We start from the raw sequence: 243,793 nt of genomic DNA, 5'->3' as shown, positions 1-243,793 counted from the left end.
GTGAGGCTCATTGCCCTGTTTAACAGAGAACGTGCTAGCTTCCTAAAGCATTTCACTTATTCCAGAATAAAAGGCTTATATTAACTTGCACAACAGAAACACATTTAACATACAAGAGAGCCTGCAATGTTTAGCATATTGCACTTCAAATTTTTACTCAGATATACAGGCCACAAAGCATGTGAGAATGACTTAGAATAATAGTTATTTATCCTGTTATAAGCTGTAAACTTACTGGGGGCTGGGAATGTGGCTTAGTGGTAGAGTGCTTGCCTCGCATGCATGAAGCCCTGAGTTTGATTCCTCAGCACCACATGAACAGAAAAGGCAGAGGTGGCACTGTGGCTCAAGAGGTAGAGTGCTAGCCAAGAGCAAAAAGAAGTCAGGGACAGTGCTCAGGCCCTGAGTCCGAACCGCAGGACTGCAAAAAATAAAAAAAATATGAACAATTATTGTGCTTAGGAAAAAATCTCTTCCTTAAAGTTGAGTTGCTTAAGAAAATGTTTACTAAGAACAGAACAAGGGGCTGGAATACGGCCTAGTGGTATAGTGCTTGTCTCATATACATGAGGCCCTGGGTTCGATTCCTCAACTGCACATATATAGGAAAAGCCAGAAATGGCGCTGCGGCTCAAGTGGTAGAGTGCTAGCCTTGAGCAAAACAAAGCCAGGGACAGTGCTCAGGTCCTCAGTGCAAGCCCCAGGACTGGCAAAACAAAACAAACTAAGAACAGAATAATGTTTATAACATAGCGTTGTTACTATAGAAAAAGAGAATGAGGTGCTAGTTACAAAAACATTTAGAAAACTTTTGAATTATAGCTTGCCCACAATTATGTCATAAACTCCATATATGTTAAAACTTACTTACATTGAAATTTGTGTTTCGTGTGTGTGTGTGTGTAAGTGCACGTGTGTATGTGTGCAATTATGGGTCTTGATCTCAGGGCCTGGACAGTGTCCTTGAGCTTTTTTGCTCACCACTAGCACTGTATCACAGGATCCCCACTTCTGGATTTCTTGGTATTTAATTTGACATTAGAGAAATAAGACCATCCTGGCCAGGCTGGCTTTAAACTGAAACTTTCAGATTTCAGCCTGCTGAATAGCTAGAATGACAGGTATGAGCCATCAGCACTCAGTCATCTTTATTTTGTTTAGAAAAAATCCTCTGGAACAGTACTTACCTTCCAAAATCATTTTATGACAAAGTATTCCCTTTTATTAACTTTAAGAATTTGTATGAAGGGTTTCCATTCCACAGGTCAGTTTGTGAGTACAGTACACCTTGATCAATGTCACCCCTCTGATCATTCTCCCCATCTCTTCCAATCACATCAATGCCAATTCACCAGGTCAATTTTCACATCCATATAATGAATATTAGGACTTCATTGACCCACCATTTTCTGTCTGCCGCTCTCCCCTTCACTTCAGTCCCTTCCCCTCAGAAGACATGTTCCAGCTTCCTAGCTTTCATTATGTTAAACTGTTTGTTGTTCAGAGGATTTGCAGAATGGGAATCCTCTCCTGCACACACCATACTGTGTGTATCTGTGTCAATGTGCGTGTATGTTGTTGTCTTTCTGAGCCTTACTGATGTCACTTAACATAATATTTTTTTTTGCCAGTCCTGGGGCTTGAACTCAGGGCCTGGGAACTGTCCCTGAGCCTCTTTTATTCAAGGCCAGCACTCTACCACTTGAGCAACTGCACCACTTCTGGCATTTTCTGTTTATGTGGTACCGAGGAATGGAACAAAGGGTTTCATGCATTCTAGGCAAGCACTCTACCACTAAGCCACATTCCCAGGCCCTCAGCCTATTTTTTTCTAGGTTCATTCATTTCCTTACAAATGACATATGTATTTCCTAAAGAATTCCATTTCGCTGATCCATTTTTCCACTGTAGGGCATTTGGGCCATTTCCATAACATGTCTATGGTGAATAATTGAACAATGGAATAGGAATGCATATGAATTCACTGTATCCTGATTTATGATATTTTGGGTAAATGCATAACAGTGCTATAGCTGTGTCATAGAGTAGTTCTAGGTTTCCTTTTTAAAGAATCTCCAACCTTCCTTCCAGAGTGGCTTCACCTGTTTAACTTCTCACCAACAGCATAACAGGGTTTCTCTTCCACTGTATCCCCACCAGTAACTTGTTTTATTTTTCATAATTGCCACTGGGGTGAGATGGACTCTCAGTGTTGCTTGAATTTTCATTTCCTTTAAGGACAGAGATATTGAGCATTCCTTCACATGTTTGTTAATCATTATTACCTTTGAGAAGTATTTAGCTTCTTTTCCCATTTATTCACTGGATCAGATCATTCCTTCTTGGAGGTTTAATTTCTTCACCTTTCTGTATATTCTGCAACTTAAGTCCTTTCTTGTGCAGAAACATTTTACCTTGATATAATTTTGTTAATTCCCTCTTTGATTTGCTGAGTCCATGACCTCTATTCACAAAGTTCCTCCCTATTTCCCTAAGTTATAACATTCCCGGTACACCTTCTGTAGTAATTTCAAGGATTCAGGTCTTACATTTGATATCTTTTGAACTGTCAGTAGTACAGAGTGACAGACATGGGTATTCAGTTTTACTCTTCTGCATATGGATATTCCGTTTCCCTGGTATGATTCCATGAAGAGACAGTCTTTGTCAACTAACACTTTTGGATCCCTTGTCAAATATTAGATGGATGTGAATAAGTTACTTCTGGGACTTCCACTCTGTTCCATTGTTTATTGTACCTATTTTTGTGGCATTTCCAAGCTATTTCTTTCACTATAGAGCTGTAGCAAAATTGGAAGTCTGGAATTGTGATGCTTTCAACATTGCCCCCACATCTGGTTGGGTTTTTGGATTCCTGGAGTCTTATGCAAAATTTCCTATGAATTTCAAGTTAATTATATTAAAGATGATCAATACAGAGCATTGGCGCATTGTCACCTTGTAACAACATACTGTGTCCATGTTTGGACAGAAGGGAACACATCAGACCTATGTTGGAGAGGTCTGGAAATGAGCTATCTGGTCCTCTATGGTATGTTCTGCTCAGGTTAATGAAAGCTCCAGGATGACCATCTCCCTATCTGCTGCTCAGAACTAATTATGACAATAAAAATTTTCAAAAGTATATTTCTGTGTGTTTTAAATATTTGTCCAAAGAAGGGATTATTGAAATCAGTTTATTAGTTCAGTGTATCCTGAGCAATGTTACCCATTTCAACATCCTCCACCATCCTTCCCAACCCAACCTAACTTCTCCCTTCATGACAACAAACATATTAGTGAAATGAAAGTTGCCATTAAAAGTTTTGTTAACAAATATTTAATTTATAATGAGCACCATAAAGAAATTGCTTGGTTAGGCTGAGAGCTCATATACATGTGAGGAAAAAGATGGTTGCACATGGGTGTCAAAGTGCTGAGACCTCTGCAATATGGATTTCATACAAGGATCTCTGAGATCCAGAAACCTGAAAGAAAAATATTTAAATGAACTGCAAAATTCATGAAAGGGACAGAAAAGAAAATTTAGGCTAAGATGTGTTACAAAAAAGCAGGAAAATGTACACTTAAATGTTGTAATTATGGGGAGGAAAAATGACTTAGAGGTGGTCAAACACAAATTAGAGTGCTCAAAGGAATGCAAGGAGGCCCTGGGTTGTCCTTGAGGGTCAAGGTAAACCCCCATAATGACAGTTTTGTTCAGTACCCACTGAACTCAGCATCCCAGCTTCTATGCCTCCCAGAGATTCTGAGGTACATCATTCAAGGTTAATATCAGGAAGAAACCAGGGTTCACATGTCATTCTCTCTAGGACTTTTGTACGTTACATTGGGGTGATGATTCCAGGGGTCTGGGGCTTCTTAGTTGAATGCTTAGATCTCAGGTGACCAGACTCTTTAGGGTCAGGACTTTGGGCGGTATTAACTGCTCCTGGTGATGATGGCCCTCCAAAGACATCAGAATTTCTGTACCTTAGATCATAGTTTATTTACATATTTTATACAATAAAATTCCTTGAATGGTAATTGGAAATCTGAAAATAATCTAACTTAGAATTAAAATTGTCATTACAAAGGCAGAAATCTTCTAAAGCCTAATTGGAAATTACTACAGGATGAACTTTAGGGTAGGACGTTTGACTTTCTAAAAAGTATATTACTCACCCGAGTGTTAGTGACTGGGTCTAGGGTGCATATGTATCCAAGTCCTGCTTCATTCCTGCTCTTCTCAGGACCCAGGAACTTTACAATGAGCTGTAACTACCTATCCTGTCATCCACCCCTGGGAGTGGCCTTTATAGGGAGTGTAATCAGTAAGGAGAGAATAACAATAACACATCTAGAAATATTAGAGTGAAAAGAGTTTCTCCTACATCAATGGCCCATAACAGAAGAACATTGTCTCCATATTCAAATATATTGGTCTTCTGGGGCCTTAAATGGTCTCCATTTGACTCAGTTGTCATGCTTCTGTCTAAAGTATACTAAACTATTTAGCCACATTTTATGTGTTGAGATATTTGAAGGCATCATTCTAGAACTTATAATTATGGGCCACATTGTCCTACATACTAACTTGTACCTATGCAAGGACCTAAGAACTGGTCAGAAACATAAAGGCATATTTACGTGCATTCCCATGAATAAAGATACCAAACTCTTTGCGAAAATCTATCATTACGATGGCTTACAAGACATTTAAAAATCCACTTAAATTGAGGAATAGTGACTCTATCCTATGCAGCACTTTAGGCTTATACAAAAATGGTAACTTCTCTGCATGAGGGACAAATTTGTACCAGTCCGTGGGGTTCTATTCAGGGACTGGGGACTGTGCTTGAGCTTTTGTGATAAACTACAAAAGTGATTGCAGGCAATCATCTGGAAGCACAGCACCATTGGTGGGAAATTTGGAGGTGGTTAACTGGATATAACAGTTTCAGTCTTTCCTACCTAGATGGCCTTTCAACTGTGATGTTTAGATCTCATACTGTTCAGTAACAAAGGATACAGATGTGAGGCACCCAGTGCTCTGTTGGATCATGAGTTCTTAATTACTTGGTGCAAGCAGGACTCATTGTTTGCAAAGAACCAGACAGCAAGCATAAGGTTTGTAACATCATATTGCCATTTGGAAAGGTCCTTTTGCCATCAGTTGGTAAAAGTCTTGTTTTCCTATCATTCTATAAACCATGCTCAAATGCCTACATTAACTATTTTGAAGAATTTATAGATATTTTGCCAGTCCTGGGGCTTGAAATCAAGGCGTGAGTACTGTCTATCGCTTCCTTTTGCTCAAGGCTAGTACTCTACCACTTGAGCCACAGTGTCACTTCCAGCCTTTTCTATTTGTGTTGTGCTGCAGAATCAAAGATAGGGCTTCATGCATGCTAGGCAAGCACTCTACCACAAAGCCACATTCCCAGCCCCTTGAAGAATTTATTGTCTGTATTATGTTAGTAGTACTCATGTTTGAACTCAGTGGCAAATACTTCTGAGGCTTACTTTCCATTTTAAAGCACACCAGAAGCCCTTTTGTATCACTCATTTTTCCAGTTATGGTCTTGGTTCTTTGCCTAGACATTTCTAGACACTAATTTTTATAGTTACATGTCACAAGTTGCAAACAAGATAGGCACATACCACCAGAGCCATCCTTTTATTGGCTAAGATAACATTTCATGATGCCTTTGCATGAGATGGCCTAGAAACAAGATGTTTCTCATCTCACCTTCCAGAGTCCCTAAATTCCACACATCAGGTAGTGTGATTGGCTCATTTTTAACTGCCAGTCTTTAAATTTAAAGAAGGAAAGGGTACCTTACTAATTCAGTGAACAATAACTCCTTTAGGAATCTCTCCAAGTCATCACTAATTAACCACCAAATACAGAAGTGGACCTGTGTCTCATATTGTAGAGCACCACCACTGAGTAAAAAATCTCGACAGCCCTCAAGTTGTGAGCTCAAGCAATAGTGTTATCAACATAATAGTAATAATAGCCACAATAAAATGTTCTCATCAGACCTACCTTGAACAAATGGGATATTGTGGTTACTGCCTATTCCAGCTAAATGAAAGGCCTAGGTAGGAGAACTGTAGTCTGTTAATGATCCCTTCTCAGAAATCATCCAGTTTATAAAAACAAGAGAATGAGCAACTTCAAAATAGTGTGTCTATCTGGCTCTGTGTCTGGCTCTGTGTCTGTGTGTCTATGTGATGTAAAAGTAGAAATGCCAAGGCTACAGATACCTCCCAACCCCCCTAAGCCTCTTGCTCTGTGGACAGGCAGAGGGGTGAAAAATGTGAGAGGAGGGGATAAGCTAGCAATCTCTCCAACTCTGGAATCTAAGTCCACTGTCTTCATCTTGTAATTCAGTCATGGCCAGGACTTAGAGGCCCTGTCTTAATACTTAAAATAAATATAGAATTGTGGAAGGCCTAGGAAGTCTGTGATAGGTCTCTGGATTAATTCTCTTTTCCCAGAGAGAAAAGATGTCTTCAGCGGGCCCTGAGGGCTCATGCTTTTATTCCTAACTTCTCTGGAGTCCAAGATAAGAAAATGTTCTTTGAAGCCAGCTCTAGCTGGAAAGTTGGTAGGAATATCTCCAATTAACCACCCCCAAAAATCATGAAGTATAGCTGTGGGTCAAGTAGTAGAGTGATAGCACTGGTGAAAAAACAAAACAAAACATAAAAGGTCAAGGATGGCAGTGAGGTCCTGAATTCCAGATCCCAAATAGACAAAAAAACTTTTTTCATGCGAGTATAAAAGTAGAGCTTTTAATTTAAGCAAACAGTTGAGGCCTTATTAGGAATGGCTGGGTTGTATAGCATTTGGAGTCCTAGTCTTGGTTTGCCACCTAAGCACATTGTGAGGTAACATAGAAATGTTTCTGGAAGCCTCCAGCATGTATTTAATTACTTAACTAGATAATGGCATTCACCTTGGCTCTAGGAATTCTAAACTTAGGTCAACCTTTCTGTGTCTGAGTAAATGAAGATAGTTTCTTAGCAGTTTCATTCAAACACTATAAAGTATCAGAGCCTCTGCATCATTTTCTAAACAGTTAAAAAGAATTTGCTTTTTGTAAAAGCATTTCCTCGAGCTCTACCTCTAAAAGAATAATTCTCAGATTCACCAAAAATTAAACATTCTTCTTTTGAATACTGTTTATTCTTGTATTCCTTCACTCCTTTGTTCCTTTCTTCTTTCCATCCTTCATTCATTGCTTCTTTCCTTCCTTCCTCTCAGGGCCTGGGAGCTGCTCTCCAGCATCTTTGCTAAGGTTGGCACTCTACTGCTTCGAGTACAGCTCAGAACTAAATATTTCACAATTGAAAAAACATGTCCAATCCTGAGGGTTGTAGCCATTTAAATTATCCTTCAAAGTAAAGGAGCAACAAAGACTTTCTAAAATGTGGGAAAATACTGAGCAGCCTGAGATCTGAGGATCACAGTTAAAAATCAGTCATTGTAGTAAAATCGAGCAGTACTTCAGAAGACTTTAATTGCTAAACAGGCAAATCTGGAGCTGGGCCTGCAGAGGCAGAGTGTCATCATTGATTGAAAAACCTCAAGAAAAACTCTGAGGCTCTGAGCTTACTAGCTCATAGAAAAAAGCAAAAATGAAATATTTTGCCATCACATGTACCTTGAGTAAGTCACTTATTATAATTCTTGCTTATAATTCCAGCTACATAGGCCTAAGTAAGAGCATTGGGACCTCTGAAACATCCTTTGAGATTTACTAATGGTACCTAATTTGCAACAATGTATGAAGTAAGTACAAAGATTTAGGTACTCTGGGTATGGCTCAAATTTAGGGTATCTCTGTATCAAGGGAAAAGCTATAGATTCATCACCAGTGGTATCCCCTGTGTTGTTCAAGAAAACAAATTGAAAAGTAGTTCAGAGAGACCTCAAATTACAAGAATGAGAAACTTGAGTCTCCTGCAACATGGAACCATTACAATCACAATAAATAAATGAAAAGGGAAGGTTTTCTTCACTTACTCTTACTTACCCTAACAAATCCAATTGTGTTCAAAATAATAAAGGCAGAAATGTGTCTGTTGATGCTAGATTGTGGTCAGGTGAAATGTACAACAGGAAATTTATAAGGGATAGCAGAGGAATTGCACCTCTCTCCGTGGGGCCCTTGCAGTAACTGGAAAGGACAGTACTATTGAAAATGAACTCAAGTCACAAGTCAGTTTATATTTTAACTGCAGAGGAAACACTGACTAATTTAAATAGATTTTTTTATGTTAAAAGAAGAAAGAATAGGCTGATATGTGTTACCTGCCATCCATGTACAAATCCCAGGGACCAATCTCAAAAAGTGTAAAGGACGATGTTAGAAAGTGGAATGAGATGAAGTATTCATTCACAACTAGACAAGGAAAAAAGTTAATAAGTGAAAGAAAAATGGAAGATCAAAGACAAAGAGTGTTTTTTTATGTTTTTTGTTTTGTGACTGTAGGGTTTGAACTTGGGGAGCGCCTTGGCACTCTCTCTAAGCTGTTTCACTGAAGGATGGCACTCTACCACTTTAAGCCACAGTGCCACTTCAGTTTTCTGGCCTTAAATTGGCAATTCCTCTGCCTAGGCTGGCTTCAAACTGCTATCCTTACATCTAAGCCTTCTGAGCAACTAGGATTATAGGTGTGAACCACTGGCACCATGCTAAAAATTAATTTTGTATATGATTTCTACTAAACCAACTCTGTCAGTAATCAGTTCATTTTTAATAAAGTAGCATCATCAAATATGACATCAAAATGCATCTTTGAAAATTTCATATTGTTCATATTGTTAAGTATGTATCAATATTACATTTGTATGTCCATAAGGCCACTTTCCTTTCTTACGATGTTTGTGGTAGTAAGGTTCAAGCCCTGGGCTTCACACATGAGGAGAACAAGCTTTACCCCTGAGCCAACATTCTCCATTTCTTCAGGAGTAGACAGAATCTTTTTGTGTGTGGCTGGCCTGAAGATTGAATTCTGGGCTTGAGGGCTGTCCCTGAAGCTCTTTTACTCAGGCTAGTGCTCTACCCTTGAGCCAAAGCTCAACTCCCAGGTTTTTGGTTGTTTTGTTTGGTGATGAATTGGAGATAAGAGTCTCAAAGACTTTCCTTTCACTTGGAACTGTGATGCTCAGATTGGAGCCTCCAGAATAGTTATGATTACACACATTAGCCACCAGCACCTGGATTTTTTTTTTTTTTTTGCCAGTCCTGGGGCTTACTCAGGGCCTGAGCACTGTCCCTGGCTTCTTTCTGCTCAAAGCTAGCACTCTGCCACTTGAGCCACAGCGCCACTTCTGGCCATTTTCTATATATGTGGTGCTGGGGAATTGAACCCAGGGCTTCCTGTATACAAGGCAAGCGCTCTTGCCACTAGGCCATATCCCCAGCCCCAGCACCTGGATTTTTATAGTCTACAATTCTTTGGCTATGTTTTTTTTTCCTTATATTTAATTAGCTCACCAAAAGAGGTTCATTGTGATATTTCTACATATGCATATGAATTCATCTTTATTCTCTTCCCTTCCTCATCCCCTTTCTTAAAATAAAATCAGCTGGGCTAGGAATGTGGCTTAATAGTATAGTGATTGCCGAGCATTCATGAAGCTATGATTTGGATTCCTCAGTCCCCATAAACAGAAAAAAAAAAAGCCAGGTGAGGCACTGATGCTCAAGTGTTGCCGTGATAGCATTGAGTACAGTGAAGCTCAGAGACAGTGCTCACAACCTGGGTTCAAGCTCACAGGACTGGCAAAACACAACAACAAAGAAAAAACTATTTCATCAATTTCTCTCTATATATGGATATATTCATATACACCTTCCTTTACCTTATCCATTCACCTTCCCTGCTCCCTCTGGTACCTATATCCTCAACAGAAACTTTTTTACATTCCTGATATTTGTTTGTGTCTTAAAAATTATTGTAAAGGAAATGTACAGAGGGGTCAGAGTTACATAAGTCAGATATTGAATGTATTTCTTTTTGAACAGTACTGTCATGTTTTTTATTTGTTAGTTGTGCAAATTGGTTTCACTTTGGTATTTCACAATGCATATATTTGCTTTCATTAGATGAATCGATTACTCTCATTGCTTGTCCACCCCCACTCCCACTTCTATTACTCAATAGTTTTCAGTGAGTTTCTATGTGCAGTCTTCATACACACATATCATGTATATCAGTGTTATTCATTGTCTGTCATACTTATTCCCTCCACCACCTCCTTTTTGGCATCCTCAAATAGACCCACTATTTAAAAGCTTTTTTTAACCAATTCTAGGGCTTGAACTTGGCATGGGCACTGTCCCTGAGCTTAACAATTGAACCACAGTGCCACACTTCTGAGTTTTTTGTGCTTATGTGCCACTGGAGAATCAAACCCAGGGTTTCATGCATAGTAAGCAAGCACTGTACAACTAAGCCACATTCCCAGCCCAACACTTTTGCTTTAAGGATATAATTATACATATTACATATACATATGTGCATATGTATCTTTTAAGATTACATTCCACACGAGAGCCACCAAATAACTTTGCCCCGATAAGTTTAATTTAGTTCAATTAACAAGTTGATATGCAGTCCCATTTACCAATGAATGGTGTACTATCTTTGCTGTTTATAACTGAATAAGGGTACTCTGCATATGTATGCCACATTTTACTTTCTTTTATTATCCTTAAATAGTTATATTGAAGAGTTGCTATTTAACAAATCATGAGTACAATATATTGATCAATGTCACACATTTCAATATTCTCACACATCCTTCGCCTACCCACTCCTCCTCTCCCTCTTCTTCAATTTGTAAGATATACATTGCATTCCTGGCCACATTCTCCCCCTCTTCTCTTCTTATGTTTAGCAAGTTCCCCTTGATCCAACTTCACCCCTTTCAAGTACCCACTTTCTGGCGTTTTGAAAAGAGAAATTTCAACTCCTTGTAAGATCACTCTGCTTATTTTTTTCCTCTTATTTCTTCTGCCAAACAGGATTAATAGTACCATCACACACTAATACCAAACTGGAAGTTGAGTTGTTCTTTTTTCATTAATGTGATTGACACAAGCAGTGAGAGCCTAACCAGTAAATGTGCAACTCCTCAAGTTGGGAAAGAGTTCAGGCCTCTACCACATATTCCTGACTTTCAGTAATAAGAACTACTCATTCATAGGGAATAGCTAGTAAATTATTAGGCTAGTCATGATAGAAGATCAAAATACCCCAATAGCTAAACCCATATGATCACATAAGATGATGCCAAGTGAAATTAATTCCATGTTACATAAACAAGACTTATACCACTGTTGTAATTATTATCAACATGCCATGTGAAACCATGCCTTTTGTATTTTTTGTTTTTTTCCTTGTCTGTTTGTTTGTTTGTTTTTGTTTCTCTTGTATTCCCTTCCTGTACCCCCACTACCATTGTATCTCACCCGAATACCCTGAACACTGATTATACGGGTATTAGAACTGGGGAAGGGAAAGTAAATATCAAAATTGAGAGACAGAGGACAAAAAGACAAACATTACAAAAGCAATACTTACAAAAGCATTTGGTGTAAATCAACTGCAGAACTCTTGGTGGGAGAGGGAAAGGGGGAGGGGAGGAAAATGAGGGAGGAGGTAACAAGTAGAACAAGAAATGTACTCACTGTCTTTCATATGAATCTGTAACACCTCGGTACCACACTTTGACAATAAAGAAAAAAGATTTAAAAAAACCCTCATTCAGTCATGGAACAAACATACACTGAATGCTTGGAATTTTGTGGCAGATTCTATAATTCTCAATTGTTTCCACTTTCTTTAAAATCGTCACATTCTCCCATGTCATTAGCTCACTGTGTAGATGACATTTCTCTGAGGCAACTGGATTGGTTTGGTAACTGACTAACACTGAGGCTCATACATATTTCAAAAACACTTTGGGCCTTGATTTCCCTTCTAGATGATGGGAAAAACAATTGCCTCCATTATTTGGATATTGACAGTTCTGCCATCATATTGTGAGCAGAAGGGAAGAACATACCAGATATGAACTGCCTAGAAGATGACATGTCTAAGCCACATTCTATCTACTCATCAACTGTAGTGCTTCTAGACTGCTTCCACAGCTTAGCTACTAATAGTGCCACAATGCAGATTGGTGTGAAAATGCCTCGATTCTATCCTGACATGAATTCCCTCAGATCTATGTCTATGGGTAGTATGGCTGGGTCCTATGGTACTTCTATTTTTAGCTTTTTAGAGTATTTCCGTAACACTTTCCCACCTACTGTTTGCGTTAACTTATACTCACACAAACAAGTTTAATTTTCCTTTGGCTGACATCCTTGTTAGCGGTTGTTCTGGCTTGCATACTTGGTGATTGTCGCTCTGACTGGAGGGAAATGAATTGCAATGCATTTTGATATGCATTTTCTTTATTACATTGCTTCATCTACAGATGTTCTCATGTGTACTTCCATTGGACCTTGCTTCACTCTTTTGTCTCCTCAGTTCATTCCTCTATTTATTAAAAGAATTATTGATTCTTGTACTAGGATTGTAACTCCAGCCTGCTTATGGGGGCCATTTGCTTGGTAGATTTGTTTCCAGCCTTTCACTTTTAGAAGATGTTTACTTTTGCTGGATAGATGTGTCTCTTGGAGACAGCAGAAAGATGGATCTTGATTTTTGATCCAACTTATGAGCCTATGTCATTTGATTGGAGAATTAAGTCCATTAATGTTGACAGTTAGGATTGAGAGATGATCATTTGTTCCTTTCATTATCACTATCTTGTTTAAAGCTGTGTCTTCCCATTTCTTGATCTAGTGTTTACTAATTAGGGTTCATTTCTCAGTCTGTGTTGGGATCTTGATTATTTTCCCTGTATAGTACATCTTTAAGGATTTTGTGTAAAGCTGGTTTGGTGGAGATATATTGTTTCAGTTTTTCCTTACCATGGAAGACTTTTATTTGACCTTCGGCTATGAATGAGAGTTTGGCTGGGTACAGAATTCTTGGTTGGTAGTTATTTTTATTTAGAGTTTGGTATACTTCATTCCAGGCTCTCCTTGCTTTCATGGTCTCTGCTGAGATGTCTGGGGTAACTCTGATTGCTTTTCCTTTATATGTGATTGTTTTCTTTGCCCTAACAGCTTTGAGTATTTTTTCCTTGCACTCTGCTGAAGTTGTTTGGATCACAATGTGTCAGTGGGATGTCCTATTCTGGTCTGGTCGATTTGGGGTTCTAAATGCTTCTTGTATCTGTATAGGCCTTTCCTTCTGGATGTTTGGGAAGTTCTCAGCTAATATTCTGCTAAATAGGTTGCCTATCCCATTAACCTCTTTCTACAAGTTTTCCTCAATACCTATTATCCTTAAATTGGGCTTCCTGATCGTGTCTTGAATCTCCTGTAGCGATCTGTTTTGTTGCTTGGACTGGATTTGTATTGATTTTTGATCTTTCTCCACAGAATCTAAGGAATCGTCAGCTCCTGAGATTCGATCCTCTGCTTCAGTTAGTTGGGACTGTATGCTAGCTACTTGATTTCGAATCTCTTTTCCTTCTGACTGGTCTTTCCTGATGATTTCCATGTCATTTCTTAGGTCCTGTATGGACTTCTTTACTTCATTAACTTCATTACTTTTGTTTTGAGTGTTGTCTCTCAAATCTTTAAGCTGGGTAGCTATCTTTTCATTTGACTCTTGAAGTTCATTTATCTTTATATTTGTGGATGCCATGAAATTCTCCATTAATTTTTGCTTTGCCTCCTCACGCTCTAACATAATTGACTGAAGAGATTCAAACTTTTCATTTATCATGTTTATCAGTAGACTTTGTAGAGCATTTTGGGGGTTTTCTTCTATGTTTTTGATTGACTGCTCTGCTTCCTGCTTGTTTTGAGTGGGGGATAAGACTTCATTGTTTGCCATCTTTCATGTGTTTCTTCTGCCCATTTGAATTGGGAATGCCAGTCTACCAGCACCTGTGAGCACCGTTTAAGACCCAAAGCAGCCCTTACCAAGCACTGTTGTGTAAATTTTACAGTTTCACAATTATATACACATAACTTGTATACCTGTCTATAAAGTTAGATTTGGTGTTCCTAAAGAATACAATTTCAGTATAACAACGGATCCCGGGACCTGTATTCAGTAGTTACTTATTTACTGTTACAACCCTATACGCAATTCTTGTTTTTATATTAAGTTCTTTTAGGACTAGCTTTCGCTATGAACCCCTTTGATTCACTCGTATTAAGCTGGGATACCCTCTATCCAATAACCAGGAGTCAATGGAACCTGGAGGTCCAGGCAGTAAGTCAGGAGGGTAAGTTGGAGGTAGTAAAGAGAATAGAGTAAAATGTATTGGGGGTGGTGGTGGTGATTTTGGTTTAGTTTCAGTGATGTGGAAATGTGGAGAAGAGTAGAATCAGTAGAAAGAACAAGGTTAAAATGACAGACACTGGAGAGTTAGCAGAAAAGAGTGGAGGTGTTATTCATAGGAAAGTAATTTTTAAAGGAAGAGGACGCAACGAGAGAAATAAAGTAAAAATACTGGAAGACAGATACACAAAACAGAGAAAAATTATTTAAAAAGGAAGAAAAAGTAAATAAAAAGGAAAATAACAGAAAAGGAACAACCCAAACAAATAAACAAACACACAAAAAAACTTGATAAAACAAACCGGTAAAAATGGAAAACAAACAAACAAATAAAAAACAAACAAACCAAAAAAAACAACCAATAATGTTTCAGATGTGAAAAAATTGAAAAGAAAATTTTTTAAAAAGTTTAAAAAAAATGTTTGAAAAGAAAAAGAAAAAAAAGGAGTCCTCCTTGTTTGGGTGGTTTCTCCCCGTCTCTGGTTTCCCTGCAATGGACTGCAGTCTATTTTCCTGATTGGCTGGTTTGACTTGATTTCAGTTAGCAAGGGGTGGATCTGTTCTGACCCTTCTCCCCTGTTGGTGCAATCATGGGTCTCTGAGGTTCGCACAGCTTGCAGGCAGGCCTTGGGCGTCCTCTGTAGGTGGGGATGTGAGCAGTCTCAGGAACTGTGGCTCCTCTGTCTGCTGTGGGGCTGCTGCCTTTGATGCCTAGACTTGACTAGGCTGTGAACTCAGCAGGGCGGGGCACCTCTGGCCTGTTTTGCTCGGCTGAGAGTTGCTTGCCTGAGGGAGGTGGCCTCCTTGGCATAGGTGGGTATGGAATGCAGCTCCGTTTTGGGCTGGGAATTAGCTTCCTCTGTGACGGGCCCGTTTAGCTGTCCCAGGAACTGTTTGTTCCTCCCTCAGCTGTTTCCGTGCCCCTGGTAGCTGCTCGCAGCTGTTGCTTTAAGTTTAGAAATTCCGGCGGGCAGGGCGGGGCACCTCTGGCTAAGCCGCGGCCCAGGACTGGCCTCCTGCCAGGGCAGGGGGCGTTCTTCTGGGCGGAGCTGGTTCTCACTGATTCCGCCCCTCCTGCCCTTTTCAAAGATGGCTTTTTTGACCTCGCTTTCCCCAGGCCCACTTCAGTTCCAGTCTGGTCTGACCCTATGCCAGTGGCAAAGATGGCGCTTTGCTCTGGCGGTGGGGACAGGGATGCCTTCCAGAAGCCAGTCTGTGGGCACAAGTGAGAATAACTTTTGTGGGGTACTCACGCTGTCTCTGCGATGTCAGGTCATCCGTGCTCAGCTGCCGTCTGGAGTATTTCTCGCTTTAGCTGCGCGGAGTGCAGGGGTGCTGTGCCGGGCGCTGCGCCGGTGCCGGCACTGGCGCAGCGGCATCTGTGTTTTCAGACCAGCAAAGTTGATTTTTCCTTCCTGTTCAAAATCCCTGTACTGTTAGAACTGACTTTGGCTGTCTTTCTAGGAGTAACAGTTTCTATGGGGTGAGAAAACTACGATATCGGAGGGAGCTCCGCAAGGGCTCTGCTTCTCCTCCGCCGTCTTCCACTGGCCATAAAGGAAATGCAAATCAAAACAACATTGAGATTCCATCTCACCCCAGTAAGAATTTCATATATCAAGAAAACTAATAATAACAATTGTTGGAGGGGATGTGGCCAAAAGGGAACCCTACTTCATTGTTGGTGGGAATGTAAACTGGTTCAGCCACTCTGGCAAGCAGTATGGAGATTCCTCAGAAGGCTAAATATAGAACTCCCCTATGACCCAGCAGCCCCACTTTTGGGTATTTATCCAAAAGACCACAAACAAAATCACAGTAATGCCACCAGCACAATGTTCATCGCAGCACAATTTGTCATAGCGAGAATCTGGAACCAATTCAGATGCCCCTCAGTAGACGAATGGATCAGGAAAATGTGGTACATATACACAATGGAATTTTATGCCTCTATCAGAAAGAATGACATTGTTCCATTTGTAAGGAAATGGAAGGACTTGGAAAAAATACTAAGTGAAGTGAGCCAGACCCAAAGAAACATGGACGCTATGGCCTCCCTTATTGGGAATAATTAGTACAGGTTTAGGCAAGTCATAGCAGAGCATCACAAGGCCCAAAAGCTATACCCTTATGAACACATAAGATGATGCTAAGTGAAATGAACTCCATGTTATGGAAACAATTGTTATATCATAGTTGTAACTACTTTCAACGTCCTATGTGTATCTGTAGCTTCTATTATTGATGATGTTCTTGTATCACCTTCCTGTGGTTGTACCTACACTATCTCTGAAATCTTATCTGAGTATATTGGAAACCGTGTTTACTGGTATTGGAAGTAGGAAATTCAAAGGGAATACCAAATTTGAGAGACACAGGATAAAAAAAGACAACTACAAAAGCAATACTTGCAAAACTGTTTGGTGTAAGTGAACTGAACACCTCCGGGGGGCGGGGGGAAGGGAAAGCGGGGGAGGGAGGGGGGTATGAGGGACAAGGTAACAAACAGTACAAGAAATGTATCCAATGCCTAATGTATGAAACTGTAACCTCTCTGTACATCAGTTTGATAATAAAAATTTGAATAAAAATAAAAGAAAAAAAAGAATTATTGATTCTTTGGGAGTTTAGATAGTTGATCTTTTTTATCTTGGTTATTAGCCCATTTTCAGATGTATACCTAACAAACATGTTGCCCCATGCTTTGGTTTATTAGGCCATGTTTTCATTTAGTTAGTGAAATCTGTAATAACATCATTCAAATAATAACCTTACACTGACTTACTACATAAATGCTGGAGAATTTCCACGATACTAAAACCTATGCACTCTTTGTTGTCCAGATATGATATATATGGGTATATATGATATATATACACATATATACATACATACATATATATGTGTGTGTATATATATATATACATATATATATATATAATTTATCTTGCAAGCTATGTCCTTTGCCATGCAGAAGCTCTGAGGTTGATGCAGTCCTATTTCTCCAACCGTTCTTTTATTTGTTGTGTTTGTGGACCTTTATTGAGGACATTTCGTCCTGTGCCAAGGAGCACAACTGTTCTCCTATTCCTTCTGGTAGTGTTTTCAGTGTATCTGACTTTACTTCAAGGTCTTTGATCCATTTGGAATTGATTTTGGTGCAGGGTGATATATAAGTATCTAGTTTCATTTTCACAGGGCATTAAAAAAATTTTTTTTTCTTTTCTTGCCAGTCCTGGGCCTTGGACTCAGGGCCTGATCACTGTCCCTGGCTTCTTTTTGCTCAAGTCTAGCACTCTGCCACTTGAGCTACAGTACCAATTCTGGCTGTTTTCTATATATGTGGTGCTGGGGAATCGAATCCAGGGCTTCCTGTATATGAGGTAAGTGCTCTTGCCACTAGGCCATATTCCCAGCCCTGATTTTTATATTTGACTCTATGCTACTTTCTTTTCTTTCTCTCTTTTTCTTTTTTGCCAGTACCTGAGTTTGAACTCAGGTTTTGTGCTTGGTCACTTTCCTTGTTCACAACTGACACTCAAGTCATGCCTCCAACTCAGCTTTTTGCTTGTTAATTGCTAAAGTATTTGCTTGTTGTTGCTAAAGTATTGCAAGATTTTCTGCCTGGGCTGGCTTTATTCCTTGATCCTCAGGTCTCAGCTTCCTGTGTATCTAGGATTAGAGGCAAATGCCACGATATACAGATAATATATATATAATATATAATATATATTAACTTGATATATATAAATATTAATATATAATATATTATATAACATATATTATATATACAGATATATATTATACATATATTATATACAGATAATATATATTAATATATTATATTATATATATTATCTGTATATCTATATATCTCAGAGAGAGACATTGACAGAGAGACAGAGAGATAGAAGAGGAACTTAAAGGTAAATATCTCCTTTTCTTCATTTTATTTAAAAAAAAGAAAAAAAGGTAAATATACTAATAGAATTTCATGAAACCAAAATCACTTACGAATTTCTACATGTATAGGTCCAAATAAATAATATTTGACTTGGAATTCCAGAATCTTTAGGGGGTTGATTAGAGTATAGTTACTGAGAAAACTCCGATATCGTAGTCTGTTATTAGGGGGCTATCAGGGAACTGATCACAAGGAGTATTATCATGAGGACAGTGAACACTGTGTAGTGTAGGGAAAACTTGGGTCGTCTTCATTGAGTGGTTTGTATGAGTTAGGGACTGTGGCACTGGTTGGTTATCTACAGGGAGATAATTCTCCTCTGTGTTCCTGAAGTACCTAGTGAGAGACTAACTGAGTTCCTGACTGTTGAGGAGAAACTGAGAAGGTAGCTATCTATACTCAGCTCACCTTGTCCCTTGCTTGTTCTTTGACTCGGATCAGCAATCGGCAGGACACTGCCACAATCTGCCAAGCATCAGTTCAGTAGGACACAATGTCTACATTAGTAAGTTTTACCTACTCATGAGCAGCTTAAGAAAAGTTAAAATCTGGCATAAACATCAAGTGGCAAGTAGTTTGGGATGTTCTGAGCTCTGCATCTTGGGAGCCAAATAGAATCCTGGTCACAGGTGGGTCACCTACTGATCAGGAAGGCTCCCTAGAGGCCTTGGACAGCAAGAAGTTGCTGAGAGAGGATTGTCATATATGCTCTTGCTCATGTCCTTCAGGGAAGTTGATTTAGAAGAAGCTCTGTTATTTTTGGTCTGGAATGGAAAGGTAGACTCAGTAGGCACAGGTTCATTATGTGACCCTTCCCTGGCTCTTCACATCATCCAGACTGGTGTTTGATTTGAACTCACTCAGCAGAACAACAACGTGCTAAGATGGAATGAAACACAAGTGGCTCATCACTAGTCATTAATATTAAAAAAAGCAAGCACAAAAGACATTTTGGGGCTACTAATCCAAACCCAAATATGGAGACTCTTACTTACCAACTGAAGTAACTAGAAATGGAGCTGTGACAAATGTGTAGAGCTTTAGTCTTGAGCAAAAATGCTTAAGGACAGTGCCTAAGGTGAAAGTTCAAGCTACAGGACTTGTACCCATACACAAAGAAAATGTGTCCCCAAATGTGTGTCCATTCCTCTCAATGTTTCATGAGAACTAACTTGACAAGAAAATGTGAAGAGACAGATTTTACTACAGTGCACATTTTGGAATAAACAAGGAGTGGTGTCTTCCATCAGACCTTCCCTTCAAAAAGGGAACTGGAAATAGTAAGTCATTTGTGTTATAATGCATGGGCTACAAATACAGTGGGAGCAGAAATGTTCTTGGCTACAATCATGATAGTCTTTTCCCATCTATTGCTTCCCAAACCAGCATGGAGATGATCTGTCTCCAGTCTGAAAGGGCCACAGCTCTTATTTCTGAGACGAGCTTATAAAATTCACTTGAGAAATCATTCCCTCTTATAAAAGACACAAGTCAACAACTTTATTCTTTTAATTAGTTGTCAAGCCTGGAAGTAATTGATGCCCACCACTTACGTCCAAATACTTTGGATAATATTCAGAGACATCATCCTCACTCAACGCAATGAGAGGATGAGAAATGTTGTGTCAGTGAGATCCCGAGTTAAGAATGGTCTCCCGTTTCACCTAGTTTACTTCTGCCATGGATTTCTCAGTATAATTTACACAGCTTTTTGACAAAGACTTTTCTTACACTGGATTCCTCTCCTGTATGAGTGCTCTACTGCTTGCTGAAGGTTGACTTCTGGTTGAAAGACTTCTAAAGTTTACAATTACAATTTCGGTCATATGTTCAGGTATCTCATACCTGTAGAGATGTGACTTCTGGGTAAATGTTTTTCTACATTTATTATATTCAGTTTCTTTCCTGTGTGTGTTCTCAGATGCACTGAGGCCGACTTCTAACTAAAAGTCTCTGTGTAACTGTTGTATTCATTAGTTTTCTTTTGTCCTATGGGAGTCAGTTCTCTGAAAGACACTGAGGTATGCCTTCCAGATCAAAGACTTTCCACATTTATAACATTCATGGGGTTTCTCTCCCACGTGTTTCATAAACATGGATTCATGACTCCTTGGTAAAGGACTTTCCACATTTGTTACAATCGCAAGATTTCTCTCCCATGTGTGTTCAATGATGAACCCTGAGTTGTGCCTTCTGGTTGAAGAACTCCACATTTGCTACATTCATAAAGCTTCTCAAATGTGTGAATTCTCTATGATCAAAAACGTGTGAACTGGGGGTGAAATACTTCTCCAACTTGTTAAATTCCTAAAGATTCTCACCTGTGTGAATTCGGTTATGTGAGCAGAATTGTGACATCCACTTGATGATCTTTCCACATTTGTTACATTTATAAGGTTTCTGTCTTATGTGTGTTCTCTGGTGTACAGTAAGGTGTGACTTGCACTTGAAAAACATTCCACATTTGTTACATCCATAAGGTTTCTGTCCTGTGTGTGTTCGTTGGTGGACAGTAAGGTATTGCTTCTGGGTGAAAGACTTTCCACAGTTGTTACATTCATAAGATTTCTCTCCTGTGTGAGTTCTCTGATGAAGAGTGAGGGATGACTTCTGTCTGAAAGACACTCCACATTTGTTACATTCATGAGGTTTCTCCAGTGTGTGTTCTCTGATGAGCAGTGAGGTTTGGCTTCTGTCTGAAAGATCTTCCACATTTCTTACATTCATAAGGCTTCTCTCCTGTGTGAATTCTTTGGTGTATAGTAAGGGTTAACTTGAAGGTGAAACATTTCCCACACATGTTACATTCATAAGGTTTCTCTCCTGTGTGTGTTCTCTGGTGGACAGTAAGGTGTGTCTTCTGGGTGAAGGATTTTCCACATTTGTTACATCTGTAAGGTTTCTCTCCTGTGTGTGTTCTCTGATGATTTTTAAGGCTCTGTTTGAACTTGAAAGACTTTCCACATTTGCTATATCCATAAGGTTTCTCTCCTGTGTGTGTTCTCTGGTTGACAATAAGGTGTTCCTTCTGGGTGAAAGACTTTCCACATCTGTTACATTCATAAGGTTTCTCTCCTGTGTGTGTTCTCTGATGAGCAGTGAGGCTTGACTTCCCTCTGAAAGACCTTCCACATTTGTTACATTCATAAGGTTTCTCCCCTGTGTGTGTTTTCTGATGATGACTAAGGTATGACTTGGACCTGAAAGACTTCCCACATTGGTTGAACCCATAAGGTTTCTCTCCTGTGTGTGTTCTCTGGTGGACAGTAAGGTGATCCTTCTGGGTAAAAGACTTTCCACATCTGTTACATTCATAAGGTTTCTCACCTGTATGTGTTCTCTGATGAGCTTTGACTTCTGTCTGAAAGACATTCTACATTGATTACATTCATGAGGTTTCTGTCCTGTGTGTATTCTCTGATGAGCAGTGAGGGTTGACTTCTGTGTGAAAGACCTTCCACATATCTTACAGTCATAAGGCTTCTCTCCTGTGTGAATTCTTTGATGATTAGTAGGGGTTATCTTGTAGGTGAAACATTTCCCACATTTGCTACATTCATAAGGTTTTTCCCTGGTGTGCGTTCTCTGATGAGTATTGAGTTTTGCCCTCTGAGTGAAGGACTTTCCATGTTTGTTACACTCATAACCTTCCTCTCTTCTGTGTGTTCTCTGATGATCAGTAAGTTTTAATTTGCACTTGAAAGATTCTGCACATCTGTTATATCCATAACATTTTCTGTGTGTGTTCCCTGATGCATAGTGAGGTATGACTTCTGTCTAAAAGATTTTCTACATTGGCTAGATTCTTCAACTACAGGAGACATATCAGGTTTATACGCAGCCTGCATCTTCTTGGGCTCACTATAGAGAAGCATGTTGTGACACTCAATGAACTCCTCAGTCCTCATTCCTAAGGAGTTTCCATTATTCCTATTCATCTCTGGCTTATGTTTTGGGCTCAGATTAAAATTTGTTGTAAAAAAGAGACTGTAACCATGCTGTACATTACTTTGACAATAAGTAATTATTAAAAATAAAAGATATTAAAAAATAAAATAAAATTTGTTGCTTCTTTCTCCTTCTCCGTCTTAGTATTCATGTCTGCTACTTCACACAGACATTCATCTGTACTTTCCGGGCAAGTTTTAAACATGTTCTCCATTTCGTCGGCATCTAATATGAGTTATTGAAAAAAGACAAAAACGTAAATGGTATCCCAAGATTCCTTAATGTAAAGGTAAAGGCATTTTCTCTCATCCTAACTGTGAAAATATTTTAAAATATCAAAGGAACTGATTTATGAAGAACATATGATTTTTTCCCTAATGTGTTAATTATGATTTTTCAATGGAAAATAATGTTTTGCCTCAGTTTTTTTTTCCCAGAGCAAACATTTACTCAAATTATTCAACTATGCACAGTTAGAGATTTAACCAGAGTACTTACCATTTCCCTTTAGTATGCTTGGGGTTGATGAAATAATGTGTTATTTGGTCATAAGGGAACAAAGTTTTGTTTCATTTTCTTGAAATAGTTTAGATTATGCTGCTTTGCTTCTCAATCATTAGGTGAGGGACAGAAATATTTTCTAGATTAGCAGACCATAAGAAAGTTTTGTACATCCCTTTGCCTTTCACTTACGGAGGAATTGTTCCTGACAGTAAGGATTTATACCTACATTATTTCAGTTCTAACTTCTCACTAACAATTATTTTCGGTGTTTGTGGAATTTTAAAATTCCTTTCCTTCCCCCTAAGACAAAGTATCATCAATATTCCTTTTCTGACACTCCTGTTCCTGCAGAACCATGAAAGAATGAAGACACGCCTGCTCACCACCCAGGTGAAAATCACCTCTAGAATCACCTCTAGAATGAAAGTTTTGGTTCTGAATCCCAGTCACTGCTCAGAACCACCAATAAGCTGTTTTCATTATTGGAGAGTAGAAGCACTGGCATACTCCTTATTTCCAAATACCTACATAGTCCTAGTTTCAAAGAAAATAAGATTCCATTCTATACATCTGTAATCTTCTTTTTCTGTTTCACAATGTTTTCCACTAAGAGAAAGAAAATTGCTAACTTTAACTATACTGCCACAGCAAATTCAGTTGGTCTCCATATGAATTCTTGATTCACAAGTCCTTGAGAAAAAGAATCACCTAGTTCTCTGCCACACATGATTCTGGGTAACTAGGAACATCATTGCTCCATACAGCTCAAGATGAACTTGGGCTCTGGCTCTAGTACCACTATGGAAGATGTTTTATCTCACCTGTGAAATTCTTGTTTGAGGCTTCTCCTCTATATGGCTCTGCACCTTGTTCAAGCCTGACAATCAATTTAGGTTTAGGAACACGGAGCACTGTTAAAAAGAAAGAGTAAAGAACTATTGCTTATGTTAGATCATCATTGCTGTACGGTCATAGACATCCTGTTCACAAGGTTGTTCCGAAATGTTGTTTCTCCTTTCTCACCATCTCCATAATTGACATCCCCCCAGTTTGAGATTTACTTTGCCAATTCTGTGGCCTAAACTCACCTCTTTGACTCAGGTTAGCATTATATTAGTATGAGTCTCAGTTCCACTTTCAGTTTTTGAGTGGTTAATTGAAAATAAAGATCTCATGGGGAATTTTCTGCCATTGCTGACTTCAAACCAAAATCCTCTGATTTCAGGCTCCTGAGTAGCTAGGATTACAGGTGTGCAGGGTTTAGATTATAAATACCCACTTTAAACTATTGATTTCCAGAGTATACTTCCAATAACAAAATATAATCATTCTAGATTGTATATCAACCTGCAAGAATCTCACCAAGTTTGAGAAGCGTTTCTCCAGTTCGTGGAACATAGTTTAGAACTTTTGACAAACTGTTGATTTGGCTTCTGGAGGAATGAGAATAAATTGCCTCAAGAGTTCCATATCAAGTGAAGTTTTTCTTAGAAAAAAAGAGACACTTTCTATGAGTTGAAATCTAATACCCAAGTAACAAAAATATCCATATATCTACTAAAATCAAAACTTTTGACCGTGCAAGTTAATGTGACTTTGGCTCACCCAAGGACACTAGGTTGCTGTAGGTTTCTAGCATTACATCTCTGTGCAGATTCCTCTGAGCAATTTCCAGGACATGCCATTCCTCCCAGCTGAAGTCCACAGCCACACCATCAAATGATACCAGCTTCTGTAAAGGCACATTGGTTTCCAAGTAATTAGCACTGAGTCATGAGAACACCAATTCTGTAATTTCATTGTTCTATAGGTATACTTTTAGGATTATGTCAAATATTTGGAGCTGGCAGTGTCATCTATACAATGGGAGAATTCAATGTCAAAGCAGAAATATTTGCCAATATATAAACTTGGTATTTAAAATACAAAGTTTGGTCAGAACTTGAACAAATAATGTTGAGCGAGACAAGCCTAGAACACAGAGAACAAAGGGGCATGGCCTCCTTGATTTACGACTGTTAAGGTGTGTGTGGGGGGGGGACAGTAGAGACCAGGTCTGCGAAACAAAAAACTTCTTGTCAAATGGCATTTCCACAGGTTTGGGTCAGCGACCTTACATTATGTATCTAAAACCAAACAATACTACACATATAAAGGTCTAAAATAGACCTCTCAGTGGATCACAATAGCTCAACAGCTATGCATATATGATCATATAAGACAAGGATAACTGAACTCTATTGTTGACATTATATTTAAAGTTCTAGGTGAATTTCCTTTGGCGTATGACACGTGGTTACTGTATATGCTTTGGGTACACTAGGTATTGTATATATGCCTACCTGATCTAGGGAAAGGAAAGAAAAATGAGGGTGTAAAATATCACAAGAGAAATGTACTCACTGCCCTATTTTTTTTCAAATTTTTATTATCAAACTGATGTACAGAGAGGTTACAGTTTCATACGTTAGACATTGGATACATTTCTTGTACTGTTTGTTACCTTGTCCCTCATACCCCCTCCCCCTTCCCCTAACCCTTCCCCCCCATGTGTTCAGTTCACTTACACCAAACAGTTTTGCAAGTATTGCTTTTGTAGTTGTTTGTCTTTTTTTTACCCTGTGTCTCTCAATTTTGGTACTCCCTTTCAATTTCCTAGTTCCAATACCAGTATACACGGTTTCCAATATACTTAGATAAGATTACAGAGATAGTGTAGGTACAACCACAGGAAGGTGATACAAGAACATCATCAATAATAGAAGCTACAGATACACATGGGACGTTGAAAGTAGTTACAACTGTGATATAACAATTGTCTCGGGGCTGGGAGTATGGCCTAGTGGCAAGAGTGCTTGCCTCGTATACATGAGGCCCTGGGTTCGATTCCTCAGCACCTCATACACAGAAAATGGCCAGAAGTGGCGCTGTGGCTCAAGTGGCAGAGTGCTAGCCTTGAGCAAAAAAGAAACCAGGCACAGTGCTCAGGCCCTGAGTTCACGGCCTAGGACTGGCAAAAAAACAAAAAGAAAAAAACAATTGTCTCCATAACATGGAGTTCATTTAACTTAGCATCATCTTAGGTGTTCACAAGGGTATAGCTACTGGGCCTTGTGATGCTCTGCTATGACTTGCCTAAACCTGTACTAATTATTCCCAATAAGGGAGACCATAGAGTCCATGTTTCTTTGGGTCTGGCTCACTTCACTTAGTATTTTTTCCAAGTCCTTCCATTTCCTTACAAATGGAACAATGTCATTCTTTCTGATAGAGGCATAAAATTCCATTGTGTATATGTACCACATTTTCCTGATCCATTCGTCCTCGGAGGGGCATCTGGGTTGGTTCCAGATACTCGCTATGACAAATTGTGCTGCGATGAACATTGTGCTGGTGGCAGTACTGTGATTTTGTTTGTGGTCTTTTGGATAGATACCCAAAAGTGGGGCTGCTGGGTCATAGGAGAGTTCTATATTTAGCCTTCTGAGGAATCTCCATACTGCTTGCCAGAGTGGCTGAACCAGTTTACATTCCCACCAACAATGAAGTAGGGTTCCCTTTTGGCCATATCCCCTCCAACAATTGTTATTGTTAGTTTTCTTGATATATGAAATTCTTACTGGGGTGAGATGAAATCTCAATGTTGTTTTGATTTGCATTTCTTTTATGGCCAGTGATGTACAGCATTTTTTCATGTCTCTTGGCCATTCTCATTTCCTCATCAGAGAAGTCTCTTTGTAAGTCTTTAGCCCACTTGATGAGGGGGCTATTGGTTCTTTGCGGTTTTGTTTTGGAAGAAGGTAATTTTTTTAGTTCTGCATATATTTTAGATATGAGACCTTTGTCCATTGAATGGCTGGTAAAGATCTTTTCCCAGTCTGTGGGCTTTCTGTTTATCTTGCAAGCTATGTCCTTTGCCGTGCAGAAGCTCTGCAGTTTGATGCAGTCCCATTTGTCCAACCTTTCTTTGATTTGTAGCCTTTCTGGGTCTTTGTTAAGGAAGTTCCGTCCTGTACCAAGGAGCCCAAGTGTTTCTCCTACTCCTTCCTTTAGTGTTTTCAGGGTGTCTGTTTTGATTTCGAGGTCTTTAATCCATTTGGAATTGATTTTGGTGCAGGGTGATATATAAGGATCTAGTTTTAGTTTGTTGCATGTGTTGAGCCAGTTTTGCCGGCACCATTTGTTAAAGAGGCTATCTTTCTTCTATACTATTGCTTTACCTCCTTTATCAAAGATTAAGTAGTTGTAGTTCTGTGGGTTCATTTCTGGGTCTTCAATTCTGTTCCATTGGTCTTCAGGTGTGTTCCGGTGCCAATACCAAGCTGTTTTTATTACTATACCTTTATAATACAGCTTGAAGTTGGGTATTGTAATTCCTCCAGCACTGTTCTTTTTGCTTAGGATTGTTTTTGCTATTCCTGGTCTTTTATTGTTCCATATGAATTTCTGGATTGCTTCCTCTATTTCATTAAAAAATGGTGTTGGGATATTAATGGGTATTGCATTGAATTTGTAGATAGCTTTAGGCAATACTGCCATTTTGATTAATCATCCCAATCCAGAAGCATGGGAGGTTTTTCCATTTCCTTAGTTCTGACTTAATTTCGTTTTTCAAGCTTTTAAAGTTCTCATCAAAGAGGTCTTTCACTTCTTTGGTTAAGGTTATTCCTAGGTATTTTATGTTTTTGGGGGCTATTGCAAAAGGAGTTGCTTTCTTTATTTCAGCTTCGGTCTTCGGGTCATTAGCATAGAGAAAGGCTGTTGATTTTTGAAGGTTTATTTTATATCCTGAAACTTTGCCAAATTTTTGGATCAGCTCTAGTAGCTTGGGGGTAGAGTCTATGGGATTCTTTAGGTATAGGATCATGTCATCTGCAAAGAGAGAAAGTTTAACTTCATCTTTTCCTATTTGGATCCCCTTTATATTCTCTTCTTGCCTAATTGCTCTGGCTAGGAATTCTAGTAATATGTTGAAGAGGAGGGGAGAGAGTGGACATCCCTGCCTTGTTCCTGATTTTAAAGGGAATGGCTTTAGTTTTTCCCCATTTAGAGTTATGCTTGCTGTTGGTTTCTCATAAACTGCCTTGATTATATAGGGGAATGTTCCCTGGAATCCCAGTTTTTCCAGGGCTTTAAGCATAAATGGGTGCTGGATTTTATCGAACGCTTTTTGTGCATCCAGAGATAAAACCATGTGGTTCTTTACCTTGCTCCAGTTGATGTGGTGGATTACATTAATTGACTTGCATATATTAAACCAACTTTGCACCCCTGGAATGAATCCAGTTTGATCGTGGTATATGATTTTTTTTTTTTATAACCTGTTGAAGTCAATTGGCCAGAATTTTGTTGAGAATTTTTGCATCTATGTTCATTAGGGAAATCAGTCTGTAGTCCTCTTTCCGTGATGAGTCCGTGCCTGGTTTTGGGATGAGGGTTATACTGGCTTCATAGAATGAGTCTGGTAGTGAACGTTCTCTTTCAATTTCATTGAAGAGTTTGAGAAATATTGGAGTGAGTTCTGTTTTGAAGGCCTTGTAGAATTCTGCGGTGAATCCGTCTGGACCTGGGCTTTTCTTGGATGGGAGATCATTTATTGCCGTTTCTATTTCAAAACTGGATACGAGTTTGTTGAGAAGGTTTAAATCTTCATGTTTGAGTTTGGGGATATGAATTTTTTCTAGGAAATCATCCATTTCTTCCAAGTTCTCGAATTTGTTGGCATAAAGGTTTGCAAAATAGTCCCTTATTATTTTCTGAATTTCGGTTATTTCTGTGGTGATGTTACCTGTTTCATCTCTTGTTTATTTGAGTGTGCTGCCTTCGTTTCTTGGTCAGGTTTGCTAGGGGTCTGTCTATCTTGTTGATTTTTTCAAAGAACCAACTCTTTGTTTTGTTCTTTCGATGGTTTTTTTTTGTCTCTAATTGATTTAATTCTGATTTGATTTTAATTATTTGCTTCCATCTATTGACGTGGGGTTTGGCTTGTTGTTCTCTCTCAAGGAAATTAAGGTGCTTCTTTAAATTATTGAGTTGCTGTTTCTCCAGTTGGTTGAAGTATGCACTCAGAGATATAAATTTTCCTCTGAGTACTGCCTTTGCTGTGTCCCAAAGGAGCTGATACTTTGTGTCCTCAACTTGGTTGAATTCCATAAACATTTGAATTTCTGTTTTAATTTCTTCAATGACCCTCTGATGGTTCAGCAGTGTGTTGTTTAGTCTCCATGAATTGTAGTATTTTCTGTGGTGGCTGATTGAGTTGATCTCTAATTTTATTCCACTGTGGTCTGAGAGAATGCAGGGAATGGTTTTGATACTTCTGAATTTGTACAAATTTTCTTTGTGCCCTAAGATGTGATCTATTTTGGAGAATGTTCCATGTGCTGCCGAAAAGAATGTGTATTATGTTGTTGCTAGGTGGAATATTCTGTAGATCTCGGTTAAGTCTAGTTGTTCTATGCAATTATTTAGTTCTGTGGTTTCTTTGTTCAGTTTTTTGCGTGTTGATCTGTCCAGAGGTGATAGTGGGGTGTTAAAGTCCCCAACTATCAATGTGTTTGGGTCTATGAGTGTTTGTAGAGTCAGTAGTGTTTGTTTGATGAAGTTGGGTGCTTCTGCATTTGGTGTGTAGACATTTAGAATGGTTATATCTTCCTGTAGGAGAGATCCCTTTACTAGTATGTATTAACCTTCTTTGTCTCTTCTTACCTTTTTTAATTTGAAGTCAATTTTATCTGATACTAGCATTGTAACACCAGCCTGCTTATGGGGGCCATTTGCTTGATTGATTTGATTCCAGCCTTTCACTTTTAGAAGATGTTTACTTTTTTTTTTTTTTTTGGCCAGTCCTGGGCCTTGGACTCAGGGCCTGAGCACTGTCCCTGGCTTCTTCCCGCTCAAGGCTAGCACTCTGCCACTTGAGCCACAGCGCCACTTCTGGCCGTTTTCTGTATATGTGGTGCTGGGGAATCGAACCTAGGGCCTTGTATATCCGAGGCAGGCACTCTTGCCACTAGGCTATATCCCCAGCCCAAGATGTTTACTTTTGCTGGATAGATGTGTCTCTTGGAGGCAGCAGAAAGATGGATCTTGATTTTTGATCCAACTTATAAGCCTATGTCGTTTGATTAGAGAATTAAGTCCAATAATGTTGAGAGTTAGGATTGAGAGATGATCGTTTGTTCCTTTCATTATCACTATCTTGCTTAAAGCTGTGTCTTTCCATTTCTTGATCTGATGTTTACTATTTAGGGTTCATTTCTCTGTCTGTATTGGGATCTTGATTATTTTCCCTGTATAGTACATCTTTGAAGATTTTCTGTACAGCTGGTTTGATGGAGATATATTGTTTCAGGTTTTCCTTACTGTGGAAGACTTTTATTTGACCTTCGGCTATGAATGAGAGTTTGGCTGGGTACAGAATTCTTGTTTGGTAGTTATTTTTATTGAGTGTTGGTATACTCCATTCCAGGCTCTCCTTGCTTTCATGGTCTCTGCTGAGAAGTCCGGGGTAATTCTGATTGCTTTTCCTTTATATGTGATTGTTTTCTTCTCCTTAACAGCTTTGAGTATTTTTTCCTTGCACTCTACTGAACCTGTTTTGATCACTATATGTCGGTGGGATGTCCTATTCTGGTCTGGTCGGTTTGGGGTTCTAAATGCTTCTTGTATATGTACAGGCCTTTCCTTCTGGATATTTGGGAAGTTCTCAGCTAATATAATATTTTGTTAAATAAGTTGCCTATCCCATTAACCTCTTTCTCCAAGTTTTCCTCAATACCTATTATCCTTAAATTGGGCTTCCTGATTGTGTCTTGAATCTCCTGTAGCGATCTGTTTTGTTGATTGGACTGGATTTGTATTGATTTTTTATCTTTCTCCATAGAATCTAAGGAATCTTCAGCTCCTGAAATTCGCTCCTCTGCTTCAGTTAGTCGGGACTGTAAGCTAGCTACCTGATTTCGAATCTCTTTTCCTTCTGACTGGTCTTTCCTGATGATTTCCATGTCATTTCTTAGGTCTTGTATGAACTTCTTTACTTCATTAACTTCATTACTTTGGTTTTGAGTCTTGTCTCTTAAATCTTTAAGCTGGGTAGCTATCTTTTCATTTGACTCTTGAAGTTCATTTATCTTTCTATTTGTGGATGCCATGAAATTCTCCATTAATTTTTGCTTTGCCTCCTCACGCTCTAACATAATTGACTGAAGAGATTCAAACTTTTCATTTATCATGTTTATCAGTAGACTTTGTAGAGCATTTTGGGGGTTTTCTTCTATGTTTTTGATTGACTGCTCTGCTTCCTGCTTGTTTTGAGTGGGGGATAAGACTTCATTGTTTGCCATCTTTCTTGTGTTTCTTCTGCCCATTTGAATTGGGAATGCCAGTCTACCAGCACCTGTGAGCACCGTTTAAGAGCCAAAGCAGCCCTTACCAAGCACTGTTGTGTGAATTTTACAATTTCACAATTATATACAGATAACTTGTATACCTGTCTATAAAGTTAGATTTGGTGTTCCTAAAGAATACAATTTCAATATAACAACGGATCCCGGGACCTGTATTCAGTAGTTACTTATTTACTGTTACAACCCTATACGCAATTCTTGTTTTTATATTAAGTTCTTTTAGGACTAGCTTTCGCTATGAACCCCTTTGATTCACTCGTATTAAGCTGGGATACCCTCTATCCAATAACCAGGAGTCATTGGAGACTGGAGGTCCAGGCAGTAAGTCAGGAGGGTAAGTTGGAGGTAGTAAAGAGAATAGAGTAAAATGTATTGGGGGTGGTGGTGGTGATTTTGGTTTAGTTTCAGTGATGTGGAAATGTGGAGAAGAGTAGAATCAGTAGAAAGAACAGGTTAAAATGATTGACAATGGAGAGTTAGTAGAGAAGAGTGGAGGTGTTATTCATAGGAAAGTAATTTTTAGAGAAAGAGAATGCAAAGAGAGAAATAAAGTAAAGATAGTGGAAGACAGATGCACATAACAGAGAAAAATTATTTTAAAAAGAAAAAAAAGAAAAAGAAAAAAAAAAAAAGAAAAGGAACAACCCAAACAAACAGCAAAGAAAAAAAACTTGATAAAACAAACAGGTAAAAATGGAAAACAAAACAAACCAACAAAAAAAACCCGACGTTTCAGAAGTGAAAAAAAAAATGGAGTCCTCTTTGTTTGGGTGGTCTTTCCCCAGTCTCTGGTTTTCTCGCGATGGTCTGCAGTCTATTTTGATGCTTGGCTGTGTTTGACTTGATTTCAGTTTGCAGGGGGTGGATCTGTTCTGATCCTTCACCTCTGTTGTTACAATCCTGGGTCTCTGTGGGTTGCACAGCTTGCTGGCAGTCCTTTGTGTCCTCTGTAGATGGGGACTTGAGGAGTCTCAGGAACCGTAGCTCCTCTGTCTGCTGTGGGGCCGCTGCCTTTAACGCCTGGCTATGATTAGGCTGTGGACTCAGCAGGGCGGGGCGTCTCTGGCCTGTTTTATCTGAGAGTTGCTTGCCTGGGGGAGACTACTGGCTCCTGGGCGGGGCGTCCTCCTTGGTGGAGGTGGCTATGGAGTGCAGCTCCGTTTCAGGCTGGGAATTGGGCTTCCTCTGTGACGGGACTGTTTAACTTTCTCAGGAACTGTTTGTTCCCCTGTCTGGTGTTTCTGTGCCACCGGGAGCTGCTCGCTGCATTCGCTTTAAATTTAGAAATTCCGGCGAGCAGGACGGGGCACCTCTGGCTGAGCCTTGGCCCAGGACATGCCTCCCGCCTGGGCAGGGGGCGTTCTCCTGGGCAGAGCTGGCTCTCACTGGTCGGTCCCTCTTGCCCTTTTCAAAGATGGCTAATTTGACCTCACTTTCCCCAGGCCCGCTTCAGTTCCAGTCTGGTCTGACCCTATGCCAGTGGCAAAGAGGGCGCTTTGCTCTGGTGGTGGGGGAAGGGCTGCCTTCCAGAAGCTGCTCTGTGGACGCGAGTGGGAATATCTTTCGTGGGGTACTCACGCTTTCTCTGCGATTTCAGGTCGTCTGTGCTCAGCCGCCATCTGGAGTATTTCTCCCTGGTCTACACTGTGTGCTTTAGCTGCGCGGCTTGCAGGTTGCTGTGCCAGGTGCTGTGCCGGCACTGGCGCTGCGGTGGGATGCTGCCCGGAGCTCAAATCTGTGTTTTCAGATGAGCAAAGTCAATTTTTCCTTCCTGGCCAGAATCCCTGTACTGTTAGAACTTACTCTGGCTGTCTTTCTAGGCGTAAAAGTTTCTATGGAGTGATAAAACTATGGTGTCGGAGGGAGCACAGCTAGTGCTCTGTAGCTCCTCCACTGTCTCCCACAAAGCAGCCTCACTGCCCTATCATGTAACTGTACCCCTTTTGCATAACACCTTGTCAACAAAAAAATAAATAAATAAATTAAAAATACAAACTTTGGGGCTGAGAATATGGCCTAGTGGTAAAGTGCTCGCCTCATATACATGAAGCCCTGGGTTCAATTCCTCAGCACTACACATATAGAAAAAAGCAGGAAGTGGAGCTGTGGCTCCAGAGGTTGAGTGCTAGCCTTGAGCAAAAAGAAGCCAGGGACAGTGCTCAGGCTCTGAGTCCAATCCCCAGGACTGGCAACAAAAACAAAACAAATAAACAAATAAAACACAGTTTTCTTAATACATCAGAACATATTTCTGCTTCTATCTATAGAGACAAGACTAGACTTCTAAAAAAATCTGGCATGACAACATTACGTAGGTGTTTGAAAGAATGTGTATCTTATTTTGATGAAACTTACAAGGGTACCAATGAGGTAAACAAATAATTTCCCCTACATTTTCATATTCTGGCTCACTGAAAAGCCTATTTAGATCCTGTGTTGAAAAGTACTCTCATAAGGACTTAGAATATATTCAGGACATTACACAAAATATATACCACAGTGGTAGATCCACCAAAAGCAGTGTCCAAGTGAATTTTAAAGAGAGTAATAGTACTAAAAAAATGTAGATAATGATTGACTTAGCCCTTAGAAGATTTCCACATAAAAATATCCTATAATAATTTTTTATATTAATATACTAGAGATTGAAGTGTGGTCACAGATACAATGATATTTCCTTAGTAAAAAAGAACTGCTAGCATGAACTTTTGTAAATATCACATTCCTTCTACAATACAGAATATAGGAAGGAGGGGAATAAAATGGTTTTGACCAGATTTTCATTTTAATAGTCCTTCATGAGAGGATGGAGGCAAATGGACCAAGGTTAAGGTACAATCAAGATAACACCCTCAGTTCAAACCACAGGATTGAGGATAAAAAGGAAGAAAATAACTCTTTATTCACAATTCATGGTGCAGAATAAATCTAAAAATTATAGATTGAAGTTTTTTTCAGGGAAAGATAATTCAATAATACCACACCTGCATTTTATGGTTGTTACAATAAATTATCCTGGTTAAAGAGAGTAACAACATATGACAACATAGATTATAAACATAAAACAAGGTCATGAAAATACTCAAAGTACTGGTAAGTATAAAGGTATATATTGAACTCACTTTTTATGTTATATCCCTCATATTCATGATTCATAATGCATGAGGAATCAATACATAAACACAAGTATATTAAAAACAAAGAATGTGGAAGAGGCATATGGATCAAATAATATTGCACTTGTCTGGCAAATACGAGGGCCTGAGTTCAAAGACTTACCTTTGTCAAAAAAAAACATTCAAAGGGCACTAGCTTTAGGATTAGAATGTAGCTTAGCGGTAGAATGCTTGCCTAGCGTGCATGAAGCCCTTGGTAAGATTCCTCAGTACCACACAAACAGAAAATGTGAGAAAGTTGCACTGTGGCTCAACTGGTAGAGTGTTAGACTTGAGCAAAGAAGCACAGGGACAGTGCCCAGGCCTTGAGTTGGAGGCCTAGGATGATTAAAAAAGAAGGACACAGAATTATAATTTTTTAAATCCACCATTACTATTGGAGAAGTAAAACTTCTCTTACTAATCCATAGAACAACAAGGCCCCGTACCCCCCCCCCCACAAGAAAGCATGAACACATGAATGGCATTATCTTGACCCAAATGCTATTTATAAAGGACTATGGTGTTAAATGTACCAACACTGACACACTGAGAGTAAATCTTAAGACAAACTTTCGCGAAATCAATATGAAAAATCCAAGTATATGTTCTAAATATATTAAAGTCAAATAACATATTTCTAATCATCTGCAAACAAAATAAACACAGGAAATTTAGAATAGATCTGGAAGAAATGTACTCTGTTGTTGTGAAAGAATATGAAAGGTAGCCACTTTCTTACTTCAACTGTGAAATCAAAGAAAATGATTTTAATTATGTATGGTTTACTCCTAATGTATATCTTCTGGAGGGTGAGGGAAAGCCATAAACTCAGGGAAATAGGGTGAAAAAGTACAGCAGTAGAGGTCATTAGACCCTGATGAAAGTCAACTACCAACTCCTGAGTAGAGATGGAGCAGAGGGATTGGGAGAGAGAGAGGATATGGACGACACTATGTGATAGGAAATGCAGGGGGCTGGGAATGTGGCTTAGTGGTAGAGTGCTTGCCTAGCAAACATGAAGCCATGGGTTTGATTCCTCAGCACCATATAAAAAGAAAAAGCCGGGAGTGGTGCTGTGGCTCCAGAGATAAGAGTGCTAGCCTTGAGCAAAAAGAAGCCAAGGACAGTGCTCAGACCCTTAGTCCACACCCCAGGACTGGCAAAAAAAAAAAAAAAAAGAAACAAAGAAAGAACTGCACTCATTACCTGACTCATGTAATTGTCATGTAATCTGTCAGTGCATCACCTCTACAATAACAATTCAATTAGTTATAAAACACTTCTTCCATGGATTTGTGCTAGCCTAAACTATTTGCTTAGCAAACAAAATCTACCATAGTTAGAGGAGTTACAATTATTAGAAATAAAGAAGAACACTTAATTTGAAAGATGAAATACTTCGCCTCAGGTTGAACATTAATATTACATAAAGTCATAAGAACAATCTTCTTTCATTGTAGTATCCAATTAACTGTTAATGTTAAAGGTTCAGGCAAGAATAAACAAAACAAAAGAAATGCTTTTGACTCACGACTGTTATACTAGCCTAGCTATAAGGGGGCTGAGGTCAGGAAGCCGGCCTGGGTAGAAAACTCAAACTTAGCAGCTAATACAGACGGTGGAGACATTGTCAAGTGATATTACGCACAGTAAATGAGGAAGCTGACTGATTGGGAGGCCTGTGAGTTCAAGCGCCAGTACTACAGAAGAACAGCATGGTTGAGGTTGGTGTCTAACTTACAAACTTACGTCCTACACCTACCTCCACCTCAACCATGCTGATGATGAACAAGCTGTTTTAGCTTCTGTAACTCTGCTCTGCTCCCTCCTGATTAACATAGGCATGGACTCTCAAGCCTCCTGCCTATTCTAAGACAATCCCTAGGCAGAAAACATGTACCAAAAAGCTTACACATAAAAATGACTTCTAAAGCAACTATTGGGGGCTGGGACTATTGCCTAGTGGTAAAATGCACGCCTCCTATACATGAAGTCCTGGGTTCAATTCCTCAGCATCACATATATAAAAAAAAAGCTGGAAGTGGTCTTGTGGCTCAAGAGGTAGAGTGCTAGCCTTGAACAAAAAGAAGCCAGGGACTGTGCCCAGGCCCTGAGTCCATGCCCCAGGACTGGCACAGAAATAAAACAAGTAAACAAAATAAAGCAACCACTGGCTAAAACAAAGAGTCTTATGGTGCCTGCATGTATCCCTGCCCCCACTCCCCATCCTCTACTCCCCCACCCCACCCCACCCCACCCCTGGCCCCAGCTTAAGTCAATGCTGACCTGCACCTGGGGCACCCTGAGATCTAGACCTTGGGGGCAGACCTGTTGTCAGTGCCTTCTCGCTCAATAATATCTTTAAAAATGTTTTCTAATATGATTGGTCTCATTGATCGTTGGTTTCCCGACTCCAAAAAATACAACCTTAACAAACATACAATCCATCAAGGTTTCTTCTGTAATTTGTCTTATCCAGCCAAAGATCCCTGAACAACACTTCCTAAACTGCCAGGAAGAACCAAAGTGTTAGAACTAACATCAGCAAATCCAGCAAATTTGGGATGAGTTTGAGAGAATAAATAAGAGAAGCGATATTGGGAAGAGGTTGAATAAATTGGTGAGAACAGGATTAGGGATTAGAACACAGATACTTTCAGTTCTGACATCCCTCCACCCTCAAAACACAGTTTCATGTCCCCTCTGATAACAAGGCTCTGGATGATTCCCCAGGCCAGCTCCCCTCCCCTCCTAAAAGTTAGTATAAACTTTCCAACAGACCAAGTGATAGAGAGTGGTAGGGAAAAGAGTACCACATGAATCTTTTGCTCTGGGAAGCAGAACCAATTATTGCTGAAGGCAAGGAAAGCTAAAAACATCTTCCCATTCTACCGCTTTTCTGCCCCTGCTCTGTAGTCTTGTCAAGAATTGACAAGGTCTGTCCTTTCAGGAGGGGGATTGCTATTCATAGGGTGACCTCCTTCAAACACTGCCAGGCCTCATTCCTAAAAACACAGGACCAGCACACTCGACTCCAATATCACATGGAGAACAGTCTCCATAACAAGGCCGTGTGCAAACACGGGTGAATTCAAGCCAGGGAGCTAAGTAGGCTAACATGGTAGGAGCAGGGCAGAGACACCTGGAAGAGGAACACAGAACCCCAGAACACAACTGCAGTGCACGAGGACTCGGGCGGGCACACCTCCCATTTCACTAGGACAGTAGCCGCGCTCAGCTCACAACTGGGCAGAGGGAATAAAGTCACGTGGGTCTCAGCGGGACCTCTGGGTCACGGGGAGCCATCGCGCAGCCCCCGCTCTCCTGGTCTGCAGAACCCCCAACTGGCTTTCGGGGCTGCGAGATGCGCAGGGGCTATGGCAGCACGAACTCATGAACCCCCAAATCCTCAGCCCGGCCTGCAGGAGCGCGTGGAGAGAGGACCCGGCCCCGAGCCCAGCTTGTGGTTCCCACCTGAAGTCGGGTCCACAGCCTGCATTCCTTCAGGTGACAGCGCCCAAGGTCCCCGAAGAGAGGCTGGCGTCGGCCTCGGGCTCTGACCTGCGAAACGCAAACCCACACTCCAGTGATTCCCGCAGCGAGGAACAGGAAGTGGTACCGGAAATCCCACATGGAAACCACTACAGTGGGCGGGGAGGCGCACGCGCAGAAAGCCCTTCCACTCCATCCAAAACATAAAAGGCTCTGTGCCCCCCCCTACGGCGACTACAATTCCCACAATGCGCTGCACCACCTGGGCGGAAGTGGGCGGGTACATGGGTGTCAACAGAGCCAGACCCAGGAGGAGTGTGGCCCCTAACCTATGGGTTTAAGTCTTTCCTTTCTGCAAGCCCTACTTTGAAAAGCCCTTGCTTTGAATCACTCCCTCTTCTTCGATCCCAAAAGTTCCTCCAGGCTTCATATCTGGGGAACTGAGACTTGTCTTCCCAGACCTTATCCATTTCAAATGACACAATGTAGCAACTGTGGACAGGACTTGTTTATTTCTCTGGATACTTCAACACTATTGTGGAGAATTCTGCTTTTCTACTAAACTGTTCTAAGGCCAAACCTGAGCACACACACAGACTCTGCGGGGTTTGCCTAGCAAGCTGCTGCTTCTATTGCCCTCACGACACTGAGAGGTGCCACTAATACTATCTGAGCGTTGTCTTGTTTGTGACAGGAAAATGGGAGCTTAGGAAGACAAGAGCTACCAGACAGGCTGACATCCCTACAATTACAACTATGGGGAAGAGCGGCCTCTGTGCCTGTCTCCCACCGCTCTGTGGAATTTCTGTTCCTTGCAGTAGGAGGATATCAGTGGTTGGTTAGGTAGCAGAAATGATGTTTTTGAACTGTTCTTTAAACACTAAAAAAATCTCTTGAAAAGCTCAGAAGTTCTTACAAAGTTTTAGTGTTTGCTTCCTCTGCTGAGTGCCCTTAGGCTGCTTCCAAACTGTAAATAATATTTGTAGTATTTTATAAATATCGTGGTATGCCCCATGTATTACATAAGCCCCAGAATCACGACTACTAGCCCACTATTGCCCATTTTGATTCTTCCTACCCCAACTTGGAAGTGCAGGTTCGAATCATTCCTGAGGCAACGAGTTACCATCCCTCATCTTGGAACATCATAAGCCTGAGCAGGTATAATGGTTGTCTTCCTTTTGCTACTCTCAGATGAGCTCCCCCTGGTCTATTTCTTAACTGTGTCGTTTTGTCTTCTAGACATATATATATACACACACACACACATATATATATATGAGATGAGTACATGTTTGAAATGATATTGCTTCAGTGGAAACTTAGGTGATCAGATGGAAATGGAGGGATAGGACTAGAAGAACTGTTTTCTGAAGTCCCAATGAGATAGTCTGTTTTATGTTCAATATTTTTTCAATTACACTTAAAATAACAGTTCTTTCCAGATTGTTCAGATCAATTAATGAAATAAGATCAAGAAACCTAAACTACATCCCAGTACATAAGTACTTTGACGGAAAAAAAGCAGGGCCAGCAATGGGTGATGTTTGCACATCAATTTCTCAACCTCAGTCTAACTCTCCTCCTAATTCTTTAAGTGACTGTTAATTCCCAACCAAATCCTACAAATCAAAGATGCTTTATTTCAGATCTATATTGCGTATACTCCCAAGTTTACCAGCCATGTTGATCATTCACTCTCTAGTTGTGGTCCTTGTTATCCTACATATACTCATCTTCATTTTATTTCCACTTAATTTATTTGAAATAAAATTTGAGAATGATAAGTGGACACCTCTCCATAATCTTGCTATCTGTTCTCTGGTTCCATTAAGATTAGTCTAATACCAGAAAGTGAATCTTGCAGGCAGAGACTGTCAGGGAGCCAGCAAAATTAAAGGTAAAGTTGGAGTCATATACTGTGTATTTTACTGACTGGCGTGAGGCTCTTCAGGTGTGTCTATTTGAAGAACATGCCTATTTGGTGGCACAATGTGCTCTGAACTAATGAATTCAAGGGGATATGTGAGATCTTAGAAGGTATGAGACTAACAAGGGGCAGCATGTGCATGACTGTGCATGGAGGCACACACACACACACACACACACACACACACACACACAGCTCCTTGGTGAGGGATTATAAAATAACATCATCTTCAAAAGGAAAGGATAGAGGGAGAAGACAGTAAGGGATTGAAAAGCTCTTGTGAATCTGACTGCTTATACCTTGCGACAAAGCTGTCTTCTCTTTCTTGTGGGACATTTAAAAGTGAAGAATGTGGCAAAAAAAAAGCCACCTGATCCAGCCCCGTACTATGGGGAGATGCTTTCATAAAGAATGTGCTTGATGCTGGGAATGTGGCTTAATGGCGTAATGCTTGCCTAGCATGCATGAAGCCCTGAGATTGATTCCTCAGCACCACATAAACAGAAAAGGCCAGGAGTGGCATTGTGGCTCAAGTGGTAGAGTGCCAGCCTTGAGTAACAAGAAGCCAGGGACAATGCTCAGTCCCTGAGTTCAAGCCCCAGGACTGGCAAAAAAAAAATGTGTTCAAGCTAAGCAGCATGGCTTTCACTTGTTAGTCTAGCTACTCATGGGGCTGACATTTGAGTATTGTGGTTCACAAGCCTGGTCATCAAAGTTGGGAGACTCTCTTCTCCAGTAAACTACTCAGAAAATGCTGGAAATGGTACTATGTCTCATATGGTAGGGTAGTAGCCTTGAGCAATTGAAGCTTAGCTTATGCACCCCAGGCCCTGAATTCAAGCCCTGGGACTAGCAAGAAAAACCAAACAATGTACTCAGGAGGAGGTGCTTCTCCTCATAAAGTACTTGCTTTTGTCTATCAATTATTTCATTCCTCACTCCTTCAAGAGGAAATCTGCTTAACAAAATCAAACAACAAAAGTAAGAGTAGGAATAGAGCCTACTCCATTAGTCTGTGTTCAGGATGTAAGGTCAGAGAATCAGGGACAATTGTGATTCATGGGCAAGTTGCACAGATTGTCTTAAGAAATCTTGGGCTTTCTGTGACCTTCTAGGTTACAGAGGCATAGCATAGGGTCAGGCACTGGTGGATCATGCCTGTAATCTTAGCTACTCAGGAGGCTAAGATCTGAGAATCATGGAAAATCCATGAAACTCTTATCTCCAGGTACTCACGAAAAATCTGGAAGTGGAGCAGTAGCCTAAATTGGTACAGCACTAGCCTGGACCAAAAAGCTTAACTGCATCCAGACCCTGAGTTAAAGCCCCAGGGCTATCACAAAATGAGAACAAAATGAAACAAAAAGGCATGGGTTATCTTTTTAATAATAATAGAGAAAGCAACATGATGTTGAGTACCTGTAGCCCTAGCTATTTGGGAGGCTGAGGTAGGAAGATCACCTAAGCTCAGGAGAAGGAAATCAGCCTGGATAATACAATGACATTCCTACCTCAAAGTAATAGTCATGGTAGTAGTACTAGTAGTAGTAGTAGAGTATGTCATGACACAAGTTTGTAAATGCAATGCCCACAGAAGGAAAACATGTCATATAAATGTGTAAATTAGGTTGTGTACAAGGAACACCAGCAAGAAAATCATAAAGATGAATGAAACGTAGCCTCAGCCTGGGAGGTAGTGGGAATAGTGTGGACTGTGGAATGGAATCTTATCTCCAGTTAACTACCAAAAAGCTGGACATGAAGCAAAAATCTCAGGGGCATCACCCAGACCTTGAGTGTAAGCCCTAGACACAGATACACACACACACACACACACACACACACACACACACTTACACAGAGTAGATGCAGCAGTGATTCTCACTTGCCTGCCATGTCCCTAAGATGCACCTCCATTGTGAGACTGAAGGAATGCTGGAGAAGGGGGATTTACTCAGGGAAGACAGTATGTGGACAGAGAGGAAGATTAGACAGCAACGGGGAAGTGATGCTGCCTCCAGGTTCCCAGGGAGCCCCTGAAAAGGTTATATGTAAGCTGTATGATGTTCCAGAGGAATCAGAAACAGAAAAACAGGAGGGCACTAAAAGGGGTAATTTGGGGTCTCGTGGAAGCCTCATCTTGTAGGAGAGCCTGGAGTTGCAATGGACAAGCTCCTCTTTCTGCTCTAATTGGATTGGTCACCCCTCGAGCTCTTTCTCCTCTGAAGAAAGCTACAAGTGTTGAGTGGTGAGGAGAAGAGCTGGCTGCTGGCACAGGAACAATGAAAAAGATTAAGGGGTCAGAAGGATTTGATTAGGGGGCATCATTGGCATCCACAGAGGCAGTGGTGTTTCTGAATCTACACAGACATGTTTCCTGGCCTGCAGGCAGAACACAAGAGAAGAAAGAGCCTGTACGAAGGAGTTATGCGTGTGCCAGTTCTGGGACTTGAACTCAAGGCATAAGCCCTCTTTTTTAGCTTATCTGCTCAAGGCTAGTGTTCTACCATTTGAGCCCTACCTCTGCTTCTGGGTTTTGGGGGGCTGGTTAATAGAGAAAAGGGCCTCACAGAATTTCCTGGCCAGGCTGGCTTTGAACCGTGATTCTCAGATCTCAGCCTTCTGAGTAGCTAGGGTTATAGGCATGAGCCACTTGGTGCCCAGCTAAAGCAAGAATTCTTGACACAGAGTAAGTGAGGAAAAATGACTGCTGTTCCCTGAGGTAGAGCCTGTCACAGTGGCTCTCTCATTAGCTAGGATTACAGACATGAGCCATGGGCACCTGACATGAAAGGTGCATGCTTGTTCTGGAGGTAGGTATATTTGTTTTGGTAAAAGGTACATTTCTCAGCTGGGAATATGGCCTAGTGGTAAAGTGCTCACCTCATATACATGAATCCTTCGATTCGATTCCTCAGCACCACATATGTAGAAAAAAGCCGGAAGTGGCACTGTGGCTCAAGAGGTAGAGTGCTAGCCTTGAGCAAAAAGAAGCTAGGGACTCAAGCCCTGAGTCCACACCTCAGGACTGGCAACAAAACAAATAAACAAATAAAATGTACATTTCTCATCGGGCATTGTTGGCTTAGGTCTGTTTCCTAGCTGCTAAGTAATCAAAAGGCCAGCAATGGAACTGTGGCTGAAGTGGCACAGCATTAGCCTTGAGCAACACTTTTTTAAAGCTTAGGGACAGTATTCAGGCCTTAAGTTCCAGACCTGGGATCACCACACACACACACACACACACACACACACACACACACACACACACACACAATAGCAATATTGCAAAACATTTTCAGAACATCAACATTCTACATACAGAACAACTTGGGCTCAAACAAATTAAAAAGGCAGGTGTTGGTGCCTCACACCTCTGATCCAAGCTACTCAGGAAGGTGAGGTCTGAAGATCACAGTTCAAAGCCATCCTGGGCAGGAAAGTCTGTGAGACTCTGATCTTCAGTTAACCACCAGTAAACCAGAAGAAGTGCAGCTGTGGCTCTAAGTAGTACAGTGCTGGTGCTGGCCTGAGCAAAAGTGCTCAGGTCCTGAGTTCAAGCCTTGTCAGTGGTGAGAAGAGCCACACGAACACATATCTCCTTCAGTGAAAGGCTCTCTGGCAGCCCATGAATCTGGCTGGGCCCTGCTCATCCTGTTTACTGGATTAGTTGACTGAGTATCTACATACATCATCCCCCAGTGACTTGCAGGGCTTCTCTGGAAGGCCTGAGGCCTGACTGGCTTGGGCCCCAGGAGAGAGGCAGACAAATGTTGTCTGAGCCACTCAGCATATGGAGATGACCAGCTCTACGTTCTCCACTGGGCAGAGCCACTCTGCACCCAGCTTTGACCCCATTCTGCATCTTGCAAGGTCCATTAAAAGCCAAAAATTCTGCCAATTTTAGGAACATCCATTATCTCAGAGTCTAAAAGCTGGGTGCCAGTGGCTTATATACACTTATAATCCTAGCTATTCAGGACCCTGAGATTTAAGGATCAGAATTCAAAGTCAGCTCAGGCAGGAAATTTTGTGAGACTATATTTTTTGTCAGTTGTAGTGTTTAACTCAGGGCTTGGGTAATGTTCCTGAGCTCCTTTTCCTCAAGGCTGGTGCCCTACCACTTTGAGTTACAGTTGGTGGTTACCTGAAGAGAAGAACAAGCCCTTTTCTGGCTGATTTTGAACCTAGATCCTCTTATCTCAGCTTCCTGAGTAGCTAGGATTACAGTTGTGAGCCACCACAGCCTGGCCTGGGAGAGTTATCATCTGTGAGCTTCCAAAAAGCTGGAAGGCTCAAGGGGTTGGGCATTGGAATTATCTTGAACACAAAAACTAAGGGAGAGCTCCCAGAGCCCATTTTCAAGCCACAGTATCAGCACATGTGCATACCTGTACACACACACACAAAATAGTCTAAGTGAAAAAATGATAGGTGTGTTGTGAGAGAACAAGGAAGGTAAATCTGGAGGCAAATGGAGTTGACATATGGGATGGTTAATCTTGAGGATGAACTTAATTAGGACTGATTTGCTAGGGTTTAGATGTACCCATTTGACTATTAATCACTCCTCTGGGTCGGCGGAGGGGTGGGGTGGGGGACTCCATAGCAGATTAACTGAAGCAGAAATCCTCCTGCATGTGGGTGGCTCCATACCCTAGGCTGGCTTTCCATATGGAATTAAAGGGAAGAAAAAGACAATCCCGCAATCCAGGCATTCTCTTTCCCTCTCATGCCCCTCCCCCTGCTCCCTAGCCACCATGAGTTGTTCTGTCTTCCATGATTGGCAGAAATCTGTGACACCCAGCAAAATAAATCCTTTCTCCCTTAAGTTATTTCTGTCAAGTATTTTGTCATAGCAACAGCAAATATATATATGACTAACACAGAACCCAATCATCCTTGTCTCCTTCCTTCTCTTGTTTTGTTTATTGTTTTGCAGGTTCTGGGCATGAACTCGGGGCCTGAGCACTGTCCCTGAGACCCTTTTTGCTCACTCAAAACTAGTGCTTTACTACTTGAGGCACAGTGCCACTTCCCACTTTTTCCTGAGTAGCTTATTGGAGATAAGAGTCTCACAGACTTCCTGCCCTGGCTGGTTTGAATCCTCAACCTCAGATCTCAGCCTCCTGAGTAGCTAGGATTATAGGCTTAAGCCACGGCTGTCTGCCCACCTTTCACCACTTCCTCCTCCTTCCACTTCTCTTGGTTCTTCCTCCTCTCCCATCCCTTCTTTCATCCTCCTCACCATACTAAATAACTATAGGCTTTACCAGTGCACTAGACACTCAGGCCAAGTTTGTCATCTTTACTCAATGAAACAAACAGCTGACTTTGATGGATTGCTGACAATATGCCAGACCATACATCTTCTGCTATGAAAAACTGCTAATAAACCCATGAGATAGATAATGATTATCCTTGTCTTACAGACCAGGCCACTGGAACACACAGTGAATGACTGGCTAGGGCCAAGATCACAACACTTATAGTTTGGCTCCACAAACATCTCAATCCAACTTCAGTAGTGAAGATGAGACCCAAACCCAGGAAGTCAGTCTCCTCACCAGACAGAGCCATGAACTTAATCTCACTGTGAGTGTTGTTGATTCCTTGGCACAGGAATATGAGGGAAAGGGATGACAAAGGCCACAAATGGAGTATTATTTGAGGGTGAGCTTTGCAACTGGAAACACCAGGATAAAAAACCCAGCTCTGGCATTTATTAACTGGTGACTTGTTAAGACAAGTCATTTCACTTGTTCACCTCCATTTCTGTAACATAGAGTTAATCAGAGCCCCCACCCTCATAGAAGAGCAGGTTCCCTAACTACTCAGTAGGCTGAGATAAGAGGATCGAGGTTCAAGGCCAGCCCAAGGAGGAAAGTCTGTGAGACTCCAAAGCAAAGCTTTTTTCTCCTTGCTAGTGAAGGGGGGAATGAAGAGTTAAAGTAAACCCCATTTTCAGGCAGCCCCCATTTTGTTGTCTATTTAAACTATGAGCAAACCCAGGGCAAGCTTATTAAAGCCCAGCCGGTCAAGAAATCTAACCGCCTGGGAATGCTTAACCCTAACTGCCCCCAGAATGCCTCGAGCCCTGAGCCAATCAGATTTGTACCCATGTCCTAATCTTGCTTGCTTGAATACCTGATGGCTATAACTTTGTTTTTTGCCTTTATAAGCCCTGTGCAATCGCAGCTCGGGGCTTCCTCCTAACCTCTGCTGTGTCGGTGGGTAGGACGAGGCCTGGGTCACGGCCCACTTGAATAAAGTCTTGCCTTGCTTTTGCATTTCGGAACGTCTGAGTCTCAGTGGCCTTCTTGGTGGTCTTCTTGGGACTTGGCAAAACAGCTAGAACCACAATGTCTCAACCCCAATAAACTCAAAAGATATGAAACTGAGAAGTGAGCACTGGCTCAGGCCTGGAATTTTAGCCATTCAGGAAGTTGAGATCTAAGAATATCTGTTTTTCCACTTATTTCCCATTTTGATTAGAACTTAGCAAATAATGGAATAAAAATTTTAATCTAGACTTCCTTTTTTTTACTGGGGGTTTCCTTCACTCTTTTCTCGTAGTCCATCTCAACCCATGAAAATCCACATGCCCCTGTCCCGGGTTAGATTCAGACAGAATCCAGCACTGCCTTTAGTCACACAGTGGCTGTGGTGTGCAGGGCAGAATACATCCACCTGTGTGCTCCCCAATACCTCTCATCCACATGCCATTCCATCTCCACACTACCGGCCACACGAGCAGCATTATGTCAACATGGCTTACACTGGTCTAGGCATGGACTTCCGTGGTCATCAAAACAAGGTGTCCCTACAGCTATTTAACCTGCATATGCTGACATTTCACAGTCCAGGTGTGTTGGCTGATCTGTGTAATCAGTGGCATTGGTGTCAGCCAGGGCTGCTGTCTCACTGGAGAGGGAACTGGGGCCCATCCTTCCCAGACAAGATGGAGATCCTGGACAAGTACTACAGCTCTCCCCTGTCAGAAATGAATAGGAAAGTGTACAAAAATGTTCCAGGCCACTGGGTTCAATTCCTCAGCACCACATATATAGAAAAAGGCAGAAGTGGTGCTAAAGCTCAAGTGGTAGAATGTTAGCCTTGGGACAGTACTCATGCTCTGTCAAGCCCCAGGACAGGCAAAAAGAACAAAAGTAAAAGCGTATCATGGACTTTCTTGTCTGGAGTGGCTTCAAACCACAATCCTCAGGTTTCAGCCTCCTGATTAGTTCTAGTCTTTTCCATGAGACAATTCTCTCAAATTAACCACCAAGAAAGGAAAAAAATAAAAGAAAAAAGTCCAGAAATTGAGCTGAAACTTAGGGGGAAGAGCTCTGCAGATGTAATGACCTGAGAGCGAGAAAATCCACAGAGGCACAGCTAAAGGAGGCAAAGGAGTTTTATTAACAACCCAGAACCCAAAACCAGAACAGCCTCAACCTCCAAAAGTACAGCCTGCAACTACCTTCTCCTGGATTGTAACTACCCAGAACCCAGAACCAAGAAACACTTTGACCTCCAAATCTCCAAGGGAGTGAGCTTCTTTCTATTACACTTTCCCACAGACCTCTCCTCAGGACTCAAGCTGTTATGCCATGTCGCGAGAAGACCACCAAGAAGGCCACCGAGACTCAGACATTCCGAAATGCAAAAGCAAGGCTTTATTCAGGCAAGCTGCAACTCAGGCCTCGTCCTACCCACCGACACAGCAAAGGTTAGGAGGAAGCCCCAAGCTGCGATTGCACAGGGCTTATAAAGGTAAAAAAACAAAGTTACAGCCATCAGGTGTTCAAGCAAGACAAAAAACAAAGTCACAGCAATCAGGTGTTCAAGCAAGCAAGATTAGGACATGGGTACAAATCTGATTGGCTCAGGGCTTGAGGCATTCTGGGGGCGGTTACAGTTAAGTATTCCCAGGCAGTTAGAGGTCTTGACCGGCTGGACCCTAATAAACTTGTCCTAGGTTTGCTCACAGGGCCTGCTTATCTCAGGTTCGCGTGGTAAAGTAGGGCCTGATTTCAAAATGGCTTTAGTCTGGCTCTTCATTTTCCCCTTTTCTCTTTGGTACCTTGGGAGCCAATCATGGCTCCCTTCTGTCCATTTCAATGGCTTGCATGTCTAGGGGATGATATAGAGATAAGGCATGGGCCAATAGGGTGCAAAGTAGTAACCAAAAACAACTCTGGTCCCTTGGTTTTAAAGGGGGGCTGATGGGTGATGATCATCCATCTTCTGTAGCTTTTTCAGGCTGACTGAGGGGCGTTGACCTTACCTAGCCAGGAACCTATCACCTTAGTCTACTTTACCAACGGACTGCAAGATTACTTCAAACTGGAAATTAACTTTCAGCTATACAGACTTACCATTAGCTGTATAGTGCTTAAGATCCAAATGTCAGCAACAAAATAATACATAAACTTTTCAGCTGTGCTCTAAGGGTCGAGTGGCTATACCCATATTCCTGAGCAAGCCCAAAACCACCAATGCCTTCTTGCATGGGACTTTACAGGACTCCTGCTCATTCAGGTTTGGGTTTGAGTGATCTGGCACATCCCAGTTGCCTGTGGCCAGATCACATAAGTCTACTACTAAGTCTGGCCACCAGGTTCCTAAGGGGGCTTCCTTAGTTGCTAAAATTTAGCACCCCCTCTAGAGCGTATGAAGTGGCCACAGTCAGGTTCTGTCCCAGAGTCAACTAATCTGCATCTTTGACAAAGAGGGCTACCGCAGCTATTATTCTTAAGCACGGAGGCCACCCAGCGGCGACAGGATCCAATTTCTTTGACAAGTAGGCCACTGGCCGTTTCCAAGTTCCAATTGGTTGGGTGAGCACCCCTTTGGCTATTCCTTTATTTTCAGCCACAAATAATGTGAATGGTTTATTCACATCAGGTAGGCCTAAGGCAGGGCCTTCTAGAAGGTCTTGATTGCCTCAAAGGCTTTTTTCATCTGCTCAACCCAATGAAACTCTGGGAGGTTTTTGGTGGCTTCATATAGAGGCATAGCCATCTCAGCGAACCCAGGTATCCACAGCTGGCAAAAGCCTGCTGTTCCCAGGAACTCTCTGACTTGTCTGGCTGACTTAGGCACAGGGATTTTTAGCACAGTCTCTTTACGTGCATCCGACAGCCAACATTTGCCCTCTTTTAATATGAAGCCCAGATGGGTGACTTCAGGTTTACAAATTTGTGCCTTTTAACATTCTAGTTTGTGAAAGCTTTTTCCTGACTGGCTGGGGAACTGATTTCTGATGACCTAAATAAAGGCCTACATTACCTTTGCAGGCCTTTAATAGATCTCAATAAGGACACAATCTCAGGTCTATAAGCTTTCTTTCCTGAACAGGTCTACCAGCTTAAAATTCTCACTGCAAGTCAGGGCTTTGAGTAGATGCAGGGGGTTGGGATTTTAAACTATCCTCCCATTTGACAAACTTACCCTCTACTTACTACCCTCTACCACAGATGACTGGCAAGTTCCTGCCCAGTAGACAGACATGGGCATTAGAAAGGCATGCTTATGAACTATTCTTCCAGGACCACCCGGCTTTGATTAACTTTTTAAGGGCCAAACAGGAGTGACTCTAGGATCTAACAACATCTCTTCCATCCAAGCAGCGGCTTACTGCCTCTGGTTGCTCCATCACTTTTGTCCCAGGAGTGACTTTTCATTGGACTTGGACTCAGGGTCTGAGTGCTGTCCATCAGCCCTCCAGCTCAAGACTAGCACCCTACCACTTTGAGCCTCAAAGCGACTCACGAGTCTTAAAAGAGGCCAAAGCGACTCACGAGTCTTAAAAGAGGCCACTTTACTCCAGTTAAAAGCAACAAGGTGGTCCACTCAGAAGTAGTTTTTAAGGATGTTCTTACCTGGAACTTATTAAGGGCCAATGTTACTTCTTGACAAACTTGTAGGAATCGCCTGTCCTTCTCTGTAAGCCTGCTGGAAACTGTTACAAAAAACCTACAAAGAAACTGGAATGGCAATTAAACATTTTGGTAGCCATAATTCTCCTTTTCTTACTTTGCAATAATCATTTAGGACAATTTTACTCCCAAATTTTTTATCTAGAAATGTATTCTGGATTTCCAAAGCCTTTTTACTAATCTCTGCTTTAACACTAACACTTTGGCTTTTATCTCTGTTGGAAAAACTCTGAAGCTTACAAACATTCTGAAACCAGGTGCTGCCCTTTGCCTCCGGGCTGCTTGTTTTAAAAGAGCCTTTTTTTTTTTCTTCAGTCCCAGTTACCGCATGGCATGAAGACCTTTGAACTCAAATTGCAATTTTTCCTTAATGCAAGAATTACAATTACAGGATTAGAAATACTTATCCATTCAGCTTTCCAATAAATTAGTGAGAAATGTTAGCCCATTTTGCCATTTCCTCTTACATACATAGAGTTAATGAGAGTTTACTTCTATACCCATTAGTTTAATATATATCCTTTAAAATCCAAATTACAAAAATACCATAGGAATCGAATCACATCAGATAAATAAACTTTTTAACCATTTAAAAATCTTTTCCAATTCTTAGTACCTCTCAAAGGGCAGTTTTAGAAATTCCAGTCAAATCATTTTTACCACCAGGTTTCCAAAGTTCACCTGAAAACAAAGACGAAAGAAAGCCCTCTATTGGCTCCATCCTGACTCCATAGGGCTTGATGAATTCACACCAGCTTGCCCTTTGTTAAATCAAGTCTTAATTAAGATACCCACTTTCTTTTTGACTGCTAATTAAAGAACCTGAGACATCCTTTTTTATCTCTAGTTCCTGTTTTTTTTAAACAATGCACTAATCTTTTAAAACATTTGGTAATTCCCGAACTTGATGACCATTTCAATATAAACTTAAACTCACTCAATTTTACATCATACTAACAGTTTTGAACATGTTCACACTCACACATACACACACACATTCAAAAGATCTTAAAGTGTGCAAAATAAACATCGGCTGTACATTTTCCAGTGGCAAGAGGTATTTTAGTCAATCGTGCTCCTTCAACACCCAAATTTTAAGACAAAACCTTTAACAAATGATTTTAGCATTCGCCAGCCTCATTTTCGAGGGCTTGATAGTCTTAGTAAAACATTTTTAGTCTTAGTAAAACATTTTAGCACACCAAATAATTTTCTGCTTAAGAAGGCTGGGTGGGGGTCCCCCAGAGTTCTTTTAGGGTTTGACACAAAAGAGACTGTCAGACTTACAAACAGCACAGAGAGTGCTGTGCGGTGGGGTCACTCCCCGGCCGGCCGCCTGTGGGTGGGTTGGGCTGGCCCTGCGTCCACCCCTGTCGGCGGCTGTGGGTCAGGACTTGGGGCCGACGCCTCCATGTCCTGGGCGGCTGGCGCCAGCGAGTTGACTGGGCGGGACCCTCCAGAGTGGAGGGCACAGATGAAACATTCTCCTCAGAGTCCTCTTGTAGAGTTAACTGGGGTGGGGAGTATGGCGGGGGAAACATTTCGTCCTCCATGCCTCCTCCCTGGAGGACAGGTGGGTACAATTTCTTCTCTTCCCTCTTGGTTTCTCTCTTGTCACCCTGTGTCTTTTGAGTGAATATTGGGGTAGGGGAAGGAGCTGGAGCTGGAGCATCCCTGTCAATGACTTCCCTCCAGGTGTCTATATAAGGAACCTGGTCTGGATAGCCTGAACGAGGGGCATCGATTAGGCATTGTAAAGTCCTGATCTTAACTATGTCAAAGCTCCCCTCAGGTGGCCATTTCGCTCCCTCAAGGGTGGGCCATTCTGACTTGCACAGAGTGATCCATTTTTCCTCCTTAAGGGCCACACCTTGGTACTGAGCTATCTCCTTGACCTCCCTCCAGTGATCTAGGGTCAAATCTAGGGGGCTAGATGGAGGTCCCCAAGATAGAACGTTACCCATAGCTCTGATCAGATGTTTAGTCCAAAAGGCTACAAAAAAAACAAACAATTATAACAATACAAAAGGAAGAAAACACACAGGCCTGAGAACAAGAAAAGCTACAAGTTGGAAATCTCCCAAGTTGGCCCACAACCTCCTGCAAGGTGCAGAAGGAGTGGACCTGAGTTGGCCCACAACCTCCTGCAAGGGTGCAGAAGGAATGGACCCGAGTAGGCCCACAACCTCCTGCAAGGGTGCAGAAGGAGTGGACCCAAGTTCAAGGAGGGGTTCTAGAGATCCCCCTTCCAGGGTGGAGAGTCTGGGGCTCCCCCAGTCGCCCCAGGATTGCCAAGTAAGCGCGTCCACTTCGACAACCCCTTCAAGAAATACGAGTCAGAACGGCCATCCTCAAAAAGGAAAGCAGACAGACAAATTACAGGACAAGACAAGTCCACAGCGCTGTTTTCTTACCTTCGGAGTCTGGGGTCTTGGGGGTCTCTGGGGCTATCCCGGACAAAACCCCAACTGTTATGCCAATCACGAGAAGACCACCAAGAAGGCCACTGAGACTCAGATGTTCTGAAATGCAAAAGCAAGGCTTTATTCAGGCAAGCTGCAACTCAGGCCTCGTCCTACCCACCGACACAGCAAAGGTTAAGAGGAAGCCCCGAGCTGCGATTGCACAGGGCTTATAAAGGCAAAAAAACAAAGTTACAGCCATCAGGTGTTCAAACAAGACAAAAAACAAAGTCACAGCAGTCAGGTGTTCAAGCAAGCAAGATTAGGACACGGGTACAAATCTGATTGGCTCAGGGCTCGAGGCATTCTGGGGGCAGTTAGAGTTAAGCATTCCCAGGCCGTTATAGTTCTTGACCAGCTGGGCCCTAATAAGCTTGTCCTGGGTTTGCTCACAGGGCCTGCTTATCTCAGGTTTGTGTGGTAAAGTGGGGCCTGACTTCAAAAGGGCTTTAGTCTGGCTTTTTTTTTTTTTTGGCCAGTCCTGGGCCTTGGACTCAGGGCCTGAGCACTGTCCCTGGCTTCTTCCCGCTCAAGGCTAGCACTCTGCCACTTGAGCCACAGCGCGGCTTCTGGCCGTTTTCTGTATATGTGGTGCTGGGGAATCGAACCTAGGGCCTCGTGTATCCGAGGCAGGCACTCTTGCCACTAGGCTATATCCCCAGCCCCTAGTCTGGCTTTTCAAAGCATCTCCACAGGCATCAAGCCTTCTGCAGGACTCAGTCCTCTAGGCCCCTCCACAAGCCCCAGCTCTCTCCTCCCAAAAGGTCTCTCAGCAGGCAGGCTCAGGCAGTCTCAGATATAGGTTAAGCTGTTCAGCTTAGTCTGATTCTCAGGCCTCAAGGCCTCCCTGCAGGCGTTAGGACTCAAGGCCTCTCCCCGGGCCATGGACCTCCAAACCTCATCATAGGCCTCTGCACAACCTCAGCAAGCTTCGGATTGGCTGGGCTCAGCTCTGCTCCTCTGGCAGGTACTTCACGCTCCTTCCCTCTCCACTCTCTTCCTGTTCAATCCTCCACACAGCCAGCCCCAACTCCTGCCACAGGGGCCCTCTGATGCCCCACCCCCTCCAGCTGCCTGGCCCACTTGGAAGTGCCACTATGGCAGTGATGTCAACACAGGGCAGGAATTCCTGCCCAGCTGGTTATCACACAGACAAACCTCTTGGACAGTGCCCAGGCCCTGATTTCAAGCCTTATAACCAGCACAAAATAATAATGATAGGGCTAGGATTATGAGCTAGTGGTAAAGTGCTAGCCTCATATACATGAAGCCCTGGGTTTGATTCCTCAGCACCACATATATTGAAAGAGCCTGAAGTGGTGCTGTGGCTTAAGTAGTAGAGTACTAGCCTTGAGCAGAAAGAAGTCAGGGACAGTGCTTAGGCCCTAACTTGACGCCCCAGGACTGGCAAAAAGCAAAAGAAAACAATGATAATGATAATAACAATGATATGAATAAAAAGGAGAGTGGAAGAGCCAATTGAGAATAGTAAATTGAGCCAGGCATTGGTGGCTGATGTGTAATCCTTGCTAGGCATGAGAATGAAATCTGAAGATGGTGGTTCAGAGCCCGCCTGGGCAAGAAAAAACCATGAGGCTCATATCTCCAACCAGGAAAAAGCTGGAAGTAGAGCTGTGGCACTACTGTAAAGCAACAGCCTTGAGTGAAAAAGCTAAATAATAGTGACCAGTTCCAGAGATCTACGGCCAGGACAAACTATATAACTACATAACAAATATATATATATGTATATATGTATTTATGTATATATAAAAATACATAAATAATAATCAGGATGGAAGAAGAGCATGAAGAGCCAATTACAGAGGTTAAAATGAGCAGAGCTGGTGGATCACACCTATAGTTCAAGAGCACAGAAGACATTACTTGAAGAACTTAAATTCCACAAGGAATTTATGAGTGCATGTCAGTCCTGGGTCTTGAACTCAGGCCTGAAATAGAAATACTTTTTTTTCTTTTTCTTTTTGTTTCCAGTCTGAGTGCTTGAACTCAGGGCCTAGGAGCTGTCCCTGAGCATCTTTTGTTCAAGGCTAGCACCCTACCTCTTGAACCACAGAGCCATTTCCAGCTTTTCCTGTACGTGGTACTGAGGAATCAAACACAGGGCTTCATTCATGCCTGGCAAACATCCTACCACTAAGCCACATTCCCAGCCAGAAACATTTTTCTTTTGGTTTTGTTCTGTTTTGTTTTTGGCCAGTTCTGAGGGCTTGGAACTCGGGGCTTGACTGCTATCCCTGGCTTCTTTTTGCTCAAGGCTAGCACTCTGCCTCTTGAGGCACACGACCATCTCTGGCTTTTTCAGCTTATATGGTGCTGGGGAATTGAATCTTGGCCTTCATGCATGCTAGGCAAGCACTCTACCACTAAGCCACATCATCATCCCAGAAATATTTTTCTCAAAGGTAGCACTCTAACACTTGCTCTCTTTTGGAGGTCAAATGGAGATGAGTCTCATGGATTTACTTTCCAAACCTCAACCTTCAGATTTCAGGTTCCTATACAGTACCCTCAGATACTTGTCTTCTATGAGATTCTTATCTTCAATGAACCACCAAAAAGTAAACGAAGCCTTAAGTCGAGCCGTGGCTCAAGGTATAGAGCCAGGTAATCTTAAGAAAACAAAACAAACAAAAAACTCAGACACAGAAACCCTTCTGTGAGTTCAACCTAAAAAAAAATAGCCAGGTTCTGAGTTCAAGCCCTATTCAGGCATAAAAAACAAACAAAACAAAATAAAATAAATAATAAAATAACTCTGGGACAGTGGCTAGGCCCTGAGTTGAAGCTATAGGACCAGTATCAAAAACAAGACAAAAAAGGTATTAAAATATGACTCAAAGTGTGGAGCCTACACAAAAACACTTAAGAGACACTGGATAGTCCCTGATAAGCCCTAGGACAAACACCCCCCCACCCCACACACACACCACACTAAAAAATAAGAAAAAGGGGAAAAAAGCCAGAAGTTTAGCTGTCGCTCAAGGTGTAGAGGCTGGTAGCCTTGGACAAAAAGCAAAACAAAACAAAAACTCAGGCACAATTCCTCTCCCTTGATTTCAAAGCTAGGAAGAATGCCATGTCTGCGGTTCAAGTCATTACTACCGGGACCAGATAGAAAAGACAAGACAGAAGTTAATATGTGGCTCAAACCATAGAGACTGCTACCCTTGAGGGAAAACAAGAACATCAACAAGCCTCATGCAAGAATCAGTGCTGTTTCTCAAGTGGTAGAGCATTAGCTTTGAGCACAAAGAGGTTCAGGGACAGCCCAGGGCCTGAGTTCAAGCTCCAGGGCCAGCAAAAAAATAAAAAAAAATCCCTCAAAAGCCTCATGCATAGTGGCCCTGGCCTGATTTCAAGCCTAAGAAGAATGACTGAGTCCTATGTTCAAGCCCTAGGATTAGCAACAACAGCAACCACAAAAATAACTAAGGGACAGGGATGAGGCATGAATTCAAGGCCTAGGAACAGCATCAAAAATAAACAAAAGAACAACAAACGAACTCAGGGAGTCTCTCTTTAGCTCCTTTGCCCACTTAATTGGTTTACTGGGTTTGGAGGGGGTTAGCTTTATGAGGTCTCTGTAGATGATGAATATTAGGCCTTTGTCTGTTGCTGTGCTGGTAAAGATTCTTTCCCATATGATTGGCTGTCTTTCTAGTTTGGTGGCTATGTCTTTAGCTGTACAGAAACTTTTTAGTTTGTAGTAGTCCCATTTGTCGAGTCACTCCCCTATCTCTTGTGCCCCTGGGACTATATTCAGGAAGTTCCTTCCTGTACCTATGAGTCCTAGAGTCTCTCCTACTCTGTCCTTCAGGAGTTTCAAGGATTCAGGTTTGATGTTGAGGTCCTTAATCCATTTTTAGTTGATCATGGTGCATGGTGATAGGCTAGGGTCTACTTTGAGTTTTATACATATGGTTGCCAAGTTTTCCCAGCAAAGTAGTTGAAGAAGATGTGTTTTTTCCATTGTATGACTTTAGATCCTTTGTCGAATATCAGCTGATTGTAAGAATGCAGCTTTATTTCTGGGTCTTCTATTCTATTCCATTGGTCTTCAGGTCTGTTTTTATACCAATACCAGGCTGCTTTTGTTATGATGGCTCTATAATAGGGCTTCAAGTCTGGTATTGGGATTCCTCCTGTGCTGCTTCTTTTGCCTAGAATTGCTTTGGCTATTCTAGGTCTTTTGCTGTTCTACATGAATTTATGGGTTGTTTTCTCTATTTCAGTGAATAATGTAGCTGGGATGTTGATGGAGATAGCATTGAATTTGTATAACATTTTGGGCAATACGGCTATTTTCACTGTATTGATTCTGCCTGGGAGGTCTTTCCATCTCCTGGTGTCCTCTTTGATTTCCCTTATTAGATTTTTATAGTTCTCATTAAATAGGTCATTCACATCTCTAGTTAGGTTAATCCCTAGGTAACTTGTTCTCTTTTTAGCTATTATAAATGGTATTATTTCCATAATTTCCTTTTCTGCTTGTACATTGCTAGTGTACAGACAAGCTGCTAATTTTTGCGGGTTGATTTTTGTATCCTGCTGCTTTCCAAAGCGGTTTATTAGGTCTAGGAGTTTGGGGACTAAGTTTTTTGGATGCTTCAGATATAAGATCATGTATCTGAGAATAGGGATAGTTTGATTTCTTCTTTGCCAATGTGGATCTCTTTGATGTCCTCCTCTTGCCTTATTGCTAGGGCCAGAGATTCCAGCACTATGTTGAATAGAAGTGGGGAGAGTGGGCAACTTTGTCTTGTTCCTGAGTTTAGGGGAAATGGTTTTAGTTTCTCTCCATTTAATATGATATTAGCAGTTGGTCTGTTGTATATGGCTTTTATTGTTTTAAAGAATGTTCCCTCTTTTCCTGTTGTCTCCAGGGCTTTCAACATGTATGTATGTTGTATTTTGTCAAAGGATTTTTGGGGATTGACTGAGATGATGACGTGGTTCTTGGTCTTAGCTCTGTTGATGTGAATTACATTTATTGATTTGCGGATGTTGAACCATCCTTGCATCTGTGGGATGAAGCGTACTTGATCATGATGTGTAATTTTCTTGATCAGTTTCTGGATCCTGTTAGCTAATATTTTATTGAGGAGTTTTGCATCTGTGCTCATTAGTGATATTGGTCTGTAATTCTCTTTTTCTGTTGGGACTTTGCCTGGGTTGGGGATGAGTATAATATTAGCTTCATAGAATGAGTTTGGGATTTCTCCCTCTGTTTCTATTTCATGGAAGAGTTTGAGGAATATTGGTATTAGATTCCTTACTGAAGGTTTTATAGAATTCATTGGTGAATCCATCCAGGCCTGGGCTTTTCTTTGTTGGGAGGCTCTTGAATACCTCCTGTATCTCAATATAGATTATTGGTTTATTTAGTTGATTATTTCTTGATTCCGTTTGAGCAGTTTATACTTCTCTAAGAATTGATCAATCTCTGTAAATTTTTCGTTCTTTAGTGAGTAAAGGTTCTGGAAATAGTTCCTTATGATTGTTTGAATATCCTGTGTATTTGTTGTAATTTTTTCCGGTGGAGTCCCTGATCTTACGGATGAGTCTCTTCTCTTCATTTTTTGTAAGTCTTCCAAGGGGTCTGTCAATTTCATTTATTTTCTCAAAGAACCAGCTTGTAGTTTTATTTATTTGTTGAATGGTCTTTTTATTCTCAATCATATTTTTATCTTCTTTAATCTTTGTGATCTCTCTCCTAGTCATTTTAGATTCAATTTTTTTCTTGTTTCTCCAGTCATTTTAGCTGCATGAGGTTATTTACCTGTTCTGATTCCATTCTTTTAATGTGTGCATTGAGGGCAATGATCTTGCCCCTCAGCACCTTTGCTGTATCCCATAGGTTTCTTTGTGATGTATTTTTATTGTTGTTGTGGCTTATGAATTTGTTAATTTTGTCCTTAATTTGCTCTGTGAACCAAGTGTTAGATAACAGTGAGGGGTTTACCCTCCAAGTATTTGTGTAGTCTCTGTGGTATACTTTGTTATTGAGGAGTACCTTGATCCCACTGTGATCAGATAAATACATGGGTTAATGCCAATACTCTTGTATTTGCCGAGGTTCTCTGTGTGGACTATGACATGATGTATTTTGGAGTATATTCCATGGGCTGCTGAGAAGAATGTGTATTGGGTCTCTGTAGAGTGGAATACTTTGTACAGATCTGTGAGATCCATATGGGATATGGTGTTACTTAGGTCTTCGGCTCCCTTGCTAATCCTCTGTGTGTTGGATCTGTGTCTTGGAGACAGTGGAGTATTAAAATCTCCCACTATGATTGTATTTGGGTCTATCATGTTCTTTAGTTCTGAAAGAATTTGTTTGACATATTTAGGGCCTCTTTTGTTCGGTGAGTATAAATTTATCACCGTGATATCTTGATTCTGGATTTTTCTTTGTATTAAAATGTAGTGTCCTTCTTTATCTTTTTGAACTGATTTTAATGAGAAGTCTAGCTTGTCTATAATCAGGATGGCCACCTCTGCCATTTTGGTAGGTGCATTTGCTTAGAAGATACTGCTCCATCCTTTCATTTGGAGCCTGTTTTTGTCCCTTGCTATAAGATGGGTCTCTTGAAGACAAGAGATAGCAATTTTTTGTTTACGGATCCACTCTATCAGTCTGCTCCTCTTTATCGGAGAATTTATACCATTTATATTCAAAGAGATCATGGATAGGTGTGGTTTTTCCCCTCCTATTTTCCTGTTAGGCTGTCTTCTTTCTTGTCTTTATTGAGCTGCTCTTCATTTTGGGCTCTGGCTATTGTAGCTTCTTTCTGTTTCTGTCTGAGGGTCCTGTACATTTTCTGTTGGTGGGCTTCCCCTCTTAGAATTCGCTGTAAGGCTGGATTTTTATTCACATATTCCTTTAGTTCCTCTTTGCTATGGAAAGATCTGGATTGTGTTCTTCCAGGCTCTTCGTGCGTGGTAAGTTTGTTTGGAGAGGTCTGCCGTGATTCTGATCTTTTTTCCATTGTAATATAGTTCTTTCTTTGTTTTGGCTGCGTTCATAATTTGCTCCTTATTGTTGAGATCTGAGGCCTTGATTATAATGTGTCTGGGGAGGATATTCAAGGGTCCGGTCTGCCATGTGACCTATATACTTCTGTTATTTTGGTGAGGTTTTCCCTTTTGAGATAGGGGAAATTCTCTGTAATAATTCTATTGAATGTGTTGTATACCTCTTCTCTGGTACTCTTTTCTTTCATCTATTCTGATTATATGCAGATTATATCTCCTCCCTGTCCACCATATCCTGGATTAGTCTGTCCTACCTTCTCAGGTTGCTGAAATTTGGGATAGCAGTTCAAAGCCAGCCTGGGCAGGAAAGCCCAGGAGACATGTTTTACTAAGTGGTGGGCTTGAACTTAAGGATTTTTCTCATGGCTGGAGCTATGCTCCTTTCTGCCACTGGGTTGTTAGTTGGAGATAAGGATCTCATGGACTTTCCTGCTCAGGCTGGCTTTTAAATGAATCCTCAAATCTCAGGCCTCTCTGGATTGCCCCTAGCTTCCCATGAGATATTTATTTCCTATTAACCAGCACTAAAAAAAAAATGACATAAATTGATTTGTGTCTCAAGTAGTAGAACCTACTAGCCTTGAGGGGAAAAAAAAACAAACCCAAACCACACAAAAAACTAAGAAAAACTAGCTAGGTCCTCATGTTTGAACTCAGTGGCAAATACTTCCAAGGCTTACTTTACATTTTAAAGCACACCAGAAGCCCTTTTGTATCACTCATTTTTTCCAGTTATGGTCTTGGTTCCTTGCCCACACATTTATAGGCACTAATTTTTATAGTTACATGTCACAAGTAGCAAACAAGATAGGCGCATACCACCAGAGCCATCCTTTTATTGGCTAAAATAATATTTGATGATGCCTTTGCATGGGATGGCCTAGAAACAAGATGTTTCTCATTTCACCCTCCCAACTAGCTAAGATGCCACATGTGAGGTAGTATGATTGGCTAATTTTTAACTGCCAGTCTTAAATTTAAAGAAGGAAAAGGTACCTTACTAATTCAGTGAACAATAACTCTTCTAAGAATCTCTCCAAGTCATCACCAATTAACCACCAAATACAGAAGTGGACCTGTGTCTCATATTGTAGAGCACCACCATTGAGTGAAAAATCTCGACAGCCCTCAGATTGTGAGCTCAGCAACAATGTTATCAACATAATAATATCAATAATAATACCCATAATAAAAAGTTCTCATCAGACCTTCCTTGAACGAATGGGATATTGTGGTTACTGCCTATTCTAGCTAAATGCGAGGCCTAGGCAGAACTGTAGTCTGTTAATGATCCCTTCTCAGAAATTATCCAGTTTATAAAATGTAAGAAAACGAGCAACTTCTAGTGTGTCTGCCTCTGTGTCTGTGTGTCTATGTGATGTAAAAGTAGAAAAGCCATGGCTACAGATGCTACTCAACCCCCCTATTTCTTGCTAAGTCTCTGTAGACAGACAGAGGGGTGAAAAAATGTGAGAGGAGGGGATAAGCTAGCAATCTCTCCAACTCTGGAATGTAAGTCCACTGTCTTCATCTTGAAATGCAGTCATGGCCAGGACATAAAGGCTGTCTGAATACTTAAAATAAATATGGAATTGGGGAAGGCCTAAGAAGCCTGCAATAGGCCTCTGGATGAAATCTCTTTTCCCAGAGAGAAAAGATGTCTTCAGCAGGCTCCCAAAGGCTCCTGCTTTCATTTCTAACTTCTCTGGAGGCCAGCATACGAGAACGTCCTCTGAAGCCAGCTATAGCAGGAAAAGTCAGTACAACTGTCTCCAATTAACCACCAAAAAATCGTGAAGTACAGCTGTGGATCAAGTAGTGGAGTGATAGTACTGGTTAAAAAAAAAAAAAAAAAGCATAGAAGGTCAAGGATGGCAGTCAGGTCCTGAGATCAAGACCTCAAATAGGCAAAAAACTTTATTCATGAGAGTATAAAGGTAGAGCTTTTAATTTAAGCAAACAGTTCAGACCTTATTAGGAATGACTGGGTTGTATAGCACTTGGAGTCCTGGTCTTGGTTTGCCAGCTAAGCAATCGTGAGGTAACAGACATGTTTCTAAGAGCCTCCAGAATGTATTTAATTACTTAACTAGATAATGGCATCCACCTTGGCTCTAGGAATTCTAAACTTAGGTCAACCTTTCTGTATCTGAGTAAAGGAAGATGGTATCTTAACAGTTTCATTCAAACACTATAAAATAGAGCCTGTGAGTCATTTTCTAAGCAGTTAAAATGAATTTGCTTTTTGTAAAAGCCATTTTTCTTGAGCCCTACCTCTAAAAGAATAATTCTCAGATTCACCAAAAATTAAACATTCTTCTTTTGAATAGTTTATTCTTGCATTCCTTCATTCCTTTCTTCTTTATATCCTTCATTCCTTGCTTCTTTCTTTCCTTCCTCTCAGGGTCTGGGAGCTGCACTCCAGCATCTTTGCTAAGGTTGGCACTCTACTGCTTCAGGTACACTCAGAACTAAATAAACATGTCCAATCCAAAGGGATGTAGCCATTTAAATTATCCTTCAAAGTAAAGGAGCAAAAACGATTTTCTAAAATGTGGGAAAATACGGAGCAGCCTGAGATCTGAGGATCATAGTTCCAAATCAGCCATTGTAGTAAAGTTGAGCAGTACTACAGAAGACTTTAATTGCTAAACAGGCAAAACTGGAGCTAGGCCTGCAGAGGTAGACTATCATCATAAACTGAACCTCAAGGAAAACCCTGAGGCTCTGAGCTTACTAGCTTGTAGAAAAAAAGCAAAAACGAAATATGTTGCCATCTCGTGTACCTTAAGTGAGATATTATAGATCTTGTTCATAAATCCAGCTACATAGGCCTAAGAGCACTGGGATCTCTGAAACATGCTTTGAGACTTACTAATGGTACCTAATTTGCAAGAATGTATGAAGTAATTACAAAGATTTAGGTACTCTGGGTATGGCTCAAATTTAGGGTATCTCTATATTAAGGGAAAAGCTATAGATTCATCACCAGTAGTATCCCCTGTGTTGTTCAAGAAAACAAATTGAAAAGTAGTTCAGAGACCTCAAATTACAAGAATGAGAACCTTAAGTCTCCTGCTACGTGTAACCATTACAATCACAATAAATAAATGAAAAGGGAAGGTTTTCTTCACTTACTCTTACTTACCCTAACAAATCCGATTGTGTTCAAAATAATAAAGGCAGAAATGTGTCTGTTGATGCTAGATTGTGGTCAGATGAAATTTATAAGGGATAGCAGAGGAATTGCACCTCTCTCTGTGGGGCCCCTGCAGTAACTGGAAAGGACAGTACTATTGAAAATGAACTCAAGGGTTACCTGCCATCCATGTACAAGTCCCAGGGACCAATCTCAAAAAGTGTAAAGGAAGAAGGTAGAATGAGATGAAGTATTCATTCACAACTAGACAAGGAAAAACAGTTGAGTGAAAGAAAAATGGAAGATCAAAGAAACGTGTGTTTTTTTTAATTTTTGTTTTTCAGTTGTAGGGTTTGAACTTGGGTAGCACCTCGGCACTCTCTCTGAGCTGTTTCAAAGAAGGATGGTACTCTACTACTTTGAGCCACAGCGCCACTTCAGTTTTCTGGCCTTAAATTGGCAATTCATCTAACTAGGATGGCTTCAAACTGCCATCCTTACATCTAAGCTTTCTGAGCAACTAGGATTATAGGTGTGAGCCACTTGCACCCCGCTAAAAATCAATTTTGTATATGATCTCTACTAAACCAACTATGTCAGTAATCGGTTCATTTTTAATAAAGTAGCATCATCAAGTATGACATCAAAATGCATCTTTGAAAATTTCAAGTTCATATTGTTAAGCATGTATCAACATTATGTTTGTACATTCATAAGGCCACTTTCTTTTCTTATGATGTTTGTAGTAGTAAGGTTCAGGCCCTGGGCTTCACACGAGAACATGCTTCACCCCTGAGCCCCCATTCCTCATCTCTTAAGTATCTGACAGATGTAGCAGGCCTGAAGATGGAATTCTGGGCTTGAGGGCTGTCCCTGAAGCTCTTTTACTCCAGGCTAGTGCTCTACCCTTGAGCCACAGCTCAACTCCCAGGTTTTTGGTTGTTTTGTTTGGTGATGAATTGGAGATAAGAGCCTCAAAGACTTTCTTTTCACTTGGATCTGTGATGCGCAGATTTGAGCCTCCACAATACTTTAATATTACAGACATTATCCACAAGCACCTGGAGGGCTGAATGATTTCTATGGTCTACAGTTCTTTGGCTGTGATTTTTTTCCCCTTATATTTAATTAGTTTACCAATAGAAGTTCATTGTGATATTTCTACATATGCATATGAATTCATCTTTATTCTATTCCCTTCCTCGTCCCTTTTCTTAAAATAAAATCAGCTGGGCTAGGAATGTGGATTAGTAGTAGACTACTTGCCAAGCATGCATGAAGCCCTGGGTTCATTCCTCAGTACACCATTTGAAAAAAAAAAAAAAAAAAAGCCAGGAGTGGCACTGTTGCTCAAGTGGTTGAGTGATACCCTTGAGCACAATGAAGCTCAGAGACAGTGCCCACAACCTGCGTTCAAGCTCACAGGACTGGCAACACACAACAAAGAAAAAAACCAATGTCATCAATTTCTCTCTCTACATATATGGATATATTCATATACACCTTCCGTTACCTTCTCTATTCACCCACCCTGCTGCCCCTGGTACCTATATGCTCAACAGATACTATTTTACATTCCTGTTGTTTGTCTTAAAAAAATATTGTTAAGGACATGCACAAAGGGGTCAGTTACATAAGTCAGGTATTGAATGTTATTTTTTTGTTTGCTTTTTGATTTGGCTGCCAGTCCTGGAGCATGGACTCAGGGCCTGAGCACTGTCCTTGGCTTCTTTTTGCTCAAGGCTAGCACTCTGCTTCTTGAGCCATAGAGGCACTTTTGGCTTTTCCTATATATGTGGTGCTGAGGAATTGAACCCAGGGCTTCATGTATGTGAGGTGAGCACTCTACCACTACGCCATATTCCCAGCCCTAATGTACTTCTTTTTGAGCAGTGCTGTCATTTGTTTTTTGTTAGTTCTGCAAATTGGCTTCACTTTGGTATTTCACAATGCATATATTTACTTTCAACAGATGAATCACTCATTTTTTGTCCATCCCCGACCCCACTTCTATTACTCAAAGTTTTCAGTGAGTTTCTATGTGCAGTCTTTATACACACATATCATGTATATCAGTGTTATTTTCTGTCATATTCATTCCCTCTACCACCTCCTTCTTGGCATCCTCAAATAGATCCATTTAAAATACAAGTTTTTTTTTTAACCAATTCTGGGGCTTGAACTCGGCATGGGCACTATCCCTGAGGTTACCAATTGAGCCACAGTGCCCCACTTCTGATTTTTCTCTGCTTATGTGCCACTGAAGAATCAAACACAGGGCTTCATGCATATTAGGCAAGCACCGTACCACTAAGCCGCATTCACAGCCAGTACTACTGGTTTAAGGATATAATTATACATATGACATACACATATTTGCATATGTATCTTTTAAGATCACATTCCACTTATGAGAGAAACAAATAACTTTGCCCCGATAAGTTTAACTTAGTTAATTAACAAGTTGATATGCAGTTCCATTTACCAATGAACGACGTAATCTTTGTTGTTTATAACTGAAGAAGGGTACACTACATATGTATGCCACATTTTACTTCCTTTTATTATCCTCAAATAGTTGTACTAAAGAGCTGCTATTTAACAAATCATGAGTACAATATATTGATTAATGTCACTCCATTCAATAATCTCACACATCCTTCGCCTACCCACTCCTCTCCCTCTTCTTCAATTTGTAAGATATACATTGCATTCCTGGCCACATTCTCCCCCTCTTCGCTTCTTTTGTTTAGCAAATTCCCCTTGACCCAACTTTACTACTTCAAGTACCCACTTCCTGGCATTTTGAAAATAGAAATTTCAACCCCTTGTAAGGGCACTCTGCTTATTTTTTTCTCTTATTCCTTCTGCCAACCATCATATGCTAATACCAAAATGGAAGTTGAGTTGTGGTTCTTTTATTAAAGTGACTGACACAAGCAGTGAGAGCCTAACCAGTAAATGTGTAACTCTTCAAGTTGGGCAAGAGTTCAGGCCTCTAGCACATATTCCTGACTTTCAGTAATAAGAACCTGCTCATTCATAGGGAATAGCTGGTAAATGACTAGGCTAGTCATAATAGAAGATCAAAATACCCCAATAGCTACACCCATGTGATCACATAAGATGATGCCAAGCGAAATGAACTCCATGTTACATAAACAAGAGTTATACCACTGTTGTAAGTATCATGAAAATGCCATGTGAAACCATACCTTTTGTATTTTGTGGGTTTTTTTCTTGTGTTTGACTGATTTGTTTCTCTTGTATTCCCTTCCTATGGTTGTACCCCTGGTACCACTGTATCTCATCTGAATACCCTGAACACTGTTTATATGGGTATTAGAACTGGGGAAGGAAAAGGGAATATCAAAATTGAAGGACAAGGGACAAAAAGACAAACCATTACAAAAGCAATAGTTACAAAACCATTTGGTGTAAATTAACTGCACAACTATTGGTGGGAGAGGGGAAAGGGGAGGGGGAGGAATGAGGGAGGAGGTAACAAGTTGAACAAGAAATGAAGAATCCAGAAATGGACCTGTGACTCAAGTGTAGAGTTTTACTCTTGAGCAAAAATGCTTAACAACAGTAGGCTGAAAGTTCAAGCTACAGGACTTGTACCCACAAAGAAAAAGTGTCCCCACATGTGTGTCCTTTCCAATTCTCTCAATGTTTCATGAACTAACTTCAGAAGAAAAGGTGAAGAGACAGATTTAACTACAGTGCACATTCTGGAATAAACAAGGAATGGTGTCTTCCATCAGACCTTCCCTTCAAAAAGGGAACTGGACATAATAAGTCATTTGTCTTATAATAAATACATGGACCACAAATACAGTGGGAGCACGGGAGAAATGGATGCTCTCATGTTCTTGGCTACAATCATGATAGCCTTTTCCAATCTTTTGCTTCCCACACCAGCATGGAGATGATCTATCTCCAGTCTGAAAGGGACACAGCTCTTATTTCTGAGAAGAATGTATAAAATTACCCTGAGAAATCTTTCTTCTTATAAAAGACACAAGTCAACAACTTCAATCTTTTAATTACATGTCAAGTATGGAAGTAATTAATGCTCACCACTTCTGTCCAAATCCTTTGGATAATATTCAGGGACATCATCCCCACTCAACACAATGAGAGGATGAGAAATGCTGGGATAGCGAGATCCAAAGAGTTAAGAATGGTCTCCCATTTCACCTAGGTTACTTTTGCCATGGATTTCTCAGTATGATTTACAGTCTTTTTTTTTTTTTTTTTTTTTTTTTTTGGCCAGTCCTGGGGCTTGGACTCAGGGCCTGAGCACTGTCCCTGGCTTCTTTTTGCTCAAGGCTAGCACTCTACCACTTAAGCCACAGCGCCACTTCTAGCCGCTTTCTGTATATATGTGGTGCTGAGGAATTGAACCCAGGGCCTCATGTATACGAGGCAAGCACTCTTGCCACTAGGCCATATCCCCAGCCCTTACAGAGCTTCTTGACAAATTTTCCTACACTGGATTCCTTTCCTCTAATGTTTGCTGAAGGTTGAATTCTGGTTGAAAGACTTCTTCTAAAGTTTACATTTACAGGGTTTCGGTCATGTGTTCTGGTATCTCAAACCTGTAGAGATGTGACTTCTGGGTAAATGTTTTTCTACATTTATTATACTCAGTTTCTTTCCTGTATGTGTTCTCAGATGCACTCAGGCCAAGTTCTAATTAAATCTCACTGTGTAATTGTATTCATTAGTTTTCTTTTGTACTATGTGAGTCAGCACTCTGAAGAACACTGAGGTATGCCTTCCAGATCAAAGACTTTCTACATTTATAACATTCATGGGGTTTCTCCCTCATGTGAGTTCCATAAACATGGATTCATGACTCCTTGGTAAAGTACTTTCCACATTTGTTACATTACTAAAGTTTCTGTGTATGTTCAAGGATGAACCCTGAGTTGTGCCAATGGTTGAGAAACTGCACATTTGCTACATTCATAAAGTGACTCAACTGTATGAATTCTCTTATGCTTGAAAATATGAGAACCGAGGGTGAAATACTTCTCCAATGTTAAATTCCTAAAGATTCTCACCTGTGTGAATTCTGTTATGTGTACAAAGTTGTGACATCCACTTGAAGATCTTTCCAGATTTATTACATTTATAAGGTTTGTGTCCTGTATGCTCTCTGGTGCACAGTAGGGTGTGACTTGCACTTGAAAAACTTTCCACATTTGTTACATACATAAGGTTTCTGTGTGTGTTCTCTGGTGAACAGTAAGGTATTGTTTCTGGGTGAAAGACACTCCACAGTTGTTAAATTCATAAGGTTTTTCTCTTGTGTGTGTTCTCTGATGAACAGTGAGGAATGATTTCTGTCTGAAAGACATTCCACATTTGTTACATTCATGAGGTTTATCCCCTGAGTATGTTCTCTGATGAGCAGTGAGGTTTGGCTCTTCTCTGAAAGTTTCCACATTTCTTACATTCATAAGGCTTTTCTCCTGTGTGAATACTTTGATGTATAGTAAGGGTTAACTTGAAGGTGAAACATTTCCCACACTTGTTTTATTCATAACGTTTCTCTCCTGTGTGTGTTCTCTGGTGGAGAGTAAGGTATTGCTTCTGGCGAAAGACTTTCCACACTTGTTACATGCATACGGTTTCTCTTCTGTTTGTGTTCTCTGGACAGTAAGGTATTGCTTCTGTCTGAAAGACCTTCCTCATTTGTTACATTCATACGGTTTCTCTTCTGTGTGTATTCTCTGATGAGCTCTAAAGGTAGGCTTGAACTTGAAAGACTTTCCACATTTGCTACATCCATAAGGTTTCTCTCCTGTGTGTGTGTTCTCCGTTGAACAGTAAGGTGTACCTTCTTGGTGAAAGATTTTCTACATCTGTTACATTCATATGGTTTCTCTTCTGTGTGTATTCTCTGATGAACATTGCGGCTTGACATCCCTCTGAAAGACCTTCCACATTTGTTACATTACCAAGGCCTCTCCCCTGTGTGTTTTCTGATGATAACTAAGGCATGACTTGGACCTGAAACACTTCCCACATTGGTTGCATTCATAAGGTCTCACTCCTGTGTGTGTTCTCTGGTGGACAGTAAGGTGTTCCTTCTTGGTGTAAGACTTTCCACATCTGTTACATTCATAAGGTTTCTCTCCTGTGTGTGTTCTCTGGTGGACAATAAGCTGTGTCTTCTGGGTGAAAGACTTTCCACACTTGTTACATCCATAAGGTTTCTCTCCTGTGTGTATTCTCTGATGAACTCTAAGGTTTGACTTGTAACTGAAAAATTTTCCACATTGGTTGCATCCATAAGGTTTCTCTCCTGTGTGTGTTTTCTGATGATCAGTGAGGCTTGACTTCTCTCTGAAAGACCTTCCACATTTGTTACATTCGTAAGGTTTCTCCTCTGTGTGTGTTTTCTGATGACCAATAAGGGATGCCTTGCACCTGAAAGATTTCCCACATTGGTTGCATCCATAAGGTTTCTCTCCTGTGTGTATTCTCTGGTGGACAGTAAGCTGTATCTTCTGGGTGAAAGACTTTCCACACTTGTTACATTTATAAGGTTTCTCTCCTGTGTGTGTTATCTGATGAGTTTTGAGGACTGACTTACGTCTGAAAGGCATTCCACATTGGATACATTCATAAGGTTTCTCTCCTGTGTGTGTTCTCTCATGAGAAGAGAGGTTTGACTTGTATCTGAAAGACTTTCCACATATCTTACATTCATAAGGCTTCTCTCCTGTGTGAATTCTTTGATGATGGGTAAGGGTTATCTTGCAGTTAAAACATTTCCCACACTTGTTACATTCATAAGGTTTCTCTTCTGTGTGTGTTCTCTGATGATCCGTAAGTTCTGACTTGCACTTGAAAGATGCTGCACACTTGTTACATCCATAAGGTTTCTCTCCTGTGTGTATTCTCTGATGAACTCTAAGGTATGACTTGGACCTGAAAGACTTCCCACAATGGTTGCATCCATAAGGTTTCTCTCCTGTGTGTGTTCTCTGATGATCAGTAAGTTGTGGCTTGCACTTGAAAGACTCCGCACATTCATTACTTTTTTCTGTGTTTGTTTTCTGATGCAGAGTGAGGTATAACTTCTGTCTATAAGACTTTCTACATTGCTCAGATTCTTCAACTATAGGAGACACACTAGGTCTATATGCAGCCTGCATCTCCTCGGGTTCACTATAGAGAAGCATGTTCTGACACTCAAGGAACTCCTCAGTCCTCATTCCTAAGGTGTTTCCATTATACCTATTCAGCTCTGGCTTATGTTTTGACCTCAGATAAAAATCTGTTGCTACTTTTTCCTTCTCTGTCTTAGTATTCATGACTGCTACTTCACAGAGACATTCATCTGTACTTTCCCGGCAAGTTCTAAATATGTCCTCCATTTCTTCAACATCTTAAATGAGTTAGAGAAAAAAGACAAAAACATAAACAATATCCCAAGATTACTTAATGTAAAGGCAAAGGCATTTTCCCTCATCCTAATTGTGAAAATATTTCAAAATAGCAAAGAAGGAACTGATTTATGAGGAACATATGATTTTTTTCCCTAATGTGTTAATTAAGAAAGAAGTAGTAACATTTTTCAATGGAAAACAACAGATTCAGGTTGTTTTCTCTTTTCCCCAGAGCAAATACTTACTCAAATTATTCAACTAAGCACAGTTAGAGGTTTAACAAGAGTACTTACTATCTGCCTTTAATACTCTTGGGGTTGTTTCTATCAAATATTGTGTTGTTTGGTCATAAGCGAACAGAGTTGGTTTTATTTTCTTGAAATAGTTGATATGTTGTGCTTTGCTTCTCAATCATAAGTTGAGGGACAGAAATATTTTCTAGATTCGCAGACCATAAGAGAATATCAAACTAGAGATAAAGGATAAAAAGGCAAGTTGACTCCAAAAGCAATACTTACAAAACCGCTTGGTGTGAACCAACTGAACAACTCATGGGAGAAGCAGGAGGGAGAAGGGGGGAAATGAGGGAGGAGGTAACAAATCGTACAAGATATGAACCCAGCGCCTTCCATATGACACTGTAACCCCTCTATACATCACTTTGGCAATAAATAATTATTTTTTTTAAAAAAGAGAAAGTTTTACATATCCCTTTGGCTTTCAACTAAGCAGTAATGGTTCATGATAGTAAATACTTATACCTATATCATTTCAGTTCTGACTTCTCACTCAGAATTATTTCTGGTGTTTGTGGAATTTAAAAATTCCTTTCTCTCCACCATAGAGAAAGTATCATCAACATTCCTTTACTGACACTCCTGTTCCTACAGGACCATGAAAAACTAAAGATACTCCAGCTTGCCACCCAGGTCATGATATCCACTAGAAGGAACGTTTTGGTTCTGAATCACAGTTACTGCTCAGCACCACCAATAAGCTGTTTTCAATATTGGAGAGTAGCAGCACTGGCATACTCCTTATTTCCTCATACCTACATAGTCCTAGTTTCAAAGAAAAAGAGATTCCATTTTCTACATTTGTCATCTTCTTTTTCTGTTTCAGGATGTTTTAAACAAAGCAAAGGAGAATTGCTAACTTTAAATATACTGCCACACCAAATTCAGTTGTTCTCCACATGAATTCTTGATTGACAAATCCTTGAAAAAGAATCACCTAGTTCTCTGCCACACATGATTCAGGGGAACTAGGAAAAATATTGCTCTATACAGCTCAAGATGAACTTTTCAGTTGAGCTCTGGCTCTAGTACCACTATGGAAGATGTTTTATCTAACCTGTGAAATTCTTGTCTGAGGCTTCTCCTGTCCATGCCTCTGCACCTTGGTGGAGCTTGACAATCAACTGAGGTGTAGGAACACAGGGCCCTGTTAAGAAGAAAGAATAGAGAACTAAAGCTGATATTGGATCATCATTGCTGTAAGGTCTCAGACATCCTATTCACAAGATTGCTCCTAAATCTTGTTTCTCATTTCTCACCACCTTCATAATTGACCTTCCCCCAGTTTGGGATTTACCTTGCCCATTGTGTGGCCTAAACTCACCTCTTTGATTCAGTTAGCACTATGCCAGTTTGAGCCTCAACTCCACTTCCAGTTTTTAAGCGGTCACTTGAAAATAAGAATCTCATGGGGTCTTTTCATTAATTCTGACTTAAAGCCAAAATCCTCGATTTCAGGCTCCTGAGTAGCTAGGATTACAGGTGTGTCAGGGTTGGACTATATAGTGACTTAAAACTACCGATTTCCAGAATATGCATGTGAAATACAATCATTCTAGATTGTATAACCACCTGCAATAATCTCATTAAGTTTGAGAAGACACACTTCAGTTAGTGGAACATAGTTTGGAATTTTTGACAAACTGCTGGTTTGGCTTCTAGAAGAATGAGAATAAATTGCCTCAAGAATTCCATAATCAAGTGAAGTTTTCCTTAAAGAAAAGTGACACTTTCTACAAATTGAAATCTTACACCCAAGTAAGATAAATATCCATATATCTATTAAAATCACAGCATTTGACCTTGCAAGATAATGTGACTTTGGCTCACCCAAGGACACCAGGTTGCTGAAGGTTTCCAGCATGACATCTCTGTACAGATTCCTCTGAGCAATGTCCAGGACCTGCCACTCCTCCCAGCTGAAGTCCACAGCCACATCATCAAATGTCACCAGCTTCTGTAAGGGCACATTGATCTCCAATAATGAGCCCTGAGTCAAGAGAACACCAAGTCTGGAATTTCATTCTTCTATATGTATGCATTTGAATCATGTAAAATATTTGGCGTTGGCAGTGTTATCTATACAATGGGAGAATTTGATATCAAGGCAGAAATACTTGCCAATATATGAACTTGGTAATTAAATTACAAAGTTTCCGTAATACAACAGAACACATTTCTGGTGCTATCAATAGAGACAAGACAAGAATTCTAAGGAAACAATAATCTGGCATGACAACATTAAGACTAGGTAGGTGTTTGAAAGGGTGGTTAGCGTATTTCAATAAAATTTACAACATATAAGGGTATCAATGAAGGAAACAAATAATTATCCCTGCACTTTCACATTCTGGCTCACTGAAAAGCCTATTTAGATCCTGTATTGAAAAGTGCTCTCATAAAGACTCAGAATATATTCAGGACTTTACACAAAATACATACATACCACAGTAGTCCATCTACCAAAAGCAGTGTTAAAGAGAGTAATAGTACTCAAAAAAGTAGTTGATGATTGATTTGCCCTTAGATGTTTTCCACATAAAAATATCGTATAATAATTTTTGATATTAAGATACTACAGGTTTAAGTGTGGTCATAGATACAACGATATTTCCTAGCATGAACTATTTTAAATATTGCATTCCTCCTACAATACAGAATACAGGAGGGAGGGGAATAAAATATTTTTGACCAGATTTTCATTTCAATCGGCCTTCATGGAGGGATGGAGGCAAATGGACAGAGGCTTAAGGTACATTCAAGATAACACCCTCAGTTCAAGCCATAGGATTGACAAAAACAGAAAAAGAAAAAAAGTGGAAGAAAATAACCCTCTATTCACAATTCATTGTACAGAAGAAATCTTCTAAAAATTATAGAATGAATATATTTTCAGGAAATGATAATTCAATAATACCACACCTGCATTGTATGACTGTTACAATAAATTATCCTGATTCAAGAGAATAACAACAGATGACATCATAGATCTACACATAAAAGGTCATTAAAACACTCAATGTGTAGGTGAGTATGAAGGAATATAATAGAACTCACATTTTATGTTATATCCCTCATATCCATGATTCACAATAATTTAAGATTCCATGTATAAACACACAAATGTATTAAAAACAAAGTGTGTGGAAAAGGCATATGGATCAATTACTATTGCACTTCCTTGGGAAATATGAGGACCTGAGTTCTAACACCTACATCTGTTAAAAAAAAATTAAATGGCATTAGCTTTAGGATTAGGAATGTAGTTTAGAGGTAGAGTGCTTGTCTGGTAAGATTCCGCAGTACCATATAAACAGAAAAAGCCAGAAAGTTGCACTGTGGGTCAAGTGTTAGAGAGCGAGGAAGCACAGGGACAGTGCCCAGGCTCTCAGGATGATTCAAAAAGAAGGACATATACTTATAATTTTTTAAATCTACCATTACTATTGCAAAAGTAAAACCTCTCTTACTAATTCATAGAAAAACAAGATCCCTGCCCTCCAAAAGAAAGCATGAACAAAAACGTGGATGGCACTACCTTAACCCAAATGCTGTTTATAAAGCACTATGGTGTTAAATTTCCCAACGCTGACACACTGAGAGTAAATCTTAAGACAAATTTTCTAGTAATCAATATGAGAAATACAGGTATATGTTCTAAATATAATAGTCTAGTGACATATTTCTAATCATCCGTAAGCAAAATAAACACAGAAAATTTAGGACAGATCTGGAGAAATGTACTCTATCATGATGATGAAAAGTAGCCAATTTCTTTGTTCACATGTGTAATCAAAGAAAATGATTTTAATTATGTATGGTATACTCCTATGTATATCTTCTGGAGAGTATGGGAAAGCCATAAACTCAGAAAAATCTACCATAGTTAGAACAGGTACAATTATTAGAAATAAAGTAGAACACTTAATTTGACACATGAAATATTTCACCTTAGGTTGAACATTAATATTACATAAAGCCATAACAATAATCTTGTTTCACTGTAGGATCTAATTAACTGTAGATGTTAAAGGTTAAGGTAAGAATAAACAAAACAAGTGCTTCTAACTGAAGACTGTTATCCTAGCCCAGCTACTAAGGAGGCTGAGTTCTGGAAGCCAGCCTGGGTAGACAAGTCAAAACTTAGCAGCTAACAAACAGGTTGGCGACATGGCTCAAGCAATAGTGCCCACAGTGAATGAGGAAGCTGACTGACTGCGAGGCCTGTGAGTTTAAGCTCGAGCACTACAGAAGAGCAGCATGGTTGAGGTGGAGGTAGGTGTAGGACATAAGTTTGTAAGTTAGACACCAACTATGGCAACACAGCAGTTCCTCATGTCAGACACAGAGAGAAAAGAAAAGGAGTGGAGAGGGAAAAGCAGGGAGAAAAGGGGACAGGGAAAAAAAGAAAGATGATGGGACAGAAGCGGAGTGGAAAGAAGAGAAAGGAGGCTGGGATTATGGCCTAGTAGTAGAGTACTCGCCTCATATACATGAAGCCCTGGGTTCGATTGCTCAGCACCACATACATAGAAAAAGCTGGAAGTAGGGCTGTGATTCAAGTGGTAGTGATAGCCTTTAGCAAAAAGAAGCCAGGGACAGTGCTCAGGCCCTGAGTTCAAGCCCCAGGATTGGCAAAAAAAAAAAAGAAAAAAAGAAGAGAAAGAAAGGAAAGAAGAAAGGTAGGGAGGAAAGCTTCATGACCTTAGATTTGACAGTAACTCCTTGGATAGGATACCAAAAGTGCCCGGTCAAAAAGCAAATAATATTTAAGTGAACACAATGAAAACCTCGTTCATCAAAAGGCACTGTCAACAAAGAAGCAAAAGCATAGTATGAGAGAAAATGCTCTCATATATCTCTTAATAAGTTAGTAACTGGCATGAATTACAAAATATAGAACAAAATCCAACAACTATATCTCCCACAGAAAATTTGATTTCAAAATGGAAAAAAAGATTGAAGAGACTTTTCTAAAGAGAATAGATACAAATAGTTGATTAAAATATAAAAAGCACTTCAAAATCAATAGTTGCAAAAATGCAAATAAAAATTACAAGGAAATAACTACTTCGTACATATTAGTAGGGACATAGTTTTAAGCAAAACAGCCTTTCTCCTAGTAGATGCTGAAGGATGCCAAACATGCTAGCTAATTATGTAGAGTTTCTCAGAGATTAAAGTCTATTACTGAGCAAAATATCTGTCAGATTTTGCCGCAAGAGGTATTACAAATAAAAATACCCTAGTCAATGTATTGTTCCTTATCAAATACACCTTTCATCATTAATTAGTTTTAATCTTTTTTGTCAGTCATGGGGCTAGAACTCTGGTTCTGGGCACTGTCCCCACCTTTTATCTTATACTGATAGTGAAGGAAAATATTTAAATGGACTAAGAAAAAATAAAATGGCAGAACCATATCAAATGAGGTTAGACCAGGCAAAGACAACAGAGTCAGGAGAAATCAATTTTTTGCTGTATATAGATAAACTTGAAAGTTGACTTATATAGTAAGAAAGGTTTGAGCAGTTGGAAATCCATTCCAACAGCACTCTAAATACTGACAGCAGACCCAGAAGGGTGGGTTAATGGAGGGCCATGCCTTTCCTTAGTCTGGGAACTGAACCTTGGGTTCTGCTGACCTTGAAGGCTAGGTAAGGTAGGACTTCATGTCTGAACTCTCTCTGGGCTGCAGTCTCCTGTCTCATAAGAGTAAGGAAACAAGTGTCTCTCACAAATTGTGTTGGCAGTCATTGTAATATTGACATACATTTTTTTTTGCATGTACCCATGGTAACCTTCTCTGTGTGAACTCAAGCAAATATACTTGCGTGGGGGAACTTAGGGCTCAAGTGCCAGGGAGCCTTGGGACCCCTACCCCCTCCCCATCTCTCTTTTTATGTCTTTGGGTTTTCTAATTTTCTCTGGCTCTGGAATCCCATAGAACTCTCTAGGAAAAACATTCCTGGAGAGTGGATAAGAAAAATGTCAGAGTCACATCAGCAAAGTAAAATTGATCAGTAAGAAAAACTAGCTACAATGATAGATCATTTGAGAAGAGAAACCTGAGAGCTATATAAAAGGTAGAGGAACTGAGAAAAAGAGAAATAGAGACAGAGTGAAAAACAGATACAAAGACAGAGAAAAAAAACAAATAGTGAAAGGTACTGAGTGGGAAATTGAGAAGAGAGAAAATAGAGAAAAAACTTACCTTAGAAAAACAGAAGGATTTCTAGAAAGACCATCTTCAAGTACAGCCTAAGACAACAAAGCAAAGCAATCCAAGAAGTATGTACGGAGAATAACTTAAGCACATGTAGCTTACTCAGTGCTCTAGAACATTCAAACATGTATGTGGCCACACTATTTCAGAAACTCCAGTCTAACTTTATGAAGGTAGTTTAAAGTTACTCATGAGGATGTGATCTCTCAACAAATGCTAAGGAACCTTCACCTATGCTAAGTCATCTCCTGGGTGTCATTGAATCACCTAACAAGTGTGACTACTTTTTCTCACATTAGAATTAACTTGAAACAAGCTGAAGAAAATCAGTAAGCAACTTACACAGATTATAACATTTTACAATATACCATATCTATGAGAGCCACTTTTACCTACTAAATCTACAAGCAATCTTTATCTGATTAAGGTACATATTCTAGAAGTTGAATCTATTGTTCTGTTTTTAAATTTTTAGACATCCTTAGGCTCATAAAATGGGAGGTAAAACACAGCGAGAAACAGAAAGCAACTCACCAAAGATCCTTTCCTTCTTTCTTGCTGTTGACAAGGTACAGAAGATTCTGGAAGCATGACTAGGAGAGAAAGGAAATTAGGTAGTTAGAAAAGAGCCTGTGTGATTTTGCTGCCAATTTTCTAGCTCAAAGCATAAACCTTCTTGTGGGTGAAGAATCTTTTATGTGTCATGTAGAGCATTAAATCCTCGGCTAAAGACAAATCCACATTAGTTGGTAGATAGTATGAAATCAATTCATTTCTAGGGTAATATACATGCAGAATTTGTAAAAACCAACATTACCACAAAAATAGTTAAAAAATTAAACCCCAAAATGAAAATCTACTCTGTAGATTTCAGTGAGGTTTGTTATACTAGGAATGACAATAACAATCATTTAATAGCAATGAATGAACATTAGTAGTAGATTTTTCTACAAGATTGTTTTTGTATTTTAAAAAAAAATAAAAAGATTTAATTATAGCATAAGGAAAAGACTTGGTTGATAACTAAGAAGCTGTTTTAGCTTCTGTAACTCTGCTTCTGCTCCCTCCTGATTAACAGAGGCATGCACCCTTAGGCTTCCTGCCTACTCTAAGGCAAACGCTAAGCAGAAAAACTTTGGCAAGAAGCATACACATCAAAGTGACTTCTAAAACAACCACTGGCTTAAACAAAGAGCCTTAGGGCACATGCTTGCTTCCCCTCCTGACTCCCAAAGGAATGCTTAAAGTCCAAGTTGATGTGCACCCAAGGCCTCCTCTAACATTCCCACATGGTGGGAGGACCTGGCCTCAGTGCACTTTTGCTCAATAAAATCTTTTTTTTTTTTTTTTGGCCAGTCCTGGGCCTTGGACTCAGGGCCTGAGCACTGTCCCTGGCTTCTTCCCGCTCAAGGCTAGCACACTGCCCCTTGAGCCACAGCGCCGCTTCTGGCCATTTTCTGTATATGTGGTGCTGGGGAATCGAACCTAGGGCCTCGTGTATCCGAGGCAGGCACTCTTGCCACTAGGCTATATCCCCAGCCCTCAATAAAATCTTTTTTAAATTTTCTAACGTGACTGGCCTCATTAACGATTTCTGGACCCCATAAGAGGCTCGGGCTCACCTGGGATCCATGGTGTGATGACCCCCGGGTGAGGGAGCCTGGCTGCCCATGGGCCCCACTGAAGCTGGGCTGCCCATCTTCACGTTTTAAGGCACTGGCCTCTTTGTCCATGGGTCTGGGGAGGGAGAAATCTGGAAAGCTCCAGAGGTAAGGTGCTGGTCTGTTCTGGTCTGGTTAGTCATGTTATGCCTAGATTTCCAGTCCCCAAGGACCACCAAGGAGCCGATACCGATGCAAACGCATGAGTCTTTATTGCAAGCTCGAGCCTGGACTCCCAACGAATCTGGATTGAGAGTCCTGACCCTCAGATAGGCAGGGATTTTATTGTGATTACAACAGGGGCAGGGTATTTCCAACTTGGCACATACTTTATTGGATGGCATTTAGCATGTCCTGTCCTATTTCTATTGGCTATCTACCCTTTCAGTTATCCATTCTGGCTTTGATATCAGGAACTGGCCTCAATATCAGGAACTGACAACAGGTGGTAACGTAGCACTGATGCAGGGGGTTAATGCAGGGGGTGGAGCAAGTCACAAATGGGTTAAGCAAGCCATTTACAGAAGCAGAACATTGCGGTCAGGCTGACCTAGTACCAACTTTAACAAATGCGACCATGTTTCCCCATTACCACTCAGGAAGCTTGAGCGGGCTAAAACAATCCAGTACTCAATCATAAGTAAACCAACCCAACAGGTACCACGGCATTTCTACTACTTATGGTTATTTCTATAGTCTATGACTATGATCATTTTTTTACTGTCAGTTACTATGGTTGTTACCCAGGTAAGAGAGGTGAAAAGCTCCCTACATTTTTAAATGTCAAACTATAAGAAACTAGTCTCATGGGTGGGGGTGCACCCCTCTATCATGGAGTCACCACCAGAGTTTAGAAGCTGTTACACTTTTAACACTAAAACTTATACTTAGTTACTCCAGTTTTCAGGTCACCCCTAACATTGTATTCATGCCTGGAGAGACTGGTGAGATAGCTGGACACAGGGTACCTCTCTGAGTCTCAGCCCTAGGGCTTCTTTGGTCCGGCTTGGCTCCCCTCTGCGTTGTTTATGATAGCTGAATGGGCATCAGGTTCTGGTTCTGAATTCAGATATTGATTAAGCCCAGTTTACCTTATAACTCCTCGTGGCAGCTTTTGTATGCCTTTGTTTTACCTGTTGTGCTGTCGGTGTGTCTGACACCCTGGTTCCATCTGGCTATTTGATATGGGGCAGCAACCCTCCAAAAATAGCAGTCCACTTAGGCTTACAGGACCTACAGCCCAAAAGGCACCCAAAAATAGGTGAGCTACAAACATTGCCTTTGTTCCCCAACTGGCACCAGACATAAGGGAAAAGTTACAGAAGATAGAAGGGTCTGAAGGAAATTTGTCAGAGTTAGTAGAGATAGCAGCCAAGGTTTTCAATGGGAGGGACAGCCCAGAAGACAGAAGACAGATAGACTAGGAAGACAGCTAGGAGTATGATGGCCACCTTACAGCAGGGAATGGCTCTACAAGGCTGCCAGCCACCCCCAGACCATCAAAGGAGGATATCAAGACCCCCCAAAATGAAAGGGAACACCAAGACCAAGGGACTCAGGACATATCAGTGTGCTTACTGTAAGGAAGTTGGACACTGCAAGAACAAATATCCAAAGAAACAAAAAGGTGCCTGGGTGCTGCATCTCACAGGGCTAAAGGGGCCCAGGCTTAACCTCCCTCCCTGAACCTAGGGTTACACTTCAAGTGGAGGGAAGGCCAGTTGAATTCCTGGTGGATGCTGGCAACCATTTTGCAGTCCTCCAATAAGCAAGTGGCCCTCTTACTAAAATACAACACTACAGTCCAAGGGGCAACAGGCTCAAAACAATATCACTGGACTATGAGCCGTCAGGTTAACTTAGGAAGAGGAACTGTGACTCATTCCTTCCTAGTCATTCCAGAATATCCATATCCACTATTAGGGAGAGATCTCTTATACAAGCTAAAAGCCCAGATTGAATTCCAGGAAGATCAGGTTTGAGTCCAGCTAACCAAACCAAGAGAAGACTCAACACTTCTAGTCACAGTTCCCTTGGGGGAAGAGTAAATTCTCTCAGCCCAGCTAACTTCAGTTGAGCCATCTGACTTGCTCAAATATTACCAGGAAAAATTTCCATCTGCATGGGCCGAAACTAAATCCCAGGATTGCCTGCGCACCGGAACACTATCATGGTAATAAGCCTTAAAACTACTGCCACCCAGTCCAAGTGAAACAATCCCCAATGTACAGGGAAGCCAGAGAAGGGATTAAAATCCATATTAACCATCTTCTAAAGGCTGGAATTCTGGTCCTATGCTGATCTCCATTGGAACACACCATTACTACCTGGTATAAAGCCTGGCACAATGATTTCAGGCCAGTACAAGACTTGAGGGAGGTAAACAAACAGACGGAAGACATCCATCCTACTGGCCCCAACCCATATACTCTCTTGAGTCTTCTCCAAAACAAGTCTATACAGAATTGGATTTAAAGGATGCTTTCTTTAACATCCTGCTGGCTCTACTGAATCAGCCTATCTTTGTCTTCGAATGGGTAGGCTGGGACACTGGCCACAGTGGCCAGTTGACATGGACCCAACCGTCTCAGGGGCTCAAGAACTGGCCCACCATCTTGGACGAAGCATTCCACCAAGCCTTACAGGAGTACCAAGCAAATAAACCAGAGGTAACTTTACTCCAGTATGTAGATGATCTCTAAATTGCAGCAGAAACTGAGCCACAGTGACAACAGGTAAGTGAAAACTTGCTAGACATTATGCAATGCCTGGGGTATTGAGTCTCAGCCAAGAAGGCTCAGCTCTGCACCAGACAGGCTACTTACCTTGGCTATGAGCTACAAAAAGATAAGAGGACCCTGTCCACCTCACTGCAAGCAATCACTCAGATACCAACCCCCAAAACTAAACTCCAGGTACAAGAGTTCCTAGGAGCTGTGGGCTACTGTCCCTTGTGGGATCTCTGGCAATACAGAATTGGCTAAACACCTGTATGAAGCCACCAAAGGGCCTGAAAATTACTTTCACTGGAAAATAGACCAAATGAGGCTTTCAGCAGAGTTAAACAAGCATTAATCTCAGCCTCAGGCCTTGCGTTGCCAGATGTAGTCAAACATTTCAATCTCTTTGTGAATGAAAACTGGTGAGTTGCAAAAGGGGTCCCTCACACAAAAACTGGGCCCCTGATACTGCCTGGTGGCTTATCTACCTACAAAACTGAAACAGTGGCGGCCCAATGGCCTACCTGCCTTAGAGCCGTCGCCACCACTGCCATGCTCACCCGGGACTCTGACAAACTAATCTTGGGACAAGATTTGTTCATTACTACCCCCTTCATGCAGTCAAACCTTTGTTATGTAGCCCTCCTGAGAGATGGCTCTCCAATGCTAGTCACATAACCCAGTATCAGGCACTGCTGTTTGACCAGCACGCACCAAGTTTTACCAGATGACACCCTTTAACCCAATCTCCCTGCTGCCAGTCTGAGAATTCGAACACTCTTCTGCATGACTGCCTTGACACTATCACCAATTTCCAAGGACTTTGACCAGATCTGACAGATGTTACCTGGGAAAAGCCAGATCTTATCCTCTTTTCAGATGGCAGCAGTTTTGTGCAAGGAGGAACGAGGTACGCAGGGGTGGTGGTAGTAACCCCAACTGAGGTGGTGTGCTCCAGTGCTCTGCCCCCACCCTGGAATCCCAGCTGAAAAAGCCAAATTTTTTTTTTCTAAGACTCACTCAAGCCTTGATACTGGGAAAAGGAAAGAATATCAATATTTATACTGACAGCAAGTATGTCTTCTCAATCGCCCACATACATGGAGCCATATACAGAGAAAGGGGCCTCCTCATAGCAGAGGGAAAAGCCATCGGAGTTAGACAAGAAATATTAGAACTATCATCCACTGTCCCAGACATGAAAAGGGAGAACTCTGCAGGCCATCAGAAACAGGTTAGCTGACCAAGAAGCAGAGACTGGCAATCAAGGGGACTGACTGCCTAGTCCTACTGCCTGAGCCTACCCTGCGGGAGGAGTCCACCTATTCACAAGAGGACTTAAATGTAAGGATGGTATGCACTTTTTTTTTTTTTTTTTTTTTTTGGCCAGGCCTGAGGCTTAGACTCAGGGCCTGAGCACTGTACCTGGCTTCTTTTGGCCCAAGGCTAGCACTCTACTGCTTGAGCCACAGCTCCACTTTTGTCTTTTTCTCTGTATGTGGTGCTGAGGAATCGAACCCAGGGCATCATGTATGTGAGGCAAGCACTCTACCACTAGGCCATATTACCAGCCTTGTATGTGCTTTCTGATGGGAGACTTATAATTCCCCCAGCGCTGGGAAGACAGCTGGTCTGCCAAGTTCATGAAGGAACCCACCTAGGAAAGACTTGAATGAAGGAATTGCTTCATAAACAATTTTTCATTCCACAATTGGACCAACTAGCCCAGGACATAGTGAGATGATGCGTGGCTTGCCAACAGACTAATCCATCCCCTGGTAAGGGGCCACCCATGGGACTTAGAGACACAGGAACAGAACCGAGGAGGTATTGGGAAGTGGGCTTTACTGAAGTTAAGCCAGGTCAGTCTGGGTATAAGTATCTGTTGGTTTTTGTGGACAAGTTTTCAGGATGGGTGGAGGCATTCCCAACAAAGACAGAGATTGCAAGAGCAATAACTAGAAAATTGTTAGAGCTAATTCTGAGGTTTGGCTTGCCTCTGGTCATAGGATCAGATAATGGGCCTGCTTTTGTTGCTAAGACAACACAGTCTGGCCCAGGCCCTAGAGATAACTGGAAGTTACCTTGTGTACACCACCCCCACAGCTCAGGACAAGTAGAGAGGATGGATCGGACCTTCAAGGAGGCCTTAACTAAATTAACCTTGGCGACCTGTGAAGGTATGGTGGGACTCCTTACTTTTGCCCTATTGAAGGACAGATGTATTCCATATGTAAAAAGCATGACCCCCTTGGAGATTCTGTTTGGGTGTCTGTCCCCACTACTCTCCTGCCTGAGCATGGAACTAGTAGCTGAACCTTCAGATAATAATACCCTTCAGGCCCTACAGGTCCTCCAGCTGCTTCAGGCGGCCCTGAAGCTTTCACTAAGGGCTGCCTTTGAAACTCTGCCTGGTCAGCCCCATCCTTTCCAGCTAGGTAAGCTTCACAAGTTCAAGACTCCAGGCCCCTGCTGGCAAGAACCTCATGTGGTGATTCTGACTACCACCACTGCTCTGAAGGTAGATGGACTCAGACCCTGAATCTATCACTCTCCAAGTCAAAAAAGCTCCTGAGCCCGAGTCCAACACCACCACAGATTCACAGCTTCTCACTCCAAGCCCTCCAAAGAGATGGCAACTTGTACCACCTTGGGGGATACCCTAAAGCTAAGACTGTCTTACGCATAACTACAATTAATTCCATAATCTGCTTTGGACAATACCAACCACGGCATTTGGCATTTAATTGATTCAGCCTCAGGAAAGATATTAGATAAGTCCTTTCCATACTCATATGCCCAAGCCCTGTCCTTTGTAGTAGACTTATGCCACCTTTGGCCAACTTTAGCCACCTATCCAGGAGCAAAAGATGCTTCCCTAGTGGAAACACTGGCATTAGGAAGGGTAAACTAGTATGGATGTGAGTTTCACAGAAGGAAACCTATGTGACTATATGTAGGTACCTGTAACCTACTTGAAATTACCCTTAAGGTCTTGGATACAGTCTCAACACCCATGGTATGGAAGACAGGAAAAACGTGGGGATTAAGACAATATACACATGGCCATGACCCTGGCACACAATTTACCATCCAAGGAGTAAATCATAAACCACCTCTAAACCCTGTCAGGCCAAATCAAGGCCTATTCAGAAGAGGCCCTGTTTGGAAACCAACTCCTAAACCAAAGGTTCATGCTTGGAAGCAAACTCCTAAATCTGATCAAGCATCAGAAACTAGCCCCAGCGCTATATATGAGTCCCAAACCATTCCAGTTACTCACGAAATAAAACAAATAGGGCCTACCTCAGTAGGGACAAGCCTGCCCAACACTCTTGCCAACCCTTTGCTGTCACTTGTTAGAAGCTACCTTCTCCCTTGTAAAAAGCACCAACCCTAACCTAGCTAGAGATTGCTGGTTCTGTTTAAACCCAGAGGCACCATACTTCACAGGAGTGGCTGTTAGAAATGTAACAGATGGTAGATCTACATGAGTCTACAGATCCCCCAGTATGCACTTGAAACAAATACTCACCTTAGAAGACTTACAAGGTAGAGGAACATTATGTCTGACAGGTATCCACTAAGAACCTCTCCTTATGTAGGACATTGTAGCAATACAATAAATATAACAAAGGATAATAATCAACACCAAGTTCTTAGAAGCCCAGAGACTACTTGGTTTGCTTGCACTAAAAGCTTGACCCAATATGTATACAGAAGCAAGTTTAGCCCAAAACAAGAATTTTGTATTATTGTACATGTACTATCACAGGTATATTTGAATAATGGGGTTGCAGGCCGCAGACATTTAAGCCAAATGGGACAATTAACCAAACTAAAGAGAGCTGCACCTATATAATTTCCCTTATTAGCAAGTCTTGGAATAATTGGGTCAGCTGCTACCAATACCGCAGCCCTCATAGGAGGGGGAAAATCTTTCACCAATTGAATGCTACAGTGGCTGAGATTCTAGGAGATTTAGAAAGTTCTGTATCTAGGATGGAAAATCAAGCGGAGCTAGTACTCCAAAACAGACATGGCTTAGACATATTATTCCTAAAAGAAGGAGGCTTGTGCATGGCCTTAGAAGCCTGCTGCTTTAATGCAAACCAGTCTGATATATTTAGCAACACTCTAGTCAGAGTAAGATAAAACATGCATACTCTTGAGGAAAATGGGAAATAGTCCTCAAATTGGTATCAAAGCCTATTTATTGAAAGCCATGGCTAACGATTGTTATATCGGCACTAGCAGGGCCTTTATTAATAATTCTAATAGCCCCAACAGTGGGACCATGCCTGGTAGTCACAATAATTAAAGATGTACAGGACCTAGTAAATTCAGTAAAACTAATGGTCTTCCTATCCAAACATGTGCCTCTAACTGAAACCCCACACCCCCAGAATCAAAGGTTTGATAAGGCAAAACAAAAAAGGTGAGTATGTTGTGATGAAGAAAAATACAATATGAATCGAATTAATTTGAAATGGTATTACAATAGTACTATTATAATTATATGGTTGAAATTGTAAACCTTAGCAAGAATGTCCTGCTTTGCCTCTGGAAAAGACTTGGTTGATAACTATCAAGCTGGTTTAGTTTCTGTAACTCTGCTTCTGCTCCCTCTGGATTAACAGAGGCATGCACCCTCAGGCTTCCTGCCTATTCAAAGGCAATCCCTAGGCACAAAACCTGTGGCAAGAAGCTTACACATAAAAGTGACTTCTAAAACAACCACTGGCTTAAACAAAGGCTCTTAGGGCATGTGCTTGTTCCTCCCCCTCCAGCCCCCTTGTTCCTGGCCCCAACAGGAATGCCTAAAAGTCAATGCTGGGGAGAGGTAAGGGAACAATGAGGGAGAGGGTAACCAGTTGGATAAGAAATGTACTCACTGGGAATTACGATACCCAACTTCAAGCTGTATTATAAAGCTATAATAATAATAACAGCTAGGTATTGGCACCGGAACAGGCCTGAAGACCAATGGAACAGAATTGAAGACCCAGAAATGAACCCACAGAACTACGCCTTTACTTAATCTTTGATAAAGGAGCTAAAACAATGGTTTGGAAGAAAGATAGCCTCTTTAACAAATGGTGCTGGCAAAACTGGCTCACACATGCAACAAACTAAAACTAGATCCTTATATATCACCCTGCACCAAAATCAATTCCAAATGGATTAAAGACCTCGAAATCAAAACAGACACCCTGAAAACACTAAAGGAAGGAGTAGGAGAAACACTTGGGCTCCTTGGCGCAGGATGGAACTTCCTTAACAAAGACCCAGAAAGGCTACAAATCAAAGAAAGGTTGGACAATTGCGACTGCATCAAACTTCAGAGCTTCTGCACGGCAAAGGACATAGCTCGCAAGATAAACAGAAAGCCCACAGACTGGGAGAAGATCTTTACCGGCCATTCAATGAACAAAGGCCTCATATCTAAAATATATGCAGAACTAAAAAAATTACCTTCTTCCAAAACAAAACTGCAAAGAACCAATAGCCCCCTCATCAAGTGGGCTAAAGACTTACAAAGAGACTTCTCTGATGAGGAAATGAGAATGGCCAAGACACATATGAAAATGTGCCCTACATCACTGGCCACAAAAGAAATGCAAATCAAAACAACATTGAGATTCCATCTCACCCCAGTAAGAATGTCATATATCAAGAAAACTAACAACAATTGTTGGAGGGGATGTGGCCAAAAGGGAACCCTACTTCATTGTTGGTGGGAATGTAAACTGGTTCAGCCACTCTGGCAAGCAGTATGGAGATTCCTCAGAAGGCTAAATATAGAACTCCCCTATGACCCAGCAGCCCCACTTTGGGTATCTATCCAAAAGACCACAAACAAAATCACAGTAATGCCACCAGCACAACAATTTCATTGCAGCACAATTTGTCATAGCGAGAATCTGGAACCAACCCAGATGCCCCTCAGTAGACAAATGGATCAGGAAAATGTGGTACATATACACAATGGAATTTTATGCCTCTATCAGAAAAAATGACATTGTTCCATTTGTAAGGAAATGGAAGGACTTGGAAAAAATTATACTAAGTGATGTGAGCCAGACCCAAAGAAACATGGACTCTAAGGTCTCCCTTATTGGGAACAATAAGTACAGGTTTAGGCAAGTCATAGCAAAGGGTCACAAGAGCCCAATAGCTATACCCTTATGAACACATAAGATGATGCTAAGTGAAATGAACTCCATGTTATGGAAACGATTGTTATATCACAGTTGTAACTACTTTCAACGTCCTATCTGTATCTGTAGCATCTATTATTGATGATCTTCTTGTATCACCTTCCTGTGATTGTATATACACTATCTCTGTAATCTTATCTGAGTATATTGGAAACCGTGTAGACTGGTATTAGAACTAGGAAATTGAAAGGGAATAACAAAATTGAGAGACACAGGGTAAAAAAAGACAAACAACTACAAAAGCAATAATTGCAAATCTGTTTGGTGTAAGTGAACTGAACACCTCAGGCGGGGGAAAGGGAAAGGGGGAGGAGGGAGGGGGGTATGAGGGACAAGGTAACAAACAGTACAAGAAATGTATCCAATGCCTAATGTATGAAACTGGAACCTCTCTGTACATCAGTTTGATAATAAATATTCGAGAAAAAAAAAAAAAGAACAGTCCATAGAGGGGCATCCCCATAGCAGCAATAGGACATAGCGACATAGCTTTCTGGGGGGTTCCTTCCCACCCCATGAGACAAAAGGATAACCGAGCTCCAGAGAATCTACCAATTCAAGCTCCCAAGACTCATAGAAATCTCAAAATGTGGTACATCGTGGGAATTGTCTGCTAAGGTATTCCTGCCTGGCCTTCTTTCATGGGCTATTGATTGGTGTTTCTTTGGGCTACATGATGGAATTTAGCCCACTTGTGGAATCTTTTGACCAGCAAAGAGAAGAGCATAGACTGAATCATGATTCATGATCATTAAATGCTGCCCTATAAAAAAAAAAAAAGAAACGTACTCACTGCCTTACATAGGAAACTATATCCCCTCTCTAGTTCACTTTGTCAATAAAAAAGGAAAAAAAAATGCTGACTGGCACCCACATTGGGGATAGACCTGGTCTGGTGTTGTAAGGGCTAACCTGAGAACCTGAGTGACTAAATATAAGTTTTAGTGTTAAAATTGTAACAATTTCTAAACCCCGGAGATGACTCCATACTAGAGGGCTGCAACCCCACCCATAAGACTAGTTTTTGAAGTTTGACATTTAAAAATATAGGGAGCCCTTGTTCATCTCTATACCTAGGTAGCAACCATGGTAACGGACAGTAAAAAAAAATGATCATAGTCAAAGACTGTAGAAATAACCATAATAGTAGTAGAAATGCCATGGTAACTGTTGGGTTGGTTTACTTATGATTGAGTACTGGATTGTTTTAGCCTGCTCATGCTTGCTTAGTGGTAATGGGAAAACATGGTAGCAGCTGTTAAGATAAAGTTGGTACTAGGTCAGCCTGACGGCAATATTCTGCTTCTGTAAACAGCTTGCTTAACCCACTTGTGACTTGCTCTACCCCCTGCATTAACACCCTGCATCAGTGCTACATGACCAACTGCTGTCAGTTCCTGATACCAAGGCCAGTTCCCCTTATCAAAGCCAAAATAGGTAAGTGGAAGGGTAGATAGCCAATAGAAATAGGACAAGACTTGCTTGCTAAATGCCATACAATAAAGTATGTGCCAAGTTGGAAATACCTGCCCCTGTTGTAATCACAATAAAACCCTGCCTAACTGAGGGTTGGGGCTCTCAATCCAGATCCATTGCGTTGGTGACAGTTGAGAGTTCAGGCTCCAGCTTCCAATGAAGAGTCTCATGCATTTGCATCAGAATCGGCTCCTTGGTAACAAGAAATCTTAACATAGCAGTGTCAGTGCCTTCTCACTCAATAAAATCTTTTTAAATTATTCTAATCTGGCTGGTCTCATTGATAGTCCATTTCTGGAGTCCACAAGAATACAACATTGGGGCTGGGAATATGGCCTAGTGGTAGAGTGCCGCCTCATATACACAAAGCCCTGGGTTCAATTCCTCAGCACCACATATATGGAAAAAGACATAAGTGTCGCTGTGGCTCAAGTGGTAGAATGCTAGCCTTGGGCAAAAAGAAGCCAGAGACAGTGCTCAGGCCCTGAGTTCAAGCCCCAGGACTGGCACAAAAAAAGTAATAATACAACCTTTAGAAAGATACATTCCATCAAGGTGTCTTCTGTAATTTGTCTTATAAGGCCAAAGATCCCTGAACAACACTTCCTGAACTGCCAGGAAGAACCAAAGTCTTAGAAGGAACATCAGCAAATCTGGAATATTTAGGATGAGTTTGAGTAATCAAATAAGAGAAGTGATAGTGGGAAGAGGCTGAATATATAGATGAGAATAGGATTAGGGACTAGAACATAGACGGACACTTTCAGTTCTGACAATTATTCCTCCACCCCCAAATCACAGCTTCCCATCCCCTCTGGTAACTAGGCTCTGGCTGATTCCCCAGGACTGCTCCCCTCCCTTCCTAAAAGTTAGTATAAACCTTCCAACAGCACCAAGTGATGGAGAATGTTGGGGAAAGGAGTACCACATGAATCTTTTGCTCTGGGAAGCAGAATCAATTATTGCTGGAGGCAAGGAAAGCTGAAAGCATCTTCTCGTTCTCCTTTGTTCTCCTGCTTTTCTGCCCCTGCTCTGTAGTCTTGTCAGAGTTGACAAGGTCTGTCCTTTCAGGAGGGGGATTGCTATTCATAGGGTGCCCTCCTTCAAACACTGCCAGGCCTCATTCCTAAAAACACAGGACCAGCACACTCGACTCCAATATCACAGGGAGAACGGTCACTATAACAAGGCCGTGTGCAAACACAGGTGAACTCAAGCCAGGGAGCTAAGTAGGCTAACAAGGTAGGAGCAAGGCAGAAAACCACGAAGAGGACACAGAACCCCAGAACACAACTGCAGTGCACGAGGTCTCGGGCGGGCACACCTCCCATTTCATTAGGACGGTGGCAGCGCTCAGCTCACACCTGGGCAGAGGGAATGAAGTCATGTGGGACACAGCGGGACCTCTAGTTCGTGGGGAGCAAACGCGAAGCACCCGCTCTCCTGGTCTGCAGAACCCCCAACTGACTCTTGGGGCTCTGGGAGGAAGAGGCGCAGGGGCTATGGCAGCACGAACTCATGAACCCCCAAATTCTCAGCCCGGGCTGCAAGAGAGCGTGGAGGGAGGACCCGGCCCGAAGCCCAGCTCGCGGTTCCTACCTGACCTCGGGTCCGCAGCGTGGGATCCTTCAAGTGACAGTGCCCAAGGTCCCCGAAGAGAGGCTGGCGCTGGCCTTGGACTCTGCCCTCTGTTAGGCAAACACGCACCCCATAGGCTTCCAGCAGCGAGGAACGGGAAAGGAAGAGGAAACTGCAGACGGAAACCAGCCGTAAGGCGCATGCGCAGAAGGTCTTCCGCCCCATCATCCCAAGAAAAAAACCCTGCACAAAGGCCAGGTGCTCCAATGAAGACTACAAACCCCACAATCCCATTCGTCACCCGGGAGGAAGTGGGCGGGTCCGAGGGATCCAAAGGAGCCAGTCCCTGGTTCCCAGGAGTGCTGGCAGGCCCTGGGACCTTTCTTACCTGAGGAAGGTGAGTGTCTTCTTGAACATCACTGCCTCCTGAGGCTTTGTGAGGACAACCAGAAAGTGGAAATGTATTGTGAGCATTAGATACGAGGGCTTTTAATTCTTAGTTCAAGTCACGTAATTGAGCTTATGAGACTACCTTATTGTTTAATAGATATGTTCTGCTGAATGTATGTTATGCCACTAATAATAGCTGAGTGTTGTCTTGTTTGTGAGAGGAAAATGGGAATCTAGGAGGATGAGCGCTACCAGGCAGGCAGACAGCCCTACATTTACAGCTATGGAGAAGAGAAGCATCTGTGCCTGTCTCCCACTGCTCTGTGGAATTTCTGTTTCTTGCAGAGGGAGGATATAAGTGGTTAGGTAGAAGAAATGATTTTTTTCATTATGTTCTTTAAACAATAAAAGAGCTCTTGAAAAGGTCAGAAATTTTTACAAAACTTTAGTGTTTGTTTTATCTGTTGTGTGATCATAGGGACTTCCAAAGTGTAAATAGTACTTGTAGTATTTTAAAAATATTGTGGTATGCCCCATGTATTTCATAAGCCCCACAGTCACAACTACTACTACTACTACTATTTTCCATTTTTATTCTTCCTACACCAAGTGGGAAGTGGTGGTTTATATCATTCTTGGGGCAACGAGTGTGAGAACATCCCTCTTCTTGGAACGTCATAAGCCTGAGCAGGTATAATATTTTATTTATTTATTCATTCATTCATTTATTTATTTGCCAGTCTTGGGACTTGGACTCAGGGCCTGAGCACTGTCCCTGGCTTCTTTTTGCTCAATGGTAGCACTCTGCCACTTGAGCCACAGCGCCACTTCTGGCCATTTTCTATATATGTGGTGCTGGGGAATCAAACCCAGGGCTTTCTATATATGGGGTAAGCACTCTTGCCGCTAGGCCATATTCCCAGCCCTTGAGCAGGTATGATAGTTGTCTTCTTCTTGATTCTGAGATAAGCTTCCCCTGTGACCTATTTCTTAACTGTGTCGTTCTGTCCTCTGGACCTAGAATAGTACTGAATGGAATATATATACGTATATACATATATATGTATGTATATGTATATAAATGATGAGTACATGCTCGAATATATATTGCTTAAGTGGCAACTTAGGTGATCTGATGGAAATGGAGGGATAGGACTGGAAGAAAAGTTTTCTGAGGTCCCAATGATGTAGTTTCTTTTATGTTCAATATTTTTTCAATTACACTTTAAAATAACAGTTCTGTCCAGATTGTTCAGATCAATTAATGGAATAAGATCAAGAAACCTAAACTACATCCCAGCACATAAGTACTTTGATGGAAAAATAAGGAGGCCCAGCAATGAATGATGTTTGCACACCAATCTCACCTGAACCTGTCTGATTCTCATCCTAATTCATTGACTATAAATTCCCAACCAAATCCTACAACATCAGAGATGTTTTATTTTAGATCTGTATTGTGTATGCTCCCCAAGTTTACCAGCCATGTTGGACTTTCACTCTCTATTTGTAGTCCTTTATATCCCACATATACTCATCTTTGTTTTGTTTCCACTTAATTTAAAATCAAATTTCAGAATGATACGTGTACTTCTCTCCATAATCTTGGTATCTGTTCTCTGGTTTGATTAAGATTAGTCTAATTCCAGAAAGCAAATCTGGGGGAAGAGACTGTCAGGCAGCCAGCAAAATTAAAGGTAAAGTTGGAGTACATATACTGTGTATCTCACTGACTGCAGTGAGGCTCTCCAGGTGTGTCTATTTGATGAACATGCCTAATTGGTGGCACCATGTTCTCTGAGCTAATGAATTCAAAGGGATGTGTGAGAGCTTAGAAGAGATTTAATTAACGAGGGGCAGCATGTGCATGACTGTGGATGCAGGAACACCACACACACACACACACACACACACACACACACACACACACACACACACATACACAGCTCCTTGGTGAGGGATTTAAAAAAGACATCATCTTCAAAAGAAAAGGCTAGAGGGAGAAGACCAGGATTGAAAAGCTCTTGGGACTCTGACTGTTTATAAGCTGCCACAAACCTGTCTTCTCTTTCTGGTGGGACATTTAAAAGTGAAGAATGTGGCCAAAATGTCACCTGATGAAGCCCTGGGTTTGATTCCTCAAGACCCCATAAACAGAAAAAGCCAGGAGTGGCATTGTGGCTCAAGTGGTAGAGTGCCATCCTTGAGTAAAAAGAAGCCAGGGACAGTGCTCAGTCCCTAAGTTCAAGCCCCAGGACTTACAAAAAATGTGTTCAAGCTAAGCAGCAGTTGCTCTCACTTGTAATCCTAGCTACTCAGGAGGCTGAGATTTGAGGAGTGTAGCTCACAGGCCTGGTCATGAAAGTCTGTGAGACTCTCCTCTCCAGTGAACTACTCAGAAAATGCTGGAAATGATGCTGTGGCTCACATGGTAGAGTAGTAGCCTTGAACAAATGAAGCTTAAGGTGTACACCCAGGCCCTGAGTTCAAGCCCTGGGAATAGCAAGAAAAACAAAACAATGTGCTCAGGAGGAAGGGCTACTCCTCATAACCCACTTGCTTTAATCTATCAGTTATTTTATCACTCACTTATTCCTCAAGAGGAAATCTGCTTAACAAAATCAAACAAAAAAGGAAGAGTAGGAATGGGGCCTACTGCATTCATCTGTGCTCAGGATGTAAGGGCAGAGAATCAGGGGCAGTTGTGATTCATGGCTGAGTTGTACAGATTGTCTTTAGAATTCTCGCACTTTCTGTGACCTGCTAGGTTAGGGTCAGGCACTGGTGGCTCCTGCCTGTAATACTATCTACTCATGAGACTAAGATCTGAGGATCATGGAAAATCCATGAAACTCTTAACTCCAGTTACTCATCAAAAATCTGGAAGTGAAGCAGTAGCCTAAATTGGTACAGCACTAGCCTGGACGAAAAAGCTTAAAAATGGCATCCAAATTCTGAGTTCAAGCCCCAGGTCCATTACAAATTGAGAACAAAATTAAAAGAAGGCATGGGTTATCTTTTTAATAATGAAAGGGAAACCAAACATGATGTTGGGTACCTGTAGTCCTAGCTACTTGGGAGGCTGAGGTAGGAAGATCACCAGAGCTCAGGAGATGGAAATCAGCCTTGATAATACAATTATATTCCTACCTCATAATAGTAGTAGTAGTAGTGGAAGTAGTAGTAAAGTATGTCATGACATAAGTTTGCAAATGCAATGCCCACAGGAGGAAAACATGTCATATAAATGTGTAAATTAGGTTATGTACAAGAAAACCCAACAAGAAAATCATAAAGACAAATGAAACATAGCCTCAGTCTGGGAGGTAGTGGGAATAGTGTGGACTGTGGAATGGAATCTTATCTCCAGTTAACTACGAAAAAGCTGGACATGGAGCTGTAGCTCAAGTTGAGCAAAAAGCTCAGGGGTATCACCCAGACCTCCAGTGTAAGCCCTAGGCTCAGATACACACACACACACACACACACACACACACACACACACACACACACACATAGTAGATGCAGCAGTGATTCTCACTTGCCACCCATGTCCCTAAGATGTACTTCCATGGGGAGACTCAAGGTATTCTGGGGAAGGGGGGTATACTCGGTAAGACAGTATGTGGACAGAGAGGGAGACTAGACAGCAATGAAGTGATGCTGCCTCCAGGTTCCCAGGGAGCCACTGAAATACTTATATGCAAGCTGTATGATGTACCAGAAGGATCAGAAATAGAAGAGGGGTGATTGGGCATTCCAGAAAGCCTGGTCTTGTAGGAGAGCGTGGAGTTGCAAGAACAAGCTCCACCTCCTGCTCTAACCGGATTGCTCACCCCTCTAGCTCTCTTTCTCCTCTGAAGAAAGCCACAGGTGTTGACTGGTGAGGACCAGTGCCTACAGACGGCCCAGGAATCATGGACATGCTAAAGGGTTCAGAGGGACTTGCTCAGGAGGCACATTGGTGCCCACAGAGGCAGCAGTGTTTCTAAATCTACACAGCCATGCTTCCTGGCCTACATGCAAAGCCCAAGCTAAGAAAGAGCCTGTAGGAAGGAGTTATGTTTGTGCCACTTCTGGGACTTGACCTCAAGGCCTAAGACCTCTCTTTGAGCTTATATACTCAAGGCTAGTGTTTTACCACTTGAGCCATACCTCTGCTCCGGCTTTTTTGGGGGGAGGTGGTTAATTGGAGATAAGGGCCTCACAGAATTTCCTGCCCCAGGCTGCTTTTGAACCTTAATTCTCAGATCTCAGCCTTCTGAGTAGCCAGGATTATGGGTATGAGCCACTGGCACCTGGTTTATGAAGGAATCGTAATCAAGGCAGGAAATTGGCTTTTTTTTTAGAATAACAAAAAAATATTTTACTAAAACATAAGATTTACAGAAGTTTCCAGACAAGCCATACAAAATGGTCATAAGTTTTTTTTGAAGGGACAAAATGTACACTTGACAGCAAAGACACAATGGTAGTAGTGAGGGCTGTGATGTTTAATATTCCCATGTTGGTTCAAACAATCGAGCTTGTCCACCTGTGATGTTTAAAGTTAGACTTGGCTAGAGTGTACTCTAAAGAACTGGTTAGCTACTTTTAACCAATACAATTAGGTACCCATCAACGGGAAGGGGGTGTAGGATCCCCTGAAATGAAACTGCTTTACCCTAAAAAACAAACAAAAAAACCCACCCAAACCCCTACAGCTAACCCCAACAACTTCCTTCATTCACAGTGCTTTATACTTAAACCATGATGGGGAAAATGGATAAAAGCAGAGAGCCACTGCTTTTATAGGTTTCACAACAATCCAGGTGGTACTTCTAGTCTCTGCTCATGTTTAACAGTGAATCCAGACAAGACATAAATTTGCTGATGTGCATGTGCATTTAACCACCAAAGTACTGAAGACATCTGACTTTTATTCTGTAATGTTTCTAAAACTGTGTCCACTAAGTGTAAACAAAAAAGGAAGAAGTCTTGGCAGAACAGGAGAACTGATGTACATTGGATGATTGGATTGACTTAAATATTATTATTCATGGCATAAAGCCTAGTCCATGCTCTAGCTGTTTCTATGGCTTGGGCTCATTGGCCTTCCACTGCTCTGCTACATCATTTGCTAATGGATCGTCTGGATTAGAAACATTTAAGAAAGCCTGGATGGATAGCAGAACTGTGAGGATCTGCAGTGCTGGGGACCACTTATCTTTCAAAATATCTAAACATATTCTTCCCAACTTGTCTACATTGTGATGATAAATTTTGATAATGAAACCTATTTTAGGTGCTGCCATTGGGTATTCTTCTAGAAGGAATAGTTCAAGTTTAAAAGTCCCTCCTTCAAAGTGGGAATCCTGAGGCCCAGCAATAACCACATGGGAAAAAAAAGGGTGCTTTGCTCTCATCTGGTTCTGATTTAATGCCAGGAACTGGTTCTTCCAGCAAGCGCTGGATTTCCTTAATGATCCTGAGGGGCAGCCCGGCTGTCTTGTCAAATCCTGAGTTTAGCCTCAACTCTCGGCTCTGCTCCCCTCACCAGGAAATAGAGTTTTAACCTGCTATTTGTTATCAGTCTTGGCTTGGACCACAGAAAACCTGTCAGCTGTCTCTGATTGTGTGTGTTTTCAAATCTACCTGGATGTCTAGGAAGATAGGTGTATTGTATTAATCACACAGGAATTGTTTCTTTGTGTTTTCTGAGACAGGGTCTCACTATGTATTCTATGTTGGCTTCAAACTCAACCACATAGCCCAGGCTGGCCTCAAATACTTGTTCCTCCTGCCTCAGCCTCCTGACTGTTGGACTACTGGTTTGTACTGTCATACTTCTGCACTATGGGACAATTTTATGTGGGTACTGGGGCCTGAACTCTTGACCTCGGTGCCATCCATGAGTTCTTGTGCACAATACTATCCCTCTGCCACTTGAGCCAAAGCCCTACTTCCAGGTTTTGAGTGGCTCATTGGAGGTAAGAATATTACAGTGATTTTCCTGCCCAGGCTACATTTGATCTGTGATCCTCAGATCCCAGCCTCCTGAGTAGCTAGGATTATAGACATGAGCCACTTGGTGCCCAGCTAAAGAAAGAGTTCTTGAAACAGAGTGAGGAAAAATGACTGCTGTTCCCTGTGGTAGAACCTGTCAGAGTGCCTCACATAGAAGCTAGGATTACAGACTTGAGTCATGGTGGGGGGAAAGGGGGGAAGGTACCCAAAATGAAAGGGACATGCTTGTTTTGGAAGTAGGGATATTTGTTTTGGTAAAATGTACATTTCTCTTCAGGCCTTGAACAAAACTTTTGTAAAAAGCTTAGGGACAGTACCCAGGCCATAAGTTCAAGCTGTGGAACCAGCACACAGACACCCACACACAAACACACTCTCGGGCTGGGGATATGGCCTAGTGGCAAGAGTGCCTGCCTCGGATACACGAGGCCCTAGGTTCGATTCCCCAGCACCACATATACAGAAAACGGCCAGAAGCGGCGCTGTGGCTCAAGTGGCAGAGTGCTAGCTAGCCTTGAGCGGGAAGAAGCCAGGGACAGTGCTCAGGCCCTGAGTCCAAGGCCCAGGACTGGCAAAAAAAAAAAAAAAAAGAAGTAGTATCTCAGCTTGGGGCTGGGGATATGGCCTAGTGGCAAGATTGCTTGCCTCGTATACATGAGGCCCTGGGTTCAATTCCCCAGCACCACATATACAGAAAATGGCCAGAAGTGGCGCTGTGGCTCAAATGGCAAAGTGCTAGCCTTGAGCAAAAAGAAGCCAGGGACAATGCTCAGGCCCTGAGTCCAAGCCGCAGGACTGGCCAAAAAAAAAAAAAAAACACTCTCATGCAAACACTAACATAATAGCAATACTGCAAAACATGTTCAGAACATCAACATTCTACACAGAACAATTTGTGCTCAAACGAAATAAAAAGGCAGGTGTTGGTGCTTCACGACTGGGATCCAAGCTACTCAGGAAGGTGAGGTCTGAAGATCACAGTTCAAAGCTAGACTGGGGGAAAATCTGTGAGACTCTTACCTTCAATTAACCACCAGTAAACCAGAAGTGGATCTATGGCTCTAAATGGTAGAGTCCTGGACTGAGTAAAAGAGCTCAGTACAGTGCCCAGGTCCTCAGTTCAAGCCTGGTCAGTGGTGAGCAGAAGAACCTCATGCAGGCACATCTCCTTCAGTGAAAGGCCCTCTGGCAGCCCATGAATCTGGCTGGGCTCTACTGATCCTGTTTACTGGATTAGTTGACTGAGTGTCTACATACACATCATTCCCCAGTGACTTGCAAGGCTGCTCTGGAAGGCCTGAGGCCCTACTGACTTGGGACCCAGGGGAGAGGCAGACAAATGTTGACTGAGCTACTCAGCCTATGGAGATGACCAGCTCTACCCTCTCCACTGGGCAGAGTCACTCTGCACCCACCTTTGACCGTGTTCTGCATGTGGCAAGTCCATTAAAAGCAACTATGGCAATTTTAGGAACATCCATTATCTCCAAGTCTAAAAGCTGGGTGCCAATGGCTTACATACGCCTGTAATCCTAGATACTCAGGAGTCTGAGATCTAAGAATCAGAGTTCAAAGTCAGCTCAAGCAGGTAAGTTTGTGAGACTTCATATTTTTTTGTTTGCCATGGGGTTTGAACTCAGGGCCTGGGTAATGTTCCTGAGATCCTTTTCCTCAGCGCTGCTGTTCTACTATTTTGAATTACAGCTGGTGGTTTCCTGGAGAGAAGAGCCCTTCTCTGCCTGGTTTTGAACCTAGATCCTCAGATCGCAGCCTTCTGGGTAGCTATGATTACATTTTTGTTGTTGTTGTTGTTCTGAATGTTTATTCACAGTCCAGCCACTCACTTCCTCACTTTCAGCCCTCACATCATGTTCTTGAGCTTCAAAGAAATAAGTTTTCCTATGGTCTCTTCTGAGCCCCCACCTCCCCATGTAAGGCCCAGTGCCAGGTGCTAGGAAGAGCAACAGGGAGCAAGGTGTGGGTACTGCTCCTTGGGAGCTGCAGGCTTGCTGTATTGACTGCTGCTATGGGAGAGAATACTGGCGTAGTACGGAGACTTTCTGTCACTGTGTTCTCATAGCTGTTGGAAATTCATTACTCCTCCCCTTCCTGGTATATGAGCTCAGGTATAAATCACTCAGTCCCTATCTCCATCTCCAGACTGTCTGATGTGGGCTGCCTCTCCACATCCTGTCTCTTGCTCTTCAGGATGTCTAGCCTGTGATGGAAAATGTCTACTCACTGACCAGAGTAACACATACAAGGGCTTTTCTTGGTTTGTTGAAGATCTGCTTATTAGTAGTTGTCAATTTAGGCCGATTGGGATGGAGGGTCAATTCAATCTCATCCTTCTGGTGGTCCTGCTGGCTTCTGGCTTGGTCTAACTCCTGCTCTTCTACTGAAGCATGCAGGTGCTGGCCATCTCAGTCCCAGCCTTGTGCATGCCTGGGCCTCTCCTCAGAGTTCCTTCTCTGGCGGGATAGGGCACCTGAGTTGACCCCAGTCACTACCCTGCTCTCCAGGGTTGTAGCTCTGAGGAGTCCCCTCATCTTCTGGGCTGATTCTTACCTTCCTGCTTCACTTGGACTATCCAGTGATGTGAAGTAAGACTTCTCTCACTCTGGAGAGACTGGCTTCTTCTCCCAGAGAATTTGATTTTCTGACTGTGGAGCTGCTCATTCTTCATGCTGGGCTTTCACCATGACTGGGTGTCAGGGATGGGCTTTGGCACCTGGCTAGATGGGGCAAGAGTGGCTATCTGTCCAGGTTACAGAGCTAAGGGCCTCCTGATCACCGCCACACACTTTACAGTGATCACCATAGGATTCTTGGATACCTCTGGTTCCAGGGCCTCCATCTGCTGTCCTGTTAATGCTCCCTCCCTTCTTGAGAACTTGAAAGTGGTTTTGGAATTCCAATTTGCTGTGTATGACTACTTGGATTATTTGTCTCTCTTAGTTGCCTGTTATGGTCTCTGGAATTATGGTAGGATTCAGCACAGCTTTTTATTCCTCTTTAGATTAAGAAATGACCCAGGCTCTGGCAAGGATAAACAGGAAGGTCTACTGAGACCCAAAAGTGTGAAATACAATTCCATGGCACCATACCGTAGCCTCCAGTCACCTTGTTGCTTTTATTTGGAGTAAAGTGGCCTCTTGTAAGACTCACTGATCTGAAATCTGCAGTTCGAAGCCAGCCCAGCCAGGGAAAGATCCCTGTAAGAGTCTTCATCTCTAGTTGGCCAGCAGAAGTGCTGGGAACAGAGTCGTGAGTCGCTTTGAGCCTCAAAGTGGTAGGGTGCTAGTCTTGAGCTGGAGAGCTGACGGACAGCACTCAGGCCCTGAGTCCAAGTCCAGTGAAAAGTCACTCCTGGGACAAAAGTGATGGAGCATCCAGAGGCAGTAAGCCACTGCTTGGATGGCAGAGATGGTGTCAGATCCTAGAGTCACTCCTGTTTGGCCTTTCAAAAGTTAGTCAAAGCCGGGAAATCCTAGAAGAATAGTTCATAAGCATGCCTTTCTAATGCCCATGTCTGTCTACTGGGCAGGAACTTGCCAGTCATCTGTGATAGTGGGTAGTAAGGGTAAGTTTGTCAAATGGGAGGATAGTTTAAAATCCCAACCCTCTGCATGTGCTCAAAGCCCTAACTGGAAGTGAGAATTTTAAGCTGATACATCTATTCAGGAAAGAAAGCTTGTAGAACTGAGATTGTGTCCTTATTGAGATCTGTTAAAGGACTGCAAAGGTAATGTAGGCATTTTTTTAGGTCATCAGAGATCAGTTCCCCAGCCAGTCAGGAAAAAGCTTTTATAAACTAGAATGTTAAAAGGCTACACTGTGGTAGCCCAAAAAGAAGTCTGTATAGTTGAAAGTTAAAATGTTTACTGTAATTTCCAGTTTGGAGTAAGGCTCCTAATGGACATCTGATCCTGCACCCCTTGGTAAAGTAGACTAAGGTTATAGGTTCCTGGCTAGGTAAGGTCAACGTCCCTGAGTCAGCCTGAAGAAGTTACAGAAGATGGATGATTCTTCACCCATCAGCACCCCCCCTTTAGGACCAAGGGACCAGAAGTGTTTTTGGGAAGGTGAGGCAGGATAAACTAGAGGCATGGAAAACAGAGGTAACAGTATACAGAGACTGCACTTGTGAGAAATGGTTACAGGCCAAGCCTCTATGTTGGCTTAAAAAAAATCCTAGCCTTAGTGGAAATATCTGATTTAAACTTACTGACCTGGCAAAATGACCCAAGGACCATTGATTGCCTAAAGCTGTCTTGACATTCAGTGATGTGCCAGCCTACAAAAGCTAGTGTGCTTAAGAAGGAATCAGGAAACTTAGGTTAAGCTTCTCTAACCAGTCTATGGAGAAAGTTGCAGGTAACCCAGCAGAAGGTGTGACATCCTACTGGAACCACTGGGAGCCACTGCTGCCTGACACCACCATGGCCCCTGACCATTCCATTTGAGTGAAGATCAAGGACAGTCTAACAGTCATCTGGAAGAATCTACATCTTCAGATGGGACTCTATCAAACACAGCTGATTTCTGCTGGAAAGTGCTTCAGATCTGCTAAAACTTAAATTCTTGGGGGGACATTCTTGAATTCACTGGAGTTAACTAGCTTTATTAATAAAATTGGATATTGTATGAAATTTTCAAGCATACTGGCCTGCTGCTAAATTCAAAGCATGTATGACAGGCTGGAGAGTCACTCCCAGGCAATGCCTGGGGTGGGAGGTGTGTCCAAGAGTATTAAAATGTGTCCAGATGGATTAGAGTGTGACATCAGAGAAGAGAGGGAGGTAACTGCCACCAGGTGTGCCAGGTACCAAGGTAACTGGACAGAGATTTAAACTGCTGGGGACATCTTCATGGAGCCCTCCTGGGGGTGGATCTTACAGATGCCACTGGCCAACCTTAGGCACTTAGAGGCACTGGAAACTGGAGAAATCCACTCTAAAATAGTAACTCATGATAGTTGGCTCTGGTCTGGCTTCTTAGGAGCAGCAGTTCCATTGGACTGACCCTTGCCCCACCTTTGTTTTCCCCAACAGCCTGTGGGTGGAGCCATAGTAAATTGCCTTAATGTAGTTGAGATAAACCGGATTCTACAAACCAGAGGAAAAGAAAATGTAGACAGTTTAAAACCCTAGCAGCAACGAATCCCCAGGAATTGTAAAGAGGAAAGTTAGTATAGAAAGCCTTAGAAAAGGGATAGAGAAAACAAAAAGGGTTCCTCTGGATAAGAAAGGGATTTAAAAAGTCAATTGTCAGAATGTTCCAGTAAGTCGCTGATGGCATGAGGAAGTAGAAGATTGTGTGAGTGGGGATATGTTAAATTTTATAAGCCACAGATTATAAAACTGTATAAGGAAAGACTTTAGAAAGAGAATTGGGGAAACAAATGTTTCCTTTAGATTAAAAGGTTTTGGGATGCTAAAAGTGAGAAAGACAATCCCTAGAAAGTTTGAGTATGTAACAAATGGTATCAGTATATCTTAAAATTAGAGCATATGGGTAAAGTTGGTATGTAATCAAATTGGCTATAATATAAATAGGGTCTGAATTGGGGCTTCGGTGTAAACCTGTTTATCTGTACCTGCTGCATCTGCAGGGCTAAGGGACTTGTGTGATGTCACACAAGTACTAACTTGCATTCGCATTTGTTATGAGCTTTTATCCACCCTCAGAGCCCTATAGCAAGTCCATCAAGAGATCTGGCTCAAGCTAAAGGTCCTTTATGAGACTGGACCTCCTCCTGAGCCACACCCACTACCAACTGAGTAAAGCGCCACCTATAATTTATGGTATTGCGGGCACAATACCAACCTGTCCCTACCGATTCTCAGTCAGAATCAAACTAATAAGCAAGGAGAACCACAATTGGTTCTTGAGTTACCTATCAGTAGGCGAGGATGAAGAGGTAAAGTAAACCCCATATTCAGGCAGTCCCCGTTTTGTTGTCTATTTAAACTATGAGTAACCCAGGCCACCAATTATCCCGGCTAGCAGGACAAGCTTATTAGGGCCCAGCTGGTCAGAAAACTCCCTGCTTAACTAACCACCTGGGAATGCTTAACTCTAACCGCCCTGGAATACCTCGAGCCCTGAGCCAATCAGATTTGTACCTGTATCCTAATCTTGCTTGAACACTTGATTGCTCTAACTTTGGGTTTTTGCCTTTATAAGCTCTGTGAAATCTCAGCTCAGGGCCTTCCTCCTAACCTCTGCTGTGTCGGTGGGTAGGATGAGGCCCAAGTTGCAGCTCGCCTGAATAAAGCCTTGCTTTTGCTTTTGGAACGTCTGGCTCTCGGTGGTCTTCTTGGTGGTCTTCTCGCGACTTGGGCATAACAAACCCACAATCTCCAGATCAGCCTCCTGAGTAGTGCCAGGCTTTCCCAAGAAATAATTCTCTCAAATTAACCAACAAGAAAGGCAAAAAAGCAAAAGTCCAGAATTTGAGCTGAGGCTTTTAGGGAAGGGCTCTGCAGATGTTATTACTTGAGAGCAAGAAAATCCATGAAGGTACAGCTAAAGGGGGCAAAGGAGTTTTATTTACAGCACAGAACACAGAACCCGAGCAGCCTCAACCTCCAAATACAGCCTGCAACTACCTTGTCATGCCTGCAACTACCTTGTCATGGATTAACTACCCAAAACCCAGAACCAAGAATCACCTCAACGTCCAAATCTCCAATGGAGCTAGCTTCTTTCTATTCCTCTTTCCCACAGGCCTGTCCTCAGGCCTCTCATCTTTCCACAGGCCTCAAGCATCTCCACAGGCATCGGGCCTTCTGCAGGCCTCAGGCCTCTAGGACCCTACACAGGCCCCAGGTCTCTATTCCATCAAAGGTCTCTCAACAGGCAGGCTCAGGCTTTCTCAGATACCCGTTCAGCTGCTCAGCTCAGCTCTGCTCCTCTGGCAGGTACCTCTGGATCTTTCCCTCTCCACTCTCTTCCTGTTCAATCCTCCACACCCAGCTCCAACTCCTGCCACCGGGGCCTTCTGATCCCCCCCCCCCCACACACACACACAGCTGCCCAGCCCACTTGGAATTGTCACTATGGCAATGATGTCAACACACAGAAGGAATTCCTGCCCAGCTGGTTATTGCACAGACAAACCTCTTGGACAGTGCCCAGGCCCTGATTTCAAGCCTTATAACAAGCACAAAATAATAATAATGATAATAATATGAATAAAAACCAGAGTGGAAGAACCAATTAATAATAAATTGAGACAGGCATTGGTGGCTGACGTGTAATCCTAGCTAGGCATGAAAATGGAATCTGAAGATGGTGGTTCAGAGCCCACCTGGGCAGGAAAAACCATGAGGCTTTTATCTCCAACCAGGAAAAAGCTGGAAGCAGAGCTGTGGCACAAGTGTAAAGCAACAGCCTTGAGTGAAAAAGCTAAATAATAGTGATTAGTCCCAGAGATCTAGGGCCAGGACAAACTACTTAACTATAATACACACACACACACACACACACACACACACACACACACACACTAATCAGGGTAGAAGAGCACAAAGAGCCAATTACAGATGTTAAAATGAACAGAGCATTGTAATAGAAACGGCAATGAGAGATCTCCCATTCAAGAAAAGCCCAGGTCCAGACGGATTCACAGCAGAATCCTACAAGGCCATCAAAACAGAACTCACACCAATACTTCTTAAACTCTTCAATGAAATTGAAAGACAAATTTTGCTACCAAACATATTCTATGATGCCAGTATAACCCTCATCCCAAAACCAGGCAGGGACTCATCATGGAAAGAGAACTATAGACCAATTTCCCTGATGAACATTGATGCTAAAATTCTCAGCAAAATTCTGGCCAATCGACTTCAACAGGTCATCAAAAAAAATAATATACCATGATCAAACTGGAGTCATCCCAGGGATGCAAAGTTGGTTCAGTATACGCAAGTCAAGTAAGTAATCCACCACATCAACTGCAGCAAGGGAAAGAATCACCTGGATATTGAAGGGGGGAATGAAGAGTTAAAGTAAACCCCATTTTCAGGAAGCCCCCATTTTGTTGTCTGTTTAAACTATGAGCAAACCCAGGGCAAGCTTATTAGGGCCCAGCCGGTCAATAACTCTAACCGCCTGGGAATGCTTAACTCTAATCGTCCCCAGAATGTCTTGAAGGTACCCGTGTCCTAATCTTGCTTGAACACCTGATTGCTGTAACTTTGTTTTTTGCCTTTATAAGCCCTGTGCAATCACAGCTTGGGGCTTCCTGCTAACCTCCGCTGTGTCGGTGGGTAGGACAAGGCCCGGGCCGCGGCCCGCTTGAATAAAGCCTTGCCTTGCTTTTGCATTTTGGAACGTCTGAGTCTTGGTGGTCTTCTTGGTGGTCATTTCGCAACTTGGCGTAACAGTTATATACCTAGATGCGGGAAAGGCATTTGATAAAATCCAGCACCCATTCATGATAAAAAGCCCTGGAAAAACTGGGATTCCAGGGAACATTCCTGAATATAATAAGGGCAGTTTATGACAAACCAACAGCAAGCATAATTCTAAATGGTGAAAAGCTGAAGCCTTTCCCTTTAAAATTAGGAGCAAGACAGTGATGTCCACTCTCTCCTCTCTTCAACATAGTACTAGAATTCCTAGCCAGAGCAATTAGGTAAGAAGAAAACATAAAGGGGATCCAAATAGGAAAAGATGAAGTTAAACATTCTGTCTTCGAAGATGACATGATCCTATACCTAAAGAACCCTATAGACTCTACTCCCAAGCTACTAGGGCTGATCCAAAACTTTGGCAAAGTAGCAGGATATAAAATAAACCCTCAAAAATCAATGGCCTTTCTATATGCCAATGACCCAAAGACCGAGGCCAAAATCAGGAAAGCAACTCCTTTTGCAATAGCTTCAAAAAACATAAAATACCCAGGAAAAACCTTAACCAAAGAAGTGAAAGACCTCTATGATGAGTACTTTAAAAACATGAAAAACAAAATTAAGGCAGCACTAAGGAAATGGAAAAACCTCCTATGCTCCTGGATTGGGAGATTAATATTGTCAAAATGGCAATATTGCCAAAGGCTATCTACACATTCAATGCAATACCCATTAATATCATAACACCATTTTTTAATGAAATAGATGAAGCAATCCAGAAATTCATTGGGAAAAAAAGCAAGAAAAGAAAAAAAGAAAGATAAAAGAAAAGCAAAGACGATTGGCACCAGTGTCTCACACCTGTCATCCTAACTATTCAGGAAGCTGAGTTGTGAGGATCACAGTTCAAAGCCAGTCTGGGCAGAAAAGTCCATGAGACTCTTCTCTCCAATTAACCAACAGAAAGCCAGAAGTGATGCTGTGGTTCAAGTGGTAGCATTAACTTTGAGCTGAAGAGCTCAGGGATAGTGCCCAGGCCCAGAGGTTAAGGCCCATGACCGAAAAGAAAAAGGAATTAAGAAAAAAAAAAGGCATAGATTGGGTTTTGGCTCAAATGGAAGAGACTGCTGGCTTTAAACAAAACACACACACACACACACACACACACACACACACACACAAACAGGGACATTGAGTAGGCCTTGGGTTCAAGGCCTAGGATCAGCACCAAAACAAAAATAGATGAGTAAAGTAATTGAGCTGTGGTTCAAGGTATGAAGCCTTGCTAGACTTAAGAAGAAAAGATAAGTAAAACCATAAATGGAAAGGGAGGTGAAGAAGAGCTAATTACAGATTTTAAAGTCTAGACTCACACCTGTAATCCAAGCTGCTCCTGGTCACTGAAATCTGAGGATCATGGTTTGTAGCCAGCCTGGGCAGAAAAGTCTAGGAGACTTATTTCAGTGGTGGTCTTGAATTTTAGGTGTTTTGCTCAAGGCTAGAGCACTACTACTTCCTGCCTCTTGGTGGTTAATTGGAGATAAGAATCTTATGGCCTTTCTTGACCTGGCTGGCTTTGTAGTTCTCTTGGTTTCACACGGGACTCTATTCACCTATTAACCACCACAAAAAGAAAACAAAAAAATATGAAAAACAACAGACAGAAGTTGAGCTTAGGCTTAAGTAGTAGAACTTGCTAGATTTGAATTAAATTCATTAGAACAACAACCACAAAAAAGACACAAAGCACCTCAGGGGGAGTCGCAGGCCCTTGAGTTCAAGTCCTAAGGACCAGCAGCCACATTAAAAATAAAAAAAGAACTCATGGACTGTAACCAGGCCCTCAGTTCAAGCCCTAGCACAAAAACAAAACAAAAAAAGGCAGAATGTAGTAGGATAGCCTAAGTTTTAGAGCCTGCTATGTTCAAGCTAAAACAAAATCAAAACCATAAGCAAGTGAGGGTGAGTGGTTAGGCCCTACCACCAGGCCAGTGGACCTGAACTAAAGAAGAAAAAATGAACAATGAAGTGAATGAAAAGGAAACCAAAAGAAGACAGGAGCCAATTAAAGATGTTTAAAGCATGGCTCAAACCTGTAATCCTACCTGCTTAGTGTTGTGCCAAGCCGCGAAACCACCACCAAGAAGACCACCAAGACTCAGGCATTCCGAAATGCAAAAGCAAGACAAGGCTTTATTTGAGCGAGCTGCAACTCGGGCCTCGTCCTACCCACCGACACAACGGAGGTTAGGAGGGAGCCTCGAGCTGTGATTACACAGGGCTTATAAAGGCAAAGAACAAGGTTACAACAATCAGGTGTTCAAGCAAGCAAGATTAGGACACAGGTACAAATCTGATTGGCTCAGGGTTCGATTCTAAAGTGGGGTTCACGTGGTAAAATGGGGTTCACGTGGTAAAATGGGGCCTAACTTCAAAGTCTGGCACTTCACTTAGTTCACTGAAATCTAAGGATTGTGGCTCAAAGCCAGCCTGGGCAGGAAAGTCCATGAGACTTGTTTTAGTGAGCAGCAGTGGTGGGCTTGAACTTGCTGTGTTTTGCTAATGCCTAGAGGTCTACTACTTCCTGCCTCTTGGTGGTTAATTGGAGATGAGTCTCATGGACTTTCTGCCTGCAGTGGCTTTAAAACATGATCCTCAGATTTCAGAGCCTGTATAATGTGCACACAAGACTCTTTTTCCCCCCAGTCCTGAGGCTTGAACTCAGGACCTGAACACTGTCCCTAGCTTCTTTTTTGCTCAAGGGTAGCCACAGCACCACCTTTTCCTTTTTCTCTACATGTGGTGCTGAGGAATCCAAGCCAGGAAATCATGTATGTGAGGCAAGCACTTTACCCTCGGTCACTGAGGTGCCAGACTTTGAAGTCAGGCCCCACCACGTGAACCCCATTTTAGAATCGAACCCTGAGCCAATCAGATTTGTACCTGTGTTCTAATCTTGCTTGCACAGCTGATTGTTGTAACCTTGTTCTTTGCCTTTATAAGCCCTGTGTAATCACAGCTCGGGGCTTCCTCCTAACCTCCGCTGTGTCGGTGGGTAGGACGAGGCCCGAGTTGGCAGCTCGTTAAATAAAACCTTGCCTTGCTTTTACATTTCAGAGTGTCTGAATCTCGGTGGTCTTCTTGGGGGTGGTCTTGCGACTTGGCACAACATTTGGGGGCTCGTCCGGGATAGCCCCAGAGACCCCCGAGACCCCAGACTCCGAAGGTAAGAAAACAGCCCTGTTCATTTGTCTTGTCCTGTAATGTGCCTGTTTGTTTGTCTTGCTTTTGCTTATTTCTTGAAGGGGTTGTCGAAGCAGATGCACTTACTTGACAATCCTGGGGAGACTGGGGGATGTCCCAGACTCCTCACCCTTAAAGGGGGATCTCTGGAGCCCCGCTTTCAACTTGAATTCACTCTTTCTGCATCCTTGCAGGAGGATGTGTGGGCCAACTTGGGAAATCTCCAGTTTTTCTTGTTCTTGATCTTGCCTATGTTTTTTTCCTTCTGTATTAATTGTTTTGGTTTCTTTTCTTTTGTAGCCTTTTGGACTAAACATCTGATCAGAGCTATGGGTAACGTTCTATCTTGGGGACCTCCATCTAGCCCCCTAGATTTGACTCTAGCTCACTGGAAGGAGATCAAGGAGATAGCTCAGAACCAAGGTGTGGTCCTTAAGGAGGAAAAGTGGATTACCCTGTGCAAATCAGAATGGCCCACCCTTGAGAGAGCTAATTGGCCACCTGAGGGAAGCTTTGACATCATTAAGATCAGTACCTTACAAAGCCTAATCGAAGCCCCTCATTCAGGCTATATAGACCAGATTCCTTATATAGACACCTGGAGGGAACTAGTTGACAGGGACACTCCAGCTTGGGTTCGGCCTTTCTTACCAACTCCCTCCTCCACTCCTTCCCCTACCCCAATATTCACTCAAAAAACACGGGGTGGTGGGCTGGGGATATAGCCTAGTGGCAAGAGTGCCTGCCTCGGATACATGAGGCCCTAGGTTCGATTCCCCAGCACCACATATACAGAAAACGGCCAGAAGCGGCGCTGTGGCTCAAGTGGCAGAGTGCTAGCCTTGAGCAAAAAAGAAGCCAGGGACAGTGCTCAGGCCCTGAGTCCAAGGCCCAGGACTGGCCAAAAAAAAAACACAAAAAAACACGGGGTGACAAGAGAGAACCTAAGAGGGGAGAGAAGAAATTATATCCACCTGTCCTCCAGGGAGGAAGCACAGAGGAGGAAATGCTTCCCCCTCCATACGCCCCACCCCAGTTAACTCTCCAAGAGGAGGACTCTGAGGAAGATGTTTCAGCTGTGCCCTCCACCCCGGAGGGCCCCACTCAATCAACTCGCCAGCGCCAAAGAATTGCCCTTCCCCTACGCCCTATAAGTCCTGTGGATGCGGACAGTCGACAACAATTCCAATACTGGCCATTTGCTACTAGTGATCTTTACAATTGGCGTGCCCCAAATGCCCCCTTTTCTGAGAAACCTCGGGACTTAATTCACTTGTTTGAAACTATACTTTTCACTCACCAGCCCACTTGGGATGATTGTAGCCAGCTTTTTTTTTTTTTTTTTTTTGCCAGTCCTGGGCCTTGGACTCAGGGCCTGAGCACTGTCCCTGGCTTCTTCCCGCTCAAGGCTAGCACTCTGCCACTTGAGCCACAGCGCCGCTTCTGGCCGTTTTCTGTATATGTGGTGCTGGGGAATCGAACCTAGGGCCTCGTGTATCCGAGGCAGGCACTCTTGCCGCTAGGCTATATCCCCAGCCCCTGTAGCCAGCTTTTACAGGTACTTTTCACCAATGAGGAGAGAGGTCGTATCCAAGAAGCGGCCCGGAGACTTATCCCTGGCCCCAACGGAGCACCCATCATGGATCCTGCTTTGATTGATACCTATTTTCCCCAGACCCGACCAGCATGGGACTACAATACGGCTGAAGGTAGGGAGCGACTCCTTGTCTATCACCAGGCTCTGCTGGCAGGTCTCAAGGCGGCGGCTCGCCAACCTACCAATATGGCCAAAGTTTATGATATCAGACAGGGAGAAAGTGAAAGTCCGGCAGCATACCTTGAGCGTCTTATGGACGCCTTTAGTCAATACACCCCATATGATCTTTAGACCCAGGAATCTGCTCAGATGATTATGTTTGCCTACGTAAATCAAGCCGCACCGGACATAAAGCGGAAATTGCAGGCTCTAGACAGGCTTGGGGAAAAATCTATTAGGGATCTAGTAGCAGTGGCGGAAAAGGTTTATAATAAGAGAGAAACAGGAGAACGAAGACAGGAAAGGAGTCTGGCTAGGATTTTGGAACAACAACAGAAGGAACTCAGGGAAATCCTGACCTCTATGCAGGCAGGAAACTTTAGACAGTCCTCCTCTCCAAGTAAGGAGCAAAAGCCCAAACCCCAACCAAGGATGGGGAAGAATCAATGTGCTTATTGCAAGAAGGAGGGGCATTGGATCAAAAACTGCCCAGAGCTAGCCCAGAAAAAGGAAGAAAAACATAAAGTAGGATCAAGAGTGTTGTCAACCTTAGAGATGGCTGAGGACAGTGACTGAGGAAGTCGGGGTTCAGATCCCCTCCCTGAGCCCAGGATAACATTAAAAGTGGAGGGGAATCCAGTCATGTTCATGGTAGATACGGGAGCAGAAAATTCAGTATTACTAGCCCCGAGAGGGCCGATGTCCACTAAAACAACATGGGTCCAAGGTGCAACGGGCACTAAACCCTATAAATGGACTACTCGAAGAACAGTGGACTTGGGAGCGGGCCAGGTAACCCACTCATTTTTAGTCATCCGTGACTGCCCCTATCCATTGCTTGGACGTGATCTCTTAACGAAAATGAAAGCTCAGATACAGTTCACAGGCAGTGGGACTTCTGTGACGAACTCAAGAGAAAAGCCTGTTAGTATACTAATAACTAGCAAGTTAGAAGAAGAGTATAGGCTATACCAGCATCTCAAGCCCGAGTCTCCGGAAAATGAGTGGCTACAGGCGTTTCCCCAAGCATGGGCAGAAACTGGGGGAATGGGACTGGCAAAACATCGTCTTCCAATCTTAAAGCCGGAGCTGACCCAGTAAGAGTTTGCCAGTACCCTATGTCACTAGAAGCAAAGAAGGGGATCACTCCTCACGTCAGAAAATTGTTAGATTTAGGAGTTCTGAAGCCCACCCAGTCAGCCTGGAATACTCCATTGTTGCCTATAAAAAAGTCTAATTCCAATGATTATAGACCAGTGCAAGACTTGAGAGAAGTTAACAAGAGAGTAATGGACATTCATCCAACAGTCCCAAACCCATATACCCTGCTGAGCTCCCTGTCACCGAGCCATGTGTGGTATACTGTGTTGGATCTAAAGGATGCTTTCTTTAGCCTGCCCTTAGCCTCACAGAGCCAAAGCTACTTTGCATTTACTTGGCACGATCCTGAAATCGGGATAAGCGGTCAATTGACCTGGACCAGGCTGCCTCAAGGATTCAAGAATTCGCCTACAATCTTTGATGAGGCGTTACATGAAGACCTAAGTGAGTACCGCTCCCAAAATACTGAAATAAGTCTATTGCAATATGTAGATGATTTGTTAATAGCTGCTCCAGACAAGGATAGTTGTCAAAAGGGAACAGCTAGGCTCTTAAAGACTCTTGGCAATTTGGGCTATAGGGCCTCCACTAAAAAGGCACAAATTTGTAAACCTGAAGTCACCTATCTGGGCTTCATATTAAAAGAGGGCAAGCATTGGCTGTCAGATGCACGTAAAGAGACTGTGCTAAAAATTCCTGTGCCTAAGTCAGCGAGACAAGTCAGAGAGTTCCTGGGAACAGCGGGTTTTTGCCAGCTGTGGATACCTGGGTTTGCTGAGATGGCCAAGCCTTTATATGAAGCCACCAAAAACCTCCCAGAATTTCATTAGACTGAGCAGATGCAAAAAGCCTTTGAGGCAATCAAGAAAAGCCTTCTAGAAGCCCCAGCCTTAGGCCTACCTGACGTGAATAAACCATTCACATTGTTTGTGGCCGAAAAGAAAGAATAGCAAAAGGGGTGCTCACCCAGCCAATTGGGCCCTGGAGACAACCGGTCGCCTATTTGTCAAAGAAATTGGATCCTGTCACCGCTGGGTGGCCTCCGTGCTTAAGAATAATAGCTGCAGTAGCCCTCTTGGTAAAAGATGTAGATAAGTTGACTCTGGGACAGAACCTGACTGTGGCCACTCCACATGCTCTAGAGGGGGTGCTAAAACAACCACCTGACCGATGGATGAGCAATGCCCGCATGGTCCATTACCAAACGTTGTTACTTAACCCGGCACATATCAGCTTCTGTGTACCAACAGCATTAAACCCAGAAACTCTGCTGCCGGATCCGGATCTGGAAGCGCCCCTGCATGATTGTGAGCAGATCCTGGCCCAAACACATAGCCTCCGGCCAGACTTGCTGGATTTACCGCTATCACATGCCGAGCACACCTGGTTCACCAATGGCAGCAGCTTCATTCGAGATGGAAAAAGGTATGCGGGTGCGGCGGTTACTACGGACACTGAGATATTGTGGGCAGAGGCACTCCCTCAGGGGATTTCTGCACAAAGAGCAGAACTAGTGGCACTAACAAAAGCTTTACAGATGGGAAAAGGAATGAGACTAAATATCTATACAGACAGCCGGTACACTTTTGCCACTGTACACATCCATGGAGCCATTTACCAAGAAAGGGGGCTACTGACAGCTGAAGGAAAGGCCATTAGAAACAGACAGGAGATTTTAAGCCTCATCCGGGCCCTATGGGAACCAGCAAAGATTGCCATTATGCATTGCCCGAGTCATCAAAAGGGAGTTGATTCGGTGACTAGAGGGAATAATCTGGCCGACCAGGCAGCTAAGGAAGCAGCCCTTCCAGCCCAGAGCAGAAGTATTGACTCTAGTAGACCCAGGACCACGAGCTTTGCCTCCTGTACCCCAGTATTCCCAAGAAGACTTGGAGTGGATAAAAAAAATTCCCATGACCCACAAAACCCCGGACAGAGAAGGAAACGATGACTGGTGGAAAACTGGTGAAGGGAAACTTATCTTGCCACAAAGGCTGGGTAAGGGGATCCTTAAAAGAATCCACCGAGCTTCTCACATAGGAACCCGAAGAATGCAGGACTTGCTCCGACATTCCAAAGTAAAAATTAGACAAGGAGATCAACTTACTGAAGATATTGTTAAAAAGTGCAAGGCCTGTCAGCTTACCAATGCCCCCAATCAACAAGTTACTAAAGGAGCTCGCCTCCATGGGGATAGGCCAGGCGTGTATTGGGAAGTAGATTTCACAGAAATCAAACCTGGAAAATTTGGATACAAATATTTGCTAGTTTTTGTAGACACCTTTTCAGGATGGGTGGAAGCCTATCCAACAAAGCATGAGACTGCGAATATAGTGGCTAAGAAGATCCTGGAAGAAATCCTACCCAGGTATGGCTTCCCATCCACCATTGGGTCAGACAACGGACCGGCTTTCGTCTCAAAACTAAGTCAGGGAATAGCCGCTGCACTGGGGACGGACTGGAAATTGGATTGTGCTTATAGACCCCAGAGTTCAGGACAGGTAGAGAGAATGAATCGGACTCTAAAAGAAACCTTAACTAAATTGGCCTTAGAGACTGGTGCAGACTGGGTGTCACTCCTTCCTTTTGCTCTACTTAGGGTAAGAAATTCTCCCTATCAACTTGGCTTTACTCCTTTTGAAATAATGTACGGGTACCCCCCGACCCATTATCCCTAGCCTTCAGACTGAATTGCTTGCTGATTTGGATGATACTGAATTTTTGTGTAAACTTGATTATTTGCAGCTCGTGCACAAGAAAATGTGGCCCCAACTTAAGGCATTATATGATTCCACTTCTGTCCCTACCCCCCATTTATTCAGACCAGGGGATTGGGTGTTCATCCAGAGGCATAACCCCAAATCCTTAGAACCACGATGGAAGGGACCCTACGTGGTGCTACTGACTACTCCCACTGCCCTTAAGGTAGATGGCATCACCACTTGGGTCCATTGCTGCCACGCCAGGCCAGCTGAACCTTTTGCCCTGGACGACGACTACCGTGGTGGATGGGAAGTCTCAAAGCACCCGACTCAGCTGCTTCACCTTCGCCTCAAGAAAAGAAAGTTAGACTGAATATTGTTATAATTTTCTTTTTGCCTTCTTTCCTTGCTACCCAGGCTAATGTTAATGTTATTTTGGCAGCTCACTCCAAAGGGAGGTGACCCCCTTATTTTAGGTAGTTTTGGGCTTGCTCAGGAATACGGGTATAGCCACCCGACCCTTAGAGCACAGCTGAGAAGTTTATGTACTATTTTGTTGCTTACATTTGGATACTAAACACTATACAGCTAATGGTAAGTCTGTATAGCTGAAAGTTAATTTTCAGTTTGCAGTAATCCTGCAGTCCCTTGGTAAGGCTATAGGTTCCTGGCTAGGTAAGGTCAACGCCCCTGAGTCAGCCTGAAGAAGTTACAGAAGATGGATGATCTTCACCCATCAGCCCCCCTTTAAAAACGAGGGACCAGAGATATTTTCGGATACTACTTTGGGCCCTACTGGCCCATGCCTTACCTCTATATCATCCCCTAGACATGCAAGCCATTGAAATGGACAGAATGGAGCCATGATTGGCTCCCATGGTACCAAAAAGAAAAAGGGGGAAATGAAGTGCCAGACTTTGAGGTTAGGCCCCATTTTACCACGTGAACCCCATTTTAGAATCAACCCTGAGCCAATCAGATTTGTACCTGTGTCCTAATCTTGCTTGCTTGAACACCTGATTGTTGTAACCTTGTTCTTTGCCTTTATAAGCCCTGTGTAACCACAGCTCGAGGCTCCCTCCTAACCTCCGCTGTGTCGGTGGGTAGGACGAGGCCCGAGTTGCACCTCGCTTAAATAAAGCCTTGCCTTGCTTTTGCATTTCGGAATGTCTGAGTCTCGGTGTTCTTCTTGGTGGTGGTTTCGCGGCTTGGCACAACATGCACAACTTGACTGTTCTCAGTTTCCTTGTGCTCTGGACCTCATTGTGGGGGGGCAGGGGCTTTGGGCACAGGCAGTGTAATCACTCTTGAGGCTCTTGTTCACAGGAGGGTCTGAGGTGATTGTTGACAGAATTCAACAATTTCACCAGAAGTTATATATGATGGTTTTCTTTTTTTTACACATAAAGGTTTGGGGGGTTTAGATTTAGTTTAGGTTTAGATTTTTAAAGATGCATGAAATTATAACATACTTATAAAATTACTTGTATAGATTCTTACCGATTGCTTATGGAATTCATAGATTCATAGATTATAGCATTCACAGATTTATACTATGTCCATTCCTAAATAAAGAGAATAGTGATTTGTCTACACACTATGAGTCTATACACTAGAATTAAAAATGAATTCAAGCTTAATAGCTGAGGTCATTTAGCTAGTTTTCAACTGGAACACAAACACCTCTGAACTGCTTTTGCTTTACAGCTCTCTGTCTCCTCATAGCTCTCCAGGAGGGAGGAGCAGTGGAGGACAACTACTGAATTATAGTGTGAGTGGATGCTGGGACTGGAGCTCCTTTGTAGGAAGCAGAGGGGAATGGCAGGCAGGGAGGTACTTCTGCCTGTCTTCGGCTTCTCATTACAGGATAGCAGAAACTGAGATGGTAATGGCAAACAATGACGCAGGGCAGGTAAACCTGTTCTCCTCTGTATTTGGAAGGTGGAAAGTTTTGGTATGTTTCAACATCCAGGTGCACTGATTTAGCTTTCACAGGCCTGGCACTATCTTGTTATAAACCACCTTTTATCAGAAAGTAAGTAGCCATCACATCATCAAATGCTCTCTGTAGTACCGATTTGTGGATCTATGGTTCGTCATATCCCATGGCACACTTTCTGGTGACAATTGTTGGGTCTCTCTGGTTGGGCAGTGGCTCATCTGGAAAGAGACAGCCTTCCTCAACCCCATCAAAACCATGGGTGAGCCATTATGTGGTGGATATCTGGCCTCTACTGTGTGTCTACAGTTAGCAGCTGTGAAAGGATGTTATGTCATCTTCCAGTCAGGTGATATGGTACCTCATATCTGCTCTCTATAATTTGTGTACAGAGCTGGGTGGAAGTGTTCCCTTTAAATGGGAATTTTCCTGTAATCACAAAAAACAAGATAGTGCCCAGGCCCCAGACATTCATCTTGAAGCCATCACATTCTTGTAGAAGGTACATTTCAGGGGCATGGAATATGTAGGCACCACACGTTTCTGTGAGCAACTGTCCAGGGGAAATCCTCATGCTTATCCCAAAGTCACTGACCTTGGCATTGCCATTTTCATGCAGTAGGATGTTGTCAGGTTTTAGGTCCAGGTGTGCAACTCCATTCAGTTGAAAGTACTGCACAGCACTTACTGCTTCAGAACCCTCCTGGCTTCATTGTCAAAAAGGCAGCTAGAAGCTCCAATCCACCTCTGCAAGTTTCCCTTGGTGGCCATTTCCATCACCAGGTAGACATATACTTCACCCTGGATCATTTGGTACACCCTGATCATGTGTGATTCAGTCTTAACAACATCCACCTCATTTCTCACTCTGTGAGGCAGTGACAGGCTTTCACCTCCCCATAGCTGCCATAGCCAATGATCTGCTGTACATGGTATTGGCTGGCAAGAATCTCCTCCTCTTGGAGGAGAATGTAGTGCATTCGCTGTCATTTGACTCTATTTTCTTTATGGAATGACAAGGATCCAACCTTTACCAAACTTAGCTCACTAAATATGGTAGGTAGTAACTCTGAACTATACTTACCTAATATGGCAGGTAGCAAATTGTAATCAAAACTAAATAAATCATTGTGGAGGGTATCAAATCTTAATTAAACTTAGCTAAGTCAATTCAATGGTAGTATATCTTAACTGAAATTAGCACAATATAAGCCACAGAATAACGGAAATTCCCAAACCCACCCAACAAAAAGCCTCCCTCTCCTCCCACCCCCAAGTAAAAGCATCAACCTGTAGTAACCCACTGGGAAGGGAAATCCTACCCCTGCTGTGTCACTGTGAGGACATAGGAGCGGGCGTGGTATTAGGCTGTGTCAGGAATAAGGGAGGGGCAACCTAGGATGTCCCGCGCCCCCCCCCACAGCCATGGTTGCACTCCAAATTGGTCTGTTGATTGGAGAGGGCGGGGCTTGAGAGCCTCGATTATATACACGGCTGCTTGCCTGGGCAGCAGCGGAGAGAATAGAAGAAGGTGGGAGAGGAAGAGAAGAGAAGAACAGGAGGACAGAAGTGAATGCCGGCAGAGGAGTGGGGCAGAGCCAAACTGGCCATCTGCTGGAAGATCAGCATGGCCAACCCGGCCCTCAGAGGAGCAAATGGAGCAGAACCGGGCTGGTGGGAGAAGCTGAGCGGCATGGGACCTGAGCCTGAGGCCTGAGGGAGCATCCTAGGTGGAGTGAGAGTCCAAGGCCTGAGGACTGAGGAGGAGTCCAGAGCTTCAGGCCTGAGGAGGCGTCCAGAGCCTGAGGCTGGCAGAAAAGCCTAAAGCCTGTGCGGAGGCTTGATGCTTAACTCTTGAGGAGAGGCAAGACCTACAGGAAGGAAGTTTGCTCCTCAGTGGATTATTCTCACTCTTGGAATACAAAAAACCTAACTCTGATTTAGTCCAGTCATCAAAGGAGATCTCTCAGCACTGCAACGGACAAGGGCAACTAACTGCCTTCTGTAGGCCCTGCAGGCACTTCACAATGCCACTTGAGGTCAGGAAGGAACTGCACCAATCACAGCTGGGCCTAGTGTCATCAGGAAGGAATGGGCCAATCACAGACCACATGGATTCCTTGGAGGTCTGGCTCTTAGGCCTAGAGGACTGTGGTCCAGGACTCCAGGTGGGCTCGAGGTGGACGCTGTTTTCATTATCATGGCAGCATTTCCAGAACCGTGAGGACAGTGGCCAAACGCCTCCCTCCTTCTCCAGGGCCATGGGTTCCTAGGACCTGCGCCCTCAGGTGCCCGTGCTCCAGGCGCACAGACCTCAGCCTTCTTGTGGTAGGTGCTGGGACTTGCTCCCATGATCTGTGAGACTGTGGTGCACCACAGTGGAGTGCTAGGCACGCCCAGGTGTGGCAGAGAGGCTTCCAGAGTGGCATACAGTTTAAAAATCAAACCCTGAATATGTTTGGTGCCATGCTATCTTATTAAAAACAACAACAAAAAAAAACCTCAAAATTTTTCCTACATAGCTTGATGAAATGATTTATTTAAAATTAAAAGGCTATAAGAAAATAAAAGATGGAATCACAAACACTGAGAATAAGAGAAACTTCAAACCTGTAGCAGGGGCACTGGAGTCATTGGTAAGAAAGAATACATTGTGACACATATGGCAGAGAAGAATTCAACCATGGAGAAGGGAAAAGTCGGGAGGAGAAGCCAGGTGCAGGCTACATTTCTCTGTCTTCTGTGGATTTCCATCATTTACGTGGGTATTTATGTCCTTTGATGCAGGATTCCCTGCACTGTGGTCACTGGGTCACAGGGCCTCTCCATACCCTCTCACTTCACTTGGTGGTGGAAATGAGCAACTTCTTGTCAGTCTCTACTTCCACTAGGAGTTACCCCCACTTCCTAGCATCTATGAGGTAAAACAAACCCTCATCATTTCCAATGAGGTCCTCCTCAAAGGCTTTGTAATCCAGAGGCAGTGGATTGGTATATAAAATTTGATGAGCAAGGGGAGGGGAGCGGGCTCAAGTTCTAGATCCCCTGCAGAGCAAGAGGGATAGAGTTTGAAGCTAGAGGTTTTCAGTTTGAAAACTACAACTCCTTTAAAATTCTGTAACTAGTTATCAATTATATATATTGTTTCATAACAAAAAATGCTTATTTAGATTTACTGGCATAAACTCTTCATTGCTTTTACTTCATTCATTGTGTGTGTGGGAAGGGTGCTGCTAGGGATTGGATTTTTGTCTTTGTGTTCTTGTTTGCCTAACCTTTTCTTCTTAAAGGGATTGAGAGGACTGGTCCTGGTACTTGATCTCATTGCATAGGTGCCATCCCTGTGGTGTTTTGCTCAAGGCCAGAGCTCTATGACTCCAGCCACAGCTCCACTCTGGCTTCTTTTTATAGTTAAGTGGAGATAAGAGTCTCATAGACTTTCCTGTACAGAATGGCTTTGAACCAGGGTCCTGTGAGAAGATAGGATTTGACAAGCCATTTCAGAAGATAGGATTTTAGGCATGAGCACCAGTGAGCAGCTATGTTTGGATTTCTTGCTTTTTTCCCCAGCTCAATCATTTGTACCACACCTTAGTTTGGCATTTTGCTGCTTATTGAAAATGACATCTTGATTTTTCTTTCATTCTTGCTTGGAGACACAATCTTCAGAATTCTTCATCAGTAGCTAGGATGCCAGACCCCAGCCATCAGTACTTAGCTCATCTCTCACTATTTTTCTTTTCTTTCTGTTTTCTCTTCCTTCCTTCTTTCCTTCCTTCCTTCCTTCCTTCCTTCCTTCCTTCCTTCCTTCCTTCCTTCCTTTCTTTCTTCCTTCCTTCCTTCCGTTAGTTGGATAGGTAGGGTGTTTTTTTTTTCATTTTGTTTGATTTTCTTGCTTGTCAGGCATGAACTCAGGGCCTGGACACTGTCCCTGAACTCTCAGCTCAAGGCTGGTGCTCTACCACTTTGAGCCACAGTGCCACTTACATTTTTCTGGTGGTTAATTGGAAATAAGAGTCTCATGGACTTCCTTGCCTGGGTTGGCTTTGAACTGCCTCTGGAGTAGGATTACAGACAAGAATCCACAATGCTCGACCGTCTCTCACATTTGAAGGAAAGTTGTGGCCAACCTTTGCAGAGCAGTGAACTACAAAGTATGGTCACCACCCAGAAGCAGTTATGTCATCCGGGAACTTGCTAGAAATACACGTTAGTGGGTCCAGCCTGGGAGGCTGAGCCAGGGGCGAGGGCCCAGTGGCTACTGCTTCACACAAGCCCTCTGGAAGTGTTTGAGAACCACTAGCCTAGGTGAAGCACTTTTCTCTATGGTGGAGACTTTGGCTTTTATTCTGAAACAGAATCTCTTGCAGGATATGGGTGGAAATGTGCCATGATTTGATATAAGAAACAAAAACCATATGCCAGTGGTTCATGCCTGTAATCCCAGCTACTCATGAGGTTGCATTTTAAGGATCGTCATTTGAAGCTAGCCCAGGCAGGAAAGCCCATGAGACTCTTTTTTCTCTCTCTCTCTTTTAGTCTGGGTAAGGTGCTAATGAGAGCTTGGTACTCTATATTAATTATACTATGGACCATTCATGCAGCTGAGTTTTAAGCTTGCTCTCTTCTGAGTCAGTTACTTTGGTGCATAGGTAAGTCTTTACCATATTTGAATGTTTTGTTCATAATTCTCTGGATATGTCATTTAAAGCTGACCCCAGATATACTAGAAGAAGAGGGAAGGGAAAGCCTCTGGTTCAAGATAAGCACTGGCTGAGTATTTGACATGTCAGGCACACTGGGCAGAGATGCCTCACTGTCTCCCTGCAGTGGTCTGCCAGGGACATGTTCAGTCCCCAGCTGACAGATGGGACTGCTCAGCATCCAAAAATGACTGCCCTATGCAATGCAGGCAGATTTGGAACCAGACATTCCAAAGCCAGTGCTGTGCTGTGGGAAAAAGAAAGCCCACCAGCATACATGCTCCTCGGCTTTGAGGCTCTATCCTGCCCAGCCTGGGCCTTCTCTGATAGGCCCTTCCTCTTGTCAAGCCACTGGCCTGAGCCCTAGCTCACGTCCTTTGTTTACATGGTTTTAAAGAATGAATCTGTGAACAGAGGGAAAAGTAAAATGACCAAAATTTATTAAAGAACAAGATGAGCACAAATCCCACTACACTGAAGAGGTTGCAAGGGAAGTCACCAGCTGGAGTGCTTTGAGCAGGCATTGATAGGGTGTCTCTAAGAGAGAGCAAGGTGACTCAGAATATCATCAGACAGCCTGTGTGACACATCACTCTCCTCACTCAATCAGAGACTTCATGCAGCCTGTACCAGGTCTCTATGCAGCTTTTAGCACTGCTGACTGGATGTCAATTCTGACACACACCTCTAGGGCCCACTCAGTCCAGCATTCATGTGCAGGTCATCCAGGGGTGATGGGCCACAATGGGATGCCTGCTGAAGGCCAGGATGAGATGAAGTCTAGGGCCTTGCATACAGAATTGCTCAAGGTCAAAATGATATGAGGCTGAATCTCTCTAAGAGGGGATTGTAGTATAATCCTACATAATCCCGAGGCTGCAATCTGATGATCAGGGTTCACATCCAACCCAGGCAAAAAGTCTAAAACTTTACGTTTGCCACTCCTCTGGCTTGAACTCAGGGCCTGGGTGCTATCCCTGAGCTCTTTTGCTCAAAGATAGCACTCTGAGTCATGGTGCCATTTCTGGCTTTTTCTGTGATGAACTGGAGGTAGGAAACTCACAAGTTTCCCTGCCTGGGCTGCCTGTGAACTGAGATCTTCAGATCTAAGCCTACTGAGTAGTAAGGATTACAGGCATGAGCCACCAGTGTCAGCTCATGTGAAACACTATCTCCAATCATTCCCCAAATCCAGAAATGGAAATGTGGCTCATGTTCTAGATCACCAGCCTTGAGCACAAAAACTAAGTGACAGTACCCACGCTTTGAATTTAAGCCCCGACACTGGAAGAAATAAAATCAAAACGAAATTGCAAACCCCAATCTAGACAGGCAGAGGAAATGAAGCAAAAGATTCCACTGTGTTTATGTAGCAGATAGGGAGGGTGAGACATACAGGGGCCAGGGGCCTGTGGGCCAATATGCAGTGGGACTTGCCCAAGTGTGTTAAACCTGGTGCTTGAAGTCAGAGCCTGGGCACTGGCCCTAAGCTGCTTCTGCTCAAGGCTACCACTCTACCACTTGAGTCACATCTGTATTTCCAGCTTTTTGGAAGTTAAAAGGAAATGAGATTCTCATAGCTCATGCCTGCAATCCTGTCTACTCAGGAGGCTGAGCTAGGAGGATCATGTTTCAAAGCCAGCCATGGCAGGAAATTCCATGAGACTCTTATCTACAGCTAACCAGCAGAAAACAGAAGTACTGCTGTGGCTCAAAATGCTAGAGTGGAAGCCTTGGGTGATAGATTTCCAGGAAAGTGCCCAGGCCCTGAGCTCAACGTCACGGCTGACCCCATACATATACACACACAAAGAGTCTCACAAAATTTCCTGCTCAGGTTGTCTTTGAACCATGATCTTCAGATGTCAGCCCCCTGAGTAGCTAGCATTATAGACATGAGTCACCAGCATGTAGCTCATTTGACCTTTTCAGTTAATGCTACCCCTCTACCCCTTGAGCTCCACTTCTGGCTTTTTGTTGAGTAACTCAGTGTAACTCTTGGAGTTTCCTTCCCAGGCAGACTTCAAACTGTGATGCTCAGATCTCAGCCTCCTCAGTAGCTAGAATTACACCTGTAAGCCACCAACACCTGGCTGCATCCTTCTACTTATTCCTTCTTCTGGCCCACCATCCTCCCTAGCTTCCTGTTCCAGCTCTTCATTCCATTGCTATCAATGGTGTTGATTGTCATTCCCTCCTATTTTGACTGAGTCATTCAGTCTCTGGTCCCAGGAATCTACTACAATGCTATTATGACAGCTTTCCACAGATAAAGCAGTATGCCTGGAATAGAAAGCATGGCTTCCAAGCCTGCTGCTTCTGGCATCTGCCACAGTGTGAGTGAATCCAGGGCTTCTGATAAATGCCACTTCCCTCTTGGAGGCCTCCAAGGAGTTGATGAATGCCCACTCACTGGGGGGATGCCATGTCCTGGGGTGCAAGGCTTTAAGGCTGCTCCTGTACTCTACTGCCACCTGTGGGACTGTGAGAGGTCACTTCCCTCCTCTGAGACTTTATTGCCTCCACAGTTCATACACATTGTCCTTAAACCCTTTCATTTCAATCCCTCTTCCTTCTGCATCTTTGCCAGAAGTTTTGCACTTAACATTTTTCAAGCTTTGCTTTGGGTTAAGCAGATCTCTCTGCTGCCCGCCTGGAAATTGCACCATTACAATGATCTTCACTTGGCAGATAAAGAATTGAGGGCTAACAGTTTCTGAAAAGCTAAGAAGGACAGAAAGTTCTAGTACCAGCACACACAAACATACACAAACACAAACATACACACACACTCAACCATCAATCAATAAAATGTGTTTAGAATCTGCTGACCCATGAACCAGCATCTCTTGACTGATAAATCCATTCTTCTTTCACAGGCCTGGTTCAAAGTTTTGGCCTCATCAGCTTGAGGTCCCATGATGAACGGTGTCAGCATTGGGGGCCCCTACAAAAGACAAGGTTAGGACACCTAGTAGAAAATGATTTTGTATCCCTACCAGCAAGCTAGAAGCCTTGCATCTGTTAACTGTCCTCTGGTTGACTTTTTCAGTTACTAATAAGATGTAAATCTGGAGACACAGTCCTTGAATAAGCAGTTTGTGCAAACTTATAAATAAACCAACAGGGACCTGGACGTTAATGGTTCATGATTGTAATCTGAGCTACTCAGGAGGTCGAGATCTCAGGATCACCATTCAAAGCTAGTCTGGGAAGGAAAGTCTCTGAGCATTTTTGTTGTTATTGTTTATTTGTGTTTGTTTGCCAGGCCTGGGGCTTAAATTTTTGGCCTGGTTACAGTCTGTAAGTTCCTTTTGGTCAAGGATAGCACTCTACCACTTGAGGCACAGTGCCACTTCTGACTTTTCTATGGTTAATTGGAGATGAGACTCTCACAGACTTTCCTGCCCTGTCCTGCTTTCAATCACCATCCTCAGATCGCAGCCTCCTGGGTATCTAGGATTAGAAGTATGAGTCACCAGTGCTGGGTGTATGTGAGACTCTTATCCCCAATTAAGCACCAAGAAATCTGGACGTGGAGCTGTGGCTCAAGTAGTAGAGTGCTAGCCTTGAGCAAAATCCCCAGGGACATTGTCCAGGCCCTGAGTTCAAAGCCCAGAACTACACAAAAAGTAATAAAAAAGGGAAGAAGCTGTTGTCAAACTGACTCCATCTTGATTAGGAAAATATAGTAGGAAATATTTGGGGGAATAGAGCTGACTCCATCTTGATTATTAGGTCAACCTGACCCCAAAATTCTGCTTCTGTAAATGGCTTGCTTGTTTGTTGCTTGCTCCACCCTCTGTGTCAACCTCCTACATCTGTGCCACGCTTGCTTATTTGTTACTTACTCTACCCCCTGCATCAAGCCCTTACATCTGTTCTATGAACCCTGCTAACTGAAGGGTTGGGGCTCTCAATCCTGATCTGCTGTGTTGGTGAAGGTTGTGAGTCCAGGCTGGAGCTTGCAATAGACTCATGTGTTTGCATCAGAATCGGCTCCTTGGTGGTCTTTGGGGACCCCCCCCCAAATCTGGGCATATCTTTGGGGGCTCATCCAGGATCCTCCAACCCCAGGACACCCAAGCCAGAAAGTCTTACACTGATCAGTGAGTTCTGATTGTCTGTCCCGATTTGTGCTTTCAATTTGTAACTTGAGTAGCAGCATTTGTAAGAACTGACATTGGCCTAAATGGACATGCTGGTGGGTCTTCAAATGGGGGTCTTGGAAGGAGTTCAAGGCCCTTGTTTTGGGTTCTGTCCCCCCTGTACTTCTTGAAGGAATGCCACGCTGTCAGAGGCCAACGTTCCATGTTTCCAGGTCTGTCTAGACCTTTCTTTTTAACTTCTTGCGGGTTCGGTGTGAGACTGACACCCCACTTAAGTTTTGTTTTGAGGTTTGTTTTGTGTCCGGTGAGGTTTCATTTTTGTTTTCGGAACTTTGTCCCATCTGTATCGAAGCTGGAGTCTAGCACCTTCTGGGAGACAGGGGCCCATGAGCAGCAAGAAGGGCCGCTGCTCCATGTTTTTGTCCATCCTTTCGGAATTACAGATGGAAGAGTAGTTTCTGTATCACCTCTCGAGAGTTTTTACTGCAGTTGCATTTCCAATACCTGCCGGCACCATTTGTTTTGTGATTGTTTTTCATGTCCTTATCCCTGTTTTTTATCTGCATTGTGTGTGGATTGCTATATTGGGAGATGGGATTGACTCAGACTACTCCTTCTGACTGACCATTTTAATGACGTGCGAAAAGGGGCAGAAGATTTGAGTGTGGAAATTAAGAGGTAAACTAATTAAACTTTTAGTGCAGAATGGCTTCGAGAACCCGAAGGAGGATTAACAGGGTGGCTTCTGCAATTTCCCAAGGGCCGGCAGACTCAATTGTTGTTCTGCTCCTGTGTGCTGCAGGACCCCCCTAATAAAGCTGGTAACCAACCCCATCACTACTGGCTCTTTATTATTACTGACCTGTATAACTGGAGAACTCAAAATGCCCGATTTTCTGATAACCATAAAGATTTAATTAGCCTTTTAGATACGGTTCTGTTTATCCATCATCCCAGCAGCTCTTACGGGTACTCTTCACTACTGAGGAGCGCAAGAGGATGCAGGTGGAAGCCTGGAAATTGGTCCAGGGAGGCAATGTACAGCCCACTATGAATCCTGATATTATAAATACCATCTTCAGAGGAGGTAATATTAGGGCTGACCTGAAAACTGGAGTAAGTCAATATAAGTTTTAGTGTTAAAATGATAACAGCTTCTAAACCCTGGTGATGACTCCATGCTAGAGGGCTGCACCCCCACCCGTGAGACTAGTTTCTTATATTTTGATATTTAAAAATCTAGGGAGCACTTGTTCCCCCTGTACCTGGGTAGCAACCATGGTAACAGACAGTACGAAAATGATCATCATCAAAGACTATTATAATAACCATAATAGTAGTAGAAATGCCATGGTAACTGTCAGGTTGGTTTACTTATGATTGAGTACTGGATTGTTTTAGCCCACTCAAGCTTGCTTAATGGTAATGGGAAAACATGCTTGTAATTGTTAAAGTTGGTACTAGGTCAGCCTGACAGCAATATTCTGCTCTGTAAACAGCTTGCTTAACCCATTTGTGACTTGCTCTACCCTCTGCACCAACCCCCTGCATAAGTGCTACATGACCACCTGCTGTCAGTTCCTGATATTGAGGCCAGTTCCTGATATCAATGCCAAAATAGATAACTGAAAAGGTAGATAGCCAATAGAAATAGGACAAGACTTGCTTGCTAAATGCCATCCAATAAAGTATGTGCCAAGTTGGAAATACCTTGCCCCTGTTGTAATCACAATAAAAACCCTGCCTAGATGAGGGTCGGGACTCTCAATGCAGATCCCCTGAGTCAGTGACGGTTGGGAGTCCAGGCTTGAGCTTGCAATAAAGACTCTCATGCGTTTGCATCGGTATGGGCTCCTTGGTGGCTTTGAGGGACCTGAAATCTAGGCATAACAGCAACAAGTAGAACAAGAAATGTACTCACTGCTTTTTATATGAATCTGTAACCCATCTGTATCACACTTTGACACTAAAGAAAAAAACGGAAAAAGTAATACCATCTTCCCACTCACTCGCCCCATTGGGATTTTAAGGCCTCTGGTGGGTGGCCTGGGGGCGGGGGGAGACTGATTGCCGAGGGTGGGGGGGAATGAATATCTCCACAGGGGTGGATTCCCCTGAGACCTTTCAGAGTCACATGATATTTCCATCACTGTAGCGGTGGCCAGTTTGTTGACACTGGGCATGCCATCCAAGGCATAGAGTCTCTGTTTATCTGTCCTCTTTTGTCTTGACTGCTTTTTGTCTTTGAGATTGGTAACAGTTTTAAATATAAATTTGTGTTTCCCATGTTTTTGTTGTTCATGTGCACATTTATAAAAAAAAAAATCTATTGCAAGAAGGCAGTTGGGAAAGTGCTGGCTGCTGAGGACCTGGTTCAAACTGCTGGCTAATCTTAGCCTCGGAGTGAATTAAAATTATAAAATGCACCTAGCTAATATTGGCCTATGATAGTCAGGCCACCTGGTGGGCTAAGAGATCAGCCTCAGGTAACCGCCCTTCTTCCAACTGAAGGTGATTAAAGGCTCAATTGTTAATTTAATAATGCTCTAGTCAGAATTGTGTTAAGGACTAGAATCAAGTACTGTGTGGGCTCAGTTTAGCTCCAGGGAACCTCCCCAGCTATCTTCAGCAGGAAAGTATTCAGTGTGCTAAAATGTCCTGCTAAAGCTAGCAAGCCTTGGTAAAGGAGACTGGAGAATGCTAAAATCATTTGTTAAAAGTTTTGTCTTAAATTTTGGTCATTGCAAGAGTAAGATTGACAAAAATACCACTTGCCACTGGAAAATGTATGGCCAATATTTATTTTGCGCGCTTTGAGATCTTTTTCATGAATGTGTGTGTGCACATACACATGTGGGTGTGAATATGTTCAAGATGAAAACTGTCTGTATGGTGTAAAAATGGGTTTAAGTTTAAACTTCAAAAGGTCATCAAGTTTGGGTGTTACCAAATGTTTTAAAGGATTATTGCATTGTTTTAAAGAGGAACTGTTGGACCCGGGGTAACTGCAACCGTAGTCAGGACACGGGGGATGCAAGGCGAGTGGACCAATGCACACTTTATTTCAGGAGGGCTGGGTTTATATAGGGTTAGAAACTAATTTTACAACTTCAAGGGTAAACATTAATACAGCATGATATCCATCTCAAATACAAAAGTGGAGGATGTTACTACTGGGAGGAAGGAGACTAATACAAAAGTTTTCCTATCACAACAGGTAGTCACTACAAAGATTGTTGATATCAAAACAAAGGACCATAACCACTCAAGGCAGAGGTATAATTATCTCCTAGCTACTATCTCCTCAAGGCTAAATAACTTTGATCTTGACTTCTCCATTTACTTGTGAAAAGACTTCCCTATCTACAGTGAGAATCTATCACTAAAGGCAGCTGGTCAAGCAGTCTCCTCAGGGAGACTCTGTACTGGGGAAGGGGAGATTCTCATAACAAAAGGTGGCGTCCTTTGGCCCTCAAACACAAAGGTATTCATTAGTAGGGATTTCCCCCATGGGCCTATTAGTGTGCTAATGAGGCATCAGAGTAATTTTGCTGAGGCTAAGTTTTCCACTGGTCAGAGAAGTTAATTCTCCTACAAGTCCCCCTTTATTTATTAATTTTCAACAGCTGCTTTTCTACTAAGCTTAAGGACAGTGAGTAAAATATCAGAGGATTTATTCTTAGCGAAACGCTTCATTATTGCTATGATTGAACAATATCCTAAGAAAAAGACACATAGCATAAGTATTAAGGCAATAGAAGTGCTTCCAACACTATGGGTAATACTTTGCCACCACCCCCTGGGTTCTAATCCTTCTAAGATGTGGGCTAGTCCCTTGGGCTATCTCATCAATAGAAGAGGCATCTGGCAATTGCTTTTGAAAAGCTTCAAAAACCTCCCTGTATAAACTTTGCTCACTTAAAGTACCATTGACTATGGCTCCATCTATAAGCATTTGTATATAATTCCATTCACATTCAGAGGCATTATACTTATAAGGTGTTACACAGACATGACTAGCATTCCAATCAGGTTAAAAACAATCGTTCCTGCAAAGCCATTTTTTTTTTTTTACTGAACATATTCATATTTTTTTAAGTTTTTATTATAAAACTGATGTACAGAGAGGTTACAGTTTCATACGTTAGGCATTGGATACATTTCTTGTACTGTTTGTTACCTTGTCCCTCATACTCCCCTCCCCCCTCCCCCTTACCCTTTCCCCCCCTGAGGTGTTCAGTTCACTTACACCGAACAGTTTTGCAAGTATTGCTTTTGTAGTTGTTTCTCTTTTTTTACCCTGTGTCTCTCAATTTAGTATTCCCTTTCGATTTCCTAGTTCTAATACCAGTATACACGGTTTCCAATATACTCAGATAAGATTACAGAGATAGTGTAGATACAATCATAAGAAGGTGATACGAGAACATCATCAATAGTAGAAGCTACAGATACACATGGGATGTTGAAAGTAGTTACAACTGTGATATAACAATCATTTCCATAAAATGGAGTTCATTTCACTTAGCATCATCTTATGTGATCATAAGGGTATAGCTATTGGGCTCTTGTGATCCTCTGCTGTGACTTGCCTAAACCTGTGCTAATTATTCCCAATAAGGGAGACCATAGAGTCCGTGTTTCTTTGGATCTGGATCACTTCTCTTAGTATAATTTTTTCCAAGTCCTTCCATTTCCTTAAAAATGGGGCAATGTCATTCTTTCTGATAGAGGCATAAAATTCCATTGTGTATATGTACCACATTTTCCTGATCCATTTGTCTACGGAGGGGCATCTGGGTTGGTTCCAGATTCTCGCTATGACAAATTGCGCTGCAATGAACATTGTTGTGCTGGTGGCAAAGCCAAATATTTCTGTCCAGGCCAAAACACCCCTTCTTTTTCGGCTTTTAGCTCATCTTGAAGGTGGGCATTCACTTCCAGCTGATGTTGCCACAAATTGTGGGAGTCGTGGCGCCACTGCACCACAAAGTCATTAGTTTGTACTGATTGTCACAGTGTGGCTCTGGATACTGCTGTGGTAGTAGCAATGGCAATCAGTCCAACGAATCCTGTGATAATCAGTCCAATCGCATGATGACTCCTCTTCGAAAGCTGCTTGAAAAAATTGTATTACTAGTCCTTGTACAGGTCCTCCAGCTCAGGGACAGTGCATACGAACAGGCACCCAAAGTGAGTGGCGCTGGGTCAAAATCACGATCCTATCTTGACATGGTAGGGGCGCACAGGGTGAAGATGTAGATTCTTCCAGATGACTGTCAGGCTGTCTGTCCTCCATCTTCACCCAAATAGGATGAGCAGGGGCCCCGGTGGCAGCAGGCAGCAGTGTCTCCCAGTGGCTCCAATGGAATGTCACACCTCCTGCAGGGTTGTCTGCAACTTTCTGCATAGACTGGTTAAAGAAGCTAGGTTATAAATCCTGACTTGAGCAAATGCTACTATTTTCCTGGTTGCTTTTTAAGTACACTGGCTTATGCAAGCTGATGTCCCACTGAATTTCAAAACAGCTTTAGGCAATCAATGGCCCTTGGGTAATTTTGCCAGGGCAATAAGTTTTAGTAATCAGACATTTTTAATAAGGCTAGGATTTTCCAGGCCAACAATACAGGGGCCAGAGAGGAGGCTAATTTCCACAAATGACACTGGGGAGGAAATATCCTGTTTTCACAGGCAAGAGCAGGCCAAGGGTCACTAAAGCCTGCTCCAAACCATCCTAAAAGCTTTTTAGCAGACATGGAGTTGTACATGTTTGTAGATAAAGTAGGGTCACAGGATGGGTTATATTCAGTGCAGTTTTGTAACCACACACCAAAAGGTCCCCAATCATACCAAGTATGTTGGGATGTATTCCATATAGCTGGAAAACTTCCTCGACAAGGTTCCCAATGTCTTTCAGCAAAATTCAGGTTCAGATAAGTAAAAATGTCACATTTAGGAAGCCAGCAGGAGTAGGATAATTGTCTAACTTATAGGTATGAGATCCCACAGGCCAAGAAGATAGTCTAAACAGCTGAGTTCTGCTGGAATTATATGGACCTCCGTGTTGAATCCAATATTAATATTTAAAAGGATAACATGGAGAATGACCTAGACAGATAGCCTTAGAGAACTGAGAATAAGAGAAGTTAAAAGATCATCCCTCTTCCATGGGAAAGACTGGAATGCCAGACCCATAAGGGGGAGAGAGTAAGTCAAGAATAGATGTAGAAACAGAGATGGGGGCTTTTGTCCATAAGTATGGATGTAATAAAGGAGGGTTAGAAATATAGGCCCAATACATTACCTCTGGTGTAGCCCTTACAGGTTATCAGTGTACACCTGTCCATTAGAATGCCTTATCACTTGGATGAGAATGTCTCACCCCGGTCTTGATGCACAGGGGGGTGTTTGTTGCTGGATCCACTGGAGCAGTTGCTAGAAAGGTGAACTGTCTTCTGTAGAAACATAAGCATACTCTCACCCCTGGGTTATTATTGCCCCTGGAACACAACCCAAGCCTGTGGCTTGTTTAGCAAAGGCAGGGCTAAGAAGTGGTGCTCTGCTCTGGCCATTATATCTCCTAGAGGCAATTTTTTTTAATTAAGAACAAATAGTCAGGAGACTTCCAGGAAGACGGCAGAGGAGCAGCAGAGCCCTAGCTGAGCTCCCTCCAACATCACAGTTTTCCCACTCCAAGGAAACTTTACTCCTAGAAAGACAGCCCAAGTAAGTTATAACAGTACAGGGATTCTGGCCAAAAAGGAAAAATCGACTTTGCTGGCCTGAAAACACAGATTTGAGCTCTGGGCGGTGACTCGCCGCCACGCCAGTACCAGTGCTGGCACAGTGCCCCGCACTTCACACACCTAAAGCACACAGTGGTGACCAGAGAGAAATCCTCCAGACAGCGGCAGGCACATGTGGATCGCAGACTGAGCATGGACGGGCCAAAATCTCAGAGAAAGCGTGACTATCCCACAAAAGACATTCTCACTCATGCCCACAGAGCAGCTTCTGGGAGGTAGTCCTTCCCCCACCACCAGAGCAAAGCACCATCTTTGACACTGGCATAGGGTCAGACCAGACTGGAACTAAAGCGGGCCTGGGGAAAGCGAGGACAAAGGAGCTATCTTTGAAAAGGGCAAGAGGGAACGACCAGTGAGAGCCATCTCCACCCAGGAAAACACCCCAGGCCCAGGCGGGAGGCTCGTCCTGGGCTGCGGCTCACACACTCGTGTGAACTCAGCCAGAGGTTCCCCAACCTGCCTGCCAGAATTTCTAAATTAAAACCGAAAGTGGCGAGCAGCTACTGGTGGCATAGAACAACCAGACGGGAGAACAAACAGTTCCCGAGACAGATAAACGGTCCTGTCACAGAGAAAGCCCAATTCCCAGCCCAAAATGGAGCTGAATTCCATAGCCAGCTCCGCCCAGAAGGCCACCCCACCCAGGAGGAAGGAACCTCCTCCAGGCAAGCGACTCAGCCCAGTAAACCAGGCCAGAGGCGCCCCACCTTGCTGAGTCCACAGCATATTCAAAGCCAGGTGTTAAAGGCAGTGGCCCCACAGCAGATGGGAGGCGCCATGGTTCCCAAGACTGTTCATGGCCCCATCTACAGTGGATGCCCAAGGCCTGCCTGCAAGCTGAGTGAACCACAGAGCCCCAGGATTTCACTAACGGGGGGAGGGGGTCAGAGCAGATCCACCCTTGCAATCTGAAAGCAAGTCAAACCAGCCAAACAGCAAAATAGACTGCATACCATCACAAGGAAACCAGAGACTGCAAAAAGCCCACCCAAACAAGGAAGATTCCATTTTTTAAAAAAATACATTTTTAAGCATTTTTTTTCATTTCTGAAACGTCATTGGTTTTTTGTTTTACATTTTTACCTGTTTGTTTTATCAAGTTTTTTTTTCTTTTTTGGTTGTGCATTGTTCTGGTTCTTTTATGGTTTTTTTAAATAACTTTTCTTTGTTTTGTGCATTTGTCTTCCACTATTTTTTCTTTATCTCTCTCTTCACATTCTCTTTCTTTAAAAATTTACTTTTCTATGAATAACACCTGAACTCTTTTCTGCTAGCACTCCCATTGTCTATCATTTTAACCTTTTTCTTTCTACTGATTCTACTGTTCTCCATATTTCCACATCACTGAAACTAAGCCAAATCATCACTCCCTCCATACATTTAACTCTATTCTCCTTACTACCTCTAACTTGCCCCCCTGACTTACTTCCAGGAACTCCAGATTCTATTGACCCCTGGTTATTGGATAGAGGGTATCCCTGTTCAATCAGAGTGAATCAAACGGGTTCAAAGACAAAGCCAGCCAGTCCAAAAAGGACTTAATATAAGAACAAAAATTGCTCATAGGGTTGTAACTACTGAATAAGTAGTACTGAATAAGTAACTACTGAATACAGGGCTCAGGATTGGTTGTTATATCAAAATTGTATTCTTTAGGAACACCAAATCTAATTTTATACACAAGTATACAAGGTATCTGTATATAATTGTGAACTTCTAAGATTTACATAACAGTGCTTGGTAAGATATGCTTTGGGTCTTAAACGGTGCTCACAAGTGCTTGTAGATTGGCATGCCCGATCCAAATGGGCAGAAGAAACACAAGAAACATGGCAAACAATGGAGTTTCATTTCCCACCCAAAACAAGCAGGAAGCAGAGTAGTCAATCAAAGACATAGAAGAGAACCCTCAAAATGCTCTATAAAGACTACTGATAAATATGATAAATGAAAAGTTTGAATCTCTTCAGTCAACTATTCTAGAGTGTGAGGAGGCAAAGCAAAAATTAATGGAGAATTTCATGGCCTCCACAAATAGAAAGATAATTGAACTTCAAGTGTCAAACAAAAAGATAGTAACCCAGGTAAAATATTTGAGAGACAGCACTCAAAACCAAATTAATGAAGTTAATGAAGTAAAGAAGTCCATGCAGGATCTAAGAGATAAGTATAGCAAGGACATGGAAATCATCAGGAAAGTACAGTCAGGAGGAAAAGAGATTCAAAATCACGTAGCTAGCCTACAGTCCCGACTAACTGAAGCAGAGGATTGAATCTCAGGAGCTGAAGATTCCCTAGAATCTATGGAGAAAGATAAAAAATCAATACAAAACCAACTCAATCAACAAAACAGATCACTTCAAGAGCTTCAAGACACAATCAGGAAGCCCAATTTAAGGATAATAGGTATTGAGGAAAACCTGGATAAAGAAGTTAATGGAATAGGCAACGTATTTAACAGAATATTAGTCGAGAACTTCCCAAATATCCAGAAAGATAGGCCTAAACAGATACAAGAAGCATTTAGAACCCCAAACCGAGCAGACCAGAATAGGACATCCCACCAAGACATTGTGATCAAAACAGGATCAATAGAGTCCAAGGAAAGAATCCTTAAAGCTGTTAGGGAGAAGAAAACAATCACATATAAAGGAAAAGCAATCAGAATTACCCCAGACTTCTCAGCAGAGACCAGGAAAGCAAGGAGAGCCTGGAATGAGGTATACCAAACACTAAATAAAAATAACGACGAACCAAGAATACTGTACCCAACTAAACTCTCATTCATAGCCGAAGATCAAATAAAAGTCTTCCACAGTAAGGAAAAACTGAAACAATATATCTCCACCAAACCAGCTTTACAGAAAACCATCAAAGATGTAGTATCCAGGGAAAATAATCAAGATCCCAATACAGACAGAGAAATGAACCCTAAATAGTAAAGCAGAATATTAGATCAAGAAATGGGAAAACACACCTTTTAACAAGATAGCTATAATGAAAGGAAAAAACGATCATCTCTCAATCCTAACTCTCAACATTACTGGACTTAATTCTCCAATCAAACGACATAGGCTCATAAATTGGATCAAAAATCAAGATCCATCTTTCAGCTGCCTCCAAGAGACACATCTATCCAGCAAAAGTAAACATCTTCTAAAAGTGAAAGGCTGGAATCAAATCTATCAAGAAATGGCCCCCATACACAGGCTGGCATTGCAATCCTAGTGTCAGATAAAATTGGCTTCAAATTAAAAACGATAAGAAGAGACAAAGAAGGTTATTACATTCTAATAAAGGGATCAGGAGGATTTAACCATCCTAAATATCTACACACCAAATACAGGGGCACCCAACTTCATCAAACACTACTGACTTTAAAAACACTCATGGACCCAAACACATTGATACTTGGGGACTTTAACACTCCACTAACACCTCTGAAAAGATCAACACTCCAAAAACTGAATAAAGAAACCACAGAAGTAAAAAACTGCATAGACCAACTAGACTTAACCGACATCTACAGAATATTCCATCCAGCAACAACTGAATACACATTCTTTTTGGCAGCACATGGAACATTCTCCAAAATAGATCACATCTTAGGGCACAAAGAAAAGCTGTACAAATTCAGAAGTATCAAAACCATTCCCTGCATTCTCTCAGAACACAATGGGATAAAATTATAGCTAAACTCAAACAGCCACCGCAGAAAATCCTACAATACATGGAGACTAAACAACACACTGCTGAACCATCAGTGGGTCATTGAAGAAATTAAAATGGAAATTCAAATGTTTATGGAATTCAACCAAGATGAGTACAAAAAGTACCAGCTCCTTTGGGACACAGCAAAGGCAGTACTCAGAGGGAAATTTATATCTCTGAGTGCCTACATCAACATACTGGAGAAACAGCATCTCAACAACTTAAGGAAGCACCTTAATCTCCTCGAAAGAGAACAAGCCAAACCCCAAGTCAATAGGTGGAAGCAAATAATTAAAATCAAATCAGAATTAAATGAATTAGGGGCTGGGGATATAGCCTAGTGGCAAGAGTGCCTGCCTCGGTATACCCGAGGCCCTAGGTTCGATTCCCCAGCACCACATATACAGAAAACGGCCAGAAGCGGCGCTGTGGCTCAAGTGGCAGAGTGCTAGCCTTGAGCGGGAAGAAGCCAGGGACAGTGCTCAGGCCCTGAGTCCAAGGCCCAGGAGTGGCCAAAAAAAAAAAAAAAAAAAAAAGAATTAAATGAATTAGAGACAAAAGAAAGATCGAAAGAATCAGGAAATCAAGGAGTTGGTTCTTTGAAAAAATTAACAAGATAGGCAGACTCCTAGCAAACCTGACCAAAAAATGAAAGCAGCAACACAGATAAACAAGATCAGAGATGAAACAGGTAACATCACCACAGAAACAACCAAAATTCAGAACACAATAAGGGACTATTTTACAAACCTTTATGACAACAAAGTTGAGAACCTGAAAGAAATAGATGATTTCCTAGAAAAAAATTAATATTCCCAAACTCAGCCATGAAGATTTAAACCTTCGGAACAGACCCATATCCAGCATTGAAATAGAAATGGCAATAAGTGATCTCCCATCCAAGAAAAGCCCAGGTCCACACGGATTCACAGCAGAATTCTACAAGGCCTTAAAAACAGAACTCATACCAATATTTCTCAAACTCTTCAATGAAATTGAAAGATAAAGTTCACTACCAGACACATTCTATGAAGCCAGTATAACCCTCATCCCAAAACCAGGCAAGGACTCACCACGGAAAGAAAACTATAGATGGATTTCCCTGATGAACATAGATGAAAAATTCTCAACAAAATTTTGGCCAGTCGACTTCAACAGGTCATCAAAAAAATCATGCACCACAATCAAACTGGATTCATCCCAGGGATGCAAAGTTGGTTTAATATATCCAAGTCAATTAATGTAATCCACTACATCTACCGGAGCATAGTAAAGAACCACATGGTTATATCTCTGGATGCGCAAAAGGCATTCGATAAAATCCAGCACCCATTTATGCTAAAAGCTCTGGAAAAACTGGGATTCCAGGGAACACTACTGAATATAATAAAGGCAGTCTATGACAAACCAACAGCAAGTATAATTCTAAATGGTGAAAATCTAAAGCCATTGCCTTTAAAATCAGGAGCAAGACGGATGTCCGCTCTCTCCCCTTCTCTTCAACATAGTACTAGAATTCCTAGCCAGAGCAATTAGGCAAGAAGAAAATATCAAGGTGATCCAAACAGGAAAAGATGAAGTTAAACTTTCTCTCTTCACAGATGACATGATCCTATATCTAAAGAACCCCATGGACACTACTCCCAAGCTACTAGAGCTGATCCAAAACTTTGGCAAAGTAGCAGGATATAAAATAAACCCTCAAAAATCAATGGCATTTCTATATGCTAATGACCTGAAGGTCGAGGGTGAGATCAAGAAAGCAACTCCTTTTGCAATAGCCCCCAAAAACATAAAATACCTAGGAATAACCTTAACCAAAGAAGTGAAAGACCTCTATGATGAAAACTTTAAAAACATGAAAAATGAAATTAAGGCAGAACTAAGGAAATGGAAAAACCTCCCATGCTTCTGGATTGGGAGGATTAATATAATCAAAATGGCAATATTGCCAAAGGCTATCTACAAATTCGATGCAATACCCATTAATGTACCAACACCATTTTTTAATGAAATAGAGGAAGCAATCCAGAAATTTATATGGAACAATGAAAGACCCAGAATAGCAAAAACAATCCTAAGCAGAAAGAACAGTGCTGGAGGAATTATAATACCCAACTTCAAGCTGTATTATAAAGCTATAGTAATAAAAACAGCTTGGTATTGGCACCGGAACACACCTGAAGACCAATGGAACAGAATTGAGGACCCAGAAATGAACCCACAGAACTATGTCTACTTAATCTTTGATAAAGGAGCTAAAAAAAAAAAATAGGATGGAAGAAAGACAGCCTCTTTAACAAATGGTGCTGGCAAAACTGGTTCAACACATGCAACAAACTAAAACTAGGTCCTTATATATCACCCTGCACCAAAATCAATTCCAAATGCATCAAAGACCTCGAAATTAAAACAGACCTGAAAACACTAAAGGAAGGAGTAAGAGAAACATTTGGGCTGTTGGGATCCAGCCTTTGTACTTGACGGGGGAAGGGCATTGGAGAGCGCACCAGAGACGCCGCCCTTCCCCCCCCAGCCCTGGGGAATGCGGAAGCAGGCCACAATTCTCTGGGTCCAGAACCAGAAGAACCGGCTTTGCAACCAGCCCTCAACTTTCTCGCCAGCCCAGGCGCCCCCAGTCTCTCCCTGGCTCAGCGCTTTCGAGTGACATTAGCTCATGAGGGGGTCATATGACAAGCCCGCATCCTATCAGCGTCCTGCCGGTAAGCCTTCCCTCTTCTCTTGCTATCATTAGTCCTTGCCCCCACCTTCATAAATCAGATTGCTCTTGAAGCTTCTCCGAAATCCGCGTATGCTTGGCTTTCTTTACTGGTAAGGAGGTGGGCAAAGTGTTCTCGTTTGGCCGTGTGCACGTGAGGTCAGTGCTGGCTCCCCCGCCCCACCCTGGCCTTATCTGTGGGTCGGGTGACCAGAGGAGAGGGTGAGAAAGGGAGTTGTGAGAAGCATAGCTGAGCCTTGATCCCCACGCCAGGGGAGGCGACCCGAGCCTGACATGGGCTCCTTGGCACAGGACGGAACTTCCTTAGCAAAGACCCAGAAATGCGACAAATCAAACAAAGAATGGACAAATGGGACTGCATCAAACTGCAGAGCTTCTGCATGGCAAAGGACATAGCTCGCAAGATAAACAGAAAGCCCACAGATTGGGAAAAGTTCTTTACCGGCCATACAACAGACAAAGGCCTCATATCTAAGATATATGCAGAACTAAAAAAATTACATTCCTCCAAAACAAAACCTCAAAGAACCAATAGCCCCATCAAAAAGTGGGTTAAAGACTTAAAAAGAGACTTCTCTGATGAGGAAATGAGAATGGCCAAGACACATATGAAAATGTGCTCTACATCACTGGCCACAAAAGAAATGCAAATCAAAACAACATTGAGATTCCATCTCACCCCAGTAAGAATGTCATATATCAAGAAAACTAACAATAACAATTGTTGGAGGGGATGTGGCCAAAAGGGAACCCTACTTCATTGTTGGTGGGAATGTAAACTGGTTCAGCCACTCTGGCAAGCAGTATGGAGATTCCTCAGAAGGCTAAATATAGAACTCCCCTATGACCCAGCAGCCCCACTTTTGGGTATCTATCCAAAAGAACACAAACAAAATCACAGTAATGCCACCAGCACAACAATGTTCATCGCAGCACAATTTGTCATAGCAAGAATCTGGAACCAACCCAGATGCCCCTCAGTAGACAAATGGATCAGGAAAATGTGGTACATATACACAATGGAATTTTATGCCTCTATCAGAAAGAATGACATTGCCCCATTTGTAAGGAAATGGAAGGACTTGGAAAAAATTATACTAAGTGATGTGAGCCAGACCCAAAGAAACATGGACTCTAAGGTCTCCCTTATTGGGAATAATTAGTACAGGTTTAGGCAAGTCATAGCAGAGCATCACAAGGCCCAAAAGCTATACCCTTATGAACACATAAGATGATGCTAAGTGAAATGAACTCCATGTTATGGAAACAATTGTTATATCACAGTTGTAACTACTTTCAACGTCCTATCTGTATCTGTAGCATCTATTATTGATGATGTTCTTGTATCACCTTCCTGTGATTGTAGCTACACTATCTCTGTAATCTTATCTGAGTATATTGGAAACCGTGTAGACTGGTATTAGAACTAGGAAATTGAAAGGGAATAACAAAATTGAGAGACACAGGGTAAAAAAAGACAAACAACTACAAAAGCAATAATTGCAAAACTGTTTGGTGTAAGTGAACTGAACACCTCGGGGGGGGGGGGAAAGGGAAAGGGGGAGGAGGGAGGGGGGTATGAGGGACAAGGTAACAAACAGTACAAGAAATGTATCCAATGCCTAACGTATGAAACTGGAACCTCTCTGTACATCAGTTTGATAATAAATATTCGAGAAAAAAAAAAAAAAGAACAGTCCATAGAGGGGCATCCCCATAGCAGCAATAGAACATAGCGACATAGCTTTCTGGGGGGGTCCTTCCCACCCCATGAGACAAAAGGATAACCGAGCTCCAGAGAATCTACCAATTCAAGCTACCAAGACTCATAGAAATCTCAAAATGTGGTACATCATGGGAATTGTCTGCTAAGGTATTCCTGCCTGGCCTTCTTTCATGGGCTATTGATTGGTGTTTCTTTGGGCTGGAGTGCTTGCCTCATATACCTGAAACCCTGGGTTCAATTCCCCAGCACCACATATATAGAAAATGGCCAGAAGTGGTGCTGTGGCTCAAGTGCTCAGGCCCTGAATCCAAGGCCCAGGACTGGCAAAAAAAAAAAAAAAAAAAAGACCACAAACAAGAACACACTAAAACCACCAGCACAAAAATGTTCATTGCAGCACAATTTGTCATTGTTAGAATTTGGAACCAACCCAGATCCCCCTCAGTAGACGAATGGATCAGGATAATGTGGTACATATACACAATGGAATTTTATGCCACTATCAGAAAGAATGGCATTGACCCATTTGTAAGGAAATGGAAGGACTTGGAAAAAATTATACTAAGTGAAGTGAATCAGACCCAAAGAAACATGGACTCTATGGTCTCCCTCATAGGGAATAATTAGCACAGGTTTAGGCTAGTCACAGCAGAGAAGCACAAGAGCCCAATAGCTATACCCTTATGAACACAAAAGATGATGCTAAGTGAAATGAACTCTGTGTTATGGAAACGACTGTTATATCACTGTTGTAATTACTTTCAACATGCAATGTGAAACCCAAGCTTCTATTATTGATGATCCTCTTGTATGCCCTTCCTGTGGTTGTACCTTCACTATATCTGTATCTTATCTGAGTACATTGGAAACCCTGTATACAGGTATTAGAACTAGAAAACTGAAAAAGAATACCAAAATCGAGAGGCAGTGGGTAAAAAAGACAAACATTTACAAAAGCAATACTTGCAAAACTTTTTAGTGTAAATCTACTGAACAACTCATGGGGGGAAAGGGAAAGGGGGAGGAGGGAGGGAAAATGATGGAGGAGGTAACAAACAATACAAGAAATGTATCCAATGCCTAATGTATGAAACTGTAACCTCTCTGTAATTCAGTTTGATAATAAAAATATATAAATATAAAATTTACATTTGTTATATTTAGTACCATCTACAAAGACATCTGGAGTATTTAGAATGGGTTGAGAAAGTATAATATTATCAATAATATAAATTTGTTTTTGAAAGAATTGTCATAAAGGGCTAGAAGTTAAATGGTATAAAATTTCTCCAGTAAAGCCATTCAAGGCCAACGGGAGGATATCAGAGATTTGTAATGCAAATTCAAATTGCTGTTTAGGTATAGGGATGATAATGAAGTGTTGGAGATTCATCTTGGCCTTAAGGGGGGAAGGGCACTGAGAGAGCTCCCGAGATGCCACCCTTCCCCCAGCCCTGGGGCAGTGTGGAAGTGAGCCACACCTATCTCCTTCTGGGTCTGGAACCAGAAGGGATAGCTTTGAGACCATCCCCCACCTTGCGCCAGCGAGCACATGTGCTCCCTTTTCGTGGGCTTTGCCCAGAGGGCGGTACTATGGGAAGTGACGTTAGCCCATGAGGGAGTTCCTTGGGAGCTGCTCTTGGATGGACAAGCTCGCCAGCCTATCGCCAGCTCATGCTCAATCCTCACCATCATTATATTACTGTAAGCCACTCCCAATTGAATCACATTGCTCTCTGAAGCGTCTCCGAGATCCGTCTGCACCTGGCTTCCTTGGTGGGTAAGGAGGGAGGAAAAGGGGATCTCGTTCGGCCACGTGCACTTTAGGCTTGCCTGTATCCCTTCGCTCCGCCTTGGCCGCCCGTGGGTCGGGTGCCCAGGGGAGAGGGTGAAAAGGGGAGCACTGATAAGGGAGTAAGCTTAGGATCCCCGCACCAGGGGAGGTAAATCTAGCCCGGCAATTAGTGACCCAAACGTGGGGCCCAGAGCCCGTGGGAGCGAGTCCGGCAGCTACTGGCAAGCCCTAAGGGAATTGGAGTAGAGTCTCCGGGACACCTGGTTCTCCCATCAGGTCAGCAAAGAAGATGGGACAGAGTCAGACCAGGTGGAATAATTCGCCTCTTAAAATACTGAGGTTCATCCTCCAAAACGCGGGGATGGGTGCGAATGCGAGCCCTGGGTGGCACGCAGCTTTGCGCGTCTCCTGGCGCCAGGTGGGGCAGCAGCAGAAGTCTGGTTCAGGGCCCCCGCCGGGGACTTTTAAAGTCCCGATATTCGAGCAGTGGCGGCTCTGCGTGCTGGGTTCCAGGAACGCAGGGCCCAGGGCTGCGGAGGGCGCCGCGGGAGGCCGCAGCCCCGAGACACGTGGCGGGAGAACAATGTGCGCAGTGGCCCCTGCCATCTCGCTACCCCTCCCCCACCAGACGCCTGGCTCGGCTCTATGCATATACAGATCTAAGGAGCCCCGCTGAGTGGCAGCAGTAGCAGCCCAGTGGCTGCAGCAGCGCGCATTCACCGAGCACAGATGACTCCGCAAATCTCAACCTGGTAGCCATCTCAGCCTCGTGGCGGCCCTAGGAGATACAAGATTTCAGAGAATTCAGGAGAATAGTCCTCGAGGGAGGGGGACCGAACACCCACTGGGGGGAGAGCCTACTTGAGGGCGTGGCCCACCGGTTTTCTACCCCTCAGGAGTGGAGAAGCCTGGCCCGGTCACTGCTTGAGAGAACAATGTGTGCAGAGTGGTGTTCCCTTTTCAGATATGAGTGCTATGCTCAGGTGGAGAGAAATCAGGCCACCGATCTGCCAATCCCCATAACCTTTGGCATGCTGTTTGGATCCACCCACCCCCAACGGGCTACAGTCCCTGCCCCCTACCGGGAGCAGATACAGGCTGTGGGACATGGCGTGGCTTGGGAGAAGGGTCCCTAGAGATCCCGGCAGTAAAAGCTACCCAAGGGACCAATGAGAGTCTTACTTCTAATCCTGGTTGGAAGAAAGCATAAAAGAAAAAAGTAAGCAGCGTGCCCTTACAAGGGGTTGAAATTTCTATTTTCAAAACACCAGGAAGTGGGTATTTGAAAGGGGTGAAGTTGGGTCAATAGGCAGGAGGTAGACAAAAGAAGAGGAGAAGAGGGGGAGGATGTGGCCAGGAATGCAATATATAGCTTACAAATTGAAGAAGAGGGAGAGGAGGAGTGGTAGGTGAAAGATGTGTGAGAATATTGGAATGTGTGACATTGATCAATATATTGTATTCATGATTTGTTAAATAGCATCTCTTTAGTATAACTATTTCAGGATAAGAAAAAAGGAAGTAAAATGTGGCATACATACACAGTATACTCTTAGTTATAAACAACAAAGATAAGGCACTATTCATTGTCCAATGGATGGAACTGCAGATCTACTTTTAATTGAACTAAATTAAACTTATAGGGGCAAAGTTATTTGTTGTCTCTCATACGTGGAGTGGAATCTTAAAAGATACATATGCGTACCTATGTATGTATACATGTATAATTATAACCTTAAATAAAAAGTGTTGGTTGGGAGTGTGGCTTAGTGGTACAATGCTTGCCTAATATGCATGAAGCCCAGGGTTTGATTCTTCAGTACCACATAAAGAGAAATAATCCAGAAGTGTGGCACTGTGGCTCAAGTGGTAAAGTGACAGCCTTGAGGAAAAGAAGCTCAGGGACAGTGCCCATGCCAAGTGGATCTATTTGAGGATGCCAGGAAGGAGGTGTTAGAGGAAATGAGGATGACAGAAAATGAATAACACTGATATTCATGATATGTGTGTATGAAGACTGCACATAGAAACTCACTGAAAACTGTTGAGAAATAGAAGTGGGGGCAGGGCTGACAAGCAAAGAGAGTAATTGATTCACTGATGAAAGCAAATGTGTGCATTGTGAAATACCAAAGTGAAACCAGTTTGCACAACTAATATAAAAAACAAATGACAGGGCTGGGGATATAGCCTAGTGGCAAGAGTGCCTGCCTCGGATACATGAGGCCCTAGGTTCATTCCCCAGCACCACATATACAGAAAACGGCCAGAAGTGGCAGAGTGCTAGCCTTGAGCGGGAAGAAGCCAGGGACAGTGCTCAGGCCCTGAGTCCAAGGCCCAGGACTGGCCAAAAAAAAAAACAAAAAACAAAAAAAACAAATGACAGTACTGTTCAAAAAGAAATGCATTCAATACCTGACTTCTGGAACTCTGACCCCTCTGTACATGTCCTTTACAATAATTTTTTTAAACACAAACAAATAACAGGAATGTAAAATAGTTTCTATTGAGGATGTAGGTACCAGAGGGAGCAGTTAAGGTGAAGAGATAAAGTAAAGGAAGGCGTATATGTATATATATATATATATATATATATATATATATATATATATATATATATACATATAAATGTATATATATATTCCATATATGTAGAGAGAGAAATTGATGACATTTATTTTTTCTGTTTGTTGTAGTGTTTTGTCAGTCCTGAGAGCTTGAACCCAGGGTGTGAGCACTGTCTCTGAGCTTCATTGTGCTCAATGCTATCACTCCAACACTTGAGCATCAGTGCCCCTCCTGGCTTTTGATTTTTCTGTTTATGGGGTACTGAGGAATCCAACCCAGAGCTTCATGAATGCTCAGCAAGCACACTACTATAAAGCCACATTCCTAGCCCACCTGATTTTAACAAAGGGGATGACGAAGTGAAGAGACTGAGGGTGAATTCATATGCATATATAGAAATATCACAAGGAAACTCTTGTTCAACTAATACAGGCTCGTTAAATATAAGGGGAAATAACATAGTTTATAAAAACCAATCAACCAACTAGGTTTTGGTGGGTAATGTCTGTTCTTTGAGACACTTATCTCCAATTATCAACAAATAAAACAGACAAAGAGCTGGAAGTTGAGCTGTGGCTCAAGGGTAGAGCACTAGCCTTGACTAAAAGAGCTCAGGGACAGCCCTGAAGCCCAGAATTCAATCTTCAGGCCAGCCACACCCAAAAAGATTGTTTAATCACTTTACAAAAGTATCTGTCTATTCCAGAGGAGATGGGGAATGGTGGGCCAGTGGTGATGCATGTGCTCCTTTTCTGAGGCCCAGGTCTTGAACCTTAACATCCTAAGAAAGGAAAGTGGCCTTACAAATGTACAAACATAATGTTGGTACATGCTTAACAATATGAACTTGAAATTTTCAAAGATGCATTTTGATGTCATAGTTGATGATGCTACTTTATTAAAAATGAACCGATTACTGACATAGTTGGTTTAGTAGAGATCATATACAAAATTGATTTTTAGCAGGGTGCAAGTGGCTCACACCTCTAATCCTAGTTGCTCAGAGGCTTATATGTGAGGATGGCAGTTTGAAGCCAGCCTAGGCATATGAACTGCCAATTTACAACCAGAAAACTGAAGTGGCACTGTGGCTCAGAGTTTTAGAGTACCATCTCTTAAGTCCGCAAACAAAGGAATGAGTGTGATAAAATGCAAAAGTTAAGCAGAGCTTTATTTTGTGCCAAGCATCAAGAAAGAACTGACTGGCCAGGACCACCCCTGAACAGGAGCGCTCAGACTCAATCTTACAGCTGATTTTATAGGGAAACCCCACAAACCACAGGGCTATGCCTGACCTTTGATCACAATCGGCACATACTAAGGGAATTGCACCATGGCTCTGTTGCTGTTACTTAGTCGGGAATGATTGTCACTCCCTTCTCGCAGTTCCACACACTTGGTTTTCTAGTTTCTGTGCTGAATTCCAGCAAAGCTACATCAGCCAGGGTCACTCCAAGTTCATTTTGAGTTGGGGTCAAAATGGAGCCACCTGGGCTTTTAGGCTAGCCCTTACACCATCCTTCAGGGAAAAAGTTCAGAGAGAGTGTCCAGGCCCTCCCTCAGTTCAAACCTATAACCAAAACCCAAATAATTTTTAAAAGCCTCTTGTCTTGATCTTCCATTTTTCTTCATTTGTGGATACCAAGTGAAAGGTGTAGGGGAAACCCCTTCTTGGAGTCCCTAGAAACAGCAGGCTTAGACAAAGTAGTGGGCCTGGGGAACAGCAAACCTAAGCCAAATAACAGGAGCCCAAAGCAGCTGGACCTAGGCCAAAGAAAGGAATGAGGAAGACCACTCAGTTTCGGGGAAGTTCTAGGAAGAAAAAGCTTAAGGTTAAGTAGACACACCTAGGACCAGGAATTGTATTGCTTTGCCTTGTTTACTGGAGTTTAGGAAAATTGTATTGCTTTGATGGCCTTGTTTACTGGAATTGCACTGCTTTGATCACTTTGAATGCTGGAGTTTACTGGAATTGTATTGCTTTGATTACTTTGATTGCCAGGGTTTACTGAAATTGTCATCGCTAACAGTAATTCTGCTTCCTTTCTTTGCCTAACATGCCAGACCACCTGCATGTGGCAAATGTGATTCTTCCTCCATGACCACCTGTGTGTGGAAAATGCAATGACTGTCTTTAAAAGCCCAGCCCTATGTGGCCACCCTGCTGTTAGTCACCATCCTGGCAGTGGGGAGCAGACACTGTGCACACAAATAAAGACTCCTAGCCCGATTGACTGAGTGCTGGTGACTATTTTTGTGGGTTTGAGGCCCAACTGGGTATCTGTTATGTAACACACTCACCGTTTTTCCTTTTCTAGTTGTGAATGAATACTTCACATCATTCCACTTTCTACCTTCTTCCTTTACACTTTTGGTGATTGGTCCCTGGGACATGTACATGGATGGTGGGTTATACATACCAGCCTATTCATTCTTCTTTTAACATGAAAAGTCTGTTTATTTAAATTAGCCAATGTTTCCTCTGCAGTTTAAAATATAAACTCCCTTGTGACTTAAGTTCACTTTCAATAATACTGTCCTTTCCAGTTACTGCAAGGGCCCCAAAAAGAGAGGTGCAATTCCTCTGCTATCACTTATAAATTTCCTGTTGTACATTTCACCCGACCAAAATCTAGCATCAACAGACACATTTCTGCCTTTATTATTTTGAACACAATTGGATTTGTTAGGGTAAGTAAGAGTAAGTGAAGAAAACCTTCCCTTTTCATTTATTTATGGTGATTGTAATGGTTCCATGTAACAGGAGACTTAAGTTTCTCTTTCTTGTAATTTGAGGTTTCTCTGAACTACTTTTCAATTTGTTTTCTTGAACAACACAGGGGACACTACTGGTGATGAATCTATAGCTTTTCCCTTGATACAGAGATACCCGAAATTTGAGCCATACCCAGAGCACCTAAATCTTTGTATTTATTTCAAACATTTTTGCGAATTAGGTACCATTAGTATATCTCAAAGGATTTTTCAGAGATCCCAATGCTCTTAGGCCTATGTAGCTGGAATTATAAGCAAGAGCTAGAATATCTCACTTACTCAAGGTACATGTGATGAAAAAATATTTCATTTTTGCTTTTTTTTCTAGAGCTAGTAAGCTCAGAGCCCGAGGGTTTTCCTTGAGGTTTTTCAGTTAATGATGCCACTCTACCTCTGCAGGCCCAGCTCCAGTTTTGCCTGTTTAGCAATTAAAGTCTTCTGAAGTACTGTTCGACTTTACTACAATGGCTGATTTGAAACTGTGATCCTCAGATCTCAGGCTGCTCAGTATTTTCCCACATTTTAGAAAATTTTCTTGCTCCTGTACTTTGAAGGATAATTTAAATGGCTACAACACTTATAATTGGACACGTTTATTTAGTTCTGAGCTGTATCTGAAGCAGTAGAGTGCCAACCTTAGCAAAGATGCTAGAGGGCAGCTCCCAGGCCCTGAGAGGAAGGAAGGAAAGAAGCAAGGAACAAAGGATAGAAAGAAGGATGGAACAAAGGAATGAAGGAATGCAAGAATAAGCAATATTCAAAAGAAGAATGTTTCATTTTTGGTGAATCTGAGAATTATTCTTTTAGAGGTAGGGCTCAAGAAAAATGGCTCTTACAAAAAGAAAATTCTTTTTAACTGCTTAGAAAATGATACAGTGGCTCTGATATTTTATAGTGTTTGAACAAAACTGCTAAGATACCGTCTTCCTTTACTCAGACACAGAAAGGTTGACCTAAGTTTAGAATTCCTAGAGCCAAGGTGGATGCCATTATCTAGTTAAGTAACTAAATACATGATGATAAAGTTGGAGTACATATACTTTGTATCTCACTGACTGGCATGGGGACAAGGTCTGCAGTGAGGCCCTCAGGTGTCTCTATTTGATGAACATGCCTATTTGATGGCACCATGTACTCTGAGCTAATGAACTCAAAGGGATGTGTGAGAGCTTAGAAGAGATCAGATTAATGAGGGGCAGCATGTGGAAGACTGTGCATTCAGGCACACACAGCTCCTGGGTGAGGGACTTTTTAAAGACATCATCTTCAAAAGGAAAGGCTAGAGGGAGAAGACAGTAAGGGATTGAAGAGCTCCTGTGACTCTGCCTGCTTAGAAGCTGCTCAAAGCCATGTCTTCTTTCATTTCTGCTTGGACATTTAACAGTGAAGAATGTGGCAAAACTGTCTTCTGATTGAGTCCCTTACCATGAGGAGATGCTTTCTTAAAGAACATGCTCAACAAAAAGAAGCCAGGGACAGTGCTCAGACCCTCTGTACAGCCACAGGACTGACAAAAATAAAGTATACTCAAGCTGGGTGCCGGAGTCTCACTTGTAATCTTAGCTAATCAGGAGGCTGAGATTTGAGGATTGTAGTTCACAGGCAGACTGGTCAGGAAAGTTTGTAAAACTCCTTTCTCCAGTAAATTACTCAGAAATGGTGCTGTGGCTCAAAAGGTAGAGGATAGCCTTGAGCAAATGAAGCTCAGTGTCAGAGCACAGGCCCTGAGTTCAAGCCCTAGGACTGGCAAACCAAACACAGAATGTGCTCAGGAGGACCTGCTAATCCTTATAACCCACTTGCTTTCATAACTCAAATGGTTTCATTCCTGCCTTATCCCTTGGTGAGGAAATTCACTCAACAAAATGAAACAACAGAAATATCAGGAATAGGGCACAGTCGATGGGTCTGTGCTCAGGACATGAGGGTAGAGGATCAGGTACAATTATGACTGCTGGCCGAGTTGTTCAGATGTCTTAAGAACTCTTGGGCTGTCAGTGATTTGGAAGGTAAATTAAAGGGCATAGAGCCAGGCACTGGTGGCTCATGCCTATAATTCGAACTACTCAGGAGGCTAAGAAATGAGGATCATGGTTCAAAGCCAGTCCAAGAAAGAAAATCCATGAAATCCTTACATCTGATTAATCATTAAATTCCGGAAGTGGAACAGTGGCCTAAATTAGTACAGCACTAACCCGGGGACCAAAAAGCTTAAGAACTGCATCCAACCCTGAGTACAAGCCCCAAGGCCATCAAAAAATGAGAACAAAATAAAACAAAAAAAAGGTGTGGATTGTCTTTTTAATAATAAAGGAGAAACCAACATATGTTGTGTACATATAGTCCTAGCTACTTGGGAGGCTAAGGCAGGAAGATCACTTGAGCTCAGGAGATTGAAATCAGCCTGGATAATACAATGACATTCCTACCTAAAAGTAATAGTAAGTAGTAATAGTAGTAGTAGTAGTAGTAATAAAGTATGGCATGACACATGTTTGTAAATGCAATGCCCACAGGAGGAAAAAATGTCATATAAACGTGTAAATTAGATTATGTGCAAGAAAGCCAAAAAGAAAATCAAAGACAAAACCCTAGCCTCAGACTGGGAGGAAGTAGGAATATTGTCGTCGGTGTCAAAGTAGAAAGTTCTTAGACAATCAGATATTAGTCACTGGAGAGGGATGGCACAGGCTGTTGAATCAGAAGACCTAGATAACAACTCAAATTTTCCCTCTTTTTCAGTTTGTGACCATTAGCAAATTAAAATAAAAATAAAATTTAAAGAGCAATATGAAGCTAGGTGCTTGTTGTGGCTCACACCTGTAATCCTGGCTACTCATGAGGCTGAGACCTGAGGATCGAGGTTCAATGCCAGCCTAGGCAACAAAGTGTATGAGATGCTTATCTCCAATTAACCAAGAAAAGGCTGGAAGTGGTAGAATGATGGGCCTCAGAAAAATAGCTGGGGGACAACACACCAGCACACAGTTCAAGCCACAGCATTAGCACAAAATAAAATTTGTAAAAACCAACATGAAAAGCACAATCCCTGTATTGAGTAACATGAGCTGTAATACACTGTTATAATGGCTTGACTTGTGTCTCTCCATAAATTCATGTTTTGAAATCCTAATATCAGTATCTCAGAATATGATGTTATTTGGAAATAATATCATTGTAGACATAATGAAGATGAGATCACTTAAATGGACTTAAAAATACATTTCACTGAGCCACCTGTAATCCTAGATGATCTTGGTTCAAAGACAGCCTGGAATGGAATACCAGTGGTGCAGTGGCTCAAGTGGTAGAGCACTTTCCTTGAGCACAAAAGTTCAGGGGCATCACCCAGTCATTCAGTGCAAGCCCTACACAAAGAAACACACACACACACACACACACACACACACACACACGAGAGAAAGAGAGAGAGAAGATACAGCAGTGACTCTCGTTTGCCTGCCATATCCCTAAGATACACTTCCATGGGGAGAATGAAAGAATGCTGGGAAGGAAGGGGGATATCCTCAGGGAAGGCAGTATGTGGACAGAGAGGAAGACAAGACAGCAATGGAGAAGTAATTCTGCCTCCAGGTTCCCAGGGAGCCCCTGAAATGGTTATAATTCCAGAGAGATCAGAAGCAGAAGAACAAGAAGCCATGTAAAGGGGTGATTTGGGGTTCCATACAAGCCTGGTCTTGTAGGAGAGCCTGGAGTTGCAATGAACAAGCTCCTCCTCCTGCTCTAACTGGACTGGTCACCCCTCTAGCTCTTTCTCCTCTGAAGAAAGCCACAGGTGTTGAGTGGTGAGGAGCAGAGCCTGCAGCTGCCCCAGGAACCATGGAAACACCAAAGGGGTCAGAGGGACTTGCTCAGTGGATGTCATTGGTGCCCACAGAGGCAGTGGTGGTTCTGAATCTACACAGCCATAGTTCCTGGCCTGCATGCAAATCCCAAAGAGAAGGAAGAGCCCATAGGAAGGATTTGTGTGCACGCCAGTCCAGGGACTTGAACTGCAGGCGTAGCCCTCTCTTTGAGCTTTTGTGCTCAAGGTTAGTGTTCTGCTTCTGGCTTTTGGGGGGCTGTCTGTTTGGAGATCAAGGCCCCCACAGAATTTATTGGCCAGGCTGGTTTTCAATCTTGAATTCTTAGATCTCAGCCTCCTAAGTCGCTGTGATTATAGGTGTGAGCCACTAGCACCAGGCTTATAAAGGAATCTTTTTTTCTTTTCTTTTTTTGCTAGTCTTGGGGCTTGGACTCAGGGCCTGAGCACTGTCCTTGGCTTCTTTTTGCTCAAAGCTAGCACTCTACCACTTGAGCCACAGTGCCACTTCCGGCTTTTTCTATTTATGTGATGCTGTGGAATCGAACCCAGGACTTCATGCATGCTAGACAAGCACTCTACCATTAGGGTACATTCCCAGCCCCTGAGGAATCTTTATCAAGACAGGAAATAGGCTTTTAACCTTCTTGTTGCTTCCAGTGGTGTCTTGGGCCACAAATACCCTGTTAGCTTTCCCTGAGAAGTCTGATAAGATTTGTGTGTGTGTGTGTGTGTGTGTGTGTGTGTGTGTGTGTGTGTGTTTTCAGATCTATATGCATGGCTTGAGAGAAAAGGTGTATTTTATTAATCACACAAGACTTGTTTTGTTTGCTTTGCCAGTCCTGGGGCTTGAAATCAGGGCCTGGGCATTGTTCCTGGGTTCTTTTGCTCAAAGCTTGCACGCTACCACTTAAGCTCCACTTCTGATTTTTTTTTCTGTATATGTTGTGCTGAGTAATCCAACCCAGGGCTTCATGTATACAAGGCAAGCACTCTACCAGTAGGCCACTTCTTAGTTCTGTTTTCTGAGACAGGGTCTCACTATATATTCTATGCTGGCTTCAAACCAACTACATAGCCCAAGTTGGCCTCAAACACTTGATCCTCCTGCCTCAGCCTCCTGACAGTTTGACTTATGGTTTGTACTGTCATTCTTCTGCACTATGCAACAATATTTTTCTGGTCCTAAGGCTTGAACTCTTGATCTGTGTGCTGTCCATGAGTTATTATTCTCAAGGCTAGCACTCTACCACTTGAGCCACAGCTCTACTACTGGTTTTCTGAGTTACTCATTGGATATAAGAGTCTCACAGGGACTTTCTTGCCCATGCTGGTTTTGAACTGTGAACCTCAGATCTCAGCCTCCTGAGTAGCTAGGATTATAGGCATGAGCCACTTGGTGCCCAGCTAAAGCAAGAATTCTTGACACAGTAAGTAAGGAAAAATGGCTGGTGCTCCCTATGGTGCAGCCTGTCACAGTGGCTCTCACAGTAGCTAGGATCACAGACGTGAGCCATGGGCACCCGACACGAAAGGTGCATGCTTCTTTGGGATGTAGGCATATTTGTTTCGGTAAAATGTACCTTTCTCAGGGCTGGGGGTATGGCCTAGTGGCAAGAGTGCCTGCCTCATATACATGAGGCCCTGGGTTCGATTCCCCAGCACCACATATACAGAAAATGGCCAGAAGTGGCGCTGTGGCTCAAGTGGCAGAGTGCTAGCCTTGAGCAAAAAGAAGCCAGGGACAGTGCTCAGGCCCAGAGTCCAAGCCCCAGGACTGGCCAAAAAAAAAAAAAAAAAAGTACCTTTCTCAGCAGGCATTGGTGGCTTAGGCCTGTTTTCTAGCTACTCAACTAATCACCAAAGGCCAACAACGGAACTGTGGCTCAAACAGTAGAGCATTACCCTTGAGCAAAAAATTTTTTTAAAGCTTAGGAACAGTACCCAGGCTATAAGTTCAAGCAAGCCCTGGGACTAGCAGACACACATGCACACGCACATCCACATGCACATGCACATGCACATGCACACATACACTCACATAATAGCAACACTGCAAAATATTTTCAGATCATCACCATTCTGCACACAGAACAACAAGGGCTCAAAAAAGAAAAAGCCAGTGGTGGTACCCCCCACACCTGTGATCGCAGATACTCAGGAGACTGAAGTCTGAAAACTATAGTTCAGAGCTAGCCTGGGCAGAAAAGTCTGTAAGACTCTGATCTTCAATTAACCACCACACAACCAGAAGTGTAGTGGTATTCTAAGTGGTAGAGTGCTGTCCTTGAGCAAAAGAGCTCAGGTCCCGAGTTTAAGCATAGTCAGTGTTGAGCAAAAGAGCCCCATGCCAACACAACTCCTGCAGTGAAAGGCTCTTTGGCAGCCCATGAATCTGGCTGGGCCCTGCTGATCCTGTTTACTGGATTAGTTGACTGGGTGTCTACATACACACCATCCCCCCTGTGACTTGCAGGGCTACTCTGACAGGCCCCAGGCCTGACTGACTTGGGCCCCAGGGGAGAGGCAAACAAATATTGTCTGAGCCACTCAGCCATTGAATATGACCATCTCTACCCTCTCCACTGGGCAGAGCCACTCTGCGCCCAGCTTTGACCCTGTTCCACATCTCACTAGCTCCATTAAAGGCAAAATGTTCTGACAATTTTAGGAACATCCATTATCTCACAGTCTAAAAGCTGGGTGCCGGTGCCTCACACACACCTGTACTTCTAGCAGTGCAGGAGTCTGGGATCTAAGGATCAGAGCTCAAAGTCAGCTCAAGCAGACAAGTTTATGAGACTTGATATTTTTCTGTCAGTCATGGGGTTTGAACTCATGTCCTGGGTGCTGTCTCAGAGCTCCTTTTCCTCAATGCTGGTGCTCTACCCCTTTTATGTTACAGCTGGTGGGTCTTTGGAGAAAAGATCTCTGCTCTGGCTGGCTTTGAACTTTGATCCTTAGATCTCAGCCTCCTGAGTAGCTAGGGTTACAGCAGTGAGTCACCACAGCCTGGTCTGGGATACTCTTATCTCCTATTTCCACCAAAACGCTGGAATTAGAGGCATGGCTTGAAGGGTGGGGCATAGGCCTTATCTTGAACACAAAAACTAAGGGAGAGCTCCCAAAACCCTCAAGAACAATAAATGATAGGTGAGTTGTGAGAGAACAAGGTAGATATATCTGGAGGCAAATTAAGTTGACATCTGTGATGGTTAGTGTTGAGGATGAACTTAATTGTGACTGACTTGCTAAGGTTTAGGTGGACCTAGCTCATTACCAAACCACACGTGTGGGTGTGGGTGGGGAGGATCCTTAGCAGATTAACTGGAGTAGAAATCGTTCCTGCATGTGGGGGGCACCATCCCATAGGCTGGCTTTCCATATGGAATTAAAGGGGGAGAAAAGAGAATCCTGCAATCCAGGCATTCTCTTTGTCTCTCATGCCACTCCCCCTGCTCCCTGGCCAACATGAGTTTTTCTGCTCTGCCAAGATTGCCAGAAATCTGTGACACCAACAAAATAAATCGTTTGCCCTTAAGTTATTTCTGTCAAGTATTTTGTTATAGCAACAAGAAAAAATATATGACTAACACACAACCCAATATTGTCTCCTTCCACCACTTTTTTTTTTATTCTTTTGCTGGTCCCATAGCATGAACTTTTGGGCTGGAGCCTCAGGATAAAGGATCCAGCTCTGTCATTTACTAACTTGTGACATCATAGACACAGCACTTTAGTTTGTTTGCTTCCACTTCTATATCTGTAAAATGGAGATAATCAGACCTTCCTCCCTCATAGAAAACAGGTTCCCATCAAGGTGCAGGTGGCTGATACCTGGAATCCTAACTAATCAGGAGGCTGAGATCAGAGGATCGAGGTCCAAGCTGGCTTAAATATGCCATCCTAAGGTCTTAGACTTCTAGGTAATTAGGAGTATAGGCAAGAGCCACTAGAATCCAGTTTAAAGATCTTGTTTTAAATACAGGTTATATTTCTAATCAAATCTGAAATTGAAAACTTGGAATGTTTAAGGAGGAATTTGCAATCACTTGTGTGTGTAAGGATAGTCCAAATCCCAATACAAAATAAAAATAAAAATTACAAAATAAAAAAATGCTGTTACACACCCGGTAACAGCATTTTGAATATGGAAACTTGGGCTGTAATTAAATCTTTTTATTAAAAAAAATAAAACATTCTTTTGATGTAGAAAAACCCAATACTAATGTGGAAACATTGCTATTAAATGATTCCTATTCTCCTTCATAGCATAACCAACCACCTATGGAGTAGATTTTCATTTTTTGTTTCAATTCTTTATCTAGTTCTTGTGGGAATATTAGTTTTTATGAATTCTGCATGTATATTACCCTAGAGGTGAATTACTTTTATACTTTCTAGCTACCAACTGATGGACTGTGGATTTATCTTTTGCTGAAATTTTAATGCTCTACTGGAGACAAAAGATTCTTCTTCCATAAGAAGGTTTATGCTTTTCCAGCCAAAGTATAATGTTTGGAGCAAGAAATTCTGCAGCAAAATCACACAGGCTCTTTTCTGACTACCTAATTTAATTTCCCTTCTCTCCCAGCCATGCTTCCAGAATCTTCTGTCCATTGTCAACAGCAAGAAAAATGGAAAGGATCTGTGGTGAGTGGCTTTTATTTCTCACTTTGTATTAAATCCCATTTTATGAGCCTAAAGCTGCACAAGTTTTAAAAACAGACAAATAGATTCAACTTCGAGAATATGTTCTTTAATCAGGTAAAGACTGTTTGTAGATTTACCAGGTAAAAGTGGCTCCTCTCATAGATTTAGTAGATTATAAATTGTTACATTCTGTCTAATTTGGATGCAGATTTGCTTCCCCTTGTTTCCAGTTAATTCTGATGTGAGAAAAAGTAGTCACACTTGTTAGGTGATTCAATGACACCCAGGAGATGATTTCTCAGGAAAGGTGAAGGTTCGCTAGCAACTGGTGAGAGATCACAGATCACATCCTCATGAGTAACTTTAAATTACCTTCATAAAGTTAGACTGTAGTTTCTGAAATAGTGTGGTCACATACATGCTTAAATGTTCTAGAGCACTGAGTAAGCTATATGTACTTAAGTTACTCTCCATACATACTTCTTGGATTACTTGGTCATCTTTCTCTTACTTGAAACTTAGGCTATATTTGAAGATGGACTTTCTTTTTTTTGTAATTTATTTATTAATTAAACAAAATTTTTTTGACAAGGTGTTGTTGAACTGACTCCCATAGGACAAAAGAAAACTAATGAATACAACAGTTACACAGAGACTTTTAGTTAGAAGTCGGCCTCAATGCATCTAAGAACACACACAGGAAAGAAACTGAGTATAATCAATGTAGTAAAACATTTACCCAGAAGTCACATCTCTACAGGTATGAGATACCTGAACACATGATTGAAACTCTGTAAATGTAAACTTTAGAAGAAGTCTTTCAACCAGAAGTCAACCTTCAGCAAACATTAGAACACTCGCAGAGGAAAGGAATCCACTGTAGGAAAATCTTTATCAAAATTTATACTGGGGGGGAAGGGTGGTCGTGACATGGAGGGGTGAGGGCATCAAGGAACGGACTGAGGAGTCGCCCCATGCTCCCGCACTTGCAGGGCCTTCATCGTCCACCCCCACGGGCGTGCAGGGGAGGTGGGCTGACCAGACTCGAGCAGGGTTTGCCAGGAACTGGCGCCTGTGGCCGGGGAGCCAGGTGCCCGTGGGGACGGGAGCAGGCACCGCAGGGCCCCGGAGCACGCAGCCATGGACAAGGCATTCACAGGGCTGGACCAGTGGTCGAGCAGCTGAACGAGAACCAAGTGCGGATGCTGTGCGAGAAGGCTAAGGAAGTTTTAACAAAGGAATCAAATGGGCTGGGGATAGTTATGGCCTAGTGGTAGAGTGCTTGCCTCATATACATGAAGTGACGCTGTGGCTCAAGTGGCAGAGTGCTACCCTTGAGCAAAAAAGAAGGCAGGGACAGTGCTCAGGCCCTGAGATCAAGCCCCAGGACTGGCAAAAAAAAAAAAAAAGGTATCAAAGGTACAAGAAGTCCATTGTCCCGTCACTGTCTGCGGAGCTGTGCATGGCCAATTCCATGACCTCATGGACCTCTTCAGAAGTGGCGGGAAGTCACCAGATACAAACTATCTGTTCATGGGCGATTATGTGGACAGAGGTTATTGCTCTGTGGAGACTGTGACTCTTCTTGTAGCATTAAAGGTTCGATATCCTGAATGCATTGCTATTGAGAGGAAATCATGAATGCCGGCAAACTGCACACGTTTATGGCTTTTATGACGAATGTCTACTGAAGTATGGAAAAGCCAATGTTTGGAAATATTTTACAGATCTATTTGATTATCTACCCCTTGCAGCTTTAGTAGATGGACAAATATTCTGCCTCCATGGTGGCCTGTCTCCATCTATAGACACACTGGATCATATAAGAGCTCTGGATCGTTCACAAGAAGTTTCACATGAGGGCCCGATCTGTAAACCTATTGTGGTCGGAGCCAGATGATCGAGGTGGATGGTGTATTTCACCACATGGCGCTGGGTATGCATTTGGACAAAACATTTCTGAAACATTTAACCACACCAACGGTCTCGCACTGGTTTCTCATGCTCAACAGCTTGTAATGGAGGGATACAATTGGTGCCATGATCGGAATGTGGTCACCATTTTCAGTGCACCCAGGTAATTACTGTTACCAATTTGGGAACCAGGCTACTATCATGGAATTAGATGACACGTTAAAATATTCCTCTCTTCAGTTTGACCCAGCGCCTTGTAGCGGAGAGCCTCGTGTTACCAGACGCACCCCAAAATACTTCCTGTAAATTCCTTCTGAGGAAACCTTGCTTTGTATGTGCAAGCATACCTGGCTTTGTAGTGAGTGAGTGAGTGTGTGTTGCATGTGCGTGTTTAAAAAAAAAAGACAACAGTAATCTTTGTGTTTCCTTATTTTATTGAAATGTATAATCACTAAAGAAAAGCTTCTTCTTGGGAGTATGTTGTCATAACATGAGACAGATTTCCCTCCATTTAAACTAAATTACTGTTTTTATGTTGATCTTCATATTTCTGTATATTTATCATGACAGTGCTTGCATCCTATTTGATGTACTACACAAATAAACTTGCCATTTAAACAAAACAAATTATACTGAGAAATCCATTGCAGAGGTAAACTAGGTGAAATGGGAGACCATTCTTAACTCTTGGGATTTCACTGACCCAACATTTCTCATCCTCTCATTGTGGTGAGTGGGGTTGATGTCGCTGAATATTATCCAAAGAATTTGGACAGAAGTGGTGGGCAGTATTTACTTCCAGGCTTGACAACTAATTAAAAGAGTGAAGTTGTTGACTTGTGTCTTTTATAAGAAGGAATGATTTCTCACAGTAATTTTATAAGTTCTCTTAGAAAGAAGAGATGCGGCCCTTTCAGACTGGATACAGATCATCTCCATGCTGGTTTGGGAAACAATTGATGGGAAAAGACTATCATGATTGTATCTAGAACATGAGAGCATCCATTTCTTCCCTGTTCCCACTGTATTTGTGGTCCATGCATTATAACAGAAATGACTTACTATTTCCAGTTCCCTTTTTGAAGGGAAGGTCTGATGGAAGACACCACTCCTTGTTTATTCCAAAATGAGCACTGTAGTAAAATGTGTCTCTTCACCTTTTGTTCCCAAGTTCATGAAACATTGAGAGAGCAGGAAAGGATATACCTTTGGGGACACATTTACAAGTCCTGTAGCTTGAACTTTCAGTCTAGGCACTGTCCGTAAGCATTTTTGCTCAAGACTAAAGCTTGACTTACAGCTCCATCTCTAGTTTCTTCAGTGGGTAAATAAAAGAGTCTCCACATTAGTGTTTGGATTAGTAGCCCCCAAATGTCTTTGGTGCTTGCGTTTTTTGTATTAATCACTGGTGATGAACCACTTGTGTTTGATTCAGTCTTAGCTGGTTCTGTTGTTCTGTTGAGTGAGTTAAAATAAAACACATGTGTGGATGATGTGAAGAGCCAACTGAAGGGTCAAATAATGAACCTGTGCCTACTGAGTCTACCTTTCCATTCCAGACCAAAAATAACAGAGCTTCTTCTAAATCAACTTCCCTGAAGGACATGAGGAAGAGCACACTTGTGACAATCCTCTCTCAGCAGCTTCTTGCTGTCCAAGGCCTCTAGGGAGCCTTCCTGATCAGTAGGTGACCCCACCTGTGACCAGGATTCTACTTGGCACCCAAGATGCAGAGCTCAGAACATCCTAAACCACTTACCACTGGATGCTTGTACCAGGATTTAACTTTTCTTAGGCTGCTCATGAGTAGTTAAAGATAATTAATGTAGACATTGTGTCCTTGGAGGATGGTGACAGTGTCCTGCATATTGCTGATCTGAGTCAAACAGCAAGCATGGGAAAGAGTGAGCTGAGTACAGTTATCTACTCCCTCAGGTCTTCCTCACTAACCAATAGCTCAGTCACCTCACACTTACTAGATGGTTCAGGACAAAGGAGCAGAATTGATCTCCTTGTAGCTACGTAGTCAGTGCCACAGTCCCTAACTCATACAAATCACTCACTGAGGACTACCCAAGCTGGTTTCCCTCGATCACCCAGGGTCCACTCCACTGTCTTCATGACACTACTGGTAATCGGTAATCACTAATCACAGGGACTAAGGTATCAGTAATCTATCAGTCACTAAGCCTCGAAAAACCTAAAATTTCTGGATTTCCATGTCTAATATACTTTATCTGGATATCTACATGAAGAAGATCATGTATAACTTCTATTTCATGTAATTCTATTACAATATTTAACATTTCCTTTTGTATGTGGTGGTGGTTAGCCTTAAATTCATGTTTCTTTCATTTCCTCTGGCTTTTATGAGCAAGCTTGGCACTTGACTACATGTACCACCTCTTAAATTTGGTTGTTTTTAGTGTCATAGGTCCCCTCATTCCATGAAGGCACTGAAGATGTGCTTGGTCTTGTCTTTTCCAAGATACTTGCAAAAATTACATTAGAAAAACTTCAATATTTTAAATTAGAAAAACATTTAAAATTTTATTTCATAGACGAATCTAGAGTAAAAATCGAGAATGCAATTGAATATTATACTATATTTAAAAATAACAATATGGAGGAATTTTTTTATAAGGTGGGTAATGTAGATTAAGTAACATTGAGCAGTTCCTTGTGTAAAAACAGCATTTGAAAGCTTTGGGTAAACATATACCTTCACAGCAACAGCTCAGATTTCATTCCTCAAGACTTTAGAGAGGAACTAGAGAATGTCCCAAGTGTTTATAAATGTGAACCTCTGGGCTCTTTGTGACTGTTGGAGTAGTTGGCAAGACATGAATTCTCTCATCATTGTGGTGAGAGGTCATCTTGAGATGTTTACATTGAGCACCTGATACCAGACAGTTGGCCATGCACAGGTTTTCAAGAAAATAAATCTCAGGGCCATATGTTATACTAGTGTGTGTATGAAATCCATTTAAATGATGGAAAATGATCCGTATTCAAAATGTACTTTCACTGATGATGAAAATTTTAGTGTGAATTAAGGATAAATGTGAAAAGTGAAAAAAATAGAAATGTGCTTTCTTGATTTGAAATATCAACCTTGCCAGTTTCTACTTTTAGTTCAATATAGTTCTGAAAAAGGTTTCAATTATGTTTTAAAGACAGAGAGAAAAATACACATATTTTAAACAGTGATTACATTTCACTAATTTGAAAATCAGTGCTGTATACAACCTAGTACAAGCTCATCTGGTCACTTGAGTCCACCCAGACTCCTCCATAATCTGTCAATTTATCAGACCTTTTCCACACTTACTGGCTTTCTTGAGAAAGCTCATATCAGGAAGAGCCATGCTGGAACAGGACACAGGACACTAGACCCGTATCAGGCCCTTAAAAACAGCCACACAAAGGTGAAAACTCATTTACTGTGTGACCAAGTCTCAAAGAACGAATAACAGTAAGATTAAATTATTTGGAATTAAAAACCAAGGAAATGAAGATCTCTACAAAGAAAGGGACTAAAAGGAAAACAATCTTATTGATTCAGAAAGTAAAATTTCACCACACTGTGAATAGTTTCTCACGTGAGCACCCTGAACAAGTATTCTTGGTTCTAATACTCATCTTTTTCCTCCCTTACCTGGAAAGTGACTGAACTTACAAAATGTAAAAATGTTGATTATTATGAAGTATTCAAGGATGTCTCAGGAGTTATTATCGGCCTGGCATCTGTGGCTCACACCTGTACTATCCACTCAATAAACTCTGATCTGAGGCTCGTGGCCCAAAGTCAGCTCAGGGAGGGAAGTCATTGAGATTATTTTTCTCCAACTCATAAGCAAAATGCCTGAATGGGAGATGGGCTTAAGTTCTGGAGTTCTGGTCTTGAGCAAAAAACGCTCAGGGACAGCACCTAGGCCTGTAGTTCAAGCCCCAGAACCAGTAGAAAAACAAACAAAAAGGACCAGTATTAAGTACCAGAAATAATGCAAATAAAACAATATAAATAAAAATATCTAAATGTACTGGGTGCAGGTCTCATGCTTGTAAAACCTTAGATCTGAGGCTTGAGCTTTGAAGCCAGCCTGGGCAGAAACATCCAGAAGACTCTAGTCTCCAAGTACTCACCAACATATTCAGAAGTAGAGGAAGAGATGTGGCTCAAGTGGTAAAGCAGTAGCCTTATGAAAAGAAGCCCAGGAACACTAGCCCAAAACAAAACCAAACAAGAAGAATTAAAAAGCTGAGTTGGAGGCATGGTTCAAATGGTAGAGACCCAGCTGGGAGCAAGGGATGAACAAGAATGAAACTTGAGTTCAAGCTCAGGTGCTGGCCAAAAAAAAATGGGGGGAGTTGAACTAGTGCTAATTAAATATAAAAATTGTATATCTAGAGAAGGTATGCACAGGTGTTAGTAACATGGAAATTCTCCAGCATTTGTGTATTATGTAACAGTGTAAAGCCTTTAATTATCTGAATGATGTTATTACAGATTTTACTAAGTGTAGAATTAAAACATAGCCTCATAGACTGCAGCATGGGAAACCATCTTTGTCAGCTGTACATATGAAGAGAGACAAATAACCAAGATATAAAGAGAGCTCAAATATCTAAACTCATAAAGAACCAGTAATCCCATAAATAAATACGCAAGTACACTGAAGAGACAAAAGAGTGAACTGAGCTCCAAAAGAAGTACTCATGAGAACATCTGTAAATGAAGCAATGCTCCACATCATTGGCCATAAATAAATATTGGCACGTTTGACTGTGTTGTACGGAAATTAATACTGAAGGAGTGAAAAATGTTTTAACTGATATTAACTGCATATTCTGCTTCTGTAACCTGCTTGCTGCTTGCTGTCCCCTTGCCATCCCCCACCCTCTTCCCCTTTTCCCTAGAAGCAAACAATATGGTTCCGACAGCTGGTGACAAAGACCATAGAAACCCTTCCAGAAAGAGCCTCTGGCCAAGTTTCCAGAACAGCAATGAAACATTTGGAGAACTACCCGACCTTGGGGGAACGTTCTGCAATGCTGTCAGGTCTCCTTAATCCGAAAGTAGCCGGTAGTTAGGAAAAACCAGATGCCTGCAAACATAGATGTGAGTCAAGATATGGAACCAAGAGACCCTCTAGACTTCCTAACCAATCATGTAAGAGAGCATTCTCCAGTAACCAATTCTGTAACTCCAAATGCATATGAACTCATGCGACCCCTGCTTATGATTTTTGTCTTTAAAAAATCTCCCACTTTGAGAGCTCAGGGCTGCTCCTCTACACCCGCTGCACCTGAGTGCTGGCAAACAGCCCTAGTTTGAGCTTGCTTTCAATAAAGTCGCTTTGCCTGTGCACCAGGACTCCTTACTCTGAGGGTCGTCACAAAGGTCTTGAATTCTGGGCACTTCAATACCAGTTGTAGAAAGTGACTGAAATTGCATCTCTCTCCAGTCAAGTGACAATCAGCAAGAACACAAACAAGAACTGCTAGTGAGCATGTGAGGAAAAGGAAATTTGTGTGAGTATAAATTAGTGCAAACACCTAGAAAAGATATGGTATAGAAGTACTTCTAAAAAGCTAGAAATAGAAGTACAGGATCCAGGCATACTAGCCATAGACAAACATCAGAAGGAATTCATGTCAGGACAGACGTGTTGTGTTCACACCTATCCTCATTGCAACACTTGCCAGTAAGTAAACTGTGAAAGCAGTCTAGAAGCACTACAGCTGATGAGTAGATAAGGAAAATCTGCCTTAGACATGACACATTCTCAGTAGTTTATATCTGGTGTCTCATTCCCTTCTGCTCATAATAATATGTCAGAACTAGCAATATCCAGATTTCAGAAGCATGATGTTCAACTTTCTGTGTCATCAAGGTAACCACTTGCCCGTTTCTAATTCTCTGCCTGTTTAAGGAAATGTATGGCTTCCCCTATGGTGCTGCAGCCTGCAAGGGAGGATGTCAGTGCAGAACACATCAGTGCGGTGCCCCTTTTATATTTAAACTTTTGTGTTTATTGAGAATGGACTGAGCAGGAGGGTTACAGTTACATAAAGAAGGTAGTGGTTACATGTGTGTTAAGACAATGTTATCCCATGCTTCCTTTGCTCCTGCTTACCCCTCTCTCCTTGCCTCTCCCAAGTTGTAAGGTTCTTGTCCAACCTATTGTTAAGTATCATTGTTGTATTAATTCGTCCTTTGACCTGCTGTTTCTGTGATTCCCTTTCCCTTCCCCTGGTGGAATAATTTTACATACAGGACACAAGGTACAGAAAACTAAGAGAGATGAAAGCAAAAAAGTAAAAAATAAGCATCTAAACTAGAAAACGAGGTGCGGTACATTTGTCTTCTGCTTGCTAGGTGTAGGAGGTGGGGTCTGTGGTTGTGTTTGCACATTGTGGGCCTTGCATAGCACTCCAGCCTGAGTTGTAGGCTGCTATTCCCAGAGCAGCCAGCAGGTGTCAAGTCTGAAAGCATAGGTCCCGGCCATCCCAGAGGACCATGCAGAGATAATCACAGGCAGGAGAAGAAGGTTCATAAGGAGGTTTATTAGTGGGGCCATAGTTCCCACGGGAGAGGGAACTACATGGTGTCTGCACCTTATCCAGGTGTCAGCTTCTCTCTCTGGGGGATAAAGGGGAAGTAGTTGGGTAGTGAGTAGGAGTGGCTCATTAGGTATGGGTGGATCTGGGGGCTAGTGGGAGGAGCTGAGGACCTGAGGCTAGGGAAATGCTAACATTCCCCCATTTGTTGTTTATTAATAACAGAGGAGGGGTACCAGGCCGGGAGTATTGGCGGAGGTTGTTTTTTCTGGAGCTACCTCCTGCTGTAAAGAGGTGAAGTAGTCAAGGGTCCCTGATTTGTCATTTGGCCTGGTACTGTCCAGTTTGGTTGGTAAAAGTCCTCATCATTTTGACGAGAATGGTTATCAGGGCCAATGGGTGTCATGGTCTCCTCTGGCTACCTCCTGCAGCTTGGGCATATCAAGGAGTCACTGGGTCTGGGGTCTTCAGGATCCAGATCTGCACTGGGCCGAGCAGTGTAGTAAGAAGATGGCCTTGAACTGCAAGTTCCCAGGTGGCATCCTGGGTGAGGGATGTTATCCTGTTAAAAGAGACTTGAAAAGGGTCAGGAAAAAGGCTGACAAGTTCACAGGACCAGTTAACATGAACAACATGGGATAACACACCCTGGGCACAAGCCAGAAAAGTTCCATTTGGAACATAAACCCAATTGTGGCCCACTACAAGGAAGGAGGAATAACTGGACTGGGGGCAGGAAGGAAGTGTTTAGGGATAGTGACCTGGTTGATAGGAAAATGGACAGGTATGGACATTAGGTGGGTAAACAACTATTCCTCTTGATCTCCCAGCTCTGATTAATCTTGAAAGGGCAAGTTTAAATTGACTCCATTTAAGATGAGACATCATCTCCTCTTACTCTTCTCCATGGTTCCTCGTTGTCAGGATTGACCTAGTCCTGAAGGACTAGGTACTCATTGCTTGGATAGGTTGTCCCAGTTGGCACTCACAGGATTTGAACTCAAGGCCTGGGCACTGTCCCTGAGCACTTCTGCTCGAGGCTAGTGCTCTTCCACTTGATCCACGGTGCCGCTTTCAGCATTTGGCTGGTTCTCTTGAGCCAAGCTTCCAGTCTGGCTCTTTGCTGGTTAGTTGGGAGATGGAGTTTTAGAGGAATATTTTTTTTCTGCCCAGGCTGGCTTTGACCAGCAATCCAAGGAGTCTTAGTGATAAAAGCCCTTTATATTGCCAATTACAGCAACAGGAGACCAATAGGAGTAGAGCTTACCTGTAACTTGTTGAGAATTGACCAACAAGTACTTTCCAGAGTTCTGCTGTAACACTTAGAGAACAGCAGAGTGAATGAGATCTATGTACCATCAAATCAAATCATATCATTTAACCTTACTGGCAGGTGGAAGAGAGCACAAATGAATAACAATCAAGAGGGCAAAGGGTCAGGACAATGTAAAAGTATCAGCTTCAGGGGATCTGAGGTGGCTGTGTCTTCCATCCCGAATCAGCAGGCTAGGTTAGTCATGTGTGATGGAGGCAGGCAAGAGAAATGGGTTGGATCTGGGCAAGGCTGTAGTGGCATCTCTCAGAGTTCTCTGGATAGATTGTCACACCTCCTGCTGGATTGCCTGCAAATTTCTACACAGACTGGTTAAAGACATTTGAAATCTCCCAGTATTCCCTGGTTGCTTCACAAAATCCACACAAACCAAAGGCCATCCAAGTCTGCTCTCTGCAGCAGCCATGACAGTTTCTGATTCATGGACGGGGAAGACACGAATGCTACCCCAATGCAACCCTGTGGCCACCAAACACATCTCTGATGCCTTTAACCTTGGAGTAAGTCTCGGTTGCAACTCTGTCATGATAAGCCTGCTATAAACCCAACTCTAGCCTTGGGGGGGGGGGGGCAGAGCCAGGGCAGGAGCCTGTCAAAATCTTCACAGGACTGCTAGATTCCCTGAGCGGTTTTTCCATGTAAGAGAGAGAGAATAAGGAATCACTAGTAGTGAAACCAGGCAGTTTGGGAGCAGACTGTGGAGGAAGCTTCCTGTAGCCATGGTCTGCCACAGTCCACGCAGCTAACACACATGTCGACCTGCATCCTATAAAGCAAAATATTAATCGTGGGTCAGGAAAATCTAGGTTAGCAGCCACATTTGCACACTCGTTCCAAAATGAGTCTGGTCCCTTGATCTTAAAGAGTTTATGAGAGCACAGGAGAGAAAAATGGAGAAGCAAAATCTTAGTCTATACCAAAGAATCATCTTAGACACATCTGCTTGCACCCAAACATAATCAGTTTGGGTTTAAAACCTGTTTGGTTTTTTTCTTTTGGCTTGGAGTCTGGTGATAAGAGTCAGGATTGCCTCCAAGCTGTTCACTGTGACTCCACCCACAGGCTGCAAAGATCAGTTTAACACAAGACTTAAAGTAAGTTAAAATAGTAGTCAAAAAGCAAGTAATTTTAAAACCATGATGCCAGTTTTTACATGTTTTACCAACAGACAGACATACAGACAGTTGTGCACAAGCTTTGGGGTGCGCTTAGGATTTTTTTTTTTAATTGGCCATGTAAGTTTTCTGGAATTCCAGTGGCGAAATGATATTATTTTGCCATATTTTAGAACCACGTGGTCATTTAGAAAATAAAAACTTTTCCGACAAACAAAAATTTTCACAGATTATCCGGCGAGGAAATGGAGAAGCCACATTTTGAGAAACCAGTTTAGCTCCAATGGGGAGCTGAAGTGGGATGCTATGACCAGAGAAGGTCCAGAAGATGGGAGACAGGACACAAACAGAACACAGACACATGGCATGGCATAATGGCGGCAGAGCTGGTCAGAGCCTTAGCAGGCTCACAGCAAGACACCTTCACCTTCCAGCATTTTAATTGCAAGGCAACAGTTAGAGTTCAGGGTGGGGGGCAGGGTTACCACATCCCTGCCCAGCCTCCAGGAACTCGGCACACCCATTACCTGGGGGATGGGTGGGACTCCACCTCCAAGAGTTTTTGGAACCTTGATGGAACCAAGATGGCACTTGCTAAAACCAATTCTATTGTCCACCACGTGGTAAATGCTAGAGAAAACAGGATTTAGCCAACAACAAGCAGAACTTAACAGAACCTCCAAGCTTAACAAACATCAATCAAAGCAGATGTTAAATATTGGTACCTTTGGAAGCTAGTACCAGCCCATCCTATAGGCAGAGTTTAGAAAGAGGCAGAAAGAGAGAGCGAGAGAACTCCATCTGCCCAAGCGCTCATAGAAGTTATGTAAGTCCTGTAAAATATAGCAAATTTGTAAGATTGGACTCAAACTTGAGCAGCTTTCCTGAAGCATTTTAAACTGTTCCCCACTTGATGAATGACCAGTGGACCTGAACTAGAGAACAGTTGACTCCAAACACCCACAATTGCTGATCTCCTTAACCTAGCCCAGTGGCTTGAAGTCAGCTGCACAGTGGCCTTCCCGGGGAGTGGGACTTGGAACATGGAGCCAAGATTTATGGTGGCCCAGTGGCTTTATGGAAAATCCGATCCAAGCCTCCGGCTAATGGTCACTCACCCTGGTTAGAGTTTCAAATCTGTTGTGGTGGATGATTGTGCCCCTCCCATGGTAAGTGATTAGCGGAGCTGAGGAGTTAAATACCAAGCATTCCCAGTATTACTCTGGTCAGCTGAAATGTAGGAGACAATCAGTAATGGGATTGTCACCCCAATCACTGAGTCTCAGACCGAGTGCAAAGTGTGGCCCTGAAGCCGCGGCCCTGTGGCCTATGCTATGGTCATTTGGAGTAGGGCTCAGAACTTGGCGCCAAGATTTTTAGTGTGGCCCTGTAGCCACGGCCCTGTGGCCCTAGATACAGTAAATTGGAAAATCAGATCCAAGCCCTTGGTTAGATTATCACTTACCCTGGGTGTGAGGGCAAATTTGTAGATTGTAGTGTTGGATGGAAGTAGAGCGCTTGGTCAGGAGAAGTTACCTCCTCTGGGTGGGCTTAGGACAGCAGAATAGGTCCCAGGGGCAGCTTGGAACCACCAGAAATGGGGAAGCAAATCCACTGGGGAGCCTACCTCGGCTTTGGCACCAATGAAAGCATAGGTCCTGGCCATCCCAGAGGACCATGCGGAGATAATCACAGGCAGGAGAAGAAGGTTCATAAGGAGGTTTATTAGTTGGGCCATAGTTCCTACAGGAAAGGGAGCTACATGGCATCTGCCCCTTATCCAGGTGTCAGCTTCTCTCTCTGGGGGGTAAAAGGGAAGTAGTTAGGTAGTGAGTAGGAGTGGCTCATTAGGTATGGGTGGATTTGGGGGCCAGTGGGAGGAGCTGAGGACCTGAGGCTAGGGAAATGCTAACAGAGTCACCCACCCATTACACCTGTGCCCTGCCGCCCTCCTCCTCAGCCCTGGGACCACTTCCCTGCCACAGTGATGGGTCCCAGGTCAGGTCGCTGGCAGGTCTGGGCATCTCCGGTCCTGTCCCGCCTGCCATGGGGCTGGCCTCGGGCTGCTCCGGGCACTTGCGGTGCTGGCTGTGCCTGGGGAGTCTCTGACCCCTCGTACTTAAGAGTGGCCGGTTGGTTGGGGCTGGCTCCTGTCCCAGGCATGTGGCCGGCTCCCAAGTCCATTCACAGGCCCCAGGCCTGCACATGTCCCCAGAGGCCCATGGAGGGAGCTGCGCCCTGCCAATCACCCCTAACCCCCCGCTCCACAGGGCCTGGGCCCGGCCTGGTGCCACACACCCAGGGGTTCCCATCCCAAGCCCCAGTGCCTCCACTGTGCAGAAGGATTCAGAGATAAAAGGACCGCTTGTGATCCAGCTGGGAGAAAGGATTCCAAAGGAATGACTCTCAATCTGGTTTTCAAGTCCATGAGGGTTGTTTTTATATCCCCGTTGTTATGGTTAGGAAGACCCTCTGGGAAAGGGGAGGGTTAGCAGGAATGCATTTTTAGGATCTACTGGGAAAGGAACCATGGAAACTTCCCCCCTTGTGTATGTAAGGTAATAAAAACTGAAAACAAGGAAAGCAGCTTTCAAAGACCGAGGCTCATTGCCATGTTTAACAGAGAGCATGCTAGATTCCTAAAGCATTTCACTTATTCCAGAACAGAAGGCTTATATTAACTTGGGGAACAGAAACACATTTAACATACAAGAGAGCCTGCAATGTTATTACACTTCAAATTTTTACTCAGATATACAGGCCACAAAGGATGTGAAAATGACTTAAAATAATAGTTGTTTATCCTGTTATGAGATGTAAACTGTTATTGGGGGCTGGGGATGTGGCTTGGTAGTAGAGTGCTTGCCTTGCATGAATGAAGCCCTGAGTTTGATTCCTCAGCACCACATAAACAGAAAAGGCAGAGGTGGTGCTGTAGCTTGAGAGGTAGAGTGCTAGCCAAGAGCAAAAAGAAGTCAGGGACAGTGCTCAGGCCCCGAGTCTGAGCAGCAGGACTGGCAAAAAATAAAAAAGATATGAACAATTATAGTGCTTAGGAAAAAAACCTCTTCCTTAAAGTCAGTTGCTTAATAAAATCTTTACACCAAGAACAGAACAAGGGGCTAGGAGAATGACCTAGTGGTATAGTGCTTGTCTCATATACATGAGGCCCTGCGTTCGATTCCTCAACTGCACATATATAGGAAAAGCCAGAAGTGGCACTGTGGCTCAAGTGGTAGAGTGCTAGTCTTGAGCAAAAAGAAGCCAGGGACAGTGCTCAGGCCCTGAGTGCAAGCCCCAGGACTGACAAAATAAAACAAAACTAAGAACAGAACAATGTTTGTAACATAGCATTGCTACTATAGAAAAAGAGAATGAGGTGCTAGTTACAAAACCATTTAGATAACTTTTGAATTATAGCTTGCCCACAATTATGTCATAAACTCCATATACGTTAAAACTTACTTACATTGAAATTTGTGTTTCGTGTGTGTGTGTGTGTAAGTGCACGTGTGTATGTGTGCAATTATGGGTCTTGATCTCAGGGCCTGGACAGTGTCCTTGAGCTTTTTTGCTCACCACTAGCACTGTATCACAGGATCCCCACTTCTGGATTTCTTGGTATTTAATTTGACATTAGAGAAATAAGACCATCCTGGCCAGGCTGGCTTTAAACTGAAACTTTCAGATTTCAGCCTGCTGAATAGCTAGAATGACAGGTATGAGCCATCAGCACTCAGTCATCTTTATTTTGTTTAGAAAAAAATCCTCTGAAACAGTACTTACATTCCAAAATCATTTTATAACAAAGTATTCCCTTTTATTAACTTTAAGAATTTGTATGAAGGGTTTCCATTCCACAGGTCAGTTTGTGAGTACAGTACACCTTGATCAATGTCACCCCTCTGATCATTCTCCCCATCTCTCCCAATCACACCAATGCCAATTCACCAGATCAATTTTCACATCCATATACTGAATATTAGGACTGCATTGACCCACCATTCTCTTTGCCCCTCTTCCTTTCACTTCAGTCCCTTCCCCTAAAAAGACATGTTCCAGCTTTCTAGCTTTCATTATGTTAAACTGTCCGTTGTTTGACGGGAGCCAAATGGCTGTCCTATTGTTACATGAAAAAACTATAGGGCTTAACTGAAAAGAATGTTTGGTTCCTGTGATATCTCATCCATGCAGGTTGGTCAGTCTTGATATCCTGCTTGGAAGTACACACTACCCTTCATTGAAAATCACCCACCCATAACCTTCTTGTAACGTACATCTTGTAGTTTAGTAACCTAGCAAACTAACAGCCCTGCTTACGTTAGCTACCCTTTTCTAATCACTATAGAAGCTGCTGTGCAAAAAATAAAGTTTGACTTTGATCAGAATCCTGTCTTGGTCTCCTTCCTTGGGTCTGGTTTGTCTCTCAATCAGGTCCACTCCCCCTCGGGTTCCTGTTGACAAAACCCCGCTGGCCGGGGCAGTTGTTCAGAGGATTTGCAGAATGAGAATCCTCTCCTGCACACACTATACTGTGTGTATCTGTCAATGTGTGTGTGTGTGTGCGCGCGCGCGTGCATGTTGTTGTCTTTCTGAGCCTTATTGATGTCCCTTAACATAATATTTTTTTTGCTAGTCCTGGGGATTCTGGGTACTGTCAGGATCTGGGTAATGGATCTGGGTACAGGATCTGAGTACTGTCCCTGAGCCTCTTTTATTCAAGGCCAGCACTCTACCACAACACCACTTCTGGCATTTTCTCTTTATGTGGTACTGAGGAATGGAACAAATCGTTTCATGCATGCTAGGCAAGGACTCTACCACTAAGCCACATTCCCAGGCCCTCAGCCTATTTTTTTATAGGTTCACTTATTTCCTTACAAATGACATATGTATTTCCTAAAGAATTCCATTTCGTTGATCCATTTTTCCATTGTAGGGCATTTGGGCCATTTCCATAACATGTCTATGGTGAATAATTCAACAATGAAATAGGTATGCATATGAATTCACTGTATCCTGATTTATAACATTTTAGGTAAATGCATAACAGTGTTATAGCTAGATCATAGAATACTTCTAGGTTTCCTTTTTTGAAGAATCGCTAAACTTCCTTCCAGAGTGGTTTCACCTGTTTAACTTCTCACCAAACAGCATAACAGGGTTTCTCTTCTACTGTATCCCCACCAGTAACTGTTGTTGTTTTATTTTTCAGAATTGCCACTGGGGTGAGATGGAATCTCAGTGTTGCTTTAATTTTCATTTCCTTTAAGGACAGAGATATTGAGCATTCCTTAACATGTTGGTTAATCATTATTACCTTTGAGAAGTATTTAGCTTCTTTTTCCATTTATTCACTGGATCAAATCATTCCTTCTTGGAGGTTTAATTTCTTCACTTTTCTGTATATTCTGGAAATTAAGTCCTTGACAGATGTATAAATACCAAAGTTTTTCTATTCCATAGGCTGACTTTTAGCTGAGTAAGTGCTTCCTTTCTTGTGCAGAAACATTTTGGCCCGATGTAATTCTATTTGTCAATTCTCTCTCTGATTTGATGAGCCCCTGACCTCTATTCACAAAGTTCCTCCCTATTTCTCTAAGTTAGAACATTCCCTCTATGCCTTCTCTGGTAATTTCAAGGTTTCAGGTCTTACATTTGATATCTTTTGAATTGGCAGTAGTATAGAGTGACACATGGGTATTCAGTTTTATTCTTCTGCATATGGATATTCAGTTTCCCTGGTGTGATTCCATGAAGAGATGGTCTTTTTGTCAACTAATACTTTTGGATCCCTTGTCAAATATTAGATGGATGTGAGTATATGTTACTTCTGGGACCCCTCTGTTCCATTGTTTATCGTGCCTATTTTTGTGCCATTAACAAGCTATTCCTTTCACTATAGAGCTGTAGCAAAATTGGAAATCTGGAATTGTGACGCTTCCAACACTGCCCCCACATCTGGTTTGGTTTTTGGATTCCTGGTGTCTTCTGCAAAGTTTCCTACGAATTTTTAGCTAATGATCTTAGTTAAAAAATGATCAATACAGACCAGTGGAACCTTTTCATAACAACATACGGTGTCCATGTTCGGACAGAAGGCTACACATCAGACCTATGTTGGAGAGGTCTGGATGTACTGAGAGGGAAATGAGCTACCTGGCCCTCTATGGTATGTTCTCCTCAGCTCAGTGAAACCTACAGGTTGACCATCTCCCTATCTGCCTCTCAGAACTAATTGTGGCCACAACATTTTTCAAAAGTATATTTCTATGTGCTTTAAATACTTGTGCAAAGAAGGGATTATTGAAATCAGTTTATTACTTCAGTGTGTCTTGAGCAATATCACCCATTTCAACATCCTCCCCCATCCTTCCCAGCCCAACCTAACCCTTCGTGACAACGAACATATATTAGTGAAATGAAAGTTGCCATTAAAACTTTTGGTAACAAATGTTTAATTTATAATGAGCACCATAAAGAAATTGCTTGGTTAGGCTCAGAGATCATATATATGTGAGGAAAAATATGGTTGCACATGGGTGCCCCAGATAGTGATCTTGTCAAAGTGCTAATATCTCTGCAATATGGATTTCATACAAGGATCTCTGAGACCCAGAAACCTGAAAGAAAAATATTTAAATGAACTGAAAAAGTCATGAAAAGGACAGAAAAGAAAATTTAGGCTAAGATGTGTTACAAAAAAGCAGGAAAATGTACCCTTAATGTTGTGGTAATTATGGGGAAGAAAAAAATGACCTACAAGTAGTCAAACACAAAGATAGGAGAGTGCTCAAAGTAATGCAAGGGAGCCTTGGGTTGTCCTTGAGGGTCAAGGAAAAACCCCATGATGTCAGTTTTGTTCAGTGCCCACTGAACTCAGCATCCCAGCTTCTATCCTTCCCAAAGATTCTGAGGTACATCATTCAAGGTTAATATCAGGAAGAAATCAGGGTTCACATGTCATTCTCTCTAGGATTATTGTACTTTACATTGCAGTGATGATTCCAGGGGTCTGGGGCTTCTTAGTCGAGTGCTTAGATCTCAGGTGACCAGACTCTTTGGGGTCAGGAATTTGGGTGGTATTAACTGCTCCTGGTGATGATGGTCCTCCAAAGACATCAGAAATTCTGTAACTTAGATCATAGTTTATTTATATATTTTATACAATAAAATTCCTTGAATGGTAATTGGAAATCTGAAAATAATCTTAGAATTAAAATTGTCATTACAAAGTCAGAAATCTTCTAAAGCCTAATTGGAAATTACTACAGGATGAACTTTTTGGTAGGACGTTTGACTTTCTAAAAAGTATATAACTCACCCAAGTGTTAGTGACTGGGTCCAGGGTGCATGTGTAACCAAGTCATGGTTCACCCCTGCTCTTCTCAGGATCCAGGAGCTTTACAATGAGCTGTAACTACCTATCCTGTCATCCACCCCTGGGAGTGGCCTTTATAGGGAGTGTAATCAGTAAGGAGAGAATAACCATAACACATCTAGAAATATTAGAGTGAAAAGAGTGTTTCTCCTACATCAATGGGCCCATAACAGAAGAACATTGTCTCCATATTCAAATGTATTGGTCTTCTGGGGTCTTAAATGGTCTCTGTTTGACTCTTTCAGTTGTCATGCTTCTGTCTAAAGTATACTAAAATATTTAACCACATTTTATGTGTTGAGATCTCTTTTAAGTCATCATTCTAGAACTTGTATTTATGGGCCACAATGTCCTATATAATAACTTGCACCTCTGCAAGCTAGTGTATAAAGGTATATTTATGTGCATTTCCACGAATAAAGATACCAAACTCTTTGCGAAAATCTATCATTACAATGGCTTACAAGACATTTAAAAATCCACTTAAATTGAGGGACAGTGACTCTATCCTATGCAGCACTTTAGGCTTAGACAGAAATGGTAACTTCTCTGCCTGAGGGGCAAATTTGTACCAGGCCTCGGGGTTCTATTCAGGGACTGGGGATTGTGCTTGAGCTTTTGTGATAAACTACAAAAGTGATTGCAGTTTATCATCTTGAATCACAGCACCATTGATTTTTCCTACCTAGATGGCCTTCCAACTGTGATCTTTAGATCTCATACTCTTCAGTAATGAAGGATACAGATGTGAGGCACCCAATGCCCTGTTGCATAATGAGTTCTTAATTACTTGATGCAAGCAGGACTCATTGTTTGCAAAGAACCGGACAGCAAGCATAAGGTTTGTAACATCATTTTGCCATTTGCAAAGTCCTTTTGCAATCAGTTGGTAAAGAAAGGTCTGTTTTCCTACCATTCTATAAAACATGCTCAAATGCCTACATTAAATATTTTTAAGAATTTATAACCATTTGGGAGTTCTGGGACTTGAAATCAAGGCCTGAGCACTGTCTCTCACTTCCTTTTGCTCAAGGCTAGTATTCTACCACTTGAGCCACAGTGCCACTTCCAGCTTTTTCTGTTTATGTGGTGCTGAGGAATCAAAGCCAGGGCTTCATGCATGCTAGGCAAGCACTCTACCGCAAAGCCACATTCCCAGGCCCTTGAAGAATTTATTGTCTGTATTATTTATGTTAGTGGTCCTCATGTTTGAACTCAGTGGCAAATATTTTTGAGGCTTACTTTCCATTTTCAAGCACACCAGAAGCCCTTTTGTATCACTCATTTTTCCAGTTTTGGTCGTGGTTCTTTGCCTAGACTTTTCTAGACACTAATTTATATAGTTATATACATGTCACAAGTAGCAAAGAAGATAGGCACATAGGACAAGAGCCATCCTTTTATTGGCTAAAATAATATTTGATGATGCCTTTACATGGGATGGCCTAGAAACAAGATGTTTCTCATTTCACCTTCGCAAGTAGCTAAGATGCCACATGTGAGGTAGTGTCATTGGCTCATTTTTAACTGCTGGTGTGATAAACTAGCAATCTCTTCATGTCTGGAATGTAAGTCCACTGTCTTCATCTTGAAATGCAGTCATGGCCAGGATTTAAAGGCCATCTAAATACTTAAAAAATATGGAATTGGGGAAGGACTAGGAAGCCTGCGATAGGCCTCTGGATGAAATCTCTTTTCCCAGAGAGAAAAGATGTCTTCAGCAGGCCCCCGAGGGCTCATGCTTTTATTCCCCAACTTCTCTGGAGGCCAGGATAAGAGAAAGTCCTCTGAAGCCAGCTCTAGCAGGAAAAGTCAGTACAACTATCTCCAATTAACCACCAAAAAAATCGTGAAATACAGCTGTGGGTCAAGTAGTAGAGTGGGAACACTGGTTTAAAAACACAAAACATAAATGGTCAAGGATGGCAGTCAGGTCCTGAGCTCAAGACCTCAAATAGGCAAACAATTTTATTCATGAGAGTACAAAGGTAGAGCTTTTAATTTAAGCAAAGAGTTCAGGCAGGCCTTATTAGAAATGACTGGGTTGTATAGCACCTGGAGTTCTGGTCTTGGTTTGCCAGCTAAGCAATCGTAAGGTAACACAAACATGTTTCTAAGAGCCTTCAGCATGTATTTAATTCCTTAACTAGATAATGGCATCCATCTTGGCTCCAGGAATACTAAACTTAGGTCAACCTTTCTGTGTCTGAGTAAAGGAAGACTTTATGTTAGCAGTTTCATTCAAATACTATAAAATATTAGAGCCTGTGCATCATTTTCTAAGCAGTTAAAAAGAATTTTCTTTTTGTAAAAGCCATTTTTCTTGAGCCCTACCTCTAAAAGAATAATTCTCAGATTCACCAAAAATTAAACATTCTTCTTTTGAATATTGCTTATTCTTGCATTCCTTCATTCCTTTGTTCCATCCTTCTTTCTATCCTTCGTCCCTTGCTTCTTTCCTTCCTTCCTTACAGGGCCTGGGAGATACCCTCCAGCATCTTTGTTAAGGCTGGAACTCTACTGCTTCAGGTACACTCAGAACTAAATAAACATGTCCAATTCTGAGGGTTGTAGCCACTTAAATTATCCTTCAAAGTACAGGAAGCAACAAAGATTTTCTAAAATGTGGGAAAATACTGAGCAGCCTGAGATCTGAGGATCACAGTTCCAAATCAGCCATTGTAGTAAAGTCGAGCAGTACTTCAGAAGACTTTAATTGCTAAACAGGCAAAACTGGAGCTGGGCCTGCAGAGGTAGAGTGGCATCATTAACTCAAAAACCTCAAGGAAAACCCTCGGGCTCTGAGCTTACTAGCTCATAGAAAAAAAGCAAAAATGAAATACTTTGCCATCATGTGTACTTTGAGTAAGTGAGATATCATAGTTCTTGATTATAATTCTAGCTACATAGGCCTAAGAGCATTGGGATCTCTGAAACATCCTTTGAGATTTACTAATGGTACCTAATTCGCAAAAATGTTTGAAATAAATACAAAGATTTAGGTGCTCCGGGTATGGCTCAAATTTAGGGTATCTCTGTATCAAGGGAAAAGCTATAGATTCATCACCAGTAGTGTCCCCTGGGTTGTTAACAGAAAATAAATTGAAAAGTAGTTCAGAGAAACCTCAAATTACAGGAATGAGGAACTTAAGTCTCCTGTTAAATGGAACCATTACAATCACCATAAATAAATGAAAAGGGAAGGTTTTCTTCACTTATTCTTACTTACCCTAACAAATCCAATTGTGTTCAAAATAATAAAGGCAGAAATGTATCTGTTGATGCTAGATTGTAGTCAGGTGAAATGTACAACAGGAAATTTATAAGGGACAGCAAAGGAATTGCACCTGTCTCTGTGGGGCCCCTGCAGTAACTGGAAAGGAAGTACTATTGAAAATGAATTCAAGTCACAAATCAGTTTATATTTTAAAGTGAAAATTTGACTAATTTGAATAAGCAGACTTTTATGTTAAAAGAAGAAAGAATAGGCTGTTATGTATTACCCACCATCCATGCACAAGTCCCAGGGACCAATCTCAAAAAGTGTAAAGGAAGAAGGTAGAATGAGATGGAGCTTTCATTCAAAGCAGACAAGTAAAAAAGGTAGAGTGAAAGAAAAATGGAAGGTCAAAGAAAGGTGTTTGTGTTTTTTTTAATTTTTGTTTTTTGGCTGTAGGATTTGAACTTGGGGAGCACCTCGGCACTCTCTCTGAGCTGTTTCACTGAAGGATGGTACTCTGCCACTTTGAGCCACAGTGCCACTTCAGTTTTCTGGCCTTATATTGGCAATTCATCTGACTAGGATGGCTTCAAACTGCCCTCCTCATATCAAAGCCTTCTTAGCAACTAGGATTATTGATGTGAGCCACGGGCACCCTGCTAAAAATCAATTTTGTGTGTGATGTCTACTAAACCAACTCTGTCAGTAATTGGTTCATTTTTAATAAAGTAGCATCATCAAGTATGACATCAAAATGCATCTTTGAAAATTTCAAGTTCATATTGTTAAGCATGTATCAACATTATGTTTGTACATTCATAAGGCCACTTTCTTTTCTTATGATGTCTGTAGTACTAAGGGTCAAGCCCTGGGCTTCACATGAGAACATGCTTGACCCCTGAGCCCCCATTCCTCATCTCTTAAGTATCTGACAGATGTGGCAGGCCTGAAGATTGAATTCTGGGCTTGAGGGCTGTCCCTGAAGCTCTTTTACTCAAGGCTAGTGCTCTACTCTTGAGGCACAGCTCAACTCCCAGGTTTTTGGTTGTTTTGTTTGGTAATGAATTGGAGATAAGAGTCTCAAAGACTTTCCTTTCACTTGGAATTGTGATGCGCAGATTTGAGCCTCCAGAATACTTTAAGACATTAGCCACAAGCACCTGGAGGGCTGAATGATTTTTATGGTCAACAATACTTTGGCTATGTTTTTATCCCCTTATATTTAAATAGTTCACCAAAAGAGGTTCATTGTGATATTTCTACATATGCATATGAATTGATCTTTCTTCTCTTCCCTTCCTCATCCCTTTTCTTAAAATAAAATCAGCTGGGCTAGGAATGTGGCTTAGGAGTAGAGTGCTTGCCAAGCATGCATGAAGCCCTGGGTTCATTCCTCAGTAACCCATTTTAAAAAAAAAGCCAGGAGTGGCACTGTTGTTCAAGTGGCAGAGTGATACCCTTGAATACAATGAAGCTCATAGACAGTGACCACAACCTGGGTTCAAGCTCACAGGACTGGCAACACACAAGAACAAACATACAAAGAAAAACCCAATGTCATCAATTTCTCTCTCTACATATATGGATATATATTTATATATTCATATACACCCTCCGTTAACTTTCTATTCACCCTCCCTGCTCCCTCTGGTACCTATGTCCTCAACAGAAACTATTTTACAATCCTGTTATTTGTGTCTTAAAAAATTATTGTAAAGGACATGTACAGAGGGGTCAGAGTTATACAAGTCAGGTATTGAATGTATTTCTTTTTGTTTGTTTTTTGTTTTGGTTGCCATTCCTGGGGCTTGAACTCAGGGCCTGAGCACTGTCCTTGGCTTCTTTTTGCTCAAGAATAGCACTCTACCACTTGAGCTACCGCACCACTTCTGGCTTTTTCTATATATGTGGTGCTAAGGAATCGAACCCAGGGCTTCATGTATATGAGGTGAGTACTCTACCACTACGCCATATTCCCAGCTAGAATGTACTTCTTTTTGAGCAGTACTGTCATTTGTTTTTTGTTGGTTGTGCAAATTAGCTTCACTTTGGTATTTCATAATGCATATATTTACTTTCAGCAGATGAATCAATTACTCACTTCATTTGTCTACCCCCAACCCCACTTCTAGTACTGTTTTCATTGAGTTTCTATGTGCAGTCTTCCTACACACATACCATGTATATCAGTGTTATTTTCTGTCATATTCATTCCCTCTATCACCTCCTTCTTGGCATCCTCAAATAGATCCACTATTTAAAATACATGTGTTTTTTATTTACCCAATTCTGGGGCTTGAACTCGGCATGAGCACTATCCCTAAGCTTACCCCTTGAGCCACTGTGCTCCACTTCTGATTTTTTTCTTCTTATGTGCCACTGAAGAATCAAACACAGGGCTTCATGCATATTAGGCAAGCACTGTACCACTAAGCCACACTCACAGCCAACACAACTAGTTTAAGGATATAATTATACATATTACATATACCTATTTGCATATGTATCTTTTAAGATCACATCCCACATATGAGAGCCAACAAATAACTTTGCCCCGAGAAGTTTAATTTAGTTAATTAACAAGTTGATATGCGGTTCTATTTACCAAAGAACGATGTAATATCTTTGTTGTTTGTAAGTGAATAAGGGAACTGCAGATGTAGCCACATTTTCCTTCCTTTTATTACCCTCAAATAGTTGTACTAAAGAGCTGCTATTTAACAAATCATGAGTACAATATATTGATCAATGTCACACAATTCACACATATTCTCACACATCCTTTGCCTACCAACTCCGCCTCTTCCTCTTCAATTTGTAAGATGTACATTGCACTCCTGGCCACATTCTCCCCCTCTTCTTTTCTTTTGTTTAGCAAGTTCCCCTTGACCCAACTTTACTCCTTCAAGTACCCACTTATTTTTTGCTTATTTCTTCTGCCAACCAGGATTAGAAGTACCATCATACGCTAATACCAAAATGGAAGTTGAGTTGTGGTTCTTTTATTAAAATGACTAACACAAGCAGTGAGAGCCTAACCATAAAAGTGCAACTCCTCAAGAAGTCAGGCCTCTAGCACATATTCCTGACTTTCAGTGATAAGAACCTACCCATTCATAGGCAATAGCTGGTAAATGATTTGGCTAATCATGGTAGAAGATCAAAATACCGGAATAGCTATACCCATGTGATCACATAAGATGATGCCAAGAGAAATTAATTCCACGTTACATAAACAAGAGTTATACGACTGTTGTAATTATCATGAACATGCCATGTGAAACCATACCTTTTCTATTTTTTGTGTTTGTTTTTCTTGTTTGACTGTTTTGTTTCTCTTGTATTCCTTTCCTGTGGTTGTACCTCCACCACCACTGTAACTCATCCAAATACCCTGAACACTGTTTATATGGGTATTAGAACTGGGGAAGGGAAAGGGAATATCAAAATTGAGAGACAAAGGACAAAAGACAAACCATTACAAAAGCAATACTTACAAAACTATTTGGTGTAAATCAACTGCACAACTATTGGTGGGAGAAGGAAAGGGGGAGGGGGAGAAATGAGGGAGGAGGTAACAAGTTGAACAAGAAATGAAGAATCCAGAAATGGACCTGTTACTTAAGTGTAGTTTTGGTCTTGAGCAAAAATGCTTAAGGACAGTGCTTAGGCTGAAAGTTCACAAGCTACAGGACTTGTACCCACACACAAAGAAACTATGCCCAAATGTGTGTTTTTTCCACTTCTCTCAATGTTTCATGAACTAACTTCAGAAGAAAAGGTGAAGAGACAGATTTTACTACAGTGCACATTTTGGAATAAACAAGGAGTGGTGTCTTCCAACAGACCTTCCCTTCAAAGAGGGAACTGGAAAAAGTAAGTCATTTGCCGTTCTCAGATGCACTAAGGCTGACTTCTAATTAAATGTCACTGTGTAATTGTACTCATTAGTTTTCTTTTGTCCTATGTGAGTCACTACTCTGAAGAACACTGAGGTATGCCTTCCAGATCAAAGACTTTCCACATTTATAACATTCATGGGGTTTCTCCCCCATGTGTGTTCCATAAACATGGATTCATGAGTCCTTGGTAAAGGACTTTCCACATTTGTTACATTCGTAAGGTTTCTCTCCTGCGTATGTTCAACGATGAACCCTGATTTGTGCCTTCTGGTTGAAGAACTGCACATTTGCTACATTCATAAAGCATCTCAACTGTATGAATTCTCTTATCCTTGAAATGTGAGGGTGTAATACTTCTCCAATTTGTTAAATTCCTAAAGATTCTCACCTGTGTGAAATCTGTTATGTGTGCTAAGTTGTGACATCCACTTGAAGATCTTTCCACATTTATTATATTTATAAGGTTTGTGTCCTGTATGCTCTCTGGTGCACAGTAGGGTGTGACTTGCACTTGAAAAACTTTCCACATTTGTTACATCCATAAGGTTTCAGTCCCGTATGTTTTTCTCTGAACAGTAAGGTATTGCTTCTGTCTGAAAGGCCTTCCACATTTGTAACATTCATAAGGTTTCTCTCCTGTATGTATTCTCTGATGAGCTCTAAGATTAGGCTTGAACTTGAAAGACTCCACATTTGCTACATAAATAAGGTTTCTCTCCTGTGTCTGTGTTCTGTGATGGACAGTAAGGTGTTCCTTCTTGGTGAATGGTTTCCTACATCTGTTACGTTCATAAGTTTTCTCTCCTGTGTGTATTCTCTGATGAACATTGAGGCTTGATGTCCCTCTGAAAGACCGTCCACATTTGTTACATTCCTAAGGTCTCTCCCCTGTGTGTGTTTTCTGATGATAACTAAGGTATGACTTGGAACTGAAAGATTTCCCACATTGGTTGCATTCATAAGGTTTCTCTCCTGTGTGTGTTCTCTGGTGGACAATAAGCTGTGTCTTCTGGGTGAAAGACTTTCCACACCTGTTACATCCATAAGGTTTCTCTCCTGTGTGTATTCTCTGGTGGGCAGTAAGCTGTATCTTCTGGATGAATGACTTTCCACATTGGTTACATTCATAAGGTTTCTCTCCCGTGTGTATTCTTTGATGAGTTTTGAGGGTTGACTTACATATGAAAGCCATTCCACATTGGTTACATTCATAAGGTTTCTCTCCTGTGTGTGTTCTCTGATGAGAAGGGAGGTATGACTTGTATCTGAAAGACTTTCCACATATTTTACATTCATAAGGCTTCTCTCCTGTGTGAATTCTCTGATGATGAGTAAGGGTTATCTTGGAGGTAAAACATTTCCCACACTTGTTACATTCATAAGGTTTCTCTCCTGTGTGTGTTCTCTCATGATTAGTAAGTTGTGACTTGCACTTGAAAGACGCTGCACATTTGTTACATCCATAAGATGTTTTTTCTGTGTTTGTTCTCTGATGCAGAGTGAGGTATGACTTCTGTCTAAAAGACTTTCTACATTGGTTAGATTCTTCAACTACAGGAGACACACCAGGTCTATATGCAGCCTGCATCTCCTCGAGCTCACTATAGAAAAGCATGTTCTGATACTCAAGGAACTCCTCAGTCCTCATTCCTAAAAAGTTTCCATTATTCCTATTCAGCTCTGGCTTATGTTTTGACCTCAGATAAAAATCCGTTGCTACTTTTTCCTTCTCTGTCTTAGTATTCATGACTGCTCCTTCACAGAGACATTCATCTGTACTTTCCTGGCAAGTTTTAAACATGTCCTCCATTTCTTCAACATCTAAAATGAGTTAGAGAAAAAAGACAAAAACATAAACAATATCCCAAGATTCCTAACTGTGAAAATATTTCAAAATAGCAAAGAAGGAACTGATTTATGAGGAACATATGATTTTTTCTCCTAATGTGTTAATTAAGAAAGAAGTAGTAACATTTTTGAATGGAAAACCATGTTTTTATCTCAGTTTCAAGTTGTTTTCTTTTTTCCCCAGAGCAAATAGTTACTCAAATTATTCATATATGCACAGTTAGAGGTTTAACAAGAGTACTTACCATCTGCCTTTAATACTCTTGGGGTTGTTTTTCTGAAATATTGTGTTATTTGGTCATAAGCGAACAGAGTTTTGTTTTATTTTCTTGAAATAGTTGATATGTTGTGCTGCTTTGCTTCTCATCAATAAGATGAGGGACAGAAATATTTTCTAGATTCAGACCATAAGAGAATATCAAACTTGAGAGATAAAGGATAAAAAAGGCAAATGACTCCAAAAGCAATACTTACAAAACCGTTTGGTGTAAACCAACTGAACAACTCATGGGGGGGGGGGAGGGAAGTGAGGAAGGAGGTAACAAATTGTACAAAAAATGTCCCCAGTGCCTTATGTATTAAACTGTAACCCCTCTGTACATCACCTTGACAATAAATAAGTAATCATTTAAAAAAACAAAAGCGAGAAAGTTTTAACATCCCTTTGGCTTTCAACTAAGCAGTAATGGTTCCGGACAGTAAATACTTATACCTACATCAATCATTTCAGTTCTAACATCTCACTCAGAATTATTTCCAGTGTTTGTAGAATTTTAAAATTCCTTTCTCTCCCACCTTAGACAAAGTATCATCAAAATTCCTTTTCTGACACTCCTGTTCCTACAGAACCATGAAAGACCAAAGATACTCCAGCTCGCTGTTGGGGATTCATCTTGACCTTAAGTGGGGAAGGGTGATGAGAGCGCTCCCAAGACGCCGCCCTTTCCCCAGCCCTGGGACAGTGTGGAAGTAAGCCACACCTATCTCCTTCTGGGTCTGGAACCAGAAGGGATAGCTTTGAGACCATCCCCCACCTTGCACCAGAGAGCACAAGTGCTCCCTTTTTGCGGACTTTGCCCAGAGGGCAGTACTATGGGAAGTGATGTTAGCCCATGAGGGAGTTCCTTGGGAGCTGCTCTTGGACGGACAAGCTCGCCAGCCTATCGCCAGCTCATGCTCAATCCTCGTCATCACTACTATATTACCATGAGCCCCTCCCGAATAAACCGGATTACTCTCCGAAGTGTCTCCGTCTGCACCTGGCTTCCTTGGTGGGTAAGGAGGGAGGAAAAGGGAATCTCATTCGGCTGCATGCACTTTAGGCTTGCCTGTGTCCCTTCGCTCCACCTTGGCCGCCTGCGGGTCGGGCGCCCGGGGAAGAGGGTGAAAAGGGGAGCACTGATAAGGGAGTAAGCTTAGCATCCCCGCACCAGGGGAGGTGAATCTAGCCCGGCAGCTCGCCACCCAAGTCATGATACCCACTAGAAGGAAAGTTTTGGTTCTGAATCCCAATTATTGCTCAGCACCACCAATAAGCTGTTTTCAGTATTGGAGAGTAGCAGAACTGGCATACTCCTTATTTCCTCATACCTACATAGTCCTAGTTTCAAAGAAAAAGAGATTCCATTTTCTACATTTGTCATCTTTTTCTGCTTCAGGATGTTTTTAAACAAAGCAAAGGAGAATGGCTAACTTTAACTATATTGCCACACCAAATTCAGTTGGTCTCCACATGAATTCTTGATTGACAAGTTCTTGAAAAAGAATCACCTAGTTCTCTGCCTCACATGATTCAGGAAATATGAAAAATATTGCTCCATACAGCTCAAGATGAACTTCTCAGTTGGGCTCTGGCTCTAGTACCACTACAGAAGATGTTTTATCTCACCTGTGAAATTCTTGTCTGAGGCTTCTCCTGTCCATGCCTCTGCACCTTGGTGGAGCTTGACAATCAACTGAGGTGTAGGAACACAGGGCGCTGTTAAGAAGAAAGAGTAGAGAACTATAGATCATGCTGGATCATCATTGCTGTAAGGTCTCAGACATCCTGTTCACAAGGTTGCTCCTAATTCTTGTTTCTCATTTCTCACCACCTTCATTATTGACCTTCCCCAAGTTTGGGATTTACTTTGCCCATTTTGTGGCCTAAACTCACCTCTTTGATTCAGGTTACCACTATGCCAGCTTGAGCCTCAACTCCACTTCCAGTTTTTGAGTGGTCACTTGAAAATAAGAATCTCATGGGGTCTTTTCATCCATTGCTGACTTAAAACCAAAACCCTTGGCTTTCAGGCTCCTGAGTAGCTAGGATTACAGGTGTGCCAGGTTTGGACTATAAATACTGACTTTAAAGTACCGGATTTCCAGAGTATGCAAGCAATAGTGAAACATAATCATTCTAGATTGTATATCCACCTGCAATAACCTCATTAAGTTTGAAAAGACAGTCTCCAGTTAGTGGAACATAGTTTGGAACTTTTGACAAACTGCTGGTTTGGCTTCTGGAAAAATGAGAATGAATTGCCTCAAGAGTTCCATAATCAAGTGAAGTTTTTCTTCCAAACAAGTGACACTTTCTGCAAGTTGAAATCTTATACCCAAGTAACATAAATATCCATATATCTATTAAAACCACAGCATTTGACCTTGCAAGTTAATGTGACTTTGGCTCACCCAAGGACACCAGGTTGCTGTAGGTTTCCAGCATTACATTTCTGTGCAGATTCCTCTGAGCAATGTCCAGGACCTGCCACTCCTCCCAGCTGAAGTCCACAGCCACGTCATCAAAAGTCACCAGCTTCTGTGAGGGCACATTGATTTCAAATAATGAGCCCTGAGTCAAGAGAACACCAAGTCTGGAATTTCATTCTTCTATATGTATGCATTTGAATTATGTAAAATATTTGGCACTGTCAGTGTTATCTATACAATGAGGGAAATCAATATCTAGGCAGAAATACTTGCCAATATATGAACTTGGTAATTAAATTACAAAGTTTCCGTAATACATCAGAACACATTTCTGGTGCTATCAATAGAAACAAGACAACAATTCTAAGGAAACAATAATCTGGCATGACAACATTAAGATTAGGTAGGTGATTGAAAGAGTGTTTTGCTCATTTCAATAAAATTTACAATATATAAGGGTATCAATGAAGGAAACAAATAATTAATCACTGCACTTTCACATTCTAGCTCACTGAAATGCCTATTTAGATCCTGTATTGAAAAGTGCTCTCATAAGGACTCAGAATATATTCAGGACATTACACAAAATACATAACACAACAGTCGAGCCACCAAAAGCAGTGTCCAAGTGAATGTTAAAGAGAGTAATAGTACTCAAAAAAGTAGTTAATGATTGATTTGGCCCTTAGAAGTTTCCCACATAAAAAAATCATATAATAATTTTTTATATTAAGATACTGCAGGTTTAAGTGTGGTCATAGATACAATGATATATCCTAGCATGAACTATTTTAAATATCACATTCCTCCTACAATACAGAATACAGGAGGGAAGGGAATAAAATGGTTTTGACCAGATTTTCATTTCAATCGGCCTTCATGGAGGGATGGAGGCAAATGGACAGAGGTTTAAGGTACATTCAAGATAACACCCTTAGTTCAAGTCCCAGGATTAACAAAAACACAAAAAGAAAAAAAGAGGAAGAAAATAACCCTCTATTCACAATTCATCACGCAGAAGAAATCTTCTAAAAAATATAGAATGAAGATATTTTCAGGTAAAGATAATTCAATAATACTATACCTGCATTGTACGATTGTTACAATAAATTATCCTGATTTAAGAGAATAACAACAGATGACATCACAGATCTACACATAAAAGAAGGTCATTAAAATACTCAATGTGTAGGTGAGTATGAAGGAATATATAGAACTCATATTTTATGTTATGTCCCTCATATCCATGATTATGTGGAAAAGGCTTATGGAACAATTACTATTGTACTTCCTTGGGAAATATGAGGACCTGAGTTCAAATAATTACCTCTGTTAAAAAAAAAAATTAAAGGGCATTAGCTTTAGGATTAGGAATGTAGCTTAGCGGCAGAGTGCTTGTCTAGCATGCATGAAGCCCTTAGTAAGATTCCTCAGTACTACATGAACAGAAGAAGCCAGAAAGTTGCACTGTGGCTCAAGTGGTTGAGTGTTAGATGTGAACAAAGTAGCACAGGGACAGTGCCCAGGCCTTCAGTTGAAGGCCCAGGATGGTTCATATAGAAGGACATATACTTATAATTTTTAAATCTACCATACTATCGCAAAAGTAAAACTTCTCTTATTAATTGATAGAAAAACAAGGTCCTTGCCCCCAAAAGAAAGCATGAACAAACACGTGGATGGCATTATCTTAACCCAAATGGTATTTATAAAGAACTATGGTATTAAATTTACCAACACTGACACACTGAGAGTAAATCTTTTTTTGTTTTGTTTTTGTTGCCAGTCCTGGGGCATGGACTCAGGGCCTGAACCCTGTCCTTGGCTTCTTTTTGCTCAAGGCTAGCACTCTACCACTTGAGCACAGCGCCACTTTCGGCTTTTTTCTATATATGTGGTGCTGAGGAATCGAACCCAGGGCTTCATGAATACGAGGCGAGCACTTTACCACTAGGCCATATTCCCAGCCCTTGAGAGTAAATCTTAAGACAAACTTTATAGAAATCAATGAGAAATATAGGCTATATGTTCTAAATAGGATAAAGTCAAATGACATTTCTAATCATCTGTAAGCAAAATAGACACAGAAAATTTAGAACGGATCTGGAAGAAATGTACTCTATTGTTGTGATACAACATGAAAAGTAGCCAATTTCTTTGTTCACATGTGAAATCAAAGCAAATGATTTTAATTATGTATGGTATACTCCTAGGTATATCTTCTGCAGAGTTTGGGAAAGCCATAAACTCGGAAAAATCTACCATAGTTACAACAGGTACAATTATTAGAAATAAAGTAGAACACTTAATTTGAAACATGAAATATTTCACCGTAGGTTGAACATTAATATTACATAAAGCTGTAACAACAATCTTATTTCGTTGTAGGATCCAATTAACTGTTAATGTTAAAGGTTCAGGTAAGAATAAACAAAACAAAACAAGTGCTTCTGATTGAAGACTGTTATCCTAGCCTAGCTACTAAGGACGCTGAGTTCTGGAAGCCAGCCTGGGTAGACAACTCAAAACTTAGCAGCTAACAAACAGGTTGGTGACATGGCTCAAGCGATAGTGCCCACAGTGAATGAGGAAGCTGACTGACTGCGAGGCCTGTGAGTACAAGCTCCAGCACTACCGAACAGCGGCATGGTTGAGGTGGAGGTAGGTATAGGACATGAGTTTCAAAGGACATGAGTTAGACACCAACTATGGCAACACAGCAGGTCCTCATGTTACACATAGAGAGAAAAGGAGGGGAGAGGGAAAAGCAGGAAGAAAAGGGGACAGGGAAAAGAAGAAAGAAGACAGGACAGAAAAGGAGTGGAAAGAAGAGAAAGGAGGCTGGGATTATGGCCTAGTAGTAGAGTACTCGCCTCATATACACGAAGCCCCAGGTTCGATTCCTCAGCACCACATACATAGACAAAGCTGGAAGTAGCGCTGTGATTCAAGTGGTACAGTGCTAGCCTTGAGCAAAAAGAAGCCAGGGACAGTGCTCAGGCCCTGAGTTCAAGCTCCAGGTCTGGAAAAAAAAAAAAAAAAAAGAAGAGAAAGAAGGGAAAGAAGACAGGTAGGGAGGAAAGCTTCATGACATTAAATTTGACAGTAACTTCTTGGATAGGACACCAAAAGTGCCTGATCAAAAACCAAATAATATTTAAGTGAATACAATGAAAACCTCCTTCATCAAAAGGCACTGTCAACAAAGAAGCAAAAGCATAGTACGAGAGAAAATGCTCTCATATATCTCTTAATATGTTAATAACTGGCATGAATTACAAAATATAAAACAAAATCCAACAAGTATATCTTCCACAGAAAATCTGATTTCCAAACGGGAAAAAAGATTGAAGAGACTTTTCTAAAGAGAATAGATACAAATAGTTGATTAAAATGTAAAAAGCACTTCAAAATCAATAGTTGCAAAAATTCAAATAAAAATTACAAGGAAATAACTACTTCATACATATTAGTAGGGACATAGTTTTAAGCAAAACAGCATTTCTCCTAGTAGATTCTGAAGGATGCCAAACATACTAGCTAATCATGTAGTTCCTCAGAGATCAAAATCTATGACTGAACAAAATATCTGTCAGATTTTGCCACAAGAGGTATTTCAAATAAAAATACCCTAGTCATTGTATTGTTTCTTATCAAATACACCTTTTATCATTAATTAGTTTTAATCTTTTTTGTCAGTCATGGGGTTAGAACTCTGGGCCTGGGCACTGTCCCCACCTTTTATCTTATACTGATAGTGAAGGAAAATATTCAAATGGACTAAGAAAAAATAAAATGGCAGAACCACATAAAATGAGATTAGACCAGACAAAGACAATAGAGTCAGGAGAAATCAATTTTTTGCTGTATATAGATGGGGGAATGGTGCTAATTTTCTGTAGCAAACTTGAAAGTTGACTTATAAAATAAGAAAGGCTTGAGCAGTTGGAAATCCATTCCAACAGCACTCTAAATACTGATAGCTGGCCCAGAAGGGTGGGTTAAGGAGTTGGAGGGCCACCCCCTTTCCTTAGTATTAGAAAGTGTGGGAACTGAACCTTGGGTTCTGCTGACCTTGAGGGCTAGGTAAGGTGGGACTTCATATCTGAACTCTCTTGGCTGCAGTCTCCTGTCTCATAAGAGTAAGGAAACAAGTGTCTCTCACGAATTGTGTTGGCAGTCATTGTAATACTGACATACATACTTTATTCTTTTTGCATGTATCCATGGGAACCTTCCCTGTGTGAACTCCAAGCAAATATACTTGCTTGGGAGAACTTAGGGCTCAAGTACCAGGGAGCCTTGGGACCTCAGCCCCCTCCCCATCTCTCTGTTTATGTCTTTGGGTTTTCTAATTTTCTCTGGGTCTGGAATCCCATAGAACTATCTAGGAAGAACATTCCTGGAGAGTGAATAAGAAAAATGTCAGAGTCACATAAACAAAGTAAAATTGATCAGTAAGAAAAACTAGCTCCAATGATAGATCATTTAGAAGAGAAACCTGAGAGACACATAGAAGGTAGAGGAACTTAGAAAAAGAGACAGAGTGAAAAACAGATACAAAGACAGAGAAAGAAACAAATAATGAAATCTACTGAGTCAAAAATTGAGAAGAGAGAAAACAGAGAAAAATTTACCTTAGAAAACAGAATGATTTCTAGAAAGACCATCTTCGAGTATAGCCTAAGTTTCAAGTAAGACAAAGACAACAAAGCAATCCAAGAAGTATGTATGGAGAATAACTTAAGCACATGTAGCTTACTCAGTGCTCTAGAACATTCAAACATGTATGTGACCACACTATTTCAGAAACTCCAGTCTAACTTTATGAAGGTAGTTTAAAGTTACTCATGAGGATATGATCTCCAAACAAATACTAAGGAACCTTCTTCACCTTCTATGCTAAGTCACCTTCTGGGTGTCATTGAATCACCTAACAAGTATGACTACTTTTTCTCACATTAGAATTAACTGGAAACAAACTGAAGAAAATCGGTATGCAACTTACACAGATTGTAACATTTTATAATATACTAAATCTATGAGAGCCACCTTTATCCACTAAATCTACAAGCAATCTTTATCTGATTAAGGAACATATTCTGGAAGTTGAATCTATTGTTCTGTTTTTAAATTTTGGACATCCTTAGGCTCATAAAATGGGAGGTAAAACAAAGTGAGAAATAGAAAGCAACTCACCACAGATCCTTTCCTTCTTTCTTGCTGTTGACAAGGAACAGAAGATTCTGGAAGCATGGCTGGGAGAGAAGGGAAATTAGGTAGTCAGAAAAGAACCTGTGTGATTTTGCTGCAAATTTTCTAGCTCAAAGCATAAACCTTCTTGGGGGTGAAGAATCTTTTATGTGTCATGTAAAACCTTAAATCCTTGGCTAAAGACAAATCTACATTAGTTGGTAGACAGTATAAAAGAAATTCATTTCTAGGGTAATATACATACAGAATTTGTAAAAACCAATATTCCCATAAAAATAATTAAAAAATTAAAACCAAAAATGAAAATCTACTCTGTAGATTTTAGTGAGGTTTGTTATACTAGGAATGACAATAACAATCATTTAATAGCAATGTTTGCACATCAGTATTGGATTTTTCTACATCACAAAATTGTTTTTGTATTTTAAAAAACATAAAAATATTTAATTATGGCCTAAGGAAAAGACTTCATTGATAACTAAGAAGCTGTTTTAGCTTCTGTAACTCTGCTTCTGCTCCCTCCTGATAAACAGAGGCATGCACCCTCAGGCTTCCTGCCTACTCTAAGGCAAACGCTAAGCAGAAAAACTGTGGCAAGAAGCATACACATCAAAGTGACTTCTAAAACAACCACTGGGGCTCAAGCTTGTATCCCTTCCTGACCCCAGCAGGAATGCTTAAAATCAAAGCTGATGGGCACCCAAGGCCTCCTCTGAGATTCCCCACTTGTGGATGGACCTGGCCTCAGTGCACTCTTGCTCAATAAAATCTTTTTTTAAATTTTCTAATCTAACTGGCCTCACTGATTGTAGATTTCTGGACCCCATAAGAGGCTGGGGCGCATCTGGGATCCATGGTGTGATGAGCCCTGGGTGGGGTAGTCTGGCTGCCAATGGGCTCCACTGAGGCTGGGCTGCCCATCTGCATCTTTTAAGGTACCAGCCTCTCTGTCCCTGGGTCTGGGGAGGGAGAAATCTGGAAAGCTCCGGAGGTAATGTGCTGGTCTGTTCTGGTCTGGTTAGTATATGCATGCCTGGAGAGACTCATGAAAAAGCTGGACGCAGAGTACCTCTCTAGGTCCCAGCCCTAGGCCTTTATTGATACTGCTCCCCTCTGCACGTTTTTAGTATAGCCGAATGGGCGTCAGGTTCTGGTTCTGAATTCAGATATGGATTAAGCCCGGCAGCTTTTGTAAGCCTTTGTTTTACCTGTTGTGCTGTCAGTGTGTCTGAATCCCTGGTTCCATCTGGCTATTTGATATGGGACAGCAACCCTCCAAAAACAGCAGTCTTTTGAAACCGATTGAGGCACATTTTAAAGAAAAGGCCTCTGAATCTGGAAATAAGGTTTATACAGGTACGTTAAAAACTTTCTGCACTACAGAGTGGCCAAGCTTTGGAGTTGGCTGACCTCATGAGGGAACTTTGGATCTACCTTTAAGTTATGCTGTCAAGGGAAAGCTTTTCTCCTCACCAGGTCACTGGGACCCGGTCCCTTACATCCTTGCCAGATGATGCCTGGTAGAGGACCCTCCATCCTGGCTAAAGAAGATTTTGCCTCCTGAGGTGAGTTTGGTTCTGTCCATCAGACCAGGAGAGAGCCATTCTCCTCCAGAGAAGAAAGAGAAAATCCCTGTATTGCTGCAGGAAGAAGACATGTCCCCTACTTAGCAACCTACCTCCCTTTGACCAACCCTACCTAAAGATCCTCCTCCTACCTCCCACTCTCTCCTACAAACCCCTTTCTGAACTCCCCTAGCCCTCCTCACCCCCTCAGTCTCTCTTTTCAAAGTCCTCTTCTCACCTCCTATTGGCCTGGACTTCCTCCAGCCCCCATCCTTCCACTCACGCAAGCACATCCTATCCTGCCAAACCTAGATGGAGGAACACCCTTGTCTTTATGGTGTATACTCTGATCTGTACAATTGGAAGAATCAAAGTCCCCACTTGCAGAGAAACCTCAGGCTCTAATCTCCCTACTACAGACTATCCTTTTCACTCACCAGCCCACTTGGGATGATTGTCAACTGGTACAGGCTCTTTTCACTTTGGAGGAGAGGCAGAGGCTCCTCCAGGAGGCCCAAAAGCTTGTTTAGGGGCCGGGCGGACAGCCCACTGAGTCAACAGTTTTTTTTGTTTTTTTTGTTTTTTTGTTTTTTTTTTTGGCCAGTCCTGGGCCTTGGACTCAGGGCCAGAGCACCGTCCCTGGCTTCTTCCCGCTCAAGGCTAGCACTCTGCCACTTGAGCCACAGCGCCGCTTCTGGCCGTTTTCTGTATATGTGGTGCTGGGGAATCGAACCTAGGGCCTCGTGTATCCGAGGCAGGCACTCTTGCCACTAGGCTATATCCCCAGCCCTGAGTCAACAGTTTTTACAGGCAACCTTCCTATTCACTCGCCCTAACTGGGACCCAAATGACAGCCAAGGTAAGGATCTCTTGCCCTCTTTCCCTGAACTCTATTGGGAGGCTGCTGTTAAGCAGCCTCCGAATGTGCCAAAGGTAAATGAGGTTGTTCAGGGACCTCACGAGTTCCCCACAGCTTTTCTTGAGAGGCTCACTGAAGCTTACAGAACCTACAGCCTTACAGATCCAGAGGCACCCAAAAATATGTGAGCTATAAACATTGCCTTTGTTCCCCAATCGGCACCAGACATAAGGGAAAAGTTAGAGAAGATAGAAGGGTCTGAAGGAAAGTTGTCAGTTAGTAGAGTTAGCAGCCAAGGTTTTCAATGGGAGGGACAGCCCAGAAGATAGACAGATTAGGAAGACAGCTAGGATTATGGTGGCCACCTTCCAGCAGGGAATGGCTCCACAAGGCCACCAGCCACCCCCAGACCAGCAAAGGAGAATATCAAGACCTCCCAAAATGAAAGGGCACCCCAAGACCGAGGGACTCAGGAGAGATGAGTATACTTACTGTAAGGAAGTTGGACACTGCAAGAACAAATATCCAAAGAAACAAAAAGGTGCCTGGGTGCTGCATCTCACAGAGGGCTAAAGGGGCCCAGGCTTAACCTCCCTCCCTGAACCTAGAGTTACACTTCAAGTGGAGAGAAGGCCAGTTGAATTCCTGGTGGACACTGGCATCCATTATGCAGTCCTCCAACAAGCAAGTGGCACCCTTACAAAATGACGCACTACAGTCCAAGGGGAAACAGGCTCAAAACAATATATCTGTACTATGAGCTGTCAGGTTAACTTAGGAAGAGTAACTGTGACTCATTCTTTCCTGGTCATTCCACAATGTCCATATCCACTACTAGGGAGAGATCTCTTACACAAGCTAAAAACCCAGATTGAATTCCAGGAAGATCAGGTTTGAGTCCAGCTAACTGGACCAAGAGAAGATGCAACACTTCTAGTCACAGTTCCCTTGGGGGAAGAGTAAATGCTCTCAGCCCAGCCAACTTCAGTTGAGCCATCTGACCTGCTCAAATATTACCAGGAAAAATTTCCTTCTGCGTGGGCTGAGACTAAACCCCAGGATTGCCTGCACACCGGAACACTATCATGGTAATAAGCCTTAAAACTACTACCACCCAGTCCGAGTAAAGCAATACCCAATGTACAGGGAAGCCAGAGAAAGGATTAAAATCCATAGTAACCATCTTCTAAAGGCTGGAATTCTGGTCCTATGCCGATCTCCATTGGAACACACCATTACTACCTGGTATAAAGCCTGGCACAATGATTTCAGGCCAGTACAAGACTTGAGGGAGGTAAACAAACAGACGGAAGACATCCATCCTACTGGCCCCAACCCATATACTCTCTGAGTCTTCTCCCTTCATCCAAACAAGTCTATACAGTATTGGATTTAAAGGATGCCTTCTTGAAAATCCTGCTGGCTCTAGTGAATCAGCCCATCTTTGCCTCTGAATGGGTAGACTGGGACACTGGCCAGAGTGGCCAGTTGACATGGACACAACTGCCTCAGGGGCTCAAGAACTTGCCCACCATCTTGGACGAAGCATTCCACCAAGCCCAACAGGAGTACCTAGCATATAAACTGGAGGTAACTTTAGTATGTAGATGATCTCTAAATTGCAGCAGAAACTGAGCCACAGTGCCAGAAGGTGACTGAAAACTTGCTAGACATTATGCAATGCCTGGGGTATTGAGTCTCAGCCAAGAAGGCTCAGCTCTGCACCAGACAGGCTACTTACCTTGGCTATGAGCTACAAAAAGATAAGAGGACCCTCTCCACCTTGCTGCAAGCAATCACCCAGATACCAACCCCAAAAACTAAACTCCAGGTACAGGAGTTCCTGGGAGCTGTGGGCTACTGTCCCTTGTGGAATCTCTGGCAATACAGAGTTGGCTAAACCCCTGTATGAAGCCACCAAAGGGCCTGAAAATGACTTTCACTAGATATTGGACCAAATGAGGCTTTCAGCAGACTTAAACAGGCATTAATCTCAGCCCCAGGCCTTGCATTGCCAGATATAGTCAAGCCCTTCAATCTCTTTGTGAATGAAAAATGGGGAGTTGCAAAAGGATTCCTCACACAAAAACTGGTCCCCTGATACTGCCCGGTGGCTTATCTCCCTACAGAACTGGAATCAGTGGTGGCCAGATGGCCTACCTGCCTCAGAGCCGTCGCCACCACTGCCATGTTCACCCGGGACTCTGACAAACTAATCTTGGGACAAGATTTGTTCATTACTACCCCCTTCATGCAGTCAAGTCTTTGTTACGTAGCCCTCCTGAGAGATGGCTCTCCAATGCTATTCACAGAACCCAGTATCAGGCACTGCTGTTTGACCAGCCACGCACCAAGTTTTACCATATGACACCTTTTAACCCAGTCTCCCTGCTGCCAGAGTCTGAAGATTCGAACACTCTTCTGCATGACTACCTTGATACTATCACCAATTTCCAAGGACTTTGACCAGAGCTGACAGATGTTACCTGGGAAAAGCCAGATCTTATCCTCTTTTCAGATGGCAGCAGTTTTGTGCAAGGAGGAACGAGGTATGCAGGGGTGGTGGTAGTAACCCCAACTGAGGTGGTATGCTCCAGTGCTCTGCCCCCATCCTGGAATCCCAGCTCAAAAAGCCAAAATTTTTTTTCCAAAGACTCACTCAAGCCTTGATACTGGAAAAAGGAAAGAATGTCAGTATTTATACTGACAGAAAGTATGTCTTCTCAATCGCCCACATACATGGAGCCATATACAGAGAAAGGGGCCTCCTCATAGCAGAGGGAAAGGCTGTCAGAATTAGACAAGAAATATTAGGCCTCCTAGCAGCCATTTGGGCCCCAAAAAGGGTTGCTATCATCCACTGTCCCAGACATCAGAAGGGAGAAGCTCTCCAGGCCATCAGAAACAGGTTAGCTGACCAAGAAGCAAAAAGACTGGCAATCAAGGGGACTGACTGCCTAGTCCTACTGCCTGAGCCTACCCTACCGGAGGAGTCCACCTATTCACAAGAGAACTTAAATGTAAGGATGGTATACGCTTTTTTTTTTTTTTTTTTGGCCAGGCCTGAGGCTTAGACTCAGGGCCTGAGCACTGTACCTGGCTTCTTTTGGCCCAAGGCTAGCACTCTACCTCTTGAGCCACAGCTCCACTTTTGTCTTTTTCTCTGTATGTGGTGCTGAGGAATCGAACCCAGGGCATCATGTATGTGAGGCAAGCACTCTACCACTAGGCCATATTACCAGCCTTGTATGTGCTTTCTGATGGGAGACTTATAATTCCCCCAGCGCTGGGAAGACAGCTGGTCTGCCAAGTTCATGAAGGAACCCACCTAGGAAAGACTTGAATGACAGAACTGCTTCGTAAACAATTTTTCATTCCACAATTGGACCAACTAGCCCAGGACATAGTGAGGCGATGTGTGGCTTGCCAACAGACGAATCCATCCTCTGGTAAGGGGCCACCCATGGGACTTAGAGAGACAGGAACAGAACAGAGGAGGTATTGGGAAGTGGGCTTTACTGAAGTTAAGCCAGGTCAGTCTGGGTATAAGTATCTGTTGGTTTTTGTGGACAAGTTTTCAGGATGGGTGCAGGCATTCCCAACAAAGACAGAGATTGCAAGAGCAATAACTAGAAAATTGTTAGAGCTAATTCTGAGGTTTGGCTTGCCTCTGGTCATAGGATCAGATAATGGGCCTGCTTTTGTTGCTAAGACAACACAGTCTGGCCCAGGCCCTAGGGATTAACTGGAAGTTACCTTGTGCATACCACCACTAAGACCTTCAAGGAGACCTTAACTAAATTAACCTTGGAGACCTGTGAAGGTATGGTGGGACTCCTTACTTTTGCCCTATTGAAGGACAGATGTATTCCATATGTAAAAAGCATGACCCCCTTTGAGATTCTGTTTGGGTGTCTGTCCCCACTACTCTCCTGCCTGAGCATGGAACTAGTAGCTGAACTTTCAGATAATAATACCCTTCAGGCCCTACAGGTCCTCCAGCTGCTTCATGCGGCCCTGAAGCTTTCACTAAGGGCTGCCTTTGAAACTCTGCCTGGTCAGCCCCATCCTTTCCAGCTAGGTAAGCTTCACAAGTTCAAGACTCCAGGCCCCTGCTGGCAAGAACCCCATGTGGTGATTCTGACTACCACCACTGCTCTGAAGGTAGATGGACTCAGACCCTGAATCTATCACTCTCCAAGTCAAAAAAGCTCCTGAGCCCGAGTCCAACACCACCACAGATTCACAGCTTCTCACTCCAAGCCCTCCAAAGAGATGGCAACTTGTACCACCTTGGGGGATACCCTAAAGCTAAGACTGTCTTACCCATAACTACAATTAATTCCATAATCTGCTTTGGACAATACCAACCACGGCATTTGGCATTTAATTGATTCAGCCTCAGGAAAGATATTAGATAAGTCCTTTCCATACTCATATGCCCAAGCCCTGTCCTTTGTAGTAGATTTATGCCACCTTTGGCCAACTTTAGCCACCTATCCAGGAGCAAAAGATGCTTCCCTAGTGGAAACACTGGCATTAGGAAGGGTAAACTAGTATGGATGTGAGTTTCACAGAAGGAAACCTATGTGACTATATGTAGGTACCTGTAACCTACTTGAAATTACCCTTAAGGTCTTGGATACATTCTCAACACCCATGGTATGGAAGACAGGAAAAACTTGGGGATTAAGACAATATACACATGGCCATGACCCTGGCACACAATTTACCATCCAAGGAGTAAATCATAAACCACCTCTAAACCCTGTCAGGCCAAATCAAGGCCTATTCAGAAGAGGCCCTGTTTGGAAACCAACTCCTAAACCAAAGGTTCATGCTTGGAAGCAAACTCCTAAATCTGATCAAGCATCAGAAACTAGCCCCAGCGCTATATATGAGTCCCAAACCATTCCAGTTACTCACGAAATAAAACAAATAGGGTCTACCTCAGTAGGGACAAGCCTGCCCAACACTCTTGCCAACCCTTTGCTGTCACTTGTTAGAAGCTACCTTCTCCCTTGTAAATAGCACCAACCCTAACCTAGCTAGAGATTGCTGGTTCTGTTTAAACCCAGAGGCACCATACTTCACAGGAGTGGCTGTTAGAAATGTAACAGATGGTAGATCTACATGAGTCTACAGATCCCCCAGTACGCACTTGAAACAAATACTCACCTTTGAAGACTTACAAGGCAGAGGAACATTATGTCTGACAGGTATCCACTAAGAACCTCTCCTTATGTAGGACATTGTAGCAATACAATAAATATAGCAAAGGATAATAATCAACACCAAGTTCTTAGAAGCCCAGAGACTACTTGGTTTGCTTGCACTAAAAGCTTGACCCAATATGTATACAGAAGCAAGTTTAGCCCAAAACAAGAATTTTGTATTATTGTACATGTACTATCACAGGTATATTTGAATAATGGGGTTGTAGGCCACAGACATTTAAGCCAAATGGGACAATTAACCAAACTAAAGAGAGCTGCACCTATATAATTTCCCTTATTAGCAAGTCTTGGAATAATTGGGTCAGCTGCTACCAATACCGCAGCCCTCATAGGAGGGGGAAAATCTTTCACCAATTGAATGCTACAGTGGCTGAGATTCTAGGGGATTTAGAAAGTTCTGTATCTAGGATGGAAAATCAAGCGGAGCTAGTACTCCAAAACAGACATGGCTTAGACATATTATTCCTAAAAGAAGGAGGCTTGTGCATGGCCTTAGAAGCCTGCTGCTTTAATGCAAACCAGTCTGATATATTTAGCAACACTCTAGTCAGAGTAAGATAAAACATTCATACTCTTGAGGAAAATGGGAAATAGTCCTCAAATTGGTATCAAAGCCTATTTATTGAAAGCCATGGCTAACAATTGTTATATCGGCACTAGCAGGGCCTTTATTAATAATTCTAATAGCCCCAACAGTGGGACCATGCCTGGTAGTCACAATAATTAAAGATGTACAGGACCTAGTAAATTCAGTAAAACTAATGGTCTTCCTATCCAAACATATGCCTCTAACTGAAACCCCACACCCCCAGAATCAAAGGTTTGATAAGGCAAAACAAAAAAGGTGAGTATGTTGTGATGAAGAAAAATACAATATGAATCGAATTAATTTGAAATGGTATTACAATTGTACTATTATAATTATATGGTTGAAATTGTAAACCTTAGCAAGAATGTCCTGCCTTTGCCTCTGGAAAAGACTTGGTTGATAACTATCAAGCTGGTTTAGTTTCTGTAACTCCGCTTCTGCTCCCTCTGGATTAACAGAGGCATGCACCCTCAGGCTTCCTGCCTATTCCAAGACAATCCCTAGGCACAAAACCTGTGGCAAGAAGCTTACACATAAAAGTGACTTCTAAAACAACCACTGGCTTAAACAAAGGCTCTTAGGGCATGTGCTTGTTCCTCCCCCTCCAGCCCCCTTGTTCCTGGCCCCAACAGGAATGCCTAAAAGTCAATGCTGGGGAGAGGTAAGGGAACAATGAGGGAGAGGGTAACCAGTTGGATAAGAAACGTACTCACTGGGAATTACGATACCCAACTTCAAGCTGTTTTATAAAGCTATAATAATAATAACAGCTAGGTATTGGCACTGGAACAGGCCTGAAGACCAATGGAACAGAATTGAAGACCCAGAAATGAACCCACAGAACTACGCCTACTTAATCTTTGATAAAGGAGCTAAAACAATAGTTTGGAAGAAAGATAGCCTCTTTAACAAATGGTGCTGGCAAAACTGGCTCAACACATGCAACAAACTAAAACTAGATCCTTATATATCACCCTGCACCAAAATCAATTCCAAATGGATTAAAGACCTCGAAATCAAAACAGACACCCTGAAAACACTAAACGAAGGAGTAGGAGAAACACTTGGGCTCCTTGGCGCAGGATGGAACTTCCTTAACAAAGACCCAGAAAGGCTACAAATCAAAGAAAGGTTGGACAATTGCGACTGCATCAAACTTCAGAGCTTCTGCACGGCAAAGGACATAGCTCGCAAGATAAACAGAAAGCCCACAGACTGGGAGAAGATCTTTACCGGCCATTCAATGGACAAAGGCCTCATATCTAAAATATATGCAGAACTAAAAAAATTACCTTCTTCCAAAACAAAACTGCAAAGAACCAATAGCCCCCTCATCAAGTGGGCTAAAGACTTACAAAGAGACTTCTCTGATGAGGAAATGAGAATGGCCAAGACACATATGAAAATGTGCTCTACATCACTGGCCACAAAAGAAATGCAAATCAAAACAACATTGAGATTCCATCTCACCCCAGTAAGAATGTCATATATCAAGAAAACTAACAACAATTGTTGGAGGGGATGTGGCCAAAAGGGAACCCTACTTCATTGTTGGTGGGAATGTAAACTGGTTCAGCCACTCTGGCAAGCAGTATGGAGATTCCTCAGAAGGCTAAATATAGAACTCCCCTATGACCCAGCAGCCCCACTTTTGGGTATCTATCCAAAAGAACACAAACAAAATCACAGTAATGCCACCAGCACAACAATGTTCATCGCAGCACAATTTGTCATAGCAAGAATCTGGAACCAACCCAGATGCCCCTCAGTAGACAAATGGATCAGGAAAATGTGGTACATATACACAATGGAATTTTATGCCTCTATCAGAAAGAATGACATTGCCCCATTTGTAAGGAAATGGAAGGACTTGGAAAAAATTATACTAAGTGATGTGAGTCAGACCCAAAGAAACATGGACTCTAAGGTCTCCCTTATTGGGAATAATAAGTACAGGTTTAGGCAAGTCATAGCAAAGGGTCACAAGAGCCCAATAGCTATACCCTTATGAACACATAAGATGATGCTAAGTGAAATGAACTCCATGTTATGGAAACGATTGTTATATCACAGTTGTAACTACTTTCAACATCCTATCTGTATCTGTAGCATCTATTATTGATGATGTTCTTGTATCACCTTCCTGTGATTGTATATACACTATCTCTGTAATCTTATCTGAGTATATTGGAAACCGTGTAGACTGGTATTAGAACTAGGAAATTGAAAGGGAATAACAAAATTGAGAGACACAGGGTAAAAAAAGACAAACAACTACAAAAGCAATAATTGCAAATCTGTTTGGTGTAAATGAACTGAACACCTCAGGGGGGGAAAGGGAAAGGGGGAGGAGGGAGGGGGGTATGAGGGACAAGGTAACAAACAGTACAAGAAATGTATCCATTGCCTAACGTATGAAACTGGAACCTCTCTGTACATCAGTTTGATAATAAATATTCGAGGAAAAAAAAAAGAACAGTCCATAGAGGGGCATCCCCATAGCAGCAATAGGACATAGCGACATAGCTTTCTGGGGGGTTCCTTCCCACCCCATGAGACAAAAGGATAACCGAGCTCCAGAGAATCTACCAATTCAAGCTCCCAAGACTCATAGAAATCTCAAAATGTGGTACATCGTGGGAATTGTCTGCTAAGGTATTCCTGCCTGGCCTTCTTTCATGGGCTATTGATTGGTGTTTCTTTGGGCTACATGATGGAATTTAGCCCACTTGTGGAATCTTTTGACCAGCAAAGAGAAGAGCATAGACTGAATCATGATTCATCATCATTAAATGCTGCCCTATAAAAAAAAAAGAAGAAATGTACTCACTGCCTTACATAGGAAACTATATCCCCTCTAGTTCACTTTGTCAATAAAAAAGGAAAAAAAATGCTGACTGGCACCCATATTGGGGATAGACCTGGTCTGGTGTTGTAAGGGCTAACCTGAGAACCTGAGTGACTAAATATAAGTTTTAGTGTTAAAATTGTAACAATTTCTAAACCCCGGAGATGACTCCATACTAGAGGGCTGCAACCCCACCCATAAGACTAGTTTTTGAAGTTTGACATTTAAAAATATAGGGAGCCCTTCTTCATCTCTATACCTAGGTAGCAACCATGGTAACGGACAGTAAAAAAAATGATCATAGTCAAAGACTATAGAAATAACAATAATAGTAGTAGAAATGCCATGGTAACTGTTGGGTTGGTTTACTTATGATTGAGTACTGGATTGTTTTAGCCTGCTCATGCTTGCTTAGTGGTAATGGGAAAACATGGTAGCAGCTGTTAAGACAAAGTTGGTACTAGGTCAGCCTGACCGCAATATTCTGCTTCTGTAAACAGCTTGCTTAACCCACTTGTGACTTGCTCTACCCCCTGCATTAACACCCTGCATCAGTGCTACATGACCAACTGCTGTCAGTTCCTGATACCAAGGCCAGTTCCCCTTATCAAAGCCAAAATAGGTAAGTGGAAGGGTAGATAGCCAATAGAAATAGGACAAGACTTGCTTGCTAAATGCCATACAATAAAGTATGTGCCAAGTTGGAAATACCTGCCCCTGTTGTAATCACAATAAAACCCTGCCTAACTGAGGGTTGGGGCTCTCAATCCAGATCCATTGCGTTGGTGACAGTGGAGAGTTCAGGCTCCAGCTTCCAATGAAGAGTCTCATGCATTTGCATCAGAATCGGCTCCTTGGTAACAAGAAATCTTAACATAGCAGTGTCAGTGCCTTCTCACTCAATAAAATCTTTTTAAATTCTTCTAATCTGGTTGGTCTCATTGATAGTCCATTTCTGGAGTCCACAAGAATACAACATTGGGACTGGGAATATGGCCTAGTGGTAGAGTGCCGCCTCATATACACGAAGCCCTGGGTTCAATTCCTCAGCACCACATATATGGAAAAAGACAGAAGTGTCGCTGTGGCTCAAGTGGTAGAATGCTAGCCTTGGGCAAAAAGAAGCCAGAGACAGTGCTCAGGCCCTGAGTTCAAGCCCCAGGACTGGCACAAAAAAAGTAATAATACAACCTTTAGAAAGATACATTCCATCAAGGTGTCTTCTGTAATTTGTCTTATAAGGCCAAAGATCCCTGAACAACACTTCCTGAACTGCCAGGAAGAACCAAAGTCTTAGAAGGAACATCAGCAAATCTGGAATATTTAGGATGAGTTTGAGTAATCAAATAAGAGAAGTGATAGTGGGAAGAGGCTGACTATATAGATGAGAATAGGATTAGGGACTAGAACATAGACGGATACTTTCAGTTCTGACAATTATTCCTCCACCCCCAAATCACAGCTTCCCATCCCCTCTGGTAACTAGGCTCTGGCTGATTCCCCAGGACTGCTCCCCTCCCTTCCTAAAAGTTAGTATAAACCTTCCAACAGCACCAAGTGATGGAGAATGTTGGGGAAAGGAGTACCACATGAATCTTTTGCTCTGGGAAGCAGAATCAATTATTGCTGGAGGCAAGAAAAGCTGAAAGCATCTTCTCGTTCTCCTGTGTTCTCCTGCTTTTCTGCCCCTGCTCTGTAGTCTTGTCAGAGTTGACAAGGTCTGCCCTTTCAGGAGGGGGATTGCTATTCATAGGGTGCCCTCCTTCAAACACTGCCAGGCCTCATTGCTAAAAACACAGGACCAGCACACTCGACTCCAATATCACATGGAGAACGGTCTCCATAACAAGGCCGTGTGCAAACACGGGTGAACTCAAGCCAGGGAGCTAAGTAGGCTAACAAGGTAGGAGCAAGGCAGAAAACCACGAAGAGGACACAGAACCCCAGAACACAACTACAGTGCACGAGGTCTCGGGCGGGCACACATCCCATTTCATTAGGACGGTGGCAGCGCTCAGCTCACACCTGGGCAGAGGGAATGAAGTCATGTGGGACACAGCGGGACCTCTAGTTCGTGGGGAGCAAACGCGCAGCCCCCGCTCTCCTAGTCTGCAGAATCCCCAACTGACTCTTGGGGCTCTGGGAGGGAGAGGCGCAGGGGCTATGGCAGCACGAACTCATGAACCCCCAAATCCTCAGCCCGGGCTGCAAGAGAGCGTGGAGGGAGGACCCGGCCCGAAGCCCAGCTCACGGTTCCTACCTGACCTCGGGTCCGCAGCGTGGGATCCTTCAAGTGACAGTGCCCAAGGTCCCCGAAGAGAGGCTGGCGCTGGCCTTGGACTCTGCCCTATGTTAGGCAAACACGGACTCCATAGGCTTCCAGCAGCGAGGAACGGGAAAGGAAGAGGAAACTGCAGACGGAAACCAGCCGTAAGGCGCATGCGCAGAAGGTCTTCCGCCCCATCCTCCCAAGAAAAAAACCCTGCACAAAGGCCAGGTGCTCCAATGAAGACTACAAACCCCACAATCCCATTCGTCACCCGGGAGGAAGTGGGCGCGTCCGAGGGATCCAAAGGAGCCAGTCCCTGGTTCCCAGGAGTGCTGGCAGGCCCTGGAACCTTTCTCTCTTACCTGAGGAAGGTAAGGTGAGTGTCTTCTTGAACATCACTGCCTCCTGAGGCTTTGTGAGGACAACCAGAAAGTGGAAATGTATTGTGAGCATTAGATACGAGGGCTTTTAATTCTTAGTTCAAGTCATGTAATTGAGCTTATGAGACTACCTTGTTGTTTAACAGATATGTTCTGCTGAATGTATGTTATGTATCTGTCTTGCCTTCAATGTCTTGCCATCTCATCTCTCACTTTAAAAAGGTTTTCACAACCACTAAATTGATTCTTGGATTATTCTCCACTGCTCTAATGTATACACTCCCATAGAATAGCAGGATTGTTATGCAGCATAATTTTGTGTCAATTTAGATTTCTCAAAATCTAAAAACTAATATTCCAGAAACTCCCAATTCCATCCATGAAATCGTAAGGAGTTTCTGGTTATTTGTTTAATATATAGTGAAGCAAAAAAGATTTTCTTGTTATATATAAAACCTCCCCAAGTTTTTCAGAGCAATGTAGAAATACCAAATGCAGCAACATCTACCCAGCCAAACCTGTTTGAAAGGCTTGATTGAAAGCCTATCCACAGAACATCAAGTGTTTTGCTTCCATCCTTCTGAGGGATATTTTCCAGTTGAAGACTATGGCCTTTCAGAGCCCAGATTCCTAAACCCCAATGACTCTACAATCTCCTTTACCTAAAGTTTTAGAGAACTTCCCAAGTATTGCAAACACTTTCATTTCTACAAAACTTGAATAAAGAACTTAAAATGGCATTGCAAAATGAGATGATGGAATACAATGTCCTTTGAATTGTATGTTTCTTTTTGGTTGGTAGTGGGTACTCTACTCACTGCTTAGGTAATGTCCAGGAGCTTTTTTACTCCAAGGTTAGTGCTCTTTCATGCTGTGCCACTCACCATTTCCACTGATTTGTATGTCCTTAAATCTCTTCACAACTTTTTTTTTTTTTTTTTTGCCACTCCTGGGGCTTGGGCTCAGGGCCTGAGCACTGTCCCTGGTTTCTTTTTGCTCTAGGCTAGTGCTCTACCTCTTGGGACATAGCTCCACTTCCGGCTCTTTCCGTTTATGTGTTGTTGAAGAATCCAAGCCAAGGCTTTGTGCAGACTAGACAAGCACTCTACCACTAAGCCACATTCTCAGCATCTTTATGACTATTTGAAGCCTTTAATGTGTCTTGATCATCACTGAGGTAAACTAATACTTTAACCAGGATTCCATCCTGGGTAGCAGTGAGCAACTGAGTACCCCTACTGGCTGGGTTCAGAGAGCTGATGTGATCATACCTAAAACTTTAAAAGCTCCAGCTCTTCTAAGTAAACATCTGACTGCATGTGAGCATACTTAGCCAATCCCTCATGCTTAGTGGAGCCCCGTAAGACTCCTGTTATTAGGCTCAGAGGAGCTGCTGGCTAAGCAAGGCCAGAGGCTTCTTATAACAGTAATACTTGTTACCACCTACCCAAGCAAGAGCTGACCCCAACAACAACCCATCCCTTTCATTCTTCTCCTCACTTAAAGTGATTTTCAGTAACTTTGTTAACACCGTGCAAATTTGTACCAGCCAGTGCTGTGGAAACCAGGGGCTGTTTCTATGAAGCATGCTGCTGCCTTCTAAACTTCAAAATGTAAAGGAACTGTGTAGGAGCAGGAATCCCCAGCTCAGGAACAGCACTGGGGCACTTAGTTGAAACCCCAGTGCCAGCATACAGAAGAAGTGATGCACTTTATACACATTTTCCAATGGCTTAATGAATTTTCCACATGTACAAAGATAGGGTATATTCCTTGTTACTTAAACTGGATTCCTCTTAGTCATTGTATGTTCAGAGTTTGACTATTCCATTCTGTCTTTTTTTCTACAAAATTATCTGTAGAAGAGGAGGCTGGAGGTGAGGACCATTGAGAATATATTTGCTATAGTGGTACAAAATTTTTCTTAATGAATCACGAGGTTTTTATAGCATCATAATGCAACTAGTTGTGAGTGCTCTAGGTGTGCTTTAGGACATATGCACCACCATACTTCTGAAATGATATAGCTGGACATGGATTTGGTGTGGAAACATTATTGGCCTAAATGTAGAATCAAACACTGGCAAGTGTCTGTGTTGCTATCCAGGATCTACACGAGCATGTGGAAACTAGGTTTCTAGGCAGATGTGGGTCAGGATGATGTAGTACCATGTGGTGAACTGTGGAAGATTAGGATAAACCTCTCAGATATCCAGATAAAGTTTCTAAACTGAGTTATTGGGGCTCTGTGTATATGTATGTCTGTATACATATTTGTTGGTTGTGAGGCTTGATCTCTGAACTCTTTTTGGTCAAGGCTAATGCGCTACCATTTTGAGCCTCAACTCCACTTCATTTTCTGGTGATTAAGTGGAGAGAAGAATCCCACAGTCTTTCCTGCCTGAACTTGTTTTGAACCACTATCCTCAGATCTCAGCCTCCTGAATATATATTTGTGTGTCTAGATATAACACCAACTATAAATAAATAGACACATATATATTTGTGTGTATCTACCTATCTATGAAGGGAACATAATTAAATTCATCACTATATGTATAAAAATGGAGGTGTAAGCTGAGTACCTGAGGCTCAGGCCTGTAATCCTGATTGTATAGGAAATTGGGTTCTGAGTCTTAGCATTTCTTACTCCCAAGGCAGTAGCTTTTGAGATTAGGCCTGGGCCTCTTCAGTGTAGCAAAGAGACACATGCACAGTGGGATACCCCTACCTGGTGCCACAGGAAAGTCATTGATAATCAGCATAAGATTCTTATCCTGTAACAATCTACACAATTCCTGTACCAAGATGGTCATATGTAGGACATCAGAGAAAGTTAGCATTCCCTCTACAAAGGTCTCAAAGAGCCTTCTGAACTATAGTCCCTTAGTGCACTGATTTAAAGCTCATTTCCATTCCCAAGTTGATATATATATATATATATATATATATATATATCATACATATATTGCAAACACACACACACACACACACACACACACACAATCACACATGCCAAAGGCTCAAGAGAGATGGACAAAGACAAATACACTGAACTTATATACTACGTTTCAATAATTCAGGGACAAATTTTTAAAAGTTGTGCTTGAATATTTATTTTTAAAAGGAAATAGAAACACATACACTAAGTCTGAATGCATGAGGGAGTGAGGGATGGTTTGGTTGCTGAGATGTTGAATGCACTCCTGGGTGTGGGAGACCACTATTTTGGGTGCCTTATGTGGGGCTTGGGATCCTCCCTGAGCTTCACAAAATGATGGCCATAAACTTCTATGATGTCATAGCCACCTTTGCCATGGCAGCAGATAGGTGTCAGGCACTGATCTTGACCTGAGGTCAACCCAGCTACACAGAAGCACAAAGAATGAGAGGAAATGACTGCTAGCCAGCCACCAGAATACAGCTTGATGAGCTGTCCTAACTGGATGCTAGCGCTGGCTGCTCTCCATGCAAGGCTCCTGAGCACTAAGGACTAGGCACGATTGCAAGGATTGGAGGAACAGAAGTGAACCTGGCTGCCTCCACACAGCTCTCATGCTGGAAAAGAAAACCAGAAATCGTCATGATAATCTCTATAAATCAGACACATGAGATTGGTGATGTGGTGGAACAACTTCACAGTGGGGATGGGAAGAGACATCCCTGAGGAGACAGTTGATCTGAGAACAGGACCATCATCCTTGCAAAATTATCTAGGAGGTCCCAACGATACAGTTTCTTTTATGTTCAGTATTTTTTCAATTACACTTTAAAATAACAGTTCTGTCCAGATTGTTCAGATCAATTAATGGAATAAGATCAAGAAACCTAAAGTACATCCCAGCACATAAGTAGTTTGATGGAAAAATAAGCAGGCCCAGCAATGGATGATGTTTGCACAGCAATCTCGCCTCAACCTCAGTCTGACTCTCATTCTACATCTTTAAGTAACTATAAATTCCCAAGCAAGTCCTACAACATCAAGGATGTTTTATTTCAGATCTGTATTGTTTGCTCCCCAAGTTTACCAGCCATTTTGAACATTCACTATACGTAGTCCTTTATATCCCACATATACTCATCTTCATTTTGTTTCCACTTAATTTATTTAAAATAAAATTTCAGAATGATACATATACTTCGCTCCATAATCTTGGTATCTCTTCTCTGGTTTGATTAAGATTAGTCTAATTCCAGAAAGCGAATCTGGGGGCAGAGACTGTCAGGCAGCCAGAAAAATTAAAGGTAAAGTTGGAGTGCATACACTGTGTATCTCACCGACTGGCATGGGGTAAGGTCTACATGAGGCTCTCCAGGTGTGTCTGTTTGATGAACATGCCTATTTGGTGGCACCATGTTCTCTGAGCAAATGAATTGAAAGGGATGTGTGAGAGCTTGGAAGAGATTAAATTAACGAGGGGCAGCATGTGCATGACTATGCATGCAGGCACACACACACACACACACACACACACACACACAGAGCTCCTTGGTGAGGGATTTCAAAAAAGACATCATCTTCAAAAGAAAATTGTAGGGGGAGAGGACAATTAGGGATTGAAAAGCTCTTGTGACTGACTATTTATAAGCTGCCACAAACCTGTCTTTTCTTTCTGGTGGGACATTTAAAAGTGAAGAATGTGGCTAAAAGGTCACCTGATGGAGTCCCATACTATGCGGAGATGCTTTCATAAATAATGTGCTCAGGGCTGTGAATGTGGCATAGTGGCATAGTGCTTGCCTAGCATGCATGAAGCCCTGGGTTCTATTCCTCAGCACCACATAAATAGAAAAATCCAGGAGTGACTCAAGTGGTAGAGTGCCAGCCTTGAGTAAAAAGAAGCCAGGGATAGTGCTCAGTCCCTAAGTTCATGCCCCAGGACTTGCAAAAAAAAATATGTTCAAGCTAAGCAGCAGTGGCTCTCACTTGTAATCCTAGCTACTCAGGAGCTGAGATTTGAGGAGTGTAGCTCACAGGCCTGGTCATGAAAGTCTATGAGACTCACTTCTCCAGTGAACTACTCAGAAAATGCTGGAAATGGTGCTGTGGCTCATATGGTAGAGTAGTAGCCTTGAGCAAATGAAGCTTAGGGTGTACACCCAGGCCCTGAGTTCAAGCCCTGGGAATAGCAAGAAAAAGAAAGCAATGTGCTCAGGAGGAGGTGCTACTCCTCATAACCCACTTGCTTTAATCTATCAATTATTTCATCTCCCACTTATTCCTCAAGAGGAAATCTGCTTAACAAAATCAAACAAAAAAGGAAATCGGGCCTACTTCATTAGTCTGTGCTCAGGATGTAAGGGCAGAGAATCAGGGTCAGTTATGATTCATGGCTGAGTTGTACAGATTGTCTTAAGAAGTCTTGCACGTTCTGTGACCTTCTAGGTTAGGGTCAGGCACTGGTGGCTCCTGCCTATTATAATCCTAGCTACTCATGAGACTAAGATCTGAGGATCATGGAAAATCCATGAAACTCTTATCTCCAGTTACTCACCGAATATCTGGAATTAGAGCAGTGGCCTAAATTGGTACAGCACTAACCTGGACCAAAAAGCTTAAGAACTGCATCCAAATCCTGAGTTCAAGCCCCAGGGCCATCACAAAATGAGAACAAAATTAAACAAAGAAGGCATGGGTTATCTTTTTAATAATGAAAGGGAAACTAAATATGATGTTGGGTAGCTGTAGTCCTATCTACTTGGGAGGCTGAGGTAGGAAGATCACCAGAGCTCAGGAGATGGAAATCAGCCTTGATAATACAATGACATTCCTACCTCAAAGTAATAGTAGTAGTAGTAGTAGTAGTAAAGTATGTCATGACACAAGTTTGCAAATGCAATGCCCACAGGAGGAAAACATGTCATATAAATGTGTAAATTAGGTTATGTACAAGAAACCCAACAAGGAAATCATAAGGACAAATGAAACATAGCCTCAGTCTGGGAGGTAGTGGGAATAGTGTGGACTGTGGAATGGAATCTTATCTCCAGATAACCACCAAAAAGCTGGACATGGAGCTGTGGCTCAAGTTGAGCAAAAAGCTCAGGGGTATCACCCAGACCTTGACTGTAAACCCTAGGCTCAGATACACATACACACACACACACACACACACACACACACACACACACACACACACACACCATGCAGCAGTGATTCTCACTTGCCTGCCAAGTCGTAAGATGCATTTCCATGGAGAGACCAAAGGAATTCTGGGGAAGGGGATATACTTGGTAAGACAGTATGTGGACAGAGAGGAAGACTAGACAGCAATGAAGTGATGCTGCCTCCAGGTTCCCAGGGAGCCCCTGAAATGGTTATATGCAAGCTGTATGGTGTTCCAGGGGGATCAGAAACAGAAGAACAGGAGGGCACGAAAAGGGGTGATTTGGTATTCCAGCAAGCCTGATCTTGTAGGAGAGCCTGGAGTTACAGAGAACAAGCTCCACCTCCTGCTCTAACCGGATTACTCACCCCTCTAGCTCTCTTTTTGTCCTGTGAAGAAAGCCACAGGTGTTGAGGGGTGATGAGCAGAGCCTGCAGCTGGCCCAAGAACAATGGAAAAGCTTAAGGGGTCTAAGGGCCTTGCTCAAGGGGCATCGTTGGTGCCCACAGAGGCAGCAGTGGTTCTGAATCTACACAGCCATGCTTCCTGGCCTGCATGCAAAGCCCAAGAGAAGAAAGAACCCATAGGAAGGATTTGTGTGTGTGCCTGTTCTAGGACTTGAACTCAAGGCATAGGCCTTCTCTTTGAGCTTATATGCTCAAGGCTAGTGTTCTACCATTTGAGCCATACCTCTAATTTTGGCTTTTTCTGGGGGCAGTTAATTGGAGATAAGGGCCTCACAGAATTTCCTGCCCAGGCTGCCTTTGAACCTTGATTCTCGGATCACAGCCTCCTGAGTAGCTATGATTATAGGTATGAGCCACTGGCACCTGGCTTATGAAGGAATCTTAATCAAGGCAGGAAATTGGCTTTTTTTTAATAACATAAAATATTTTTACTAAAACACAAGATTTACAGAGGTTTCTAGACAAGCCATACAAAATGGTCACAAGCTGGGGCTGGGAATATGGCCTAGTGGTAAAGTGCTCGCCTCATATACATGAAGCCCTGGGTTCCATTCCTCAGCACCATATATATAGAAAAAAGCAGGTAGTGGCGCTGTAGCTCAAGAGGTAGAGTACTAGCCTTGAGCAAAAAGAAGCTAGGGACAGTGCTCAGGCCCTGAGTCCACGCCCCAGGACTGGCAACAACAACAAAACAAATCAACAACATGGTCACAAGCTCTTTTTGAAGGGAGAAAATCTACACTTGACAGCAAAGTCACAATGGTATTAGTGAGGGCTGTGATGTTTAATATTCCCACGTTGGTTCAAACAATCGAGCTGGTCCATCAGTGGTGTTTAAAGATAGACTTGGCTAGAGAGTACTTTAAAGAACTGGTTAGCTGCTTTTAACCAATACAATTAGATTCCCATAAAGGGAGGGAAATGATCCCATAAAATTAAAATAAAACTATTTTCCCCCTAAAAAAAAAAAAGAAAAACAACCAACCCCTGCATTTAACCCTGACACTACCTTCATTCACAGTGCTTTATACTTAAACCATGATGGTGAAAATGGATAAAAGCAGAGAGCCACTGCTTTTATACATTTCTCAACAATCCAGATGGTACTTCTAGCCTCTGCTCATGCTTAACAACAGTGAATCCGGACAAGACATAAATTTGCTGATGTGCATGTACATTTAATCACCAAAGTACTGAAGATGTCTTGCTTTTATTCTGTAATGTTTCTAAGACTGATTCCATTAAATACAAACCAAAAAAGGAAGAAGTGTTGGCAGAACAGCACATTGGATGATTGGATTGACTTAAATATTATTTGTGGCATAAAGCCTAGTCCATGCTCTAGCTGTTTCTATGGCTTGGGCTTCTTCAGTCTTCCACTGCTCTGCTACATCATTTGCTAATGGATCGTCTGGATTAGGAGCACTTAACAAAGCCTGGATGGATAGCAGAACTATGCAGATCTGCAGTGCTGGTGACCACTTATCTTTCAAAATATCTAAACATATTCCTTCCAACTTGTCTATGTTAGGTGATAAATTTTGGTCATGAAATGTACTTTATGTGCTACCATTGGGTATTCTTCTGGAAGGAATAGTTCAAATTTAAAAGTCCCTCCCTCAAATGGGGAAATCTTGAGGGTCAGCAATAAGCACATGAAATTAACGGGCATTGCTCTCATCTGGTTCTGATTTATTGCCAGGAACTGGTTCTGCCAAAAAGCACTGGGTTTCCTTAATGATCCTGAGGGGCAGCCCGTCCATCTTGTCACATCCTGAGTTTGACCTCAGCTCTCAGCTCCACTCCCCTCACCAGGAAATAGGGTTTTAACCTGCTACTTGCTCTCAGTCTTGGCTTGGACCACAGATAACCTGTCAGCTGTCTCTGATTGTGTGTGTTTTCAAATCTACCTGGATGGCTAGAAAGTTATGTGTATTGTATTAATCACACAGGCTTTTTCTTTTGTTTGTATTTTCTGAGACAGGGTCTCACTATGTATTCTATGCTGGCTTCATACTCAACCACATAGCCCAGGCTGGCCTCAAACACTTGTTCCTCCTGCCTCAGCCTCCCGACTGTTGGACTACTGGTTTGTACTGTCATACTTCTGTACTATGCAACAATTTTACATGGGTACTGGGGCACGAACTCGACCCCAGTGCCATCCATGAGTTCTTGTGCCCAATACTATCCCTCTACAACTTGAGCCAAAGCCCTACTTCCAGATTTTGAGTGGCTCATTGGAGGTAAGAATATTACAGGGACTTTCCTGTCCAGGCTACATTTGATCTGTGATCCTCAGCTCTCAGCCTCCTGAGTAGCTAGGATTATAGACATGAGCCACTTGATGCCCAGCTGAATCAAGAGTTCTTGACACAGAGTAAGTAAGTGAGGAAAATTGACTGCTGTTCCCTGAGGTAAAGCCTGTCACAGTGGCTCACACAGTAGCTAGGATTACAGACATGAGCCATGGGCACCCAACATGAATGGTGCATGCTTGTTTTGAAGGTAAGCATATTTGTTTTGGTAAAATGTACATTTCTCATCGGGCATTTGTGGCTTAGGCCTGTTTCCTAGCTACTAACTAATCACCAAAAGGCCAGCAATGGACCTGTGGCTCAAGTGGCACATTAGCCTTGAGCAAAATTTTTTGAAAAGCTTAAGGACAGTACCCAGGCCGTAAGTTCAAGCCCTGGACCAGCAGACACACACGCAAACACACACACACATGCATACAACACTAACTCACGTAATAGCGATACTGCAAAACATTTTCAGAACATCAACATTCTACACACAGAACAACTTGGGCTCAAACAAAATAAAAAGGCAGGTGTTGGTGCCTCACACCTCTGATCCAAGCTACTCAGGAAAGTGAGGTCTGAAGATCACAGTTCAAAGCCAGCTAGGGCAGGAAAGTCTGTGAGACTGTTACCTTCAATTAACCACCAATAAACCAGAAGTGCATTTGTGGCTCTAACTGGTAGAGTCCTGGCTTGAGCAAAAGAGCTCAGGTACAGTGTTCAGGTCTTGAGTTTAAGCCTGGTCAGTGGTGAGCAGAAGAGCCGCATGCAGGCACATCTCCTGCAGTGAAAGGCCCTCTGGCAGCTCATGAATCTGGCTGGGACCTGCTGATCCTGTTTACAGGATTAGTTGACTATATCTACATACACCTCATCCCCCAGTGAATCCCAGGGCTGCTCTGGAAGGCCCTAGGCCTGACTGACTTGGGCCCCAGGGGAGAGCCAGACAAATGTTGTCTGAGCCACTCAACCTATGGAGATGACCAGCTCTCCACTCGGCAGAGCCACGCTGCATCTAGCTTTCACCCTGTTCTTCATCTTGCAAGGTCCATTAAAAGTAAAAATTCTGCCAATTTTAGGAACATCCATTATCACAGTGTCTAATTCCTGGGTGCCAGTGGCTAATGTGCACTTGTAATCCTAGCTATTCAGGACCCTGAGATCTAAGGATCAGAGTTCAAAGTCAGCTCAGGTGGTAAGGTTTTTGAGATTATATATTTTTTTGTCAGTTGTGGGGTTTGAACTTAGGGCCTGGGTAATGTTCCTTAGCTCCTTTTCATCAAGGCTGCTGTTCTACCACTTTGAGTTACAGCTGGTGGTTACCTGGAGAGAAGAGCCCTTTTCTGGCTAGTTTTGAACCCAGATCCTCTTATGTCAGCCTTCTGAGTAGCTAGGATTACAGCCGTGGTGTGCAGGGCAAAAGGCATCCACCTTGTGTGCTCTCCAATACCTCTCATCCGCACGCCATGCCACCTCCACACTCCTGGCCACATCAAAGCATTGTGTCACCATGACTTACACTGGCCTAGGCATGGACTTCTGTGGTCATCAAGACAGGTGTCCCGACAGCTATTTAACCTGCATAAGGTCACAGTTTCCCAGTCCATGTTTGTTGGCTGATCTGGGTAATCAGTGGCGGAGTCAGCCAGAGCTGCTGCATCTGTGCTGAAGGACATGTCTCTCTGGACAGGGAGCTGGGGCCCTTCCTTCCTGGACAAGATGAAGATCCTGGACAAGTCCTACAACTCTTATCTGTCAGAAATGAATACAAAATGGTACAAAATTGTTCCAGACCACTGGGTTCAACTCCTCAGCACCACATATATAGAAAAAGCCAGAAGTGGTGCTATGGCTCAAGTGGTAGAGTGTTAACCTTGGGGGAGTGATCATGCTCTGAGTTCAAGCCCCAGGACTGGCAAAAAAGAACAAATGTAAAAGCATATCAGGGACTTTCTTGCCTGGGGTGGCTTCAAACCACATTCCTCAGAATTCAGCCTCCTGATTAGTTCTAGGCTTTTCCATGAGACAATTATCTCAAATTAACCACCAAGAAAGGAAAAAAGTAAAAGAAAAAAGTCTAGAAGTTGAGCTGAGGCCTAGGGAGAAGAACTCTGCAGATGCAATGACCTGAGAGCAACAAAGTCCATGGAGGTACAGCTAAAGGTGGCAAACAAGTTTTATTTACAACCCAGAACCAGAACAGCCTCAGCCTCCAAAAATACAGCCTGCAACTACCTTGTCCTGGATTAACTACCCAGAACCCAGAACCAAGAATCACCTCAACTTCCAAATCTCCAAGGGAGCAAGCTTCTTTCTATTACACTTTCTCACAGGCCTCTCCTCAGACCTCTCACCTCTCCTCAGGCATCAAGTATCTCCACAAGCATCAGGCCTTAAGGCCTCTTTCTAGTCCTCTAGGCCCCTCCACAGGCCCCATGTCTCTGCTCCAGAAAGGTCTTTCAGCAGGCAGGCTCAGGAAGTCTCAGATACCGGTTCAGCTCAGCTCTGCTCCTAAGTCCTCAGTCCTTCCTGCAGGCCTTAGGACTCAAGGCTTCTCCCCAGGCCACGGGCCTCCAAATCTCCCCATAGGCCTCTGCACAGCCTCTGCAAGCCTCAGCAAGCCTCGGATGCTGTGCTCAGATCTGCTCCTCTGGCAGGCACTTCAGGCTCCATCCCTCTCCACTCTCTTCCAATCCTCCACACACCCAACCCCCACTCCTGCCACTGGGGCCTTCTGATGCCCCGCCCCCCCCAGCTGTCCCTCCCACTTGGAAGTGCCACTATGGCAGTGATGTCAACACAGGGCAGGAATTCAGCTGGTAATCACACAGACAAACCCCTTGGAAAGTGCCCAGGCCCTGATTTCAAGCCTTATAACAAGCACAAAATAATAATAATGTAAATGAAAAGCAGAGTGGAAGAACCAATTAAGAATAGTAAATTGAGACAGGAATTGGTGGCTGACATGTGTAATCCTAGCTAGGCATGAGAATGGAATCTGAAGATGGTGGTTCAGAGCCCGCCTGGGCAGGAAAATCCATGAGGCTCTTATCGCCAACCAGGAAAAAGCTGGAAGTAGAGCTGTGGCACAAGTGTAAAGCAACAGCCTTGAGTGAAAAAGCTAAATAATAGTGACCAGTCCCAGAGATCTAGGGCCAGGACAAACTATATAACTATATAACAAACATATATATAGGGCTGGGAGGATGGCCTAGTGGCAAAAGTGCTTGCCTGGTATTCATGAAGCCCTGGGTTTGATTCCCCAGCACCCACATATATAGAAAAACGGCTGGAAGTGGTGCTGTGGCTTAAGTGGTAGGGTGCTAGCCTTGAGCAAAAAGGAACCAGGGACAGTGTTCAGGCCCTGAGCCCAAGGCCCAGGACTGGCAAAAAAAAACCAACAACACACACACACACACACACACACACACACACACACGTGTGTGTGTGTATTTATGCACATATACAAACACATGAATAATCAGGGTGGAGAGCACAAAGAACCAATTACACATGTTAAAATGAGCAGACCTGGTAGATCACACCTGTAGCTCAAGCTACACAGAAGACATTACTTGAAGAACTTGAATTCCACAAGCAATTTGTGAGTGCATGTCAGTCCTGGGTCTTGAACTGAGAGCCTGAAATAAAAATATTTTTTTCTGTTTCTTTTTGTTTCCAGTCCAAAGGCTTGAACTAAGGGCCTGGGAACTGTCACTGAGCATCTTTTGCTCAAGGCTAGCACTATACCATTTGAGTCACAGAGCCATTTCCAGCTTTTCCTATTTATGTGGTACTGAGGAATGGAACACAGGGCTTCATGCACACCTGACAAGCACTTTACCACTAAGCCACATTCCCAGCCAGAAAAATTTTTCTTTTTGGTTTGTTCTGTTTTCTTTATGGCCAGTCCTGAGGGCTCGGAACTCAGGGTCAGAGTGCTGTCCCTAGTCTCTTTTTACTCAAGGGTAGCACTCTACCTCTTGAGCTACAGCACCACTTCTGGCTTTTTCTATTTATATGGTGCTGAGGAATTGAACCCTGGCCTTCATGCGTGCTAGGCAAGTACTCTACCACTAAGCCACATTCTCAGTCCAGAAATATTGTTCTTAAAGATAGCACTCTAACACTTGCTCACATTTGGGGGTCAAATGGAGATGAGTCTCATTTTTCACTGCTACCTCACTGTCAGTGAGGTGGTGATAGGCCTTCTTCACTTCCCCATAGCTGCCATAGCCAATAATCAGCTGTATATGGTATTGGCTGGCAAGGCTCTCCTTCTCTGTGGTGGAGAATGTAATGCATTCACTGTCACTTGACTCCATTTTCTTCATAGGATGACAGGGAGTCAACCTTAACCAAACCTAGCTCGGTAAATATGGTGGATAGTAACACTGAACTATACTTAGCGAAATAAATATGGCAGGCTGCAAATCATAAATTTGCAACTAGCTAAATTGATTTGGTGGGCATCAAATCTTAATTAAATGTAGCTAAATCAATTCAGTGGCAGCATATCTTAACTGAAGTTAGCACAATATAAACCATAGAGTAATAGAAATCCCCAATCTTATGCCCCCACCCCCACCCCTGATAAAAGCATCAACCTAGCTCTGATTTAGCCTAGCAGTCATCAAAGGAGATCTCTCAGCACTGTAACTGACAAGGTTACAACAACTAATTGCCTTCTGTAACCCCTGTAGGGACCTCAGAATGGCATGTGAGGTCAGGGAAGAAATGGACCAATCACAGCTGAGCCTAATGTCATCAGGGAGGAATGGGAAAATCACAGCCAGTCACAGTGACATCAGGGAAAAATGGGACAATCACTGCCTGAGTGGACTCATTGGAAGCCTCTCTCTTAGGCCTGGAGGACTGTCATCCAGGACTCCAGGTGGGCATGAGGTGGATGCTGTGGTCCCCATCATGGCAGTGTTTCCGGAACCTCGAGGACAATGGCCAAGCACCTCCCTCCTAATCCAGGGCCATGTGATCCTAGGACCTGTGCCCTCGGGTGTCCGTGCTCCAGGCGCACGGACCTCAGCCTTCTTGTGGTAGGTGCTGGGACTTGCTTCCACGATGTGTGAAACCATGGTGCACCTCTAGCACTTCACTGAAGTGGCAGAGAGACTTCCAGAGTTGCATCCAGCTTAAAACTCAAACCCAAGACTTCCGGTAAGACAGTGGAGGAGCAGCAGAGCCCTATTTAAGCTCCCTCCGAGATCCCAGATTTTCCATTCCAGAAAAATTTTTACTCCTAGAAAGACAGCTCAAGTAAGTTATAATAGTATAGGGATTCTGGCCACAAAGGAAAAATTGACTTTGCTAGCCTGAAAACACAGATTTGAGCTCCAGGTGGCATCCCGCCACCACACCAGTGCCGGTGCCTGCACAGTACCCAGCACTCCATGCACCTGAAGCACACAACAGCGACCAGGAAGAAATCCTCCAGACAGCAGCAGAGAGACACGGATCGTAGGCTGAGCACAAATGGGCCAAAATTCCATAGAAAGCATGAGTACGCCATGAAAGACATTCTCACTCATGCCTACAGAGCAGCATCTGGAAGGTAGCCCTTCCCCCATTAACAGGGCTGTTGGACCCAGGTAACTGCAGCTGTAGTCAGGACACAGGGGATACAGAGGTGAGTGGATCAATGCACACTTTATTTCAGGAGGGCTAGGGTTTATATACTCTTGGTAGCCATAATTTTCCTATATCCAACTTAAAACAACCATGTAGGACAGGTCTATTTTTCAAACCTCATATCTAAAGATCCATTTTTGATCTCTCAAGTCTTTTCTCAAGCCTGAATGTATTTAAAGAAATCTGGAGGGGCTGGGGATATAGCCTAGTGGCAAGAGTGCTTGCCTCATATGCATGAGGCCTTGGGTTCAATTCCCCAGCACCTCATATACAGAAAACAGCCAGAAGTGGTGCTGTGGCTCAAGTGTCAGAGCGCTAGCCTTGAGCAAAAAGAAGCCAGGGACAGTGCTCAGGCCCTGAGTCCAAGCCCCAGGACTGGAAAAAAAAAAAAGAAATCTGGAGCCTAGAGGGCACATTGCCTCCTGGCTGCCTGTTTTAAAAGGGCATATATATATATATATATATATATATATAGAGAGAGAGAGAGAGAGAGAGAGAGAGAGAGAGAGAGAGAGAGAGAGAAAGAGAGAGAGAGAAAGAGAGAAGAGAGAGAGTTAATGAGAGTTGTGTACTTCTATCCCCATTAGTTTATGTACTTTAAAATATTTACCTGATCATATGTAACTTAAGATAGTCTTACTATTACATCACAGTTTACACTTATAAAACTTAGTATCTGAATCATTAAATTGATACCCAAAACAATTGTAACAAAAGTATATTTAGCAGTGTGCCCCAGAATTATAAACATGAGATTCCAGAATTAGCATCTCTGCCTTTTTTAATACATCCAAATTGTAAAACTGTACAGAAATCAAATTATATCAAGTAAATAAACTTTTAACTCTCCTTTAAGATATTCCAATTTGAATCCATCCTAAGGGGCAGTTTTAGAAATTTCAGTCAAATCATTTATTTTTACCACCAGGTTTCCAATGTTTACCTGAAAACCAAAGAAACAAAAGACAGGCCTCCATTGGCCTGTCCTATAGAATGGGTCTATCTCCATCTTACTCCTTACAGCTTGATGAACTTCGCCTTGGGCCCAGCTTGCCTTCTTCCACCATGAATGGACACCCCCTATGGCTGTCCCATCATGTGGACTGGCTAAGCTGCACCTTTGTCAGTTTACCCCTCACTCCTGAGGATAGGCTCACTGGCCCATGCTAGGTTCTTATTTATTTATTTATTTTTATTTATTTATTTTTTTAACCATGAATTAAAGAGATTTTTAACTATAGTTCCTCTTTTTTTTTTTTTGGCCAGTCCTGGGCCTTGGACTCAGGGCCCGAGCACCGTCCCTGGCTTCTTCCCGCTCAAGGCTAGCACTCTGCCACTTGAGCCACAGCGCCGCTTCTGGCCACTTTCTGTATATGTGGTGCTGGGGAATCGAACCTAGGGCCTCGTGTATCCGAGGCAGGCACTCTTGCCACTAGGCTATATCCCCAGCCCTATAGTTCCTCTTTAAAATAAAGTAATAATCCTTTAAAACATTTGGTAATGCCCAAACTTGATGACCTTTTGAATTTTAAAGTTAAACTAACCCATTTTTACATCATACAGTTTCAATCTTGAACACATTCACACACACATACACATATGCAAGTATTTATGTAAAAGAACTTAAAAGCGCTCAAAACAACTATGGGCCGTACTTTTTTTTTTTTGTGGCAAGAGGTATTTTTGCCAATCTTACTCTTGCAATGACCAAAACTTAAGACAAAATCTTTTTTTTGGCCAGTCCTGGGCCTTTGACTCATGGCCTGAGCACTGTCCCTGACTTCTTTTTTTTTTGGCCAGTCCTGGGCCTTGGACTCAGGGCCTGAGCACTGTCCCTGGCTTCTTCCCGCTCAAGGCTAGCACTCTGCCACTTGAGCCACAGCGCCGCTTCTGGCCGTTTTCTGTATATGTGGTGCTGGGGAATTGAACCTAGGGCCTCGTGTATCCGAGGCAGGCACTCTTGCCACTAGGCTATATCCCCAGCCCCCCCCCCCTTTGTTTTTTTTTTTTTTTTTTTTTTGCTCAAGGCTAGCACTCTGCTACTTGAGCCACAGAGCCACTTCTGGCTTTTTCTATATATGTGGTGCTGGGGAATCGAACCCAGGGCTTCATGTATACAAGGCAAACACTCTTGCCACTAGGCCATATTCCCAGCCCAAGACAAAAATCTTTAATGAAAGATTTTAGCAGTTTTTTTTTTTAGTCTCATTCACCAGGGCTTGTTGGTTTTAGCAAGACATTTTAGCATACTAAATACTTTTCCGCTGAAGATAACTGGGTTGGGATCCCCTGGAGTGTAACTGAGCCCACCAAGCACTTGACTCTAGTGTTTAGCCCAGTTTTAGCTAGGGGTATTTTACAGTTTTGAATTACTCTCAGGCTAAGATTAGCTACCTGTTTGAACCCGGCTCTTAGCAGCCTGCACTTTTTCAACTGCCTTCTTGCAGAAGAAGACACAGCGAATTGTAGACTCTGATGTTTTCCCCATAGACATGTAAATGGACAACAGAAATATGGGAAACAAAAGTTTATATTTAAAACTGGTACCAACCTCAAAGACAAAACTAGTCAAGACAAAACAGGACATAGAATCAGAGGCTTTATGCCTTGGATGGCATGCCCAGTGTCCACAAGCTGCCAGCCAGAGTGATGGAAAGCCCATAGGGCCCTGAAAATTCTCAGGGGGATACTCTCCAGTGGAGATTTCCATCCCCCCCACAATCAGCCTGCTGAGGCCGCCCGCCACAAGCCTTTTTTTCCCAATATAGCAGTCCACACAAAACACAACTAATCAGACAAGGGCAAAAACACATGAAACATTTGCATAAAACATGTAGAGTAGGCACAAATTAAAAGTGCAATTGCAGGGGCTGGGGATATGGCCTAGTGGCAAGAGTGCTTGCCTCATGTACCTGAGGCCCTGGGTTCAATTCCCCAGCACCACATATGCAGAAAACAGCCAGAAGCGGCGCTGTGGCTCAAGTGGCAGAGTGCTATCCTTGAGCAAAAAGAAGCCAGGGACAGTAGGCCCTGAGTCCAAGCCCCAAGACTGGCCAAAAAAAAAAAGAAGTAAAAGTGCAATTGCAGTAAAAATTATCTTGAGAGGTAAAAGAAAAATCACTAGTCCTTCCCCAATTCCAAGCTGATGGTCGGAAACAGGGAGTAGTGGCTCCCCTGCTAGTGCCTGGTTGTAAGGAAAAGATGATGGGGAAGCCTCGTTCACTGGAATGGAGCCACGATTCAGCCCCGTATTACAGCTGTCCTAAGTTAAGTGAATCTGGTCAGTATCTTCATAATGAGGGGGCTGTGCTACACCTCTGATTGGAAGGGGTTGAATGACAGGAAAAGTTCAATAGCAAGGGAGAGAAACAGAACCATAGGAATTCGAATTGAAGAGCCAGACTAAAGCCATTTTGAAGTCAGGCCCTACTTTACTACACTAACCTGAGATAAGCAGGCCCTGTGAGCAAACCCAGGCCACCAATTATCCTGGCTAGCAGAATGAGCTTATTAGGGCCCAGCTAGTCAGAAAACTCCCTGGTTAACCCTAACCACCTGGGAATACTTAACTCTAACTGCCCTGGAATGTTGCCCCTAGCCCAGAGCCAATCAGATTTGTACCCATATCCTAATCTTGCTTGAACACCTGATTGCTGTAACTTTGTCGTTTTTTGCCTTTAAAAGCCCTGTGCAATTTCAGCTCGGGGCCTTCCTCCTAACCTCCGCTGTGTTGGTGGGTAGGACGAGGCCCGATCTGCAGCTCACCTGAATAAAGCCTTGCTTTTGCACTTTGGAATGTCTGGAATGTGGTCTTCTTAGTGGTCTTCTCGAGTCTTGGGCATAACAGAATAAGAAAAGTACAAGCGGGCCCCGAAGCGGCAATCTTTTGTTTTTCACTTCCACCTTCCTGACGGCCCCTGGCAGATTGGGAAAGCATCTGTAGCACTCCGACTGCGCTGCTGACCTGCCTGAATTAGTGTCATTCTCTGAAGGAGCATGTGTAGAGGCCAAAGGCTTATTTGATGTTAATTTTTCTTTAACAAAACTGAGAGGAGATTGTTCAGGTATAGCCATCTCTTTTAGCTCCTGTCCAATTTGAGTTTTTGCCTCCTCTGGTAGGTTATAGGCCTTCATAGCTTTCTTTACGTCAGCCTCCAGCTCAGCAGCTGATGTTATGATAGTATCGGGAGACACCATAGTTAGTGCTGCATGCGTTAATGCCCAAACACACCAAAATGTAACTGGAACCTTGTCACCACACTGATATTTCTTTTCCACATTATTCTTTACTCGTTCTCAGACTTCTAAATCTGAAGTACCTTCCTCCAGGAACCATGGATTATACTCAACTACCACCTGCATGCACTCACCTATTTGTGAATGTGAGACTATAGCTCTGTTCCATTTCAGTACATGGTAGATAAAATTAGAAAAAGGAGTTGATTTAGCTTGTCCCATAACCCTGTAATTTTTTAAGTATTAGGAGCTCACCACCCAGTTCCCTTATCTCCTGTGGATTACACACAGTTCCCTTCTCTCCTGTGAATTAAAAATATCTCTCACCGCCACTCGAGAGCTCGGCAGTTCCACAATCTCCTATGGATCAGAATATCAGGTCCCTGTTCGGGCGCCATTGTTGGTGTTTTACTGTTTTTGTTTTTTTGTTTTTGTGGTCCTGGGGCTTGAACTCAGGGCCTGGTGGGCGCCAGTTGTTGGACCCAGGTAACTGCAGCCGTAGTCAGGACACAGAGGATGCAGAGGCAAGTGGACCAATGCACACTTTATTTCAGGAGGGCCAGGGGTTATATACTGTTTTAGGAATGGAGTCGAGTAAAGTTCAAACAGAAAGATATACATCATAAGATAAGACTTATCTAAACATGGTTACATCTGCCAATACATTATAGGATTAGATTGGTCAAGGCAAGGCTACATTTATCTCCTAACTGCTTGTTTACGCTGAGTTAACTATCTTAGCCATAAAACTCCCCCCACACAGTAAAACCCCCTCCCCATGTAACTGTGTACATAACTCTTCCAAGGACCTCTCTTATCGGGGGAGGAATGTCTCATGATCAATTGCTTTCTTTCAGCCATCAAACAGAGAAAATTTCTTAATGGAGGTGTGCCCCCATCGGCCTATTAGTTTGCTAATAAGGCTTTGGAAAGTTAGTGCTGAGGCTGAGTCCACCACAGGTCAGAGAATCATTCTCCCACACAGAGCAAAGTGCCATCTTTGACTCTGGCCTAGACCAGGCCAGAACAGACTGGAACTAAAGCCATCTTTGAAAAGGGCAAGAGTAACTGAACGGTGAGAGCCAGCTCTGCCCAGGAGAAGGTCCCTCCGCACATGTGGGAGGATCTCTCCCCAGGCCGCAGCTCACAAACTCAGGTAAACTCAGCCAGAGGTGCCCCACCCCGCCTGCCCCACCCCATCCTGCCCAGCCAACGCTGCGACTGCCCATTCCCCAACAGCTGGAATTTCTAAAATCAAACCAAAAGCAGTGAGCAGCTACTGGAGGCACAGAACAAACAGACGGGAGAGTAAACAGTTCCCAAGACAGATAAACTCCCCCATTACAGAGGATGCCAATTCCTACCAGCAAAACGAGCTGAATTCCATAGCCAGCTCTGCCCTGGAGAAGGTCGCCCTGCCCAAGAGGAAGGAACCTCCCCGGGTCAAGCAGCTCTCAGCCAGGTAAACCAAGCCCCAGGTGCCTCGCCCTGCTGAGTCCTCCACATGGAGGCAGGCATTAAAGGCAGTGGCCCCACAACAGATGGGAGGAGCCATAGTTACCGAGACTGTTCAGCATCCCCCAACTACAGAGGACACCCATTTTCTACCCGCAAGCTGTGCGAACCACAGAGCCCCAGGATTTAACTAATAGGGAGGAGGGTCAGAGCAGATCCACCCCCTCCAAGCTGAAAGAAAATCAAAACAGCCAAGCAGCAGGAAAGTAGACTGTAGACCATCGCAAGGAAACTAGAGACTCAAAAGAGCCCACCCAAACAAGGAAGACTCCCTTTCGCTTCACATGGTTGTATGGTTGTGTTGTTTCTTACCCATTTTTTTTTTTTACCTTTTTTTAACTTTTGTCTTTCATTTTTGAGTTGTTTTTTGTTTTTGTTTAGTTTTGGGTTATGTTTTTATTTTGTTTTTTGTTTCATGTGTTTTTCTTTGTTTCTTTTTTCTCATTTTTTTCTTTAAAATTACTTTCCTTTGACTAATACCTTTACTCTTTTCTGTTGACCTTCCATTGTTTATCATTTTAATCTTTTTCTTTTTACCCATTCTACTCTTCTCCACCTTTCCCCTTCACTGAAACTAAACCAAAATCATCATCCCCCATTCCTTTTGTTCAAATCTCTTCACTACTCCTAACTTAACCTCCTAAGTGTACTTCCAATGTAAGTCTCTTGGAGTTTCCTTCCCAGGCTGACTTCAAACTGTGATGCTCACATCTCAGCTTCCTGAGTAGCTAGAATTACAAATGTAAGCCACCAGCACCTGGCTTCATCTCTCTTCTTGTTCCTTCTTCTGCCCCACCATCCTCCCTAGCTTCCTACCCCAGCTCTTCACTCCATTGCTATCAATGATGTTGATTGTCACTCCCTCCTATTTTGACTGAGTCATTCAGTCTCTGGTCCCAGGAATCTGTTGCAATGCTATTATGATATGTAGGCCACACATACGGCAATACGCCTGGGATAGAAAGCATGGCACCCAAGCCTGCTACCTCTGGCATCTTCCAGGGTGTGAGTGATCCCAGGGCTTCTGAAAAATGCCACTGCCCTCTTGGAGGCCACCACAAAGTTGATGAATGCCCACTCACTGGGAGGATACCCTGTCCTGGGGTACAGGGCATTATGGCTGCTCCTGTACTCTGCTGCCACCTGTGAGACTATGAGAGGCCACTTCCCTCCTCTGAGCCTTCATTTCCTTCACAGTTCACATACATTGTCCTTGAACCCTTACATTCCAATCCCTCCTCCTCCCTCCTGCATCTTTGCCAGAAGTCTTGCACTTACCATTTTCCAGGCTTTGCTTTTGGCTAAGCAGATCTCTCTGCTGCCAGTCTGGACATCACACCATTACAATCATCTTTACTTGGCAGATAAGGAAATGGGGACTAACAGGTTCTGATGATGAGCTGGGAAACTGGAGACCCAGTGTGTGTATCAGCAGTTTGTTAAAGAATATTCAAAATAAACCATACACTGGTGGCTCACGCCTGCCATTCAAGCAGTTTGAAGTCAGCCTGGGCAAAAAAAAAAAAAAAAAAAAAGCCTGTGAAACTCTTATCTCCAATTAACTAGTTTTTAAAAAGTGAGAAAAGGAAGAGTGCCTCAAGTGGTTGAACATCAGACTTGAGTAGAAAAACTAAGCAAGAGAGCAAACCCTAGTATCAACACACAAAAAGCCATCAATCAATAAAATGTGTTCAAAACATGGTGACCCACGAATCAGCATGTCTACACTGGTGGATCCATTCTTCTTTCACAGCCTTGGTTCAAGGTTTTGGCCGCATCAGCTTGAGGTCCCATGATGAATGGTGTCATCATTGGGAGCCCCTAAAAAACCCAAGGTAGGGACACCTAGTAGGAAAGGTTTTTGTATCCCCACCAGGAAGGTAGAAGCCTTGCATCTATTAACTCTCCTCTGGTTGACATTTCCAATTACTAATAACAAGATGGAAGACTGAGACACAGTCCATGAATGAGCAGTTTCTTCAAATAAATAAACAGGGACCTGGACATTGGTGGCTTATGCTTCTAATCCTAGCTACTCAGGAGGCTGAGATCTGAGAATCACCATTCGAAGCTTGTATGAGCAAGAAAGTATCTGAGAATTTTTGTTGTTGTTTCTTTTTTTGCCAGTCCTGGGCCTTAAATTCTTTTTTTTTAAATTTAATTTATTTATTAAGTGAACACAAATTTTTTGACAAGGTGTTGTCCAAAAAGGGTACAGTTACATAGTAGGGCAGTGTGTACATTTCTTGTGAGAGCTTACGCCCTGTTTTTCTTTCCCTTCTCTAGGTCAGGTAGACATATATATGATATACAATTTATCAAGAACATATACAGTAGCCACGTGGCCAAGCCCATCTTTTTGCTTGAGACTGTCTCTGAGTGGTGGACTCTTGGAGGGATGGGGAATCCCCTTTGAAACCCCATAACAGCAATCATCTGTACCTTGAGTAAGTGAGATATTATAGTTCTTGCTCATAATTCCAGCTACATAGGCCTAAGAGCATTGGGATCTCTGAAACATCCTTTGAGATTTACTAATGGTACCTAATTTGCAAAAAATGTCTGAAGTAAATACAAAGATTTAGGTGCTCTGGATATATCTCAAATTTAGGGTATCTCTGTATCAAGGAAAAAGCTATAGATTCATCACCAGTAGTGTCCCCTGTGTTGTTCAAGAAAACAAATTGAAAAGTAGTTCAGAGAGACCTCAAATTACAAGAATGAGAAACTGAAGTCTCCTGTTAAATGGAACCATTACAATCACAATAAATAAATGAAAAGGGAAGGTTTTCTTCACTTATTCTTACTTACCCTAACAATCCAATTGTGTTCAAAATAATAAAGGCAGAAATGTATCTGTTGATGTTAGATTGTGGTCAGGTGAAATGTACAACAGAAAATTTACAAGGGATAGCAGAGGAATTGCACCTCTCTCTGTGGGGCCCCTGCAGTAACTGGAAAGGAGGACAGTACTACTGAAAGTGAACTTAAGTCACAAGTCAGTTTATATTTTAAACTGCAGAGGAAACATTGACTAATTTACATAAGCAGACTTTTATGTTAAAAGAAGAAAGAATAGGCTGGTATGTATTACCCACCATTCATGTACAAGTCCCAGGGACCAATCACCAAAAGTGTAAAAGAAGAAGGTAGAAAGTGGAACGAGATGCAGTATTCATTCACAACTAGACCAGAAAAAAGGTGATGAGTGAAAGAAAACTGGAAGATCAAAGATAAGGGGTGTTTTATAATTTTTTTTTTGTTTTTTGGCTGTAGGGTTTGAACTTGGGGAGCACCTTGGCACTCTCTCTGAGCTATTTCACTGAAGGATGGCACTCTACCACTTTGAGCCACAGTGCCACTTCAGTTTTCTGGCCTTAAACTGGCAATTCATCTGCCTAGGCTGGCTTCAAACTGCTATCCTTACATATAAGCCTTCTGAGCAACTACGATTATAGGTGTGAACCACTGGTGTGGAAGAACGACATTCCTCTGACCAGTGGGGGACTTATCCTCAGCATGGAATTCTGATGCCCTTTCCTGGAACACCAGGGAGCCAGTGGGGGAAAACTCCCGCTAAAGATTTTCCTGTGTTTGTTGGCCAAAGGAAGCCACTTTGTCATGAGTTTCTTCTTCCCTGAATAGAAAGTCCCTGGGTTGTATTGTTTGCCCAAATACTCCGGATAAGGGCTTTTACAGTATGTATTGTTTGCCCAACTGCTCCGGAGAAGGGCTTTCACAGTATTAGGGAATTCTATTGTCAAGACAATTGAGCTTTGCGGAAGCTAATTAGAGCTTTACCTTTGCTGATCTGATCCTTTGTTGTGGTGATATCTATGGTATGAATGGAGTGGCAAATCGTTCAGTTTTGCTCTTGGAATTATGATCTCTAACCCTATATAACCCTGACACCCCAAAAATAAAGCACGTGCCTTCTTCTCAAAGAACCACGTCCCTGGTGTCCTGTTTTCGTTGCAGTTACTCATGCAAGCCCACACTGGCACCACACTAAAAATCAATTTTATATATGATTTCTACTAAACCAACTCTGTCAGTAATCAGTTCATTTTAAATAAAGTAGCAGCATCAACTATGACATCAAAATGCATCTTTGAAAATTTCAAGTTCATATTGTTAAGCATGTATCAATATTATGTTTGTACATCCATAAGGCCACTTTCCTTTCTTATGATGTTTGTAGTAAGATTCAAGCCCTGGGCTTTACACATGAGGAGAACAGGCTTCACCCATGAGCCACCATTTTCTATCTCTTCAAGAGTAGACAAATACTTTTGCAATATGAGTAAAGAATCTTTTTGAGTGTGGCTGTCCTGAAGATTGAATTCTGGGCTCCAGGGCTGTCCCTGAGCTCTTTTACTCAAGGCTAGTGCTCTACCCTTGAGCCACAGCTCAACTTCCAGCTCTTTTGTCTGTTTTCTTTGGTGATAACTGGAGATAAGAGTCTCAAAGAACACAGACATTACCTACCAGCACCTTGTTGGTTGAATGATTTTTATATTTTATGTTATTTTCCCTTATATTTAATTACCCTGTATTAGTTGAACAAAAGTGTTTCATTGTGATATTCTGCATATGCATGTGAATTCACCCTCATTCTTCTTCCCTTCTTCGTCCCCTTTCTTAAAATAAAATCAGCTGGGCTAGGAATGTGGCTTAATAGTAGAGTGCTTGCCGAGCATGCATAAAGCCCTGGGCTCAATTCCTCAGTACCCCATGAACAGAAAAAAAAATAGCCAGGAGTGGCACTGTTGCTCAAGTGGTTGAGCAATAGCCTTGAGCACAATGAAGCTCAGAGACAGTGCTCACACTCTGGGTTCAAGTTCCCAGGACTGGCAAAACACAACCCATCTGTAAGGAAGTCTAGGACAGGGCTGAGTTTGTGTGATTGTTTAAGCACAATTTGTACCAGGTTTCCCACTTCTATTTTGGATAAGCTTGTAAGAAGTTTTTCAAATATCCACTCTGGTGTGCCTTGCACACTGAAGTGTTTCAAAAGGAAATGTATCTTCCAGGGGAATTGATTTTGTGGCACGGAACATGGAACCCACACCTCCCAAAAGCTACAAAAGTGCTTGACCCCTATTTTTGAATAGGGTAACAGTTATTACTAAGTTGTTGAAAACAGATTTTATGGGAAACTGTTTCAGAACTATGTCAATATTTGAAAATATCAATAAAAATAACCTACTTTCAAAAAACAAAGAAAAACCATTGTCATCAATTTCTCTCTCTACAAATATTGATACATGTATATATCCATGTACACCTTCTGTTACCTTATCTATTCACCCTCCCAGCTCCCCCGGTACCTACATCCTCAACAGAAACTATTTTACATTTCTGTTGTGTCTTAAAAATTACTGTAAAGTAGATGTACACAAGGGTTAGAATTACATAAGTCAGGTATTGAATGCATTGCTTTTTGAACAGTACTGTCATTTTTTTATTCATGTTAGTTGTGCAAATTGGTTCACTTTGGTATTTCACAAAGTATAAATTTACTTTCATCAGATGAATCAATTAGTCTCTTTGCTTGTCCACCCCTGTCCCCACTTCTATTACTAATGTTTTCAGTGAGTTTCTATATGCAGTCCTCAAACATAATACACATCATGTACATTAGTGTTATTGTCATATTCATTCCCTCTACCACCTCCTTCTTAGCCTCCTCAAATATATTTTAAAAACTTTTTTTGTTTTACCAGTTCCTGGGAAAGAATTTGTGGCATGGGCACTGTTCCTAGTCTCTTTTCCTCAAGGCTGTCACTCTGCCACTTGAGCCACAGTGCCACACTTCTAGTTTATTTCTGTTTATGTGGTACTGAAGAATCAAACCCATGCATATGAGGTAAGCACTGCACCACTAAGCCACACTCCCAGCGAACACTTTTGGTTTAAGGATATAATTATACATATTACATACACAGGTGTGCATATGTGTCTTTTAAGATTACATCCCACATATGAGAGCCAACAAATAACTTTGCCCCTATAAGTTTAATTTAGTTCAATTAACAAGTTGATATGCAGTTCCATTTGCCAATGAATGGTGTAATATCTTTATTGTTTATAACTGAATAAAGGTACACATTTTGTGTATGCCACATTTTACTTCCTTACTTTTCTTATCGTGAAATAGTTGTACTAAAGAGTTGCTATTTAACAAATCATGAGTACAATGTATTGATCAATGTCACACTTTCCAGTATTCTCACACATCGTCCCCTACCCATTCCTCCTCTCCCTCTTCTTCAATTTATAAGATATACATTGTGAACCTCCAGGTTAGAGCACGAGGAAGAAGGAGAGGAAACCTCTGAGACAGAAGAGGAAGAAGAAATCTCAGGGACAGAGGAGGAAGAAGAGGCCTCAGAGATAGAAGAGGAGGAAGAGGAAGGAGAAGAGGCCTCAGAGATAGAGGAAGAAAGAGACCTCAGAAGAGGAATAAGAGGGAGGAGAGGCCTCAGAGATGGAGGAGGAGGAGAAAGAAGTCTCTATGATACAGGAGGAACAGGACTCCACCTTTCCAGGTCTTTCCATGGTAACCACAAAGCTTGGAACTGAGAAAATAGCTAAGGACAGCTTGGAAATTATTAAGCTTGTTGACTTGGTAATGGAGGAAGTAGGAAAGATGAAAACTACCTTTCAGCCCAAGAAAAAAGAGAACTTTTATGGACTCAAAGAAATTGCTTTCAGTTATTTGGTTTGGGATACAGAGAAGAAAATGTTGGTGAAGTGCCAGGAGAAAAACAAAAGTCAGGAAGGAGAGGAAACATCTACACCTTGCCTGACCTTGTATCTGTCGCCTCCGCCAAAGCCACTAGAAGTAAGTAGTGGTGAGATGAAACCGAATTCACAGACAGATCTGAGTGCTATATCAGGAATCCCTTCCTTTCCAAGGGAAACAGAGGAAGAGAGAGATAAGACCTTCCAAATAGAATACCTCACATTTAGAGACGCCGACTTAATCCAGGCAACAGAAGAAAACTTCAGAAGAAGTGTCACTGGTACGTTTAGGGAACGACAACAGAAGGTTGAGAGCATACACAGTGGTCATCCAGGTATCTTGGAAATTAAAGCCTCAATAGATGATCTCTACAATGTGGTGGACTTCCTTGAAGCCAAAACATACAATCTAGACGACGAAATGGAGGAATTGTCCAAGAGCACAACGCAAATGGCTAAGCACCTAATCAGCAAAAAAAGGGTCAGAGATAGAGAGGGCAGATTTAGAAACTGCAAAATCCAATTGATAGGAATCCCAGAAAAAGATAAGCAAGAGAATGAAGCAGAAGACATAGTTAAGGAAATGATTGAAGAAAACTTCGCCGAAATGAAGGATTCCGGTCTTGAGATTGTCAGTGCTAACCGAGTACCAAGTTCAGTCGGCAGGAGACCCACACCCAGATACATCTTGGTGAAGCTGCAGAATTCCAATGATAAACACAGTATCATAAGGGCTTCCAGAGAGAAGAAAGAAGTAACCTATGTGGAAGCAAGAATCTGGTTGACAGCAGACTTATCTCTGGGTACTTTAGATGCTAGAAGTCAGTGGACCAATGCCATTAACGTTCTACAAGAGGAAGGCTTTGAACCTAGAATTAGGTATCCAGCCAAATTGGTGTTTGATTTGGAGGGTAAGACAAAAGTGTTTGTTTTTTTTAATTTAATTTATTTATTAATTGAACACAAATTTTTTTGACAAGGTGTTGTGCAAAAAGGGTATAGTTACATAGTAGGGCAGTGTGTACATTTCTTGTGATAGCTTACACCCTGTTTTTCTTTCCCTTCTCTAGGTCAGGTAGACATATATACAATATACAATGTATCAAGAACATATATAGTAGCCACGTGGCCAAGCCCAAGAAAATTTGCCTAGGGCGTTAAATGTAATGTCGATATTAGACAATATGTCAACAGTAGTCTTATATGAACATACATACATAGCTTTTGAGCTATTGTATTCCACTGAGAGGTAGATTTTTGACCTTTATATGTTGAGTAGTTGTTTGGTTTTAGCCACATACTGTTGAATCGCTGCCCCAATCCTGTGGGAAATACCATTTGACACGCAGTTTTTGGTTTCACAGACCTGGTCTCTACTGTCTCTCCATCTCCCTTTCTTAACAGTCATATATCAGGGAGATCATGGCCCTTTGTTTTCTGTGTTCCAGGCTTGTCTCGCTCATTATTTGTTCGAGTTCTGACCATTTCCCTGCGAATAACAATATTTCACCATTCCTAATTGCTATGTAGTATTCCATTGTGTAAAGGTACCATATTTTTTGGATCCATTCATCTGTGGAGGGGCATCTGGGTTGTTTCCATATTTTGGCTATTGTGAATTGTGCCACAATAAACATGGAAGTACAAATGTCTTTTTGATATCTTGGGACTCGCTGTTTAGGATAGATGCCTAGGAGTGGTATGGCTGGGTCATAGGGTAGGTCTATATTGAGCTTTTTGAGAAACCTCCATACTGTTCTCCAAAGTGGTTGTACTAATTTGCACTCCCACCAACAATGGAGAAGGGTTCCTCTTTCCCCGCACCCCCTCCAGCATTTGTTGTTGCCTGAGTTCAGAGTATAGGCCATTCTAACTGGGGTGAGGTGGTATCTCAGGGTTGTTTTTATTTGCATGTCCTTTACTACCAGGGATGTTGAACATTTCCTCATATGTTTCTTTGCCATTTTTATTTCTACTCTTGTGAAGTCTCTCTTTAGCTCCTTTGCCCATTTCCTAATTGGTTTATTGGACTTGGAGGGGCTTAGTTTTTTTGTTTGTTTGTTTTGTTTTTTTGGCCAGTCCTGGGCCTTGGACTCAGGGCCTGAGCACCGTCCCTGGCTTCTTCCCACTCAAGGCTAGCACTCTGCCACCTGAGCCACAGCACCCCTTCTGGCCGTTTTTCCATATATGTGGCGCTGGGGAATCGAACCAAGAGCTTCATGTGTAGGAGGCAAGCACTCTTGCCACTAGCCCATATTCCCAGCCTTTTTTGAGTTTTTTTAGTTCTCTGTAGATGACAGATATTAGGCCTTTGTCTGTTGCTGTGCTGGTAAAGATCCTTTCCATATGGTTGGCTGTATTTCTGTTTTGGTGGCTATGTCCTTAGCTGTGCAGAAACTTTTTAATTTGTAGTAGTCCCATTTGTCGAATCTCTCCCCTATTTGTTGTGCCCCTGGGACTATATTCAGGAAGTTCCTTCCTGTGCCTATAAGTTCTAGCATCTTTCCTACTCTGTCCTTCAGTAGTTTCAAGGATTCAGGTCTGATATTGAGGTCCTTGATCCATTTTGAGTTGATCTTGGTGCATGGTGATAGGCTTGGGTCTACTTTGATTTTTCTGCATATGGCTGCCCAGTTCTCCCAGCACAAGTAATTGAAGAGGCTATGTTTATTCCTTTGTATGTCTAGCTCCTTTGTCGGATATCAGCTGAATGTAAGAGTGTGGTTTTATTTCTGGATCTTCAATTCTAATCCCTTGGTCTTCCGATCTGTTTTTATACCAATACCAGGCTGTTTTTGTTATGATGGCCCTGTAGTAGAGCTTGAAGTCTGGTATTGTGATACCTCCTGCACTGCTTTTTTTGCCTAGAATCGCTTTGGCTATTCTAGGTCTTTTGCTGTTCCATATGAATTTATGGATTGCTTTCTCTATTTCAGTGAAGAATGTGACTGGGATTTTGATATGGATTGCATTGAATTTGTATAAGAATTTGGGCAATATGGCCATTTTCACTATATTGATTCTGCCTACCCATGAGCATGGGAGGTCTTTCCATCTCCTTGTGTCTTCTTTGATTTCCCTTATTAGATTTTTGTAGTTTTCATTGAATAGGTCCGTCACATCATTGGTTAAGTTGATCCCTAGGTACTTTGTACTTTTTTGGCTACTGTAAATGGAATTGTTTCCATAATTTCCTTTTATGCTTGTATATTGCTGGTGTACAGAAAAGCTGCTGACTTTTGTGGATTGATTTTGTATCCTGCTACTTTGCCAAATTGGTTTATTAGGTGTAGGAGTTTGGGTACTGAGTTTTTTTGGGTCCTTCAGATATAAGATCATGTCGTCTGTGAATAGGGATAACTTGATTTCTTCCTTGCGAATGTGGATCCCTGTGATGTCCTCCTCTTGCCTTATTGCTATGGCTAGGGATTCCAGCACTATGTTGAACAGAAGTGGGGAGAGTGAGCATCATTATCTTGTTCCTGAGTTTAGAGGTAATGATTTAAGTTTCTCTCCATTGAATACAATATTAGCAGATGGTCTGTTGTATATGGCTTTTATTGTTTTGAGGACTGTTCCATCTATTCCTGTTCTCTCCAAAGCTTTTAGTAAGTATGGATGTTGTATTTTGTCAAAGGCTTTTTGGGCATCGACTGAGATAACAATGTGATTCTTGATTTTAGTTCTGTTTATGTGGTGAATTACATTGATTGATTTACGGATGTTGAACCATCCTTGTGACTGTGGGATGAAGCCTACTTGGTCATGATATATAAATTTCTTGATCAGTTTCTGGATCCTGTTAGCTAATATTTAATTGAGGAGCTTTGCGTCTGTGTTCATTAGTGATATTGGTCTGTAGTTCTCTTTTTTTGTTGGGTCTTTGCCTGGTTTGGGAATGAGTATGATATTAGCTTCATAGAATGAGTTTGGGATTTCTCCCTCTGTTTCTATTTCGCAGAAAGGTTTTGTAGAATTCGTTGGTGAATCCATCTGGGCCTGGGCTTTTCTTTGTTTGGAAGTTCTTGATTACCTCCTGTATCTCACTGTAAGTAATTGGTTTATTTAGTTGATTTATTTCTTCTTGGTTCAGTTTGGGCAGTTTATACTTCTCTAAGAATTGATCCATTTCTGTAAAATTATTGTTTTTTACTGAATAGAGGTTCTGGAAATAGCTCCTTATGATTGTTTGAATATCGTGTGTACTTGTTGTAATTTTTCCGGTGGAGTCCCTGATTTTACGTATATGAGTCTCTTCTCTTCTTTTTTTTGTAAGTCTTGTGAGGGGTCTGTCAATTTTATTTATTTTATCAAAGAACCAGCTTTTAGTCCTATTTATTTGTTGAATGGTCTTTCCATTTTCAATCAAATTTATCTCTTCTTTAATCTTTGTGCTCTCTCTCCTCCTAGTCATTTTAGATTCGGTCATATCTTGTTTCTCCAGTTGTTTTAGTTTCATCGTGAGGTTATTCACCTGCTCTGCTTCCATTCTTTTAATGTGAGTGCTGAGGGCAATGATCTTGCCCCTCAGTACTGCCTTAGCTGTGTCCCATAGGTTTCTTTGTGATGTATTTTCATTGTCATTGTGGCTTATGAATTCGTTGATTTCATCTTTAATTTGGTCTGTGGCCCATGTATTGGATAACAGTGTGGGGTTTAGCCTCCAAGAATGTGTATAGCCTCTGTGGTAACCGTTGTTATTGAGGGTTACCTTTAATCCACTGTGATCAGATATAATACATGGGATGACATCAATACTTTTGTATTTGCTGAGGTTCTTTGTGTGGGCTATGACATGGTCTATTTTGGAGTATGATCCATGTGCTGCTGAGAAGGTGTATTGGGTCTCTGTAGGGTGGAAGATTCTGTATAGATCTGTCAGATCCATTTGGGATATGGAGTTACTTAGGTCCTCAGCTCCCTTGCTAATCCTCTGGGTGTTGGATCTGTCTCTTAGGGAGAGTGGGGTATTTAAGTCTCCCACTATGATTGTGTTTGCGTCTATCTTGTTCTGTAATTCTGTGAGAATTTGCTTGGGGCCTCTTTTGTTCGGTGAGTATACATTTATCACTGGGATGTCTTGATTCTGGATTTTCCCTTGTATTAAAATGTAATGACCTTCTTTGTCTTTTTGAGTTGATTTTAATGAAAAGTCCAGCTTGTCTGAGATCAGAATGGCTACACCTGCTGTTTTGGTAGGTGTGTTTGCTTGGAAGATCTTGCTCCATCCTTTCATTCGGAGCCTGTTTTTGTCCCTTGCTGTAAGGTGTGTCTCTTGTAGACAACAGATGCCAACTTTTGGGTTGCGGATCCATTCTGCCAGTCTGCTCCTCTTTATCGGAGAGTTTATACCGTTTATATTCAAAGAGATCAAGGATAAGAGTGTTTTTTCTCCTTCCATTTTCTTGTTGGGCTGTTTTTTCCTCTTTTTTTTTTCTTGTCTTTGGTGAGCTGCTCTTTCTGTTTGTTTCTGTCTGTGTGTCCTGTACAATTTCTGTTGGGTGGGATTCCCCTCTTAGAATTCTCTGTAGGGCTGGTTTTTTATTCACATACTCCCTTAGATCCTCTTTGCTATGGAAAGATCTGGTTTTCCCCTCAAATATGAACTCCAGCTTTGCTGGATATTTTATTCTAGGTTGGCACTTGTTGGCCTGTAGAACTTGGATGGTGTTCTTCCATTCTCTTCGTGTGTGGTAGGTTTGTGTGGAGAGGTCCGCTGTTATTCGGATCCTCTTCCCATTGTAATAGATTTCTTTCTTCGCTTTGGCTGCATTCAAAATTTGCTCTTTATTCCTGAAATCTGAAGTCTTGAATATTATGTGCCTTGGCGTGGCTTTTCTGGGGTCTGGTCTGCCAGGTGTCCTATAGGCTTCGGTTACCTGCATGGGGTCCCTTGTGAGATTGGGAAGTTTTCTGCAATAACTTTATTGAAAATATGTTGAAGCCCTCTGCTCTGGTATTCGGCTCCTTCTTCTATTCCAATTATGTGCAGATTATATCTTTTGTCATTGACCACTAGCTCCTGGATTCGTCTGCCCTGGAGCTTTACCATTTCTTGGAGTGTGGTAATTTTCTGATTCTTATTGGCTGCATCATCATCCAAGAGAGAGATTCTGGATTCAATATGGTCAATTCTTTGTGCTGTGGATTCAATTGCGGAGTTTATGGATGTCAGATAGCTATTTATGGTTGTCAGATCAGCTCCGATCGTGGAAATTTCTTCTTTTAAAGAGTTGTATTTTAAATCTATTTTTTCATGCATTTCACTTCTCAGGATGTTAACGTCTTCTTTAATGAAGGTTTGCACTGTATCCATTTTTGCTTCCATTTCTTTCTTGGCTTCCTGGATGTCCTTTGAGACTTCCACGCTAAACTCCTAGAATTGTTTTCTGATTTCGTTTCTGAGACGTTCCATCATTTCTGCTAACATAGCCTCAGCTGATTTTTTATTCTCCATCTCCTCTTCAGTCGTGCTGCTTTTTGGAGCTGGCGAGTTAGCTTGCCCTTTGCTGAAATGTGTAATATTTCTTTGTGATTTGCACATCTGGAGATCTGTGGGTGTCTTCCCTGGTTTGGCTTTGTGCTGGTTCCTGCTGGTCTGTCAGTGGGAGACTTGTGTCCTGGCTCTGGGTTTGAGTTTGGCTGTTGAACCTTGCAGCCCAATGGGTGAGCGTGACATTCTTGGTTGTTGCCGGGGTGGTCACCCTCCCTGCACTTGGGTGTGGGTAGGTCTGTGTCTTTCTCTGTGGGATAGCGTCCTGCCGCTGTGTTGTGCTTACCCTAGCATGCCCCTGGTGGGGGTTTGCTGGTCACTGATTCAGCATGGCATGGAGGCTTTTGTCTTCTTTGGTTCTTTTTTCCCCACTCTCAGGCGGCTTGTCCTCCTGTGTGGATTGCTCTGGGGCTGGTGTTGTTGAGGGGCGGCCCACCCACTTATGTGAAATGCGCCAAACTGAGTGGGCGCTGCTGCTGGGGGGCTCTGCCCTCTTGTACAGGTGCGCCTATCAGAGCGGGCACTGCCGCAGGGGCCTCTGCCCACCTGTGCAGGGTACGCCTACCAGAGCGGGCCCCGGGTTGTTGGGGTGTGCTAGTGCCCTCCCGCGAGTTTGCTGTGGGGGGCGGTATGTGTGGGCCCCAGTGGGATCAAGTGTCCAGGCACGAGTTAGCGCCCACAGACTATGCCTCCGCTGCGAGAGGGGCATGTGATCAGTCCCAGGTGTCCCTGCTGGGCTGGTATTGCCCACCAGCACGCCTGTGGCTTTTGTTGAAAAATTCACGAGGCCCAGGGGCCTCAGGTGGGGCTTCCAGTGCCTGCTGGTCCCTGGGCCCCTGTTGGGAATGGGCTGGGGCCAGTGCGGCTGGTTCAGGCTCCTCTGCTGCCTTGGCACTGCCCCACCCCTCCCCTGCTAGCTCCTGTGTCCTCCCAGAGTTTAAAGGGAGCTTTTGTGGCCTGATTTGGGGGTTCTTTGTTCCCTCAGGGTGGGGAGAGGGAGGGAGGGAGTTCTAGCTTCTTTGTAGGGTTTGGGTCTCTGATAGCTGGTCTCCTGTTGGGGGAGGGGGTAATGGGGAACTTACTGGTCCTGGATTGTGTGTGTGTGTGTCCCGCGCTGCTGTTGGCCCTTTGGGGGTTGGGTGCTGGGTGGTCCTACAGAGAATTTTGACAAAGATTTTCCTACACTGGATTCCTTTCCTCTGTGACTTCTCTAAGGTTTGCTGAAGGTTGACTTCTGGTTGAAAGACTTCTTCTAAAGTTTACATTTACAGAGTTTCGATCATATGGTCAGCTATCTCATACCTGTAGAGATGTGACTTCTGGGTAATGAATGTATGAATGTAAGAATGTATGAATTTGGCTTTTATTATTTATTTGCACTAGTACAACTCTGCACATTTGTTACATCCATAAGACTTTTTTTCTGTATGTGTTCTGATGCATGGTGAGGTATGATTTATGTCTAAAAGACTTTCTACATTGGTTAGATTCTTCAACTACAGAAGACACACCAGGTCTATATGCAGTCTATATCTCCTTGGTCTCACTACTGAGAAGCATGTTCTGACACTCAATGAACTTCTCAGTCCTCATTCCTAAGGAGTTTCCATTATTCCTATTCAGCTCAGATTAAAATTTATTGCTACTTTTTTCTTCTCTGTCTTAGTATTCATGAATACTACTTCATACAGACATTCATCTGTACTTTCCTGGCAAGTTTAAACATGTCCTCCATGTCTTTGGCATCTAAAATGAGTTACAGAAAAAAGACAAAAACATAAATGATATCCCAAGATTCATTCATGTAAAGGTAAAAGCATTTTCTCTCATCCTATCTGTGAAAATACTTTTAAATGTCAAAGAATGAACTGATTTATTAGGAACATATGATTTTTCCCTAATATGTTAAGAAAGTAGTAGTAACATTTTTCAATGGAAAATAATGTTTTGTCTCAGGTTCAGATTTTTCCCCAGAGCAAATATTTACCCAAATTATTCAAGTATGAACAGTTACGGCTTAACGAGAGTACTTACCATCTGCTTTTAGTATCCGTGGGGTTGTTCTTTCAGAAATATTGTGTTTTTTGGTCATAAGGGAATGCAGTTTTGTTTTCTTTTCTCAAAATAGTTTATATTGTGATGCTTTGCTTCTCAGCCATTATGCAAGGAACAGAAATATTTTCTAGATTCACAGGTCATACAAAGTTTTATACATCCCTTTTCCTTTCACCTAAGCAGGAATAGTTCCTGACAGTAAGGATTTATACCTACATTTAAGTTCTAACTTCTCACTAAGAATTATTTTCCGGGTTTTTGGAATTTTAAAATTCCTTTCTTCCCACCTTACTCAAAGTATCACCAGAATTCCTTTTCTGAGTCTCCTGTTCCTACAGAAACATGAAAGACCAAAGATACTCCAGCTTGCCACCCAGGTCATCATCCCCTCTAAAATGAAAGTTTTGGTTCTGAATCCCAGTTACTGCTCAGCACCACTAATAAGCTGTTTTCATTATTGGAGAGTAGCAGAACTGGCATTCTCCTTATTTCTTCATGTCCACATAGTCCTAGTTTCAAAGAAAATGAGATTCCATTTTCTACATTTGTCATTTTCTTTTTCTGTTTCAGAATGTTTTCCACAAAGCAAAAGAGAATTGCTAACTTTAACTATAATGCCACAATTGGTCTCCACATTGGTCAGTTGGTCTCCACATGAATTCTTTTTTTTTTTTTTTTTTTGGCCAGTCCTGGGCCTTGGACTCAGGGCCTGAGCACTGTCCCTGGCTTCTTCCCGCTCAAGGCTAGCACTCTGCCACTTGAGCCACAGCGCCGCTTCTGGCCGTTTTCTGTATATGTGGTGCTGGGGAATCGAACCTAGGGCCTCGTGTATCCGAGGCAGGCACTCTTGCCACTAGGCTATATCCCCAGCCCTCCACATGAATTCTTGATTGACAAGTGCTTGAGAAAAAAGAATCACCTAGTTCTCTGCCACACATGATTCATGAACTAGCATCATCATTGCTCCATACAGCTTACGATGAACTTCTCAGTTGGGCTCTGGCTTCTAGTAGCACTATTGAAGATGTTTTATCTCACCTGTGAAATTCTTCCCTGAGGCTTCTCCTATCCCTGGTTCTGCACCTTGGTTAAGTTTGACAATCAATTTATGCTGGGCTCTGGCTATACCTTTAAGGGGCAGTCTCCCGAGAGGCCTGCCTCTTCTCCCACCCTGGGGCTGCGTGGCTGTTAGCCACTCCTACCTTTTCTCCGAGTCCGGAACCGGAAAGGCGTCCCAAACCAGCCCCGCCTCCCGTCTCAGAGCACATGGATATCATAATGGCGCCCAGCGGAGCCCAGGGGGGCAGTCCTGTGGGCTGTGATCTCCGCCTCTGGGGGAAGTTCCGTGACATCACTGTGATGGACAGCCCAGATCAGCCTATCACTAGTGACTCCAGATCCCTCCCCTTCCTGCCGCCATTACTGTCTTATAAACCTCTCCCCTGAGTAAAGCGGTGGGATTCCGAGAAGTTTTCCCCAAGAAGCCCGCATGTCCTGCGTCCTTATTCTTAGCGAGTGGGGGGGGGGGCATCTCGCGGCCACACACGCCCAAGGCTTGCATGTAGCCTCACTCCAGCTTTGCTGCCTGCGGGATGGGCGTCTTACGCTCGAGGGTCAAAGGGGACTACACAGGAGGTAATAAGGCCCTACATAGGGCGCCATAATGTGGGGCAAAAAGCCCATGGGGAACATAGACTGAGCTACCGGTAAGCCTTTGGTTCACGAATGGTTTTCCGCGTGTGGGGTCCCCCCAATCGGCAGGGAGATGGGGCAGAGCCAAAGTAGATTCACTTTCCAAAATACTGGATTGGACTTGTGGGACACTCAGGCAATGGACCGAGGGATTTCAGAACATACTTCTGGCCTTTTTAAACTGGCTGCTAGGGAGAGGAACAGAATTTCCACTGCCTGAGAGGATGAGCTCACGTGTGGGTGTGGCTTCACGGCGAGCAGGGCAGACGATGCAGGTCCCGTGGCCGGCACGTCAGAGAGATGCTGGGGGTGGCGGTGGCCGCGGCGCTGGCAGTGGCTGCAGACCCGGCAATACCTGGGGCTGGCGCGGCGCACAGGGCAGAGGCGGCAAGCCGGAACCCAATCTGATGTGCAGCGGCGGCAGCGGCATTGGCGGTGACAGTAGAGGTGACCGAGGCGGCGGGTCCCCCCCCGCCCCCGAGTGCAGGGTCGGCCTCCGGGCAGCCTGAGTCACAGCTGAACATAGCCCCCACAGTCCTGCCCACTCCGCGACCTTGCTCATACCCCCCCAGCCCGGGCGGTGGCGGCTGAGGGAGAAGGGAGCCCCTCAGCGGCAGTGGCTGCCCCGGAGAGCGGAGGCGGCAGCATGCGCATTTGGCCTGGCTGCCTTTACTTGCCCTGCTCCCTTCCCCCGCTTCTGCAGCCTGCTAATTTCCTGGCCTACCTAACGCGCTGCTGGCTAATCTGCTTTGAAAGAGAAAAAAAGGGGTTTTAGGTTTTTGTTATTGGTGTTCGATAAAATTTGGGAGAACAAAGGAAAGAGAGATGTCTTTCTGTGAGCCTGAATCTGTGAAAGTTTTTGTTTCCTAGGAAAGGTTTTGGTTTTTTTTTACTGACTACGTGGTTCTTAAATTATGGGCAAAATAATATCATTTTGCTACTGGAATTCCAGTAGACTTTCATGGCCAATTCAGATGTTTTTCCTAAGAGCGCTCAAACCTTGTGCACAACTGTTTGTCTGTGTATGTTTGTCTGTCCGTTTGTCTGTGGATAAAAGCATATAAAATCTAGCATCATGGTTTAAAAATTGCTGCCTTTTAACTACTACATTAACTTGCTTAAGTCTGTATTAAACCTCCCTTTGCAGCCCGTAGGAGGAGTTACAGCAAGGATAAGCCCCAGGTTTTTTAAACTCAAACTGATTGTTTCGGTGCAAACAAATGTGTCTCAGAAAAAATAAAAAAACTCCAAAAGGTTCTAATATACAGCAATGAGTGATTTGACTGGAATTTCTGAAACTGCTGCTTGAGAGATACTAAGAACTGGAAAAGTATTTTTAATGGTTAAAAAGTTTATTTATCTGGTGTGATTTGATTCCTATGCTATTTTTTCAATTTAGAGATATTGAAAAGGCAAGATGCTGAGACCAGATTTCTTGTGTTTGTAATTCTGGTGAACACTGTTAAAAGTACTTTTATTGCAATTGTTTTGGATATCAACCTAATGATTCAGGTACTGAATTCTATGTGTATATTGTGATGTAATAAGTAAGACTCCTAACTATCTTAAGTTACATATAATCAGGCAAGTATTGTAAAGTATATACATTAAACTAATGGGGATAAAAGTAAACTCTCATTAACTCTCTGTATGTAGGAAGAAATGGCAAAATGTTCTAACATTTCTCACTAATTTATTAGAAAGCTGAATGGATAAGTATTTCTAATTTTGTAATTGTGATTCTTGCATTAAGGAAAAATTGTCATTTGAGTTCAAAGGTTGTGCAGTTGCCAGGACTGGAAAAAAACAGACAGCCAGGAGGCTAGATGCCCACTGGGTTCCAGAGTTTTTTGGATACAAATAAGGCTGAGACAAAGGTGTAAAGCCTCTACCTTTAAAGGCTTAAAGTACATTTCTAGATAACAAATTTGAACAACCAGAGTGCTAACATTTTGCTTCATAGAATACAGGTTAACATGTGTGATAGCTGTGTGGATTTTGTGACTAGGAAAATCTTTTCACCCTGCTTGAACTAAAAGGGCATCAGCCTACAAAAGCAACCAGCAACCAGGGAATACTGGGAGATTTCAAATGTCTTTAAACAGTCTGTGTAGAATCTTGCAGGAGGTGTGACAGCCTGCCAGAGGAATCTCAGAGATGCCTCTACAGCCTTGCCCAGATCTCTCCTGCCTGGCTCCATCACACGTGGCTAATGAAGCCTGCTAATCGAGGATGGAGGACACAGCCACTACTAAAGCTGAGACTTTTACATTATCCTGAACCTTTTCCCTCTCGATCGTTATTCATTTGTGTTCTCTTCCCCCGTCCAGTAAGGTTAAATGATTTGATAGCACATGGATCTCATTCAGTCTGCTGTTCTCTAAGTGTTGTGACAGAACTCTGACAAGTAATTGTTGGCCAATTCTCAACAAGTTACAGATGAGCTCTGTTCCTATTGTTCTCTTTGTTGCTTTAATTGGATATAAAAAGGGCTCTTATGGCTAAAACTCCTCGGATTGCAGTTCGAAGCCAGCCCAGGCAGAAAATCTCTCTAAAACTCCATCACCCAATTAACCACCAAAGAGCCAGACTGGAAGCTTGGCTCAAGAGAACCAGAGAAATGCCGATGGGAGCATGCCATCCCAGCAACAAGCACCTGGACTCCT

General features: G+C 42.5%; 3 protein-coding genes, 5 long non-coding RNA genes and 3 pseudogenes across 8 annotated transcripts; 4 read left to right on the top strand and 7 right to left on the bottom strand.

Annotated features, from left to right (window-relative positions):
- Window positions 1-20,477: 20,477 nt before the first annotated feature.
- On the bottom strand, window positions 20,478-22,048 carry LOC125365806 (zinc finger protein 33B-like; the record flags this gene model as incomplete). The annotated part of the gene is given in 3 exon segments (XM_048366051.1): window positions 20,478-21,053; window positions 21,055-21,751; window positions 21,754-22,048. Coding segments are annotated over 3 exon segments (1,338 nt in total), but the record flags the coding sequence as incomplete, so codon positions are not given.
- A 17-nt stretch (window positions 22,049-22,065) lies between these two features.
- Window positions 22,066-180,895, bottom strand: LOC125366476 (zinc finger protein 717-like). The gene is made up of 5 exons (XM_048367203.1): window positions 180,755-180,895; window positions 71,977-72,103; window positions 23,674-23,763; window positions 22,463-22,573; window positions 22,066-22,370 (listed from the first exon to the last, which is right to left on the bottom strand). Exons 1-5 carry the CDS (start codon window positions 180,893-180,895, stop codon window positions 22,087-22,089), a joined length of 753 nt encoding a protein of 250 aa, XP_048223160.1. The 3' UTR covers window positions 22,066-22,086.
- Window positions 68,089-69,031, top strand: LOC125366479. Its single transcript, XR_007213844.1, has 3 exons — window positions 68,089-68,116; window positions 68,453-68,667; window positions 68,920-69,031. It is a non-coding gene; the product is annotated as an uncharacterized LOC125366479 (long non-coding RNA).
- On the bottom strand, window positions 95,441-116,508 carry LOC125365722 (annotated as a pseudogene).
- On the bottom strand, window positions 155,568-158,014 carry LOC125366478. The gene is made up of 3 exons (XR_007213843.1): window positions 157,476-158,014; window positions 156,243-156,249; window positions 155,568-155,843 (listed from the first exon to the last, which is right to left on the bottom strand). It is a non-coding gene; the product is annotated as an uncharacterized LOC125366478 (long non-coding RNA).
- On the top strand, window positions 156,078-157,271 carry LOC125366475 (annotated as a pseudogene).
- On the top strand, window positions 179,808-195,360 carry LOC125366480. Its single transcript, XR_007213845.1, has 4 exons — window positions 179,808-179,820; window positions 180,346-180,523; window positions 184,423-184,432; window positions 195,349-195,360. It is a non-coding gene; the product is annotated as an uncharacterized LOC125366480 (long non-coding RNA).
- Window positions 180,899-190,229, bottom strand: LOC125366473 (zinc finger protein OZF-like). The gene is given in 4 exon segments (XM_048367202.1): window positions 180,899-182,187; window positions 184,103-184,192; window positions 184,888-185,014; window positions 190,105-190,229. Coding segments are annotated over 4 exon segments (1,563 nt in total). The 5' UTR covers window positions 190,162-190,229.
- Window positions 195,361-197,554: 2,194 nt separating the features above from the next.
- On the top strand, window positions 197,555-209,940 carry LOC125366481. Its single transcript, XR_007213846.1, has 4 exons — window positions 197,555-197,566; window positions 201,231-201,238; window positions 201,633-201,634; window positions 209,602-209,940. It is a non-coding gene; the product is annotated as an uncharacterized LOC125366481 (long non-coding RNA).
- Window positions 209,941-210,347: 407 nt separating this feature from the next.
- On the bottom strand, window positions 210,348-220,461 carry LOC125366482. Its single transcript, XR_007213847.1, has 3 exons — window positions 220,450-220,461; window positions 217,711-217,714; window positions 210,348-210,645 (listed from the first exon to the last, which is right to left on the bottom strand). It is a non-coding gene; the product is annotated as an uncharacterized LOC125366482 (long non-coding RNA).
- On the bottom strand, window positions 211,728-212,229 carry LOC125366477 (annotated as a pseudogene).
- Window positions 220,462-243,793: the final 23,332 nt, after the last annotated feature.

This window comes from Perognathus longimembris, chromosome 17, assembly GCF_023159225.1.
Source record: "Perognathus longimembris pacificus isolate PPM17 chromosome 17, ASM2315922v1, whole genome shotgun sequence".
Classification (NCBI taxonomy): Eukaryota; Metazoa; Chordata; class Mammalia; order Rodentia; family Heteromyidae; genus Perognathus; species Perognathus longimembris.
Note: the sequence above shows the minus strand (reverse complement) of the source record. Positions and strands in the feature narration are given on the sequence as shown.

What these genes read in the sequence shown, in the direction of transcription:
- LOC125366476 (XM_048367203.1), bottom strand. Translation starts at nt 180,895, where the DNA reads ATGTGGAAAGTTTTTCAAGTGCAAGTCACACCCTACTGTGCACCAGAG. An exon ending in CAGCAACCTGGTGTCCTTGG is followed by an intron (nt 23,764 to 71,976) that starts GTGAGCCAAAGT and finishes TCTTTTTAACAG; the next exon opens with TGCTCCGTGTTCCTAAACCT. An exon ending in GAAGGAGAAAGAAGCAACAA is followed by an intron (nt 22,371 to 22,462) that starts ATTTTATTTTAT and finishes TTTTTACAACAA; the next exon opens with ATTTTAATCTGAGCCCAAAA.